This window comes from Syngnathoides biaculeatus, chromosome 13 (genome assembly GCF_019802595.1).
Source record: "Syngnathoides biaculeatus isolate LvHL_M chromosome 13, ASM1980259v1, whole genome shotgun sequence".
Classification (NCBI taxonomy): Eukaryota; Metazoa; Chordata; class Actinopteri; order Syngnathiformes; family Syngnathidae; genus Syngnathoides; species Syngnathoides biaculeatus.
In genome coordinates this window covers 18,223,500-18,511,857 of record NC_084652.1, presented here as the reverse complement: position 1 = coordinate 18,511,857, position 288,358 = coordinate 18,223,500, and the positions used below count along the sequence as shown (strand labels likewise).

The 288,358-nt window shown below is 42.2% G+C and overlaps 7 protein-coding genes across 13 annotated transcripts in view; 3 read left to right on the top strand and 4 right to left on the bottom strand.

The window, feature by feature from the left end:
* The window catches only part of adcy8 (adenylate cyclase 8 (brain)), an 81,212-nt gene extending 27,805 nt beyond the window's left edge, over positions 1-53,407 (bottom strand). The window contains exons 1-7 of the mRNA XM_061838191.1: positions 51,995-53,407; positions 17,742-17,891; positions 10,890-11,020; positions 10,626-10,737; positions 8,959-9,086; positions 8,456-8,614; positions 7,269-7,539 (exon numbers count right to left, since the gene is read on the bottom strand). Coding sequence (XP_061694175.1) covers positions 7,269-7,539; positions 8,456-8,614; positions 8,959-9,086; positions 10,626-10,737; positions 10,890-11,020; positions 17,742-17,891; positions 51,995-52,918 — 1,875 coding nt within the window. The 5' untranslated portion in view covers positions 52,919-53,407. The remainder of the gene's footprint in view (positions 1-7,268; positions 7,540-8,455; positions 8,615-8,958; positions 9,087-10,625; positions 10,738-10,889; positions 11,021-17,741; positions 17,892-51,994) is intronic.
* A 30,115-nt stretch (positions 53,408-83,522) lies between these two features.
* On the top strand, positions 83,523-152,812 carry efr3a (EFR3 homolog A (S. cerevisiae)). The gene is made up of 23 exons (XM_061839068.1): positions 83,523-83,942; positions 104,111-104,187; positions 104,310-104,437; positions 106,326-106,476; positions 111,926-112,047; positions 113,650-113,799; positions 119,687-119,833; positions 123,413-123,491; positions 124,361-124,496; positions 127,827-127,997; positions 128,088-128,202; positions 129,230-129,281; positions 131,946-132,118; positions 135,238-135,313; positions 135,450-135,611; positions 141,850-141,981; positions 142,356-142,423; positions 142,513-142,640; positions 148,260-148,345; positions 149,384-149,432; positions 149,547-149,650; positions 150,306-150,355; positions 150,433-152,812. The coding sequence occupies exons 1-23, from the start codon at positions 83,933-83,935 to the stop codon at positions 150,536-150,538; spliced, it is 2,472 nt and encodes an 823-aa protein (XP_061695052.1). The 5' UTR covers positions 83,523-83,932; the 3' UTR covers positions 150,539-152,812.
* A 10,128-nt stretch (positions 152,813-162,940) lies between these two features.
* Positions 162,941-220,000, bottom strand: kcnq3 (potassium voltage-gated channel, KQT-like subfamily, member 3). The gene is made up of 16 exons (XM_061839112.1): positions 219,070-220,000; positions 218,097-218,528; positions 178,775-178,865; positions 178,556-178,682; positions 175,364-175,536; positions 174,291-174,464; positions 174,110-174,220; positions 173,943-174,038; positions 173,741-173,839; positions 173,553-173,575; positions 171,944-172,158; positions 168,661-168,766; positions 168,423-168,554; positions 166,620-166,715; positions 166,379-166,466; positions 162,941-166,045 (listed from the first exon to the last, which is right to left on the bottom strand). The coding sequence occupies exons 2-16, from the start codon at positions 218,399-218,401 to the stop codon at positions 165,389-165,391; spliced, it is 2,493 nt and encodes an 830-aa protein (XP_061695096.1). The 5' UTR covers positions 218,402-218,528; positions 219,070-220,000; the 3' UTR covers positions 162,941-165,388.
* On the top strand, positions 183,216-203,071 carry LOC133510775 (general transcription factor II-I repeat domain-containing protein 2-like). The gene is made up of 4 exons (XM_061839106.1): positions 183,216-185,642; positions 186,981-187,158; positions 199,023-199,156; positions 201,046-203,071. The coding sequence occupies exon 1, from the start codon at positions 183,585-183,587 to the stop codon at positions 185,025-185,027; it is 1,443 nt and encodes a 480-aa protein (XP_061695090.1). The 5' UTR covers positions 183,216-183,584; the 3' UTR covers positions 185,028-185,642; positions 186,981-187,158; positions 199,023-199,156; positions 201,046-203,071.
* A 2,537-nt stretch (positions 220,001-222,537) lies between the features above and the next one.
* dnaaf11 (dynein axonemal assembly factor 11) lies at positions 222,538-255,620 on the bottom strand. 6 transcript variants are annotated; one of them, XR_009797713.1, is made up of 14 exons: positions 255,377-255,533; positions 251,788-251,955; positions 251,624-251,701; positions 250,579-250,751; positions 249,348-249,547; positions 247,600-247,752; positions 244,560-244,637; positions 244,410-244,475; positions 244,175-244,244; positions 242,505-242,600; positions 242,320-242,402; positions 231,615-232,479; positions 223,975-224,069; positions 222,538-223,748 (listed from the first exon to the last, which is right to left on the bottom strand). XR_009797713.1 is itself a non-coding variant. In XM_061839110.1 (13 exons), the coding sequence occupies exons 2-13, from the start codon at positions 254,591-254,593 to the stop codon at positions 232,287-232,289; spliced, it is 1,368 nt and encodes a 455-aa protein (XP_061695094.1). In that variant the 5' UTR covers positions 254,594-254,672; positions 255,427-255,528; the 3' UTR covers positions 231,050-232,286. The 6 variants fall into 6 exon arrangements, 4 of the variants coding, with proteins under 4 accessions (XP_061695095.1, XP_061695093.1, XP_061695091.1 ...); XR_009797714.1 differs by lacking the exons at positions 222,538-223,748; positions 223,975-224,069 and adding an exon at positions 228,890-229,605; XM_061839110.1 differs by lacking the exons at positions 222,538-223,748; positions 223,975-224,069 and adding an exon at positions 254,584-254,672 and having other exon boundaries at positions 231,050-232,479; positions 255,427-255,528.
* A 2,639-nt stretch (positions 255,621-258,259) lies between these two features.
* Positions 258,260-267,802, bottom strand: LOC133511166 (zinc finger protein 394-like). 2 transcript variants are annotated; one of them, XM_061839845.1, is made up of 5 exons: positions 267,512-267,802; positions 264,668-264,716; positions 264,400-264,597; positions 258,764-258,928; positions 258,260-258,516 (listed from the first exon to the last, which is right to left on the bottom strand). In XM_061839845.1, the coding sequence occupies exons 1-5, from the start codon at positions 267,800-267,802 to the stop codon at positions 258,461-258,463; spliced, it is 759 nt and encodes a 252-aa protein (XP_061695829.1). In that variant the 3' UTR covers positions 258,260-258,460. The 2 variants fall into 2 exon arrangements, with proteins under 2 accessions (XP_061695829.1, XP_061695828.1); XM_061839844.1 differs by lacking the exon at positions 258,260-258,516 and having other exon boundaries at positions 258,788-260,979.
* Positions 267,803-272,298: 4,496 nt separating this feature from the next.
* vipr2 (vasoactive intestinal peptide receptor 2) lies at positions 272,299-288,085 on the top strand. The gene is made up of 13 exons (XM_061840133.1): positions 272,299-272,349; positions 275,269-275,374; positions 277,123-277,236; positions 277,311-277,402; positions 279,777-279,874; positions 281,576-281,708; positions 281,989-282,139; positions 285,077-285,137; positions 285,473-285,542; positions 285,774-285,865; positions 286,452-286,581; positions 287,058-287,099; positions 287,781-288,085. The coding sequence occupies exons 1-13, from the start codon at positions 272,299-272,301 to the stop codon at positions 287,952-287,954; spliced, it is 1,314 nt and encodes a 437-aa protein (XP_061696117.1). The 3' UTR covers positions 287,955-288,085.
* Positions 288,086-288,358: the final 273 nt, after the last annotated feature.

The following is a 288,358-nucleotide window of genomic DNA, read 5'->3' as shown; positions in this document are numbered from 1 at the left end:
GAGCATGACTGACCACACCCGTACATTTTGCAAATCTGAGTGACTGCACATCCTTGCGTGAAATAGTTTAGACCTCTCTGTAGAACTCTCTTGTCTGACGCATTTGGCAAAAAACATATGGCAATATTATCTGGAATACGCGATAGAGAATCAACTTCAAACCTGTTCTGTTCAGTCACCATTTTGAAAGCTTGTGGGACATGGCAACGGTAGCTAGGGGGGCAGAGCTAAAGCTCACCAGTCGGAAAGGTCCATTAGGACCGAACCATCTGATATTCCTTTGCATTGACAAAGAGCTGGATTGGTGTTCAATTTTTGATAGATTGTAGGTGTTGTCTTCGCCTGTTTGCACCACCCTTTCTTCAGGTGTGCAATTCTTTTTCCTGTGCCATTTCACATGATTGCACACAAATTTTGATCTTATTTGTTTTACTTTGTTTGTATGTATAGCTTACTTGAATTGTTCAAACATCTGATGCAAATTTCATCTCTATACCACCTTTGGAAATATATTTATTGAGAAAAATTGTAATATGTTAAATATTCATTTTATCTGCTGCTTACATGACACAGATTAGTTACATATGAGTATTAGCCAGCTTGCAAGAAGTTAGTCCTGGCCCGTTACAGCTCTTACTGTGTAACTAACACTATAGTAAATGGGCTCTCAAGTTTCTTTCGGCATGTCCCGTTAGGGGTCGTGACAGTGTGACAACTCAGATGACTGCTCATATTTGTTTGGAACAGTTTTTACGGCGGATGCCCTTCCTGACGCAACCCCTCTCGGGGAATGGAGGCCCCAGTGGGATATGAACTCACAACCACTAGTAATTATTTCGTCTTTATTCAAAACTACAGGGTGTCCCAAAAATTGGTTAAATTTTTTTTCATGATTTAGAGCTGTGTTTTGTTCAAGCTATAGATGTCATCTATGCATTGCAACTAGAAAGGTTGGCAGTGAATGGGTTAATAGTTAGAAGTTCTTTTATTAACCAAATTAGCATGCAAATTAGCTGGTAGTTAGCGTCAATTGTTGGGGTGTGGAAAGCCCTGCGACAACACACTGGGATATATTTCAGCCACGAGAGGCTTTAGGGGGATCTATTTTTGCGGCTCAAACATGTAAGGATGTGCTCAGATGGAAGATAAAGCGACATAAATTTTTCAACATTGTGTTGTTTCACGCATTCAGAGGGAGTGGTCGCAAAACTGTTAGGAAGAGGAGTCGATTTTATTAGTAAATTGTCATAAGTATGTTAGCGAGTGCCGTGAGGTGTTGCTGTTGTGAAAAAGAGGCATGATGTTGTCTGTCAGTTGAGACGTTCAAGGTGAAAGTCTTAAAAGTCTCAGCTCATTTCCTCTTTCCGTCCTTCACATTAGCATTTTCGCACGCCATCATTAACCTAACCTTCACTGAGACCTTCAACTGATCATGCGTGACCAACGATGTGTGTGTGTGATTTTCTCCTTGTATCACACAAAGGTGACATCTTTGTAGCTCGGCTAGACCACATGCCTTAACTGTTGTTCTTAGAATGGAAAAAGAACAACACATCTTTTTAATCTTGTCAGTAAATAGTATATAAAATCAGGCTTCAAAATCACAAAAAAAAAAAAAAAAAAATCACGCCCGTGCTTCAGCTCTCAGGCGCTGTGCATGTCTGCTGAATGTATTGAAACCAAAGTCCACTGAAAAATTAACACTCCACTGTCTTGGAACTTTCTTATGTCAACATGTTTGAGTCGTGAAATGATCTCCTCCTAAAGCCTCCAATGGCTTGACTATACCTCAAAGGATTTTTCCGTGGCGTGACAAAGAGACGCTCAAAAGCAGCCACGCCAGCATAAAGCCTCAGTCCACATGCTGGCCATCCAAAATCAGAAAAATTGAAACGTTTAAAACTGTGGAATGCTAAAGCTCAACAATTGACTACCATGGAGATCTTCCATTTTTAGCAATTATGTTCAAACATGTAGAATGTATTTAGAAACTTATCTTTGAATTCATTGTACATGGTCTATGACTTATTTTGAAACTCATCCAGGTTAGTGTTGTAGCTCCTTACTTTCTTAATCTCCTTCCGTCAATATGAGTAGTTCACCATTGTTTTTGCTTCCTTGTGTAACAACTTGTGTACTTGTGGCCTCCACGTGTCAAAACGGGTGAATGAAAACGTATGATAGTGCCAAGCTAAATCAATTCCATTCACGGCACAAACAATGCCGTGAGCGTGAAACATAGACACTCTACGAACATCCTCACCAAGCGTCGACACAATCGCCATGCAGCCTATTTACCCTGCCACCTTCTTGACATGTGAGCAGCCTTTCCCGCTGTTTCTAACTACACCACAATGAATTGATTTTTACAAAAGAGCGCATTCATGCCGTAACTCATCAAGAGACTGTATTGTGCAAGGTGGCATTATAGGGCCTAACTAACCAATCAGAAGCCTGAAGAATGTCATTACTGGAGAAAAAAAACATGGTAAAAAAATCATTCATCCATCCATTTTCTGAGCTGCTTATCCTCACGAAGGTCACGGGAGTGCTCGACCCAATCCCAGCAGTCAATGGGCAGGAGCCAGGGTACACGCTGAACTTGTTCCCAGCCAATTACAGGGCACATACAGTAAAAACAAAAAATATTTCCCACCCAATTTAGTTTGTTTTTGTGATGTGGGGGGAAACTGGAGTGACCAGAGAAATCCCACAAAGACACGGGGGGAACATGCAAACTTCACAGAGGCGTGGCTGGGATTTGAACCCAGATCCTCAAAACAGTGAGGCTGACGCTCTAACTTGTCACCGTGCCGGCGGGCTTCGTCATTTACAGTATGTATTATGAAATTCACCAGGCTTTTTTTCCGGGAATTCCCCTCACATTTTTGAAGAAGGTTTGGTCTCACAGAATGGGTCCGTCGCCTCCCCCAGTGACCTTACGGCCGATGCGTTGCAGGTTTGGTGACATGAACTTGCAGAAGTGCAGTTTTTTTTAGTTTGTGTGTCCCCGGTGTTCAGAGCATTTTTCTCTTGCAGCGTTTTTGTGTTGCATTTGTTTTATATTTTTATGTTTGCATCACTCCAGCTTTTGCAACATTTAGCATTTGTATTGCGTTTGCTCATGTCGGCCACTGAGAATTGTATGTATAGTACCAAACCAAAGGTTGATTTTTTGTTTTGCTTTACACCAGTAAAAGGAGCACAGATTAAAGTCATGAATGAAAGGGGGCCTTCTTTTTGAAGGAAGTGGGTCTTCACACTGCTTTTGAGGCCAAATTGCGGCGACAAGAGTGAGCAGTCGCTAGCAGGCATGCAGTCGAGCGTGAAAAGGTAAGGACAGAGAGAGACACAGAAGGCCAGACGACCAGTCCAACTGTGCCTTTAATTAACTGACGGCTTTTGCTCTGCAGAGTACCCTACAAAAAAAGTGTTGGATGTGCAAGGTCAATTCCTTTGTTTATGTTGTATACTGAAGACATTTGAGATGCAGGTCAAAATACAAAAATAAGACAAAAGTTCAGAATTCCGGCTTTTACAGTATTTCATGGTATTTACATCTAACTGTGTTAAACAAATCAAGAGAGCACCTTTTGTTTGAAGCCACTCACTTTTCAAGTGAGTTTTGGTATTGTAGTGAGTATCCAAAGGTATTGGAACAGACATGAATTAACTCAAGGTGAATAACATATTTGGTGGCATAACACTTGCTTGATGTAACTGCATCAAGCCTGCGATGGGTTGACTTCACCAGACTGTTGCAGCCTGTTTCAGTTCTTGTTTGTTTCTGGGGAGTTCTCACTTTTCAGGAGGTAAAAGGCATCCTCTATGGTGTTAATGTCCGGTGATTAACTTGGTCATTGCAAGACCTGCCCCTTTTTTCCTCCTGATGAAGTCCTTTGTTGTCTTGGCAGTGTGTTTTGGGCAATTTTCTTGTTGGATGATGAAGTTTCTTCCCATTAGTTTGGGTTGCATTTTGTATTTATTTATTTTTTTGTAAATTGCCAGACAAAATGTTTTTGTAGACTTTACAATTCATTCTGCTGCTACCTTTAAGAGTTACACCGTCAATAAAGACTAGTGAGCATGTTTCAGAAGCAGACATGAAACCCCAAGCCGCGACATTACCTCCACCATGCTTCACACATGAGTTTGCGTGTTTTGGATCATAAGCCAATCCTTTATTTCGCCATACTTTGGGCTTTCCATCACTTTGATAGAGGTTAATATTGGCCTTCGTAGGGAAATGAAGGCAGGGAAGCATGGGGGAAGGTGAGAGAGTAAATTGCGTGTGAAGAGTATGATGAGGAGGTATATTTGGCAGAGTAGGGAGACGAGTACATTCCAGTAGTGGAGAAGTGGACTTGATAGACTGTGGAGAATAAGAAGATGATTTAAACTAAGGGTGTCAAATTTATGGTCTGTAGTCCAGAACCTTCTTATCAGGTTGTCCAAACGGGCCCGTGCTGCTACAAAACACATTAACTGCAATTTTTCAACAAAGGTAACTGCTGTTGTTAGTTTTGTTCAGTGACGGTCGCACTGATGATCACTTAAATGACCATTTGACACTTAAATGCAATTCTGAAAAGGGCCGTTACTCAGGATTTGATGACTGAAATTGGTGTACTTGTGAAGGCTAAAACATCCCAAGTGTAAGGGAAGAGCGGAAATATTTTCAGAAACAGTATTGCAAAATATCAGTCAGCAGCCTCAGTTGTAAAGCGGTTTGGTTTGGTGGAATCCTTTCGCTTTTTCATGCACTGTCACAACCTGTATGTATTTCATCCATCTATTGTCCGTACCGCTTATCTTCACTAAGGTCGAGGGCGTGCTGGCGCCTATCTCAGCTGACTCTGGGCGAGAGGCGGCGTACACGCTGAACTGGTTGTCAGTCAATTGTGGTATGTACTTCATCTCGATACATTTACAAGGAAGGCGGAAAACTGCAGTGTCTTTATGAATACTGTAGTTCTGAATAGTTTACGTTATAGTCTGTGATGAGTCATTTGAGGTCTTCCAGATTTGTATGGAAATGTATGGAAATTAACTACATTTTTTTTAATAAATAGTACAGATAGTGATCCACTTTGACTTGCTAGTTGCATGTGTGTAAATGAAATGTATATTTTCCAAATGTATCTGTAAATATTTGCGCTAAGGCATTGGGAACAAATTGGAGTTGTCGCTATTCATAAGTTACTAAGGAAAAAATATGGAATTGAGATCACTTAAGATCAATTTTGCCCCGTGGATTGAAATGTGTTTGAGACCCCTGAATTTTAGACTGAGGAAAGAAGGGGAGTGGTGAGAAGGTGTGGAGCGGCGCCAAAGCAACAAAACATGAAAGACGCCTCAGAACTCCTGTGAGGATCCTTTCATATGCACGCGCACCCATTGTGAGGTCACTTTTCAAGAAATACAAATGCACGACATCAAATGATGTCCACGCGCCTGTGAAGGAGCCGCACCAGTTCATTGGCTGGCGGGTTGGGCACAGGTCACAACAGTTCTCAACACTACTGCTTCCAAATAACTATATTCGACATTCATTTTAACCTCTACCAACTGAAATTCTCTTTGCCATCATCAAAAAGTGTTATTTGCAATAATGACACAAGAAAAAACAACAACACTCTTTTCACTAAACTTTCATCACTAAGCCACCAATTACACGAATCAAATGACTCATTACACTGTATTGTAAAGTATTACCTGTAGTAGTGTATATCACACTTTATGTATAATTGTAGTCTGTGTTGTAGTACCACCAATATTAAAACACAATAGCAATGAAGGCCTAATTCCATCCATCCATTTTCTGAGCCGCTTATCCTCACAAGTGTCACAGGAGTGCCGGAGCCTATCCCAGCTATCATCGGTCAGGAGGCGGAGTTTACCCTGAGCTGGTTGCCGACCAATCGCAGGGCATGAAAGCTTAATGTCAAATTATAAATCTTTGCTATATTAACATTTTTAAGATTTAAAGCAATTTTTATTTTATGGCTCCATAACTCATAAATTTACCCTGGAAGTGTAAATTTGCTTTGCTTTTATCAGAATGAAAAAAATTCTTTCCTAAAAAGTACTGTATCTTTCATTTTCTAAACCACATTTTTTTTTCAAAATACATACATAATAAACTTAAAAGTGAAATACAACTGAACTCTACTTTCTTCTTTCACGTAGAAGTAGAGGGAGCCAATGTGCATATATGTGGTAGGCTTAACCACGCTTTGAGAATCACTGCAATATCTCCAGTATGTTTCTTCAATGAGTTGTAGTACCTATGTTTGTGAGTGTAATTATTGTCCGTCTCCATGTGCCCTGCGATTGGTTGGCAACCAGTTCAGGGTGTACCCTGTTTCCTGCCCGTTGAAAGCTGGGATAGGCTCCAGCACTCCCTGCGACCCTCGTGAGGATAAGCGGCAAAGAAAATGGATGGATGAATGTATAGTATGTATAGAAGTGTATATATAGTAGATTAATAGTACATTTGTAGTAAATATAATCTATGTATAGTCATATGCCTTGTGTATATAATATGTATGTAAGCATGTATAAGTATGCATGTCTGTAGTAGGTATCTATGTATGTACAATAAAGTGTACTGATTGAACTGTGCTGTATTGTTTATGGTACACTTGTCTATTTTTTGTACCTTTGTAGTATGTATAATATTATGTGATGATATACGTATAGCACACTTGCACTTTGTACTGTATGTTTTTAGTATGTATAGCAGAACATGTAGTAGCATCTATGCTATGTTTGTAGTATCTATATATTTATATATATATTGTATGTATTTAGTATGTATGTATGTATGTAGTTTGTGTTTTGCTGGAAGTATGTTTAATGGAACATCTGCTTGTAGTATCTATGGTAATATGTATAGTAGATTTGTATAGTAGTTAGCGTGCAGCTAAAACAATGTCAGGGTTTACAAAGGGAACAAGCAGACACACACACACACACACACACAACACACACACACACACACACACACACACACACACACACACACAATTGTTCACCAGGCATTGCCGTGACGACCCAAAAAGCTTAAAACTTATTGTCATGGTAGTGAACCACAAATGGGGACGCACAAGCACAATCATCCCGGCACACGGAACACGCAATGTGCCACTATGGCAACAGCATCTTCCAGCACAGGTGAAGATAAGAGAAAACATGCCAACATTCCTCAGTAACCAGCCCAAGCGACCCCCGGAGGTGGCAGGCAGCAGGTGGGCACGGGCACTCACGTTCTGCTTGCCCACGATGTTGTCGAAGGGCAGCTCAGGGCTCCAGGAAGCCTCGTTGAAGGTGGCGCCGCTGGTGCAGCGGTCGGCCGAGCTAGCCGCTTCCTTCATGATGTCCTCGGGGAGGGCGAGCAGGCTATCGTCGGGCTGCTTGATGAGGTACGTCTCGATGTTGTGGCGGCGCAGGAAGTCGTTGCGGTCCTTGCCGTGGCCTGCCTCCACCTCGTAGTCGCCGTTCAGGCAGTCCAGGGCCGCTTTGGAGATGTGGATTCGCCTGGGGGGCGAGGAGGCAGCAGGGAGGATGCGCGTGTGGGGAAGACACATAGGATGATTAAAAAAACAGCCTTCGAAAACAAACAATTCCGTATTATATTTTCAAAACTACATAACTACACCATTGCATACAAGCCAGAGGTCCTTTCAGAATATTAATAAACTGAGGATGAACATGACAACTGGATGTAAATGTAAACGCCATTGGACTTCTACAGTACTTTGTTACCTTCTCCTCATTTACAGATGGATGGACAAGGAATATAGTACAATTAAACCTCAAAATACATCCACAGAACTTCACTGACATTTTGGCACTGATTAGTTCTTTTTGGGAAAGTAATTACCTTTCTCATACATATCTGTCAGAATCATTATTATTATTCTCATTATTATTATCATCATTAACCTGGGTTCTTAAACTCACTGTAATTCTTTTATTACCCATCCATGACCCACCCGTTACTGGTTCGCGACCCACTTCTGGGTCCAGACCCACCAGTTGAGGATCACTGAGGAAGATATCTAGTAATGATGCAAAGGGTGGACGCATTCTGTACATATGACCTATTGGTACAGTAAATAGATAAGACTCCCACGGTCTTTTGAGCGGAGTCCATACACTGATGTTAAAACTAGCGGGGGAAACATGTCAGCATGTATGATGATTGCACATAACACTTTCATAAGGAAGAATGCTTTTTTTTTAAATGTTTAACATCATCAAAATCAGATTAGAAATGAGCAAATTGCGATTTTTCTTTGTTCAATGTTGCCCCCACCAACATGGTCACCACATAAGCACATTAGCTGCGCTGCTACACAGCGCCGGCGTATCTAATAATATGTAGTGTGTGTAGTGTGAAGTTGCAGTGAGCCGGTGTGGGGCGCTGGTCCTTCAGGCGTGCCGGCCTCACCCCGGTATGCCTCCAGACTCAAGCTTGTTGGCGATGTCGACGTCCCAGGACCAGACGTCGAACTGCCATTTCCTTAGGCCCAGCACGCCGCACAGGACTGAGCCAGAGTGGATCCCGATGCGCATGTCAATGTCATGTTTCGTGCGCGATCGCACGTACCTGACAACAACAAACACACACAAAAAAAAAATCCAAGTGGATGCAAACAAACACTAAATTTTAATTTCAAACAAGGAAGAGAACTTCAGAGCCAATCGCAGGACACATACAGAAACAATTTACTGCTTATCGAGTCATTGTCACTCAGTCTGATTATATTTTGTCATTGTCTAGTTTGTCTAAATGTGCACAGACATTGACTGCCATCCAGTCCACCGTTTCAAAAAACAAAAAGAACATTTCCGTATGCAAATGAGGGTCTGTCATCTCAGAACGCTTCCAGAATGAACAATAAAGCTTTCCCAAGAAAAACCGTTTCAGCGGGCGTCTGCATCAATGCGTACCTGATGGTCTTGATCATGCTGAGGCCCATCTCCACGCAGCAGTGGGCGTGGTCCTGCCGCGGCTCGGGAAGACCCGACACGCAGTAGTAACAGTCGCCCAGGATCTTGATGCGGAGGCAGTGATGCTCCTGCAAGCACAGCAGCGGGACAGATGATTTTAGCGTTCCTAGTGTGCACCGTGGCAAGAAGGAAGTCATGCACACACAAACACAAACGTTTGACTCCAGGGAGGTCATTTGGGCCCGGTCGGATCTTATCTTTATCTGACTTCCCTGACATCGAATATTGGATATCACACTTGAGGGATGAGGGCAAGTATGATGGTCACACCGAATACCAAAAAACTAATACTGTAGACATAAAAGAGCAGTTTTTTTTTTAAAACCTAAACTCTTTTTCTTCTTGAGAGTTTGGGAGAAAAAAATCCAAATATGCTGGGAATATTTTGTATTATTATTATTTTTATATTATTAATATTATTATTGTTTTCTAATCAAAAAAGCAAATACAAAATCTGGATTAAAACAGGTGTAGCCTGTTTTCCGATTTAAAAACATGAACATTTTTAAATCTTGTAAAAATAATACTTTTTCACAAATAAAGCAAAAGTTTTTTTAAGAATAATTATATTTTGGAAGAATTAATTCATATGTTGGAGAAATAACTCTTTTTTTCAAAACTAAAGCCATGTTTTTCATGATGAAAACAAGTTGAAAATTTTGAAATATTAAGAAGAAAATAAATTCTTTTCAGGATAAAGTTGCAAAATATTTAGTTATATTTTTTGATTACCAAGTTGTAGTTTTCAGAGATATTTTTTTAAAATCCCAAATTGCTTCAAAAATCTTGTGAAAATAAAGCTGTATTTTTGAAAAGAAAAAGTAGAATTTGGAGTGGCAAGGATCAGTTTTATATATTTTCTGAGCCGCGTATCCTCACAAGGGTCGCAGCAGTGCTGGAGCCAATCCTAGCCATCTTGGGCAGGAGGCGGGGCACATTCTGAACTGGTTGCCAGCCAATCGCAGGGCACATAGAAACCAACAACCATTTCCACTCACATTCACACCTATGGGCAATTTAGAGTCTCCAATGAACCTACCAAGCATGTTTTGGGGCTGTGGGAGGAAACCAGAGTACCACGCAGGCATATGGAGAGCATGCAAACCCTACACACGCGAGGCCAGATTTGAATCCGGATCTTCAGAGTTGTGAAGCAGTCGTGGTAAACCAGTCTAACAGGTGTCTATCATTGGCTATGTATTAACCGCTCAGTCACACTGCCCCCGCAGCCTCGCCCTGACCTTTTCCCTGGGGCTTAGGTGCTTTTCAGAAAAATTTTGTCAGATCCATCACTGGGATAAAAAGACAATCCTGCATTTGCTAACAACTGGGGATAAGAGTCATAAAAAAAAGAAAGCAGAGTGAAGAGCAGGTGAGAGGATTCCGAATCAAGATGGAATACAATTTTTTCTGCTCGACCATACATTTATCGCCTTTTTGATTTTTAGATGATTATACATTCCCTTCCCCCCCAAAAAATCTCAATTAAAATCTTTTACAACTACAAGCTCCTGCTTTAGTTCTCACATTGTTCTTGTTTCAAAAGACGAGGGGTGCACAAATCAAATAAACACACGGACAGACGGAGACCCAAACACTGTGCTCACATGTGCGAGGCGGTCAAAGCGTGCGAAAAGCTCATTCAACATCCGTACGAGTTCCTGAGCCGACAGCGTCGTGGAAAGATTTGTGAAGCCTTTGACGTCTGCGAAAAGAATGCTGGATAAAACACGGAAATGTCACTTGAGTGTTCACCTGGGACACAATCTTTACTTTCACATCCACCCCAAGCACAACAAGTGGCACACGTCCCACAACACAGCCCAAAGGCCGTTTTCTCGTGGCGCTTTTTAGCGCCCAAGGAATCTAACCTGACATTCTCGTAGCGGTGGATGTATATCCGATGGAATTGATGCTGGAGGTGCTCGTCCTCCACGTTGGTCATGTCGTTTATCATTTCCAGAACGACGAAGCGAGGCAGGACGGACAGAACCAGACGCTCCTGGGAATGTGAAGGCAACAACGCAAGTATTCACTTTCATTGATTGCAGTTTTCAGTCGCAGGATAACTTTTCAACCAAAGATCCAAAACAGCTACTGCGTGTTGAGAAGTTTTGACGCAAACTAACAACAGTGATTTTTTTTTCTCAAAGACGAACAGTTACAAACGTCCACCAGAATTCAGGTTATGACCACACTGGATTTGGATCTGAAGTGTTCAATTCAGTTCACAGTATGACCATATCTGTTGTTTTGTTTTCATTTGCGTAAAGCCCTTTATGTCTATCTGTGGTTGATTTTAAAATGTATTAAAAGTAAAGTTGAGTTGAGTACATGAGCTCTGGATCTGAACTTTTACCTCTCATCAGTGATGACAATGAATCCAGTAATAATTCAGTATTTGTCAACCCTGGATTTGGATCCAAACTGCATTTTAGGTATTGGTGAAGGGGTAAGTTTGAAATAACTGTAAATTTGACTTTTTCCTACTCCATTCAGACAAGCAGTGCACTGTGTATCAACATGTGATATTAATATTGTAGATTTATTTTCTGTTTTTGTACTGCATTAAAAAAAAACAGAAGTTGAAGCTTTTAAGACCAGTTTACAACCAAACTTAATGTAACGCTGAACATTTATCTTTATTTCACAACATACTGTACATCTCACCACAGTGGGCCCATTATCAAAATCGTCCTGATGTTAACGCGACAGCGTTTCCTGATGGGCAATATGTTGCTGTGATGTGAGCATTGAATCGAAAATTAGCACGTCTGAATGATTAAAGCTGGAGCGCCAGCAAGCCTTGTTGTGCTTCATTCACTCCACTGATTTGCTCAGTGTTGCATTCACTTGCACAAGGTGCGTTGAATATCCTACTACCGTATCACCGCACAGAACAAAAACTCTGGTCATTTCAATACCTATCCAATGTGAAAAACAATACTGACTTTAAAAAAAATGATTTTGTAGTTGTAAGGAAGCTACAGATTCGAGATTGACACTTTATTTATACGGATCTCAGGAAAAAAATGAGAAATTACAATGAATAGACAGGATTCAGTTTGGATTTGAACGTGAGAAGATCTGAACAGTCACATAGCGGTTTTCGGAGCTGATTCTAGAGGGTGGGAGCAGAGATGGCGAAGGCTCTCTCCCCCCAGGTTCAATGCTCTGTCCGGTGAAGTGGAGAAAGGAGGTTATTGTGGTACAGTGGAGGATACGCAAGGGGGTGTGGTGGTGGTGGAGGAGGTCGGAAGACTAGGAGAGAGCTTGTTTAAGGAGGGCTCTATGAGCGTGAGGGTTAGGATTAGCCCCGGCCCTAACCCTTTGTGCTGGATGTATTGTGGGATGGCGAGTGGAGTTTCTGAAGGAAAGAGGGGATGTTGTCTCGTGAGGGGTGTGAGTGAGCAAGTGGGTATCTGAATTCCAGTTATTCTGAAATGTATTGAGAAGGTTGGTGGATGAGCCGAAGAGGAAGCTGTTGCAGTATTCAAGTCTTGACGTGATGACAGTATGGTTGAGAGTTTCAATTGCAGTGAAGGAAAGTGGTGGGCGAAGACGGGTCATATTCTTGATGAGGAACAAAACTGTTTTCGGGATATTGTTGATAGGTTCTCAAAGGTGATGGTGTCCTCGGTTGCGGATGTGAGCGTAGGGAACCATTGTTGTCAACAAAGAGGCAGAAGTTATTGGTGTGTTTGATGAGGGAATTAGGACCAACGATCAACCTATCGGATTTAAGGGAGTTTAGTTGACCAGTATTGGCCACTCCTGCGCCTGAGCAGCATCTGCAACACTTGCAGAATCGCAATCGTCCCAGATTAATGCACTACTCGTCACTATAAACTGCGTACATTTCAAAATGGTCATTGCGCCGGACTATTGCCCGATAGTTTCAAACTGCTCTAATTGCAAGAGAACGCTGCATCTTTTTCCACTGCTATTAAAGCCTTAACACATTACCAGTAAACGTTTATTTCTCAGTGACTGATGTATTTACATCTCAAAGGTATTCTCTGTCAATTCACGGTCTGTTGTACTATAGCAGCTCCAACTACAAAGACAAATTCCTTGTGTGTTATTGATATACTTAGCAAATAAGGATGATTCTGACTCTGATTCCAGGACCAGCGAGGCACAGGAGGAGGAGATTGCAGAGCTCATGGATTAAGCCTGGTCATGGAAATGGAGGCATTAAATGATGTTGACGATGAATGCATGTAAAGGATGAACAGAAGAGGACTGAGCAGCAAGCCCTGGGGGACGCCTTTGGACAGAGGGCCAGGAGATGAAGTGCAGTGTTTCTATTGATTCATTGTTGATGGTCAGAGAGATATGATTTGAGCCAGGAACCAATATTGCAAATAAACGTGAAAGTTAAGCCAAGTCAAGCTAACACAGAACAAAGTGTGATTAAAAAACATAACTGGAATTGAAAGGTGAGCCGTAATGAACCATGATGAAAGAATTATTATAAAACATTCCTGAGTGGTAAATCAGATAACCATAAATTCATATTAAGTGGCATTAGTCCATAAAAACCACAAACAGCTGGTCTAGATACCTTGTGTATCCTGTAGCCGGAATGGATATGGGCTCCTGGCACACTTGGTTTGCTCCTATAGTAATACGCAAATTAATTTGTTGTGACCACATTGTCATTCTCTCCCAATTGAATTGAAATGATAACTTACCTGGAAAATGCTGGTGGCGAATGGCGTGCTGCTACTTTGACTATATGGCTTTCAAGTATTTGTGCAGCTGCTACGCACAGACCGGTAAATTCAAAACCACACAAGACAGGATTGGCCGAGTCGAGTGGATCCAAAAAGACCTTGATGAGACGTTTAATGAAGCTGTGAAATACGTACACACTTCACAGGCAATGCTTGTCAGATGTATAGAAACTGCCAGCCGATGCGGTGCGACGCATGTTTGCTGACTGGGATCAGCCTAGTTTACAATTATAATGGATTTGAAGGCCCAATTTAGAACCAATGTATCTTTGCTTTAACTTTTTGGTACAATTTGATTTAAATGGATGTGAGTCTGGTCAGAGCTTTGGCCTCACAGTTCTGAAGACCGGGGTTCAAATCCCGGTCCGGCCTGTGTGAAGTTTCCATATTTTCCCTGTGACTGCTTGGTTTTCTCCAGGCACTCCGTTTTCCTCCCACATCCCAAAAACATGCATTAATTGGAAACTCTAAATTGCCCTCAAGTGTGATTGTGAGTGCGACAGCTGTCCGTCTCTATGTGCCCTGTGATTGGTTGGGAACCAGTTCAGGGTGTACTTCGCCTCCTGGCCACGACCCTCGTGAGGATAAGTGGTTCAGAAAATGGATGGGTAGATCTGAGTCCCAACTTAAAAGTCCAATTTGTGGACACACTGAAACAGGATTGTGACTTTTAACTTCCATTTCACAACCACTTTTCAGGCATCTCATGATCAGACTGCATCTGGATCTGAAAGTCCAGTTTATGATTTGCACTGATCTGGATCTGACTCGAGCTGAAATAACTATGAAGTCCAGTTTGCAATCTTAACATGAGGGTCCAGTTTATGACTGCCCTGTACTGTATTTGTATCTGAACGTTTAAATCCAATTTACAACTAAACTGAATCTAGATCAAATGTTTTAAATACATTTTATGATATTAATGGACCAGGGTCTTGATAAAAACTTTGGTTTGAGATCTGAATGTTTCAATCCAGTTTACAACTATGTTGGATCTGGATCAGAGCTATTTCTGACCACTATGAAATGGATCTGAAAAGATCTGGAGCAGTCTACAATCACACCAAATCTGAATTGGAACTGTAGATCACACCGATTATGGATGTGGAACCACATTGATTCAGAAAGTGGAATTTGTAAATCAAAACTACGATTTCCATGGATTTGGATCCGATTTTGCGAAAACAACAAGGAAAGAATCTGTAGATTCAGAGAATGACTCTGATCTTCTCCACTCTTCACTGTGAATGTCTCTTTTTGAAGCCACACCTGTTCTTTCCATTTCAGCCATGGCTGAGCTTCTCACGCCTTGAGGCTTCCAGGAAAGAAGATGGTGGAAAAGCTTTCTGCACTTCACCCTCCCTCCACTTCACTGCGTAAACAAACGCCACTCACTCCCTCACTCACCCACTCACTCACTCACTCAGCGTGCTCGTGTGTGTGTTTGTGTGCGTGTGTGAAAGCAGATCGATGTGGCGTCCATGTTTGTCTCCCGTCAGCAGGCTCATTAGTAGCAGTTGCTAACATTGTGGGCTGTCAACACAAATCCATCAATCGCTACACACATCAAACTGGTCGGCATGCAATACCACATCACCATTGGACTGACAGTGCACTGCACCCTTTTATGGGTTATATAGGTGTATACGTGTATTGTATACGTTTTTGTGTGTGTGTGTTTGTGTCAAAAGACAAATAAGCCAAATAAACAACTTAGTTGTTCATTTTCAGCTTCAATATGCAGGTTCTTTTACTGGATCCCCTAGTTCTTCTCTTCACTATTTGAGTATTTTTACTATTCGCGATCGGGCTCGATCACTTTCCCTTGCAAATAACGGGGGTCCATTGTGTATATTGTATGTATGAAAACTAGAAGTGCAACTAACGATTAGTTTGAAATTCGATTAGGCTGTTGAATTTTCTTCCTGATTAATTGATCCATCTCACACAAAAAAGCATTTAAAAAATTTTCATCTGTTTAGTTAAAATAGGACATTATTTGAACTTGACAGCATGAATTTATTATAATTCAAGTACTACTTTGATCTGTCATCAGTCAGAATATCGGCAAAAAAGGTGATCACTGATTCCCAAAGTAAAAACGGACTTTTGTAAAAGTCTTACTTTGATTCAGCACAAAGATCTTCAGTCTGTTTTCATGCAGGACTATTTTAATAATTTGATAATATTTATTATTGACAGATAAAAAATAAAATTCCGAGGATATAGAAAATGTTAAGTCCAAGAAGGTGTCTTAATGATTAATAAATAAATAAAATAACTGAATACCAATGGGCTGTTGATTCATTTCTAATCAATTAGGCCCACTTGGCCCTACTTTCTGTTTTTTTGCGCTTGAATTATTATTTATTAACTTCCTAAATAAGCTTTGAAACAGTTTTCTTTCCATCTTTTTCCCACAGCACTGCCTCACATCAACTTCCAGATAAGTAGAAATTTTTAATTACTTTTTTCGAGGCACAAGTCCTTCCCTATTGTGAAAATTCACAAACTATGAAAAGACGATCCCTTAAAATTTTAAACATTCAACAATTTCACATAAAACAAGCCATCAATGTGCATTAACTGAAATGTTAACACTATTTCACTCTCTCCTCACATGAACTCTTTCCCACATAAACCATATCGCCAAAAGTATTCGTGCACCCATCCAAATAATTGGAGTCAGGTGGTCCAATCGTTTCCATGAACACAGTTGAAATAAATCGAGCACCTAGGGATGTCGACTGTTTTTACAAACATTTATGAAATGCTGAGTTGCTCTCAAGAGCTCAGTGAATTCCAACATAGAACTACAATGATACGATGCCACGCATGAAATAAGTCAAGTGATGAAATTTCCTGCCTCCTGAATATTTAAGAGACGACTGTCAGCTGTATAACAAAATGGAAGCATTTGGGGAAAGGAGCAACTCGGCCATGAAGTGGTAGGCCGTGGAAACTGACAGAGCAGGGTCAGCGGATGCTGAGGTGCATATTGCGAAGAGGTCGGCAACTTTCTGCCGAGTCAATCGCTACAGACCTCCAATCTTCATGTGGCCTTCGGATTAGCTCAAAAACAGTACGCAGGGAGCGCCGTAAAAGAGGTTTCCATGATCGAGCAGCTGCAAGTGCAATGCAAAGTGTTGGATGCAGTGGCGCAAAACACAACATCTCCGGACTCTGGAGCAGTGGAGATGTGTCCTCGGGAATGACAAATCTACCAATCTGATGGACGAGTCTAGAATTGATGTATGACAGGAAAAAGACAATTGTCGACCTGCAATGTGTCAACTGTGAAGTTTGGTGGAGGGGAGATTATGGTGTGGCATTGTTTTTACGAAAACTGGACTTGCGTTGAAAGGAGTTTTCACTGCTTCAAAATAGCAAGAGATTTTGTATAATCCCGTGCTCCCAACTGTGTGAGAACACTTGAATTAGGGTGTAGACTGAGAGCCAGGCCTTCAAGTCCAATCAGATGCGCTTCTGGAAGAATGGTCACAAAGTCCCATGAACACAGCCCTAAACCTTGTGGACAGGCTTCTCAGAAGAATTGAAGCTGTTGTAGCTGCAAATAGTCCACAAAAATAATTCATACTCATTAAGTCTTTTTCTTCGCGGGAATTGAAGCGGCTTTTTGTAAAAATAGTCGTTAGGTAAAAAAAGGGGTTAAATATAGTGACCAAAGGTCTAAATTTTCAACATGGATTCTGGTAAACCCTAGCCCTCTTTGTTCACAGCTATGTTGTTAGTGGAAGCAGTGTCCAGTCAATGGCTGAAAGGTTTTTCAATTAAATGGTTTAATCATCCACCCCTCCATTTAAAGCAGTATAACTAAAAATTTGGATTTCCATGATTTCCTCCATGAAATATTTTTGCAGCTTTAGTTTTGCTGTCTATTTCACAATTTTTTCCACATGAGAAAGGGGGAAGGGGTATTTCAACTCCATGTTCTGAAGGTGATATTTGGAGGGAAGATCTGACCTGTCTCTGGTTCTCTGTCTCCAGACGCAGCCTGGCCTCGAGGCAGCGCTGTGTTTCTAAGAAGGCCTGACGCTGGGCACGGTCCGACAGGTAGCTGATGAAGATCCCGGCCGTGTTCATGCACATGAACAGAACTGTCTGGGCTGCCACCTGAAATGCATCAGCAACAAAGTAGCTTAGCTTAGTATGGTTAGCATCACAGGACCAGGAGGTTTTGAATGTTTTTTCCCCCTTAATAAATAATATCACCATTTAAGACTTGAATTTGACATTTATTTGGTTTATATTTATAACTGTTTGTTGGTCTTAAACATTTATGTAGGGGAACACTGCAATAAAAATGAGAATTGGGGACTGGGCTTTTACTGGGACTGTATGAACATTTATGTGTTGTGGTACGTCGTAAAAAATCTGTGTTGAGATCGTGAGAAAAAATTGAGTGAATGGTGAACATCATGTAAAAAAAAGCCAATGACATTAAATTCAAGCCATGTGCTGAGTCACGGTTACTCACAGCACGTTTTTGGTTGTATATCTGTAAATTTTTAAAAAACTTTCTACCCAAAGCCCTTTGTCAGTCAGGTTTTTGTTGCCTTATAGTTTGATGTGTCTCGACAGCCAAACATTAGCGTCTAAGTGTGTAATTTGTTTACCATCTTTTCACAGCAGCTTGTGCTGAGCCGCTCTCTGGTCAGAAAGCATTTTTGGGTGAAATTGACCCATGCACTACTGCTGATTTACGAAAGAACTTTTTGTTTGGAGTTTCTTTTATGATCAGTACATCTGTTACAAAAAACCAAAACAAAACAAAAAAAAAACATTCGCTCAGTCTCGAAACATTAGTCGAAATACTAAACAGTCAAAAATTTACAATGGGGTCCAATGCTGAAAATGACTGCCAGTCAAGGACGTAATGTGACTTTACTTTTTTTTTTAACGATTTCTTTTACAGTGTTCTTGATTTGGCTTTGTGCTTTGTTGTTGACATAAAAAACCAGGAGAAGTGGCATCTTCTACTGTAAAAACACCAAATACCAAACACCAAACACCGGTGCAAATTTCTTTCTAATCCAAAAGAGAACATTTGACTTGAGACTAGATCAGAGTTTCTTTGTGCGGACTAAACACCAAAAATGTTTACATTAACCTCTCTTTAACAGTGATGGTTTGAAGTCTTTAGTTGTTTGTTCAACATGTTGGCCAGAGGACATGACACACGACCTCCTACATCCCACCACTGGTGCAGGGCAGAGATGATGTAACACAATGCAAACAGCCACACTGACTCCTGAGGGTAATTAGCACGGTGGACAAGTACGGGCGGGTCTTTTTCTAATTTTTATGCTAAAGGTCATCCAGGACGCTCATGCTGGCCCACAAGAGCCAACTAACTGTTACATTAGCAATGCAAAACACAAACACACACCACCTTTCCCCATACTGACTCAATAAATAATAACCTTAAATGTTGTGTGATGCCAACACCTAAAATCCTCCGGCATCATTAATGCCAATTGGTAATTGGGGGGCTCCAGCAAATGGATTTCCAGTGTAAAGTTAGCACCCACGTAGTAATTAGACCAGTTTTGAACTTGTAATTTTGTCTCCAGCATGTCATGGGGCTTCGCTCTGGTGAGATGTCCCCGGAACACCTCACCAGGGTGACATCCGGGTGGCATTCTATCTAGACGCCAGAACTACAGTATCTCATCTGGCCCTTCTCGATGCAGAAGAACAGTGGCTGTTTGCCCCCTTCCAGGACAACCAGGCTTCTCACCCGAACTTCAGGTGAGCGACTGGACACCGTAGGACAGAAACTCATTTCGGCCGCTTATATCTCCAATCTTGTTCTTTTGGTCACGACCCGCAGCTCATGACCATAGGTGAGAATAGGAACGCAGATTGATGGGTAAATCAAGACCTTTGGCTTTTGGCTCAGCTCTTTCATCTTTTCCCCACAACAGACTGATACAGAGTCCGCATGACTTCAGACGCTGAAGTCGATCCCGTGCTCCATTTTTCTTTCACCCGTGAATAAGAACCCGAAATATTGTACTTGAACTCCTCCACTTGGGGAAGGATCTCCTCCTCAACCCGGAGAGGGCACTTCACCCTTTTCCTTCTGAGAACCAATCTTCCCTCTAATTTTTTTATGTCTGAGCAAACACACTAAACCCCTGAGCGGCCCCTTTGACCACTGTGAGCAACATCAGACGTGTGTCATCCATTGAAGTTACATAACTTATTAAAATAATCCAATTACAGCATTACATTCCCATCAGAACACTTTTAATAAGAGCAATTTCAAGTGTTTTTGCAAACTTATAATGAAAATGTTGAACTTTTTTCCAAAAAATTTGAAAGCCTGCTTTATTCATTTCATTTATTATTTATTTTTAATTCAGAATCAGTTTTTCTTGGTTTAAAACTGAATTATTATTTGTACATCTTTTGCAATGCATGCTGACAGCTGAATAATGCTCCAGTACAATTTTATGGTGAATGTTATTTTGCTCCATGTATTTAAAAACTGATTTTTTTTTTTCTATTTGCACATACTCTGACAATCATTGGATCTTGAAAAAATAACAGGATTTCTTTTTTTTTTTTTTTACTTTCAACATTATCATCGAGATCGCTTTGCTCACTAAAGACCGGTGGTGGGCGATGCATGCAGACTCAGTCATTGTAAACATTGGTTGGCGGGCTGCGTACGTATGTGAATTGTGCCATCGGATGTAGCAGCCAGCCACTGCTCACTCATTAAATCAGATTGCAATTAGCACAAACTGAATGTTGTATGTAATACTTACAATACGAGTTGGATTTTTATTTTTTTTGGCGCACAACACAATGTCTGTGTTCTACATCAGCAGTGCGCAAGTTCAACCCATTGCTGAGGACTTTGCCGTCATTTTGGAGGTAGTGATTTTTATCACAGCGACTTCACACTTAACTACACCAGCGAGAGTTGAAAATTCTGCCTTGATGAAGCCAACAGAACTGCATCATGTAATACTCATGTCACCACACCAGACCCCCTCAATGTTTGTGGCTACACTTAGAAGTTCTCTCCATCAAGGTAATGGACAGAAGTGGTGACAAAGAGGAGCCTTTGTTGACCCAACTCTGACTGGAAACGAAGCTGACAAACTACTAGCGATGCAGACCAAACTGACACTGGCCGCACTGGGATTAGACAGCCCTTAATAGGGTTCCAGTACCTCCTTCTCTTGTTGCAATCCCCATATGTCTCCCAAATGGACATGGTCGAATGACTTCTTTAAGTCAACAAAACTCATGTAGACTGGTTATCTGAACTCCCATGCACCCTCAAGGTTCCTGGTGAGCTAATAGAAATGGTCCATTGTTCCATAGACAGGATGAAATCCACACCGCTCCTTCTGAATCTGGGATTTGACTTCCTGACAGACCTACCTCTCCAGTCCCCCTGAATAGACCTGACCACGGAGGCTGAAGAATGTGATCCCCTATAGTTGGAACACAACTTCTGGTCACCTTTCATAAAAAGGGAGACCACCACCGCGGTCTGTCAATCGAGAGGCACTGTCGGCGATGTTGGCAAGGCGTGTCAACCACCACAGCCCTAAAACATCCTGAGTGCTCAGACATTTGGGGCAGATTTCATCCACACCTTGGGGCCCTGCCACCAAGGATCTTTTTAACCACCTTGGTGAGCTCAGCCCCAGTGAGAGGTGAACCTACCTCGGTGTACCCCAAAATTTCAAAAAGTTACTCTTCCGACACTTGAGTCTATGCCTCAGCAACCACCAAAGTTGTTTATCCTGAGGAAATTGAGGAAGCTCCATGCTACTAGTAATATGATAACCCTCTTTTACACAAGTTTTACTGGAACACTTTTTTTTTCTTTTGTATTATGGCACAATTCCAAAACCTGAACAGGTCCAGTAAGAAGAGCCTCAGTTTTCTTAGTTGCCTGAACGAAATGGATTTCTTGAGACCGATTCTGATTCTGATATTTGGCCCCAAAAAATTCCGATAACCGGATGATTCACTTGATAAATATATGCCGACTAAATTAATCTATTGTTTGGTCACCTTAATTACAACAATAACTCTATGAATTAAAAGCAGAACAAGTGACTGTTTTACAATACCTTGTGTTTTTGCGCTAAAATTAAAAATGATGTCTTGCTGTGATTGTGTCTATGATCCTGATGCCCTCATACTGGTCTATTTTGTGTCTTGTGTTTCTCTCATCTAACAGCTATGCTTCATGAATCCATTTTAATTGAAAAAGATTTTTGTTTTGGTTGTTTATTATGATTGTATGTTTCATGTATAGTGCTTTGTTACAGCTGCGGCTGTTCTGAAAGGACTATACAAACTCCAATTTCAATTAAACTGAGTCATTGCGTTACATGCAAATATCAACCCAGTATATTGATTTGCAAATAGTTTTCGACCAACTGAATGTTCACTTGAATACATTACAAATACAAAATATTTAATGTTCAACTTTATTTAATTCCAAATCGTTACTCGCTTTGAATTTGATGCCTATTACAACAAAAAAAAGTGGAGGGACAGGGGCATGTTTACCACTGAGTTCCATCACCTTTCCTTTTAACAACACTCAATAAGCGTTTGGGAACAGAGGACACTAATTGCTGAGGCTTTGTAGATAGAATTCTTTTCCATCGTTGCTTGATGTACAACTTCACTTGCTCAACAGTCTGGAGTCTCCGTTGTGAAGACAGATTATACTGGTACAAAGCAAGTCTAGTACATGCGGTCCTTTTCTCCCAACCCAGGCTGTTGTAATGTGCAGAATGTGGTTTGGTATTGTCTTACTAAAATAAGCAGGGACATTCCTGAAAAAGACTTCCAGCATTAATGGTGTTTTCACAGATGTGCAAGTTACCCATGTCATTGGCACTAACCATAGCTTCATAGATGATGGTTTTCGAACTTTCCGCTGATAAAAATCAAGTTGGTCCTTTTCCTCTTTGGCCCGGGGAACACAACAACGATTTGAAATGTGGTCAGACAACAGTACACTTTTTCATTTTTCATCAGTTCGTATCAGGTTAGCAAAGGCCCAGAGAAGCCAGCCAGCAGCATTTCTGGGTGTTGTCACTACTGGCTTTTGCTTTGCATGGTAGACTTTTAATTTGTAGATGTAACGTTGAACTGTGTTAAGTGAAAGTGTTTTTTTGAAGCGTTCCTGAGCCCACATGGCAATACCCTTAACACATTGATGCCAATTTTTAATGCAGTGCCGGCTGAGGGATTGAACATCACGGGGGTTCAATTTTGGTTTTAGGCCTTGCAGTTTACATACATAATTTTTCCTGATTGCCAAAGTCTTTTGATGATGTTACGCCGGAAGATGACGAAATCCCCAAATGCCTGGCAATTGTACTTTGAGAAATTTTGCTCTTAAGCAGTGGGAATACTTTCTCACGCAGCTGTTTACTATGTGGTGAATCTTGCCCTATCCTTGGTTGTGAACAACTGAGCCTTTCAAAGCTCCTCTTCTACCCAATCATGATGGCTATGTGTTTCCAATAACCCTGTTCACCTATAGGATCTTCCAAACACGTGTTTTTTTTTTTTTTAATTAACATTACTTAACTTTTGTTACCACTGTATGTTTTGGGGAATGTGCTGCAGGCATAAAAAAAAGATTATCTGTAAAAAACAATAAACCTCACCAGTTTGATCATTAAATAGCTTGTCTTTATAGTGTAGCATTCAACCGAATATTGTATAGGTTGAAAGTATTTTCAAAATCATTGTACTCTGCTTTGAGTGTGTTTTACACGTCTCAACTTCGTGCATTGGAATTAGGGGTTTTTATATAGTACAACAGCCGGAGCTGTAACAAAGCGCTGTAAACAAAATAATACAATCATGCGAAAGTGCTCATCACAGTTTGATTCCCTCTTGTTGCACAATTGGAACTTCATTGGAACTGAGATTACTGGGAAAATCTACTTTTTAATGATCCGCGTGTAACCAATCAATACGTCTGCAGTAAAAGAACATTCACGATTGGAACACAAACACGGTGGAAAATTTACACCGGTGACGTTGGAGCAGGTGGTGACTGGTCGGCGACCGGTCGACAGTGGGCGGCAGAATGGCATGCATGAAAAAGCAAACAGAGTATTTATTTCACATTCGCATGCCGCGTGGGAGGATGAGAAGCTCACCCTGGTCTTCTCAAGACGCACACAGAAACACACACTCGCACGCATCCCCCCTGAGGACATTACGGTGTGCTACTCTGTGTTATTGGCAATCTCTCCCAAGACACCATCAGCACTGATTCAATTTCTTAGCTGCGCCCCTGAAGGTCTGGGCCCCCAAAGGCCAGGCCCGCCCACGAGACGCAAATGAGAAAGCAGACAAGCTGCAGCGTTTTGTTTTTGGAACATGGCACGTGCTCGTTAGAGGCAAATGCTACCCAGGAGGATATTTTTAACAAGGACTCATTAGTAGCAGGAACATGTTACATGGAAAAGAAGTTAATAGACATGCCAATCACGTTTCTCTCTCTCTCTCTCTCTCAAACACACACACACACACACACACACACACACACACACACACTTGTATTTCATGCAAGTAATTTTTCATTGAGAGTGAACCGAGACATATTGTTTTTTTAACAGCTTTTTTTACAATATACAGTGGAGCCTGGAGATCCCAGTGACCCAATGAGTTTTTCAAGATACCAGTAGTCGTTGGGCCAATTTTTTTGCTTTAACTTGCGAGCACAAACTTTAGTTACATGTGTGATATGGTGGCAGTAAACTCATTTCAACTCACTCCACAGCAAGCAGTGGCAGATGGAATTTGTAAACAATTCCTCCAAAAAAGGTCCAGTTAACTGTTATTCATCCATCCATTTTCTTTCCCGCTTATCCTCACAAGGGTCGCGGGAGTGCTGGAGTTTATCCCAGCTGTCAACAGGCAGGAGGCAGGGTACACCCTGAACTGGTTGCCAGCCAATTGCTGGCCACATGGAGACAGACAACAGTTGCACTCACAATCACACCTAGGGGCAATTTAGAGTGTCCAATTAATGTTGCATGTTTTCGGGATGTGGGAGGAAACTGGACTGCCCGGAGGAAACCCAGGCAGGCACGGGGAGAACATGCAAACTCCACACGGTGGGCTGAGATTGAACCTGGGTCCTCAGTACTGTGAGGCCAACGCTTTCCAGCTGCTCCACCGTGCCGCCCAAAAAGAGCCACACAGTGGCCATTTAATTGATGCAGTGAGGCAAAAGAAGTTCGTTTTGTTTGAATTCTGTTTAATTATGTCACAGCTGTAGGTTTTTATGAAGTACAATATTTTAGAGTGCATTTTTTTCTCATTAAAATACACGTTACAACAATTGTTGATTTTTTGGGGAAGGCTGGAACCGATGATTGGCATTTCCAATGTTTTCAAATCGTGTTTTGAGTAATGGGCATTGTCATGGAATGAATTAAATTTGTATCACACTGTATCATGAGCCAAAAATGTCATAAAAAGTCTATTAGGAAAGTAGCAATTTTTTTATTTTTATTTTATGCAACCTTGCCTGTCCGGTGTATTTGTTCCTAAATCACGGGTGAGCAAACGCAGGAAGTTAGCGGTAAGGGGATTTTTGCAAGATGAGTTTAACACAAAGTTAACATTTTGGGGGAAAATTATTACATTAATATAGGCAATTATGAACACGAATGGACACTACTCGCGTGAGGGCCCGTTCCCTTCCCCCCTGACTGTATATTCTTTATTATGTTTTCATCAAACATCAGGATGATCTGGACTGACCCAGACCTCATCACCATGGTAACAACACTCACACACACAGAGAACCACACCAACATGACCCCTCAAACATTAGTGTCACTGACATGCATCCAAGCAACAATCCTCATGTCATCCAGAATATTCTTCAAAGTGGTACAGTTTGAAACATCAAGCCTGCAGATAATGATTCACGCTCACGTGAACGCATGCTAAAGATGCTAAGTGTTTGTTTTTGAGCCGCGGGGGGAGTGGGGGAGGTAATTCACTCAGCGCCGAGTGGAGGGGATAAACCACGACACGAACATCTGAAGAGGAAGAATGCAAGTCCACAAGAAAGTGAGACATGAGATGCATTTTTGGGGAATAGGATCGGTGAGTTTAATATGCTGGACCTAGATAATTTATAAAAACCCCTTTTGTCGTGATTAATAAATTGGGAAAGAGTGAAGGATTATAAACACAGCAATTGCATTCTAAATAGTTCATTTCTTCCACCTTAATCCTTATAAATGTATTTTTTATATAGTCAACCCCTTCAATGACTCCAGGGCTGAAAAGATTAATCAAATATTCACGCTAAAGGAATTTTTATACAGTGGTTTGTACAGTTGACTTAAGGGATAAAATCCTTTCCCAAATACTCCCTAATTACTATAATGGGAATTTTATGCAGTGGACAATATAGTAGAAAAACCACAAAATCACAAGATTTTTATATTGTAAACTATATAGTTAACTCTTGTTTGAAATCATGCATTAAATAATCTAATAATTATAATGTTTTTACATACACCCATCCATTTTGCAAGGTAGTCACGAAGGTCATGGCAGTGCTGGAGCCCAAGACAGTTACCTTTGGGAGAAAGGCGGACTACAGCCTGTAGTGGTCACGAGTCCGTATCAATGGACGTACAGACACTGCCACTGAGTGGGACTCGACCCAACGCTGCCTGCACCAAAGTGAGACGACTGGACCACTAGACCATCAGTGATTGATTGTTCATATTCAGTGAACTATATAGTTGACTCAAGTTCTGAAACAATCAAATACTACAGGGATTTTTATACAGTTGACCCTTTTGCTGAAACGATTAACCAAACACTCCTTAATCACTTTATAAGGATTTATATATTATGTGCTGTATAATTGAGTCCTGGCCTGAAAGAATTAATCAAATACTCACTAATCACTACAGAGGTATTTTTATACGGTCAAATATATAAATTATTATTGGGCTAAAACGATTAATCAAATACTCCCTGATCACTCATTATGGAGTTTTACAAAGTGGACTCGAAAGTTGAAATAAATAGAATCTATCTGCTCTGGTATTTTGCTCTAGTTACAATTAGATTTCATATATGTAATAATTCATGAATTTATTTTGTGCAGTAAAAGTCAAACAATATCCCACCTACAGAAAATAATAATTTTGTATTTTGGGCACACTAGGGACACAACATACAGGAAAGCCTACAGTATACTTACAACAAATTCCGTCTGCACTAGGCTCTAAGATAAAGAATAAGGAAGGATTCCCAACAGCCAAGAAGGCACGACGCAATTTGATGCCAAAATTTTGCATCATCATCATCATCATCATCATTTTCTTCTTCTTCTTCTTCTTCTTCTTCTTCTTCTTCTCTTTCAGACAAGTTTTCACATGCAAGGATTTGCGCAGCTTAGCGTGGCAAACATGGTCTGCTTGGACCGGCTCGTGTCTGTTGTTGACCTTTGACCAGCTGAGGCACTAAGCCACGACGCACTCCAGCACACATCTAAAGATGGCTGCCAGCGAGGATGTGATCGGTCACTTTTTCGAGGATGAACACGATTTGAACACAAGAATCATCTGCAGGTTTCATGCAAGTCAATTTTCCAAAGTCAAAAGCATTTTTAGGATTTTTTGGGGATCGACTTAATTCGTGAAATATAACCACAAGGAGTGGTTGATAGAGACTCCATATTTTGCATTATTATACATCTATTCGTTTTCATTATACTCATTAGGACTGTGAAAGGCAGTGTAGTCCCATTCACATTTGTGGGCAATTTAGTCCACCCAAAAAAACGTCATGTTATGACAACAAATTCGTATCTATTCAATTCATATTAAAAAAAAAGTTGTTATAAAGTTATAAAAAAAGATGGATTTTGCAGTTTATTTTGGGGGGGGGGGGCTGGAACAAATTAAGTGCATTTCCATTCATTTTAATAGGGAATGATGATTTGAGATACAAATGTTTCATTCTGGAAATTTTATTATTATTTATTATTATATTATTATGTTATTTAGAAAAAAAATGTCTCATTCTGGGAACATTAGTATAATCCATCCATCCATTTTCCGGGGTGCTTATCCTCATGAGGGTCCCGGGAGTGCTGGAGGCTATCCCAGCTGTCAATGGGCATGAGGCAGGGTACATCCAGAACTGGTTGCCAGCCAATCGCAGGGCACATGGAGACAGATAATAGTCCCATTCACAATCACACCTTGGGGCAATTTAGAGTGTCCAATTAATGTTGCATGTTTTTGAGATGTGGGTCTTCGATTAATAATCCATGATTTGGGATGTAGTAGCTGGAGAAACCCCACACAGGCATGGGGAGAACATGCAAACGCCACACAGGTGGGGCGGGGGTTGAACCCGGGACCTCAGAACTGTGAGGCCAACACTTTGCAGCTGCTCCACCGTGCTGCCTATTAGTATAATATGATATATAACTATAATATACAGTGGTTAATAGTCACCAAAATTGAGTCTTTTTATGGGCATATTATACGGAATTTGTGGCCACAAATTAGTATTTTGCGGACAAATTATTCCCATTTTTTAATGATAAGAAAATTATTTATTTTAAATATTTTTGTTGACCCCCAATCTACGGCTCGTGAAAGTGTCTTTTATCTATGGATTCCTGAAGTAATGATCCATCAAGACTTCAAGTTTGGCCAAATTTGCCACTATCGTGCCACTTTATCAGTATTCTGCGTTATCACTTGACAGGAGACATTTTCATCTGTGCGTGCGTGTGCAAACGTGCGAGGAGCAGCTGGCAGAGTGAGGCCTCCCGTTGGCAGCGCTAGTTTGTCCAGTATCAACGCTGGCGAGGGTGCTGGAAGGCACGCCGGCGATCAGACCGGGTTTGGCACGCCAGGCGGGATTGGAAAAACCGACCACGGCAAGATTTTCTTTCCTTCTGACAGGATAAGATGTTACGGCTCAAATCCCGGCAGAACACGTGAAAACATCAGCGATACAGCGCAGTGCTTGGTAATGTTGGAGGATTATTTATAAAATCATTTGAATGTAATAATCTGGACTCTGGTAGAGTTAGTGTTCCCCCATGTTTGGGTCAAAACACGAGCATTTCAAATGCCATTAATCCGTTACGACCTACCCCGAGAGACCATTAGAATTGTCCCACTCCACCACTCCTGCAACTCTTGTGAGTATAAGCGGCTCAGATAATGGATGGATGATTCTTTATTAAACTGATTAAAGTGTTTTGTAAAGAATTAAACCATTTCTGTCCCACTTTTTGCTTCACTTCAATGGACAATACTGCTCCTTCTGGTGTGTCCACCTCAGCCACATGGGGGCAGTATATTACAGACATAAATTAAGTCCTCAGTAAGCCACATTAATATTTGTCATTCTATTAAGCGGATAAATGATACATGTCTGTGAGTGTTCATGTAATAGCCGGTCTACATGTGTTGCTTCATGTATAATGTTCAAATATCTGTTGCTTTAATGGTTAAAGCACCGGTAATTAGATACTCTACATTAGTAGCTAACGGTTGGTTAACAGTTAGCCAACCTATTGTCTTCCCCTAATGTGTTAGCATTATGCTAGGATATTTTATTGTTTTAAAGCATGAGTAACAAACAGGTTAACGCCTCCTTTTTCTTTCACTTCCCCAATATAACGTTCACCTTTCAAGTTGATGCTTGCAAGTCAAAGCAGAATAAAACAAAAAAAAAAATCAGCTAGAGAGCTCGTATCTTGAAAAATTCGTAACCAAAGGAAACTCGTATTTCAAGGCAGCAATGTAGTTTAAGTTAAGGACTTCCATTCAAATCACCTGTCAAGGCCGATTGCCCTTTCTGATTGGCTAAAATGTCCGACAGTTTGAGAACATAGCACCACCTCCTGCTTTGGCATGCCCTTGACAACCCGTCAACATGCCCAAAAAAATAGAAACGTGCCGCTTTGAGCAGCAGCCGGCAACGCCCACGGAGGCAAGCTGTGATGGAGACAGACCCAAGGATGAGGAGGCGTCACGTCAAGCTGACTGGTCGCCCAATATGCTGCCTGACAGATGGACGCTTTGTGATTGAAACACAATTTGTCGGTGTCTTTGTGTGTACAAGACACAACGTTCCCAACATCTTTGTCACTTTGTGGCATCACTTCATTTACCCAAACTTTTGTCCAACTCCCACATTTTTGTTTCATTCCCTGAATGCCCAATACATTTACCAATATTTTCTTTTCATTTTCTGATTATATGACAATGTATTTGTTCACACTTTTTTTCACTTCCATTTTGTGTCCCTATTGCAGGGGTGCTGAATGCGTCGATCGCGATCGACTGGTCGTTCGCAGGACAGCGTGGCAAAAAAAAGAAGACGTCAAAGAATGTTCCCTCTAAACTGCGTGCGTGCACAATTGTGCACCGCTGATGCAGTCTCTTCGCAGATATTCTGCGTTGCACAAAAAAAAAAAAAAAAGAATCCAATGCAAATTGAAAGTATAACAGTTATTCAGTTTGTGGCATTTTGTGATCTGAGTGAGGGATGACTGGTTGTTACATCCAATGGCACAATTCACATAAGTACTGTAAAAAATGAAAAGAAGAAGTCGCTGATTTCTTTTGGTAGCACACGGAACTTTCTCTAACAGCGACAGCTGCTCCGCCACGCTCTCTTTTTCCTAGTTTACCTTACACACACACACCCCCCATCCTCTTAAAGACATACACTCATAATTACAAATGTTACAGTAATTACGCACCCCATCAATGTGTTTTATAATGACAGCGCCCAACACCGCTGCTTTAGTTAGCAACACAGTCGGGGCAATGTAGGGCAATGACGAGCTCGACATGCTGCTTATGTTTACTTTCAATATTAATGGAGAAAGTTAAAAAAGAAATGCTGTTGTTTTAAAATCCAATGACTGTCAGAGGATGTGAATAATCGAAGAAAAAGTGGTTAAACTGGATGAGATTTTCTCTTTTCTGAGTGGGAAAGGTCTGGTCTGAAGCCAAAGTAGAAAGTGCAGGATGAGATGGTGTGTCATTTTAAAATTCTGCCTTGGCACAGCCTGATCCAGGATGAAAGCACAGACAATACAGTGCAGAAAAGCTAATTCTGTATTTTAAATATAGGAGGTAACATAACATTATCCTTAAAACGGTTTGGGAGCATCTTTGTCTCCCTCTGCATTTTTGGATTTTTCACTTCCAATACCCATCCTAATACTGTTGTCCATATCTTTTTTCACTTCCTTTATTTACCAATACTTTTTCCACAGTGTTTCCTCTTCCACCTTTTTCATGTTTTATTTTTGCTTCCTATTTTTGTTTCAATACACGTCAAATTTGGTGGGTTTTTTTTTCTGAATGATAGTTTTGGTACATATTTGGCTTCTGTCTGTGTGACTATGCCTGCTTCTAATCTTTTATTTTGATTTTTTTTTTTTTTTTTTTTTTTGCTTGACCTATTCCACAAGGACACACGTAAACAAGTTAGCCTGGGGCTAAGTGTGAGGTTATTTTGGATCCCTGAGGAGAGGTACAGCAGCCAGCGGGAGGAGAGAAACCATCCGAAATGTAGTCACCGACTACTAAGGTCCTGGGAGACGGCGTGGCGCCAGTCAGGAGTGGGAATAAAAAAACCAAGAATAGAAAACAAGCAGAGATGCCAAGTGCACCACAGCGCTAATGGACTCGATTCTGTTTCTTTTAGCACCTCCTCGGGCGCCCGTACAGAAAACATTCTTCCAAGAACCAAAATCCAAACTCTGATTTTAAGTCATTTTCATTGCAGAATTCTGCATGTTTTTAATTTTACACTATTTTGACTCATCTTTTGTGTGACACTATAAGCACTGAACCAACACTGTTTAAAAAGAACCTGTAGAATTTACCCAATAAATTTTGTGTGACAACTTGGAACCACTTTAATTCGGTAAATTTAAATCACATGATTTTGGTAAAAAAAAAAAAAAAAGAGTACCTTAGTTCAATAGCCATAAAATACTGATAAAACTTGAATAAAGTTTACCACTGTGATTCCATTCCAACCACAGCAGCCAAGTGGGGGTCATGTGGGGGAGTGCATGATATTTACAGTATACCAGAAGAAAGCGAAGACTCTTCTTTCACTAGAAAAATAAGTTATCTCACATCGTCTCGACTACCTAATGTCACGTCCCATCGGAACGAGAGTCGGACCCAAATGCAGGACTCGGAAGATGCAAGGTAGTTCAAGGAGACACGTTTATTATATGCAGAGGTAGGGGATCGAGCAAGCAGTCCGGTGCAGCAGCGGTAGTTGGGACGTCGGGCGAAGAGAGCAGGTGAGCGGGCAGGCAGGAGTCGGTACACAGGAGAACAATCAAAGCAGGCAGAAGTAACGAAGGAGTCAGGCTTACAAGGTTGGTCGGAGAACGGACGAAGGTCGGTACACACAGGTTCGATCAGGGATACCGGAGCACACGAATGGGACATGAAGATCATACGAACTGGCGCCGGCCAGTTCGCATCGCGGTCATATAAATCCACAGCATAATCAGGCTGCATGAGGCGGAGGTGTGCACCTTCCAATCAGCGCACCTGCGCGGCCACCCGCACAGCTCGTGCTGAAGCGGCAGGATCATGACACCTAAGATGATCAGTTGATACTCTCATAAGGATGACATCAGGGAGTCATGTCCAGATAACATGACAGCCTGTTCAGCCCAGACCGATCAGAAATCACACGGCAGTGTTTTGAGCTTTTTACTGCGCAGCTTCTGAAAAGGCATTAAAAATGCCTTCCGTTGATGCATAGATTGAGGTCATAGGTTCATTTGAAGAGTTCAGACGCAAAAGCAGATATACAGTATCCATTTTTGTTGTTTCTGTAGATTCATATGAATCAAAGATCTACAGAAACAACAAAAATGGATAAATCTGCTTTGGCGTCTGAATTCTTCATATGTCCATTAATGACCAGAAGTGTTTTTTTAAAGTTTGCCTAGCAACAAGGATGTCACGTTGACATCACAAGGGACTGTATTACGGTATCTTGTTGGTTCATTCAAATAATGATGTACATTTGAATTAGAAATCTGCAACTTCAAGCTTTCTGTTAGTTCCAGACATGATGTGGGTTTTTTTTGTGTTTTGCGCCGAGCAGCAGACGATTCTTGTCATTGATTTCTCGTCATTGCTACTTTTCTCATAGAGATTTTGCTGTACCCTCTCAATAAAAGCATTTGTTCTTATAAGGCGTTAGGGTAAGACATTCTCACTAGTTCCAACTTGAAGGGATCCGTCCATCCGTTTTCTTAGCTGCTTATTCTCACAAGGGTCATGGAAGTGCTAGCACTTATTCCTCCTGTCAATGGGCATGAGGCGGAGTACACCCTGAACAGGTTGCCAGCCAATCGCAGGGCACATAGAGACAAACACCCGTACTCACCATCACACCTAGGGGCAATTTAGAGTGTCCAATTAATGATGCATGTTTTTGGGATGTGGTAATCCCACACAGCCACCGGGAAAATATGGAAATTCCACAAAGGCGGGGCCGGGAATTGAACCTCGGTCCCCAGAACTGTGAGGCTAACGCTCTGCAGCTGCTCCACCGTGCCACCACTGGGAGGTCCTCTATATTCATGTTTGGGGTATTTGAATCATATCTGAAAATCGATCTTTCTCACCATAGTGAATGTTTTTATAAGCGCCTTAGGCCCATCAGATTGAGAGTGGAAATGCCTGTGGATGATAAGATGAAAAGAACGATTGACAAGTTTTTCATGAAGAATTTTAACTTAAGGCCTGATTTATCCAAAAATCCTAACCAATGCTCTGACATGGAGCACTTAAAGCAATAACACTGCTTAGTAGGTTACCAGTCTTGTGGAATATTGCTTAAAATCAAGACATTTATATACACTTACTTATGAATACTTTAAAAAGAATAAAGTCCTAATTTTGTCGAGAAAATTTTTTTACGTAAGTACATTTTATTAATAAACTGTAGTGCTTTTCTTCACATGGTTAAAATCCAGAATCACAAGCATTATACAGTAAAAGTGACACGCTGATCCAGGATCAGCTCAGGAAGTGTCAAAATTCAAGCAAGAGAGAGCCACTGATCCATAATTCTTCCACAATAGTGAAGTGAATGATATTGAAGAACCGCGTTTAGTTTGAAAAAGCAGAAGGGCTTCCCTTTCAACTGAAAAACCTCTTATACATGCAAGTAATGTCCTTGTGAAAAGCACGAGTAAAAACACTCTTACACTCTGAAACACAAACACACACACAAGTGAAAATGCTCACACATCATACTGGAATACATTTTGCAGTCTTATCTATGAGAGTTTTGAAACCTGATTTATGTCCCTGATGGCCCCTCCTGTTTCCGTGTGGTCCAACAGAGCACAGATGCTTGCCTTCCACGGGTGGCGACCTGCTGTTTTTCCACATTTCAAAGAGATAAGTGTAATCCTGCCGTAATCTCATTAAACACTGACCCGGACGGGCGCTATGAATAGATTACCACTGGGAGATAATCCCGCCCTAAAATCATGGTCAATGTGGAAGATAAAAACAAATCAGACGCACCCGGGAAGCTTCAAACGTTCGCATATGTTGGCGTGTGCAACGCCACCTTGAGGGGGTGCCAACACGACATGTGCCTAATCTAGAAATGGTCTTCTTTGTCATGTTCGTTTTAGCGCTGGCTGACATTTTCCTTCTGTTTCCACTTTATAGAGCTTGAAGAAATCTTTGCTACCCACACGCAGTGACAAAATTTCACGTCAATTTAGCAAGTGAGGATTAGCGGTACATAAAGGCATGGATGGATGACATACGAGATCGAGTCGACATACTGTCTTTTCAGGCATTGTTTGTATGAGGTTCTGTGGGCCTACTTCTGATAAACACGTCTACCAATTTTCATGTTGCTAAGTTAAAAACTGTCTTCAAGGGGTGTATTTTCAGAATCCCCCGAGGAAATGGTCACAGCCAACTGGTTAACTTCCCGTGTGTTTTCAGGCATAACTTCTCGAGACTTTTTTGTGGGTCTACACTTTACAGATATGCCTACCAAATTGCGTGTAGCTCAGTCAAACTGGGTTCAGGGGCTGTATTTTAAAATTTTGCTTTGTACAAGTTTGTCTTTGAAGTTCCTGTGGAAAATTCCCATCTAAATATCATATTTCCTGAGTTTTTTCAGGCATTGCTTCTTGAGACATTTTGCGGGTCTACCCCTGATAGCCATGCCACCAAATGTCATTTTACAAGGGCAAATTGTCTTGGGGGCTCTAATCTCGAAGAAAGTCTTGAGCTGCTGCTTGAGCTGTTTTGTGTTTCATGGCAAGTCATCAATGTTCACCACCATGCTCTGCCCACATGGACTGACAAATTGTCTGTCTTGTATACATTTGAAATTAAGTAGCAATGGGACAAAATCTCTAAAATATCTGTCTTTGAAAGAACCTGAACACCAAATTTCAAGTTGATAAATCTAACTGGCTGTAGGGGGGTTGAATTAAAAAAAAAACCTAAGAGTCAAGAGTTTTGTGCTTTATAGCTAGTCAACAAGCTTTGCTGCCCCCACTTAATGACAAAAACCTGAAGTCTTTTTCAATTTAGTGTCTTCCATCTGTCTAGTATATGTGATTCGTAATTGATAAAATCTGATAAAATCTTGAGGGTTTGTCTTCTAAGAACGCCTGGAAATATCCAAAATGTCCCGAACAAAGAAGACTTCCTTTGTGTTTTCACACATTGTTTCTGAAGACTTTTGGTGCGCCTAGTCACGATACAAAAGTCTACCAAGATTCATCTTGCCATCTCCAACTGACACCTGGGCCTGAGTTTTCAAAATTTTGCTTAGACCTATTTATCTTTGTAGAACCTCAAGAAATGATCAAAATTAGCCCAATATGGCCACCTACAAACCAAAACAGCAGATTTCTGATTTTCTAGTAGGGTGTCTTGAGACTTCTGAAGATTGTCAGTTCAAGAATTCTTCTTCTGTTGTTTACTGCACTGTGGCAAAATGCAGGCAGAGAATAGCACTGACATATTTCCAGGTCATAGAGGTCAAAAGACATACCTCCCGTGCCTACGTGGCGCCAATGTTGAATGTGGGGCATTGACGTGACAGCCATGTGATGATGGTTCTATCTATTGCCTGTTGTGAATACAGCGTGTCAGAGAGAGAGAGAGAGAGAGTGGTATAGCTCAGAGGAATACAAAACAAGTCTTTGGCATCTGGAACATGCTATTTTTATGGTACAGAGACATTTTTGTTGTCAAGCTGTTCATCTTTGACAACGGTTTTGGAATTAGAAAGCACTCTAATTCCTCGCAGCTCATGAAAGTGACTCACCTATGATGAATATTGTATGCCAACATTGTCACTATGGTCAAGCACACCATGTTTGGTAAATTTGAATAAAATATCAAACTTTTACTTTGAAGCTTTTTTTTCCACATTTATGTACAATACCTTTTGACTATACTGGGTATTTTAAGATACAAAAAAAATTACTGTCAAGTAATATGTGGGAATATGGCCTCAAAAAATTGTGGTTTTATGTAACACACAATCGACTACCGTACATCGGCTGACCCCCATTCGATTAGGTTGATCTATCGAGGCTCCACAGTATATCTTCTTCTTCTTCTTCTTTTCCTTTCGGCTTGTCCCGTTAGGGGTCGCCACAGCGTGTCATCTTTTGCCATCTTAGCCTATCTCCTGCATCTTCCTCTCTAACCCCAACTGCCCTCATGTCTTCCCTCACTACATCCATAAACCTTCTCTTTGGTCTTCCTCTCGCTCTTTTGCCTGGCAGCTCCATCCTCAGCATCCTTCTACCAATATACTCACTCTCTCGCCTCTGGACATGTCCAAACCATCGAAGTCTGCTCTCTCGAATCTTGTCTCCAAAACATCCAACTTTGGCTGTCCCTCTAATGACCTCATTTCTAATCCTATCCAACCTGGTCACTCCGAGCGAGAACCTCAACATCTTCATTTCTGCCACCTCCATTTCTGCTTCCTGTTGTTTCTTCAGTGCCACCGTCTCTAATCCGTACATCATGGCCGGCCTCACCACTGTTTTGTAAACTTGGCCTTTCATCCTAGCAGAGACTCTTCTGTCACATACGACACCAGACACCTTCCGCTAGCTGTTCAAACCTGCTTGGACCCGTTTCTTCACTTCCTTACCACACTCACTATTGCTCTGGATTGTTGACCCTAAATATTTGAAGTCCTCAACCCTCGCTATCTCTTCTCCCTGTAGCCTCACTCTTCCCCCTCCACCTCTCTCATTCACGCACATATATTCTGTTTTACTTCGGCTAATCTTCATTCCTCTCCTTTCCAGTGCATGTCTCCATCTTTCTAATTGTTCCTCTGCATGCTCTCTGCTTTCACTGCATATGACAATATAATTTGTGAACATCATGGTCCAAGGGGATTCCAGTCTAACCTCATCTGTCAGCCTATCCATTACCACTGCAAACAGGAAGGGGCTCAGAGCTGATCCCTGATGCAGTCCCACCTCCACCTTAAATTCCTCTGTCACACCTAAGGCACACCTCACCATTGTTCTGCTGCCATCAAACATGTCCTGTACTATTTTAACATACTTGTCTGCTACACCAGACTTACGCATGCAGTACCACAGTTCTTCTCTTTGTACTCTTTCATAGGCTTTCTCTAGATCCACAAAGACACAATGTAGCTCCTTCTGACCTTCTCTGTACTTTTCCACGAGCATCCTCAAGGCAAATAATGGATCTGTGGTACTCTTTCTCATTTTCTTCATTCATCAACTTCTCAAAGTATTCTTTCCATCTATTTAGCACACTACTGGCACCAGTCAACACATTTCCATCTCTATCCTTAATCACCCTTACCTGCTGCACATCCTTCCCATCTCTATCCCTCTGTCTGGCCAACCTGTAGAGATCCTTTTCTCCTTCTTTCGTGTCCAACCTGGTGTACATGTCTTCATATGCCTCTTGTTTAGCCTTTGCCACCTCTACCTTTGCCCTACGTCGCATCTCGATGTACTCCTTTCACCTCTCCTCAGTCCTCTCAGTATCCCACTTCTTCTTCGCTAATCTCTTTCCTTGTATGACTCCCTGTATTTTGGGGTTCCACCACCAAGTCTCATTCTCCCCTTTCCTAGCAGATGACACACCAAGTACTCTCCTGCCTGTCTCTCTGATCACCTTGGCTGTCGTCGTCCAGTCTTCCGGGAGCTTCGGTTGTCCATCGAGAGCCTGTCTCACCTCTTTCCGGAAGGCCGCACAACATTCTTCCTTTCTCAGCTTCCACCACATGGTTCTCTGCTCTACCTTTGTCTTCTTAATCTTTCTACCCACTACCAGAGTCATCCTACACACCACCATCCTATGCTGTCGAGCTACACTCTCCCCTACCACTAATTTACAGTCAGTAATCTCCTTCAGATTACATCGTCTGCACAAAATATAATCCACCTGTGTGGTTCTACCTGCGCTCTTGTAGGTCACTATATGTTCCTCCCTCTTCTGTAAATAAGTGTTCACTACAGCCATCTCCCTTTTTGCAAAGTCCACCACCATCTGTCCCTCAAAGTTCCTTTCCTGGATGCCGTACTTACCCATCACTTCTTCATCGCCCCTGTTTCCTTTACCAACATGTCCATTACAATCTGCACCAATCACAACTCTCTCGCTGTCTGGGATGCTCAGAACTACTTCATCTAGTTCCTTCCAGAGTTTCTCTTTCAACTCTAGGTCACATCCTACCTGTGGGGCATAGCCGCTAACCACATTATACATAACACCCTCAATTTCAAATTTTAGTCTCATCACTCGATCTGATACTCTTTTCACCTACAAGACATTCTTAGCCAGCTCTTCCTTTAAAATAACCCCTACTCCATTTCTCTTCCCATCTACTCCGTGGTAGAATAATTTAAACCCTGCTCCTAAACTTCAAGCCTTACTACCTTTCCACCTGCTCTCTTGGATGCACAGTATATCAACCTTTCTCCTAATCATCATGTCAACCAACTCCTGAGCTTTTCCTGTCATAGTCCCAACATTCAAAGTCCCTACACTCAGTTGTAGGATCTGTGCATTCCTTTTTTTCTTCTGACGCTGGATCCGGTTTCCTCCTTTTCTTTGTCTTTGACCCACAGTAGCTAAATTTCCACCGACGCCCTGCAGGTTAGCAGTGCCGGGGGCGGGCGTTGTTCACCCGGGCCACGACCGATCCGGTATGGGATTCTTTAGATGAACGCTCATATTTGTTTGGCACAGTTTTTACGCCGGATGCCCTTCCTGACGCAACCCTCTGCATTTATCCGGGCTTGGGACCGGCCTACAGATTGCAATGGTTTGTGCCCCGATAGGGCTGCATTGCTCCACAGTATATCTAAAGCTATATAAAACACAAAGTTATATGAAAGCTAAAATGACAGGGCTACAACTATAAAAATTTCATAAAGATAAAATTCCATTGCTTCTCTATACTGTTTATCCTCACTTGGGGCGGGGATGTGCTGGAGGCTTATCCCAGTTGACTTCAGGGCGAGGGGTGTGTAACATATTGGAATTGGTTGCCAGACAATCAACCATTCATACCTACCAACAATTTAGTCTTCACTTAACCTACCATGAATGTTTTTGGAGTGTGCTATGAAACTGGATTACCAAAACAAAGCGCATTCCAACACAGTGAGAATCTGCAACCTCCACACTGAATCCAATTTAATCGATTGACCACTGCGCTGCAAGATAAAATACAATAAATAATAATATCATGTTGTTGTTTTTTTTTCTTGAAAACATGAATGTTCTCTGCAGCCCTGAGATGTTCGGGCAGTGTTCCATATCTGTGGGCCATGAAACTGGAATGATGCCTCACAATGTATGTGCCTCCCGAGTTTGGGCCTAACTAAAGGCCAGAACTGGAGCACCTCAGGGTCCGCGAGGCTTCATAGCGTAAAAGCAAATCTGAGAATTATGAAGGGCCAAACCATTAAAGCTGTATAAAATATCACCTCTGATATTGTCTATCTTTCCTCTGAACTGGAATGCAATATCCCCAGAGAGAGAGTTAGTTGTGATTAAAGGGAACCTGTTTAAATCAAGATTATATAAATGATACAGAACATCTTTTACCATCTTTGATCGTACTGTTATAAGATTTAAATTGATCGCATAACATTTGAGAATAGCTCTTCGTGCTCCAATTTCTCTCTGCCACCCTGCAGCTTCTTTTTATTTATTTATTTATTTATTTATTTACTTACTTATTTATTTATTATTTTTTTTTGATCACATCAGTTCTCCATGGGGATTTTGTCAACATCGATCGACATCACTGCTAAATTTCAAAATATTCAGTCAAACTGGATTTAGGGGCTGGATTTTCAAAATCTCTCTTGGACAAGTTGTGCTTGCAAAAAAAGTTCAAAATGACCCTGAAATGATTGTTTCAAACCCAAATGTCAAACTTCTTGTTTTTTTTATTTTTTCCAAGCACGGCTTATTGAGAATATATTCTGGCTCTACCCAAATGTCTATCTGCTCAGTTGTAAAGGCTTTGAGGGCTGAAATTTTAAAATCTCTCTTGGACATAATTCTCTTTGAAGGAGCGCTTGAAAATGAGCCTAAAATGGCTGAGTTAAATGAAAATTGCAGACTTCCTTCAGGAATGTCTTCAACAGAGTGTTTTTTTTGTTCTCTCATGATAGAGTTGGCTGCCAAATTTCAAGCAGCTAAGTGAAACTGGCTGTGGGCTCCTTTTTTTTTTTTTTTTTCTTTTGAGCAACAAACCTGAGTTGATTAGTGAGGCGACATGTTGACATTTAAAGGAGACACTTGGGGCACATGACTCGGCGCCTTAATGAAGACGGATGACTGTGAAAGCCCGAAGCTCCGTGTCACGGCTCTTCTTCACCTGCCCCGCCTCATCGCGCTCGACCTTGGAACCTCGCTGCCAAAATTGTCCGCAGAGACGCAGCTGAAGTTGGCCAGACAATCGATAGGTCTCCACCCGCAACAGGGCGGACCATCCCCGAGCCACAGAGCTGCCTAATTAATATGGCGGCAGGGAGTGGGGAATAATGCTTGTCTTTTGCTTTTACGGTAAAGCAAGAGGCCCAAAAATAAGCCTCGGTGCATTAAGGTTGGACCAGAAAGCTATTTTATTGATTATTTAGAGTTTGTTACTCCCTTGTGAGATTTTTATTTCTCATCATAACAGAGAAGCCCCCCCCCCCCATTTACTGTAATTGCATCAACTTCCACATAAAGTATTTTTCTGGGAAGATAATGTGATAATAACTGCTTGCTTTGTGGAGAAAAAAAGTCCCTTTTTTTTTTCAAAATGTGCATGTAAACATGATCCTTGAGAAATGAAGCCCTCACATGCTCTTTTCTCGTGTAGGGTTGTAATACTTTAGTAATAGTGGTAATCTGGGAAAAAATTTGCATGGGTTGAAACCGCATACCTCAAGTCAGATGTTTCCAAAATAAAGCTAAATAAACAGATGAGCACCATGACTTTGGCCATATTGACTCCGCGATTGCCTTCCACAATTAATTTGAGTTTATTTGCCATGATGATTTTTTACTAATTAATACTTTTTTGTGACTACCACGGCTGCAAGTGCACTGCTTACTCAAACAACAAGTCTGCAAAAAAGAGAGTGAAAAAGAGTTGAGTTTTTCAAAAAGTGAAGGAAAAGTGGATTTAAATATTTGTGGGGGAAAAAATGAGTTTTTATTTTCCAGCCATATTTAGCCACCCCTTTTGTGATTGTTGTCTTTTTTTCAGCATACGGTAATTCCATTGTGTCAGACACAAAAGGGAGACAACTTTAATGAATTTTTGGAATCCATTGATCAGCATTAGCGCGGCGTCATCAACATAATAACGCAAGATTGACGGACTGACGGATTATTTCCCCGCATTGTTCCGATTGTGGTGGCTCGCTAAAAGCTTTTTTATTTACAGACATTTTTTGGACGTGCCTGCGAGGTCACGGCACGGATGCTAAAAGCTTCATAAAACATTTAGCGTGGCTGAGTGCACGTCAACGAGCAGACACGTCGTCGCGCTTCCGAGGAGGACAAGGATGAGGATGAAGAAAAGAGCCCGCGGGTGATTCCTCGCTACAGATCCATCGTGTGGAGCGAATGGAGACGTCTGAATGACATGTAGAGGTCAAATATCAGCACGGCGCCACGCTACACTCCACTGAAACACGAGCGCTTTTGTGCATTCAGTTATAAATAGCCAACCACGCTAAAAGAGAGTGGCACAATACAGAAAATAATAAATAAAATGGGGTGGAACGGTGATTAAGCTGGTAAAGCGTTCGCCTCACAGTTCTGACGAACCGGGTTCGATCCCAGCCCCACCTGTGTGGAGTTTGCATGTTCTCCCCATGCCTGTGTGGGTTTTTTTCCCTCGACATCCCAAAAACACGCAACATTAATTGGAAACTCTAAATTGCCCCGAGGTGTGATTGTGAGTGGAGCTGTTTGTCTCCATGTGCCCTGCGATTGGCTGGCGACCAGTTCAGGGTGTACCCCGCCTCCTACCCGTTGACAGCTGCGATAGGCTCCAGCACTCCACGCGACCCTCGTGAGGATAAGCAGCTAACAAAATGGATGGATAGATGGATAAATAAAATGTTAATTTCTTTTTTTTTTTTTTTACAAAACGTATTCCCATATTGAACAAACTTTCCCTTTTGATTATAGAAAAGCAAAGAACAATGTAATTGCTAAATTATCAAATGACGATAACTTTTGGCATGAGCTCACCCTATCGTGGTTGCCTGTTCACCATCCATACCACTACACGCACTCTCCGCTCTTTTATTAACCTCTTAATTTCCAAACTCCATACTATTTTTGGTCAATCATGTTTTTAATTTTCTTCCCTAAACCACTGGAACACTGCCACAAATACTGCAGCTCATCCCGTTTATCCCAATATCATCATATCATCAGAAATTCTTGAGGGTTATTCTACATGATCGCTGCACCTGTTTAGTTTATTATGAAACTTTGACCATGTGATCTCTATCAGGTAAGTATATGACATTGTACAGTTTGTTGTTTATAAATGTATGTTCATTTGTATTTGTTTTTATTTTGTTTTGTTTTAATCTGTTGTCTGCTGGCAGGTCAGCGTTGCAAATGACCACAATTTCTCCATAGCTTTACCTGAATAAATTCAGGTTACATAAGTAAGTCACATTTTGCTTGTTCCCCCCACCCCCGACCCCCTTCTGTGGTTTTATTTCTCTTACCCAACAACTTTATAAAAGTATTGTTTACTCGCATTAACCTGCATCAAATTTCACAGAAATATAATAATGGTGTTCTTTAAATATGGAGTGTTGTCCAATAAAAATTGCAGATCAGTTTGTGCCCTGTTTGTATCATGGATTTATTAAACAATTGGAAATTTTTTGGGTGGGTTTTTAGTATGCAGTGAATAATCCACTGTATTTCACTTTCTCTGGACCAATAAGAATTGAAGTGGATAAAAATATGCAAAACCTGCATTCAGTTTTTTGATCTTTCGACATACATTGAAGTGCACATTTAATTTATTTTTCTCCTCATCAGGATACATACCGGATGTACTGTATCATTGGTCCAAAATTGAAGACATTAAAGAGAAAACGCAAACAAACATTTGCATTGTTTCATTCCCTCCCCCAATGAGAATTGAGAAGAGAATTGATCAGAAATCAGATCAGTAGTGGAATCCGAACCAGCAAATTGTTAGCATTTGTCATTCCTATTTGTTGACATCATGTGGTATCCTGGTGCTAAGGTACTAGGTTGAAGTGAGTTCTGGAATTTCATTTAAACAAAAATAGTGCTTTGTCACCACCATGTGTTATACATTCACAATTATATACCTTTCTAAGGGTTGCATTAATTCTGTTTTTTTCCCTTCCAGGGCACTTTCCTCCCAATCATGGACGAACGCTGTACTTTCTGTAATGCCCTCAAATGTGGAAAAGGGGAGCCACAGTCACATTCCACTTTTTGCGATTCATGAACTGAAATTTTCAGCCCAGACTTCCCCATATTTCCAGTCCTTTGAGACCATTTTTACTGATCCTTTAAAATATTCAAATATTTACATCCATCAATTTTCTGGGCCACTTATCCTCACAAAGTTCGCGGGAGTGCTGCACCGAATCCCATCTGACATTGGGCAGGAGAGGAGGGGGGGGGGTAGACCCTGAACTGGTTGTCAGCCAACTGCAGGGCACATGGGAGACAGACAAACAGTCATATTCACAAATCACACCTAGGGGCAATTTAGAGTGTCCAATTAATGTTGCATGTTTTTGGGATGTGGGAGGAAACCGGAGTGCCCGGAGAGAAAACCCACACAGGAACGGGAAGAACATGCAAACTCCACACAGGCGGGGCCGGGATTTGAACCCCCGGTCCTCAAAACTGTGAGGCAAACGTTTTATAGCTGCACCAACCATGGCGCTAAATATTTACAATTGATAGCAAAAAAAAAAAAAATTCAAAAAAATCATTTTTTGACAGATACAAAACTAAGATATACGCCATGGCACATGTTGAACGTCATTGTCCCTTCAATCCATGAATTCCATCATCTGTTCTCAATATTGACACACACTTTCTATTACCAAGGGCAACACATACTCTCTCCATGCCATACATAGAGAATATATAGTCTGTTCAAGAGTCAGGTGTCTAAACTTGTCCCATTTCCAACGTGGTGGCATTTCTCTCTTGTCATCAACGTGGCAAGCCGAGTTTCACCATCTGATCTTTATCTTCCACTCCAAAAATGTGCTGAACTCACTCAAATAAAAAGTGATGTACTGCCACCATCTACGAAGATCTATTAGTCATTATAATTATTTAAAAACATAAATTTCCCAGACAAGCTGGATGAGATCCTATCCCACACCTGCCCATTGAAAAACGTTCTTGAATATATTAATCGGTGCCAGTAAAGGTATGATTGTAATTCTTATGATTTTCAATCTATAACTGCCACACTGCATGAATTTGTGAAAAGCAAACCGGGAATAGTGAACACCCGCCTACTCTCCATTCACTTTTCACAAATTGACAAAAAAAAATGTTCATTGTGCATGTTTTATGAAGCATCAATGCAGCCGGGAAAGAAAGCGGGTCACGAGGGGCTCGGGGCTCATTGTGCGCCCCACAAAATCATCTTGCCAGCAAAGCGATGGCAGCTTTCTTTGATTCAAAAAAAAAAAAAAAGCTTTTTTACGACGTGGCGCTCTCCAGCTCGCATGTTGTAACCCCGACTTACCCCCCTCTTTTCACCCATTTTCCCGCTTTATCTTTGCGCCACAGCCGCCGCTTCAGGTAAGCCGAGTTTGACCTTGAAAAAGGAAGCTACGGCGGCTAATCGACAAGCGCACGGCGCTGGGATTTGTGTGGAAATGTGCGTGTGAGTGTGAGAGAGCGATATAGACTGCTATTGACTTCATAATGGTGTCCGCTTCACAGAAAAGCCCTCAGCGCAAGTGTGCACATGAACACAAACTGGTAGAAATTGACACTCATGTTGACACACAGCCATCCCCTGATACGTCCTGGATTTTTAAGCAATATTTTTTCGTTATAGTTTTTCACTGTACAAAAGAAATTGAATTCAGACTTGCGCTCCTTCATTGTAATACTGGTGTCACATTCTGCAGGCCAGGCAGCACTGAATTCGACTGGAAGGCATGTTGCGTAATTAAGAGAAAGAAGACAAGTGAAAAACCCTCTGTGTCCAAATATAGTCAATTTCATATGTATTTTTTTACAACTGGATACTATCGGTCTGTCCCCACATCTATTTTTTCACATTATGAACCTATTTGTTGAACTTTCAATTTTCTTGGGAGTGATGTAAGTGCTCTGCAGGATCTGAGAATTATGTGGCCACATGGTTGTCTCTGCATTGTTCTATACATTATCAAGCAAAAATAGTGTGATAGGTTAGATACATTTGAGTAAACCTTCCATCTATTCATCCATCCATTTTCTTTTGCTTATCCGAGGTCGGGCCTCAGGGGCAGTAACTTTAATAGGCAAGCCCAGACTTCCCTCTGAACAGTCACTTCCTCCAGCTCTTCCAAGGTGATCCTGAGGCGTTCCCAAGCAAGGCGAGAGACAGTTTCTCCAGCGCCATCTCCAGGGTCTCCTCCCGGTGGGACATCTTTGGAACACGTAACCAGGGAGGCTTTCAGGAGGCATCCTAAACAGATGCTCGACCCATCTCATCTGGCTCCTCTCAATCCGGAGGAGCAGTGGCTGTACTCTGAGCCCTTCCAGGATTACCGAGCTTCTTAGACTATCACTAAGGTAGAGCCTAGACACCCTCCAGCAGAAACTCATTTAAGTCATTGTATCCGATGTGATGGTCTGAGCGCTCCCCTGTGCTGAAAAGTCTCCTTGTGATTAATGCGTATGCGTTACTAACAGGGGAAGTCTGGGTACGGAGCAGACGCTTACTGGGAAATCTCCCAGCCTCACAGTTACCCTTCGTCTACATAAAAGGAGCTAACATAAATTATAACGTAACCCTAACCTTAACCTTAAAATAAAAGTTGATAATAAGTTATGCACATATATGTATGTTCGCAGTGTTCATCTTTCTGAGACGTCCAGAGCGAACATGAAAACTAGGCGACAAGTTATCGAATGGCACAAGCATGGATGGGAATGTTTCAGACTAGCCGGAAGTTTACAAAATATGCATATATTAATGCGCCTACCCGTTAATCACAAGAAGACATTTCAGTACCGGGAGCGCTCAGACCGTCACACCGGTATCTTCTTCTGTGGGACATGGCCCACAGCTCATCACCATAGGTGAGGGTATGAACATAGATTGACCAGTAGATTGAGAGCTCCGCCTTGGGCTGAGCTCCTTCTTCACCACAACGGATACAAAGTCCACATTAGTGCAGACGGTGGACCGGATCGCTTGTCGATCTCTGCTTCCATTCTTCCCTCACTCATGTACAAGACCCCAAGATACTCCTCCACTTAGGTAAGGATCTCATCAACAACCTGGAGAGCGCACTTCACCCTATTCCGACGAAGGACCGTGGTCTCACATTTAGAGGTGCTGATTCTCATACCAGCCACTTCACACAGCTGCCAACCCCTCCAGTGAGAGTTGGAGATCGTGGCATAGTAAAGCTAACAGAACCACATCATCTGCAAAAAGCAGAGATGCAATAGTAGGCCACCAAACTGGACCCCCTTTTATGCCTCTGACACTGGTTGTATTTATAGGGACCAAACGGACCGTATCATGGGTTTTGGTACCCTATACTCCCGAAGCACCCCCACAGGACTCCCCGAGGGGCATGGTCGAACGCCTTCTCCAAGTCCACAAAACACATGTAGCCTGTTTGGGCAAACTCCCATGCACCCTCAAGGATCTTGCCATGGGTGTAGAGCTGGTCCACTGTTGCACGGCGAGGATGAAACGCACATTGCTCCTCCTGAATCTGAGATTCGACTTCCTGACGGAGCTCCTCTCCAGCAACCCTAAATAGACCTTACCAGGGAGGCTGAGGAGTGTGATCCCCCTCAAGTTGGAACGCGCCCTCTGGTCCCCCTTCTTAAAAAGGGGGACTACCACCCCAGTCTTCAAAACCAGAGGCTCTGTCCCCGATCTCTATGCTATGTTCCAGAGGTGTCTCAGCCAGAACAGCGGCACAATATCCAGAGCCTTTAGGAACTCTGGGCGAATCTCATCCATCCCAGGGGTCTTGCCACTGAGGAGCTTTTTAACCACCTCGGTGACTTCAACACCAGTGGTAGAAGAGCGCGGCTCAGAAACCCCAGACTTTGCTTCCTAACGGGAAAGCATGTTGGTGAAATTGAGGAGGTTTTCAAAGAATTCTCACCTCTGACAAACAACATCTCAAGCTGAAGTCAACTGTGCCCCCCACTATCCATAGTCTTGATGGTCCACTGCTTCCTCCTCCTGAGATGCCAGATGGTGGATCAGAATTTCCTCGACACCGTCCGGAAGTCGTTCTCTGTGACCTCACCAAACTCCTCCCATTCTTGCTTAAGCGATCACAAAAATTGCATTCCTCTTAGCCACCCGCACACATCAAATGCCTCTGGAGTCCCACAGCTCAGAAAGGCTCAATAGGAATCTTAACACAATCCCTCACCGCTGGTCTCCACCAACAGGTTTGGGGATTGACACAACGACAGGCACCGACTACCTCACGGCCACAGATTTAGTCAGCTGCCTCAACAATAGAGCCGTGGTGTATGGTACATTTGGACTCAATGTACCCAGCCTCACTCGAGATGTGGGTGGCGTTCTGCCGGAGGTGGGAGCTGAAACGCCTTCTGACAGAGGATTCTGACAGACATTCCCAGCAAACCTTCACAATATGTTTGCGGTAGCCAGGTCGGCATCTTCCCCCACCCTCGTAGCCAACTCACCTCCAGGTGGTGATCTGTGGACACCTACACCGCTCTCTTCACCAGAGCAACCAAGTCGCAAGTCCGATGACACAATCACAAAATCCATCATTGAACCGCGTTCAGTGTGTCTTGGTGCCGAGTATAAGTATGGACACTCTTATCCATGAACATCATGTTCGATTTCTGATCGGGATGTGGGGGGTCCTCCCAATCATGCCCTTCCAGGTCTCAATATCATTGTCTATGTAAGCATTAAAGTCCCCTTGCAGAATGGTGGAGTCCCCAGCCGGAATGCTCTACAGTGCCCACTCCAAGGACTCTAAAAAGGGTGGGTACTCTGACAACCCCTCCACCACAGTAAGGTGAGGGCTCAAGAAGGGGTTGAATAAACCTCTTTTTTTTTATGTGGCGCTGTAAAGCTTCGTCTCAGAAGGAACTGGTCACCCATGAAGGTAAATAGATATTTCCACCTATCAAACTGCTTGGTCAGCTCATTGACTTAATTATTTCATCACTCTTGGAAGATGATGTAACCACAGTCATTTGCTTTTGTGAGCTATTAAAGGCTTTCTTTTTTTGTTCACAGGGATCAACGTGAGCGGAGACTTTGATGTGGACCGCTGGCGATGTTTGTACCATTTTAATCAATGGTAACCACATTTTTTTGTAGCTTGTCAAAATAGCGATCGAACATGATTTTGTGGTGGTGTTGATGTTGGTAGACTTTATATAATGGTAATAAAGAATAAAATAACTGGTAACTCAAGCACAATGTCGGTTTTTTTTTAATTCCTTGAAATGTAGTTATTTTGAAGATGTGAGGATTCTATCTGAGGAGGATGACATGCCTTTGAGTATTGTTGTGTGCTTTGTTTCTGTTGCTTCTCTATTTTTGTTGAACACTAACATCATTAATTTTTTACCCTGTATTTGCGACATGTAATGACAAAGTCCAAAAATTGTAATCTATTATTATCTTAAAAAATAAGACGTGAGTAAGCGTCAACTATATAAGCAGACTCTAATCTTGAATGTTTTGCTGCTTAGGATGATGAAGGGGGATACGGTTGGGGGGTCAGTACCAGCATCTTGTTGTTTTCCAGAGAAGATCAGAGCGTGGCGGCGTTGAAAGAAAAGAGGCGTTCGATACCGCGGGCCAAAGACAAAGGCTGTGGGGGTGGTGCAATGCCACCCACCCGAGAGGCTTTAAGGAGATGGCGTCAAATCGATGCAGGCTATTCCAAGCCTGACGGGATGAGAGGAACGAAACCCGCTTGGGAATCTTAAAGTAAATCTGGATGCCAAGCGCACACACTTGCTGACTTATTGCTCGCGTGCCTGGTGGAAATGGTCAAGGGTCGTCTCAAGGACATTCTGACAAAAGCATTCAACAACTCAAACTTAATGTGAAGTCAAATTCGGTAGCAATCGGACCAAACCTGTTAAGATAAATTTGTCTCTGAAGGGGCCCGAGACAAATAATTTTGAAATAGCTGATTTGAACCAAAACTTTTCGGGGATGGCTTCTTGAGACTTATTGGTGGGTCATCTCATCTAATGATTCACTGGTCTGCCAAATTTCATCTTGCTCAGTCAAAATGGCTTCATAGGCTGAATTTTCAAAATTTCTCAGAAGGAGTTCCGGAAAATGACCCTAAAAGGGCTGATTCAAATGAGAATGACAGACTTTCTGTGTCCTTTTAGGCAAACATCATGGGAATTTTTTTGGGTGGGTCTTCTCACAATAGACAATGTCTTCATTTAATGTCGTTAAGTCCAACTGGCTTCAAGGGTTGAATTTTCAAAATCTTTCTTGGACCAGTTTGTCCTTGAAGTATCACTGGAAAAAAAAACCCTAAAAGAAATGCTTCATATCAAAATTAGAGATTTACAGTGGTTTTTTTTTGGATTATCTTCTTGAGAATATTTTCTGGATCTCTTCGTGACAAAGATGATGGCAACATTTCATGTTGCTAAGTCTATATTAAAAAACAGAAAAACACCACATCACACAGCGTTCATTAACTATTGCTACAAAGGACTCGAGTATTTCCTTTGCTCTTTAAGCGACATTAGTGCAAGACTTCTCAGTGTGACTGTATGGATTCATTTGACCTCTGACCTCCCTGAGGACCTTATCAGGTCATCCCATTATGTTAGTTTTCACCTCTAACCTCAACTACATGTTTTCATATTGAAACAAAAAAGAAGTCGACTTCATTTTGCGCTGCATGCCACACTTGAAATAATCACAATCATTCGACCATGGCGCATACTGTATGGAAAACAATGTACTGGTCCCCAAAGTCAGACCACAAATAGACAGACATAGAACTAGTCGAGACCAGATTCAAACCCCGAACCTGAGACGTGTGAGGCAGACATACCACCCACCCCGTTGACCATCCTAACCCTAATAAAGATGCTAACTATGATTGACTGAACGACGTCTTCATTTTCTGACGTGTATTTCTTGAGAGTAAAGATGGCCTGCAGTCAAACGACGGCTAATCCTCCTCATTCCCGGCAAACATTCGTTAATTCTCCCGAGCTGTAACTGACTCATCTTCCATCCTCACTGCCACCAAGATATAAAACGAGAAGGAAATCTTGGGATTAAGCAAAGGAGAGTGACCAGTAGGAGGGGCTACTTGGACTTTGAAGCTTTGAGGTTTTGGATAAAAAGCTCAAGAATGTTCGACAGCGTTCACACATAAAACATTCACGTCATTAATTGATGGCATGAAGGAATTGAAAGCATGACAGAAAGGAAGGGGTCGGTCAGTGAAGAAATTAAATGCGTAAAGAAGGAATGACAAAATTAGCAAATTCAGGATTAAAGATGTGACATGATGAGGCAAAAAAAACGTACAAAATGAAGGAGCGAAGGATCAAGTGAATGGGTGATGAAGGAAACATGGAGAGATGAAATGATGGAATGAGAGATGAAGGACAGATGGCAGTGAAGGAGCAAATGATGGAGTGAAGACATTTGAAAGAAATAAAGCGCAAAGGAACTTGCACAGTGAAGGAATGAAGAAATTGACTGATGAAGGAATTAAGTAAACTGTGAAGGAGGGAGCAAATGATGGAGTGAAGGAACAAGAGGAACTGTGAATTGATGGAGAAAATACAAATGTGGAAACAGAAGTGAAATGGCATGTGGAGGAAATGAAATGAGGGCGTGAAAGGGTGAACGAAAGACAAATGGTCACTAGGTAAAGTATGAACGATGGGTGAAGAATCTCCGTATTAAAATGACAATGGAAAGACGGAAGTGAAGAAAGGAAAGTATAAAGGAATGAGTGGAAGAATACATGAAAAGATGAATGTAGGAAACAATGAAAAGTGAAGAAATAAACCAATGAAATCATGACATGAAGAAAGCGAAAATAAGAAATTGAAATAAGTGGTGAAATGAAGCAATGAAAGGATGAGGAAAAGAATGAAGGAGTAAATACATGAAGTAATGAAAGGAGAACGATATTAAGGAAAAATGACACGGATGCATGAATTGGATTAAATAAAAGATGAAGGAAAGGAAGCAATGATGACATGGTGAAAGGAAAGAATGAAGGAATAAAGAACGGAAATGCTGAATGGACAATGGAAGCGTGAAAGTCAAAATGAATTTGAAAAAAAAAATAAAGGCAGAAAAAGACGTGATGGAATGAATGAAGCTAGGAAGAATGCAAGGAAAGGGTCCGGTGTGCCCACCTGGTTGACGGACAGCGGCGCGTGGTGGGCCAGCAGCAGCCGGACGAGCAGGTGCAGGCCGGAAGTGAAGAGCCCGGCCAGGATGGCCCAGGCCAGCGGCAGGGGCAGCATGCCGTAGGTGGCGAACAGCGCGAACAGCACGTAGCCCACGCCGTCCCCCAGCAGGCCGTACCCCAGCCCCGCCGCCAGGATCTGCGTGGCCATGGCCGCCCAGGTGACGGCGCCGCTGTACCGCAGGTATCCGTGCGACGTGGCGTCCTTGCGCACGGCCACCAGCGCGCAGATGACCACCTCCACGCCGGCGAAGAAGCCCAGCAGCGCGCCCTTGACCGGGTCCATGGGCGCCGAGGCCATGCCAAGGTGCAGCACGAGCAGCGTCAGCTTGGTCACCACGTCCAGGATGTTCATCACCACCACTGACTTCCGCCGCTGGCCCAGGAAGTCGCGCTGGTACAGGCGCTCCAGGTCGCGGGACTTGAAGGCGTTGCGCAGCGTGGGGAAGATGACTCCGCGGTACGTGTAACCCCAGTTCAGGAAGAAGTCCGAGTTGGTGGGCGCGCAGTCGAGCTGCAGGAAGCCCAGGTCGCCGCTGGTGGCCCGCTCGGGGAATACCTTGGTGCCGCCGTTGTTGTGCTGCCGCTCGCCATCGCCACCGGCGCCGCCGCCGCCGCCGCCCACCGACGTCCGGCCGGCGGACTGCTTGCGCACGTCCGGCCGCTCGGGCTCGCCCCATCCCCCGCTGCCTTGCTCGTGGATGAAGCGCTGCTCGGTGATGTGGCGGACGGCGTTCTGCCACAGCAGCCGCTTGCCTCCGTTTCCTCCGGTTCTCCCGCCGCCACCGCCGCTGCTGCTGCTTGGCGTCCGGTTGATGGTGTACAGCTCGTCGCAGCAGGCGCTCGAACAGCGAACTTCGGACAGCTCCATGCCGCGCGCGGGTGGGCCAGTTACCTCTGGTGTGCGCGTGGAACCGGGGGCGCGGGGCTGAGATCTTGCTGCTGCTGGTGGTGGCAGGCGCGGCGTGGAGCGGCTGCGGCGGCACGGCGGGGGGAGCTCAGCATCATCATCCTCACCACCATTCTCATCATCTTCGTCGTCGTCACGCGAAGAGACGGTTTATAAATCCGCGCAAGAACGAGAAACGTGGATTAGGCGCGCGGATTAGCTCCGACCGCCGGAGCATCCGCGAGGTGCCCTAAAAACGCGCAGCTGGAGAGCCTTGGTGAAAACATCCAGAATATTCTTCTTCCCGTGTCAGCACGTGAGGGATTTGTTGGCGTCTGGACGAGCTCCACTCTTGCGCCGACTGATGCTAGACGGCGAGTGCGCTTGCAAAGCCTTCCTCCTCCTCCTCCTTTTCCTCGGTCCACGCGGCGGACGCAACACCTGGTTGAGGGCGGGGGGAGGATACAACACAGTCCCCCTCTAAAAGAAAAAATAAAACAAATCCTTCCTCCTTTTCTTCTGGTGGGTTTAGCGTGTGACGTCATAGATGTATACATGCCCTGGTTCGGATATGATTGAAATTTAAACAAACAAAAAAAAAAGTCGGTATGACCTTGAGGACCAGTTCGCCAATTGGTAAACATTTTTTTTTCCCTCAAAATCCGGTTGTAGTGATTTAGGAATGATTCCAAATACAGCGACCGCGTTGGGAATCATTCGCTTCTTCTTTTTTCAGTTTTCCCGTCATAGTTTACCCATCACGAATAAGTACAGTGCAGATTTTTTTCCCGTTATTATTGCTGCACAAAATTTGCCATATCGCAGGATTTTGAGTGGGTCCTGTAACATAAAATTAAGGCTTCATGGGCTAAAATATTTTAACTAGAAAAAAAAGGATTAAAACATCTTACAAGGATTAAAATATGCAGTACTACTGTCCATTACTGTTTAGGAGTATAAAAGGTGTTTAAGAGTATCAAAAGTGTTTATACAAGTATGGTATCGGTATATGAGTCCAGGGAACAACAAAGTTTGAGGAGTATCACGTATGGAGAGAAGCTCCACCAAAGAGCATGGAGAGGAAGATAGATTATGATGAAGGATTTATTAAGAAACGGTAATAGAAGTGGTCCTCGCTGGGTTGGCTGGCGTGGCGGCATGAATGACATGGATCAGGAACATGGGTTGAAGGTTGTTAGAGGAAAATTCCGGTGGTTTGGAGTAACAATGTATCCAATAGGTCATGTAATATTTATTCTATCTTGATAATGTGATGTTAAATCGTCTCTCATTTTGAGAAGATTTTTATCGACAATTACGAATTTTTAAGTGCGCTGCCATTTTCGCGAGTCACATGACCTACATGCGCAGATGTGATGTGCACCGTGTTGCAACAAAGGCTCGATTACATGGGACACCATTTCTGCCTAGTGCTGATTTCTCAGATTTATCCTCATCTGATGAAGAAATAGCAGTATCGGTTGATCAAGAAGACGGAGGAATACTTCCATACAGATTTGAACACACTCGCTAATGTTCTCTCTCGCAGTCTGTTATCCAGACGAATGGAATGGGCGATGAATTCCGTGAGAGAGAAGGTCTTGCCCAGGACCGCGAGCTTATCTTTGAGTTGTTCAGAGAGGGCCGTTTGAAAAGTCCCCCTAAGCGCAGCGTCATCCCACTCGCATTCACCCAAGAATAAATGGAACTCAATAATGTATTCTGCTATGGATTTAGCACCCTGAGTGAGAGTAAGGAGGCGTCGGCTGGCTTCTTTACCCTGCATGGGGTGATTGAATACTTCATGGAGTTAGACAGAAAAGGAATCGACTGAATTGAATATTGGGGAAGAGTTGTTCCAAAAGGAAGTGGAGGTTAGTGACATTTGCTACTTCGAATTGTTTGATGGGATAACTGTACGGTTGAAGGTTGAAAACTAGGGTGAAGTTGAGAAGGAATTGACTAAAAGCACCTAAATCTACAGAATACGGTTCGAAATGAGGAGGAGATGGATGTACGTGATGTTGTTTGTGAGGGAAACGTGATGGCTCGGAGATTCAGAATGGGTACTTACTGTGAATGGAAGGGATTGCATCTTTTGAGAAAGGAGGGAGCCCTTTTACAAAATGGAGTGTAGCATTTTGGTGATTTCTTACAATGTTTTCTCCTGACGTCATATGTGGTTGGTTTGGAGTGTAAATGCGTTCGTTCCTATGTGTCTTCTGGGTTGCTTGGTCCATAGAGGCCAACTTATTCAGTCACGTATGAAGAGGAGCTGGACCCGAGAGCATCCAGAGGCAGATAGATTGTGATGAGCAGTTTTTTTTAGGAAAGGCAATGGAGGTGATCGTAGGTTGGTTCACAGGCAGTTTGAAGGAGAGCTCGCTGGCCTGGCGGGAGGAATGACGTAGATCAGGAACAGAGGGGAAAACACCGAGAACAGCGAGACACAGGAGTCAAAAAGGGAACGAGGAATAGTATCTTACGTAAGGCAAGTGGGCTGCGGTACCACTTGGCCAGTCTGCAATACTTTGATGAGGATTTCCAGGAACAGGAAGGCTTATATGTAGGCGGTGACAGCGGCTGATTGGTGACAGGTGTGCAGACTGAGGAAGGTGCTGAAAGCAACGACAGCAGAGAGAAAGGGAAAGAGGGCAAGTAATAGTTCTGCAGGGTAGTCCATGACAGGGAGGTTTGTACAGATGAAAAACCCTAGTGAGGTAAGCGGTGCAGAAAATTTATGTATGGATTTTTTTTTCTTACATGTGAAAAATTACTTCCAGTTGCTTGTCGTGTTTGTATGCCATTGTATGCAACCGTACGCAGCACAATGTACTGGAATCCTTGGTCGTTTGGTTTTCTCGGAATTCGCAGATGACCCTCTCGCTCCGAGCTTAGCGTCGCTTTAGACACGCAGCTCGAGAGTGCCGTCGTATCTACCGGTTCATATCTTTGGTGTATGAGAGAGAGGCTGCAGTCCGGAAGCCCCTGTTGTGATCACATGACCATAACAAGCCATTCAAGCCGTTTGTTGACTGGATGAGATTTGTGGCATTTGCAGGGGAAGATCCTGCTTGTTTCCAAGTTGGGAAAACAAACTCTGAAACCAGTTTGTAATACCAAATACCAGAACTTTCCTTTTCTTTTGGAACACGGCTCAAAAATGTTGTGCCTCATACAGTTTGTGGATCATTTGCTCTGTGGCTATAAAGTCTCAAGCATGGTTGTCAAATAGAGGGGTAAAATTTGAAAACTGTCCAGGGGCCCTGTGGACCTTTGACCCCTCCGAAATTAAATTGAAGATCCCCGATGTAAGGATTGAGAGGTGGGGGTTCTCCATCGTCATCATCTGCCCACTGAGAAGCAAATTCCCGCCCCACTTTTTTCCCCTCTTTATTGCGGTGAAGGAGGCCATGCCAAATCGGGCCAAGGCCTGTCAGCGCCGCCTGCGATGAGATGAGCAGCGATGATTCTCTCATAAACCTTGAGGAGCCACGAGAGAAGTACCCCCCCACACACACACCCCACTCAACCCCCCTCCCCCATCCTTCCCCCTCACTTTGACTCACGCATGCCCAGCGGCGTCGAGGAGGAAAGTTGCCTCATTGCTATTCCGTCTATTTTTACCCTCCCGCCTTTCCTCTGTGCCTCTTTGTGGCGCCGAGACCCCCCACCCCCAGCAAGGGAGCCTTAAACAAATCCTCCTTCTCCCCTAAAAAGCTCGGGCGCACCACTTTGATTGCGCATGTCTCGCTCTTTGTGTTCTAAGTAGGCCATCAGCCGCCCTTGCCTGCCTGCCGACGTGTGCCAGGTGAGCAACACGTCTAACGCTGCAATTTACTCGCCCGTCGCAAACTTCAGCGCTACAAATGAGAGGCTTAGCCTTCCAAATTCCCCATTGGCCACTTTCTTCCTTCATTTCGATCTGCCTTCCCTTTCTTCTGTACTTCCGCCATTGCTTCTTTCCTTCTTTCTCTCCTTTTCTTCCATCTGTCCCTCCTCTCCTGCCTCTTTCCTTCCATCCTTCCTTCCTACTTTCCATCCCTTCCTCTCTTCTCTCCACCCTTTCCTTTTTTTTTCCTTCATTTCATCAGTCCTTCCCCCTTACTTTCCTTCCTTCCTTACTGGATTCCTTCGTTTCACTTTTCCTTCCTTGGTTGCTTCCCTGCTTCCTTTTCTCCATCTTTTCCTCCTGCTCTGCATTTTCTCTCCTAGTCTTAATCCTTTTTTACTTGCTTCCTCGTTCCTTCACTTCTTTTTCATTTTCTTCCTTCCTTCCTCCCTTGCTTGCTTTCTTGTTCCCCCCGCTGCAGCTGTAGAGGGTTGGTCTCACAGTTCTGAGGACGAGGGTTCAAATCCCAACCCCTAACCCCCATGTGGAGTTTACATGTTCTCCTTGTGCCTGCGTGGGTATTCTTGGTTTCCTCCCACATCCCAAAAACATGCATTAATTGGAGACACCTAAATTGGCCCTGGGTGGGATTGTGTGCCCTGTGATTGGATGGCAACCAGTTCAGGGTGTGCCCAATGACAGCTGGGATTGGCTCCAGCACTCCCGCGACCCTCGTGAGGATAAGTGGCTCAGAAGATGGATGAATGGATAAATAACTATCATAGAAAAGGTTATCTAGGTTGGTTCTGTGATAGCATAGCACAATATGAGCATTTACGCATGTAATGGAGTGGATCCATTTCCTGTCCATCAGCTGCAGCTTCCTGCCGTGAAGGTCGTTTGTTCCGCCAAAATGTGTCAAAGCGTGGAAGCTGAACGGAGTGCACGCGTGACACCTTGATGATTTACCACCACTTTGTTTGTTCCAGATGTCCTGATGTGCACCTACCGCACAATCAATAACATCCCCCACGCACCAAACACAAACGCTCGGTGCATGTCGTAAAGCAGCAGTTGTTGAGAGCACCTCATTGTGCTTCATGTTTTTCGTATTCAGAAAATCATAAGCAAAACAACGTTGTTCTCTGGTTTGTTTAGACTTGCAAAAAATGTGTACATTTATTTACACACATCATGTGACAAATCACAGAGAAACACGGACAACTGACCTGGTATAGTATCTATTGTGTTAACATAGAGTCACACTTTTTTTTAACTGCAGATTGCGTGTGTGTGTGTGGTGTGTGTGTGTGTGTGTGTGTGTGGTGTGTGTGTGTGTGAGCCTATGTGTTTGAATCTTTACTAAAGTGTGAACATTCTTTATGTCTTAACAACTATGCATACATGTGCATTGTAATTATTATCTTTAGTATTATTAGCAGTAGCAGGGGTCAAAGTCACTAGCAGAGGGGCTATTAAGGGACCGAGTGACCCCATGGTGGTGGTCTTGGAGAATGAGGAAACCAGGCGGAAGATAGGGGTAATCAGGAGAGAGGAGGAGTGTGTAAGGCTGCTGTACTGGGTAAGCAATTGTAGTATGCGTACCGCAAAAATGATGAGACCTAAAATCGCAGACACCATTCGTAGTATTCGAGGATTTGTTATAAAGCACGAGGAACAAAAAACAAAATCAGTCTTCAGTTGCGTGCACCGGCGGCCTCTCCAACAAAGTTCCTGGGCTGAATTTTGAACCTGATATGTATCTGGCTGTACGGAGATTATTTTTACAAAGTTAAACATAAATATTTGAGTAAAAGTGAAATGCATGCTTCATTAAAAGTACACTGACAAGTACAATATATTCAAAATGTTAATAAATGTAGAGGATTCCCACCCACCTCTCGTTATGTCTCACATTCCGATGTCAAGTTATTTACCTTCCTTCCGACATACACATCAAGTTTTACACTTCCAGATGTTCACTTTTTCATTTTTTTTTAACTTGTTCCTCTGCCGCTAGCTGTTACCATGGCGACCTTCTGCACACCTTATCTACCTGCAGGAGCTAATCAGCAGGTTTGCTTTTGAGTCCGCGGATCAAGATCGTCGTCTTCTTGGCGTCACAGCCGCCGCCGCCTGCCGTGCACTGAGCGAGCATGGTCAATGTTCAGTGCGTGTTGCTTCCAGTACATCAATGCTGTCTGCGGGTCATGTGACCTCAAAATATCTTTACAGCTGTCCTCCCACACTAACATCGCTTGTCACACACATGCACTTTTAACACACACATGCTCTCACACTGTTGCAGTCACACATACAATCTCACACATTAAAACACACTTAAACTGTCTCACATGCAATCTCACAACCACTCACACATGCAACATCTCACAGGCACGCACATGCTCATGTGCACTGCATAACGCACACACACATGCACTATAAGAAATGCTCACACTAACACACACATTCTCTCTTACAGATGCATACATACACTTGAGCATGTGCACGCGCACAATCTCTCTCACTCAGATTCACTCACAAATACTCACACACACACACACACACACACGTTCTCTTCCTCAATACACGGACTGCCACAGAAACACACTGATATCCAGACCGCCATACACATCCACAGGTGCACGCCCAATAAAACGCACAATCGCTTACATAAACAATAGCACACAGGTGACACAAAAACACTCGCACCCACAGTCTCAAACATTCTCTCTCTCCCACACACACACACACACACAAATGCACTGAAACACAAACACTGTTATCCATCTGATTTATGACCGCACATGTCGGGATGACCCACAATGCATTGGGCACTTAGCAGGCTAGTACAACTGTGGTATTTACGTGTAAATTTAAAAAGTAACAACAACAAGAAAAAATACTTTCTGTAAAAGGAAATCAAAATAGTGTGGCGATAGTGAAATTGTGCATTACTTTACATGTTTAAGGTATTGCGCCATCACTGTGCATTGTTTATTCACCTCCCAATCCTTTTTATTCCATTATTCATATGTTAGTGGGCTTTGTGGTCTGCAAAAAGGTTGACTAGTAAACCTTAAAAACTGCAGTTGTGCTTTACTGAGAAATACTCTTGACCCACATGTAACTGTAGTATGGTTACTCTGTTAGGGTAATAACTGCATTGCTTCACTTTCACCTCAAGTAGCAGAAGCATTGCGTGGCATTCACTGTTGGCATTTCTTATTTTTGGTCCAATCCGATTGGTCGATGTGTTCATAGCCAAAGCCAAGTAAAAACAGAACAGCCAACGTCAACTAAATGCATCAGTGGACCTAACGCTTGGTGTAGCCAGTGGGCATACCAGCACAACCTGGTGGAACCACTTGGCATTTCAGATAAGGTCCAAGGACTCTCATCGTGATTTTTGGTATGATTCGGGCAATTCTGTACCAATCTTTGGCAGGCCAGATTGAAATGGTCAAAAGGCTGAATGTTGCCTGCGGTCCGTAGTTTTTGCGCCCCTGCTTCAAATAGATGATATTGAATCCTTGGTTATATGGATGCCCTGGAAGCAGACCTGTAAAGGTGTTTGATGCTGTACATACAATATATTGTACTTCACATTTATTAAAAGTTAAATAGGTAGCGCAATTGTTAAGAAAGAAGCAAATTGCTACAGAGAAAGGATGTGTGCGATAAGATCAGAGTGAAGATATACTGAGGTACCGTTTTGCTCTCATTCACTTGACTTTAACCAGTCCGGTATGTACGGCTCGCATACATTTTGGCGACATAGACTACAAATTTTGCTATTTCAACGACGAGTATGTTATAGATAACAAGTATAGCTAATTATTGTTGTAAAACACGAGTCCACACAGACACAACAGACGGAAGGAATCCACACCTCTGGGTGCAGTAGCCATGCCTGGCAAGTCGGGGGCATCAATCCACCTGTTATCTGATTCGCTTATCCTCACGAGGGTCACAGGAGTGCTGGAGCTTATCCCAGCTATCTTCAGGCAGGAGGTGGGGTACACTCTGAACTGGTTGCCAGCCGATAAGAAGGCACATAGAGAGACAAACGCAAATGTATGTTTTTGGGATGTGGGAGGAACCTGATGGAGTGCCCAGAGAAAACACGCAGACACGGGACTAACATGCAAACTCCAATCAAGCGGGGCTGGGATTTGAACCCGGTCCTCAGACCTGTGAGGCAGACGCTGTGGTCTTTCACCGTGCGTGTGTCTAGAACACTGTGGTCAAGCTTGCAAGAGCAGAACCACAACAAATATACATCGTATAGAATTCCCATCCATAATAGCATTTTTTTTAATGTAAGTTATTTCGATAGCCAATAATTCAAAAGTGATGAACACAAAACTCTCTTCCAGGGACAATGATCCTAACATGATTTTCATCCTCTAACCTGTAGTCTTGATTTTTGTATTTTTTTATTCTTTATCGCAAGCTGCTGGAGGCTGGAATTTTTCTCACCATTAATCAATCCATTTAAGCAATTCTTCAAGATTTAGAAAAATGGTTTTAGCTCTCTTGGGCAAATAAGGCCCATCCATCCTTCCATGATTCATCATAAACATTTTCATCATGCAGCTATTTTTCTATTCTGTTGCAGAATTAATTAGCCTGTTTGTTCATGCATATTTGAAATGTTTGTTTTGATTCCCCTTGCTGCAAACATTAATGATGATGCCTAATGGCGATGTGCATGGTCTGCTGTCATCTTGACAAACTAAGTCGCTGAGAGTTTACCCTCCCTGTCACCTGTCATGGCGAACAACAACAAGGCCACCCCAAAACTCCCACAAGGTACGTGTACCATCCCCGCCATCATCCATCAACCCCATAGACACCCACACATTATTTCCTGTTGCCAAGATGTTGAGGAGGCCTATTTAGGTGAGAGACAGGTAGAAAAAGATAAATCGTAATATACTGCGAGCGCATCCTGCATGACGTCACCTGTGTTTGCTGCAAGATAATTTTTAAATGTAAACAAACAAGTGCAGTTTATAGTTTCTTGTAAAAGAGTTGGGAAATCGAACAATTATAGGCCTGTCATTTTGAATATTTCATCATGTTCCTCATCCGTCTGTCAGGGAGTCTGTTGTTAGTTAGAAATGATCCGCATATTGTCTAAATATGGGTCAAAAGGATAGGGTAATATCGACCCAGTCACTTCAGTCGATTCTTAGATGTTCTCTTCTTCGAAATGAGCTTCAGTTTCAGAAGGAGCGTCAGAAAAATCTGAAAATCTCTCTTGTCCGTCTTTTCTATGGCGAATGTCCCAGTGTGACAACTGCAAATGATGTTGCAGGCAATATGGCCGCCACTAGGATGTCGAATGAGACTTCAGCAACTTTGCACATTAATGACACGCTCTCTGCTAGTTTTTTTTCATATAGACGTTGAAGTGAATAATATATGTAGTTTTCATAATATCTATTTTAAAATGTATATTTGGCTATCAGTGGCACTTTAAGTATTAATTACACCTGTGAGTATTGCTTTATACTCAGTTTGTATATGTTGTTGATCCATTAAGCAGCAGACTTTGTTGGCTTGCGTGAGCATTTTGGTGTTTAAACATACAAAGTTCAATTCTCTTTTGTTTTATGTGTGTCTTTTACAGTGCTTAGCTGGCAGATATCCTTGGCAGAGACAAGAGCGAGGCAGCGCTGTGAATGCGAGGCAGCACACCGCCTGTCGCCAAAGCGGCAGGCGTAATTAACGTCTTTGGCTGGTGGAGCTGCAAAAGTGTCACAGCAGCTGAGAGGAACACCAAGTCAAAGCCCACTGTAATAAGAGACAAGAGGTCACTCTAGGACGGTGCCACCCTGCCAAGCTGAGATGTTGATACGGTTCATTGTTCACTGAGGTGAACCTCAGTCGAAAACGCCAAATATCACCCCGCACAACTATGAAATTATTTCTACACCATACTGGTCCATCTCTTCATCCGTGCTCTCGAGTGAGGGTCCTCATAAGGTGGAGTCTGTCATGATCCTGCCGGTCCAGCCCTGGCTGTGCGGGTGCCCGCATGGTCGCGCTGATTGGGAGGCACACACCTGCGCCTCATGCTGGCTGATTGGCCCCGGTGTATATAGGACCATGGGGACGATTGGTCCGGCGCCAGATCGTTGAGCTTCATGTCCTGTTCGAGTACTCCTGTATCCCAGATCGACAACCCGTGTGTACCGACCTTCGCCTGCTCTCCGACCAACCCCGTAAGCCTGACTCCTTTGACACTTCTGCCTTCCTTGATCGATCTCCCGTGTACCGACTCCTGCCTGCCCGCTGACCTGCTCTCTACGCCCAAACGTTCTGACTACCGCTGCTGCAACTGACTGCCTGCCTGATCCCCGACCGTGGAACAATAAACATTTTCCACGAATTACCTCTGCGTCTCCCGTGTACTCCTGCATTTGGGCCCTACCTCCGTTCCGAAGGATCGTGACAGAGTCTATTCCAGCTGACTTTGGGTGAGAGGTGCACCCTGGGCTGGTTGCCAGTCAATGTCAAGGCTCATATAGACAAACAATGGACTGGTTGTCAGCTTATGTCAGAGCACTTTTTTTTTGGGGGGGGGGGTTGATGTTGATGAGATTTGGCGTGTCACTTCCAAGCTACATCCAAGTGAAATCAACGTTTGCGAAAGCCCTTTTAAACATCAGTGAGTAAATTAAAATGTGAAAACTCATCTTCATCACTTAATTTCCTACATTGAGATAAGACAGGTTAAATCTCATCTGGAAATGATGGACCTTCGCATATTTTCACTTTAAAACAACGTGGACATTTTAATTAATGTAATCACAGTATGTATTCTTAGCTATATAAAACAATCTGGGTTTTCAGAAACTAGTCAGATACAGAGAGGATATGCAAAATGTCTTTCCAAAGACTGATTGCTAGAGGAGGCAAAACAGTGGTGCTTTGAAATATGAGTGTCTTGAGTTATGTGTTTTTTCAGATAGAAGCCCTCACTTGATCAATTTTTTTGAGATACAAGCAAAAGTTGAGATCCAAGTGCACTTCAGACCCTGGCCACCATCGCTTCACACTGATTTCCTTGTAGTGGCAGGACGATAACTGTTAGTGGCACTAATGCACCATTCAACAGGTTTTCCAACCGCCAATAGACCCCACAGACGAAGATTATTAGAGGGACAATACATGAGGTACATTTGTGTTTCATCCCCCCTTCAAAATCTGTGAATTCTGGATGGAATATGGAGGGTTCCTCTTTTAGTGATATAAATACTGAATGTGTGTGTGTTTCTTTCAGCTTGTCCCTTTCGGGGTCGCCGCAGCGTGTCATCTCAGATGAATGCATGTATACATTTGGCACAATTTTTACACCGGATGCCCTTCCTGACGCAACCCTTCTCAGGGAGTGGAGGCCCCAGTGAGATACGAACCCACAACCCCTGGTTTACCAAACCAGTGCTCTAACCACTGAGCTACGGGGATATAAATACTGAACGTACTATAAGAAAAAGTATTAGTTAAAAAAAAAAAGAAGAAAAGTGCATCCACGTTACTCGGGAGAAGCTTCATCATGCAACAAAACAATGGCCCAAAACACACTGCAAATACAACAAAGGACATTATCAGAGAAAACAAGTGAACACTGTTAGACTGCTCAAGCGAATCACCAGACCTTAACCCAAAACAGCATGCATTTTACCTCCTGAAGAGGAGATTGAAGGGAGAAACCACTAGAAACAAACAAGAACTGAAAGAGGCTGCAGTAAAGGCATGGGAAAGCATATCAAATGGAGAATGCAGGACTCTTGTGAACTCACAGGGTCCCAGACTTGATGCAATTATTAAAAGTTAGGATTATTTCACCGAATATAAAATGTTATTCAGTTTGAGTTCTTTTATTCATCTCTGTTCCAATACTTGTTCTCACTTGAAAAGTGGGTGGCGTCAAGCAAAAGGTGCTCCATCTTGAGTTGTTTAACATATCTTGAGACAAATATAATAAAATGAATATGAAATTCTGAACTTTTGTCTCGTATTCATCTTTTGATTTGAAATGTGAAATGTCTTCAGTAACAAAAACAAAGGAATTGACAGTACCGTTCCATTACTGTTGGAGGGGACTGTATATGTGTGTACAGTATACAGTATTATAAACATTTTCAGATGTGTATCTGCTATGAACAAACATTTGATATTTGCAGCCAATATACATAACAGCCAACTTATGTGTTTTTCCCGTATTTTATAATTTTTTTGATCATTTCAAATTGTGTACACGGTATAGCAACTTTTGTACAGAAAAAAAGTAAATTTTTTGTAAGACCAATCTCGTTTTACCCATTTCGGCTCTAATCCGGATCTTCTCGGTCACTGGTAGCAGACAACAACGTCATCATCGATTGCTAATATTGTCGCAGTACACTAGCAAAAGTTATCCTCGATCATACATTTATTTTTCGCGGTTATTACGGCCGTGCCATTAAAGCATGACATGCGCACGCGCGTGACGTTATTTCTGTTTCCGTATATTTTTTAAGTCAGGCATTTGTGTTGTAATCGAAGAATCAACCAGTTATAATCGTGAAAGTAAGCATGGAAGGACCGCCAACTAATCGAAGAATCAACCAGTAATAATTGTGAAAGTAAGCATGGAAGGACCACCATGTAGGAAGAGAAGATCTCAAGGATCCGGTTGACACCAAAAAGAATGGGAGTCTCTCCAAGGTGAATATGCTGGATGGATTAAATCATCAACAAAATGTCCTGAGTTCTCGTTCTGCGTCCTGTGTAAAAAGGATGTGAAAGTTGCTGCCAGTGGATTTCACGATCTGAAGAGCCATTTTAAAAGTGCCGGACACGTGGAAAATGTAGCAAAAAGCAAATCACACGTCTTATTGACCAGGCACTTTGTCTCTACTGCTGATCCAGTGGCATCCCACAAAGTTACAAATGCAGAAATTGCTATTTTCGTGCGGAGCACAATATCCCATTTATGGCTGCTGACCACTTCTCTGACTTAGAGAAATCTATGTTCCCGGATTCACAGACAGCAAAGGTAAATATTTTCATATGTATCCTAATTTCTTACTGACATTCATGACATAAATTTAATGATGGTCTGATTGCCATTGCCATCAAAATTATTTGAATTATTTTATTATTCAGTTCATTTTTCCTCTACTATTTTATTAAAATTATTTTGTTTTCATTTCATGTAAATATTTGCTACTAGTAATAAATAAAAATATTTTTCATTTCAAATCCTGGACATTATATATAATCGTGAAAGTAAGCATGGAAGGACCGCCGTTTAATTGCAAAAAAAAAAGGGAAAAAATAGAATTGTTAACTGTGGTGATACATATAGACATTAAACTTTATAGATAGGATAATATGACTATGCCGGTATTTATAATGTGGATAAACTTCTTATTATTATCATGACAATATGGTCTGTATTTTTTTCAGGAGGACGAAAGCAATGATGATCATAAAGCAGAGTCTAGTACACGACTACACACACACTAAGTCATTGAACACTGCAGAACTCAGCCCTTTACCCTCATGATTGACGAAAGCAATGACCGTAACACCAAAAAGAGACTGGTTATATTGGCTCACTTTTTTTATGGGGATAACACGAAAACCCGACTCCTTGATTTACCGCAATCTGTGCCAGTGTTGATGAACTGTTCCAAGAAAAAGACATTCTGTGGAATGTCGTGGGATTTCCTAGCAGCCATTGTAACATTATGGTTGGAAAGAAAAACTCTGTTCTCTCAAGAATCATGGAAAATATTGAGGCTGTGTTTATCATTGGATGCATTTGCCACCTTGGCAATCTCTGTGTAAAAAGGGGACTGAAGACACTGCCAGTGAATGTGAATGACTTGATGGTTGATATCTTTTATTTTTTTTAAGAACACCTCAAAACAAATGGAGGATTTTAAGGAGTTTCAGGACTTTACAAACGCTGAGCATGAACAAATCCTCAAGCACTGCACAACACAATGGCTGTCTCTGCAAACAGTGGTAGAAAAAACTCACAACACAAGTTGAGGCTCTCAAAAGCTACTTTGCCAGTCAAGCAGATGTTGAAAGACAAATCAATCAATAATAGGCTACTGGACCCTCTCACTCTCCTCACACTCCACTTCCTCAGCTTCATCTTACCTCACATCAATTTATTCAACGTACTCTTACAAAAAGAAGAATGCATGATTGGTGATGTAATGCCAGAAATGGAACGGCTGCTGAAGAAATTGTTCGTAAAATTTGAAAAATCTGCTCACACCTTGACAGAAGTGGACTTTACCAACAGATGCCTACAGCATGAAGATGGCAGACTTGCCGTTGGCTTGAATACTAGGGCTCTCTTCAAATGATGATGATGATGAACGCAACCTAAGCATCACACCAGCAAAGGAAGCGATCTTCTTTTCTTCTGTGTTCTTTCTGTGAGGCTGTTGTGACCAAAATGATCAGCAGATTCCCATTTCAAAATGCTGTTCTCTGTGATTTAGTGGTGTGCGACTCAAGAAAGGATGTACAGTGAAGAAAACAAGTATTTGAACACCCTGCTATATTGCAAGTTCTCCCACTTAGAAATCACAAAGGGGTCTGAAATTTTCAGCGTAGGTGCATGTCCACTGGGAGAGAGATAATTTATAAAGAAAATTCCAGAAATCGCAAAGTATGAATTTTTAAAGATTTATTTGTGTGATACAGCTGCAAATTAGTATTTGAACACCTGTCTATCAACTAGATTTCTGATCCTCAAAGACCTGTTAGTCCGCCTTTAAAATTCCACCTCCACTCCATGTATTATCCAGAATCAGATGCACCGGTGTGAGGTCGTTAGCTGCATCTAGACACCTGTCCACCCCATACAATCAGTTAGACACAAACTTATAACATGACCAAGACCAAAGAGTTGTCCAAAGACACCAGAGACAAAATTCTACAACTCCACACGGCTGGAAAAGGCTGCAGAGAAATTGCCAAGCAGCTTGGTGAAAAAAGGTCCACTGTTGGAGCAATCATGAGAAAAGGGAAGAAGCTAAACATGACGGTCAATCTCAATCGGAGTGGAGCGCCATGCAAGATATCACCTCGTGGGATCTCAATGATCCTTAGAAAGGTGAGGAATCACCCCAGGACTACACGACAGGACTTGGTCAATGACCTGAAAAGAGCTGGGACCACCGTTTCCAAGGTGACTGTTGGTAATACAATAAGACGTCATGGTTTGACGCATGGCACGGAAGGTTCCCTTGCTTAAACCAGCACATGTCAAGCCCTGTCTTAAGTTTGCCAATGACCATTTGGATGATACAGAGGAGTCATGGGAGAAAGTTTTGTGGTCAGATGAGACCAAAATTGATTTTTTTGGTCATAATTCCACTAACCGTGTTTGGAGGACAATGAATGATGAGTTCCATCCCAAGAGCACCATCCTTACAGTGAAGCATGGGGGTGGTAGCATCATGCTTTGGGGTGTTTTTCTGCAATGGGACAGGACGACTGCACTGTATTAAGGAGAGGATGACCGCGGCCATGTATTGTGAGATTTTGGGGAACAACCTCTTTCCCTCAGTCAGAGCATTGAAGATGGGTCATGGCTGGCTCTTTCAACATGACAATGACCCGCAGCACACAGCCAGAAAAACTAAGGAGTGGCTCTGTAAGAAGCATATCAAGATTCTGGCGTGGCCTAGCCAGTCTCCAGACCTAAACCCAATCGAAAATCTTTGGAGGGAGCTGAAACTCCGTGTTTCTCAGCAACAGCCCAGAAATCTGTCTGATCTAGAGAAGATCTGTGTGGAGGAGTGGGTCAAAATCCATCATGTAGTGTGCGCAAACCTGATGAACAACTATAGGAAACGTTTGACCTCAGTAATTGCAAACAAAGGCTACTATACCAAATATTAACATTGCTTTTCTCAGGTGTTCAAATACTTACTTGCAGCTGTATCACACAAATAAATCGTTAAAAAAAAATCATACATTGTGATTTCTGGATTTTCACAGTGGACATGCACCTACGATGAAAATTTCAGAGCTTTTCCATGATTTCTAAGTGGGAAAACTTGCAATATAGCAGGGTGTTCAAATACTTATTTTCTTCACTGTAGATTACAGCCACATTGTGAAGTGGGCTGACGGGTTTGCACCACACCTGGATCAGGAGGGATTAAAGGACGAATGGGAAGATTACCAGCTGCTACCTGATGCTCTCATCCCTCAGAAAAGCCAAGATGGAAGACCAATTAACCCAGAGTCTATTTGGCCACACATATTTAAATTGCAAAGTGCATTTGGGCAAGATCGCTTTCCATTGATGTAAGAGATTTACAAAGTTCTGCTCTGTCTTCCTCAATCTAATGCCAACAGTGAGAGAGTTTTCAGCCATATGAGGAAAATACATATGGAATATAGAAAGACAATGGGAACTGATACTGTGACATCTTTGTTGCAAATTAAACTAAATTGTGACAGTTTCTGTTACAAGGTAAAACCATCTTTAGAACAGATGTAGTCTGCGAAATCCTCCATTGCTACTTATAATAAGCAGCACTAAATTTACTGCAAGTGGGGAAAGAACTGAGAGAGAAACTGAAAGAATTGTGTTATTTGGTAAATAAAATAACGTATTTACATAAATTTGTGTTTTTATTATACATATTCTGTCTTGCTGTGAGTAAATATGTGCCGCGTTGTTTGTACGGTTTATTATCGCTTAATAAGGGAAATTACAATCATTAATAAGGGGAGCAATTGGCCGAGGTTGACAGGTATGAGTATTAGTCCATAACTGAAGCTCATATTCACGGCTGACTGTATGATACATGCAGTATTTAATGATGATTGACAGACAAATCAATGCATCTTTTACATCACTTTCACACTTGACTTCGCTCTGACTTCAATCCAACACAAACACAATCTTCCATGTGCGTCCATTCATGTCCAGTTTTCTGAGTGTTTCTGTCTGGATGAACGATGTCGCCAACGATCCGATGCGGTGGCTCATATTTCGATGTTGCGTTTGATATTCCGATGCGATGTCGTGTGCGTTTCCCCCAAAGCTTTGAAAAGAGACACAAAGTGGCACTGTGGTGATGACTCACTCGGTGGCTTTTCTGCTGACTAAGATTCGGCAGCACACAAACGCACTCGAGATGAAGACCACTAGAAGAGGGACCACTCGTCTGTCTCCTCTTGCTCAATCACGCAAGTGGGACAAACCTACTCCACTATGTAACACACACCGTCAGGTTGTTGTGTAACACACAAGTACGGGTTGTAACAGACTTTAACACGCGAGGTAATTTGGTGACTGAGGGCTCTATTTGTAGTGACGCCTCTTGAGTTTTGTCCAAGTGCAAGACTCGCTGCACGTTGGCAGACCCATCTGCGCCAATCTGAGCTGTGTCAGCACAGCTAAATTGTACCCATGGCACTGCGCTCGGTGCAGTGACATTTTGGTGTCAGTAACTTCGACTAAACTCCTGCCTGCTCATAACATCTATAAGTTGAACGTGATTTTGGTGAATCTGATTAGTGCAGATGCAGAACGTGCGTGGAAGATGATTTTTCAACACCAGGAAACACCAACCCCACATAAATTTTTTGACGAGCTTATCCTCAGAAGAGCCTATCCCACTAGTTATCGGGCAGTAGGCTGGGTACACCAAACTGTAGTGCCTGGAGAAAACCCACACAGGCACAGGGAGAACATGCAAACTCCACTGTCATAGCCAGAACTCCTGTGTGGACCCAAATGCACAAGTCAGTATGCAGGAAGGCAGTTAAAAGATGGTCTTTATTCGTTCCAATGTCGTAAGTCGGGAGGTCAGTCAGGAATATCAAGGACGTTAAGCTTACTGAGTTGGTCAGAGGTCGGTACGCCAGGATTCGGAATCATAAGCAAGGAAGTGCTGGAACGAGGCATGGATAGCAACGATCTGGCAAAGCCAGACCGTCCGCTGGGTCCTATAAGTCCTGAGTGTGCGCCTCCTAATCAACGCAGGTGTGTAGGGGACCTTTACCGCCAGGGCTGGGACCGGCAGGACCATGACATCCATATGGGGAGTGGAAGCCATGATTTCAACCCCTGTCCTCAGAACTGTGAGGCTCACGCTCTACAGCTGCGTCACCATGCCGCACAGGATTAATCATGAATAATTTAATTAGAATGTGACAGTGAATTCAATTTTTATTATTAAAATAATCCTCTAAGTACACATTGTAAAGATTTGAAAAATTAAATGTGGCCATTTTCCCATTGCTGGCATAGGAGATGATGTTCACTGGTTATTTTATAACTTATTAATCAAAAGAATAGTCATTTTTTTAAAAATCACTTGAGGCCATCGAAACAATTGAGGTGAGAGCTCAGCTAAACGTGGACACATTTGGAAGCTTTTAGCACAATTAGACATGGTAAGGTGATGGTGATGAGGAAGAGGATGGATGAGGAGACTACCCCACACAAATGCCCACAGCAATTAAAACAGAGTGCAAGTTAAACTGTGCAGTTCTGTGAGATTTTGAAAATAAATACATGTCAGGGCAACAGATTGGTCAACAGCCAATCTCTTGGTACATACACACAAATAATAGAATTGTTTCAGGTCAATATCAGGGCACATATACTGTAATAAACAATGTCAGCGCTCATACTGTACATGTATTGAAAGGATGGATTGGTCACCAGTCAATCACATTCATCTATTCATTTTCTTTGCCGCTCATTCTCCCAAGGGTCGCGGGGAGTGTTGCAGCCTATCCCAGCTGTCAACGGCCAGGAAGCAGGATACACCCTGAACTGGTTGCCGGCCAATCACAGGGCACAAAGAGACAAACAGTTACACTCACAATCATACCAATGTGCAATTTAGAGTGTCCAATTAATGTTGCATGTTTTTCGGATGTGGGAGGAAACTGGAGTGCCCGGAGAAAACTCACGCAGGCATGGGGAGATCATGCAAACTCCACACAGGCGGGTCTGGGATTGAACCCACGACCTCAGAACTGTGAGGCCAACACTTTTCCAGCTGACCACCGTTCCGCCCATCACATTCAGTATAAAAAAATGACAATTTTCCCATCTTCAGTGAAGAAACCATGTTAACATGTTTCATGTTGATTATGATGCAAATGCAGTCACACCAATCAGGAAGGCCAGACTTGAACACGAAACTCTGAACTGGGAGGCATACATTGAATGTTGCTATGTTTAAACTGAAATGTGAAGTACTCCATCTGATCCGGCAGATTTACAGTTCAAAATAATCAACTACAGCCGTAAGGTTAGTTTGTCCCATAAAAAGGGTGAAAAATTGGAGCGGAATCTTTTGGTATAATGGAAATTTGTGCAACCTTGGGGAGACTTACAAGTGACTGACATCATGGTAACCACAGGGACGTCAATTGGGCCAGATGTTCACACACACTTCAAGATTACAAGAACAAGGAGAAAAATAAGCAGGAGGATCATGAAGAGGAAAATATAGAAGAACGGGATGGGAGCAGGATGAAGATGAAGAGAAGAAGAGGGAGGAGGAGGACAAGGAAAATGCTGAGATCGAGCGTGTGATGCATTGGGTTCAGGTGTGTCCATATAATCAGAGTAAATTAGCCTGAACACTATTGATCAATTGATTAGGTGAACAGATGCTGGCCTCTTTGTTGTCCTGGACAGCACAGCACCAGGAAAACGTCAATCGGCATTTTCCTGTGCTAACATGATGTACTAGATGAAGTAGATTTACTTTACTTATAATGGGAACTGTGTTGTTTTGTTGATCACTTTTTTTTTTTTTTTTTTTTTTTTTGCCAGTACCCCAAAGATAGATAGATAGACAGACAGACAGATAGGCGACCTTGTCGATCCGATCCCCGGCTACAGAAAGTGGCTTTAGGGACGTGGAATGTCACCTCTCATGCAGGGAAAGAGCCCGTGCTGGTCTGTGAGGTCAAGAAGTTCTGACTAGATATAGTTGAACTTGTCTCCACACGCGGCTTGGGCTCTGGTACTAGTTCTCTTATGAGGGGTTGGACACCTTCCTTCCTCTCTCGAGTTGCCCACGGTAAGAAGCGCCAAACAGGTGTGGGTACATTTATTGCACCCCGGCTCGGCGCCTGTATGTTGGGGTTCACCCCAATAGTCGAGAGGAAAGCCTCCCTCCACCTTCCGTTGAGGGGATGGGTCCTGACTCTTGTTTGTGCCTGTGCCCCAAACAGTTCAGAGTACCCACCCTAACAACAATCATTTGTATCAATGTAATAATGCCAATATTGGTCCTGTGTTTGCATCTTATTGAATTGGCTTGAAGTGTAACTATAATTTCTGATTTTGCTCCGACACAGACGGTCTTCACTGAAGGTTTCTCCAACTGTTTGATGTTGAAAATTTTACAACGGCACAAGTTAGAGTTCACTTTGAATGTACACTGCTAATTATCCCAATCTAATCCAATCATTGTTATTATCTTGCCTGAACATTGAGTTGCACTATTTTATGATTTTGAGCAGCTTCCCCCCCCCCCCCCCCCCAATAGAGTCTGTTTTCATTATCATGAGCTTTTCCTGTACAGATCTCTCGGCCTCATTCTCACTACTTCATAAAAACAAAACTCTTGCTCTCCTATATCACAGCATTACACTGGATCAATCACCAATCCTCAATCCTCAAAATAATACGTACATCACCACACAGAACAACAGATCTTTGTGGAATCAATCAAACAACGCACCACCAGACACGTGGCTAAGATTCCAGCATTCGTCTCTCACACAGCACACACAGACATAAATATACACGTAACAACACATCAGTAATCAGCAGACCGCACAGACACCCACACAAAGTCCTTGACATAAGTCTTGTCAAATGCCTTTAAAGCTTTCGATGTCGTCCAAATTGCTGTAAATCACTTGTTACATTTTTAATTTATAAAAACCATGGCTTTAACCGGACCTTTGATTTATCTATTGCCCAATAATAATAAACCTTTAAAATGATAATCATCAATATGTATTTTTATTTTTTTTCCCAGATCAAATATTCACAAGTAAATGATTTCTTGAAACCTTGAAAAATTACAAATGGTCTTACATTTCTAGTAATTCCTCTTTAGGCCCCACGCCAAATTACACCATCCTCAATCTACTGTAGATTTGTTCAAGCTGTCAGGGGCGTGATCATTCCACTGCCTCATGCACGCCTAGTTTGGGGGCACCCTCCTCTCCTATGGTTGTCTGTGTTAATTATGCATGCATATAAACCTCGTGTCTCATTTTGTTCTTGGCCACTTAGCTGCGCTTCGTTGCCACGTTCCAGCATTTCCTGCGCCTCCGAGTCATGTCTCGTATTTCTTGTTCCACGATTTTTTTGATTTATAGCAATCTGAGCTATCCTTGTTTTTTGGACCTTGCCTTTTTTCCTCATGTCTTGGAAAATGGCCTTTTTGGACTGCCTTCCCGTGTAACGCCATCTTGCTTTGGAGTTGTGCATTTGGGTTCTAGCCTGTCTTCTTCTTGTAACATAATGAACTGGCCCAGAACCTGGAACCAGCAGACTCGGACCCGGTGCGTGAAGTGCTTCAAGCGCAGAGGTATGAACAACTTGTTGCCCTCTCTCTGGTACTTCACCTGCAGCCGCCTCGCTCCTGCTCATGCAGCTGCGCTCAACTAGCGGTTGCAACTTCTTGCTCCTGTTTCTGTTGCCTGGCTCCTGCTTTGCCATTGAGTTTGTCACCAAAGATGTCCGGCTGAATGGCGCCGTAAAGACCCTGGTGCTGGTTTCCTGGCTGACCTCCTGAACTGCCTCGCCAAGCACCTCACTTTGGCTAGGCGGACTGACCCTGCAATGAATTAAACAGACCTACTTAGGAACTAACTTTATAATCCTAAATAACCACCAGATTGCATATTATCAAAAAGAACAGATTTCCTACTATAACAGGTAAGATACACTTAATTTCGAGCGGAATAATAAATCAGGACAATTTCTCACAAATCAACTTAGATGTAACAAAGAAGAAAAACACTAATTACATCTGTCCAAGATATAATGCTATACTTTGTAACTACAGCATCTTATGGTCATCCCATAATAAACCAAATAAAAATGACATTCAAATAGTTTTCAATAACCTAGATATCCCATAGTTAACTTGAGAAAGTAAAAGAATTTTTAGATTAAACTTTCTAGACATATAAGGCCTTAAATGATAACCAACAGATAGAGCATCAGGCAATGATGGGTTTTCATCTGACTACTTCTATAAATATTTTTTGTGTATACTAGAACCTCTACCTTTCAGAATGGTGGTACAAATAAAAAATAAAGGCCTATTTCGAAGCCATATGAATACAGCCACAATAAAATGTATCCTGAAACCAGGGAAAGACCCCACTCATCCAGCAAATTACAACAAATCACTAATTAATATAAACATCAAAATCAAATCTGTGTCTTTAGCCAACAGACCAGACAAAAATTCTCCCATTGTTAATACATTTTGACTGAACAGGATTCATCAAAGGGCTGAAGTTCACTAACAATGTCAGGCAACTGCTGAACCTAATAAGTAAGTCTCATCGTAATGATCTATTTTCTTGTCACTCGATACCGAAAAAGGTTTTGACAAAGTTGACTGATCTTCTCTTTTTGATGTACTTCAGAAATTTGGCTCCACTGACTCACATATTCACCGGACTGCTGTGTTATACAACTCACTCAAAGCAACTGTCACCACAAATGGGGTCACATCATAAAGTTTCACTTTACAAAGAGCAACTCGACAAGGATGTCCTCTCTTGCTTCTGCCATTCGTACTATTTATTGAATCACTGCCAATAGCAATAAGGCAGAACACTAATATTAAAGGTATCTGTACTTCTATGTCAGAACACAAAATCAGTCTTATGGAGATATCATTTATTTACAAGAACCCAAGGCATTCATTTTAGCAGTTTTAACCTCATTTAGATGTTTTTGCAATTGTCAGAATATGCTATCAATTGGTCAAAATCAATACTGCTTCCTATAACGACTAATTCACAGACTTCTGCCGACCAAAATCCAAACTTTGTTATTCTGACTCAGAATATAAAATATCTAAGTAGTAATATCTCGGAAAAACTTACAGTTATATAGTTGAAATCCCATACCTCTACTGGAAAAAAATTGTGATGATTTAGAACATTGGAACAGCCTTACACCCCCCCCCCCTTCTTTTGGGACCTTCATCTGTCCTTGTTCACGTCGGGACCTTAACATGGGCTCGCTTTGGAGGGCTGTGACCGTTTATAGGTGGCTCCTGGCTCCTGTGTTGGGACCTGCTGGTGGGTGGGGGTCCCAAGCTCTCCAGGGGTAGTGGCGGCGGGGAGGCTCACTGGGTGGGGGGGTGGAAACATGGTTAGATGATCTCTTTGGGACTGGATAGGGAAGCTCGGTCAGGCTCAGGATCTCCCTCAGTCCTGGGGGAGTCGGTGGGGTCCCTCTGGTTGGGTCCCCTGCTGGAAGGGCTTGCTGACCATCCCCACCGCTACCCGACTCCCTGCCCAACCCCCACCCTCCGTCGATCTGTTGGTTAAGGAACGCCGCACGTCAGTTGAGTAACATACAAGTGATCTGGGATTCATTCACTAAAAAGTACAATTGACACACTATAGGGTTTAATAACAACACGGGTTATAGTCATGAAGCAACAATATCACATCTTTCCCATAAAACCTTTTTTCTGTTTGGCTACATTTCCAATAAGCATCAGAATAATAATTAAAGAAAAAATAAGCAGAGGGAGTATTATATTGCACAGCCAAACTTTTCCAGCACAATTGCATACAAATCCGCCATTCTGCAAGGCCATGTAGCAGAACAGGACAGGTTTAAAAACGAGAAAATGAAAACTTGTGTTTGGCGCTAACCAATCACACCAAAGCTTAGAGGCCTGTGAAGCCACTAGTTCTCCGATATGCTGTCTTCTCCCCCACTGACACTACTTCCTGTTTGAATTTCAGTTGAATTTGATCTGGGAGGGGTAGTGAAGCGCTAATGAACTAAACTGCAAATAGAACCGTGAACACCAGCACTTTGTTAGCATGTGAGCACATCTCTAACCAGGAATCCTGACACTCATTTGATCGTGTTGTTGAAGTGTAAATAAATATTATTGACACGTGACAGGAATCTGAAAAGGGGTGAGCACCGAATGCAAGCAGGATGTTTTAGGCCCAGTATTTTTTTTTTTAATAGCTATTTTGGGTCTGATACAGATAAACAATCTTTTAATATTTAGAACTTTTCATTCAAGAGGCTCGGCTCTTGGTACCCTGAAGTACAATACTTGAAGTCAAAAGGTTCATCACAAAAAAGATTTTCTTTTGATTCGACTTTGATGGACAGGTGGGATTAGTGGCGGCATAGACGCGAGTACATTGTCCCATTCGGTGGAGAACGGCGGGAGACTCTTTATGGAATTTCCTGTTATTTTCTGTGTGGCTGCCATCTTTCATCGCCGCTGGACTTCCCGTCAACGGCGACGGTGGTGACTTGATGAAAAGAAAGAAAAGTCCCCCCAACCCCCAAACACTGCACCATTCAGGAGCTGTTACCGTGGCAACTGTGGCAACCCAAATGTCTGCTTTGTGACACAAATAGCACCAAGATTTGAGTCTGGAAAACATCGTGTCAAGCAATGTTGTTGAATAGGGCCATTTTTGATAGTCTTTCTCCTTATTTGGGGAGCGAGTGAGCTGGCGCCTATCCCTGCTGAATTTGTGTAAGAGGGGGCTAAACTATGGATTGGTCACCAGGCAATGTCAAGGCACATGTAGTCTAAAAATTGACTGGTCTGAAGTCTTTGTTAGGGAACATTGATTTGTAATGGACTGGTCGCCAGTTGAGGTGCCACGGCAGCACAGCTGGAAAGTGTTGGCCTCACACTTCTGAGGACCTGGATTCAATCCCAGCCCTCCCTGTGTGGAATTTGTATGTCCACCCATGCCTGCGTGAATTTTCTCTGGGCACTCCGGTTTCCTCCCACATCCCAAAAACATGCAACATTAATTGGACACTCTAAATTGCCCCTAGGTGTGATTGTGATTGCGTCTGTTTGTCTCTATGTGCCCTGTGATTGGCCGGCAACCAGTTCAGGGTGTAACCTGCCTCCTTCCCGAAGATAGCTGGGATAGGCTCCAGCACTCCCGTGACCCTTGTGAGGATAAGGGAAAATGAGAAAATGGATTGATGGACGGTCGCCAGTTGATGACAGGGCATAAATACCCAAACATTGGACCAGTTGCCAGTTTACATCAGCACTAATCTCCGCATAATACAGAGGAACATAGCCAGGAATTTTTCAACGGTGGGCGGGGGTGCTGATCGAACTACGACCACAAAATATTTGCACAATTATTCTCGACACATGTATGAACTGGCCTCACTGGCTTACCCCTGGCTCAAATATTCAAACCTGGTACATTTTTGGAAGGTGTGAGAAAGGTGTGGGCAGCACAATTCTGAGGACCCGGATCCAAATCTGACCTCACCTGTGTAGGCTTTTTCTAAGTACTCTGATTTCCTCTCCAAAACATGCCTTGTAGGTTAATTTAACACTCTGAATTTCCCTTTAGTGTGAATATGATTGCCAATGTTTGTTTTGTTTATATGTGACCTGCGATTGGCTGGAAATCAGTTAGGGTTGTACCCTGCCTCTTACCTAAAGATCACTGGAAAAATCTCCAGCATCCCTGCAACCCTAGTGAGGATAACCAGTATGGAAAATGAATGAATGAATGAATGAATGAATGAATGAATGAATGAATGAATGAATGATGAATGAATGAATGAATGAATGAATGAATGAATGAATGAATGAATGGTGGATTTGAGAGCACAGGAAGACTGTAGCCCACGTTCTGACCATAAACCCCAGAACTGCGAGGCAGCTGTGAGTCTTGTTTCTTGACAACATAAATTGCAAGACTGTAAAGTAAGAAGTCATATTTTGCAAAGAGCAGTGTTGTGTGAGAGCAGTGTCCTACTTTCTCGCTAATCCATTCCTCATGCCGCCATCCACACCGCATTCACAATGTGGCTCAATGGTGCCCCCTTCGGCGGTCTATATGCAGAGTACGTGGTATTACACCAACGCAGCCAGACGTCATCATGCAGGGAGTCAGCGCCGACCTCCGCCTGTGACGATATCGGTCTTGACGTCACTCTTGGGAGTGCAGGATGACTCACGCCTTTCAGGTTTTCCTGCTAGAGAATGTTGACATGACGGAGACTGGAATAAGTTCCTTCACTCAAAGCCAAGGTTCCATTTTTGTTGCTTATTAGTTGGATACGTTACAGACCAATCCTGATGATAGACTATGTGTTTTTAATTGTTTGACCTCTCCCACACACTGTCAGCAAACTTACACTGATTAAAATACATTTAAATATTGTATATTTAACATCAGAATGTTCAGCCAAACTTTACCATTTAGTCTAAACAGAGTCAGCAAGCCCAACCTAACTTTGTTTCAACAAGCAGCTGAAACAATGTCGTGTGCATTAATAAGAATCAGACATTTGCTGTGCAGTGACAGAATTGAATTTTTTAAAGTTAAAAACTATTTTTAAAAACAATAACACAAGGAAAGAGTCTACTGTTGAGTGGAATTTCTAGGAATTGTTTCCTTTACACGGCACGGCTGGCAAAGCATTGGTCTCACAGTTTTGAGGTCCCGGGTTCGATCCCGGCCCCGCCTGTGTGGAGTTCGCATGTTCTCCCCGTGCCTGCATGGGTTTTCTCCGGGCACTCCAGTTTCCTCCCACTTCCCAAAAACATTCAACATTAATTGGAGACGCTAAATTGGCCCTAAGTGTGATTGCGAGTGTGGCTGTTTGTCTCTATGTCCCCTGCGATTGGCTGGCAACCAGTTCAGGGTGTACCCTTCCTCCTGCCCGTTGACAGCTGGGATAGGCACCAGCACTCCCCACAATCCTCATGAGGATAAGCAGCAGAGGAAAAAATGTTTCTTTTACACAACATTCTTTAGCTAAATGTCATGTCACTATCCAAGCCGCTTATCCTCACAAGGGTTGCGGAAAAGCTGGAGCCTATCCCAGCTAGCTTTGGGCGAAAGGCGGACTACACCCTGAACTGGACGCCAGTCAGTTACAGGGCAGATATCAACACGATCACTGAGCAGGAATCGATCCCACTCTGCCCACACCAAAGGCGGGCGTGTGTGCCACTACACGATCAGTGATTCTTTTCTCTTGCTCAATACTGATACATAATGCAGAATACCATAGATGGGCTAATGGAATTAAAATCAATGTTACTGTAATCATAACTCAAATAAGCATTATTTATGGACTAATTACCATTGAAACAAAGTGATGTATGGAAATAAAAGACAAAACATACATTCATTATCTGAGCAGCTTATCCTCACAAGGATTGCATGAGTACTCTAACCTATCCCAGCTATCTTCGGGCAAGGGGGCGGGGTACACGCTAAGCCGGTTGCCAGCCGATCACAGGGGAGATATAAACAAACAACCAGTCGCACAAACAAACACACTTAAGGGCAATATAGAGTCTCCAATTAATGCTTGTTTTGGGGACGTGGGAGTAAACTGGAGTACCCAGAGAAAACCCACACAGGCAAAGTGAGAGCATACAAATTCCACACAAGCAAGGCTGAATTTGAACCAGGGCCCTCAAAAATGTGAGCCATCCGCTTGTGCCAGTCACCCACGTGCCACCAAACACACAAAAAAAACATTAAATAAAAACAATAACAAAGTTGTAAAAAAAGAAAAAAATGATATTCTCATGCTGAGTTGAATGCCAAGAGATAAATATGATCATATACAGACAAATAATGGACTGGTTGTCAGTCAATATCAAGGTACCTGTAGAAAAACAATAGTCTGGTCAGCAGTCTTTGTGTGAAGGGCACATAGACAAAGGACTGATCGTTAGTCTATATCAGGGAACATAAACAAAGGTCTGGTTGCTAGTTTACATCAGAGTACATAGATAAACAATGGACTGCTTGCCTGTGAATGTCAGAGCACTTATCGTGGAAAGAATACCTCAAGGGTGACACAGAGCAGCAACATACACACATAAACTGAGCATCCAACGATACTCAGTCATAAACTGTATTCTCTCGATTCAATGGGAACGACGACTACTACTGACGTTTAAGTGGAGCACTTCTCTGCCTCATCTCATCTTTTCCAGTTAAGCAAAGCAAATCTATTTATATAGATCATTTCACAAGGTAACTCAATTTGCTTTACAGGGTTAAGAGGGTTTAAAAATCCATCAATTTTCTTCAGCGCTTATCCTCACAAGGGTCGCGAGGAGTGCTAGAGCCCATCCCAGCTGTCAACGGGCAGGAGGCGGGGTACACCCTGAACTGGTTGCCAGCCAATTGCAGGGCACACAGAGACAAACAATTGCACTCACACCTTGGGTCAATTTAGAGTCTCCAATTAGTGCATGTTTTTTGGGATGTGGGAGAAAATTGGAGTGCCCGGGGAAAACCCACACAGGCACAGGGAGAACATGCGAACTCCACACAGGGGGGTTTGGGATTGAACCAGGGACCCCAGAACTGTGAGGCCAACACTTTCCAGCTGAGCCCACCATGCCACCTGGTACTACAATGAATGCACATAATTTCTTATACAGCCATGGCAATGTTTTTAGGTTTCTTCAATTGGTAGGAAACAAAACCCTGCCTCCTTCCCGCAGATTGCTGGGATGGGCTCCAGCACCTCGCCGATCCTTGTGAGGATAGGCGCTCAGATAATGGATGGATGGCTGTTATTTTCTAGTTGCCTTAACGTTTTGTTGAAGAAATGCCTTCACACTTTATTAATGTATGCACAGAGAACTCAGCCAAAATTATCCATTCATCGATTACATGAGCCGCTTATCCTCACAAGGGTCGCGGAAGTGTTGGAGCCTATCCCAGCAACATTCGGTCCAAGATTTGTTCTACTGAAATACAATTATACATTTAATTCTCTTTTGATTCAATGTCCACCAAAATTATCCATTCATCCATTACCTGAGCTGCTTATCCTCACGAGGGTCGTGGAAGTGTTGAGCCTATCCCAGCTACCTTCGGGTCTAAGGTGGGATACACAATGAACTGGTTCCCAGCTAAAAACAATGCACATATAGACAGCCAACCATTCACGCTCACATTCACATTAATGGGAAATTTACAGTTTCAGGGCACAAAAAAAATGCATGGGGAGAACGAGCAAACACCACACAGGTATGGTGGGGATTTGAACCTCGGCCCTCAGAAGTGTGAGCCAGACACTCTAATCAGTCGTTTGCCGTGCCGCCTCAGCAAAATTAAGTTAAACAAATTATTAATTAAAATACACGACAGGCTAGTAAACGTGCAGGGTGCCGTCAAAGGCCTCCATCCAGACATTGGACTCCACTTTTCTGGGAGGTTCTAAAGTGGTGAAAGATTTATTCTGCTGAAATTCAATTATACGTTTAATTCCCTTTTGATTCAGTGTTTATTTCCCTTCTTCGGCTGAAGAAACCTCAAAAGTCTTATTGCTAGTTTTAAATTCTAAACTGGACTGAACCCCACCTGTCGGGATGACATCATCACTGTGGTGCCAGGATTATCTTATTTTGAAAATCTAAACGTGTATTTACAGTGGTCGTTCATGCTAGCAGATGTCATTCATTTGACTTTAACAGACAAGTCCAATCCTTTAATTGGCCTGAAGTCCAAAAGGTCTTTAAGAGCTTAAAAAGCACAACTGACTTTCACATAGCCCGGTGTTATTTTGAGCGGCGTACTAGCTAACTAGCCTCGATATTGGTGTTGTGGAAAAAGTTTTTAGAATTCCTGAAACAAATACTTGAAGACAAAGTTGCTTGCCCTCTTTATCATTTTTGCAAAGAGGTCATAAAATGCAAAATGGAGACATCCGCCCAACTTCATGCATCAACCTTTCCTGATTGTTCTTGAGAAAACAGATTAGTGTTGCTTTTGGTTAATTCTGATCAGGCCAACTGTTGCTATTTACCATTAAAGTTGTATCCAATACCAAAATGGAATTTTCTATTAAACTGGCGATAAGATTATTCATGAAATATTTTGCACTGTTTCCTACCTCCCTTAGCAAAACAAACTTGATAAAATTTAGTAGCACTAGAGAAAGAAGTCAAATGTAAACAATGTTTTTTAAACAACCTTTGATGCTAGTTCAACTGTTTGGTAGACCATCTTTTCGAAGGAAATACTTAATATATAAGACACGATTTGTGTGCTGTTGCACCTGACACAGAACAGTGGTAGTAGTTTAATTGTAATTAGTAATTTTCTGTAATATTTCCATCAATTAAAAAAACAGCAATGAAGTAATAAAAAAAAAAAACCGTGAAACTACTGTCCTCAAACCTTTGAGTTGTGTCCAGTAACTCTTCTTCATGATTTTCCCATCATCTATAACAGTGATTTTTGTGAGAAATGTAAAATGTATTTTTTTTTACATTTTGATTGTTAACCTGTTACAATTAACTAAAAAAAATCAAATACTCAATGAAAAATATGATAAAACCAAACAGTCGTCTCAAGAAAAAGCAAAGCGTCGGGGTTGGGGGGGGGGGGTGTTGTGTGATGACGTAACGCAACCGTTCATCTCACGTGCACGCGCCGGGGTTTGCACACCTGCGCGAGTAAGCGTTCCTTCACGGTGCCTTCACTGACCCTTGGTTATTAGAGTGTCCCTCAGTGGACGTGCACACCAAAAGCGCGTGGGAGTTTCTTTTCGTTCTTCTTCGTTTTTTAAGATTCCGCTTAGCGTCTATACACTTCCGCGTTGTGTGTCCGCTGAGGAGGAAGTCTGAAGTGGGGCCGATGGGCGGCATCCGTCTGTCTTGTGACCGTTTCGAGGCGCTAGTGCCCGGGTGAAAGTCTCCACACAAGCTAGTGCTCCGACTTTAGCTCTCGAGGAAGGCTGTGACTCGTTCGCGTCTGTTCGTGACTCTCTGACTGTGACTGTCGGGTGCCGTCACGGGGAAGTCGTCGCCATTCCGATGCCAGGTGGTGGGATGGAACATTGGAGGCTAACTAACTAGCCACTGCGGCACTCGGACGTCAGGATGCCAGCAGGTAAGAAGCGACATGGTAGAGAGAAGACTGACATCGATTTTTGAAATGTTACGCAAGTCGAAGCGACGAGATAAAACATGTTAGTCGTGCGTTTTGTGACGCCGCCGTTGGTCAGGGTGTGTTTAGACAACAGTGTGTAACTACTGAATTGTAAAGCCCCGTTTAACCTTGCCCATACGTTCCAGACCCACCTTCAATAGGTGAAGCTATGCGATATGGAGAGAACATTGGAATATTACCCCGAAAGCCACTCATGCTTTTATCACTTTCGCTCACGAAAACATGTTTTAAAACACGGCGAGCAGAAGTTCATTGCGTTTGTTACGAGCGCAAGAATAAATTAAAGTACTTGACAACTGATAGTCAACAGCTATTGCTAATCAATTAATCGTTTAGAAACCTTAAAAATGTCCAATAATTGGTGTTTTAGCCTCTCAACATTACATGTTCAGACTTGTGCATTTTTTTTTAAATCAAAGTCAGACATTGGCAAACATCTGCCTTTACTCAGGAAAGCATTGATCAACAATATTGCCTTTTTTTCCCTGACATGGCACAGACCAACCCAGTATCCATCCATCCATTTTCTTAGCCACTTATCCTCACAAGGGTCGTGGGGAGTGCTGGAGCCTATCCCAGCTCTGTCAACAGGCAGTAAGCGGGGTACACCCTGAACTGGTTGCCAGCCAATCCCAGGGCACATTGAGACAAACAGTTGCACTCACAATTACACTGAGGGGCAATTTAGAGTGCCCAATTAATGTTGCATGTTTTTGGGATGTGGGAGAAAACTGGAGTCCCCGGAGAAAGCCCACACAGGCATAGGAAGAACATGCAAACTCCACACAAGGGGGTTCGGGATTGAACCCGGGACCCCAGAACTGTGAGGCCAACACTTTCCAGCTGAGCCCACCATGCCACCTGGTACTACAATGAATTTACATAATTTCTTATACAGTCATGGCAATGTTTTTAGGTTTCTCCAATTGGTAGGAAACAAAACCCTGCCTCCTAGGGTTAGGGTTAGGGTCCTAGTTATACTATAGTTATAACCCTTCCACATGTGTTAAATTGAGTTAAACTTATTCAGAAAATCGTGTTTAACTTTAATAAAAGAAAAGCAAATGGCTATACTGTATTGTAAACTGATCCCTTAATACATTTTAATAAAACATTTGAAATATTTGCATTTTAACATCAATAAATCAACAAAATGATCCACTTTGATTCATATGTAAAAAAACAATCATCGGTGAAAGAAAATTGTAATGTTTTGAAAAAGTGACTTTTTCCCACATTATACAGTGTGCCCTTGCGCATTCGCTGCATTCATTGCACTGTTCGCAGCCCCGCATATTTGCGACTTTGTCTCCCAAGTTTTTTTTTTTTAATTTACCATGCTATCACGATCGTAAAGGTCTTCAATTTGCTTCTAAATAGATGAGGTGCCACATTAGACAAAGCGCCTAACAATGTGGTGCACCTTATGTGCACACTGAGTTCCAATACCACCCATCCATTTGCTGAGCCGCTTATCCTCACAAGGGTCGGAGGGAGTGCTGGAGCCAATTCCAGCTGTCATCAGGCTGCGATTCTATTTGCTGCGGTGTGATAATTTTACTTTCAATGTGACACTGTTGTGTACAACATCGTCAGTAATGACCTGCCTACACTTGCAGTGCGTAGGGTAATGTAAGCTTCTTCCACTTGCGGATGTGAAATTCAATTGTTGCTTTCTTCCTCGTGAGCACAATCATATGGTAGTTTACATACACGCTAAAACACGTGCTGACATGCATGCTAACTGTGTAACCAGTGTGTACTAGTTAATTGTGGATTTTCATTTTTTGTGGTGGTGTAAGCAATGTAGCCCCCGGGAATAATGGGAGAACACTGTACCATCAAACCGTCTCATACCTACTTGTGGTTCATGCCAGGTAGGCTGCTTGGTTTTACTAAACATTTTTCGGACAAGGAGGCTGCAAGGAAAGCCACGAAGGGGGGAATTTCTCATTTGTTTAAAAAAACAAAACAAAACATCCATTTATTTATATTTGTGGGTGGGGTGTTATATTTCATGGGACCCCTAAAATAAAAAAAAAAAATGCAGTTAATTACATGAAAATAGCAATTAATTGCCCAGGCTTACATTGTATATTTTGACACCAAAATATTCAACTGTACCATTTAGTTTTCTCCGCTAGTTTAATGCTACATACATGAAAATCAGTCATTTTTTGAGCAAAATTCATCATTTTGAACTCAAGACTGACCATTTACGTGAATTGTATTGATCCAATGAGTTTTTCCTGGTGGGTAGGGCTCTCGTTATAGGCTGTTTCATAGTCCCTGAACACTGTCATCTTGAAGTTTTCCACAAACAGATGTAATTTCTGAATATGACTCCACGGCAGACTAATATGTGAGTGCATCGGTATGAGTGTGCCCATGCTTTGTATATCTCACAAAAGTTGACCAGAAAAACGCTTCTGCTAAGAAGTAACGGTACTTTTACTCTGTTACAATTTTCTTTTGGTCGCTACTATTATATATTAATTTTTGTTTAACTATTTTGTACCTGAAACTACAACTTCGACTTTCACATTGGGCGCAGTTTGGTCCAATCCACGTGAAAGGTCCACTGACAGCCATGCATACATTTTAAAAGATATTGTTTTGAAAACTACATATAATATTATTCACTTCATTGTCTATACCAAAAAAAAAAAAAAAAAAAGCGGCAAGCTTGTCATTACTGCGCAAAGTTGCGGAAGTCTCTCTTGACATCCCAGTGGCAGCTATATTTCCTGCAACATCATTTGCAGATGTCACACTGGGACAGTCGCCATTGAGAACATGTTGTGCCACCTGCTATGGGAGATGAACAAGAAAGCTTTTTGGATTTTTCTGACGCCCCTTCTGAGACTGAAGCTCATTTTGAAGAAGAGAACATCTCAGAATCGAAGTGACCGGGTCAATATTACCCTATTGTTTCGATCCATATTTAGACGATATGCGGATCAATTCTAACAAAACTCCCCGACAGACGGACGCGGAACCCGATGAAATATTCAAAATGACAGGCCTATAATTGTTCGATTTCCTAACTCTTTTACAAGTCTTGTGTATTTAGCGTGCTCACGAGGACCCATGCCGGAAGAAGTAACTACTTCAGGGGTACCCATACACCAGTGGCCGGTGGGGGGAAGAGCTCCTTTCTCCTCCCTGCACACAGCCAAATCACCTCCCTGCCTGATCCACCTCTGCGTTGAGGCTAATGCTGGGCCGCTGGTGGGCGACAACAATGCCGAGCCGCCGGCGCAACGCCAGACCGCCGGTGGGCGACAACAACGCCGGGGCACCGGTGAGCTAAAACAACGCCGGGGCGCCGGTGGGCGACAACAGCGCCAGGCCGCCGGCGGGCGGCAACAACGCCGGGCTGCGTGCATCGACACATTTAGCATCCCTGACTTACGTACTTTATGAAGTTATTATGACGCAGATCTTTTGTTACGTTCTGAGAGAAGGATTACGGTGTGGGACGTGGACAGATCTTTTTATTATTCCTGCTTTCGGAGAAGGTGTTTGAGTTTGATGACTATATGTCAAGTTAGCTCGTGTTATACGCTACTAAACTGTCTTTGTACTTTTATTTTATTGTTTTGTGTTGCATTGTATTGTCTGTGTGATTTAAACTTTCTTAAACACAATACAAGTGCTTTGTTATATGTTGCCGGTTTGACCAAGGGGATTTTTTCTAAATTCACACGTATTATATACTATAAACTGTGAGACAAATTCGTCTCCCACAACTATTATTTTTTTAATAGCTCTATACACACCTACCTGTCATTTAAAACCCACAAAGCTCTGGTCCTTTGCACTTGTGCAATCCATTTTTCATGACCAGCTGTGTGTTTTAGAAAAGTGTGAAGAGTGAATCCATCCTCCCGAGTGTTTGCGCAAAATCCAACGATAAAACGAGCCGGCATTTTGGCTAACACGCAGAAAAACCAGCTACTTTCCTGCCGGTAAAACAGGTATAAACACACGAACCCGCCAATGTGGGTGTCACTTCCTGGTTCTTCTCCAACAACAATGCCTCGAGAGGATTTTTATGACGAGATACAAAAATCCGTATACGACAACATCTTAACGTGTGGTGGAGAAAAACGGATTGGTCCATTCCAGCTCACTTTTTTTAATATTAAAAGCATACTAAAAATTATGTTTTACTTGTCAGTGGACCTTAAGGTGTAGTTCACAAATCAAAGAAAGTCACATGACTTCACACGTCTTCTATTGGGCTTCCCGGACATGGGTATTAACACCAGCTGGGATAGGCACTAGTACGCCCACAACCCTAGTGAAGATAAGGAGTATGGAAAATGGATGGATGGATGTGCATTTCTACGAAAGCCTGTATGGGGCCTTATCTCTTGGCGATATAAGATGATCTGCCGATTGCTGTAACGAATAATACCAAATAAAGGATCGGTTGGAGCATGGCGTTCTCTGAACTGAATGAAATACTTTTGGAGCAGTTCCAGTGAAAAATGTATTAACCTTCTGACCAAACATTCAGGAGTGGTTAGTGCAATTTTAGATAAGTTTCTGTGCAAGAGACATTTCTTTGCATCTACACCGTCTCATGGCAGCCCCTTTTCTTCTCCCACTCGCTGCATGCACTTGCAATTCCCTTCTCTCCGCCCACAAGCAACCCCAATGCAGAACACAGTGAAGGCCTTGCACTTCTTCAACTTAAATCCAAATAATATTCAAAAATGAAACATTTGAGGTAGTTACAAACAATATTCATCAATAAAACATTTTCTCAAAGTTTTACTGCCACCAAAATTAATAAGAATTTGTATTTACACACAAAAGAAATTTCTAATTTTTCCAAACCATAACTAATATAACCAAGTTCCCTCATCCTGAAGAAGTCTCGGTCTTCGGGATTGACACGAAAGCGGTGGATCGTTTTTTCCATATCGCACGTCATGGCGATCTGGTGCTGGGGAAATCTGCAAAGAATTCCCCAGGAGAGTTTTAGTTTTGTCAGGACCAGTGAGGAGGTGGTCATTTAAAGATGTGTGCTCATTTTTAGCAGTGCAAACACAACTTTTATTTTTCCTGGCTTTCTTGGATAGTCTTCTTCTTCTTCTTTTCCTTTCGGCTTGTCCCGTTAGGGGTCGCCACAGCGTGTCATCTTTTGCCATCTTAGCCTATCTCCTGCATCTTCCTCTCTAACCCCAACTGCCCTCATGTCTTCCCTCACTACATCCATAAACCTTCTTCTTGGATAGTACACTCCCATTTTGAGGTGTATATCATGTGTTGCCATCCTAGGATGGGCTATCTCCTCCTACTGCATCACCATCTTTAAGGATAACGTGTGATGTAAATCCTCCACCCCAAAGTGAGTTTAGATAAATCTTGTTAAACAATCAATAAAATTATGACTGTTTGTTAGTGGTGAGGGTAGAGTGTGCCGCACAACAGTTCAGAGACACCTTAACAATGCAGACAAATGAGGTAGTTACAAACCAGATTAAATTCCTCCCCTAATTTATCTCAAATCTACACACTTTTACAGCCATTTGATGTCATTCCGCGCATTTCTGAGTTGCTCTGGAACACATCACCTATGGCAATCATACCAGTCTATGATGGTATGATATGGTACTATACACAATGATGGTGGTCACAGCGGCAAATGTGAACTAATCTTCAACAAACTAAATTAGAAAATTAAGTCAAAATGTTACATGTTGATAATGTAGGCAATTTATGACAAACCAACCAAAACCAAACATAAACGTAAAGGGATAATATGAAGGGAGTCGAGCATTTCAGTGAAATCTCCACTGAGTGGAAGGCATCTTACGCCATGATATACTGACTGGTACAGCCCTTTCAGATAAAAAATTAAGAACATTTTGCCATAAAGTCAAATCAGAGGACAAAGGATAGCGTGATACAGTATTACCTGCTGAATCTAATGTCAATTTTAATGTACTGTAGAGGGACCAAAAAGGAAGCTATTTTATTCATCCGTCCATCCATTTTCTGAGCTGCTTATCCTCACAAGGGGCGCGGGAGTGCTGGAGCCTATCCCAGCCGTCAATGGGCTGGAGGCAGCGTTCACCATTTGTCTGTATGTGCCAGCCAATCGCAGGGCACATTGAGACAAACAACTGTCGCACTCACGATCACACTTAAGGGCAATTTAGAGTCCGCAGTGAATGCATGTTTTTGAGTTGTGGGAGCGAACTGGAGGGAGTGCCTGGAGAAAGGTGGCGCCGGGATTCAAACCCTGGTGCTCAGAACTGTGAGGCTAACGCTTTAACAAGTTTTTCCACCTTTATTCAGTATATATTTCCTAATTAATCTACTGAGCATTTTTTTTCTGCCAGCTATATGAATCAGCAACTAATCTTTTGTGTCCTACTAATAGTAGGTGACCTTGTCTGGCTCTTCTTCCTGTGTAAATTACAATGCATGTCTTACTGTTGAGACTAGTGCTGCCTGATATGTTGTGGCACAAGGCAGTTCTACACTAAAGATGCATCTCTCAATTCAAACCTGCTCGTGTTTTGCGGAATACCCCGTCGAAAGCACATATTCAAATTGCTGTAATATATCGTGGAAACTCAATTCAGTTGAGTTGATCAACATGCCGGGTCAGTGAGTGGACTTTGGATTGTGGCGCCACTGCCGGTCAAACAGTCAAGGATTGACATGTGACAGCAGTTGATTGACACCCAGCTAAACTCTGACAGCTGTTAAGCGTGTTTAGCGGTGAACTCCCGAGGAACACACCTGTGTGTCCTGCGAGCAGGGAAGCTGTCGGAAATGATTTAGTACCTGCGTTCACCCGCCTGAGAAGACGGATTAGTGTCTAAGAAAGCTGTGTGACGACTAAGTTTAGTCAAGTGTGTGGGCAGAAACTCTGCAAGGGCTGCAGTATTCTCCAACTTGATCAAATCTTCAAACAAAATAGATGTTTTACATCCTTTAATAGGAGTGGGTAAAATTATGAATGAATCCATTGCAATTTTCCCACCCCGAGTTCAGTATAGATACAATGATTCTTCTGAATCTATTCAGCTCCTGTACAGTGAGTCGTGCTTAAGGCTGAGTTTTTTTAGACTTTACCTTTTTAGTGTTTATAAAGAATTGTCAAGTTTTGTATTCCATATGAACAAATAAGTGTTTCTGCATTTTCTTCTGTCTATTCCTAAAAAAAATGAAGTAGCAGACTATTTTCAACAGCTACTCTATCTTTTTGTACTTGTTACTGAATCGACACTGCAAGCTAAAGAATTGATATACAACTGAATCACAACCTAAACAATTGAAATTGAATTGAAAAAAACTCAAGTCCATTTGAATCACATCCTAAAGAATCAAAATCAATACCAAATCATGAGGTTCTTAAAACACAGCCCTAGTCTTTAGTTTAAACAGAATATAATACGGAAAATGTGTTTTATTTTTGTGTAGGAGCTACTAATAGAGATAGTGGAATGGTTTTCAACCTTCTCCAGATAAGTGGCAACATGTACGTGCATCAAGCTGTTTATTGCGACTCTCAATTGATGTTCACTGTAAAAAACAAAACAAAAAGTTAGCCCAGAGCTCGTTTCTTCTCCTGCACACGGCCAAACCATCTCCCCGCCGATCCACCTCCGCGACGCTGGCCCCGGGGGCGGTGATCAGACGCCGGCCCCGGCAGCGGCGACCACACGCCGGCCCCTGACTTACGTACTTTATTAAGTTATTATGACACGGATCTTTTGTTACGTTCTGAGAGAAGGATTACATCATCTATTATTTTTTTTAATAGCTCTATACACACCTATCATTTAGAACCTACAAAGCTCTTGTCCTTTGCACCTGTGAAATCAATTTTTCACAACGAACCGGATCTTTTGGAAAGTGGGAAGAGTTAATCCATCCTCCCAAGTGTTCAGCAATACAACGAGTCGGCATTTTGGATAACACAATGAAAAAAACAAATTTCCGCCGGTACAATATGTACAAACCAATATAAACACTAAGACCCTGCGACTGCAAAAAACGTAATTTCCTGGTTGTTCTGCAACACAAATGAATCGAAAGGATTTTCATTGCGGAGATACAAAAATCCATATACAACAACAACGTTAACGGGTGAAAAAACGGATGGATCCATTTGGCTGACTTTTTTTTTTTATTAAAAACATACTAAAATTATGCTTTTTTTATTTGCACTTGATCTTTAAAGTTAACATTGGGATCTAGCAGATCTTTTTGCATGTTCTTTGTTGATTTTCACTATTCTTCGTGGACAGTAGACTGGGAACTGAATTTTTTTTACTTTTAACAATTCTGGGAGTACGGGAACATTTGTCCCTGTTCCATTCGGTTTTCGATTTGCACAACTGAATATGTTAGTGAGTTAGTGTTGTGTGGTGGTTTCTGTGTAATGTATTAGTTCATAGTTTTTTCATTTCATTCATTGTGGATGTGTACAAGTACACCCATTAGTTGTATACATTTTTGTGGTGGTATGCATCCATCCATCCATTTTCTTAGCCGCTTATCCCCACAATGGTTGTGGGGATTGCCGGAGCCTATCCCAGCTGTCATCGGGCAGGAGGCGGGGTACACCCTAAACTGGTTTCCAGGCAATAGCAGGACACATACAGTAGAGACAAAGAGCCGTACTAACAATCATACCTAGGGACAATTTAGAGTGTCCAATTAATCTTGCATGTTTTTGGGATGTAGGAAGAAACCGGAGTACCCAGAGAAAACCCACACAGGCAGGGGGAGAACATGCAAACTCCACACAGGGGGGTCGGGATTGAACCCGGGACCTCAGAACTGTGAGGCCAACACTTTCCAGTTGAATCACCGTGCTGCCCGGTGGTATGCATATATTGCTTTTTGTGTGCGCGTACATCTATTAGTAGATATGTATAGGTGCATCCATCAGGTGTGTGCGTGCTTGTGGTTTACGCATGTGCAGTGGGTGCTCACGTTGGTGCTGCAGGCCAACAGATGTTTGATTAGCAAGCAGCCTGAAGCATTGAAGGACATTGAGCTTGTCTTTCATGCCTCATTTAGTCCCGCCAACTACTGTCCCCCCGTCACCGATGAGCGCACACACACACACACACAAACACATACCCGCACGCACGCATTCACACACCCACAAACACATATACACACACACAGTGCCTTGTGAAAGTATTCGGGCCCCTTGAACTTTTCAACCTTTCGCCACATTTCAGGCTTCAAACATAAAGATATAAAATAAAAAAAAAATGTTGTCAAGAATAAACAACAAGTGGGACACAATCGTGAAGTGGAACATAATTTATTGGATATTTGAATCTTTTTTAACAAATAAAAACCTGAAAAGTGGGGCGTGCAATATTGTTCGGCACCCTTGCATTAATACTTTGTAGCGGCACCTTTTGCTGCAATTACAGCTCCAAGTCGCTTGGGGTATGTCTCTATCACATCGAGAGACTGAAATTCTTGCCCAGCTCAGTGAGGTTGAATGAACAGCGTTTGTGAATAGCAGTCTTCAGTTCTGCCCACAGATTCTCAATTAGATTCAGGCCTGGACTTTGGCTCCTGGATACGTTTATTTGTAAAACCATTCCAGTGTAGGTTTGGCTTTATGTTTTAGATCATTGTCCTGTTGGAAGATACAGTAAATCTCCGTCCCAGTCGCAGGTCTTTTGCAGACTCCAACAGTTTTCTTCCAGAATGGTCCATTGGCTCCATTCATCTTCCTATCAATTTGAACCATCTTCCCTGCCCCTGCTGAAGAACAGCAGGCCCAAACCATGAGGTTGCCACCACCATTTTTGACAGTGGGGTTCGTGTGTTCAGGGTGATGAGCTGTGTTGCCTTTACTCCAAACATATCGTTTTGCATTGTGGCCAAAAAGTTCGATTTTGCATCATCTGACCAGAGCACCTTCTTTCACATGATTGGTGTGTCTCCCAGGTGGCTTGTGGCAAACGTTAAACGAGACGTTTTTATGGATATCTTTGAGAAATGGCTTTCTTCTTGCCACTCTTCCATAAAGGCCAGATTTGTGCAGTGTATGACTGATTCTTGTCCTATGGGCAGAGTCTCCCACCTCAGCTTTAGATCTCTGCAGTTCATCCAGAGTGATCATGGGCCTCTTGGCTGCATCTCTAATCAGCCTTCTCCTTGTTAGAGTTGGAAGTTTAGAGGGACGGCCGGGTCTTGTTTGATTTGCAGTGGTCTGATACTTCTTCCATTTCAATATGATTGGTTGCACAGTGCTCATTGAGATGTTGAAAGCTTGGGAAATCTTTTTGTATCCAAATCCACCTTTCAACGTCTCCACAACAGTATCTTGAACCTGCCCGGTGTGTTCCTTGTTCTTCATGATGCTCTCTGCACTTTAAACAGAACCCTGAGACTATCGCAGAACAGTTGCATTCATACGGAAACTTGATTACACACAGGTGGATTCTATTTATCATCAACAGTCTACATTGGCTCATTCAGAGATCCTCACTGAACTTCTGGAGTGAGTTTGCTGCACTGAAAGTTAAAGGGGCCGAATAATATTGCACTCCCCACTTTTCAGGTTTTTATTTATTAAAAAAAGTATAAAATATCCAATAAATTTTGTTCCACTTCATGATTGTGTCCTACTTGTTGTTCATTCTTGACAAAAAAATGTATTTTACATCTTTATGTTTGAAGCCTGAAATGTGGCGAAAGGTTGAAAACTTCAAGGGGGCTGAATACTTTCATAAGGCGCTGTGCGGCACGGTGGAGCAGCTGGAAAGCGTTGGCCTCACAGTTCTGAGGACCTGGGTTCAATCCCAGCACTCCCTGTGTAGAGTTAGCAGGTTCTCCCCATGCTTGCGTGGGTTTTCTCCGAGCACTCCGGCAACATTAATTGGACACTCTGAATTGCCCCTAGGTGTGATTGTGAGTGCAGCTGTTTGTCTCTGTGTGCCCTGCGATTGGCTGGCAACCAGTTCAGGGTGTACCTTGCTTCCTGTCCGTTGACAGCTGTGATAGGCTCCAGCACTCCCTGTGACCCTTGTGAGGATAATCGTCAAAGAAAAATAGGTGTGTGTGTGTGTGTGTGTGTGGTGTGTGTGTGTATATATATATATATTATATATATATATATATATATATATATATATATACACATATATATATATATAATATATATATATATATACTGTATATCCACCAGCAGAAGCTTGGAGAGGAGGACTGCGGGGATGATGGTGTTGAATGCAGAGCAGAAGTCCACAAACAGGATCCTCTGCGGGGATGATGGTGTTGAACGCAGAGCAGAAGTCCACAAACAGGATCCTCGCATAGGTCCCCCCACTGTCAAAGTAGTGTAGAAAAAAAAAAAAGAAAATTGCTTACAGTTAAAAAAAATGACAACTCCATGTGTGTTGGGCACAGAGACATCAGAACCCATGTTTTTGTTGATATAGCAGCATATTCAAACACCCCACCCCCCCACCCCAACATCTCCATGACGCTGTCCGCTTATTGTAGTTGGAAGCCCGGCATCAGGGATGTGTTCACTTTGTCACGTCTTCCGGAGTGAGAGGGTGGTGGAACGTCTGAAGTCTTTACTGGTCTTTGTGAGAAGATGAAGCTCGTCTATTGTTAGGTAGCGAGCATATTTCCATTCACACTTTTTTTTCGATATGCTTCCTTCCCTTCACTCATTCATTTTCATCCATGCTTCCTTTCCTTTCCTTCTTTCCCTGTATCTATCCTTGCCTTCCCATTTCAAGCTTTTTCCCATTCCTTGTGGTCATTCATTATATCTATTTTTTTTTAAATGCACTTGCTTTTGTTCTCCTTCCATTGTTTCCTCATTTCTACCTTTACATACTTTGCTTTCATTATTAGATCCTTTCATTAATATGGAATCAGATTTCTGCCAAAAAGTATCACACAAAATGTTTTAAATAGCAAATAAAAAACATGATTCTCAAACAAAACGTCTAGAATTGAAAACAGAGATATCAGATGGTTCAAGCAAAAAATGTATTAGTTGAAATGAAAATATATTTTGCTTTCGAGGATGATAATCGGCGGCACGGTGGCACAGCTGAAAAGCGTTGGCCTCATAGTTCTGAGGACCTGGGTTCAATCCTGGCCTTCTCTGTGTGGAGTTTGCATGTTCTCCTCGTGCCTGCGTGGGTTTTCTCCGGGCACTCCGGTTTCCTCCCACATCCCAAAAACACGCATCATTAATTGGAGACTAAATTGCCCCTATGTGTAATTGTGAGTGCGGCTGTTTATCTCTATGTGCCCTGCGATTGGCTGGCAACCAGTTCAGGGTATACCTGGCCTCCTGCTCGTTGACAGCTGGGATTGGCTCCAGCACTCCCCGCGACCCTCGATAAGTGGTAAAGAAAATGGATGGATGGATGGATGGATGGATGGATGGATGATAGTCGAATGTGCTTCCCTAATTTTTTTCTCCCGTTTCAGTCTGCGGATCTGCGCTCCCTGACTTTGTGCTCGCTTCTCATCTTTGTGTGTGCATTGCCTGACTTTGCCGAACAAGCCTCTCTGGTGGACAGGGTTGATGAGGAATGTTTCCTCATTGGCTAATTCTTTTTATGTTACACCTAATGCCCTGAATGTGATATATATTTTTTTTTTTGGGGGGGGGGGGCGAGGGGTGAGAGAGATTGGTCGTAAGTGACATCTCATGAGCTCCCCATCTAGTGTCTCTGGGCATATCCTCATTGTTCCTCATCCTCTACTTCATGCCTTCAGGAAATGTCGACCTGTGAGATTCACCGCTAGTTGCATTCCACTTCCTGCTTTTTCAATCTTTAAATTAGACTCAGCTGCCTTTATGTCTTTATCTCTTAATTCCATGGGAGCATTCATTCTCCAGGTGCACAACAGATACATCATCTGACACCTCATCTCAAAACGAAACGTCCTGTTTAACAATGTAGTGTGTGTGCGTGCCTCATTGACTTTGTATGAAGTGTGGCGTCTGCGTTGTTTCTCTTCCTCGTCAAAGGCTCTAGGTTTCTTAGAGAATCTTTAATCTCATGCATGATGACTCATCTCTGTCTGTCTAATCCAGTGGTGGATGTTCGGGGGGTGCAGAGCAATTGTATGTGTATGTCTGTGTGTGTGTGCGTGTGTGGGGGGGGGGGGTTGTGTGTCGCTGCACGAATTAATAATATGATTAAATAAGATCAGCAGCATGAACCAGGCCCACATTAGTCACTGAAAAGACAAGGATTAAAGGTGCCATTTTTGCCCAACAAATCTTTATATCTTTATGTATTTTTTTCATTCCTCTTTAGGTATTGGTCCATGTTTAAATTAAAACCCATTTTTTGCAGAGACAATTTGGTATACATGCATTCATAGCAATGTTACATATTAAAAAAACAAACCTGTCACATCGATCATAATTACACAGTTAAGGTGCTTGAAAGCAATTCCTTATTGCAACTTGTAGTTTATGGCAGTTCAGTATTTTTTTCAAAAGATCCAGAGGTTTGCATTAATCATAATATGTGAATCCAACTGCAATGGACTCCGAAAACCAAACATTTATGCACTGTCTTTTACTGGGGTGATCGTGCAAAACCAAAGAGGGGCCGAGCAGAGAAACGTTGGGAACCGCTGGTTTAATCTGTTTGCACATGTGTGTCGTTGAAAGATGATTGTTTTATGTCAGAAGTAGAGCTGTATTGATTTTGAAATGATATTCCATCACAGGGGACACCTCAGGTGGCAGACATCAAAGTTAATCCATGAAGGTCATCCGACAATACTTCCACAATCCATATGCAGGTCTCAAGGCCAGTTTGGTTGCACGTCTGAGCGTCTCAGTAAACAGAGATTCGAGTTTGTAGCTATGACCCGCTCCTTGGGTATCTCCTCCTTTGAGCTGTCTGTAGCCACGCTATGCTAATGGCCATGCATTGCCTTTGATTGGAACATCACCCCTACCAACATGACCCCTAAGTCGGCATGTCAGTTATCTAGACATTGTCTTTGTATCTGTGACAACAGCAGGACAACCCAGACATCCTGGTGTCTGTTTATTACATCATTAAAAAATACCGGCCAATTCTGTAACTAACAGACTTTCTCCGCTTATTTGTCAAAACCTACTTTTTTTACTTCACCATGATCCAGGTAGGCTGCCACGTAATCTCATAAAAATAGAATCTCACCCTACTGTATCGAGAAGTACAGCTGGCATTGGCGCTAGCCACCCAAAGCGTGTTTGAGAATGGATAGAGGGATTTAAATGGATGAGAATGCTTTATAGTTTCAATGTTATTGTAACACTGATTTCATTACCGTTTTAATTAAAATGTCATTAGAATTATTCCTTATTTGTCGTGTTAAGAATTGTCAGAGAAGATTTATCTGCCAGCTTGGTCCAGTTTTCAAAATAGGCACATGTGGCTCGTGAGCCATGGGTTCCCAACCCCTACTTTATAGGCTTCTCCATGTTGATGTATGTGTTGACATACTGGTTCATTTCTGGTTTTAGGATGTTTGCTTCCTGTGTTGCTGCTGGATCATTTTTTTCCCTCTATGCACTTCATTTAGCTGCTAATTAGCTGTTTAGTTGATTACTTTCTGTGATACCTTATGCAAAGCAAATTAGCTCAGACCCTAGCGTTCCCCCGGTAGTTTCAGAGCAGTCAGGAAAGCAGGGAGAATGGGCGGCTATTGGTAGACATGTACAGCGGGTCCCTCCTCCAGCAGATAAAATGACATAATCAAGAAGCGTTATCATGATTGGTCGGTACAGTCTAAATGTACGCTTTCTGCCAAATTTGTACTACGTACTGTGTAAACCGCGCCCACTTAGTGTCGACTTACTTGTGTGTAAGCAACCAGAGCCCAGGTGTCATGGCTCACCTTACGGCCCTTGGGATCGTCCTTTCAAAGGGAGCCTGAAAGATGACCCTGTTTGATGCTCAGTTGATGTCATGATAGCAGCGTATAGCCAGTCCTCACTCAGTTGCTTAACAAATGTCGTTTCTGACCGGTCGACACCACGATGCCCTTCTACATACGATTGCATGACGGTGTACTGAGAGCATATAGAACAGTTCCTCACGTCGAGGCAGAAGGGACCTTGAGGTACAGACCCTCGCGCAGCCAAGCGCTACTGAGATCTGGTAGGTCAAATTACATGCTGTTTGTCAGTGAAGCCGTAGAAGAAAAAAATTCACATTTAACGGCACTTTAATCAAATTCATAGATTTAGTTGTAAATACATTATGCAATGATGCCTTCAGAGATGAGTTGCTCAACTTTTTGAGATAAGGAGCAGTCATTAATGTGATTTTTTTTTTTTTTTTTCCCCTCCCCTTCTTTAATAGTCTCTGAGTGCCCCCCGGTGGCCAAGACAGGAGAAGAACTAGCACTAATAATTGTATTCAACCATTCATAATTCTTTATATTCATTCATCCATTTTCTATCGTGTGTGTCCTTGTCAAGGTCATGTTGAGGTAGCTGGAAAGTATCTCTTTTGTTTTGGGGTGAGAGGTGGGGTACACTCCAGACTGGTGGCTGTTCAATGTCAGGGTAATATAGACGAACAGTGTCTGGTTTCCAGTCAGTGACAGAATACATAAGGAAGAGTAGACAAACAGCAAACAACAAATCTCTTTCTGTGGCATGATATTAGCTGGCGACCAGTTTTGTTTTCTCCTGACATTTGCTGGTGACTAGTACAATGTTTTTCAGTATGCACCCTGACATTAACCGGGGCCCAGTTTATTGCCTGGTTACTGTAATTTGTCATGTATAATGTGGACCCCCAAAGTTGGCCCTAAAAATCAAGAAAAATCCCCTGCATACATTTCCACCAAGACTTTCTATTCCTTCAGATGCTGCATTAGTAATTGTCCTCTTTCCCTTTAGATTTATTTTGAAAATATTAATAAACAAACTACAAAATCAATTTCACACACTGAGCTAAATAGATTGACCTCCATTTTGATAAAATGTTATGCTTACGTTGATTAAAAACAAGTGACAAATATTAAATATCTCCACTGCAGACCAGGTCAGATACAAGCTGCCATGTTTTGACAACCTACCCTCTGGATCCTGTTGTTGTGTTAATGTTTTTTTTAATCATTGTGCAACATGAGGCTGTACGGTGACAGAGCTGTAGAGTGTTGGCCAGTTCTGAGGACCGGGGTTCAAATCCCAGTACGCCTGTGTGGAGTTTGCATGTTCTCCCTGTGCCCGCATGGGTTTTCTCTGGGCACTTCAGTTTCCTCCCACATCCCAAAGACATGCATTAATTATAGACTCTAAATTTCCCCTAGGTGTGATTGTGAGTGCGACTGTTTTTCGTCTCTATGTGGCCTGCAATTGGCTGGAAACCAGTTCAGCGTGTACCCTGCCTCCTGCCCGATGACAGCTGGGATTAGCTCCAGAACTCCCACAACCCTCGTGAGGATAAGTGGCTTAGTAAATGGATGGATGGATGTGCAACATGAATGAAAATTGTATGGAGATTGTTGACCTGTCAATTTGTCACTGAGTAGGGCAAGCTCGTGTCCTGTATTTGATATGCTAAGAGGAAAAATTTATCCTTAAAACCAGTTAAAAACCATACAATTGAGGTGCATCAATGCTTCAACACTGAACACAACCAAATGTTGTTGTTTTCCTTTCGGCTTGTCCCTTTCAGGGTCGCCACAGCGTATCATCTCAGATAAATGCATATATATGTTTGGCACAATTTTTACGCCGGATGCCCTTCCTGACGCAACCCTTCTCAGAGAGTGGAGGCCCCAGTGGGATACGAACCCACAACCCCTGGTTTACCAAACCAGTGCTCTAACCACTGAGCTACGGGGCCTCTACTGAACACAACTAAATGTTGGTTAAAAATTTCAGCTAAACAAAATGCTAAATCATGAAGTCACATATCATTAAAACTTTCATTTACAACACAGGTGTCTAACTGGCGCCGGATCCGGCCCACCACAGGTTTTTTGTGGCCCGCTCAGGCAAATCATGCGTTGACTTCTATGATTCTTGTTAAAGACCATAAAAATTTCAAACTGTCATATAAAAGACAAAACCACCTGTGAAAAGTGAAAAACCACAAAGTAGGTGGGGATGTGTTTTTGTGGTTACTCGAATGTTTAGAATATGTAAACAGTGTTTGTAGTTTGCATACTTGAGACAAAAAGAGCTATTTAGTCAAATCTTTAATTATAAAACCTTATAAATATATATAGCATTATAAATTATAAAACTCTGTATTACATTACTGTATAGTTACCATTCATCACTCGGAGACTTAATGCTTAATGTTAATGTTATATTGCCTCCTATATTTAAAATACAATATTAGCTTTTTGTGCACTGTACTGTCTGTGCTTTCATCCTGGATCAGGCTGTTCCAAGGTGAAATTTTAAAATTACACACCATCTCATCCTGCACTTTCTACTTTGGTTTCAGACCAGACCTTTCCAGCTCGGAAAAGAGAAAATCTCATCCAGTTTAACCACTTTTTCTTCGATTATTCACATCCTCTGACAGTCATTGCAGCTTAAAACAACAGCATTTCTTATTTAACTTTCTCCAATAATATTGAAAGTAAACATGGTGTAAGCTAAACCAGGAAAAAAAAGGGTGGCGAAGCAGCAGTTGTTGTTAGAGAAAGTTCCGTGTGCTGCCCAAAGAAACCAGTGGCTTCCTCTTTTTATTTTTTTTACAGTACGTATGTTTATTGTGCCACTGGATGTAACAACCAGTCATCCCTCACACATTGAATCACATTGCAAAATGCCTCAAACTGAACAGCTGTATGTTATACTTTCAATTTGCATTGGATGTTTTTTTTTGTTGTTGCGAGCAACGGAGAATATCTGCGAAGAGATTGTATCAGCGGTGCACATTTATGCACGTGCGCAGTTTAGAGGGAACATTGGCTGACGTTTTTTTTTTTTTTTTATTGGCACGCTGTCTCGCAATCGACCGGTCGATCACAATTGACGCATTGAGCACAACTGGTGTAACTGAATTTCCTTTGACATGGCTCATTATGTTGATGACTTTCGACGTAAATGCCCTCGCAGTACGTGAAGCAGCTTGGAACATGTGCTTTTGGCATACTTCCGAACATGCTCAGTACGGTTAACTTGCATTTCCTGTTACCGAGTGAATACTGATTGTTTAAGAGCAGACTTGTTTAGTTAACAACATTTATGAAATATACGCATAAATGAATGTCAAGATTAACAAAATAAGTGACGTCTTTCTATTTTTTTCTACTCATAACAAATTTTACGTGATTTTTTGTGCTCGACTGTGCAGATTTCTGAGCGCGATGGCGCGCAAGCATGATCGCGGTCGTCAAACCACAGTGACTGCGACCAGTACATTGTTTGTTTATGTACTGTACAGTATGCCCTGATATTGACCAATCAATTATTTTTCAATGTCCTGACATTGAGTGGTAACCAATTCATTGTCTATATGTGCCCTGACACTGGTTTGTGACCAATCCTTTTTGTCTACATATACCCTGACATTGGATGGCAACTAGTTCATTCTTCGTCTACAAAATATACAGTGAAGAAAATAAGTATTTGAACACCCTGCTATATTGCAAGTTCTCCAACTTAGAAATCATGAAGGGGTCTGAAATTTTCATCGTAGGTGCATGTCCACTGTGAGAGAGATAATCTAAAAAGAAAAATCCAGAAATCACAATGTATGATTTTTTTTTAGCGATTTATTTGTGAGATATAACTGCAAATAAGTATTTGAACACCTATCACCTAGAAATGTGATCCTCAAAGACATGTTAGTCCGCCTTTAAAAGTCCACCTCCACTCCATGTATTATCCTGAATCAGATGCACCTGTGTGAGGTTGTTAGCTGCATAAAGACACATGTCCACCCCATTCAATCAGTAAGTTGTAACATGGCCAAGACCAAAGAGCAAAGATACCAGAGACAAAATTGTACAACTCCACACGGCCTGAAAGGACTTGGCGTCAATGACCTGAAAAGAGCTTGTACCTTTGTTTCCACGGTGACTGTTGGTAATACACTAAGACGTCATGGTTTAAAAGCACAGCACATGTCAAGGCCCGTCTTACGTTTGGCCAATGACCATTTGGATGATACAGAAGAGTCAAGGGAGAAGGTTTTGTGGTCAGATGAGACCAACATGGAACTTTTTGGCCATAATTCCACTAACTGTGCTCGGAGGAAGACGAATGATGAGTTCCGTCCCAAGAACACCATTCCTACTGTGAAGCATGGGGGTGGTAGCATCATGCTTTGGGGGTGTTTTTCTGCACATGAGACAGGACAACTGCACTGTATTAAGGAGAGGATGAACGCGGCCATGTATTGTGAGATTTTGGGGAACAACCTCTTTCCCTCAGTCAGAGCATTGAAGATGGGTCGTGGCTTGGTCTTTCAACATGACAATGACCTGAAGCACACAACCTGGAAAACCATGGAGTGGCTCCATAAGAAGCATATCAAGGTTCTGGCGTGGCCTAGCCAGTCTCCAGACCTAAACCCAATAGAAAATCTTTGGAGGGAGCTGAAATTCCATGTTTTTCAGCGACAGCCCTGATACCTGTGATCTCAGATCTGTGTGGATGAGTGAGCCAAAATTCCTCCTACAGTGTCTGCAAACCTGGTGAACAACTACAGGAAACGTTTGGCCTCTGTAATTGCAAACAAAGGCTACTGTACCAAATATTAACATTGGTTTTATCAGGTATTCAAATACTTATTTGCAGCTGTATCATCCAAATAAATCGTTAAAAAAAAATCATGCATTGTGATTTCTGGATTTTTCTTTTTAGATTATCTCTGTCACAGTGGACATGCACCTACGATGAAAATTTCAGACCCCTCCATGATTTCTAAGTGGGAAAACTTGCAATATACTCGGGTGTTCAAATACTTATTTTTTTCCACGGTATACTCTGCAAATTTCTGGCAACCAATCCAGGGTCTACCCTGCCTCTCCCCCTTCCTCAACTTGGATAGACTTCAGCTCACATGGAATTTCCGAATGTGGTGTCGTCAGCTAACAGTCAGTCTTAAGTGCTGACATGCTCACGGGTTGTTGTTGTGTTGCAGGAGTTTGTGGCTGCTGCGGGCCTCTGAGGCCTCGCTACAAACGTCTGGTAGACAACATCTTCCCTGAGGACCCCAAGGTAAGATTTACTTTGAAAATGTAACATATATGTAGCTGGAAAAAGCCAACACTGTAGCTAGATCTTTAGCAATGATAATGTTCTTGTCAACATTCCCATATGTATTTTTGTGTCGGGCTCAGGATGGTCTGAGCAAGTCGGACATGGAGAAGCTGACCTTCTATGCTGTGTCTGCTCCAGAGAAGCTAGATCGCATCGGGGCATACCTGGCAGAGCGTCTCAGCCGCGACGTGGTGCGCCATCGCTACGGGTGAGTAGCATCAATACTATGCCTTACTATAAAGAGTTGCGGCAAGTCACAAGGCACTTCAGCAAAAGGGAGCTACTAAATTTGAGCTGTGTGCCTGTTTTGGGTTAGCTGATTAGCTCAGTCGCCTCTACAGCAAGGGTTGGGAACCTTTTAGGCTGAGAGAGCCATCAATGCCAAATAATTTAAAATGTAATTTCAAAACAGCCATGTAATATTTTGAAAGCTAAATACAAGTGTATTTGTGCATTTATGTTGACCCAACACTTTTAGAGTCCAATAAGTCTTTTAAATAACATTATGATGTTGATAACCAAATGATGACAAAGTACTTCTTACCATTAATGCGACTTCTGGTGCAGCCTGGGTTTTGCTGATGGTTTTGTAGTCCGTTTCATATGTCGTTAGATTAAGCTTCATGCAGGTGTTGAGACTTCCACCCGTTAATCGTGAACGGAATTCAATTTGATTTTCTATCATGATGGTACGATGGTGTGCAGGTCTTGCAGACAAACGCATGTCTTTTGTTCGTTTGATTCTTGTCTTTATGCGAAAAGTTATCAAAGTTCATTAGCAACATCAAGCAGAAATACTTTTGCATACTCGCCCATCTGTGAATGTCTGTCCAGTCTTGCTTAAAACTGTAGAACTCCTCATCTTTTTTTCTCTGAGGGATTGTTTCCACAATTAGTTTTTGCGACGCGATGTGAGTTTGACCCTTCTGCGCCTCCGCACATCGACTTCCAGAGTAAACTACGGCAACCCCACAAGGACAAACTGTCTCTGCTCTTTTGCGTTGCCTACACGACAAAAATGACATTGTACAGTATGTAGTGGTGAGGGCTCTGCGAGCCATATGCAACCATCAAAAGAGCCAGATATGTCTAGCGAGCCATAGGTTCCAGACCCCTGGTCTACAGTTATACATCTTCACATAATAGGGGCTTTCCCACCTCAGACCCCTTTGCAGGAACTTCCCTAGTTACCCTGGTAGTGGGACCCCTGTGTCCCAAATGGGAAAAAAAAATACTAGGGTAGGGTACTAAGGTTCCCCCTGGATTATTTGCTTTGTCCTTGGTGGATATGGTTTTTCTGGATCTACCAGAAACTCTTTGATGTTTGTCATCTATTGATTGGGTTACAGACTTCTGTGTTTACTTTTTTCATTCACATTGTGTGGGGTTATGCGGGACTGGAAATAAGGTTTGAAAGGTTTGAAATACATTGAAAAGCAAAACTGCAAATGACCATCAATTGTGGTGATGGTGGAAAACAGAAGCAAAAGCATTACAAGCTGTATAATATCAAGTAGTAACAAGTTAAATATTAGAAGTAAATACATTACAAAGTGTACAATGTAATGTATTAACAAGTTAAATGTTACATCATAGCACATGGTGAATAAAAGGTCCATTAAAGGTATGTGAGCAGATATTCTCCAAAACTTGTGAACATGCATGCAGAAAAATGTAATCACCTAAATGCCCAAACATTTAAAAAAATTGTCTTTTGGAATAAATAAATATCTAAATAAATGTATCAACCTGTAGATAAATATAGATGTTATTTATTGTTCTGAAACGTGTAGTGGAACTGTGTAAACATTCAGGCTCATGTCCTTATTGCATTTTCCACTGATAAATCACATCTGTAGTCATCTACAAACCTCTGTTGCACAATATATTCAGGGATCACATCTCACTAAATGAGAATAAATGTTTTATTTATTCTAATGTACCTGTATATAATAAAATTCCCTACCTCAAAGACTGTCTGCAGCCAGGCTGGCATTGCAAATGTGAATCAGTTCTCAAATGCCTTTCCTGGATTAAGGTTTAGGTTTTAAATGTTAAATGCAATTTATATTAAGCTATAAAGCATGTGTACTCAGAAATGTGGTGATTGCCATGGAGGCTCTGGATCAGCTGCTGATGGCGTGCCACTCGCAGAGCATCAAGCCCTTTGTGGAGAGCTTCCTGCACATGGTGGCCAAGCTACTGGAGTCCAGAGAACCAGACCTACAAGTTCTGGGGACCAACTCGGTGAGAACACTACGTAAATGCTGTACAGTGTAACCTTAATTTATAAGTGCCAGAAGTTACAACATTTTCAAATTACAAGCTTCTTTACATTTAAATTTTTGTATATAGATTTTACAACATTCCTTTACATTTTACAAGCCGCTTAACCACACAAGGGTTGTCACAGTGCTTCTTTTCCAGAGTAATATAATTGAGTTACAAGCTTGGTCACAAAACTCATTAAACTCTTAAATCAAGATATTGCTTTGTCGCTATGCTATATGTTGTTCTTTTCCTGCCTGTTCCTGTATTTAATAAGAGTGCTCTTTACCCACGTAGCTTGTCAAGACTCAAATATGAAACTGCTTTTGAGGTTATTTATTTATTTATTTATTGTGTTGATTTATTCCAAGATAAAGGAGGCAACAAGTCAAACCGCAGGCACACGTTAGCGCTTAAGCAGCTAATCAAACGTAGCGCTGCAGCCGAAAATTGCTTTATCACATCTGGGCAAACACGCGGCTAGTTGTTATTATGAGCCTGGAAGACCTGTCAGCAAATCTCAGACTCGTGTCACCTTCACAAGTATTGCAAGGTGAATAAAAAATATACAAAAATACACATCCATTTTCAATACAGCTTATCAATATTAGGTTAAGTATGACCTGGCCTTTCAATACAGCTTATCAATATTAGGGTAAGTATGACCTGGCCACATAAAGAAAAAGCAAGACTGGTCACCAGTCAAAATCAAGAGTACACCGAGGCCAGTGATTTCCAGCCTTTATAGAGCCAAGGCATATATGTTACAATTGAAAAATCCCACGGAACACCAACAAAAGTAAATGTCACCAAAAATGGATTGATTAATTACTGTACACTTCCTGCCATCTAACAGAAGAGGAATTTTTTGTTCTGTCTGTCATTGTGCCTCACTGGCATAAATAAATGAATAAAGATACATTGTTTCTTGGAATAAATGGTTGGGTTTTTTTTAGCAATTACATAAAATTGGATAACTTCCCACGCCACACCTGAAGAGCGCTTGCGGCACACTAATGTACCCGGCCGGGCACACTGTTTGAGAATCACTGATGTCGGCAAACAACACCCAGGTTGGTAGCCATTGTAAGGGCACATCTAAAAAGTAATGAACTGGTTGCCAATCAATGACAGGGTGGTGAAAAAACCCACCCAAGCGTAGGGAGAATGTGCAACTCCACACAGATGTTCCCACACAAATTCAAGCCTCGATCTTCTGACTGAGGGAGAACTGCCACCTGCTAGAACACTGTGCTGCTCAGTGTCTCTCTCTTTTTTTTTTTTGACAAAAATTACTTGCTCACAGCAGGTGGTTCGTCATAGCAGGAGATTGCGTTGAATTATTTATAAATGCTATTTTTATTTATTAGTGGTCTTTTGGTTGGCACGGTGCAGCAGCTGTAGAGCGTTGGCCTCACAGTTCTGACGACCGTGGTTCAAATCCCAGCCCCACCTGTGTGGAGTTTGTATGTTCTCCCCGTATCTGCGTGGGTTTTCTCCGGGATCTCCAGTGTCTTCCCACATCCCAAAAAACATGCATTAATTGGAGACTCTAAATTGCTCCAAGGTGTGATTCTGAGAGCGACTGTCTGTCTCCATGTGCCCTGCGATTACCTGGCAACCAGTTCAGGGTGTAAAATGCTTCCTGCCCGATGACAGCTGGTATAGACTCCAACACTCCCACAACCCTTGTGAGGATAAGCCGTTCAGAAAATGGTGGATGGATAGTGGTCTTTTCATTTGTGTTTTAAAAAAAATAAATTGCCTGTGGTATTTCAAGATGGATAGAAGAGCGGGCTGGGTGGTGCTTCGGGGTTCACACTTGGGTTAATAACATTTCCCTCACAAAGCAGCCATGTCTGCTAAGTAGTGCGTGTGTGCGTGTGCTTGTTGATGCGTCACAGTGCAGAAAAAAAAGACAAAGATGGCGGCTTAAAAGCTGCTCATTAAGGCCTCTTCATACTCCTGTGCTTGCGCCGCCAACAATGCCCGCATTGCATCACATGACTGATGCACAGCCAGTTAGTTGATGTGCACAAAAATTGTTCCTGTGCGTTCAATGCCCGGAGATCATCTCTCATGATCAATAAGTTTGTCACATGCTGTGATGACATACTCACATACTCGTTCTTATCCATTCCAAATACCACCTCCGCTGCCACTTTCTTAATAGATTTTGCAGAAGAATTAAATTATCATCTGGTCATCTAGGTCCATTTTTCCAAGCAGACACTGTATCACGGTCGCTGTTGATGTTGCTTTGTTCCTCTTATGAAAAATGGCTACCGGAAATTGCCCTAAAATGCAGAGGAAACACAATTCTGTGGTGTACCAGCTAACACCAGCTGTAGTGACATCCCCAACTTGGAGAAGAACTGCAGTACATTTTCAAAACTGCACATGTGCTTACACTCAAGTATAAAGAAAGCCTGTGGGCACAAAGCCAAAGATAAAATTTTTCCCTGCGACTCTTTTTTGCTCCCTCATAATACTGCAAATGTCAATTATCACTAAATTATCACCAACATTTTTTGTTATGTATGGAGACTCCCCCCCCCAAAAAAAAAAAAAAACATCAAGTCAGGGGTATCCTACAATGGTATAATGAAAAATGGAAAGATTTTTTTCCACCTTGTATGAATGTACACCGGTAAATAGGGGCTGTGGAAAAAAACGTCTACTATCATTTCCATGCAAAATGTAATGTCTGCTATAAATTTATATAAAATGTGGTTAATTTTCATTGCTCACCAAGGGTGCATGCTAGGGATCGCAACCAGTTACAAATAACCAGTTATAACCGTTTTTTTTTTGTTTTTTTTTTTCTTTAACCGAAACCGTAATCGGACTTTCGAAATCGGTTAAAATTTCCAATCATTTCTTCCGGTTCTGGTACTCTACATTGCACTATTTTTTCAACATCATTTCCACTTTTTTCAAGTTTCGCTGTTAGAGTAAAGTTGGACTCAAAAGAACATTCAGTTAAATCAAAGAAACATCAAACATGGCATCGAGGAAATGCTCGGTATACTTTCATGCCCTTTCTGAAAGTCCGAAAGAAGAATGTTAACATTAAAACATTTTTACAAAAAAAAACGAAAATTTAACTTACACGAGTGCATTGTTGAAAGGCACATTCAACTAGCTTGTTTGTCAATATTGTATACAAACTACCCCATTACCGCGGAGTAAATTAACGATCGATGGTGTAGCGCCGGAGAAAAGGAGTCTGAAGCGGAGTGTCGGACACAGGAACTAAACTTGTTTTATCGGCAGACATCAACTCTGTGAACTCGTCACTCCGGAAGAGCAACAACAAAAACATTCCGTGCGGAACCCCGAACCCCAACTCGAGGTCCCGCAGGTGAAATGACCCCTCCGTACAGGGCACTTAACCACGCCTCCTGAAGTTACGTCACCCCACGTGTGCTAACCTCAGACAAACAATTAGCAAAAATGGCGGCGCAGGAAGAAAAGACTAGAGCGAAATTGTCCGATTTACCAGCTGATTTCTCACTCGCATTCTTAATGAATAGTGAAATATCGTTGAAAAGCAGACAGCAGGGCTTCAAGTATTTCAGCGAGGGGTATTTCAATGGTATTTAACATGCATATCGACGGAGAAACCATTGATATTAGCGCAAGATCTTTCCGGAGTCAGAGGAAGACCGAGACGAATTCGTCATTGACAGTTTCCTATTTTCGTGTTACCTATCACACTTGTGTGCAGAATCTGTATATGTATCTGTATAGCCGTTTGTGAACCGCCGTATGAAGGAAAAGAAGGCGAGGCTTGATTTACGAGTTGTTTCTCTCGTTTTCTTTGTGTAACGTCACGCGCTCCCCTCAATAATTGTTCTTGAATTAGTGCCGAACCTACGTAAGTCCCGACCGAGTATGAGAATCACTACTTTAGTGTCCTCAAACATCCTTCTTTCAGTCTTGGTGTCTCGGTGCACATCGAAGGCTTTTAGGACTCGCTAGTCCGGTTTAGCTTAGCTCGGTAGCCGCCGAACAGAGACACGTTTTTGCAGTCAGATCATCGCAAAATATCGCTCAACACAGATCAAGTGTGTCAATCATTCACACGTAGCTATGTTATGCAAACGAAGAACTGCTAATTCATTTATATGAGACATGTATTGAAAATCAAATATAGGGCATACCTTTGTGCAAACATAGTCTGGTTTAGCTTAGCTCCCGAGCCGCCGAACAGAGACCCGTTTGTGCAGTCAGATCATCGCAAAATATCGCTCAACACAGATCAAGTGTGTCAATCATTCACACGTAGCTATGTTATGCAAGCGAAAAACTGCTAATTCATTTATATGAGACATGTATTGAAAATCAAATATAGGGCTTACCTTCGTGCAAACATATCTGTTCCGGTTGATTTTAGATGGATTCAGTTGATCATACGATCTTCCACAAAGTTTGATCCATCGAAGACATTTTTCCTACTGGGTCTTCGGTTTTGGAAAGGGTTCGAATTGAACTCCACCAACTAGCCTTTCAGGATACTTGTCGTCACTATTACAAAGTCCGTGACTGCACCTCTTAACTATATCTATTGTTAAAGAACCCAAATACGCGATAAAACGCTAACAAAAGCTATGCTGGACCATGCAACGTTGTCTGAGGGAAGGGGCGTAGTTTATGCAGATCTCTGGCCTCTGATTGGTCAGTGACGCGGATGACGCAATTTCTACAGAGGGGTCAATTATGTAAACACCACAATGGTACCGGTTTTAAAACCGGTTAATTGTGTTTTTGCTGCAGCTGTTCGGTTAAAACCGGTTATGAAAGTAAGCGTTTTTTTGGGATCCCTAGTGCATACAGAAGTTAAATCAGGTGCCCTAATGCAGAGTGTGGATGTTCTGCACATTCCAACAACATTTTGAGTTTCCGATCCACCGCATTACTGAATGCACCCCAAGAATCTTGAAGACAGATCTTGATCTACTTTGGTCTTTAGCAAATATTTCTTGTACTGCCACTTCATATAAGACATATCCTAAGTAAAAAAAAAAACAAAACAATGAGTCAAAAAATGTCAAGTTCTTCTGCTAATTTTAAGAACAAATTGATCACTATTGCTGAGCCAGAAGGGAAACATTTCAACAAAAGAAACTGTGGAATGTGGAGAAAATTCAAGTTCCTACCAATAGTTTTCCACCATGTTTGATCACTGTGACAAACCTAGAATCAAGCAATACTATAATGAACTCTACATTTGGATGATAAAGCTTAGCATGGAGAGTCCCTGTCACAGAAATGCTTAACAACTGCAAGACCACTCACAGCTAATTTTAACAGTGACAATGGTGATGCTGTTGGTGTTTTATCTCAAAGTTTGTATCTAATGGAGTTTTGTGTCTGTGTGTGTGCGTGCGTGTGTGCATGTGCATGTGTGTATGTCTGCACCCAGTTTGTGAAGTTTGCCAACATTGAGGAAGATACTCCATCTTACCATCGCCGCTACGACTTCTTTGTGTCTCAGTTCAGCGCCATGTGCCACTCCACCCACGAAGACCCGGACACCAGGACTAGGTTGGCAGCATGTTTCATAGGCGACCGCTTGAGTTGGGACAGCTCGTGATGCTTGTTGTTGTGCTTTTCACCGTTATTGATGACGCTGTCTCCTCAGTTGGGGGTGTACCAGAATTTTGCTTTCGGAATGATTCTTCAAAATGTTATCCAGATTTACGAGTGAAAGCTTTGTAAGTCAAATCAGTTTGTATGTTAAAAAAACAAAAAATGAATGGAGGGAGGGAGCATACTGCAAGCATGTAAATACTGTTTAAAGTGCATGTTTTGTGTTATTATTATTTCTTGTCATTCTGTTTCATTATTTACTAGTTATGCTATTCTATTGCTGAGGTGTGATCATTTTCAGTTTCAATATGAGACCATGAGTGTGTACAACATCATCAGTAATGACCTGCCTACACAAGCAGTGTGTGGGGCAATATAAGCTTCTTCTGCTTACAGATGTAAAATACAATTATTCCTCACTGCCTCGTGAGCACCTTCATACGATAGCTTACATACATGAAGAAAAAAAATTTCTGGCATGCATGCTAACGGTTTAACTAATGTGTTTAAACGTATTTTGTTGGACAAGTACCACAACAATGTTTGCAAATGTTGGAATTCAGTGTGCACATAAGGTCTACCACATTGTAAGGCTTGTCTATTTCGAAAGGAATTCAAGACCTGACAATCGTGAAAATATGGTAAATGGAAAAAAAAAATTGAAAAGCAAGATCCGCAAATATGCGGGGTCATGAACGTTGAACAACGAATGGGCAAGGGCACACTGTATATAATGTACATACAGGTTTTGGAGAAACATATGCTGCCATCCAAGCAACGCCTTTTACATGGATACCTCTGCTTCTTTTAACAAGACAATCTCAAACCTCATTCTCCACGTGTTACAACAGCGTCCCTTTGTAGTAAAAGAGTCCGGGTACTAGACATGCATGCATGCCTGCCTGCAGTCCAGACCTGTCTCCCATAGAAAATGTGTGGCGCATCATGTGGTGTAAAATTTGACATTAGATACTCCGGACTGTTGAACAGCTGTAGCTATACATCAAACAAGAATGGGAAAGAATTCCACCTACAGAGCTTCAACAATTAATGTCCCCAGCCCCAAACGTTTATTCAATGTTGTTAAAAGGGTGATATGGGAATCATGACTCTGTCCCAGCTTTTTGGAATGTGTTGCCATCATAAAATTAAAAGTTAATGATTATTTGCTAAAAACAAAGTTTGTCAGTTTGAACATTAAATTTCTTTGTAGTGTATTCAATTAAATGTAGGTTGAACCTAATTTAGAAATCATTGTATTCTGTTTTTTTGCTGTTGAACACCACGTCCCAACTTTACTGGAATTTGATTTGTAAAAATGTATAGACAGATGGACTTATTTATCATTTGTTTAACCAGGTAAGGCAATTGAAAATTTTCACATCAAGGCCAACCGATTCAAATTAGAGGTATTGAAAGATCTATTGATATAGATATTGATATAAATGATGTATGAATGAAGATGGATAAATTTAGCTTTAAGTTGACAAAATGTGTAATTGGTGCATCCAACTCCTTGTCACAAATTGTCATGTATTTTGGTGTGCTTGTCACCAGGATCCGTGTCGCTGGTATTAAAGGGCTCCAGGGTGTGGTTCGGAAAACAGTCAATGATGAGCTGCAGGCCATAATCTGGGAGCCACAACATATGGACAAACTCATCCCTTCCATGCTCTTCAACATGCAGGATGGTGAAGACCTGGACAGGTAGTACAACATAACATCTTATACACTGCTGCCTTTAGATATGAGTGACGTAATAACTGTACTTATTCATACTTTCTTTATCCACGTGTACAATGGCTATTATAATATAGTTAAACCCTTTTGAAGATAAGGATCTTGGAAAATTGATGGATGGACAAATATGAGTTACTGTATATGCAGGCTATGTCCTGCTCCAATATGATTGGTCGCTGCATCCATGCAGGCAGAACTGCATGTAGCAGCCAATCATATTACACCTTGGCTTAAAAATGCGTATTTGATATGATGATTTCCACTTAACTTCCATGCAGTATCTGCACCATTTTAACATGAATGACTCTTGTGTCGAAGGGCATGCAGGCTACTCAGTTGTAACGAGATGACCATCCCAAACATGTAGTATAACATTGGAATTAAAAACAAGTTTTTTGTGTTAGGATTAGGGCACACATTTGGGTTTAAGGTGATTTTTGAAGGGTTAAGGATAATGTTAGTGTGGGTTAGTGGGAAAAATATTGTCACCATACTTACGGGTACGTTTGGGAATTCAATCTAACGTGCTCACTACGCTCTGCGAAGTGCAGTGTTCATAAGACCCTGCTCTATTTTCTATGAATTTACAAACAAGGGTGTTGGGCATTGGCAGGGATACGTCAGTGTCTCTGTCATATTGAATATGTCATTTGTTCCTGACTCTACTGCTACTGTGTGTCAGGAGACACCGTGGCTGGAGCACGCTATGGCGTTCCTGAGTGTGCCGCTCTGAATACCAGAGTGGCATACTCCAACAACGCTGGGTTTTCTAATGTTCTGGAATATGCACTAGGAGTGAATTTTCCTACATACCCTCACACCTTTTCCCATCTGGAAGCACTAGGGGAGGGGTGACCAACCAGTCAGAGAGCTTTTTTTTTTTCTGTGTTAAGGCAAAGAGCTACATCATACACATCAAGGATACAGATGAACATAATTTCCTCCTCACACATACCTTTGCTCAGCCAGATTCATTGTAAATGTCACACACCAACATGATTACAATAAAAATAAACTCCTTTAGAGTACCAAGACCACAAGCCAGTATTTAAAAAAAAAAATGAGAAAATTGTGTGCTGTCTCACACAGACAAACTATCACTTCAAGCAAGTCTTGACTTGTATGGCACAATTCTCATCTAATGCAACACTAGAATATGCACATGATTGGAGGTCTGAGTACAACTGAATCAGTAGCCATGCTAATGATTTACCGGTCCGGTCCACTTGGTAATTTATTTTCCTTCATGTGGCCCCTGAGCTAGAATGAGTTTGACACCCCTGATTTAATCCATTGAAATGAAAATTATACTCATGTTTGACTTAAGCAGTAGTTATGTTGTTATGTTCTCTTGTAATTTTTAAATATTTTATTCATTCATTAAAGGAAGACTCTCCCCAAAATTCATATGTACAAAAAAACCCTCCAATGTGAAATAACATTATTATTACATATATTTTGGACATTAATTGAAAAAATAAAATAAAATAAAGAATATTTTTTAAATCCAAGCAAAATCTGGACGTGTGCCAGCTTTCACAGCCAAACGCCGAAGAAACATCCTTGACTCCGCCCCTGACGTCGCCAGTGCTTAGCATTACAGATCATTCGTTCTAGCTAAGCCAAGATGCCGACGTGTTGTGAAACAAAACTGAGAAAATGGACCCACATTTCTCCTCCTTTAACCTACCATGGAGTTAACCTGACAGGATAAAGCTGTGGCTGTCACAGTTGAGGCTCGTTCACCAGCAGGGGGAAATTTGCGCACATCTAATCATTACTGGTTATTAGCTGCTGAGTTATAGCCTCTCGTGCTAATACTGTATAAGCAACAACATATTTTACGAGGCGACACGGTGGCATAGCTGCCGTGTGTGGAGTTTGCATGTTCTCCCCGTGTCTGCGTGTGTGTAAACGTGCCTCCTGCCCATTGACAGCTGGGATCGGCTCCAGCATTCCTGCGACTATCGTGCAGCTAAGAAAATGGAAGGATGGATATATACATGTAAGCACTCAACACTTCCCGGTTAGTATTTATGGTAATGCGCGCATGCAAACTCCCCTGGCCCCCCCTCTCCCCACCTGCTGCCGGTGGATTGCGAGAAGCTTTGCTGCTTGAAAAGTGCAACATGCTATATATTCTCTTCAACTAAACCAACTCCTCAGAAAAGCATCAAATCTACGCCATCCATATAATGGTACCGTTATTGTTCATCATCAACACCACGCTCCTCCCAACACATCGACTTCCGTGTGTGTGTATTCTGGCTCAAATGCTTGAACATTGTTGTTTTTGTTTTGTTTGCTTAATAGCGGGAGTAGTGATAGCACGGATCATCGACTCGTTGTTATACTCGCTTTGTTGGCTCTGAGCACACTATACTTCCCGGTTACTATTTACGGCGATCCGCGTGTGAACCCCCCCGGTAGTCGTTTGCGAGAGGCTGACTGCTTGAAAAGTACAATTTGGGGGGGGAGTATGGCCATGCTTGTTGTATAATCTCTATATCGAAACCAACTCCTCAGAAAAGCATCAAATTTCCGCGGTCCATATAATACGACTGTTATTTTTCGTCGTTAGTGCCACGCCCCCTCTATAGCACGTCAAGTGTTGGATGTGTGTATTCTGGCTCAAGCGCCCAGGCTTCAACATTGTACGTCATGCTACTTTTCTTTTGTTTGTTTGTAATTATTTTTTCACAAAAATCGTCAACAAAATGCCAGATAGTAAACGTTCTCCATTCGGTGAAACGTATCAACAAGCAATGGGGGGGTCAGAACAGGAAGCGCTGCACGTGTGGAAAACGGTGATTGGCTGTCAATTTTCCAGCCCTGCTCATTGGAATGTCTGAGCGAGAGGGGAATTTCGATAACACATTTACAATTTAGAGATCTTTCTTGGTAAAATCTGTGGATAATTCTGGCATTAAAAGAAACACTAAACCCTCATCTACTAACTTTTAATGTGTGCTCCCATTCCCATTCGTTTCAACGAAGTCTTCCTTTAATCTTCCATACAGGCTTACCCTCATTAGGGTTGTGAGTGTGCTGGAGCGTATCCCAGTTGATTCTGGACAAGAGGCAGAGGAAACTCTGAACAGGTTGCCAGCCAATCACAGTGCACATATAAGCAAACGACCATTCAGACTCACATTCACACCTACGGGCTATTTAGTCTTCAATAAAGGTTTCCACGCATGTCTTTTGATCTCGGAGGAAATTGGCGTACCCATAGAAAACCCACGCAAGCACAGAGAGAACTTGTAATTTCCACATAGGCGAGGTCGGGTTTAAATGAGGTTTCTCAGAACTTTTAGGCAGACATGCTAACCAGTCACCCACTGTATGTTATTTAATTCTCTTGGCGGCATGGTTGCGCAGCTGCAGAGCATTGGCCTCACAGTTCTGAGGACCGGGGTTCAAATCCCAAAAACATGCAACATTAATTGAAGAATCTAAATTGCCCCTAGGTGTGATTGTGAGTGCGGCTGTTGTCTGTCTCCATGTGCCCTGCGATTAGTTGGCAACCAGTTCTGGGTGTACCCCACCTCCTGCCCATTGACAGCTGGGATAGGCTCCAGCACTCCTTGCCATTGTGATACCCTTGTGAGGATAAGCGTCTCAGAAAATGGATGAATAGATAGATGATTACTGCTGATATTGGATCAGCTTGGTATCTGCTAAAAGTCATGGCTGCAATATCTGTATTGGATCTGATGTGAAAAAGTTTGATCACTGAACATGCTTAGAAATGTAACATTAGCTGGGTGAGTGAAGATGCTAATAAACATGACACTTAAAATGCTACCAAAGGTGCTAATTTCCCTATCCTATTGTTTGCCAACTGTGAAAAAATTACAAAAAAACAAGTACAATTAAACGTACTCGTGGCCATGATACCTATTTCATAGCAACAAACGACGAGGTTCACTTTTTTTTGGTGTGGGTCTTGGTCTTTTTACAATCAAGTTGGAGAAAAAGTTTCCCATGATGCTTTAATATCACTGGCCGATTTGTATAAAGCATTGTTTAAAGAGTTTCTTCGTCTTGCTCGACGTATTTTTCCTGTCACCAACAATGTTTTTTTTAGTCTGTGCTGGACATTTTCCTTCCTTTCTTTCTTCCTCCTCTGTCTTATTATTTCTCAGCAGCAGCAACTCTGTTCTGACTTGATCATTTCCACGTCACTGGTGTCCAATTAACCAACACCACAACAGGGAATTTGACTCCCATCTCTAATGACATTCTAGCCTATCAGATGCTTGTACTGTCGTTGCTGACCTCACACTATGGCGCTCCTTTGCTGGGAAGCTTGTGAAATATTTTTCAAGACTGATGCTGAGCTCAAACAATCAAGCACTTTAGTTAAGTGCTTGTGTGCAAACTTTAGTGCTTAAAGGCCATGCTTTATTTTGAACAATGGCCAGCTCTTTTATAGTCAAGGCAAAACTTTTTTTTTTTTTAAACCTAACAGGTATGTGAAAGAGCCAGACGGTATTGACAAAATTTCACATCTTCACATGGATGCAAGTTATATCTAAGGATACGATGTTATAGAACTATGGGTTCAGTGTAGCAGTGCAACAATCAAGTCATTGAAAAATAATTGACAGGTGAATTGATTTATTAAAAGAAACTTTGCAGCTGTAGTCCATTTAAAAAGTAAACATTTTCTCAATAAGATAATACAAAAGGATGCGAAGGTAGGTTTAACTGATTAAAGCTCACTATCAGTCATCAATAGTCGTTATCAATAAAATAATAATTCACCATCTTACTGCAGCTCTGCTTTAACAATAAATTAACAATATATTATGCTGTAGCTGGTGGAACCTTTCTGACCCTCAGTGAAAAAGTAATTGCCCTCTGGACCTGATAATGGGTTGTGCCATCCTTGGCAGCAGTAACTGAAATAAAGTGTTTGCGATAATTGGTGAGGAGTCTTTCACATCTTTTGTCACAGTCTTCTCTGAAGAATTGTTTCAACTCCGCCATGTTTTTTTAGCATGAACTGACCATTTAAGGTCACACCACAGCATCTCATTTGGATTTAAATCCAGGCTTTGACTTGGCCACTCCAAAACCTTAATTTTGTGGGGTTTTTTTGTTTTTGTTTTTGAGCCATTCAGAGGTTGGCTTGCTGGTGTGTTTCAGATCATTATTCTGCTACATGATCCAAGAGTGTTTGTGGGAATGAAGTGATGGCTTGACGTCAATGAATGAATATACTTGCTAGGTGCTGCTGTATGCCACAACTAATACCAAGACTCTCACACACAGACTTCAACCTGTTTCCAGCTCCTGACATCACTCACTAGACCGCGGCCTTTAAAGGGACATGTTCAACACATGAATGCTACAATATGTATAGTAGTTACTTTGTCGAACCAATGTATTTACATGTTGTTTTAATATCCTTTGTTTTTATACAATACAGTGTTTTTTATTTATTTATTTATTACCTACAAAAGAATCTTTGGGAAATGGAGGCTGAAATATATTCATGGCATTTCAATTCATTTCAATGAGGCAAATGTATGTCATATGGTCAAATAAATGGTTATAAGCTCAATTACGGACCAAATTTAAATTTTAACTCGGGGTACCACTGAGTTTTGAAAACTAAAGTTCTTATTTCTACAATTACTGTTAAAATCTGTGAACCTGCCATATTCCTGATATCACTTACTATGCCCCGCATCAGCACTACAGTGGCTGATGATTGACCTTATGATGGCTTGTCGCAATGTACAGTAATTGCACTTTATAATTTTTGTGTGTGTGTGTGTGTGTGTGTGTGTGTGCGTGCGTGCGTGCGTGCGTGCGTGCGCATGCGGGAACGCCCACATGTCAGGGCCGGAGTGGGACATCCTAGCACGCCATGCGTGTCTGATCAGGATGTTGACGAGAACCCCTCCACACTGGCAGAGAGCTGCTTCAGAGAACTACTGGGACGTGCCGCCTACGGAAATATGAACAATGCTGTGGAACCAGTGCTGGTGTGAGTAACAACTACACATACATACACACTGCACACATCTTAACTAGACATAGAATGGCTAAACTTTAGATCTGGGTGCCCAGGGGTGGTGAGTGTATCATCGCCGCGATAGCGGGGCAATACAAAGGACAGGTTTGAGTCCAACTCCACTCCCGTGGGGAACTCCAAAATGGAAGAGAGTCCAACCCCTCTCAAAATGAGTGGTACCAGAGCCCAAGTGTTGTGTGGAGGAGAGTCACACTATATGGAGTCGGAGCTTTTTAACCTCCTACACTAGCTCTGAATCCTTCCCTGCCAGAGACGTGACGTTCCACGTCCCTTGTGTAGCCGGGGATCGATTTCACCAATGATTTGCCTTCGGCCACCGCACAGCTTGCACTGCACCCGACCCTTATGGTCCCTCGCACAGGTAGTGAACCCATGGGGAGGTGGACCCGCATTATCCTTTCTGGTTATGCCTGGCCACGTTCCATGGGTGCGGGCCTGGCTACCAGGCGCCCGCCTTTAATCCCTACCTCCAGGCCTGGCTCCAAAGGGGGCCCCGGTGACCCGTGTCCGGGCAAGGGAAACCTCGATCCATTTAAGTTTTTCATCAAAGGACTCTTATCGCCGTATCGCCGCCGTGCTTTCTCTGGGCCCTCGCCTAGGGCCTGTTTGTCATGGGTGAACCTAACAGGAATGTGACGCTCTTGACAACTTAGGTTCTACGATCAATGGGACACACAACCCCCTCCACCATGATGAGGTGTGACGACTTCCATTTTAGTAATTAATATTTGTAACATTTTAATAATACACTGTTAATGATTTGAACAAGAGAAATGTAATTTTTAGAATCAGCAATACAAAATTGTCCTTAATCTGTTCCAAAAATATACTTTTTTTTTTTAAAGCCAGTGTTGTCAGTCCAAGTGAATGTAATGCCTTGGTAGGAGTGCTCATGTGATTCACGTAGATTGCAAGGTTGAGCCCCTTCATTTCCATGCATTGGCAAGGGGTGTATTTTGCCCTCCAGTGGTCACCCTAATGAAGCGTCCATGAGCGTTACCCCGCTGTGATATCCACATTGCGTTGAGTGGCTCTAAAATTTTTAATGACTGCATAGCTTCTCTCTTTTCTCTCTTCTGGTGTCACTGGCCAGGCTACATCTCCTCCGGCAAGGGGAGGGATTGTTACTATTAATAGAAGCGCTGGGGTTCATCATGGGGAAAGGAAGAGGAGGTTTTGTAGGGGTTCACATTGACGTCACGTTGGACTGCAGCTTGACTGAGGGTCCTCATCCTCTTAAAATGGATGCTGTGCTTTGCATGTGCTACAAGTAAAAGTTGACAATCACATAGTCAAGATTGCCATGTGTCCTATTTTTTAAATGATTTTACCTAACGTTGACTGTACATTTTACATGTATGGCTTCCTGATAATTTGTTTGTTATTCCACCTGACAGACATGTCTACCAAATTTAATGCTCCTCATTCAAACTCGTTTCAGGCGTGAATTTTGAAAACACTGACATACTATAACAGTTCGGCATTTTATAGTCGTCATCAAACTTTGCTGCCCACAACAAATAATGAAAACTCAATTTAGCATCTACCATCTGTCTTGTATACGTGGTTCAAATTTGGTCACAATTGGACAAAATCTTGGAGCATCGTCTTATAATACAAATGAGCCTAAAATGGACATTTCTAAGCAAAATGGCTGATTTCCTGTGTTTTCAGGCATGGCTTCTCTTTTGTGAGTCTAGTCACAATAGGCATTTCCAAAATAACTCCAGGACCAATTCTTCTTTGAAAAGTGAGCCTGAAATGGCAGCTTCAAAGCAAAATGCCAGACTTTTCATGTTGACATGTCATACTGTCATTGGAGCCAGAATTTTTCAAATCTCTTTTCGTTCATCTTTAAAGAACCTCTACAAATGGTAAAAATTAACCTAAAATTATGTTTCCAAAACATAATTTGTTTTTTTTTTTAATAAAAAACATTGGATTTATTGTATTTTTTCCAGCTTGGCGTCTTGAAATATTTGGTGGGTTCAGTCATGATGGACAAGGATACTAAATTTCATGCTAATAAGTCAGACTACCTTCCTGTACTGAACTTTCCAAAATCTCCCTTAGGCATTTTAGCCTTTGAAAGACTCTTGGACATTAGCCTAAAATGGTCACTTCAAACCATCCCTTGAGACTTTGAGTTGCCTCAAGACAAACACATTTACGAAATGACAAATGCAAAAACTCAAACTCGTTTCAGGGATGTATTAAAAAAAGAAAAAGTCTAGACTGAGGTCAGGATGGAGTTCAGCCAGGCGCCTTTAAAATTCAAGGGTTTGAAGGATGACGTGTGTGTTGACTGAGTGAGGTCAGAGAGTAGAAAAAGAAAACTGTCAACTTTGGAATTGTCCGAAATGAATGTGTCGCTCACACGAACCCAGGGATGCCATTTTGCCTCCGTTTCACACACATTTTTTTTTCAGTTTCAATTTAAAATCAAATGATTTTCACCACACATTCTTAAACCAGCTTCAGATTCACCGCTGCTCGACTGAAGTGGAAAAAAAGAGCTATTAAGACACTACAATACCTTTGCATGTGGGCAAGAAGACCCATATACACATTGTGTGTGTGTGTGTGTGTGTGTGGTTGGAGGCATTATCTTTGTCTCATAATGCAATCTGTTAATTTTTAAATAAAATATTTAAAAATTTAGCAAAGGCTAATATTTGGTTTTTAATTGGTCGAGCCCTACAATAGTTTTATTTTTGTTTGAAACAGTTTTTTTTTCAAATGTGGTTGTTTTTTGGTGTTGGCTAGATTGGATTAATTAAATTTCAATTTATTTCAATGAGGAAAAATGTATTTGATAAACTACAGAAATATTTGTAAGGGTGTGCTGTATATTGAACCCCTTTATATGCACACTTTGGTATTGTAGAATTTCCTCTTTTGTGGATTTGTTTTTTTTTTTTTTAAATGTATTTTCCATCATTTGCTGAAAAATTCACTCATCTTTGTTTTGGGCCATCTTGCAGTGACCTGTGTCCAGGAACTATGTTTTAGTGAGATGAGGAGCTTCATTTCAACAAAAGTACAATTTGTGACATCTATGGGCAGCTATAAACTGTATGAGGGGTGTCAATTATTTGAGGATTTTCTGTATTCCAAATCCCCTACCAATCAACAAAGGTCACCGTGAAAGATTAAGCTTTTTTAGCATTTATTAGCTCCCTGTGACAATTGGGTGCATGTCCAGCCTTCCTGGTGATTGATGTGTTCCCACCCCCTATACCACTGCCACGTTATACCAGCAGACTTTGGGGAGTTGAAGGCATCATGCCAGCTGCCGTCTTAGCTGAGGGCATGCTTGTCTTCCTCATTGGGAGGCGAGCAGCAGCTGTGGCTCGCAGACCCGCCGGCCTCCAGGGGGGGCCTGGTTGGCATCCGTGTGGGGTTCAGGTCAGTCAGCAAATCTGTCGGCTGCCATCTGTTGAACGTGACCTTGCGTCAAATTTTGCCGCTGCCAAAGGGTGACCTGATGACATCAGATGACTGATGATGACATGATGTTTGCGTCCACAGGCACCTGGACAACCATCACCTGTGGGACCCCAACGAGTTTGCTGTTTCCTGCTTTAGGATCATCATGTACTCCATTCAGGTTGGCGTCCTCATTCGTCTGTGACGTGCAAGAAAAAAAATCTAATTTTTGAAGCCTACCTACCAGTCTGTCTGCTTTTCCCACATGTATACTCATACATGTACACATGTATACATGTATGTAGAGCCTAGCTACCTATTTATTTCAATTACATACTCACTTATCGATCTGTGGTGGCCCTGGCTTGACTGTCAACCTGTGCGAGAACCCCATTTGGTTCCCCTTGCTTCAATTACCTACACATACCAATGAAATCAGATGGGCGAGAGTGGACCCAATATAAGATCCGGCTATCGATTTCCCATACAACTGATCCTCACTAGGGTTGCAGGCATGCTGGATCCTATCCCAGCTAAGAGCACAGAATTTGGATTAAGACAAAAAAATACAAAAACAAATTTTGCATTGCACACAAAAACAAGATAAACTTATTCCAATAATTACCTCCCAGCATGATAACTTGTGATGAAAATTGCATTGTTAATTACTTGATGCTTAACCATGTTCCAGACACATTAGAGACAATCGTTCAAATGTATATTAGCTGTTAGTGCCTTTGGTAATTGACTTTCGCTTCCAGATTTATTTAGGTCCACATTAGCTTTATACAGCAGCCAGAAAAGTATGTCAAGATCACAGAAACCTTGTCATGTTGTCGTACAGACAAACGAACAGGGTTCTCCCGAAACAAAACATTAACTTAGGGTACGACAACATGATGCACAACAAATAAAATGAACAAACACAACTACTATGACTCTAAGGTAACAAGCAAAAACAGGTAATGATGACAAATATGATGAGTTAAAATTATGTTTGCAATCATGCTTATGTGAAATGAGAACGTTCTTCTCTTTTTGGTATTACAGGCGCAGCACTCTCACCATGTCATCCAGCAGGTCCTGGGCCACCTGGATACCCACAGCAAAAACACCCCCAGGGTACGCGCAGGCATTGTACAAGTGCTGCTGGAGACAGTGGCTATTGCAGCCAAAGGCTCTGTGGGTGAGTCGTGTCACACCGCGTCTTTTTTTTTCATCACAAAAGAAAGTTGCTTCATTATCACTGTATCCGTCAAAGGGGTAAAACCCTTCATGTACGCTAAAATATGGGCTTTGTCCTTAATAATAGTCACCATGGTCGACCGACTGAAACCAAAATTTCTAACAAAGTTCATCTGTGTCGCTCTTTTCTCTGGATCTTTTTATGATGGTAATCATTGTTTCCATGGTAATTGCTTTTCTTTTGGCTGGACCAGCATCGCTAAAAGACTCATCTTACTTCTTTGCGGCCATAATGTGTAAAAAGGAGGGTGATAAAGACAAAGATACTCCCGGCGCACAAACACAGACAGGCACTATGCATAAGCTTTGCAGAAACATTATCGTGCTGGGGACAAAATCGCAGACGAGGCACCTGAAGTTGAAATTTCATAAGTCGAGTACATGAGTACAGTACAGTACTTGAGGACTTCCTGTATATTAAATGGACAAGCCATTTAAATAGACATATTGCTCCATCTTGTGATCAGTCAGTGATCAGTTATCTTTTTTTTTTAACTCGCTTATCAGTGATCAGACCCAAAAATCCCCATCCTGTAAAGCCAAATTTTTATACAGTGGACCAAGATAGTTAGCTACAAAATCTACTAAAACACCCTAAATCGTGATTAGAGTTTTCCAAATGGCTCGACTGTACTCAAAATAATCATCATTCCCTAGTCCGTAGTCGCTATAAAGGGATTTTTATATCGTGTACTAAATATGGATGGATACAAGTGACTCAACTTGGAAGTTTTTCGAGAGAGCGTTGTTCCAACGATTTTCTGTGTTAACTCACAAGCAAAACTTTGGGATACAGGCAATGTATAGTGGTGGTATACTCAAATTATTTCATAACAAGCAGTAGTTTGGCAGCTAGAACTAGACAAGAAATGTTAAAAAAACAACAAAAACAAAGAAGGCTTTAAACTCTGTGTTACCACTTCCTGTCAAAGATGACTATCAAGATTAACACGCAATGGAGAATTATCTAAATTTCTTGTTTAAAATAAGCACCCCCAAAAATCAGGAAAACTCTTCCACCTTTGTATAATACGCAGTATTGATTTGTTGCTGTCCGTATGCTCTAAACATGTAGTATTGTATACTATACTCTATACTTTGCCTCCCGCCCGAAAATAGCTGTGATTGGTTCCGGCACTCCCGTGACTCCTATGATGATAAGGAGATGGATGGCTGTTTTAATCCCCAGACCTTGTTCAATTTTAGTGTACCAGCCTTTCATCTTGTCTGGAAATTTCAAGTTTTTTTTTTAACTCAAATTGTATGACTCAATCCAGTAAACAAATTATTTAAAAAATTAAATAAAAGGAATGTTTCAATTGGCCAAAAATTATTTTCGGGTTGCCATTTGGTGTTCACTACTTTGCCAGATGCATTCTGGGATATAATAATTAAGGCACTACATTGGGGATAATGTTCAGTATCATCCGTACACATTCTAACAGCACAACAATAAGCCACCATATACGTCGGGTTATTGCTTGCCAACACAGCCATGATCTCACGTGTGTTTCACCGCTTCTGTATTGGGAAATACATTACTGCTGGCCTGGAACCATCCAAGAGTGCAAAACTGGTGACATACTGGAGAGTGAACCCGCCACGCCTCCCAATCTGTGGCTCGGTATGGTATCAAACATTATGTGGATTTAGATTAACATGGTGACCAGGAAATGGGCAAATTATGGCCCCGGGAACATTTCTGGGCCAACGAGCATTTACTTTATTGATAAAAGTAAAGTAAGTAAGTTTCTTTCGGCTTGTCCCTTTCGGGGTCGCCACAGCGTGTCATCTCAGATGAACGCACATATGTTTGGCACAATTTTTACGCCGGATGCCCTTCCTGACGCAACCCTTCTCAGGGAGTGGAGGCCCCAGTGGGATACGAACCCACAACCCCTGGTTTATCAAACCAGTGCTCTAACCACTGAGCTACAGGGCCTCTCCATTTACTTTATTGATATTCCGGTAATATTTATTAGATTAATATAGATGCTTTTTTTCCAGACTTATTAATGAAAATATATTTTCCACTTTTCATTCTCCTAAAAGAGTCATTTCATCAGTGTTGTCCATGAAAAGATATAATTATCTGCAGAAATGTGTGGGGTGTACTCAACATTTGGGAGATAGTGTAAGTTTAGAATGATTTTTAAAGTTAAATAATTGGCAAATTCATTAAAGTTACCAATAGTAAAATGAAAAAGATGCACCAAAGAATATTTACCGTATTTTCTGGCCTACAGAGCACACCAGATTATAAACCTCATCCAGTACATTTGTAAAAGAAATACCATTTGAAATAATACACACATTGAAACAGGAGATATTTACAAAGACAGACGGTACACAGAAAGAGTTTTCAGAGTTATAACACCTAAGCTTAGCTTAACATAGCAACAACACAGTAGCACGAACAGGGCTGGTTTAAAAAAAAAGAAAAGAAACATACCGATTAAAAAAAAAAACGGTTGCGGGAGCTACAAAGTCGCAACACGGAAGCACAGCATTAACAGAGCCAGTTTAAAAAAAACATACCTAAATCAGTGAGACGTGGCACTAACACAGCAGAAACATGGTAGCGCGGCGATAACGCTAGCATGGGGCTAACGGTAGCGCGGTGCTAACAGTACTGGTTAAAAAAACATACCAGTAAAAATCACTGAGAAACGGCAGTAACACAGCATTAACACACTAGCCCAGCACTAACAGGGCCAGTTAAAAAAAACATACTGGTAAAAATCACTGAGAAATGGCAGTAATACCGCAGCAACACGCTAGCACAGCGCTAACGGTAGCGCAGCGCAAACAGGGCCGGTTAAAAAAAAACACCGGTAAAAGTCACTTCCTTTGCACATATATTCCACTGGTTCACTCTTACCTCTTATTTCTGGCGGCCATTAGAAAAACTGCACAAATTAGCCGCATCACCATATAAGCCGCAGGGTCGAAACCGTGTGAGGGGAAAAAAAAGTTGCGGCTTCTAGGCTGGAAATTACGGTAGTCAAATCATTTTTTTTTACTTTTTTCCCAAATGAACTGACCCATATATCCATTTTTAGAAATCAAAAGTGGCCTTTGAGCACATAAATTTGCCCAACCTTGAATTGTCACCTGTGTTAGCCTGTAATAGCATAATTCCATGGCGTGCTGTTGTCGTCTGTTTGTTAATCCCTTTCGGAATGTGACGGACAGACATGACCGATTTCCCACCCCTGCTGCCCCTGAAAGTCCGCCTAGTTTCTCACTTGCCATGTTGGGCGGCATTTAGGTCCCACGGTGCTGGAGGTGTTCAACACGCTGCTCAAACACTTGAGGATGAGTGTGGACCTCGAGCTAGGCGAGAGTTCCCGCAGAAACTCAGCTTGCAGCTCCACATCAGCAGGCCGTGGCAAGGAGAGCGACGAGCGCATTGTGCAGAATGCAATCATTCAGACAATTGGTATGCGGCCAGGTGCATTTTTACGTTTTCATTTCTTGATATTTAAAACTAAACTTACTTTTTTCCTCTTTTTCTGTGGTATTGTGGCAGGATTCTTTGGTGGTAATCTCCCCGACTACCAGAGAGCTGAGGTGATGATGTTCATCATGGGAAAGGTGCCAGTCTATGGGACACCTTGTCACACACTGGACACTGTTAAGATTGGGTGAGCTGCAAGGAAGTCAACACTTGATGAGTATCTACACCTACGGACCTACCTACAGTACATATGTCATATACCTACCAAACTGTTTAATATACCTATTTAACTAATTACCTACCCACCTATTTTACCTACATATCAAATAGAGGCTGATATTTTTGGGAATCCCACCAGGTCCATTAGGTCATGCTGGATTCCTGTGGCATGGGAACAATCTTCACGAGCAATCGTGGTTGGTCACGAGTAGGAATGCTGGTCAGCAAGAGTGGGAGGGAGTGGGAAATGTGGTAACAAAGTCCCCCGAGAATTGATGGGGGTGCAAACCATGAGATTGGTGTTGATGAGAGTGGAAACCATGACAGCAGTAGAAAAACGTGATGCAGTTATACTTAATTTTAATCTAATCAATATTTAATCTTTTTTTTCTCTGCATCGACCTAAACATTGCTCACTCAGGAGTGACCTCAGTCTGTGGGAGTGCGGTTGACCGGGATCAGACAGAACCCCCCCATTTGGGATTGTAAATGCTGTGGGAACGATCTATGTGGTAATGGGAGGGAGCTGTTTTTTTTTGTTGTTGTTGTGGTTTTTATATGTTCTGTAAGTATTCACAGGCTTTGTCCTGCATCTCTAGTAGCAATTACAGACTCATTTTTTTCACTATGATGCCTACAAGCTTGGCATATAAAGCCAACATCTGGTGAAGTAAACACACACACACACACATGGGCCCACTCTTACACACAAGCTCCTTTTTGTCTTGACCCTGATGTCCCGAGTTGTCCTCACGGATGTCCCAGTCAATGTCTGTACCAAAATGAAGGAACATAATACAGCAAACTTGCTAACAGCTAATTCCCCCTCCATAACAAGATTAGACCCATCCATCCACCCACTTCATTGCAACAATAACAACCCACCGCCCGGGCACCCCTCATTACAAACATTGATGTCCTTCTGCTAATGCAACAGCAGCTGATGTTTTGTCTTTCCTCTCACCTTCCGGGACCTTTGGGGATGGCGTCCTCAGGCATCAGGGGACCAAGAGGATCCAGACCATGCTGCTCAGTTCCCTCATCATGGTCAGTCATTATACTGTAGGCACAGTGTATGGATGCACATATCATCCCAACATCAGGTTGTTCTTCCAGGGTACCCCTGAAGGAAGGTACTACTCCGAAAAAAATGGTCTAGTCCCAAATGAATATTGTAGTTTCAAGACAATTTTGGTCCTGAGAGATTGGTGTAGTTCCAAGAAATGTTTTTGCCAACCAAATATGAGCATTCATATAAAGAATCGCAAACCGCATCGGTTGTTGCCCGGGTTAACAACATCTGCTCCGGCACTGTTAACCTGCCGACCGAAAATGGATGGAATTGGCGTTGTGAATTTTTTCCAGAAAAGGTAGGAATATAGGGTGACCTACAATTGCAGAGGTAGAAGCATCCAAGTGGATTACATTATGTTCAAACGATGTAATCTAAAGGAGGTTACTCCTATTAGGTAATGGTAAGGGAGAGTGGAGCTAGACAGCATAGCATAGGGGTGGGTTGGAAAACTAAGAGGACAGAGAAGCATGTGGTGGAAGCTGAGAAAGGAAGAGTGTTGTGTGGCCTTTCAGAACAAGGCGAGACAGACTCTCAGTGGATAGGAGGAGATCCCGCAAGACTGGACTATTACAGCAAAGGTGATCAGAGAGACAAGCAGGAGAGTACTTGGTGTATCTTCTGGTATGAAAGGGGAGGAGGAAACTTGATGATGGAACCCCAAAGAACAGGAAGTCCTATAAGGGAAGAGGTTCGTGAAAATTAAATTGGACACTGAGAGGACCGATGAGAGAGGAATACATTAAGATGTAACATAGGGCAAATTGATTACAGTGCTAATAGACAGGTTGATAGATGAAGTTAGACTGGAATCCCCTTGGACCATGATATTTGCAGATGATATTGTGATCTGCAGCAAAAACAGGGAGCAGAGAGGCGTGGAGGGGGAAGTGTGAGGCTACAAAGAGAAGACATGCAAGGGTGGACGACTTCAAATACTTGGGGTCAACAATCCAAAGCAATGGTGAGTGTGGTAAATAAGTGTAAAAACAGGTCCAAGCAGGTTGGAACAGCTGGCGAAAGGTGTCTGGTGTGTTATGTGACAGAAGAGTCTCTGCTAGGATGAAGGGCGAAGTCTATAAAACAGTGGTGAGGCCGGCCATGATGTACGGCTTAGAGATGGTGGCACTGAAGAAACAACAGGAAGCAGAACTGGAGGTGGCAGAAATGATGATGTTGAGGTTCTCGCTCGGAGTGACCAGGTCGTATAGGATTAGAAATGAGCTAATTAGAGGCAAAGCCAAAGTTGGATTTTTGTTGGAGACAAGGTTCAAGAGAGCAGACTTTGATGGTTTGGATATGTCCAGAGGCGAGAGAGTGAGTGTATGGTGGAAGGGTGCTGAGGATGGAGCTGCCAGGCAAAAGAGCGAGAGGAAGACCAAAGAAAAGATTGATGGATGTTGTGAGGGAAGACATGAGGACAGTGGGTGTTGGAGAGGAAGATGCAGGAGATAGGCTTAGATGGAAAAAGATGATACGCTGTGGTGACCCCTAATGCGACAAGCTGAAAGGAAAAGAAAAAGTAAAAGCAGGGAGCAGGTGGAGGAAAAAAATTGAAAGGTGGAGGCATACACTGGAAAGAAGAGGAATAAAGATTTGCCAAGATAAAACAGAATATATGTCCATGAAAGAGAGGTGTGGAGGGGGAAGAGTGAAGCTACAGGGACAAGAGCTAGAGAGGGTGGACGACTTCAAATACTTGGGGCCAGCAATCCAGAGCAATGGTGAGTGTGGTGAGGAAGTGAAGAAACTGGTCGAAGCAGGTTGGAACAGCTGGCGGAAGGTGTCTGATGTGTTATGTGATAGAAGAGTCTCTGCTAGAATGAAGGGCAAAGTTTATAAAACAGTGGTCAGCCCAGCCATGTTGTACATATTAGAGGGAGTGGTACTAAAGAGACAGCAGGAACCAGAGCTCCAGGTGGCAGAAATTAAGATGTTGAAGTTCTCTGAAGGAGTGAGCAGCTTCAATTGGGATTAGAAATGAGGTCATTAGAGGAACAGCCAAAGTTAGATGTTTTGGAGACAGAGAGCAGACTTTGATGGTTTGGACATGTTCAGAAGCCAGTGAGTATATTGGAAGAAGGGTGTTGAGGATGGAGCCGCCAGGCAAAAGAGCGAGAGGAAGACCAAAGAGAAGGTTAATGGATATTGTAATGGACATGAGGGCAGTTGGTGTTGGAGAGGAAGATGCAGGAGATGCACTTACATAGGAAAAGATTACACGCTGTGGTGACCCCTAACAGGACAAGCCGAAAGGAAAAGGAGGAGTGAAAGTTTTAGTCTGGAGAGAAAGTTCCAGTCCTAAGAAAAGATACTCGTACTGCAAGATGGTTATCATACCAAGTGAAGGTTCTAGTCCCAAATTAATGTTTTGATCCTGAGAGAAGGTTGTCGTCTCAAAAAAAAAATGGTCTAGATTGTGGTTAAGGGGAAGAAAATGTTTTTAGGCCATAAAGTTTTGGTACTGAAGTTCTAGTTCAGAGGGAATATGCTAGTCTTGAAAGAGGGTACGTGTACCAGTAGGTACAACTGCATCTGTAGCCATTCCAAAAAATGTGATTCTTTTGAAAGGAAAGCGCCGGAAGATGAAAATGATGATCCATGTACATATGCATGACATGACTTCCTCGTCTTTGCAGGTTACATCAGGTTTCAAGTCCAAGTCAATGTCAGCTGCTCTACCGTCTCCCTTCCTGGACCCACTCTTCTCCATCTCGCTCATGGAGGACAGCGAGCTGCGTCAACTTGTCCTCGAGATCCTGCATAACATCATTGACAGACATGACAACCGCGCCAAACTCAGAGGCATCAGGTGCCGCTGACACTCGGATCCAGTCAATTCTAAACTGTTGCTAAACTGCTAAATAATGCTACATCCTAATTGCTAGATGCTTAATGCTAAATAATACAACACGCTCAGTGCTAAATGCTTGATGCTAAGTAGTAGGACATTCTGATGACTGAATGCTAAATACTGCTACTTTCTAAAGGCTAGATGGTAAGCAATTTGGGCTTAAACGTTTCATTTAAAACCGTAATAATTTTTTTCCGTTGTATGTGCTCCCACTAATCCAAACACAATATTCCGGTTAATATTTCATTTGCGGAGTAACAATTAACCTAATAAATCATCAATCCCCAATATTCTCAGGGGGCCGCCATTTAAGGCAATATCACCCTCTGCTGGGGACCAAAATTAACATCATACCAATCCCTGCTTTTGGTTTGTATGTCAAATGACCAAACTCGCAAAATAGGTCGGCAACCTCTGTCTCAACCACAGGTTGCAGAATGATAGTTGGGGGTTGAACTTTGCTCAATTATTGTTCAAACTATCATGTCAGCCTGCAGCATACATGGGGAGTCTGCTAAAAACAGCTTCAGACTCCGTGTGCAATAGGGTTGGGCATCGAGAATTGATAACTGACATTGGGACCAGCTCTAACGTTCCGATTCCCCCGGAATCGTTCAAATTAAAAAAATCTCAGTTCCCAGTTTCGATACCGGTGCCGAAAACCAACGGAGAAAATCACAGATGAAGACATGCTCGTGCCTGTTGCATGCTGTGGCAGTGAACAAATGTTTCTTAACTTTCACAATGTGTACCAACTGACACGCTCCGAGCCTCAGCATACACCACCCAGAGGTTCAATTAAGTCAACGCTCAGTTAATTGGGTGTGTGAAACAATAAAATATGTCTATGCCAACATTGAGACAGTTACAAGATTGGCTGCAGTTTTGTACTGATAGCATTTAAGTATTTATATTTGTCTTCAACGTAAATTCTAATGAGGGGGGGAAACAAAAGCAAAACTTCACCTTATTAACATTACATCCTAATTAGTTAGGACAAAATTCACAAACGTTGTCTCACAGCATCACAAACACTTTCGTACCAGAAGATACACCAAGTACTCTCCTGCTTGTCTCTCTGATTGCCTTTGCTGTAATAGTCCAGTCTTGCGGCATCTCCTCCTATCCACTGAGAGTCTGTCTCGCCTTGTTCTGAAAGGCCATGTTTGCTGATGTGACATACGCAACCATCCAAGAAGGATGCACATGGAGTATGTAAACCTATTGTCAGCAGACTGCCTGTTTATGATGCAGGTGGCTGACAGGTTGGTTTGAACCACATTTTAACAAGTTGAGGTTCAAACCAATCACGTCACCAGCGCACAGCATGAACAGCAAGTCTGTAAGCTTGTTTTCCAGGTGTGTTCACGTGAGGTACGCAACATTAGCACAGGTACTTGTGATGTTATCAGTTGCCAGTAGTGCTGGTGTAACAGGAACACTGCAAGTTACTGATGGGCCTAATCAAATTCTTCTTCTTTTCCTTTCGGCTTGTCCCGTTAGGGGTCGCCACAGCGTGTCATCTTTTGCCATCTTAGCCTATCTCCTGCATCTTCCTCTCTAACCCCAACTGCCCTCATGTCTTCCCTCACCACATCCATAAACCTTCTCTTTGGTCTTCCTCTCGCTGTTTTGCCTGGGAGCTCCATCCTCAGCATCCTTCTACCAATATACTCACTCTCTCGCCTCTGAACATGTCCAAACGATCGAAGTCTGCTCTCTCGAGTCTTGTCTCCAAAACATCCACCTTTGGCTGTCCCTCTAATGAGCTTATTTCTAATCCTATCCAACCTGGCCACTCCGAGCGAGAACCTCAACATCTTAATTTCTGCCACCTCCAGTTCAGATTCCTGTTGTTTCTTCGGTGCCACTGTCTCTAATCCGTACATCATGGCCGGCCTCACCACTGTTTTGTAAACTTTGCCCTTCATCCTAGCAGACACTCTTCTGTCACATAACACACCAGACACCTTTCGCCAGCTGTTCCAACCTGCTTGGACCCGTTTCTTCACTTCCTTACCACACTCACCATTGCTCTGGATTGTTGACCCCAAGTATTTGAAGTCATCCACCCTCGCTATCTCTTCTCCCTGTAGCCTCACTCTTCCCCCTCCACTTTTCTCATTCACGCACATATATTCTGTTTTACTTCGGCTAATCTTCATTCCTCTCCTTTCCAGTGCATGTCTCCATCTTTCCAATTGTTCCTCTGCATGCTCCCTGCTTTCACTGCATATGACAATGTCATCTGCGAACATCATGGTCCAAGGGGATTCCAGTCTAACCTCATCTGTCAGCCTATCCATTACCACTGCAAATAGTAAGGGGCTCAGAGCTGATCCCTGATGCAGTCCCACCTCCACCTTAAATTCCTCTGTCACACCTAAGGCACACCTCACCATTGTTCTGCTGCCATCATACATGTCCTGTACTATTTTAACATACTTCTCTGCCACACCAGACTTACGCATGCAGTACCACAGTTCCTCTCTTGGTACTCTGTCATAGGCTTTCTCTAGGTCCACAAAGACGCAATGTAGCTCCTTCTGACCTTCTCTGTACTTTTCCACGAGCATCCTCAAGGCAAATAATGCATCTGTGGTACTCTTTCTAGGCATGAAACCATACTGTTGCTCGCAGATACTTACGTCTGTCCTGAGTCTAGCCTCCACTACTCTTTCCCATAACTTCATTGTGTGGCTCATCAACTTTATTCCTCTATAGTTCCCACAGCTCTGAACATCCCCTTTGTTCTTAAAAATGGGAACTAGAACACTTTTTGGGGCCTAATCAAATAACGTTTAAAATCTTTATCATGAAAAGTGGCCAAAAAGACACATCCATACAAGGTCTGCCTTGCGTAAATCCACTGTTATGTATCTATACAGATGCAATTGATTGTTTATCTTTTAAAACGATTTGAAATCTGTGTCGTCTGGAAAGCCAATTTGTTGAGTTGGTTCGTAGGAATATAAATCGATACATCAATGTTGTTGAGTCTTTACACCCCTGTAAACTGCTACATGCTGATTCCGATTGTTGAGTGCTAATGATGATGATGAATGTGTGTGCCGAAGAATCATCCCCAATGTGGCGGCTCTAAAGATCAAAAGAGAGAAGATTTCCAAACAGGATGTGGCCTTCATGAAAAAGGTTAGTCTGTTCTCACAGTTCCCATAGAAACCAAAAATCAGTGAAGTTGTTTATTAATCATTACCAATAATGTGATTAGAAGGGAAAGGTATTTAGATTTGGTTGCTATGGAAACAAGTGTTGTGTTTTTTGGCAGCATGGCCAGCAACTGTACCGCCACATCTACCTGGGCTGCAAGGAAGACGACAATGTGCACAAGAACTTTGAGCTGCTGTTCACCACGCTCGCCATCCTCACCATTGAGCTGGCCAACGAGGATGTCGTAGTTGAGCTTGTGCGCCTCGCCGTCGCGCTGCAGGTCCGTGGCTCTGTTATTATCGATCGCAGTCGAGCATTGTGATGTCATTGCAAATGCGAACTTCCAGGGTTTCAAACTAAGGTTTGGCGTTCCTGATTAAGGTTTCAAGCCAGAGTTAGGGTTGTGAACAAAGGTTCGAATTGCAAGTTTTGGTTTCAAATTAGACGTAGGATTTGAAAGTTGTGTTTCAAATTAAATTCGTGTTTTTAAACTAGGTTAACTGCGCTTGGGTGACAACCAGTTCGGGATGTACACTGCCTCCTACCCAATGACAGCTGGGTTTGGCTCCAGCACTCCTGCGACAGTCGTGAGGATAAGCGGCTCAGAAAATAGATGGCTGGATGGTTTTAAATTAGGGTTTGAAAACTTTAGGTTTTAAATGTTAGGTTTGCAAGTTAGGGTTTTCAATTGTAATTGGTCAAAAAATGTGTGAAGTAAGAGGCTAGACTCCTGACAACCTGATTATTTTGAAGACCACAAAGAAGAGGGGGGGCATCCGCATCCCTACTACCCCCATCTAACACCTAGCGACCAGAACAGGGTACAGAAGAAAGGCCTGTCCAAGGTAGGAGCAACTGACAGCCTACCTTAGGCAGCACACAGTTCAAGCAGGACGAGCGACGACCACAGCAGAGCATCCCAGGGAGAGGAAGGAAGTAGACAGTGCAACACAGGCCTCCACCTGGAGACCAGGACAAGGCCCCCGGACTGTGGCCAGTGAGCACCTCACCCAGAGACCGAGAGCAGTCATGGCACCCCCCTGCCCAGTATTCATTGTCAATAGACACTTAAAGCTCTTTTTCTCATTTTCAAAGTGGTAATTAGTTGAATTAGTACTCAATAATATTCTCTACCTTTGAAAGGAGTTTTCTTTTTGTTTTATGGGAGTAGTTCTACTATTTTCTAAACAAAAACTGTTAGTGATTTCAAAGCAAGGTTGAGGTTTCTTTCAATTCACGGTTAGGATTAAAAAAAATGTTGTTTCATTAGAAATTAGCATTTCAAACTAAAGTTAAGGTTTCAACAGGATGGACCATGATACAATTGATGTCAAAGTCTACAACAACTGTCACATAGTTTGGTGCCGTTGCTGTTAATTAAGATGGCATGCTGTGCCTTGAAAAAGTATTTGGCCCTTCCTGATTTGCTTTCACATCTCACACACAAGCTTCAAATAATCAAAACAATTTTAATATCAGTCAGAGACAACACGAGGAAATACAAAATGCAGTTTTCCAATCACAATTCAATTTATTCAGGCACAAAAAAAATGCAAACCTTTCTGACCCGATGTGGAAAAAGTAATTGCCCGCTGAACCTAAGAATGGGTTGTGTCACCCTTGGCAGCAGTAACTGAAATCAAGCGTTTGGAATTGCTGGGGTGTTTCGGATTGTTGTCCTACAGCATGATCCAAGAGTACTTCTGTTTGAGCGCAGGGACTGATGGCCGGATGTTCTCCTTCGGGATTTTCTGGTACAGACCAGAATTCATTGTTCCATATATCACAACAAGTTGTGCTGGTCCTGAGGCAGCAAAGCAGTCCCAGACCAGCACACTTCCACCACACTGCTTCACCATTGGCATTTTGTTCTTTTTATCAATTCTTATGCCAGATGGGCTTCACACCTTCCAAAAAGTTACATTTTTGACTCATCAGTCCTCAGAATGTTTCTCCAAAAGTTTTGAGGATCATCAAGATGTTTTTTTTGGCAAATGTGGGACGAGCCTTTGTTTTCTTTGCTGACAACAGAGTTTTTTGCCTGCCAATTCTCCCATGGAGGTCATTTTTGGCAATTATCTTTCCTGCGGTAGAGGCATGAATACTGCCCTTAAGTGATGAAAGTGAGACATGCAGGTCTTTAAAAGTTTGAGGTTCTTTTGTAACCCCCTTGATAAGTCGTCGTCACACTCTTTGAGTATTTTAATTGGTCGTCCACTCCTTGGAAAGTTTGCCACTGTGTGACAGTGTTTTGCTGGAGCCCCAAAGCTTTGGCAATGGATTTGTAAACTCTTCCAGGTTGATGGATTTCAATCACTTTTTTTCTCATTTCTTGTTGAATTTGTTTGGATTGTGCCATGATTCATTGGTTTTCAGATTTTGTAGCCTACTTCACATTCTCTGACAGATTCTATTTAAGTGATATCTTGATTCAACAAGTTTAGTGGTTAACAGCTTTGGACGTGGCTTGTGAAATTGAACTCACCTTTCCCAAATTTGTGGTTAGTTGCAGTGACTTTGAATTAATGGGTTGGGGGGTTTACATTTTCACAGAGGGTCAGAAAGTTTTTTCGTGCCTGAATATATTGAATTGTCATTTGAAACTTAAATTCTCTCTGAGTGATATTATTTCATTTGAAACCTTTCTGTGTGATAGACATGTAAATAAAAAATAAATTCAGGTGGGGGGCAAATACCTTTTCACAGCACTGTATGGGTCCATTCAAAAAGATAAAGCATCAGAGGCAGATTCCTTCTGGAAAGTGGTTCTTTCTCAGGACCTGCAGCAGAATCTGCCATAGCAACGACTCCAGGAATGTGTTCCACCCAAGATCTTGACCCATTTGGTTGGTGGAGAATCTATACAGCAACAGCCGACCTTCTTCTTCTTCTTTTCCTTTCGGCTTGTCCCGTTAGGGGTCGCCACAGCGCGTCATCTTTTGCCATCTTAGCCTATCTCCTGCATCTTCCTCTCTAACCCCAACTGCCCTCATGTCTTCCCTCACCACATCCATAAACCTTCTCTTTGGTCTTCCTCTCGCTCTTTTGCCTGGGAGCTCCATCCTCAGCATCCTTCTACCAATATACTCACTCTCTCGCCTCTGAACATGTCCAAACCATCGAAGTCTGCTCTCTCGAATCTTGTCTCCAAAACATCCAGCTTTGGCTGTCCCTCTAATGAGCTCATTTCTAATCCTATCCAACCTGCTCACTCCGAGCGAGAACCTCAACATCTTCATTTCTGCCACCTCCAGTTCTGATTCCTGTTGTTTCTTTGGTGCCACCGTCTCTAATCCGTACATCATGGCTGGCCTCACAACTGCTTTATAAACTTTGCCCTTCAGACTCTTCTGTCACATAACACACCAGACACCTTTCGCCAGCTGTTCCAACCTGCTTGGACCCGTTTCTTCACTTCCTTACCACAGTCACCATTGCTCTGGATTGGTGACCCTAAATATTTGAAGTCGTCCACCCTCGCTATCTCTTCTCCCTGTAGCCTCACTCTTCCCCCTCTACTTTTCTCATTCACGCACATATATTCTGTTTTACTTCTGCTAATCTTCATTCCTCTCCTTTCCAGTGCATGTCTCCATCTTTCCAATTGTTCCTCTGCATGCTCCCTGCTTTCACTGCATATGACAATATCATCTGCGAACATCATGGTCCACGGGGATTCCAGTCTAACCTCATCTGTCAGCCTATCCATTACCACTGCAAACAGGAAGGGGCTCAGCGCTGATCCCTGATGCAGTCCCACCTCCACCTTAAATTCCTCTGTCACACCTAAGGCACACCTCACCATTGTTCTGCTGCCATCATACATGTCCTGTACTATTTTAACATACTTCTCTGCCACACCAGACTTACGCATGCAGTACCACAGTTCCTCTCTTGGTACTCTGTCATAGGCTTTCTCTAGATCCACAAAGACACAATGTAGCTCCTTCTGACCTTCTCTGTACTTTTCCACGAGCATCCTCAAGGCAAATAATGCATCTGTGGTACTCTTTCTAGGCATGAAACCATACTGTTGCTCGCAGATACTTACTTCTGTCCTGAGTCTAGCCTCCACTACTCTTTCCCATAACTTCATTGTGTGGCTCATCAACTTTATTCCTCTATAGTTCCCACAGCTCTGAACATCCCCTTTGTTCTTAAAAATGGGAACTAGAACACTTTTCCTCCATTCTTCAGGCATCTTTTCGCCCGCTAGTATTCTGTTGAATAAGTTGGTCAAAAACTCCACAGCCATCTCTCCAAATTGCTTCCATACCTCTACCGGTATGTCATCAGGACCAACTGCCTTCCCATTTTTCATCCTTTGTAATGCCTTTCTGACTTCCCCCTTAGTAATCATTTCCACTTCCTGGTCCTTCACTCTTGCCTCTTCAACTCTTCCTTCTCTCTCATTTTCTTCATTCATCAACTTCTCAAAGTATTCTTTCCATCTATTTAGTACACTACCGGCACCAGTCAACAAATTTCCATCTCTATCCTTAATCACCCTGACCTGCTGCACATCTTCCCATCTCTATCCCTCTGTCTGGCCAACCTGTAGAGATCCTTTTCTCCTTCTTTCGTGTCCAACCTGGTGTACATGTCTTCATATGCCTCTTGTTTAGCCTTTGCCACCTCTACCTTTGTCCTACGTCGCATCTCGATGTACTCCTTTCGCCTCTCCTCAGTTCTCTCAGTATCCCACTTCTTCTTCGCTAATCTCTTTCCTTGTATGACTCCCTGTATTTTGGGGTTCCACCACCAAGTCTCCTTCTCCCCTTTCCTACCAGATGACACACCAAGTACTCTCCTGCCTGTCTCTCTGATCACCTTGGCTGTCGTCGTCCAGTCTTCCGGGAGCTTCGGTTGTCCATCGAGAGCCTGTCTCACCTCTTTCCGGAAGGCCGCACAACATTCTTCCTTTCTCAGCTTCCACCACATGGTTCTCTGCTCTAACTTTGTCTTCTTAATCTTCCTACTCACCACCAGAATTATCCTACATACTACCATCCTATGCTGTCGAGCTACACTCTCCCCTACCACTACTTTACAGTCAGTAACCTCCTTCAGATTACATCGTCTGCACAAAATATAATCTACCTGCGTGGTTCTTCCTCCGCTCTTGTAGCTCACTATATGCTCCTCCCTCTTCTGGAAATAAGTGTTCACTACAGCCATCTCCATCCTTTTTGCAAAGTCCACCACCATCTGCCCTTCAAAGTTCCTTTCCTGGATGCCGTACTTACCCATCACTTCTTCATCGCCCCTGTTTCCTTTACCAATATGTCCATTACAATCTGCACCAATCACAACTCTCTCGCTGTCTGGGATGCTCAGAACTACTTCATCTAGTTCCTTCCAGAATTTCTCTTTCAACTCCAGGTCACATCCTACCTGTGGTGCATAGCCGCTAACCACATTATACAAAACACCCTCAATTTCAAATTTTAGTCTCATCACTCGATCTGATACTCTTTTCACCTCCAAGACATTCTTAGCCAGCTCTTCCTTTAAAATAACCCCTACTCCATTTCTCTTCCCATCTACTCCGTGGTAGAATAATTTAAACCCTGCTCCCAAATTTCTAGCCTTACTACCTTTCCACCTGCTCTCTTGGATGCACAGAATATCAACCTTTCTCCTAATCATCATGTCAACCAACTCCTGTGCTTTTCCTGTCATAGTCCCAACATTCAAAGTCCCTACACTCAGTTGTAGGCTCTGTGCATTCCTCTTTTTCTTCTGACGCTGGATCCGGTTTCCTCCTCTTCTTTGTCTTCGACCCACAGTAGCTGAATTTCCACCGACGCCCTGCAGGTTAGCAGTGCCGGGGGCGGGCGTTGTTAACCCGGGCCACGACCGATCCGGTATGGGATTCTTTAGATGAACGCTCATATTTGTTTGGCACAGTTTTTATGCCGGATGCCCTTCCTGACGCAACCCTCTGCATTTATCCGGGCTTGGGACCGGCCTACAGATTGCACTGGTTTGTGCCCCCCATAGGGCTGCATTCAGCAACAGCCGACCAATAATTTTAATTTAGCATTGCAAGTTAATGTTAGTGTTGGAAGTAAAGGTGAGGTTTCAAACTGTGGTTTCAGTTTAAGGGTAGGTTTTCAAATCTTGTGTACAAAATTGTGTGTGTGTGTGTGTGTGTGTGTGTGTGTGTGTGGTGTGTGTGTGTGTGTGTGTGTGTGTGGTGTGTGTGTGGTGTGTGTGTGTGTGTGTGTGGTGTGTGGTGTGTGTGTGTGTGTGTGTGTGTGTGTGTGTGTGTGTGTTGTGTGTGTGTGTGTGTGTGTGTGTGTGTGTGTGTGTGTGTGTGTGTGTGTGTGTGTGTGTGTTGTGTGTGTGTGTGTGTGTGTGTGTGTGTGGTGTGTGTGTGTGTGTGTGTGTGTGTGTGTGTGTGTGTGTGTGTTGGTGTGTGTGGTGTGTGTGTGTGTGTCTGTCTGTCTGTCTGTCTGTCTGTCTGTCTGTCTGTCTGTCTGTCTGTCTGTCTGTATGTATGTATGTATGTATAGGACATGGCTCTGTCCACGGAGGAGAATTTGTCCATGTGGCTGCGCTGTGGCGTGTTGGCCTTGGTAGCGGCGTACCTTAACTTCCTTGGCCAGATGATTGCTAACACCACCTTCTGCCAGCACGTCAGCAAGGTCACCCCACCAATGCTCGCAACTGCCTCTACACCACCTGTATCTACACTGCCACCACCTTCATCTACATCACCAACCCTATTACACCTACATATGCCTACAACCTACACCACCTGTTCATATGTTGACACCGGAGTACTGACCCAGAGCGATTTTTCATTTTACTGATGAGTGCACTTTATATATATATATATATATATATATATATAAAGAGTGTATCTGGTCATTTGGGAGGAAGGAATGTATAAATAAATAAATGTATAAAATAAGGGAATTTTAGGAATTATCCAGGTACACTACTAAAAAATAAAGTGTCGTTATTAGAGAGTAGCGAATGAGTAAATGATTCCTAACTTTGTCTTGACAACTGTCAGGTGATCGAGCTCAGGAACATGGATGCTCCCTACCTACTCCCAGAGCATGTCTTCAGGGACAAGTGCTCGTATGTCAACCTTCTTACATCAACTTTCTTCCTTCTTCATCATCACATCCTTCATCTCCTTTATCATGACGTCCTGCTCCATGTCGCAGGCTTCCCGACTGTTTGGACAAGGATGACGCGGCGTTGTTCTTCCAGAGCGCAGACATGGCCGACAGTCTGGCGGGGTCGGGATACAACGCGGACAGACTCAACGTTCCATACGTCCCGCAGGTCACAGGTAGCACACAGATCAGTTTAACTTCGACTTACTCTTTAAGGACCTTTTGACTTTTGACATCATTTACTTCCTTTATGGTTCTCGTTCTTTTACTTTTTCCCATCGCTGTCTTCATTTTCACTTTTGATTCACTTTTCTTCCTTTTCCTTTTTTACTGTCACTCACTTTGCTTTTCTCTGTTTCATTTCTTTGATGTCTTCCATATTTCCTCCTTTTTCCTCCCTTTTATTGACTCCCTTTTTTCCTATCACACTTTTCTTTTTCTTCCCTTCACTTGCTACTTTTTTTACATCTTTTTGTAACTTTTTTCTTTTGTTTCGCTTCACATTTTGCTCTATTTTCACTAGCTTCGTTTTTGCTTTCTTTTCATCACACTTCACTTCCTCCTGTGTCCTATAACTCACTTGTCACATCTTTATTTCTTCTTCTGATCAATTGCTTACATTTTCCTTCTTCCCCATCACTGACTTCGCTTCCTTTCTTGTAAGTCCCTTGCTTCCTTGTTTCTTTCCTCCTCCTTCAGCCTTGTTTGCGCTTCCTTTGTCTGTCTTCATGTGCTTCAATTTTACTTCTTTTTAACCTACTTTCCTAATTCACTTTCCTTCCTCATTCGCTTATCCATATTTTTTTCTTTCTCCTCATCACCCTTTTTCCTTCTGATCCCTTGGTTCCCTTTTCCTTGTCCTTTGTGTTGCATTCATCCAAGTGAGTCCTTCTCTTGCCTTCTCTTTCCAACACTCGCTTCCCTTTTACTTCTTTTCCCACCACTCACTTCTCTTCTATCTCCCTCCTGTCACCAGAACTGCTAAATGTTACGGAATGTCCATATTTCATTATGTAAGTCACTGAGCGCTGACTCGTTATGGCCTTAACGCTGATCGTTCCGGATGTTGGAGGAGGGGGAAAAAATCCAGTGTCTGATATTACCGGCCAGTACGTTGCCGTGTCCGGCCACCATGACGACAAGAGATAGGGAGTAAAAAACCTGCATGGGGGTATGCTATTTTACTCCCAGCATGGTTTGCGGGAATATTAAAGATGTAAATAGCGTTTAAAGTGCATGTTTTGTCTCACTTACAGTATTTCTTCAGTCATTGTGTTATTATTTCCTAGTTATGCTTTTCTGTTTGGTGTGGGGTGATAATTTTAATTTTGACATGGCACACTGTGACTGTGAACATGTTGACTAATGATTTGCCTACACTGTCAGTGTGTGGGGGAATGCATGCTTCTTCTGTTTACATTATGCAAAATTACAATTACTCCTCACTTCCTCATATGCACCATCATACGGTACCTTACATGTTCACTGAAAGACACGCAAGCATGCATGCTTACAATTTGATGTGCATGTGTTAGTCAGTGTCAAACTCATTTTTGTCACAGGCCACATTGTAGTTACGGTTTCCCTCAAAGGGCCTTTATGACTGTGAAAACATGAAAATCTTTCCTCTTATCATGTTTAAACATGAAACTTGTGAACTGGTTTTGGAATCTGAAATCAAGGAAATGTTTTTTTCTACTATTGTTGATGTTTAGGCACACAAAAATGCTTGCAATATCTCAACACTTTCATGTGTGGTATAACTTTTTGATAATTTGGTCTAGAATAATAACAAAAATCTTGGAAGTTGATGTACATGATTTGTGTTTATGGGCCATATAAAACCATTCGGTGCGCCGTATCTGGCCACCCGGACCTTGAGTTTGACAACTGTGTGTTAGGTTGTACTTCATTGGCGTAGTCACACAACAACATTTCCAGATTTTGGAACTTTGTATGCGCACATTATAAGGTGCCCTGTCTTTTTAGGAGAAAATTCAAGACTTTTAAGTGCATCTTATAGTCGTGAAAATATACAGTAGTATATTATGGGTAGGACTGAGAGCAAAATCCGCAGGGCCGGGAACAATGAACCGCAATTGGGCAACGGGATGCTGTACCGCAATAATTGTCCCATGGCAATGTTCTTGACTAAATTGTGAGAAACTGGAAATTCAGAAAAAATTATCTTGAAGTGAATTTCTATAGGTTGGGAGCTGTCACTCACCAACTTGCTCTTTCCTTCTCCTTGCCTTCTTCTGATCCCTTGCGTCCTTTATCCTTTTTTGCCAAGTCAATTCTTTTCCTTCTCCCCATCACTTGCTTGTTTTTTCTCTTTTCCTAAATACGCATCTACTTGTATCCTTCCCTTTTCGTTTCCTTCATTGCACGTGTTCCTTTTACTTCTTCTTTTCTTTTTATCCATTCATCACTTTCTTCTTTTCCTTCTTCCCAGAGCACGCTTCCTTTTTTTGCTTGCTCCCTTTCTTTCCCATTCCATCACTCACTTCCCTTTTCCTTCTCTATTCCTACTCTGCCTTCTTCCATGTTATTTCCTTCATTGCACGATTCCCCTTTTCTCCTGCTTATGCTCACCACTTTTGTCTTTCTCTCCATCCCATCACTTTATTCCTCTGCTCGGACTGCCTTTTCTTCTTTTCCTTCGGCTTCATCACTTGCCTACCTTTTCCTTTGCTCTTTCATCGCTCACTTTGTTTTCTTTACCTTTCCATCTCTTCCTTTTTCCTATACTTTTCCTTCTTTTTAACCGTCACGTCTGTACACTTCCTTTTCCTTGTTTTCTCCTTCTTTTTCCCATCACTTTCATTTTCCCTCTTCCTCTCAATTTGTTTCTGTTCTTGTTTCCTTACCATCACAGTGAAATGTTAAAACAGGGGTGTCAAGCTCATTTTTGTCACTGGCCACATTGTAGTTCCGGTTTCTCTCAGAGGACTGTTATGACTGCGAAAACATATAATTCTTTAACCACTTCATTATATTTACCCATGACATTTGTGAACCGGTTTTGGAATCAAGAGCAATGGCTTTTTCAACGATTGTTAATGTTTGGTAACACAAAACTCCTCGAATCTGGCCCTCGGGCCATGAGTTTGACACCTATGTTAAAATTTCCTTCCTGACATCATTCTCCCATTCTTCAGTTGCTATCTTCTAATCAATTTTATCCAATCAAAGGTCAAACAACCTGGCTTGTTTATTCTCTTAATGACCCCACATCCACAGGCTCATTGTTAGTTCAAAATTGTGAACGAGCTCTAAGTCCTTTTGGTGAACATCTGGATGACAAAGTGTCATGTGACTTTGGTTTTTCCTCTTCTTGTCAGTGCTTTACACGGTCGGAAAAATTGTGAACAGGTGCAAACAGACGTCCAGAGGTAACCATAGCAACTTTAGTCACCATAGCAACAGACCACCTATATGACCTTTAGATCAAGGGTTCTCAAACTTTTGGGGTCCAGGGAGCTATTTTAACAAGAACCTCGTCTTTATTTAAACATAGATTATTTTTACTCCAAATTACAATGAATAGATATTATGGAAAACAGTCCTCCTTTTTAAACAAGGGGAATTTCAAAAACTCGGTTATTCAGCTAATATTACGCCTTTTATTCTGGAAAAATTCCTTTCTCCATTGAAAAAAATGGGTCTACTTTCTCAAAAAGTATACACAGTATAAATTTGGGGATGTAAGATTTATGTGATGATGTGGAAATAGGACGGAGTTGGGACAGACAAACTATCAATTTGTGAATAAATGTGAAATTTCCCATATCTGGACGTGCAGGGCTTTCTCCCAACAGCAATGATGTCTAGATAAGGACTTTAAAAACAATATCACACAAGTTATTGCTTTATTTGTGGATACCCATAAACTATGACCTGCAGACGCACAGGGTTGTGGGGATCCAAGTTTGAGAACCACTACTTTGACATGTTGTTTAGTCACTTCAGGATTGGCATGCTAGTGCCTCCACAGTTTGTGCCTACAGCTCCTACGGACTCACGATGAGTATTCGACTTCCTGTTTCTTTCACAGTGTGGTCTGAGGAGCTCCTTTACCTTGTATTTGTGTTAGTGTCGTGGCTAAAATGTTAGTAGAGAGCGCTGTAGTAAGGAGAACACTCCAGTGACTAGTGTCTTAGCAATTAGCATTAATATGGAGTTTTTGAGGGCTTCTTCTCTGAACATTGCCGTTTCTCTTGTCATGTTGTTTGCCAACCTAGGGCTTGACTACAAGTCCTGAAACTAAAACCTACATCTAATTTTTATTCCTCCAATGTTCCGCCTATCCTCACTAGGGTCGCAGGCATGTTCAACATTATCCCAGCTATCATCCGGCGAGAGTCAGAGAACACCCTGAATTGGTCACAAGCCAATCACAGGGGGCATATAAACAACTATTCGTACTCACATTCACACCTATGGGCAATTTAGAGTCTTCAATTAACCAACCGTGAATGTTTTTGGGATGTATCTGGCAAAACCTACACAGCCACGAAGAGAACATGCAAACTCCACTGAGGCAGGGCCGGGATTTGAAACCCAGCCCTCAAAAATCTGAGGCGATTATGCTAACCAGTCGGCCGCCGAAGCCTGATTTCAATTTTACTTCCCCCCCGTTTCATATAGCATCAGTTGAATTTCCTATTAAGGGATTGAGTGTCGCGAACCCTTTTAATTTGTGTAGCGACTGATTCCTGCTGTGAATAGCAAAAATCTGCAAGTAATTGATGGTTATTTTAAAAGGTTTAAAATTGCATACACAAGGTGCCATAAGCAAGCCCCGTAGCTCAGTGGTTAGAGCACTGGTTTGGTAAACCAGAGGTTGTGGGTTTGTATCCCACTGGGGCCTCCACTCCCTGAGAAGGGTTGCGTCAGGAAGGGCATCCGGCGTAAAAATTGTGCCAAACATATATATGCGTTCGTCTGAGATGACACGCTGTGGTGACCCCGAAAGGGACAAGCTGAAAAAAACACACACAAGGTGCCATGAGATGGCAGTAAATTACTACTTATCTCCCAAGTGAAAGTCTTTAACTCACTTCAGCCTAGTTTTTCCAGAAACAAAACAATGGTAAAGTACTGTTTGTATAAGTGAAGGTCTTCAATTCCCTTTCACACCAAGATGACACAACGGTAATAGATGGACTGCTGAAATTCTGAGAATTGACGCTCACTGTTTTTGCGCCATCCTTCATCTATTATCTTAGCCACTTATCCTGACAAGGGTCGCATGAGTGCTGGAGCTTGTCCCAGCTACCTTCGGGCTAGAGGTGCAGTACACCCTGAACTGGTTGCCAAGCAATCGCAAGGCACATAGAAACAACTTGTCATTCTCATAATCACACTTGAGGGCAATTTAGAGTCTCAAATTAATGCATGTTTTTGAGATCAAAATTATTTTCAAGGAAAAAAATGTGAATAAATACGGGATCAAAAAAAAAATACAGCAAATTATGGAGTTTTGCAAATAGTTGGATAAGTATCCCCTGCCCCCAAAATCTGCATCTAGGTGAGTTTGTGAATGCCAATAGACAACCATGCGGTGGTCCACTGTGTTGCTTTTATCCGAGCACAAAAAGAGAAATTAAATTATATTTTTTCATGAATGGAGGAGAGGCTGAAAAACAAAAAAATCCAGGGTAAACTCTTGTATCCCGGCCTTCCACTGGGGTCCACTCACAACAGATATGAATGAAATCTTAGCACAGCTGACATTTTGGCTGTGAGCGCTGGCGGTCCCAACGACTCACTAACCGTGTGGCGTCCCACAGATGAAGAGCGCCTGTCCAGGAGGAAGAGTTTTGTGGACACCATCTCGCTGCAGGTGGACATATTGCCCAACAGCCTGCCAGACAAGGTCAGTACGACGTTTGCATTCTAACAGCAAGCCTCGAGTTTGCTCTGTGAGCATTTTTTACCGCCAGGGCGTGATTGTGAAGAAGTGTAGAGAATATATTAGCTCGTAGTGGGAGGAAAAAGACAGGGGTTAAGACAATCCGGCTATCTGATTGGCTGTTATTGTACAAGTGATTGACATGTCCCAAAGGTCCATTGCGCCTCACTGTCTCGCGAGCGCCACCCTGCCTGCGCCTAATAATACGGTGTGCCTTGTACGTGTGTTAAATACTGGAATTTACCCGCATCTGTGGATGCGCCTTTTAATACGGTGCGCTGTATAGCCGTGAAAATATGGTAGTTAACACAGTTATTTATTTATTTTATTGATACCTTTTATTAGGACAGTGGTCCCATAACTTTCAAACCAAATATAACCCACTGAGAAATGCCATGAAGTCTGCTTGCTGGCTTAATACACTATCAGGAAACGTCAAAGACGAGTTAATGAATAGGATCAATCTGGTGGTGTTATAATACTGAAAGCAATGGATATTTGAACACAAATATATAGGAATAAGTATAGTATAATATTACTGCCGCTTACTAACCAACAGAAGACTATGTACAGTAGATCTGTATGTAAGTATGATACTGCCCAAAAATCGCTAAGGCATGCACACTAGAAGAAGCAGCACAATGCCCGTTGAATTGAAAGAAATAGTGACAAAATGGTTTAATTCTTTACATTCTCAGTGCTGTAAACAGTATATGTTTACAGGTATTTCAAACAAGCCAATTATTATTGTTGTTGTTTTGTATTTTTTGCTGTTCTTAATGATTGTTAAATTATATTATCCTAGGTGTGATTATTTTTATTTATGGGCAGCACTTTGTTTCAGACATGGCTTTTTTTTTTAAAGTGCTCTATAAAAAAAGTTGAGTTGATAGTTCATTCCAATGTCGATTGTTAACATCATTGTACAATGGAACTGTGTTTCTGTGTGTGTTTGTGTGTGTGTGTGTGTGTGTGTGTGTGTGTGTGTGTGTGTTTGTGTAGTCACTGTTGGCTGAGGAGATCACCTTTGAGACCCTGAAGAAAGCCATTGGTAACGCGCTCACAGATTAAAAACACCTTTTTGAACCACAAATGCACATTCTTTTAACTTGTGTGTGTCGTCGCATTTGTGTGCACGTGTGTGTATTGTGTACCTGTCGGTCAGACACAAGTGTCCTAGAGGATCAAGAGCGTGAGCGCCGTCGCCAGGTGATGGAGAAATTCCAGAAAGCTCCGTTTGAGGAGATCGCGGCACACTGCGAGTCCAAGGTACTCCAATGAAGAAGTGCAACAATGAACAGATTTAAACAATCCATCCATTTTCTACACTGCTTATCTCCACTCACGGGTATTCTGAAGCCTGTGGCAGCTAGCTATTTTTCAAGCTGCTTATCCTCATAAGTGCCGCGAGAGTTCTCCCTGCTAACTTTGGGCTAAAGGCAGACTACACTCTGAACTGGTCGCCAGTCAGTCACAAGGCACATATCGACACCATCACTGAGCGTGAATTGTACCCACGCCACCCGCATCAAAGTCCGACGTGACTCATAAGAAAACATCTGGTTTTATTTTGGCAAACAAAGATAACCATTTCTGTCTTTTCTACCCAGATTAGAGACCAATACAGTTACTGATTCCTTCTCAGTTTATTTGTGCATTTTTTGCACTTTCAATTTGAAACATTTGTTTTTTGTTGTTGTTGTTGTTTTTTTAGAAAAGTGGTTGAAATTACTTTAATTTGATTCATGTATTGAACAAGTAATTGAAAAAATAAACAAAATTTTGTTTTCAGCCCTACTGGTAAGAGAAAATGTGGCAACGGATTTATTTGGGACCTCTCTGCTCACCTGTGGTGTGTGTTTGTTTGTTTGTTTGTTTGTTTGTTTGTTTGTTTGTTTGTGTGTGTGTGTCTGTGTGCACGCAGGCCAACATGCTTCATGAACGTTTGGCGCATATCTTTGAACTCACCATCAGGTGAGTACTGACTAAAAGCATCACCTGAGGCTAGCGTCTCGTCAAGCTAATAATCACATGACATCTCGGCTCCCCAGACCCCCCCCAAGTCCATCCGGCGTGGTGTCTGTGTCGTCAGGCCACGCCCAACACCAGTCTGTACCGATCTACGAGATGAAGTTTCCTGACCTTTGCGTCTACTGAACATGGGCTAAAAGAATCAGAACATATTGGCAATTATATCGTCGCCATGACATCATCACGTCATCGCCTTGGGCTGTACTTTGACTTCGCCGCAAACGTGGTAGAGCATAGATTTAAAAGCATAGACCTAAAAACCTGATTACATTGCCGTGTCAGCCAATCACCAGCTTGATGCTCACATGCGCTCTCACGTGCACGCTCTGGTACACGGTGTTCAGTGGCAGCTAGGAAAACAACACTTTAGTCTGTTTAAAATCGCGTGACACAAACCAAACCAAAGGAAATGACACGGTTGAAAGGTGAGTTGAGGCTCTTCGTCAGGTTCAGCCCGTTGGTGCCATGTTTAGTTTTTGATGGTCTTGAAGGTACATCAACTTGTAGGCCAGCTCAGTCAAGAACTTTAAAGAAGAACCTTAAATCACTTTAGACAAGTTTAAAGGTGAACCCAACATAAAATATTTTTATTTTAAATGTGCATATCTTCATCAGCTGCTGTTTACTTAAATCTATAAAGTATTTTTTCTTAAGAAGAAAAAACGTTTAAAACATCGCATCTGCCTTTATGTATTCTCTTTTGGGGGCTGCCATTTTTAGGTGTTTTAACACTTGTGGGGGTGCAAATCCTCAAGAATGTGACATCTATTTGCCAGTTCCAGCTTAATTTCCAGCTTTATTTACTCAGAAAGCCGTGCAGCATACTAAATATTCAATAACGACTGGCTTCATATCGTCTCTGTCGAGCAAAATCATTGTATTATAATTTGCCGCACTACTTTGTGGCTGAAGAGTTCCTATTGGACCAAAGGATTGTTGTGATCCATTTCTAACAAAACTGGCTTGCTTAAATATATCTAACTTAACGATTTTCAGTTTTTGTCTGAAAAATATCCAGACTTTCAAGACTTGTGGTCTTCAGCTGATACTTATTACACCCAACATGGTGAAAATCCACCCCCAATATTAATCAATTTTCCAGCTTTTACTTGTAAATGTTAGGGTTGGGGAGGGGGGGTCACTAGTTCCCCTTTAATGAACAGGAAGACATTTGATGAACTTTGAAGAACTGTAAATAACTTCACAGAATTGTGAAATAACTTTGAATCGGTTTGAATTTTAAAGATTTAGTGATGTTTCATAATACTTGAAGAACTTTGAATTTCAACTAAGTACATCCAAACAATATAATGCCCTAAACTTTGAATACGTTTACATTTGAGTGAACTTAAAATAACTTGAAATGAAGTTGAGAACCGGAACGAACTTTAAACAACTTTGAGGAGATTCAGTGGCTTTTGTTGAAAGAGAGTCAAGAATCCGAAAGGAATCAGGACTTTAGACTCCCTTAAAGAATTTGGAATTTCCAGCTTTAAGGAAATGAAGAAGTTGAACTTGGAGGTTGTCTCAACAACAGGAATAATCTATCAAGAATTTTCATGGGCTGACTAAATTTAAGAACTTTATTCAAACAAAGTTATGTGAACTTTCACGAACTGAAGTGAATCTTAAATCACCTGAGAGAAGAAGTCAGAACAACTTTTAAGAAGGGCTCATGCATTTTGATGAGCTTGAAAGAAGTTTAATTTCAAAGTACCTAAAATAACTTAAAAAAATAGCTGCTAAGAAAGTTGTTCAACATTAGTTTCATGAACTTTTCACTGAAGCTGCGAGGCGAGAAGGTGAATGGAAGGAGGATCTCATTGGCGTGACGATACGGACGTTGGATGTGAGTCGTTTCCATTTTCTTTTGGATCTTGGAATAAAAGATGGTCTCTAAATGAATGTTCAGTCGCTTTAACGTGACAGCCGCACTCCACATGCATGATGCACGGCAGCAGTAAATGGACCAGCATAGTTGATTTTCTAAGTTTGTCTTTGTGGATTAGCCATTTTAGCACCGGATCATCTATTTTTCTATCATTGCCTGCTACTTCCATCTTGATTTTTCTGCAGATGGCAGGAAGTCTGCTCTCCCGTGTTGACTTACATCACTTGGTATTTCCTGATAAATGTGCAGTATTTAGTCCAGTAACAGCAAATCTATGTGGACAGATCTAGATACTTTGTCAATTTAGGGTTACGACAGCCTTGTGAGTTGATTGAGGTTTGGAGTTCAGGAAGCAGTCAAATCAGGGACGTGCAGTAAGGGGGGGGGCATCGTACAAATGATTCAAATAAAATTCTTTTCAATCTCAGTTCTCGCCTCTGTTCATTATTGATTTTTTTTAACCTAGCAATGTCCATTCTTTCATTGTCGTTTTAAGTAAATTCCCCGCTACCACGAACCCTCTCATACCGTGACAACTCTTGCAAAAGCAACAAAATGCACACTTGAGCGCGGGGGAACGTGACACAACTTCTGAAAGGTCATGAGATGTCAGCAAAATATAAGTTTTAATACACTCTATTACCTGATGTCAGGTAAGTAGCGTGCACCTTGTTTTACTACAGCAGACTGAGCTTCTCATCCTCGATTTTTTTTTGGACCAAAAAAAAAAAAATCTCGCCGGCATCCACAGCAATCATGACCAGTCACTATTGCAGTCCCCGTTTTCAGAGCGATTATGATGTGCTGTCAATTTTTCATAGTCAGGCTGATGTATTTAATGGTTTTATGGGATTTGTTGCCCATTCTTCCAAGGACACATTTGTGGAGTCACTGATGCCAAGAAACCACTGTGGAGCCACTCATAGATTTTATTGACGGAACTTTAGAACACTTTGTCATGAAACTAGCGGATGGAATAGTGTTTTTTTTTTTTTGCCAAGTATGTAAAAAAAATGCACAAAGAATTTGTCTCCGTTCGTTGGAGTTGCTCTTGTACAAAACATGATACTTTTGAGACATAAAAACACTTACTCTACAATAAAAATTACATGGTAATACCAGTATTTTTTTTTTCTTAACAATTGTCCAAAATGATGCTGAGTGCTCTAGAAATTAGAGCATTCCGAAATGACTTACAATAGTCCAGTGCAGTGACCATGTTGCAAGGATTCTTAAGACAATGCAGCTTCGCTATTACACGGATTTTTGTGTGTAATTTTTTTCTGTGTAGCAGGCTTCTTTTTTTTTTAACAGCATATGGATGTGCATTGTGTTCTGTATCCTGATTCACTAAAAGAAACCCTGCATCATATTCTGAGTCCTGATTAGGTAAGGGACTGTGTTTTGAGTGTTTTTAACCAGCCTAATTAACGCATCCTCGTCCTTGTGCCATGGCAGCGGTCCCGGTACTCAGGGCAGGTGGTCACAGTGGCACACGAGATTACAAGCGTGAGTGCACGAGTAGTGTATAACTGGCCTGACTGAGATATGACAGCAGTTTCGAGACAAAATTGACAACATTTAATGACAACACAGTTATAAAACCCTAACCACCAGAAACCATAACTGCAACTTGGCCCGCAACAAAAAGGACTTTGACACGCCTGTTCTAGGGAATAAGGTTGGATTTCAACTCCAAGGCATTGTTGTTCCACAGGTGTCAGGTCTTTAAGTCTCTTGGAATCAAGGTATCATTGGTTGTAGCATATAATATGCTGCACATTCTCGGGTGTTGGTAGCATTATAATAAATGTCGTTTAGCTTTGTGTATCAATAACAAAGCCACACAACTATACTTTAGGTGTCTGATTAGGAATAGCTTTTATTTGTTTCACCAGAACGTATTATTAGTGTTTTATGTCATGTATATATTACATAAAAAGAAAATTGATTTTCTTAATTTCTTGATATACTTTGTTTTGAATTCATGACAGATATGCTTCGATTTATTCACACTTATGTCGAAGCAATGAAAATTTATTTATACAGTGCATTTTTTTACACAATATAAGCAAATGTGATTTACATGAGTAAACCCATTTGCAAACTAAGCAAAGAGCACCTTACAAACTTTCTAAACTTTTTGGCTTTTATGTCTTTTTGCACCACCCTTTCTTCATCTGTTCAATACTTTTCCTCGTGCCATTTCGCATTGTTACACACAAATTAATTTTTTGAACTTATTTGTTTTTCTTTGTATTTATGAGTTGTTTGCATTGTTTTCAACTTCTGGTGAAATTTCCATCCCAGTAGCACCTTTGGAAATATATTCTGTGAGAATAAGGGTGACATGTTAAATACTTATCTCACCTGCTGTATAATGGACGACACGCAGTAGCTGTGGGTTGAGTTACTGGCAGAGAACGAGATTCTTCTGACTGGTCTGCAGAATTTTTATGTGCGTTTGCGGTATTGCAAGCCTCTGTCCTCAAACAACCTGAACTCGAACATGATTACTGCTATGATGAATAATATTTATTTACATTCAAGGAGACATGACACACGTTTAAATGGACTTCAGCTCAGTGAAAAATATGACAGCGTGTACTGTATTTGTGTGCTGTGTTATGACTTGAGAAGTACAACAAGAAAAGCGGTTTATTTTTACTTGATACTGCAGTGTTGCCAGCTGTTGCCGTGGAAACACGTCTCCTCCTCCATCGCGCCTTTTGTCATCAACAATACTACTCGTTAACACATTTAACGAGACAACCTCCTCCGACCCCGCATACAACTTCCTTGTCACATATTGATGGTTTCTGTGTGAAAGTCAACAGTAACATGGATTTCTTTTAAAAAACCAAAGGAAGATTGAAAAAAAATATATCAAATCAAAAAGACAAGTTACAATAGAATGAGGATAGAAGTTAAGGTGGAAAAACTTCAGAAAAGAAGAGATAAGGCTCATTGGCGAGAGTATGAGCAGAAATGTCAAATCGGAGAAGACTGAAGAGAAGTGTTTGACGAAAAGTGCAAAGTAAAAAACAGTCTACAGCATTTGGAGAAGAATCCGGAGAAAAGAATAGTCACAGAGGTCCAAAAATACAAATGGGTAAAAAAGAAAGAAAAAGAAAGAAAGGAGAACAGAAGTGAGAAGCGTCATAGAAGATCCATGAGAGTCGAAGAGTATAAGAGAGTGAGTTTTAAGTGATTCAGCGAAAAAGAGACAGAGTGGAAAAAATGAGCAAAAAGGAGTCAAACAAGACTTGGAAAGAGTCAAAAGAAGCCTCGTACACAGAGTCAGAGAAGAAGCGACAACGGGAGAGTCAGAGAACAAAACCTTAAAGATCGGTCAGAAAACAAGAAGAGAAGAAGGACAAGTGCTTGGGATCCTGATTTGTTGCACGTGGGGATAGAGAAAAAACCTGCAGAGTTCCAGAAGGTACGAAGGAAGGATCTGAACACAAATGGTTGGTATGGTAACCAAACTGAAACCAGTGACACCCTCCGGCCTTGTCTACGGACGACCTTCAACGTCGACAAACACGCTCAAAATAGAACCAGGCTGATGTTTGAATTCATATGCAGGAAAACAATCAACATTGGAAAGGTTGCCGGTCAATGACAGGGTACACATCCACTACGAACAATATTTTATTTCACTTTATTTATAGTAGAAAGTGAATGGACATGAATTCACTTCAAATATTCATTGGCATTAAGTGCGCCACCGAATGAAATTTCATTACATTCTGCAGTCATTCACTTGACAAATTGTGCATACGTGTGGCCAACAATGAGCAAGTGACAGACTGCAGAGGAGGCCACGGGCCTGTTGCTAAGCAGAAGTAATTTACAGCCGTGTGTCGCTCGTGACGTCAGCGCCCCCTCGTGGTGACATTGAAAGTGAGGAGAAATACGATGAAAGAATGAGAATGAAACGCTGCATTTTTCGCATCGTTTGGTTTTTGCACATTTTGTGATTAAAACTGGATTTGTTAGCATTAGTGGTGTTTGCGGCTAAATAGTGATCAGAGCTGCTGTTTCCATGGTTACTAGCTCAGCCTCACAAATGCACTCACCTTGCCTGCTTGTTTCTCAGGTGTTGTGATTCCATGCAGAATGTTTTTTCAGATGAATGACAGGATCGGATACAAGATGGCCGATCCTTGCTCCTGTTGTTGTTTGTGCTGTTGTTCTTGTTCCTGGTCAGGTTTTTTTTTTCTTGATCCCATTCTTGTTCCTATCCCTGATTCAAATCCCGTCTTTCCTGCTGTCCTTCTTCCGGTTCTTTTTCCTCTAACTGTTCCTGCTATTGGTCTTGTACCTGTTTCCATTGATATTATACCACTTTTTGTTCTTTCTCCCGTTCCTGTCCTTGTTCTTTCCCCTGATCGAATTCTTGTGGTGTTGTTCTTGTTCATGTTCTTGTCCCTGTTCTTTGCCTTGTACCTGATCTTGTTCATTTTCCCGTTTTGTTTCTTTGTTTTTGTTCCTGTTCCCAATCTTCTTCTTGTTTTTGGTCTTCTGGTTCCTATCCTTGTTCCTGTTCTTGACAATGATTTTGTTTTTTGTGGTTCTTCTATCTTTGTTCTTGGTCCCATTTTTGTTGTTGTTTCTGTTGTTGTAGTTGTTCCTGCTCTTTCTTCTGTCCCTGAATATGTTCTTGTTCCTGCTGTTGTCCCTGTGCTTGTATTGGTCCTTATTTCAATTCATCTCTGTGCAAAAAAGCTGAACGGATTGTAGGCACTACCCTACCCACTCTCGAGGACTTTCACCCTCCCAGTCCGAAGACAAGTGCAGGCAAAATCCTCTCAGACCCTCCACATCTTGGTCACCAGCTCTTTCAGCCTCTTCCCTCAGGTGGGAGTTACCGAACAATGCAAATTTAAACTAACACACATTCCTACAGCATCTTCCCTCTTGCAATTAACTTCCTAAACAGCTTACATTTTAACTGCAACATGCTGCCACTTTTCTCCTTGGAGTTTGTTGTCACATTCTGCAGGCCCAAGTAGTATTATATATTATAGATTATTTGTGCACACACTGTAGGAGAGGAGTCACTGATGATGTAGTGGTACACACGCCTGCCTTTGGTGCGGACAGCGTGAGATCGATTCTCACTCAGTGATGGTGTCGATATCTCCCCTGCGACTGACTGGTCACCAGTTCAGGGTGTAGGCCACCTTTCGCCCGAAGCTACCTGGGATAGGTTCCAGCTTTACTGCAACCCTCGGGAGGATAAGCGGCTTGGATAATGACATGACATGACACTGTAGGAGTCTCACTATACCTCCCTATCTGCACATCTGTTGCCAAGTAATACTGGCCACTCATGTGCCTGAGTAGCATCTGCAACATTTGCACAATTGACATGGCCACAGACTATCACACTCCTTCAAGTCTTGACACCCTTTGCACAGTGGTCATTGGAATGGACTATCACCCTAATGGGCGTTCTAAGTGCTCTAAATGCTAGAAGACTGCATTCTTTCCACAACAGTGAGTTAATTAAAAAAAAATAATAATAATTCTCTGGCCATTGGTTACCGGGTGATGGCCCGAGGAAAGACTAACAGTGGCCCCTATAAGAGAACAAAACCAGGAAATCAATTGGGGCCCCCTGTTGGAGACCACATCTTTGGGAAGGTGGTGCAACCTGAATATGTTATTTAACATGAGCTCTGCCGTTTGTTTTGCAGAGGTGCTTTAGGTAGTGGAATGAAATGAACCATTTTGGAGAAGCACTCCACCACTGAGAGGACAGCGGTGTGACCTTGGACCATGAAGTCCAGAGATATGTGTGACCACGGACGTCGAGGAATGGGGAGATGGCGTAACTGTCCTGAGGGGCTTTGCTGGGAGGGTCTGTTTGCTGCGCAAACTGGACACACGTTGACGTACTCCCTGACATCTTTTTTTTAATATTCAGACACCAGAAACGTTGCTCTGTTACAGACTAAGTTTTGGCCATGCCCAGGTGCCTCGCAGTGCGATTGGTGTGCGCCCAGTCAATTACTCTTCCCCTTAGTGGTGATACGACATCCAGCCTGTTATCGGGGTAGCCTTCAAGACTGATAGAGTACTTTAGCACGTCTTTGACTTGGGTTTCAATTTCCCAGGTGGAGAATGAGACGAAACAAGCATCGGGGAGGATAGGACCGTGGTCGGACTCTGTTTTTTCCCCATCATGCACACACGACAGCGCATCGGGTTTCCCATTCTTTGTCCCCGGCCGATAGGTCATCACAAAGCACCTTACAGCTGGAAAATACTTCCCTCAGGTCGTGGTAACAGGAGGGGACTGAAGACAGGTCCAGCTCATCTCTCGAGGTTTGACGCCTTCTGGGACGAGAGGGACGTGCGTACACTCTTGGCTCCCCAGGACTTGATTTGTCCGGTTGACCAGTCAATATGGGGGTTATGTATTCTCAGTCAGGGAGCCCCCAAGATTATGTTATGACCCACGGTGTAAAAAATGTGGAAGCTGATACGTTCTGCATGTGAATCCTCAAATGTCAGGTGAGTGTCTGAGTGCGGAGGGTTATTTTGCAGAGGAAACTCCCATTTGCCGAGTAAGCATTGTGGGGGTGCTGTACTGCGAAGGTCCATGCTTTTGACCAGCTGAGAATTTAAAAGATTGACGTCTGAACCAGAGTCTATGTATGTTGTTGTCAAGAGGAAGTGCTTTGTAGGACTGTCCTGAATGAGATGAGGTTGAGACGCTCCCTAGTCAGGGTTCGGGGTGATGTACCAGCTGGTTTGACCGGACAGTGGGTCACTGTGTGTCCCGACTGCCCGCAGTAGAAGAAGAGCCCCTCCCTCTGTCGGCGTAGGTGTTCCTCTGGTGACATGCTCGGGCGGCCCAGCTGCCTGGGTTTCTCTGCTTCATCAGACGTAACTTGAGGAGTGTCACTGTTCCTGATACGCGTAGGTGTGCTCCCGTTCCATGAGTCTCTTGTCTATTTTCAAAGTGAAACCGATGAGTACGTCCAGGTCTGTCTGCAAGTCCAGCAGGATGAGGGGATCCTTTACCGCCAAGACAGCCCTTGAAAGAATGCATCTAGGACCGCCCTGTTGTTCCACATACTTTCAACTGCGAGAATGCGGAAGTCGATTGCGTAGTCGGAGACCTTGCGCTTACCTTGCCGCAGCGTCATCAATGAGTTTGCCGCTTCGCATTCAGGAGATGCGAACTGGAACACTTGCGCCATGGATTTCACAAAGGATGCTCACGTCCGACACGTGTCTGCATGCTTCTGCACGTCGCATCAGGTGGGAAACGACGAATGCGATCTTGACTCTGTCCGAGGGAAAGGCGACTGGCTGTAGCTCAAAGTGGAGCTCGCACTGTGTGACAAAAGGCTTAACGTTACCAGAGTCCCCTGAAAAACACTCTGGATGGGAGAGCAGAGACCAGAACCCCGAATGTGGGGCGGGGAACAGTGAGGTGGCTGGTTTGGGCATACGCAAGGCTCCCGCGGCAGCTGCCGGATCCGGACTGGCGTCGGCTCCACTGGGAAAGGATGCGGGCATGTAATCAAGCTGGGCCATTACCTCTCGCAGCTGGCGAGCAATTGTCTGGAGAGTTCCTTCATGTTCGGCGAGATGCCAACCTTGAGACTGGATGCCGTTGCACACCGGATCAGAGTCGGCTGGGTCCATGTGTTGGCCAGATCGTTCTGTCATGATCCAGAACACGAGGCTGAACCCAAAATGCAGAACTCACGAGACCAGGTACAGTTCGGGAGGAGTCTTTATTCAGTCCACAGTTGGTACACGGGCAGGCAGTTCAACGAGGCTGCAGTAACAAAATCAGCGGGTGTAAGGGGAAGGTCGAGAACGAGGCAGGGTTCGGTACACTGAGTAGCAAGGACTCAGACGAAGGGTTGCGGGAATGTGACATGAAGTCCAACGATCTGGCAAAGACCAGACCACACACATGGCAATATATACGTGAGCCCTAACCACTAAAACAATCTGCTCATTGGAGCAGGTGCGTGCCGCATCGGTGACAGACACACCCATGACAACCACAAGCTAATTGGACTGTTTTGGAGGGAGGGGAAAGGCCCACCCCTCCCCCACATTGTTTTACGTGTGTTTTTCCACACACATTTCTGTGTGTGTGTCCCACTAAGAAAAAAAGATGTACAGTACTTGTTGTCACTTAAGTGTTTTATTGTTAATAATTGGTGCACTTTGAAAAGAGAAGAGTTGTTTAAAAAAAACAAGTAATCATAATAAGAATAATGACAATAATTTGCATATTTGCATGTGATGAACAAAAATGTTTAGTGAGGACACGTGAAGGTCACTTCGTCATTACATATCACAAAAAACAAAAACGAGCCGCGGCCAAGTCGCTCACAGACGTTCTTACAATAGCCAAACTATGCACTAGCTCGTAGCATGACTAGCGCACTTTAGCGCTTATGCTAACAAGGAAACACTACGTCCTCATTGTTTTGTTTGGCACGGTTTCCTCATCATCATCGCAACGGACAAGTAATATCGTGTTCATTCTCATGCACGATAGAAGCGAAATGAACAGGTCGTTAGCTTAGCTGAGCATCGTTTACTTGCCATAAGAGTAGATATGAAGATACATATAGCAGGTTATATGTTACTTAACATTTTTGTGTGTACATTTTGTTAGCATTTTTGTTGCTCGTGTCACGACAATCTTGCGACACGACTTGGCAGCCGAGAACAAAACAAACACAAAAGAAAAAGGAAACAATGAACATGAAAAGACCAAGGCACAAATCATTGGTAGCAATCAAAGGGTCCAAAAAGTTTCAGCTCACGTTTGGATCAGAACTGACACAACATCATCATGACAGATCAGCATACACGCATGCACACAATCTTTTATGGCTTTTTTTTTTGCATGTGAAAAGGAAAATTTGGACGTTTGTTGTCCAGCAAAACTTTTGTGTGCCCATCCAAACAACAACAGAAAGTGTTAATCAGCAGAGAGCGAATCAGAGAGAGGAGCAGGAATTTGAAGCCTTCAAGGAATGACGCTATCTTAGCAAACGCGAAACATTAAATCATCGAAGCACCACATGAATATTCCAATGATGATCACTATTTTCATACATGATATTGCCACAATATTCGCTCACCTGCCTTAACTTGAATTTGAATTTCAGTAAAATCCCATTCTTAACCTATCGGGTTTAAGGTAACATCGGCCCACCCCCTGCAATTATAACAGCTGGCACTTTTCTGGAAGTGCTTTAAACAATCTTTAGGAGTATGTTTACGAGACTTTCTGACCATTTATCTAGAAACGCATTTGTGAGGTTATACATTGATGTTGAGGATCCCAACCCAAACCCTGCCTCTCAGTTTCCCCGCTAATTCATCCAAACGTGTTCCATAGGGCTGAAGTCAGGATTTGCAGGCCAGTCAATTTCATCCACATCATAAGTGTTTTTATTGATGCATGTTGAGACAAGAAGGGCCCATCTCTCAATTGTTCCAATGTTGAAAATGCCCCAAAAGTTACCCCCGGAGCGCCAATGAAAGGAAGTAAGAATGCACTTCATATCAAGAGATTTTGGACAGCCAACAAGCTTAGGTATCACCTTTGCCTGTTCCAAAATGTCTGTGCAAGGAATGGACGATTGGTATGGATGAACATCACTGGTCTGCAAATCCCGCCCTCAACCTGCTGGATCACCTTTGGGATGAATCAGAGAGGAGACTAAGAGCCAGGCCTTCTCGTCCAACATCAATGTGTGTCCTTAAAAAATATGTTCCTGGAAGAATGGACAAAATTCCCATACACTCACTCCTACACCTTGCAGAAAACCCTCCCACAAGAGTTGCAGCTGATACAGACAAACACCGTATTAAACTGTATGTATGTTGAATGGGTGGCAAGTGAGAAAATACTTTTGGATATGTAGTATATTTGTGATGTGCTCATTGAAGAACATTATATGATGACAAAATTAAGTGTTCACTGTTAAAGATAAGTGAATATGACAGAACTATGTCTTGTATCCTTTAGAAGGAGTGTTGTGTCAACAAATGCATTCACGATTCCTGTGCACTCAAAATTTCAAGGCTGGTTTAAAAAAAAGTGTGGAAAAATGTAAAGAATAAAAATAAAGGCATGTACTTCAGAAGCATAAGACAATTATTTGAACGTCATGAAGCAAAAATGATGTTTTAGCAGCTTCCCCTCGACATATTATTTCATTGCATGTTCATCCTCTTATTGAGTTGGTCATGATGAAGTATTTGACGGTGCAGGTGTCCCACAGGGCTCACATTTAGAGCCAATGCACATCTGCACGAACTAACAGTACTGGATAATATGGAATATGATGTCCTTGTCCATCGGCATGTCTTTAAACATGTCATCAAACTTGACCTTAACATGTCAAACGTCATGTCTTCAAGCACGCCGTCAAACGTTATCCAACATTATGATATGTCATAAAAAATGTCATGAAATGTCCTCAAACGTGTCATTAAACGTCATGAAACATTAATCATTAGTCCTAGTTGTTAAACGTGTCATGTCACCAACAACATCATTAAACACGCCATCCATTCATGCATCTATGCTTCCATCTTTCATACTGCTCATCCTCACCTGGGTCTGGGGAATGCTGGAGCCTATCCCAGCTTTCTTCAGGCGAGAGGCGCGGTACACCGGCAACTGTTCACCAGGCCATTTGATTAAAAGTGTCCTGAAGCATGTCATCCAACATGTCATGTCTACAACTACGTCATGAAACATGCCCTCAAACACCCAAAAATGTCATTAAATGTCAATATACTTGATGTCATGAAACCAAAGTCCTAGTTGCGCAATTACGAGTGTATGTGGAAAAGAAAGTGCAGAAAGGAGAAAGGAAATGTTCAGATCTTATTCCTACATTGAACTATAAAGAGTAAGTGTGATTGCATAACAATACACAGCCACGTCATGCTGTTGGCTGTTGTTGAACAGTATATATTTATCCATACATGATTCATAACTATAGAAACACTCGCTGGATACTTCATTAGGTACAACATCTGATGTGATCCAATTTCAGAGAGGCATTCGTTGAATTGTTACCGTTACAGCTGTCCCTAATATTATGACGTACCTAGTGTGGTCCTAAAGAAGTAGCCAGTGAGTGTGTGTGTGTGTGCTTAATAATAAGCTGAAGCCGATGTGTGAAGATGTCATGTGACTCACGTGAAGGCAGCCGTCAACCATGACAATTATCAATATTGATATTAGTATTACTGTATTAAGTGTGTGTAGCGTCTAAAGTAGTTGTTGTTTGGTTCGTCTACCGTCATTGTAAATTAATAATCATAAATACGTGTTCTAAATAATCATCATAGTGTAAAGCTGCATTATGAAACCTTCATTTGCTGAAACATGAATTAATGTTATATTAATGAAACATTAAAATGCGCGGTAAGTTTCTTCCTTTGTTTTGCTGAATTTATGATGACTGGATGATGAAAGCTAGTGAGTGAGGACCCGCCTCCTGTCAACGTGTTTGCGCCCAAAGTTTGTGGCGAGTTGCCCTGACAACTGCAGCATCAAATGGTGAAACCAATGAGCACGTCTGGAGCATGTCACATGACAACAAGACAGACTAGAAAGGCTTGAACGTTTTTTTTTTTTTTTTAGAAAATATTTTTATGCGTTAGAAAATCTGCAGAAAATATTGTATTTATTTCACTGATTTTTTTTCCCAAAGTTTTGTTTGTCATTTTTATGAAGGCGATGACTTGTTGTCACAGTGACGTCCATCAGGAGCAACCCCCCCAAAAATACTAAATAAATAAATGTGAGAGTGCATTTTGGCACGTTGGACATCACCTTGATTGATTGACACTTGGAGGCTGTTAATCACGCAGCAAAGTCATGTGACAATAAAGCCACACCCATTTGTCTGCGTGATGGACAGACAACAGACCGCACGCAAGCACACACATGAAACTTTTGGTTGAATGTGGCCACTAGATGGCAATCTAACATGCACTCATGCAAACTAAAAGTGTACAAAGTATTGTGTGCATCCGGAAAGTATTCCCTGCGCTTCACTTTTTTCACATTTCAATTTACAACTTTATTCCAACCTAAAAATAAATTGATTTTTACTCAAAATTCTTTTTTTTTTCTGTTGACATTTTTGCAAATTCATTAACAGTAAAGGTCCACTTGGTTAATGCTAATACGGTTTAGCAACAAAATTTTGGTGTTTTAAGTCTTTAAGCGATAGACTGAACACAAATGGTTCAGCAACAAATGTAGGCAGACATTAACAGTAGTCATGGCCATGTCTTCTTTATCCTGTGTGTGGAATGACTCATATTAGTGCTGTATTGACAACTCACAGATGAGTTTAGATATGAATCCCACTTGAATTCTAGGGAGGACGGGGACCGCTGTGCTGTGTGTAGAATTTTGAGGTGGGAAAAAATGAATATTATGCATTTTTGAAATACAACTTTGACCAAAAAAATTGTGAAAAAAGTGAAACGCTGAATTTGTTTTCCGATACATGTCAGGTGCATATTGTACATGTGTGTAAGATGTATGACGCATGTATGAAAGTGTTGTGACGTGAATTAAATGTTCCTCTAGATGGCGTAGCAGGTGTGAGCGTCATCCAGCACTTCCTGCACTGCTGCAGGCCGGCATCTACGCTAGTGAGCATGCGTCACATGCGGCGGCGTAAAGTTTCCTTCTCCACAGTCCCCTTCATGGTGTCAAATCGCTGATTACTAGGGTTGCAAAATCCTAGGAGTTTTTTAAACTGGAAACTTTCATGGGAATTGACCAGAATAAACCAGGAATTTACCAAATTGCACGTTAGATCTTAGTAAGAAACTTGAATTGATATTTTAGCTATTCCTGTAAATTCCCTGCCATGTAAATGTACCTGAAACTTTCCAGAAATGTACTGAAAATTTTGCAACCCTGCCACTAAAATCGCTGACATTCCGGCAGCATGGTGGCGGACATCCTCGTACGAGTTGAAGTGTGGAGGCGTGGCTTCGATTAAAGGTTCAGAGTTGACAAGTGATGCAGAGAGGGGTCCCCCCCTCACTCAGGGGGGCGTACTCCAAACGGCATCACCCAACCCCTCCCCTGTGGACGAGAGGGGCAGAGGCCCACCACTCGGTGTGAAGGGGTCAGTGTCAGTGTCCGTCTCTCCCTCCGCCAGATAGACGGGTCTGGGTTGGGTCAGTCCGCCCTCCTCTGCGGCTGCTGTCCGGGCTCTGGCCACCGAGCCGCCCTCCTCCGCCGCCCCCTCCTCACAGTCGCGCTCGCCAGAGAAGCTGAAGCCGCTGGGCGAGCGCTCCAGCTCCTCGTGATTGACCGACAGCAGCGACAACGGTGAGTCGCCTCCACACCTTCCCGTGCACCCTCCCGTGGTCCTGCCGCGCCCCCCAGACAAGTCCTGCAGGGAGCTGATGGGCAGCACGGTGGGGCGCGCCGTGTACGTAGGCACGGATGGGCGCGGTTGGCCATGAGAGGGGGCGCCCCCTCCGCCCGCAGGTCCCACCTCAACGGCAGCCGGCCGGTACGTCTGCTGGAAACTTTCACCATAGTTCAGGAAGGCCCGGCGGATATCGCCGCCTAACGGAGGGTGGCAGGGCTCCAGGGTCATATGGGCACCACCCGCTGAGTCCACCTGTAGGTGCTCGCTGTGCTGAATGTGCATGTCCACCAGGAAGTCCAACTTCTTCTCCATGTCCTCCACCTGAGCGAAACAGAAAGCAAGAGTTCTCCTATTTTGGGTTTCCAGGAACCCTTTGCAGACAAAACATTTTTATAAGGACCTTCTGATAGTCCTCACCCAAATGGACCTTTTCATAAAGTTTGGAAACAATAGGCACTTGGGTACCTCAGTGTGGGAGAAAGTGATTGATTGCCGCTAATCTGAACTAAAAATGAGAAAAACCTATCGTATTTTTGTGGTTTTACCGTTGGATGTATCCTAAAAGCTTTTTTTTATTTGTATCAAAAAATGTAGACTAATGCAGGGGAACTCACAAACAACCACAGGACTTGAGTGAAACAACCACATCCTCACCTGTCTTTCCACACGCACAAATCTTCCCATCATGCTCTGATCGTCAGCTTCTGCCATGGACTGAGGTTTGGGCAAGAAGGACTCATGCCTGACAGACACACACACACACACACACACGCACACACACACACACACACACACACACACACCACACACACACACACACACACACACGCAGAGTTTTTGATGACCTGAGACCTTGTTCTTGTGTTCAGATGTCAGAGTAAAGGCTGGGGCCCACCTGGGCGACTGGTTGTTGGGGTAATTAAAGGGCGGCTTTACAGTTTTCTTCTGTTTGGGGGTGAGGGTGGCTCCTGGTGCCAGAATCATGTCGATCCTGAAAGGAAGGAGAGGAAGTTGATGATTATTATGGTGATGATGAGGTTTTTGATGAAGAAGCTTCTTGACCGTAGGTATGAATCTCAAGGCTCGCGGGCCTACAGAATCCCTCTGAACATGCCATAATTTTTTGGAGGTTGAACACCCCCCCCCCCAGTATGTATTGAGTGTTTAAGTTGATACTTTTGATTGCCAATGTCAAGAAATGATGAATTAATAAATGGTGTTTGGTGAACTACTCTCACTCCGGTCAGTTACACAATCCAGACATTTGTATTTGGACTTGTTTGAAGGTAAGCCTTCATGTTTAGCAATACAGTGTTAGAAAACAGGTTACATACTGTACATGCAGTACATATCACCATTTTCAATGCTTACGTTTTAGTTGGGTCCTCTTTGGCAACAGATTTGTAAAATACATACCGTAGCTTACATTGCCTATTGGTCAATTGTATCAAAATGATTGTTGTTGTGGTGCTATATTAAACGCAAACACACACATCAGGAATGTGGGATTCTGATTAGGGGCCAGAATGGTCTGCTGATGGTGTTGGTTATGTCTTACAGTAACAAAAATGTCCTTACTGTACCAGTTTAATAGCAAAGAAAAAAAAGAGAAAAAAGTGATTGGAATCCATCAGTCCGGAAAAGGTTACAAAGCCAATTCCGTGGTGTTGGGGCTCCAGCAAACTACTGTCAGAACTGGATGACTAACTAAAATGATTCCACAAGTGCAAGAGAGACTGATCCAGGAGGTTCTAGCCTCAGTTAATGATGAAGAAAGACACTGGCCAAAAATAGCATCCATTGGAGAAAACCCCTGCTGTCAGCAAAAAAAAAGGCTTGTCTCACATTTGCCAAAACACATCTTGATGATCCTCAAGACTTTTGGAGAAACATTTTGTATACTGACGAATCAAAAATGTAACTTTTTGGAAGGTGTGCAGCCCCGTACATCTGGCGGAAAAATGGCACAACCTTTGATAAAAAGAACATTATGCCAACAGTAAAGCATGGTGGTGGCAGCGTGATGGTCTGGGCCCGCTGCTGCCTCAGGACGAGGACAACTTGCTGTGATTGATGGAACAATGAATTCTGCTGTGTACCAGAAAATCTTGAAGGAGAACGTCCAGCCATCAGTTCCTGTCCTAAAACTAAAGCCCTCTTGGATTAGGCTGGAGGACAACAATCTGAAAGACACCAGTAAATCCACCTCTGAATGACTCCCCCCCAAAAAAAGAAGGTTTTATAGGGGCCAAGTCAAAGTTAAATCCAACTGCGAAGCTGCGTTATGACTTCAAACGAGTAAATCATGCTAGAAAACCCTCCAATATGGCGCAGTTGGAACAATTCTGCAAAGAAAAGTGGGACAAAATTCCTCAGGAGCGATGTGAAGGACTCATCCCCAGTTATTGCAAATGCTTGATATCAGTTATTGCTGCCAGGTGTGACACAACCCGTTACTTTTTTTACAGAGGGTCAGAAAGATTTTGATTTTTTTTTTGTCATTTGAAAACCACATTTTGTATTTCCTTGGGTTGTCTCCGAGTGATATTAAAATCGGTTTGATGATTTGAAACCTTTGTGTGTGATAGATATGAAACAGAAAAAAACAGAAATCAGGAAGGGGGCAAATACTTTTTCACAACACTGTAGATTTAAATGGGTCACATTTCTAAGTTTCCTTAGAGCTGCTGCTACTCACCTGGTCTGAAGGTACTTGATCCTGCAGAGCATGTCCAGATGTCCAGCGGAGTACTGCTCGATCACATCCTTCACATCATAAGGCCTCAGCGTTTCCTTGAAGCGCTTCTTGTTCAGCAGGAACGTCATGATTCTGACACACACACACACACACACACACACACACACACCACACACACACACATACAAAGATCTTGAACATCTAATCTTTGTTACAGGGGAACATCAGATGTGCAGACCTGACAGCTCGGATCGCAAGCTTGAGCGTGGGGATCATCTCCTCCAGCAGGATATCAGGCGGGAAGCCGCGTTCCTCCGGGACCACTTCTGGAAGAGCTGCTGCATCTAGAGGACATTTTTATTCATATGTCAACACAATACTGCTGACTAGTACTCACTATTGCTTATCAGGGGCGTTAAGAGTTTTTGGGGTTTTTTTGCATGCCACATTGCAGTTACAGTTTTGCTCAGAGGGTCTTCATGACAGTAAAACTAAAAACTTTTAACTACCCCATCATATCATCTCACGAAGCAAGCATCTTTGAAGTTTACACATCGACGAGGGCAAAGCAAGAGAACCTTTCCCCCTTGCTCTTTTTTTTTTTACTCTCGCTGAGCCACTCGCAATAGATTATTTCTGTTCTATTTTTGTTCTTTTTTTCCCCCCATTCATTTTTGTCAGAAAGACAATTTCAAATTATATTATCGTGCCCTTCTATTCCTATCCATTCAATGTTTACATTCATAGACTCTAAAACATTATTATTGCTGCAGCGGTTCGGTTCAATAATTTAACAGTCCTTACTGTATTATCATTTTGTTTTAGTTATAGCGTTAGAAATTGGATAGTGCCCACTAACGGTGATTTCTTTCCTTGAGTCCAAAAACTCAAGTGAATGCAGGAGCACTCTCAAAAACCTCAGAATGCTTAGTTTCTGTTCTTATATTTAGGAATATTGTGAGATGATTTATTTTTCTGATCAGCTTCTGAAATATATTTATATAAATAACATAACACAATCAAACTATCCATCCATTATCTGAGCCGCTTATCCTCACAAGCATTGAGGGAGAACCAGAGCCCATCCCAGCTGTCATTGGAGGCACGGTACACCCAGAAACACCCAGAACTGGTTGCCAGCCAATTGCAGGGCACATGGAGACAGACAACAGTTGCATTCACAATCACACCTTGGGGCAATTTAGAGTCTCCAATTTATGTTGCATGTTTTTGGGATGTGGGAGGAAACCCACACAGGCACGGGGAGAACATGCAAACTCCCCACAGGGAGGGCTTGGATTGAACCCAGGACCTCAGAACTGTGAGACCAGCTCTCTAACCAGATCTACCACCGTGCCGCCCATATAACACAATAATAAAATGTTTTCATTTCAAATATAGATATTTTTTTTCTCCATGTGGTGTTCTTTCATCCACGATTTTTAACTTGAGATAAACACTGAATTCTAACAAATGCAAAATCATTTTTGGGATCGGGCCGCTACAGAGTGGGATGCGGCTTCGTGACGTGGAGGTCCACTAGCAGGCAATTCTGTTCTGTTTGTGGGGCTTAGAACCTAATCCTGATATTTGAGAGTGATAGTGACATTACCCGTATAATGACCTTATGTAGTGGTTCCGCCTTGCCATTGCATTTTCGTACCACAGATGAGGTACATTGTACCTCATCTATCTCCAACTTGATATCCAAACACTGAGCCCGTCATGGTTTGTTGCTCAATGTAGATGTGAGGTTCTCTGCATGTATCGCCGTTTTACTGGAGTTAGTACGATTGTAGCGATCAATAAGTACCTTGTATTCCCTCCGGCACAATTTCTCTCTCTCTCTCTCTCTCTCCTCTCTCTCTCTCTCTCTCTCTCTCTCTCTCTCAACGCAAATGGCTGTTCTTGTTGCTGTCCAAATTCAGCCCTCCATTTATAATAATGTACACTATAGAGCTCGTGCACCTACATCACAAAATCACGTGACTTTTGTTCACATCCCCATATTGCCGGTCTGACAAGGCATTGTTCAATGCTAAGTTGGTTGGAGACGAAAATATGTCTTATAGCACGACGCCCAGAGTTTTGTCTGATACCGTTAAACACTTAGAAGGTGATGTACGTGGAAAAACAAGCGACACTTGGCATCGAGGCATATTTAATGCCGAAGTTGATGTTTTCGCCGATAAGAGATTGGACTGTTAATTTGCTTCTACTTGTCTTGGACAACTGAATCTACACGAATAAGTCGTTGAGATTTACACGGAAGAGTTTGAAAGCGTATAAAAGTCTGGACGCATACAAATACTTCATTGGAATAAATCCGACAGTGGCGGGTTCACACCTTGTGAACGCGGAAGCGTATTCGGCTTGTTGCGGGTTTCGTGTAGGTGGGCGTGTGTGTTGTGTGGGTGAGACATTTTTGGTCAGAAGCGAGTGTGAGAGGAAAAAGAAAGTTGAATCACGGCGACCAGGAACTGTTGTGCGCAAAAAGAAAATAAAGCGACTATAACACCAAGTCGATGCGCCGTGATTTTACTACTCCCATCATTGAGCTTTGGAGTTGCGATGCGAGAAAGGAGTTAACCCCGAGGAGGGCAACCTCGGCCCCAGAGAAGACGTCTCCCCTGCGTCTCCCGACCACGGTCAGGCCACTGGAGCAGGAACGGTTAACACTGGCGACAACGAAGGGACTTTCTCACGTTGTCTAAGGAGTGGTGAACGTCGTCTCTTTTCACCAGAATCGGTGAAGTACTTATTTTGTTCACCGGAGTTAAGCTAACAAGTGATGGCTTCTGCAACAGGCTACACGTTAACCTTTGTCGGATTCCATCGACCATTCAATACAAATACCAATATTTCAATAAATGACCCCTGGTTTTACACAAAACCCATTCATTAACTATGTTTGGGGGGAAAAAAAGAGGACGGGGAGTTGGGTCCTCCACTCGGAAGCGTATTGAGGCCACACGCACACACACACCTCTAAACCTCTCTGCTACAGACATCTTTTTTTTTAAACCTACGCATTGTTATCAAATGAGTCAACTTGGCATTATAAATACTTTGTAATTTGAGATTAAGAATAATTCCTACCTGAAATGAAGTGATTGCTACAAGGCGTGTGTGTATTTGGTTGGGCACCAGCCATCAAGTTTAATTGCCGAAATCCATCGATATTTTCTGGTCTTTCCAGCTGGTATTCCATAGAATGATCTTTTTGGATATCTGTCTCGTCTGTTGTGACAACCAACAGCACAACAGGTCTCGGGTATTGTAAATATCCTCTTCCGGTTTAATGTGTCCCACAGTGTCGAGCAGCTGTGTTTGACCGGCAATATGGCGCCATGAAAACGGAGCTCTCTAACGTTACTAGTTACTTCATTCTCATACAGTACCCTATATGGCGGACTCTTTTCATATGTACTTTCTGATAATGAAATGCCTTAATTAACAGCAGCATTAAAGATCATATGGACATAAAACGCTGACTATTCTCGCTGCTTTAGTTGACACACCTTCTGAGCTCTGCCTCAGCGTGGCCGCCCTCATGCGGAAGGCTGTGCGGAAGCGTTCGCGGTTGCTGAATCCAGCTGGTTTGGGCTCCTTGGAGGGACTCTCTTCAAGCCCCTCGGCGTTGCCCACCATCTTCCGGCTCGCCGCCACCGCCACCGCCGCCATCGTCGGACGCGCGTTAGGAAGGCGGACGCGCTCCAGCAGTGTCATCTTCTGGCTAGTGGACAACATTGTCATGGTTACAAAGAGGACCACTGGGGACTAATATGGGATGGAAATTCTTTAGTTGACTTCCAGCACATCAAAGACAAAGGGTATGACTTTCTTTAATTCCAACCTCTTCGCTCCTCTGTTTAGGTGTTAGCTCTCCCAACACATAGTGACTGGAAAATACATACACTGCTGTCTATCGTACATTGGATGAAGTAAAAAAATATTTAAATTGAAAACGCTAGACTATAATTGTGGCATTATTAAGAACAACTCTGTATACAAATTGTGATAGTTGTACATTGTTAGCTAATTCAATATAGCCTGCCACTGCTACTTTGAACAAATTGTTATCAATAACAGGTGGTTTGGATAGAGGGAAAATGTAAACAGCCGCTGGTGCCCTTTCAATTGTTTTATTGAACAAACAGTAAACAAAATACAGCAAACACAACATTTTTAGAGGGGCTTTAGTTGGTCTCAACTGATACAGACTGATGAATTGTTTCACCAGTTAACATCCAGCTAACTCGATATTCTCATTCACTGAATCCCAGGTCACTCAACGGGTATGGCCTTCTTTCTAGAGGCACACACATATTCAGTGTCACAAGTACTACAGTGTACTAGAGGTCCAGAACGCAGCTCTCACTACAAATTAGGGATTACTGTATACTGTACACCTTGTACTGCCTTTAGGTGGCCAAGGTATGCGGACCAAAAGGGGCAGTACAAAGTCAATTGACTTGAAGCAAAAAGTGTGACAAAAACTGAAACTAATATTCAGCAACTCCTCTGAATTGATTCCAGTAGGTGGCGTTTTGCATGTGATTTATGTTTTATGCATCAAGGACAACCAAAATACAACAAAATGGCATCCAAAGCAAGTGCCACCGCCTTCAACTTTTATATCTGAGATTTGGATACGATTTGGACTCCAGAATCCAAAACAGGAAAAACAAAAGCAAAGTCTTTTGTAAGGTGTGGCAAGTCGATTTTCCAAGAAGAAAGAAAGAAGGAAATATTTAAATTGACATGTTTTTTAGTTTTTCATTGCTTATAAAGAACCATTAAGTCCAGATGTACGAATAAGTTATTATCCATACATCCATCCATTTTCTTCACTGCTTATCCTCACGAGGGTCACAGGGAGTGCTGGAGCCAATCCCAGCTGTCATCAAGCAGGAGGCAGAGTACACCCTGGACTGGTTGCCAGCCAATCACAGGGCACATGGACACTGACAACAGTCGGACACAATCATACCGCCCTGCTATTATTAACGGGAAATAGATCCTCTCACGTCATTGTCTATATGGCCCTAATACTGGCTGGCGACCAGTCCATTTTTTTTTTTTGTTTAAAAGAACCTTCCTCCTGCCAAGTGTCATAAGTCGTCATACCTTGCCATGACATCGAGGTGGTCCTTCCTGCATGGACACAAGAGAGACAAAGCTAAACCTTAAGTCATAAAAAAATAAAATAAAAAGTGACAGAGACGAGTGACAACTTACAGCACACACGCAAAAAACAAACAAAAAAAAAAAACAATAAAGATATGTGAATGATTTGTGAAGGTGTGACATGTGACTCGCCTGAAACACGGGAGCGAGATGATGGTTTCGTAGAACCTCCACGTGGCGATGAGGTCTTCCCTGATTGGATTAGTGGAATAATAGCGCCACGCCGACTGCAACACACGCACACACACACACACACACACACACACTAAGGACATGCGCAGTGTGAAACTGTCCAGTCAGCTGCATGCAGGTAGCAGTGCCTCCTCTCACCTGGATGAGTCCGGCAGCCGGATGGCGTCTCTTCTCAAAGTGTTTTTGTCTGTGCTGTTCCTGGACTTTCAGAGCCAGACCGGAACCCAGGATGCCCTGCGTCATCAACGTGACATCGTCAATGTGAGGTCATCAATGTGACATGATTGATGTCCACGGTTACGTACTGCAGGCAGCGCGAAAAAGGAGACGCCGATCAGAGCAAAGGTTCCAGCTAAAAGTCTCCCCGCCCACGTCTTTGGTGTCTTGTCACCGTAGCCGATGGTGGTTAAAGTGATCTGCGGCAGCGTGACATAATCTGAGACTTCCGTCCTGTCCTCCACAATGGCGGGTGGTGACATTACGTACCAGCCCCCACCACAGCGCGTCCGCATAGGTGTCAAAGTCCTGAACTTTGGGCTGAGTGGTGGGATCATCCTGATTGGAGACGTCCACCGACACGTCGTCTTTCTCCACCAGGTAGACCAGGAAGGACGCTAGGATCAGTGACAGGAAGCCAATGTACCATGCCGTGATCAGCTCCTATTGTGACAAGACACAAAAGCCACTATCATTCTGGATTACCTTGCACCTGTGAAGGCATTTCACTATATCACATAAAAGCATTTTAGTGTTTTTGAGACAAATTTTCAGTAGTATATATAAGCGCTAAAAATTTCTGTGGAGGCTATGAAAGCATTTGAGTATTTTGGTGAGAGTTTTTCAGTACAGTCTGAGGGAAAAACAATTCAGTAGTGTATATGGACGGCATGGTGGCTCAGCTGGTAAAGCGTTGTCCTTACAGTTCTGAGGACCCGGGTTTGCATGTTCTCCCCATTGTATGCGTGGTTTTTCTCGGGGACTCCGGTTTCCTCCCCCCAAAAAAAACATCCAACATTACTTGGACACTCGAAATTGCCCCTGGGTGTGATTGTGACTGTGGCTGTTTGTCTCGATGTGCTCTCCAATTGGTTGGCAACCAGTTCAGGGTATACCCCGCCTCCTGCCTGTTGACAACTGGGATAGGCTCCAGCACTCCCCGTGAGGATGAGCAGCTTGGAAAATAAATAAATGAATGAATGAATGAAAGAAAAATGACTTTCCCTGCATGTCAAGTAAGTTTGTTAGTTAATAAGTAATTGCTAATTCCGTGTTAATCATTTTGTACATTTGTAAATACTAGCCAATCATGTTTTTTAATGTTTATGTGGCAGATAGATAGTGTATATGTGTTTCAGTGGTATTTGATGATGATATGAGTGAAAAAAAAATCTGTAGTGTGTGTATGAAAGCGTTTCAGTAATGCATGAGAGGTAAGCCTGAATTATGTCCCTCGGAACCCCTCACATGACACCTCAAGCGACCGCCTGTGTTTCCTGCTGCCATTTGACTCCACTCCCAAAGGGGGCGACATGAAAGCCCACATCGGCTTCCTGTCCTACCTTACTGTGTGCGTAGATGGCAGAGCCAAGCAGCTTCCAGGTTCCTCCTCTGCGGTCCATACGCAACATGCGCAGGATCTGCAGAAAGCGCAGGCTACGCAGGGACGTGGCGAGCACGTTGCCTTGATTACGCACCGCCACCACTGGCACCGACGCCATCAGAACGAAGATGTCTGAGAGGGGAGAACATCCCATAATATCACAGACATGATTAGATTGAGAACCATTGTGAGAAACATTTGGAAAAATATCCAAAACGTTTGGCCTGAGTCATACACTTTAGAGGCAATGGTACAAAATACTCGTGAAAAGTATGCAAATTTTTGACTTTGAAGAAAGTAATGACAAAAGTATCTCAAGGTCTCAAAAATATATAAAAAATATTTTAAATCTACCCAATAATAACTTAAAACATGTCAGATATATAAGAAATATCTAAAAAGTATCCAAAATATTTTAAAACAGGTATGTAGGAATTTTTTTATATATTTTCATGTCATGAACTATAAAGCAGACTATAGGTCTAAAATGTTGAATCAAATAGCCTAATCGTTTATAAAGGCCTTTTTAGTGGACATTTGAAGGATTTATTGAATAAAATTCCCCATGTAGTGAGTGTAATGTTTTGGCTACGGTTATCATTTGAACTTTGATTTTGAAGGTCTTTTGAGAACCAAACACTGTAACCAGAGGGGATTGATGTACTTGTGCTGGAGTGAGGAATAAACAAGGAAGCCACATGTGAAACTCAAGAGCAAGGATCGTCCTGTTATTCTTAGATTGAGCTATAGTAGTTCTCGTATATAGCAAGATTATAACGTGGTGTCAACGTGAAAGCCATCAGAGACATGCTAGCACCAAATAGTGAGGCAGAGCTCGAAACTGTGCTTGGCATGGTTACTTACCTGGCAAAGTTTGCACCCAATCTAGCTGATGTGTGCGCACCACTCAGAAAACTGCTTAGGCAGGAAACCGAGTTCAAGTGGAACGCGACACATGAAAATGCATTCCCGAAGACAAAGATCATCACAGCAGAGCCAGGGCCAGTTAGCCTACTTTGATCCTGGAAAAGAGGTAAGACTACAAGTGGATGCATCAAAACATGGCCTTGGTGCAACCGTCATGCAGGAAGGCAGGCCAGTTGCGTATGCATCCAGGCTGCTCAACAGCACTGAACAAAATTAGGCACAGATTGAAAAGGAACTCTATGTAGTCTTGTACGGATGTAAGAGGTTCCACGAATATCTCTACAGGCGAAATGTCACTGTGGAATCCGATCACAAGCCACTGGAGACCACACTCTGAAAACCCCTTGCTCTTTTTCCACCGTTCTTACAGCGCATGATACTTGCGTTGCAAAAGTACAGAATAACTCTCATCCACAGACCAGGCAGAGCAAGCCCGGTGGCCAACACACTGTCGAGAAAATCCCTGGATGAAGAGGACGAGTGTCGAACGGAGGCTATGGAAACACAAATCAAAACTGTCATCAGCACAGCCCCTTTAATTGCTGATAGGTTAGGTGACATCAGGACACAGACAGCTCAGGATGAGCAGCTCTCCACTCTGAAACCAGTAATTTGGTCAGGGTGGCCAGAGACCCGAAGAGAATGTCACCCACTCATCAGTGCGTACTGGAACCATTGTGATGAGATCACAGAAGCTAATGGGATCCTGCTAAAGGGTGAGAAAATAATTCCACACAAGCTCAGACCACACATGCTAAAATGCATTCACACAGGACATCTTGGTGTCGAGAAAAGCAAAGAAAGCAGGGCAAGAGACGTGATGTTTTGGCCAGGCATGGGACAACAGCTTAAAGAAACAGTGATAAAGTGTGAAATATGTCAATCACACTGCAGTTCCAGTATAAGGGAACCTCTGCTCCCACATGCCATCCCAGAGACCCCATGGGATACTGTAGCAACTGATTTCATTCACATGGAACTCTGAAAACTACATAATCATCTGTGATACCTCAGCAGGTACTTTGAAACAGCATCTGCGCATCACCACCGATGCCGTTATCCAGAAGATGAAAGCAGTGTTTGCGAAGCATGGACTCGCCTGCCAGGTTCTCAGCGGCAATGGACTATGTTCCAACTCCAGAGAATTCAAGCAGTTTGCAGAGTTGAGGGGTTTCCACCACATTACCTCGAGCCCTCATTACCCGCGGAGTAACGGGTTGGCAGAAAAAAGTGTCCAAACTGCAAAGCGAATCCTCACCAAGACCAATATCTTTGTTTTCTGGAGTACAGAAACACACCTGTCGACGGCTTCCAATCACTTGCCCAGATCTTGATGAGCCGTAGACTGCTTCAATCCTGCCTCCGACAACGCGGCAACTCTGACCTCAGGTGGCTCCTGAAGCAACTGTTCTTGCAAGGAGGGAGAACTGTCAGCAGCGCCAGTAGCGACACTACGACAGATCCACTGGGCTGATGTCGACACTACCAGCAGATAGATGGTACCTGGAAACCAGCAACAGTCACTCGACCAGCTGAGACACTACAAATCTACTACATCCAGACCAGTGATTGCCAGTCCTTCAGACGCAACTTGCAACATCTGCTGGACAATAGCGCAACTACTACAGAGAAACCAGAAACCAATGAGGGCCACTCCAGTTCCACGCAAGAGGACCCAGATGCACAACATCATCACACCAGTTACCAATGGACCAAATTTTGAGGTATCATTAAGCCGAGGCCTATAATTGATTATACAGGGTGTAGGCGGATCGCTGCCCTTGACAAAAAAAAAAAAAAAAAAAAAAAAAGATTTGCAACAATGTTGTTGCAATCATGCTCTGAAATTAATTGTACTGAAAAAAAAATATAGTATGACTTTCAAATGCCATTGAATAGTTTTTCTAGACCCTCTGTTTTTCTGTAAAGCATTTCATTGTTTCCACAGGCACATCTTATTTTTTGTTCAAGGGAGAGGTAATGTTTTGGATACGGTTATCGTTTGAACTTTGATCTTGAAGGTCCTTTGAGAAATGAACACTGTAACCAGAGTGGATTGATGCACTTGTCCTGGAGTGAGCAATAAACAAGGAAGCCACATGTGAAACTCAAGAGCAAATATCGTCCCGTTATTCTTAGATTGAGCTATAGTACTTCTCATATATAGCAAGATCATAACAGTGAGTAGTTAGGGAATAGGAAATGAGTGTGGCGGTATCCTTACCCAGCATGCAAAGCGGCTTCCGGGCGAACTTGAGTCTTCCTCGCCATCCTTTGTAACGACAGCAGCATCCCGCAGCCCAAATCCGCAACCCAAACTCGGCCCCGAAGATGAAAATGGCAAATGTTTCCTGGGACAAGGTACACAAAGAATATCTCATGCACCTGAGCGTGTGTGTGTGTGTGTGTGTGTGTATGTGTGTGTGTGCATCCAAACGCTCACCAGAACCACCAGCCAATGAGCTGACGTCTTCTCGTGCTCTCTGAAGGTGGTCAACACAGCCAAAATCAAACACCCCAAGACGATCAGAAAACTGCAAACACACAAACACACACACACACACACACACACTACAGTACAAAGTCCAGTTGAACAGGGATGTTTATGATAAAGTTTCGAGCACTAGAGGGCGGCAGACTACATATATCAGAATCAGCTTTATTGGCCAACTGTGTAAAAACACACAAGGAATTTTTCTTCAGCAATCCGACATTCAAAACAAAGAACAACAAAGCAACAAGAACAAAGAACAAGACATTTCTGTTGAATTATTCCTCATAAGAGTCGTGCAAGATGTAATATCTTCTTCATTTAGAATAGATAAGAGATAAGTGTGTTAACATCCTACATTGTGTTAAGCTTGTTCACAGTGCCTTCACCTGTTTGCGGTTCTCGTTATAGACCAGTGCAATGTCAATTGTGCAAAGAGAGCAGTTTAAAGTGACGAATTGTGCGGTCTACAAAATGTAAAAAATACTATATATATATATATATATATATATATATATATATATATATATATATGTATATATAATAGGACTAATACTGATTGGACCAGCAGGATGTGAGTGAGTGTCCTAACATGGCACAAGGTGCAAAAATAGTTAATAGTAATAATAAAAAAATAATAATAGCAATTTAATGACTTAATTGGCAGAGGGAAAAAACTGTTTGAAGGCCTGCTACTTATACCTATGTCCCCTTTTTTATGCAATCATAAGATGGCGGCATGTCATTACTGACGATGTGTTACACACTCACGGTGTCACATCAAAACTAAAATCATCCCACCACAGCAAATAGAGTAGCATAACTAGCACATAACAAAACAGCATGCTTTTTTTTTGGGCACTACCTCCTTAGTGGCACAAAGTATGCTGGGAAGATGTGAATAGCATTTCAAGTGCGTGTTTTGTGTCAATTATTTCTCGAATCATTCTTTTATCTGTTTTATAATTTGCTAGCTACTCTATTCTATTCTAACCCTAACCCTAACTTCTTCTGCAATTGTGTACTTAGTTGGACAAGTCACACAACAATTGCAAATCTTGGAACTCAAAATGTCTATATAGAAGAAAATTTAAGACCTTTACAATTGTGGAAATATGATAAATTAAAAAAAAAAAAAAATCAGCAAACATGTAGGGTTGCAAACAGTGAACCGCAAACGGGGAAGGGCACATTATTTAACAAATATTTCCAAAGCGGCGATTGACATGGCATTTTTACCAGATTCTCTGAACAAGCCACGCTAACATGTACAAAGTAGGACGCATAAAATCAGAAATAAAGTTGTGTGTAATTATATGAAAGGACACATGGAAAAAGTATTCAACACATGAAGAAAGGGAGGTCCAAACAGGATTGGAATGCCAAGACAACACCTACAATCTATCAATAATCCAGCATCAATCTAGCCTTTTGTCAACTGGTTCAATCTTAATTAACGGCCTACAAATGTATCGAAGATTGTGAACGTTCCAGTGAGCACAGTTGGGGCCATAATACATAAGTGGAAAGCCAATCATACCACCATAAATTTGCCTTGATCAGGTGATCCTCGCATGATTTCTGAAAGAGGAGCGCAAAGACTAATTAGAAGAGTCATGCAAGAGTCAAAGACCACCTGTTGGAGAGCTTCAAAATGACCTGGATTTAGCATGTACTCTTGTCACATGGAAAAAAGTGAGAGATTCCCTCCGAGTGAGTCATGCCCTCTGCCACCATGGCCTGTATGCATGCTCACCACACAAGACCCCAATGTTGGGAGGGGGGGGGGAACAACAACACATGTCAAAGCTCGTTTAAACTTTGCTGAACAGTTGGAAAAGCCAGCTAAATACTGGGAGAAAATAGTCTGGTCTGATTAGAGCAAAATTAAACTGAATGCCATAATGCAAACCACGTTTGGAGACGAAATGGCACTGCCCATCACCCTAAAAACACCACGCCAGCAGTGAAATTGGGAGGGGGGACAGTGAGGGTGTGGCGTTGCTTTTCAGCAAATGGTCCTGTTAAACTTCACATTATTGAAAGAAGAACGAATGGGCAAATGTACGAGACATTTCTGGCAAATCTACTGCCATCTACGAGGATGATGAAAATGAAACGTGGGTGGACAGTTCAGCAGGATGATTATCCAATAGCCCCCAAACCCCCAGGAAAAAAAATAAAGCTGCTACAATGGCACAGCCCATCACCTGTCTTGAATCCCATTGAAAATCTATGAAAAGAACTGAAACTTAAGGTCAAGAAGAGAAGCTCACGGAACATTCAAGATTTGAAGACTGTTTGTGTTGAGGAATGGGCCAAAATCAGACCAGAGCAATCCATATGACAAGTTTCTCTATACAGGGGATGTCTTGAACCCGTCATTGCAAACTAAGCCATTTGCACAAATTATTAAAAAAAAGAAAAGAAACACCAGTTGACATGTTCAATATTTTTTTTCTCTGCGTTCACATTGAGACAGATAACTTAATTTTTGATCTTATTTTTTATACTTACTTTGTATGTATTGATGACTGTACTAGGGTTGTTCCAAACAGACACATTAGAAAATATGTTGGTGATGTATGAAATACATGTACTTATTTCAGCCACTGTAAGTCAACATGGAATGAATACATTCTGTTTGTTTTAGAACATTCCAGATTTTCTTGTGTTCAGTTAATTTCTCATGCAGGACCATGACAAAACAGACACACATGAACAAAAAAACTGGGTCATATACAAGAAGCGAATATAATAGACGTCCTGTTCAATTCCTCCCTCACAACTTACTGAGTTGTTGTGTTTTTTCTTTGTTTTTATTTTTTAGCTCTAAAATACATATCTTTTCGCCAGGATGTTGACCAAACAAGGGGTATTGGTAGCCTTCGTGCCTACCAAGCTTTTTGACGTCAAGGTCACGTGAAGGACAATCAATGCTAACTGGATGCACTTCCTGTTTGTTCAATGAAGCGCTCACGATGTAGTGTCGATGCTCGTTCGCATTCATATGACATCCGATCACCTTGTCGTTGTTAGTGCGTCAATACAACTCACACATACACATTCATATAGTGTGTCTTTGATGTCCTCAGCTGGGTTACCTTATATGTATAGACTTACGGTTCTCTGTGAGTCACCAACTTGACAAACATTTGCTTGGGTTTTCCATTAGACTTACACTTTTGTCTGTCAATTTTCAGGAGTCAGCAGAAGCAGAATTCAAATTCTACGTGAGGCTGCCAATGATCTCATTTACCTAATGTTCATGACTCCCTGTCCTCTGAATATTCAAGTCTCGGACTGACCAGCGCCCACATGTGAGGCACTTTGCTTTTGTTTAGAGCCAGACTTTAGTTTTAAAGTGTAGTTTTAAAAGAAAAAATATGGTTGAATGAACTTTGTAAAGAAGATTCTTTTTATTAATTCTTATTTTTATACAAGCAATTTAATTTTAATCATCCACTCATCCCTACCTGAATCACTTATCTTCACAAACGTCATGGGGTTGCATGGGTGTACCCTGAACTGGTTGCCAGCGAATCGCAGGGCACGTGGAGACAAACTGCCGCACTCTCAACCACTCCTAGGGGCAAAGTCGAGGCTCCAATTGTTGCACGTTTTTTGGGATGTGGGAGGAAACCGGCGTGCCCGGAGAAAACCCACGTAGGCACGGAGAGAACATCCAAACTCCACACAAGCGGGACCGGGATTTGAACCCCAGTCCTCAGAACTGTGAAACGGATGGTGTAACAAGTCGTCTAATTATAACCAATTATACTCAAAATCAATCATTTTATGAGTTTTATATTTACAATAAATCAAACCCAATTGTTAAATTACATCAATTAATACAAACTAATGTCCAATGACAATAAAGATTTTAATACGTTCATGTTTATTTCAACATTCACTTTGTACTTTGTTGAAATTGACGACTTTATCTCAGACCAAATGAATATGATTTGAGAGGCTCCTCTAGGATCAATCCTAAAAAAAACTTACAAACTTTAACAGTGTCAAAGTAAAGCCTTCTAACTTGTCTGTGGAATGTTTTCTCACAGCCACGAAACTGGCGATTAACGCAGTTAATTGCTGTCGCTGCACAGGTTGGCATGGTTGTTTTAGGGCAGGCATGTCCAAAGTCCGGCCCCCGGGCCAATTGCGGCCCGTGGACAAATTTTTACCGGCCCGCGGCCTCTATCATGAAATCAATAATATGCGGCCCGCCAGCACTGTTGACCACAGTATAAAATACATGTGTACAAAAAGCTATTTTTCATATTTTTCATTTCACCAGAAGATGGCAGTAGCCCTGTGGCCGCACTCTGGCCGCCGTGACCCTTGACCTTGCGTGATCGTTTCAGCCCAGCCCATTTCTAACATGGCGTCTGTAAACAAAAAAAGGAAAGTTGACCGCGAGGGCCGCCGCTTCCAGGACAAGTGGAAGTTTGAGTATTTTTTCACTGAAATACGAAACGACTGTGTCTGCCTAATTTGCCAAGAGACTGTGGCTGTTTTCAAGGAATTCAACATCAAGAGGCACTAGCAGACGAAACATGCTAGCTACGACAAGCTAACTGGGAACAAACGCGGTGAAAAAGTGAAGCAACTGGAAGCTGTTTTAACGGCACAGCAAAGCTTTTTCACAAGAGTCCGTGAGTCAAATGAAAATGCCACAAAGGCAAGCTACGAAGTGGCAACGCTGATTGCAAAGCACTGCAAACCTTTCACTGAGGGTGAATTTATTAAAGACTGTGTAATGAAAATGGTTGAGAAAATTTGTCCCGCGAAGAAGCAAGAGTTTGCCAATATTTGCCTGGCTCGTAATACTGTGGTACGGAGAATTGAAGACGTTTCATTAGATATTAAGAGACAGTTAGAGGCAAAAGGAACTGAGTTTGACTTTTTCTCGTTAGCGTGCGATGAAAGCACGGATGCGTCCGACACCGCTCAGTTACTGATCTTTTTAAGAGGAGTGGACAATGACATGAACGTGAGTGAAGAGCTTCTGGACCTCCAGAGTCTGAAGGGCCAAACAAGAGGAACGGATTTATTTGTTTCTGTTTGTTCCACCGTAGATGACATGAAACTACAGTGGAATAAAGTCACCGGGATTATTACGGACGGCGCACCTGCCATGGCTGGCGAGCGGAGTGGATTATCAAGCCTTGTCTGTAACAAAGTCAGCGAAGAAGGAGGCAGCGCTATTAAACTCCACTGTATTATTCATCAAGAAGTTCTCTGTGCCAAATATATGAAATATGATAATGTTATGAAACCGGTGATAAAGACTATTAATTATATTCGCTCCAAAGCGCTGTGCCACCGCCAGTTTCAACAGTTTCCTCTCGACATCCAGGCTGAATACGGAGATGTTTTGTATCACACCGACGTAAGGTGGCTCAGTCGGGGGTCTGCGCTGCAGCGCTTCTTCTCTCTCAGGGAGGAAATTGGACAATTCTTGACTAAAAAGGGACAACCCATGCCACAATTAAATGATCCTGTTTGGCTGGCTGATTTGGGATTTTTAGTTGACATAACGCGACATCTGAATGCGCTGAACACAAGCCTTCAAGGGCAAAATGCAGTGGTAAGCCAACTGTATTCACACATCAAAGCCTTTCGGACCAAGCTGCTACTTTTCCAAAGACACCTGTCACAGGCGCAGCCCAATACCGCACATTTCCCGTCGCTGCAGGAAATTGTGACCAGTTTCCCACAGATCAATATTAGTGCGCAAATGACAAAGTATGCAGCAGACATCTCATCTCTGGTTGAGGAGTTTCAGCAGCGCTTTCGGGACTTTGCAGCTATTGAAAAGGAGATCACGCTTTTTTCCTCTCCTTTCTCCGTGGACCCTGATGACGCTCCAGACCACCTGCAACTGGAACTCATTGAGCTGCAGTGTGACGCCGAGCATCGCAGTCGGCACCAACAGCTCCCTCTTGTCAACTTCTACCGCCAGCTGGATGAAGGCAGGTTCCAAGCAATTCGGACATTTGCTAAGAAAATGCTGAGCTTGTTTGGCTCCACATACATGTGCGAGAAGACATTCTCCGTTATGAACATTAACAAGAGCCGCATGAGGACGAGACTGAGTGACTCTCACCTGCGTGACATCTTGCGCATCAAAACCACTGCTCTTGAGCCAGACATGGACTACATACTGCAGTCAAGATCCCAGTATCACCCTTCACATTAGTGCAGGCAAGACCTTTGTTAAGTCCTCTGAGTTGAATAAATTCTTAAATCTCAGTTAATTAATTTTTTTGTGATGGTCAAAATCACAGTTTGAATATGCAGTGATCATTGTTTTGTTTTCAGCACTTTTCCTACAGTGACCATATAATAGTGAATAATATGTAATGTTTCACATGAACTTAGATATCCTTTATAGTTTTCTTAATTTTTTGTGGTTTGTGATTTCGGTAAAAACCTAAATGTAAAAAAAAATGTAAAAGTAAAAGTATGCCATTTGTAATTAAATTAAAAAAAAATCCCAAAAAGTTAATTTGTATTTAATGTTAATGGTTCAAAGAATGTCAGGCTAAATAGTCGGCCCCCACACATTTTCACCTTACCAAATCTGGCCCTCTTTGCAAAAAGTTTGGACACCCCTAAAATTTAGGGGTATCAAGATGGTGGATGGCGACGTCAGTTTTGGTGGCCAATGACCCATCCAGTCTTTTTTTTTTTCAGATCACTGCGCAGAGCATGGCGTACGTCACATGATGCAATGTGGGCGTTGTCGGACGTTGGACCACGGGACTATAGAGGTCCCTTAATGGAGAAGCGACTACGGGGATGAGCGAGGCTGGTGGGGGTAGAACCGTATAATGTAAAAGGGGCTGGCAATTCACTCCCAGTTGTCATGTGACTCATAAGCGTGACAGGGTCTCGTGCGAATGAGGGGCAAGTGTGTTAAAAAAGTTGTTATCGCACTCACACTCACATACTGGTCACTAGAAGTTCAACGTGAAGGTAATTTCACTTCTGCTGCTTCAGCTTGGAGCCTCTGATGTTTTCTGAAGGTCACATGGCTAATAAAGAAAATCAAGAAAGTTCTTTGCACTCCCGCCATTAATCTGCTCCGAGCCACGTACCCTGCGGGAGTCTTTGCCCCCCTGCCCTAGGTGCCCCCCTTGAGGATTTCTAATGAGATTAGATCCAATAAATAAATTGCAAACACAGCAGATCATAAGCATCCTTTGTGTGGGAAAGCGCCCGAGAAGCAGAACCATCACAAAGTTCTTCTCAAACCTCCTTTTGGAAATTTGATCAAAGCACATGAAAATATCTAAAAGAAATACCCTTTAAGTGTTTCAAAAATATACATTCATCTATGCGCTCTCAATACCACTTATCCTGTTTGAGATCGTGGGGCACAGGATCTTATCTCAGCTGACTTCAGGCGAATTACGGACTACACCCTGAACTGGTCGCCAGTCAGTTGCAGAGCGTACAAAGATGGACAGTCATTCGCACTCACATTCACACCTACGGGTAATTTAGAGTATCCAATTAATGCATGTTTTTGCGATGTGGGAGGAAACAGGAGTGCCCGTAGAAAACCGACACTGGTAGGGGGCCGGATTTGAACCCTGGTCCCCAGAACTGTGTGCAGATGCGCTAAGCAGTCGTCCACTGTCCTAAAAACATGTTAGAATAAATATCTAAAACTTATCTTAAAAACTCACAAGAACCCTTAAAGTGTCAAAAATGGCTTGATAATGATTCTAAATTAAACTCCTCAACTCACTTCAACTTAGCTCCCGGACACCAAGATGCCACTAGATGGAGTTAAAATGTTACATTTGACAAATGAAACTCCTCATCTCACTTAACACAGTGCCTTTATGTCAAGATGCCAAAAAATAGTGGCAACGCTCTATTTTTGTATAATTGAAAGTCCTCAATTCACTTCAATTTACTTCTTTGATTAAAAAGAGTCTTTAAGATGAGGCCAAAGTTCTATTTTTGTGTCAATGAAATTCCTCAACTCACCTCAACATAGTTAAAAAGGCTGCCAAATACTGTGAGGTTTTCATTGACAGTGCAAACATGATGACACCAGAAAACATTTTCATTCATATTTGGAGCCAGTCAGTGGGGAGTTCAGCTCGGAACTGCGTGTTGATCCGTTCTGTCCCTGCAGAGCCTCAGCGCCACCGAATTTCTGACAGAAGGGAGCGATGGTGACAGAAAAGTGTGTCCAAGTTGATGCGTGACCCGGCAGGATGTCTCTCTGGGAGTGCGACAGACGGTGACGGTGACGCTACACTTCTGGTCCTGTCACACAAGCTGACCGTCGCCGAATTATCGGAACTCGCAAAGTAAGAAATTTCCAGTGGCAAATTTGGGGGAAATGACACAAATTTATGAGAGTAAAGTGGAATAAAGTAGGAAGATATAAAGTGAAATGTTGGCTCTTATCAGGGAATTTAGATACGCCAGGAGGAAAACAGCATATTTTTGCAATAATTTTTTTACCTATCTTTTTGGGACCCATTTTCCATCCCACTTAGCCTCACTAGAAATACAATATATATTTGTAGTTATTTTTAGATACATTTTTTTTATTTAGATTTTTTTTGCACCTTTTGAAAATTTTTCAAGATATTTTTAGCCAATTTTGATCTTTAGACATATTCTAACATTTTTTAAGATGCCTTTCAGTTATTATTTTTAGTTTTTTTATGTTTTAAAATATTTTTTAAATGATGCTAGATGCTATTTTAGAAAAAAAATCTAAAAAACATTTTGAGCTTTTTTTTATACACTTTCAAAGATGTTAATCAATATTGCAAAGCATCTTTATTTAAAATTAATTTTATAATTATAATTATTTATAATATTGCATACCCAAGTAAACTCAATGTGCTTTCCATGATGAAAAACTAGAAAGCAGTGCGGATATATTTCTTAAAATGATATTAGCCTTTCTTTTGGATTTTAGATCATGTTTAAGAAGTTTTTTTTTTGCACCACTGCTTGAGTGAAGGGAAAAGAAAATGACCATTGATCCATTTTCCCTATCTTGACAACTGTTTCGGAGCATTTGGACTTTTTTTTTTTTTTTTGAAGACCCACACAACCCACCCTCATTCACCTTAAAATAAACACGTTTGTTTTTAGTTTTCTTTCTGTTCTTTAGCAACCAGCAGGAGAACATGGGTTGGCTTCACTCCCAAAAACGGTTTCTGATCCAAAAGCGAAGAAAACAATATTTTTAAAAAATAGAAACATCAAGCAGAAAAGTGACAGTAATTTGAACGTTTTTGTTTTTGTGACACCTCAAAGTATAATACAACCAAAACAAAATTGCCAAAGGGCTTTTGATAGCATGATTATTAATTAAGAGGTATAAAACTTACATGGCTTTAGCTACTTACTCCATTGACTGTCTTTTCTGGACTTCGGAACACACACTTTTTTCTACCTACGTCACACATTTCTGTGTATACCATACATAAACATGCTTTGTTTTGTTTGTGCTTAAATTTGCCAAACGTCCAACATGTTGTCATTTTTCTACCTCATAACTGATGCGCTAAAACTCACCTAAATATTGAGCTTGTACTGAAAAACTGCGCTGATCTCAAATCCAAAGAGATACAAAGCTGCTATGAACCGCCGTCTGTTCGTCATTACAATTACTAAATGTAGACGCTCGAATGCCACAGACAAGCTGGGCGAGACCCCCTCCCACACCTACACGGTGAAAAAGGTACTTAATGAGTACAGTATATTTGTCGGGGGCAGTAAATGGTTGGATTCCAATTGAAGAATATAAAGAACAGCAGTGCATGAGTTAAGAATGAATGTGATGCCTTTTCGTTGAATTACTCCTAATGCCCAGTTATTTCCCAAAAGTCCCATGTCAATTTTTTTACATGAAATATTTCCAAAAATGATTAATTGGACACACTAAATTGCCCCTAGGTGTGATGGTGAGTGCGGCTGTTTATCTCAATGTGCCCTGCGATTGGCTGGCAACCAGTTCAGGGTGTACCCCGCCTCCTGCCCCTTGACAGCTGGGATAGGCTACAGCACTGCTCGCAAGCCTTATGAGGATAAGCAGTGAAGATAATGGATGAATGGATGGATATTTCCAAAATTCTTCAGCTTTAGTGGAAATTCACTGAGAAAGTAAACGAGAAAGTAACCATCAATTTCCCAACCCTACTCAGGCCTTGCAGGAAGTTTTCCAAGCGGCCCATTTGAGTATGCAGCTCTGCGGATGTGCTTGCTTATCCAGAGCATCTGCACGCCTCCTCTTCCTCTTGTTCTGCTGACAGGTGGAAAGTTGCTGGAAGGAAGATTAGCATTGCAGCGGAATTCTGATGGGAGCACTTTCCGCTTTTCCGGTCCGACTGATGTCAAACAAACGAGACTGATTAGCGGCGCTAATTAGATCCATTAGTGCACGTTAGAGAGCTCACAGTTAATCGGGCCTCGCATCGAGTAATGAGTTTCCTCGCGAGGTTGCCGGATCGTCCCGAGGGAGGAGCCCTACGACGGCGGGATCGATCGGGAAACCTGTTGACTTCATCGTCACACCGACTTTCACGTCATGTTAATGTCGGGGTTAGTTGAATAATCTATGGTATTATCGTAATATTGGAGTTGTTTGCTCAGGTTGAAAGAAAGCATGTCCCCGCTGATGTGCACTTGCTGACATTAACAATATGGTTCCTTATGGCTTTGACACTTTTCCCACCCCTGATCTTTTTTCACAACTAGGCCTTTTGACTCCCACTAAGAAGCAGACCCAATGAGTGTAATGGTTTTAACATTATTTGGTAGATAACAACAAAAGAACATCTCCAAAGGCATGGTGCCCATTCCTATGTCATTAATCCACGTCAAAAACCTCTGATGAGGTACAGTATGTGCTTTTAAAAATTCAAATATTTGACTCTTGTCGCCCTGTCTCACATGTACAACTCTACATGAAACCACCACACCAGAGGAAGAACAACCTATTAGCATAAGAAGACGTGACCAATGAGGTGTCAGAGCTTTGATGAAACTATTGTGGAATGTTGACCTCTGGAAAATATATACATTTTTAAAAATCCCGAATAGCAAATGCATGCAGAGCGAAGGGACCTCAGTTGAGAGAACTCAGTCACAAAGCGGAATTAGCAAAATCTCCTAGATTGTACATTTCAAAAGATAAAACTGCAAAACAATCACATTAAGGGCTCTATTTTTGTAGCGTGCACAATGTGCACTGCAACAAAAATGGTGGCATATCTTCATTTGGCACTATTGTTAATTTGGCAGACCGGTTTGTGTGCCTGATGACATCCAGCCGGCGCATGTGACAGTTTGGTGACTGAAAGTCATCGTCAGTTTACACCTGCTCCGCTCATGGGTAACTTTTGGCGTAGGTGGTCTTATGGAGGTGGATCTGATCCAGATGCAGCTAGAGAGATTTTATTTCAAAAGGTGCCCTCACTTACACAGTATTCCAAAGGAAAGTCTGTTGGGCCGTCCTGCAGGATTTCTGATTGCTTATGATTGTGTAAGAGCTCCAATACCAGGAAACATAATACCAGGCAATGACCACGACCCCTATGGAGTGAAAACAAGACTTGGTTTGGAGTGTAGTGGATCCATTAAGCCTTAAATACAGTGGATGTGTAATCATCGTATTACTGTGAAACACGTCCTCTCCTGTCATAAAAGTGCTGAAAAGACATTTTATGGACACAAACCTCAAAGAAGGAGACATCCCAAGAAGACGTTCAGTTTTTGCAAGTTCAATGCAGACTCCGCCAACATCTGCTGCTATTGCAGGAGTTCGACCCGTCAAGGTGCAAGCATAACAAAGTGGCGACAGTCAAACAGCACCGACATTCCCCTCCTCAGATGCAGTATTAAGTTTGCACCATCTTGCCGTGCCTACATGGGTTTTCTCCAGAGACTCCAGTTTCTTCCCACATCCCAAAAAACATACATGAAGATTCTGAATTGGCTTTGGGTGTGAATGGTTGTTTGTTTGTATCTGCCCTGTGATTGGCTGTCGATCAGTTCAGGGTGTACCCTCCCTTTGCTCTACTTCGGCGGTGTCTGTTGGCGGTTGGCAAACCAGTTTAACTGTACACTACTGCCACCAACTGGCAATGACCTTCTATTGCAAAGAAACCAATATGAATTGACAGTTGCTGATTGTTGTGAAGTTTGTTGGTGCCATCTAGCTGTGAGGACCTGAAGCTCAATCATATCTCAAATTTTGCTGGAATCTCAAGTCTGAAAGATGGTCTTCTAACAGCTGATATCTCAAAACCCCCTTGAATCTGAAAGATTCTCTATACATTCATTTCGATTGAAGCTTATGCAACTTTTTGGGTATCTGGGGAAAAAAAGCGAATCGTAGATGGGGGGGAGGGATTCCCAAAACCAAAACTTCCTTTGAGTGATTCATTCTCACTCATCTTTTCCATATAAGAAGTGGGATGAAAAGCCAATACCATATTTTTCTCAACAAAATCTGAGACTTGGAAGTTATCATGGGGAAGTGTTGCTATTCAAGAGGCAATGACAAAAAGCTCCGATTCCGGCCGCTGACTCAGAAGTTTTCCAGGTGAGGCTGTGGGAGAACTGATCCCCTGGTGTAACCTCATCTTCGGGAACGCCGGACTTTAATTATATTTGGTTGCCTGTTCGCTTAATTAGCAGTTTGTCAGTGGGAGGAAGGAGCCAGAGGAGGAACACCTCTCGGTGCATTCAGCAACTCAGAATGTCACGTCAAAGCAATCCAAGAAAAAGAAACAGAAAAGAAGAAAAATTGGTGTGCATTGCTGAGCATCCGGTGTAATGTTAATGAAGGTCATCCATCGTTCATCTTTCAATTTTATCTCTTTCAAATTTTCTTCCACACACTGTCAAAGTAATGGACGACCGCTGGATGAAACTCAACTGGCCCGCTTCCATTGCCATCTCGTAAAGCAGCAATGTCCAGATGGGATAAGCAAATAATAAGCAATCACTTACGAGCGCTTACGAGCACTAACAGATGCCACGGCAGGTTCACAACATTGAACATCATACGTAGAGACATAGCAATTATGGCACCTCGTGCTATGACTAAATGTAGACATACTGTAAATCAGTCGCTCACATTTGACGAGCGCGTTCGTACCCGCGCGCCATCGCACTCACAAATCTGCACAGTCGAGCACGAAAAATCACGCGTGGAAAATTTGTTATGAGTAGAAAAAATAGATATTGAAAGACGTCGCTTATGTTGTGTAGTCTTGACATTAATTTGCGTGTTTATTTCATAAACGTTGTTAACAAAACAAGCCTGCTCCTAAACAATCAGTATTCACCCGGAAACAGAAAATGCAAGTTAACCGTATTGAGCATGTTCGGAAGTGATGCCAAAAGCACATGTTCTGAGCTGCTTCACGTACTGCAGGGGCATTAACATTGAAAGTCATCAACATAAAATTCAGTTACACCAGTGGTGCTCAATGCGTCGATCGTGAGGCAGTTTTGGTTGATCGCGTGACGGCAAGTACATTTTTCAAATGTGAGTAACTGCTGTAAATTATGTACATAAATATAACTTTGAGCCACATGCTGCTTCAGTAAGACATGATGGCGTGGCAAAAGGAGCTGACTTTCCTTTCTGTGCATTGACCGCCGGTCTCAACTTCCTGAGTGAACCTTCAGAGTTGTGGCGGTGAAGACGAGTGCAGTAGTGAGTCAGCAGGGTACCTGGTGCGAGTGTGTCAAGAGGGAGTAACGAGTTAGTCATGGGAGCAAGCGGGTACCAAGTCAGAGCCAGTCGGGAGCTAGTAAGGAGTGACTTGGAGTGAGTTGGGAGGGAGTGTGAAGTCAGTAGGAGTTAGTGAGCGCGTCGTCGAGAACGAGTTAGCAACCACTCAGGAGCAAATCAGGAGTGTGGGGAGAGCCAGAAGCGAGTGAGAAGTGAGTCAGTGAGCCAATCCTTTTACTTGATCCCATGACTTGTTCTTACTGACTAACTCCAACTGACTCATTTCAGACTCACCACCAACACTCTCCTTACTTGCTACTGACTCTGTTGTGGACTCCGTAGCGAGGGCAACGCTGGTCTAGGTCAACGTGTAGTCCCCGATGAGCCCGCTCACCGTCACTTCCTATTCTGTCCTCATCCTCGGGCGCTCTCGCTGTTACTCATCCCCACTTGGTCTCACCTGGCGGTGACGCTCATTACGGAAGGAACACTTTGTGCGGGAAAGAGCGGCGCTGACGCACATGCACAAGGAAGAAGCGACTCTTGTGGGAAATGATGAAACTTATTAAAAAGGTGCAGACGCACAACAGTCACTATTGGTTCAGCGGTATATTCGTCTGACGTCCGTACAGGTGGCGTGGGTTCGGTTTCCATTCAGGATTGCTGTGAATGTGACAAACAATGGTTGTCTGTCTCTGTGTGCCTTGTAATTGACTAGCGTCCAGTCAAGGGTGAAGTCAGCCTTTCGCCCAAAGTCGGTGGGAATAAGCGTGATAGAAAACGGATGGACGGATGGCTGAAGACTCACTGCATCATTTCCTGGAATCTGCATCTCACCTTCCCGCCATAACCCCTACAACCCCTCCCCTTCCACCACTAAGTACATTGGCTGACACGCATCCCATCTCCATGGCAACAGCTGCTCTCTCCACTCTCCTGGAAGATCCCCCAGTCGCCATGGTGACACCCGCTCGCTTCCCCTCTTCCCTCCTGTCAGGAATCACCAGTCGAGCCTCGTTTCCATGCCGACGCTCCACGGCGGGCCACCATTGGATGCCTGCGGTGGCGCAGCGTAAACAAACAAACATGTCTGCTAGCACAGCACCGCTGTTTGAGGATTTGTTGCTTATCATTCATGTTCATGCAATAATCTTTTGTACTATCTAGTAAAAGGATTCAGTACACTACGACTGTGTCTTATGCCACTCCTAGAAATATTTAGGTCTATTTTTTCCCTTCACCCTCACTTGGGTCTCAGGCGTGTTGGAGCCTATCCCAGCTGACTCTGGGCAAGAACTGGTTGCCACCCAGACAAGGGGAGATCATGCAAACCCCACATAGGCGAGGCCGGATTTGAACCTGCGTCCTGACAACAGTCAGCCAGATGTGCTCACCAGTTGTCCACAGTTCTGCCCCTAATTCCCTCCATGTATGGATATCAATTGCATATGAAATTCAACGTAATACGTGTGAATGTGTGCTGCATATTTTCTAATGCAATGTGAAAGTCACTGTAGGAAAATTAAGAGGGGGTCACAAAATAGAACCCCTACTGAACAAGTAAGTAAACTACAACTACTATTACACCACATAAACATTGAAAACATGATTGGCTAGCATTTACAAATGTACAAAATGATAAACACGGATTTAGCAATTACTTATTAACTTACAAACTTACTTGACATGGAGGGAAAGTCCTTTTTCTTTCATTCATTTATTCATTTTCCAATTCCTGGGAATTGTGGAGCCTTTCCCAGCCATCAACGGGCAGGAGGCGGGGTACACCCTGAACTGGTTGCCAGCCAATCACAGGTCCTTTTTCTTTTGACTTGGAATTTCAAATGGCAAACCAGCAGCATTGCAGCCACATACTGGAAATGTGAAGAATTTTTTTTTTTTTTTAACTGACAAAATTTGGGGAAATTAACAACTTAGTCTCTATGTTCATATGTTTAACTATGTAAATTTGATTTTGCAAGTCACAAGCTTTATGCTGATTTTAAGGAATCTGAAAACAAATAATTCTAAAAATCTTCAAATTTAAATATAATTAAAGAGTTAAAACCAAACACCACCAAGACTCATTTAGTAAGGCATTACTTCCTTGACCTAAGGCATTACTTCCTTGACCTAATACATCCATCACTCCATTTTCTTCTCCACTTATCCTCACGAGGGTCGCACGGAGTGCTGGAGCCTATCCTAGCTGTCATCAGGCAGGAGGCAAGGTACACCCTGAACTGGTTGCCAGCCAATCACAGGGCATATGGAGACAAACAGCCACACTCACAATCAGACCTAGGGGCAATTTAGAGTGTCCAATTAATGTTTCATGTTTTTGGAATGTGGGAGGAAACCGGAGTGCCCGGAGGAAAGTCTCGCAGGCACGGCGGAGAACATGCAAACTCCACACAGGCAGGTCTGGGATTGAACTTGGGACCTCTGAACTGTGACGCCAACGCTTTACCACCTGATCCACCGTCCCGCCCTGACCTAATACAGTACTGGAAAAAGAATAATTACGGCTAAATTCTCAATTTCCCCAACTGTTGCAAATCCAGCGCTTTGCTCTGAGAGGAGACGGGTCGACCCGGTTTGGGTGATTTCATCGAGCGGCATATCCCGGCGCATTCGGGACGTCTGTGCTGATGTTCACAGCTGACTGCGATCCAGACCATTTGAAGCTGTTCCTCTCATTAGCTTGAAAAGCAACATAATAACCTTACATTGAGTTGGAAAAGAAGACGCAGTGATCCGTGAACGTGAGGAGGTACACGATCAATAAATAAATACAGAATGAGCCGTTGAACAACACTAGTGACTTCAATATGTCACACTATTACTCTCCCTTCCAACGATCGTTCGATTCCACCACCTGACCCCTACAGCTGTGTGTTGGCCATTATGTGGGATGATTTTTTTTTTAATGTAATAATGATAATAATAGTAATAACACAGTCAATTAATTGAACTCTACAGTGATGAGGGAAGGTTCCATGTCCGCTGATGAAATACGTGACATCCACCACACTTGTCTGAGGAGCTCGTCTGTCTGCCTGGCTGCCCGCCTATAACTCAAACACAGTCACCAAAATTGTAATAGTCCCAGCAAGCGTGAGCTTAAACGGACTTTCTGGAACCAAAGGTTTACTCCGCCAAGCGCATCGTCAAGGGCACACCCTCCCTCTACCAACACACTCAGCTTTGTGGAAATCTGTCTGCCATCATGTCAATGCACGTTGTGCAGTCAACAACACCAAACAAACAAAATGAAAGCCCTTTTTTGCCCTTATATTATGGCTTGATGGAAAGAAGTTTGACCCTTCATTCAATATTTTTCCGATAAGGATGCTAACTAGTGTTTGACACAAGCCTACGAGTTGGCCCTAGTAGTGTAGCACAGTACACTAGTGAGTTTTAAGTGTGTATTGATAAAGTCATTCAACTAGTCTGCTACATTGTCTTTCTCTTTGTACTCCATCATGTGAAGAATTTGAGGTCATCCTGGGATACCTCAAGTCGGTCCTACACAAGTTGTCAAAGCTTCTACAGTGGATAAAATACACAATATAAGCTTTAAAATCCCTAAGCTTTAATATAATGTATATTGTATTAGATGTAAATAGGACTGCGCTCCACCAACACCTTGAGTCTAGATTTACATCTCAACATTTTATTTCCCAGGAGGAAAAACACAATGATCATCCATCTCAAAGAAGAGGATGAAATGATGAAGATGAAGAGGAGGGAAAAAGAGGAGGAAGATGAGGAAAGTGAGGTTGAAGAATGGCTGGATTCGACTTTACAAATGTTTAATTCTCTAGCCGTAACAACAACACAACTACAACTCCCATGATTCATTTCACTGATCAAACGTTCCATCACAGCAGGAGAGAGAAAAGATCAAACTGGATCCAGTCAGAGCCAAACATACACAGACAACATCGTCATAAAGCTTTGCTCTGTAACGCACATGCGCACACACACACTTAGACTTCCCAATGAAGTGTCAAGGCTGCAGCAGAGGTACAAAAGCATGTCTGTATGTGTGTGTGTGTGATCTCACAGGTAGGCCAGCATTACAGTCTCTGTGGATGCTTTTATGCCGTCGCACCAGCAACACAAAAAAGTTCACAAACAAAATTTGAGTGATGCTGCATCATTTGCCCTTTCAGTGTCAATTGAGGGAAGGAAGACACGCAAACTTTCCACAGGAAGGCCAGAAACAAGATTCCAAAACAAACCTCAGAACTGCCAGGCAGTTGTGCTAAACACTAGCATACCATGCTGCTACTTCTCGTGTCCTCTTACGTGATTGCAGCGACTTGTAGTTGAAGTTGAGTTGAAGGACAGCGCAACTCGGGACAGCCAATCGGCTGCCGCCTGAGCTTAATTAACCAGCTGGCCCTCAGTCTAATTAGTCAGCTTGCCAAACGCGACCGCAAATGGGCTGACCCCCGCTGAGGTCACCTGAGGAGCCTTCAGCATAGCCTTGGTGAATGTAGCGAACCCCAACAACAAATGCTATGACCGTGACTCGGTGGTGCATTCGAGTGCCCTGAAGAAAACCCAATGCCAAATCAGAATATTCTCAATCCAATCAAAACTAATCCAAAATAACATATTACTTACTTTCTTCCGATAAGAGCATCAATGCTGCCACCCTACATTTACGTTCAAAAAACGTTTCATGAAGCTTACCCATTGTTTACAGCCAACGCCACTTTGACTTACTGGACTTAATTTTTGCACACGTAAACGTCGTAGCTTGACTGAGAGCTCCAAGCCGTGGCGATGATGAGGTTGATGACAAATATGAAGGTTTGATCATAACGATGATGTTGACGATAAAGATTCCGGTGAGGATGTAGTTGATGATAAAGATGATGATGATGATGACGATAACCAGAAAGATGCTTGGTGATGTGATGATGATGCTCATAATGGTGAAGATGGGGATACTGTTGCTTTCATTTTTTTGGTTAGTGGGCATTTTCAGATGTGGTTGCCAAGCAACTGAGACTCTTTACTGTACACAAATCTGTCATCCTGGCCACTGTACACACACACACACACACACACACACACACACACACACACACACTTAACATGCTAAATTGAGGTTAGCTTGAAATTGGAGTATTTTATTAGTATGTCACATGGGCTGGTGTCACATGACCACAACAAGTTGTGGCATAGTTGTGTGTGTGTGTGCATGTGCACATTTGTTTGTGTTTGTCTATGTACTCCAAGTCTACGTGGGAGTGTGTGTGTGTGTGTGTGCGTGTGTGCGTGCGAAAATCAACAGAGGAGGTCCAAACGGGGAGCAGATGCTCCCCACTCGCCACCACCCCAAGTTGCCCATCCCCGGTGGTTTCCATGACAATGAGTCTTGTTGTTGTCACGGCAACTGTGCGCTCCAGATGCCAGCGGGAAGCTCATCAGGTGCAAAGTGGCTGTCAAAGCGCAACCGACCAACACAACGAGCGACCGGCACGAATGCGCTTCTCATGGCTGAAAAAGATACAATGCAACAACGCAATAACATTGCCGGCAAAATGCTAACTGCACAACACACTGCAGCTCAACACATGCCAATTTCCAGTGAACACCATAAACACACACACATGCACGCACACGCAAACATGTTTGTGCATTGCGTGTATTGTGTGAGTGTGTGTGCGTTGGTAATATGTTTGTTGGGTGGTGTATGCCCAATGTTGTGTGTGGTCAGTGTGTGTGTGTGTATGTGCGTGTGATTGTGCAGTGTATGCTTTGTGTGTGTCATACTTATTTGTGTGTTGTGTAAACGTGAGTGTAAATGTGTGTTTTATGTAGGTATGTATTTGAGTAGGGAGTTTTGTGTTTTGTATGTATGCATGTCTGTTGTTTGTAATTGTGTGTGTGTGTCGTGAATGTCTTTTCCGTTGTATGAATGTGTTGTGTACATGTGCAAGAATTGTGAATCTGTGATTTTGTGTGTGTGTTGTGCATGTATGCAATGTGTTCATGTATGAGAGTATGTTGTGTATGTTTTGTGCACATGTGTTGTATGTGTTTTGTATTATGTATCTGTTATGTATATAGTTGTGTGCTTTGTATGTTTATTGTGTTTAGTCCAGTATGTTGCGTATGTGTGTGTGCACATGTAGAAGCGCGATCAGTGCGATCAATTTTTGAGGCTGCGTCAGTGCGGCTCGACATCACCCGAGGTTATGCGCATACTTCTGCGGCGCCCATGGCGCAACAGAACTTTCCTGCCGCGACTCAAAGATCATACAACTTCCCGCAGAGGGCTCGTCAAACTTTGCGGTGGTAGAGGGGATCGTGACGGAACCGTCGTCTGATTCTTCAATGAATTTTACTCATCATTTGTGTTGAGTGTTACATCATGTTTGTCTGTTGTCGTCACCTTGACAACCAAACAGTTCTTGTTTGGTTAACTTTATGTTTACTTCATAGGAATATGGCAAATACCTGATGGTGATTTCCGGGGTCACGAACAGATGGACAAATGTGTATCGTCGCACCGACTGATGATACACTGGAAGGCCTGAAAGCAGGTTCGAGCCTCAAACGTCAGAAGTGAGAAGCAGGTGTGTCAACCGCTCTTCCACTGTATTGGTCTTAAACTTCTCCTGTATTTCATGCGTCTTTGTCAAACTGATAAAAATCTTTAATAGAGTGCAGCGAGAGTGAAGTTGAAAGTAGTAATGAGGTGACTAATTAAGAGCTAATCGCTTTGCTTCAAGGGGACGATGCTCGGCTCAACTCTTTAAATTGTCGACATACGTCACCAGCACCCCCATGCACAAAAAAGAACTTCTTTGTTTGCGTTCTGTGAACATTTACTCTTTTTTCCTATATACAGGTCATTTTGATATCATTTCATCAATAACATTGAAGACAAACTACACTGAATTTCCAAAATGAAATCAAAAAATGTTACTGATATGAGGACAGTGTAACCTCAATTTAATGAAGTAAAATGGGAGGCGTGTTCATTAAAGCCATTTGTTCGTTAATTTGATGCTGTTTTCTTTTCGTGTTCCGGTACAGTACAAAATTGCTGTAAATTAATTGAAAAAAAATGCTTGAAAAGTTTTAAAGTTGACCCAAACTTGCCTTGAAAGATTGCTGTGACCGTGGTGCTGTGGCGCTTGGGAAGGGTGTTAATGGGTCGCAGTTGGTGGGAATAAGTCGCGGTGGTGTCTCAAGGGTTGCTTTCATGAGTGCGTCTTTTCCCACCTGTTACAATTTCATGGCATATACCGCACCAAAATCAATACAGAGCGATCGAAAGACACGTACACCATGAACCGCCGATTCTGGAACTACCGGACTTCAGAGGGTCGTTTGAGTTGCAAGTTTCAGGATTTGGAATGGTGTTGCAATGCTTTTCTGAAGAGTTTGGTTCCCTTTATCCTGAACCGCTTATCCACCCCAACCAAATGCATCTTCGATCCTTAAATCTTCCTTTTTTTTGGTTCTTTTACAAACGATTCTTCAAGCTGTCTTTACCGTTAATGCCACTGAAGAAAGTCTCATTGTGTTGTTGCAATACACCAGAGGGATCTGTAAACTGAAGTGCCGGGGCAAGGAAGCCATTTTGCATTTACACAATGGCAGACAGCAAAATAAACGGTGTTATTTCTCAAATATGAATATTTGAGTATGTATGAATTTGTGAATGTGTCGGAACTAATGCCTGTCTACCATTATTGTGACTTAGTGGGAAGAGAGTAGTATAATGGGGTTTAGTGTTTCTTCTTCTTCTTCTTTTGGCTTGTCCCGTTAGGAGTCGCCACAGCGTGTCATCTTTTTCCATCTAAGCCTATCTCGTGCATCCTCCTCTCTAACACCCACTGTCCTCATGTCCTCCCTCACAACATCCATCAACCTTTTCTTTGATCTTCCTCTTGCTCTTTTGCCTGGCAGATCCATCCTCAGCAGCCTTCTACCAACATACTCACTCTCTCGCCTCTGAACATGTCCAAACCATCGAAGTTTGCTCTCTCAAACCTCGTCTCCAAAACATCCAACTTTGGCTGTCCCTCTAATGACCTCATTTCTAATCCCATTCAGAGAACCTCAACATCTTCATTTCTGCCACCTGGAGCTCTGCTTCCTGCTGTCTCTTTAGTACCACTCTCTAATATGTACAACATGGCTGTCCCTCGAATGAGCTCATTTCTAATCCTATCCAACCTGCTCACTTCTAGCGAGAACCTCAACATCTTCATTTCTGCTACCTCCAGTTCTGCTTCCTGTGGTTTCTTCAGGGCCACCGTCTCTAATCCGTACATCATGGCCGGCCTCACCACTCTTTTATAAACTTTGCCCTTCATCCTAGCGGAGACTCTTCTGTCACAATAATGGGGTTTAATGAGTACTTGGGATTATTTATGCATTTGTATCATGGAGTTTGAAGTGCGACATGTAAATCGTGCAAGTCACGCAATCTCGATTTATATCCGTGAACCAGATGAGGTGGCTGGGCCATCTGATGCAGACTCTTCCATGGTGAGGTGTTCAAGGCACGTCCCACCGGAAGGAGACCCCAGGCACGACCCACTCGGCTGGCCTGGGAGCACCTCTGGATCCCCCCAGAAGAGCAGGATGAAGCAGCTGAGGAAACGCATGTCAGTGGGTCGCGACCCGACCTCGGCTAAGCAGTAGAAGATGGGTGGATGGATGAGTGGATTTATTTATTTATGTATTTATTTTACTCTATGGTTATGCAATAAGTGTTTTTTGGTGGTTTGTCAATAAGAATCACCGCCAAATATGTCACTAAGCTCTCTCTCTCTTGTAGCTTGTGCATTCCCGGTTCTGAGCAGCAACACTGGGCTGTGTTTTTTGGTGCTCTGGTCTTGATTGCAGACTTACCTACAGTAATTGAATCCACCTCTTAGCAGTCTGATCACAATTATAAAAGCATCAACCCTGCAAGCGTGCTTTCGAAGAGTCCTGCTCGGGGAGGCAATACTCCTAAATTCCATGTCACACTTGAGCGAACGTCACACTTTTACACATTTAAAGGAAAGAAAATATATGACTATAAAGCTGACTTGGAATCGAATATTCGCAACCAGCTCCAAGAGTGAGCATGTTGACAATTTGTAAAATATATACTCTCTACCGAGGCGGATAACATTTGCCGGATCTTGTTTCACAGTCCTGACGGCCCTCTGAGAGAACCCAGCAGCCGCTGTGTGCCACTGCAGTGTGGCCCATGACAAAAATGACTCGGACACAGCAGATTTTGTCTTAAGTAAACCTAACATGCGTTTTTTTGTTGGGGAATATGGGAGGAATCCTGGAGACCAGGAGAAAACAAAGAAGGAGAGAACACGCCAACTGTAAATCAACAAATGATTGTTCCATAACATACCGAAACATTCACTTCAGGGTCATGAACACACAACACAGTGTGGTGTTGTGTTATTTTGGATGCTCTTGTGGTTGGACGGTGGCGGCACAGAGGAGCCCCACTCTGTTGTCCAGATGTGATTATCCTTCAAAGGCGGGATGGCTCAAATAGCGCCATCTATCATCCGGCCTCGCTCACGGGACTGAACAAGAAAGCCATTCCTCCCCTACAACTAACATCTGCATGCTGTTCATATCTTTCCAAAACATATTGGAAATATTTATTTACAGTAATTTTGTGTGCTGCGCCTTCACGCTGCTTCCAGGGCTGAAATACCCCCCCCCCAAAAAAAAAAATTAAAACGGGCCCTGGAAATGAATATAATGAGCCTAAAATTTGAACTTTGAAGCAAAATAGCAGATTTCCTGTGTCGATCCGGCTTCTTGAGACTTTTTTTGTGCCTCCTTACGATGGATAGCTCCCAAATTTCCTGTTTTGGAGTCAACCTGGCTTGCAAGACAATCAAGTGGGTGCCACCAAGCCAATTTTTGACCCAAATGTAAATTTCCACCACGTTGAACACAACAGCTAACTTTTGAGTTCTTGGGATGGAAAATCCCTGTAATTGCAATTTAAAAAAAAAAAACAATGGAGAACAAGTGGGCCATAAAAAAAACAGAACAAGGAGTCCAATCAGGGTGTCACAATTTTTTTCGATTATTATTTTTTAACAGGAAGTTGAAGTGAAATTTACAACATTAGAGTCACTGAGGCACAGAAAAAAAGTGCTTGTCCCATCAAAAAACGGGAACATTGGTGCCTTTGCAAATAAAACCAACTTGTGCTGTCAGCATTCCCCGATATCCCATCCGCCGACCCCCCCCCCCCCCCCCGTTCTCTGTCGCCCTTCAAACGCCCCAACCCCATGCCCCCTGGGCTCGCAGAGTGATGTCGGTTTGGCTTTAAAAATAAAAAATAAAAAAAGTGTGTTAAAATATCATCCACGCTGACTTGACTTTTCAGTTGCGCCCCCTGTTGGGCCGCCTACGTGACAGGAAGCCCTCAGTGGGTGACGACCATATTTGGGAACTTTAAAAAAAGGGTTCAGAATGGCCCCTTCAGAGGACATGTTATGGAAAATGTTTTTTTTTTTAATTTATGTACAACATAAGAAGTTAATTTAACCATCTCAAGAGAGACTTAATTGCATTATTGATGGTGAATGCAGAATTTCAGCAACAAAACACCAAATTATATCCCTTTTCCATACAAAATGATTTTAAATGCAGAATATCCAACAGTTGTGTCTGGAATTCCTGCCCACTGTTACGTCACAATGTGGCTAATTAACGTAGTTACCAAGGCAAAAGGTAAGCATAACTGCAGTCTCACCACAGATTTGCATTAGCTTACGTTCCGATAATAAGAATTACGGAGAAAAGAGTTGGAGAAATTGATTGAATTTAAAACTATTTGATGTACAATGAGTTGGCATGAAATTATTTTATGTAAGAATTGTTTAAGTAAAATGAGGTGACAACGTTTTTGATTTATAACATTTGAAAAAAATATTTGATGTGAGAAGATTTGTGGTAAAGCCTTGATGTCAAAACATTTGACGTCAAACGAGTTGAATTGAAACCATTTATGTCAAATTAGTTGATGTTCAAGACTTTGTGCAAGAAGAGTTGAAATCAAATTACTTGGAGTGAAAAGATACGTTGTAAAAAAATCTGTAAAATTTGTAAATGATGTATGTAAGAAGAGTTGCTAAATTATTTGGTGTATAAAGAATTGGCGTGAGAAGAATGTGACATCTAATGAGTTTACACAAAAGGGAAGAAAATTGAGTAAAAAGAGTTGATGTGAAATGATTTCATGCAAAATGAATAATTTGCCAGAAAACTATTTCAGTCACAATGATTTTATAAAGAAATATTTCACATAACATTTGAAATCAAATCAAATCAATTCGATTTGGCATACAATTTATTTCCATCCATATATCCATGCCTTTTTCTGAGGAGTGCTGGAGGCAATCCCAGCTGTCATGAGGCAGGAGGCACAGTGCACCTTGAACTTTATGCAAAATAATTTGACAAAATGGGCGCTCGTTTGATGTCCGATTGTGTCAGCGTTTTACAAACAATATTTTATTGACAATCTGTGACGTTTTTGGCATAGTTGGCACTGTATGCCGCCTTTAAACAACAACAATGCGTCCGCCTTCTATGACAGCCAATCAGAGGTTCGCTGGCATCCAGGAAGCAGGAAGCATTCCAATGAGCCAGGAAGTGAAGGCGAGGCTCCATTAGGAAGGATTTTGTGTGTGTGTGTGTGGGGGGGGGGGGTGTCATGAGGGGATGAATAAATGATGAGTGTCGTTCAGGCGGGAATGCACAGTCAGCGGCTGGCGACTTCACCGGGGGGGCTGGGAAATTCGATGCTGGTCACGCTCGCTAAGGACCTTTAAGACCCAAACGCAGCGGCCGTGTCCTCCACCACGTTACACACACATTTTATCAAATATGATTACTGTGTTATCAGCATTTTAACACAGCAGATAGTGAGACTTGGTCGGGGAACAAAACAGTGGAGCGTCTCAGCTCTGTAGTGAACAAATGATGAATGCACTTCCACTGCTAATGATCAAATTAAAATCATTGTTGAGAAGAAAAATAACTTTGTTTTTAACTGGAGTTCTGCGATTGGCTGAAGACCAGTCCAGCGCGTACCCCGCCTCCTGCCCACAGTTAGCTAGGATTGGGACCAGCGTATCCGTGACCCTAGTAGGGATAAGCAGGGTAGAAAATGGATGGATGGATGAAGAGGAGTTTCATATTTTAGTTGAATCCTTTCCTTTCCAAAGATTTACCATTGAATACTTGGCAAATTCCAAAATAAATAAATGTTGAAAGGTGTCCTAAACAGCAATAATAAAGAATAAGTAAAAAATAAATGTACATACTGTAGCTTAATGTGAAATAAGTTGACGGCTCACTGGAAGTAAAGAAATGAAGATATTTGACTGAAAAAAGTCGCTGTAAAACTATTCAACATAAAATCAGAGCCGTCAAAAAAAATCCATATAAAAAGTGGACAGAAAAACAATTTACATAAAAAAGAACCAATGTACAAAGTTGAAGTCGTGCGCGTTAACATAAAATGATCTGAAAAATGAAAATATATCATGTCAAATGACTGTGACGTGAAAAGTTTCTTTATAAATATAAGACATTTTCCCTAAGAAAAAGCTGACAGAAGGGTTGCGTCAGGAAGGGCATCCGGCGTAAAAATTGTGCCAAACATATATATGCGTTCATCTGAGATGATACGCTGTGGCGACCCCGAAAGGGACAAGCCGAAAGGAAAACAACAACAACAACAAAGAGTTGATATAAAATAAGTGTGTTAAATTATTTGAAGTAGACATGGAGAGTTCATGGGAAAAGTTAGGATAAAATTAACATTTCACAAAAACATTTGATGTCAAAATGGGTTGACGTCAAAACATTTGACGTAAAAAGACTTGCTGTAAAACTACCAGTATACATACATTAAATGAGTTCACCATGAACTTTTTTTTGACATAAAATGGGTTTGTTTTGGACGTCAAATCTTCTGATGTAATCAACTTTGTTGACATAATGAGAATTGACATCAAACAATCTGACAAATATTTCACGTTAAATAAGTTTGACGTGAAAAGATTTGGCGATAAAGAGTTGCAAGTGGGCGGCACGGTGGTTCAGATGGTAAAGTGTTGGTCTCACAATTCTGAGGACCCGGGTGCGATCCCGCCTTTGTGGGGTTTGTATGTTCTCCCCGTGCCTGCGTGGGTTTTCTCCGGGCACTCCGGTTTCCTCCCACATCCCAAAAACAGGCACCATTAATTGGACACTCTAAATTGCCCTTTGGTGTGATTGTCAGTGTGGCTGTTTGTCTCCATGTGCCATGCGATTGGCTGGCAACCAGTTCAAGGTGTACCCCGCCTCCTGCCTGATGACAGCTGGGATAGGCTCCAGCACTCCCCGTAACCCTCGTGAGGATAACCGGCAAAGAAAATGGATGGATGGATGGAGGGATGGAGTTGCAAGTGAGAGCATGTGCGGACCACCGTGGCTGAGGTTTGCAGGGGTCTTTTCCAAAGAGCAGATCTCTTTTCCATCGGCCAGTAAAATCATCCTCCTCGGGGTCCTTCCACCACCACCCCTCCCCCTTTTGCCCACCACCCCTACCCAACTCTCACCCATTGATCATCTTCTGTGTCTGTACGCCCACATGAGTATTCAATTGCCAGGCATTGAGGGTACTGATTAGGTACTCTATACATGTACAGTACGTGCACACGATCCTCTTATCAAAGCCTAAAAACATTTTTACAAGACTAATACTACTACACCGATACTATTCCTGATGTTATTACTGTAAAAAATGATTAGCTGTAAACTGATATGACACAATATTTTGTTGGCATTTAAAAAAATGTTTCATAAAAAAATTTGATGTGAAATGTGTTGAAATAAAATTATTTCATGTTATTTGACAATATGATTTATCGCAATTTCTTGTGTATATAGTAATATTTTCACATATACACATATTTTCCCCCCAAATTGTTAAAAGTCAATAGTGCGCATTATACAGTAAATAGGTACAGTATAGGGGAAAATGGGAAAAGGGGAAAAACTTTCATATTTTATAAATTTATTCCGTCATCTAGAGGTTTATGAAAAGGTTTCATTCCAAAATGTCACCACACCCTAACCAGAGATTATGAGGAAGGGTTAAACACGACTGATAACTGAACAACAACCTGAATTAATTTGTTAATGGTTACATTTTCTTTGATGATAATGTGTTTCTGAAATGCATGACACTTTAATCTGAATCCCATTAAATAAGATTAAATGTGTTTTGCCTGGCTCTTTGTGTTTTCTTGAAAGAATAGTGCCCATCTTGTCAATTCTGGCTGTGTTTTCTCATTTTCGAAATAAAAGCAGTGCTGTGATTTTCAAAATAGGAGCAAGTAAAGAAAAATTCAAAGTACTATGTGTTCAAATAAAGTGCTTAACTTCAGAATACCGGGTAATTCTTGGGGGGGGGGGGGGACTATATACAAATAGTACAGCAGTGTAGGTTTTGATCATATGGGTAGAAGCAAAATAATTCATAGTAAAAATGCATTGTACATAGTAGAAGGGTTTTCCAGAATTTGAGGTCAACTTTGGGGGTGCGTGTTATACATGGGTTTGCATCGTACACAAGAAATTATAGTTGCATGAAATGATTAAAAAAACGTTGCTGTTTGATGTAAAAAGAAGACTTGATGGAAAGAGGTAACATCAATTAATTTACCGTAACATGATTAAGAATTAATTAGTTGATGTGGGATACTGTAAAAATATTGTAAATAAGAATCGCTTACATAATGTTAGTTGATGTGAATAATTAAATATCAAATTATTCACAGGCCTCAATGTAAGGCCCGCTGCTGGTAACCTGTTTGTGGGTTCCGTGTAAATTTGTGATCGTAACGGAGTAGGTTATGGAACAATGTTCTCCAAAATACAATATTATAATTTCTTGACTGTTAAACAATTTTAAATATCTTTCACATGTTATTTTACCTATTATCTATGTTTGATGCCTAATATATGAAATAAAGTTTTACTTTCATTTATTTGTCTCATAAATTAATATGAATTTTTGCTTTTTTGTTAATCATGTTATTATATCTTGACTTGCAAATATTATACATGTAAACTGAAATCTTCCAATGACTTGTTCACAGATTAACAGAAATATTGAAGATTTTTTTCTCAATTTCTTTGATGGTTTGAGTTCTTATAAATATCAAGTTTAGGTGATTCTATGTTGATGAGAATAATAGTGAAACTTTTTGACATTTTTTTTACATTAACATTGCAAAATGGGACTGTTTCTTACAAAATTGAAATGATAGTCTGAACAAATGATGGTCTGTATTTGAGTATCAGTATGATCAGTGATACTGTGAAAAATTACCTTTTTTTAAGTTGCAGATCTTCTAAATAAATCATAGTATGATCCTGGGCATTTGCATATGAATAATTATACATACATTGTTTTTCCAAATGTGAAATTTTGATCAATTTCAGCTATTATCTGTGAACTAGGTGCTATAACAGAGACTGAGCGTACTTTCAAATTCTATTGACAAAATACACACACAACAAATGGCACTAATGAATTCAGATTTATTGCTTCAAATATTTTTTGCCGGTTGACTAGTAATGATGACTTAAGTGGCTAATTCAGACTTTTCACTGCGGGCATATCAAGTCAATCTCCGTTGTGATCATCAGATTCTTTTTCAGATTCAGATTCAGTTGCAGTTTCCATGTTCTGTTCAGTGACACTGTCACTTACAGTTTCATCATTCAGAAGGAAATCTTCATTTGTTCTGATTGGATTTAGTTACTTTAAAACGAAAAACGAAACATGTCAATGTCATGCTTGGAATCAGATTCACATACCTGACCAGACAATCCTCTCATTTTGACTTCTTTTTGTCTTTCCTTAACATGATTGGAACATATTTTACACAGAAGTAGTTTTAATCGACCCCCTTCATTATCTGTCTTACACAAAATCTTTGTAAAAGTCCCATAATTGAAACTTTTAACAGTAACAGTTTCCCCGCGTACAACATTTTGAAACCTCGCCTTCTTACTGGGAGCTGCCATGTTTGTTTGATAATCGAGAAGACTCGCAATATGGGCCGCGTGATCTCGCGTGTCATGAAACAATACGACATTAACCTGTTAATAACTATTTGTGAGTCGTCTGGCGAAAGCCAGCAGTAAATTTCTATGTATATCTATAAATTATTCATATTCGTTTTCGTATGTCTACTGTCTACAAAAATTTTCATCACGAACGGTCATTCGTTCGCCTTTTTTTTGCCATTGCGTAACCGATGCGTAACCTACACGATCGTTTGCGGTTTTCGTTGAGGCCTGTATTCACTGTAAAATATATAAATAATTGTAAATATACAAATGATACAGACATATCACGTGACCCTTATGAGGATCAGGAGCTCAGACAATGGATGGATGGATGGCTATAAACATAAAATGATTTTCCAAAAATGACCCAAGATAATTTATACATCAAATGATTTGATGGGCAGCACGATGAACGACTGGTTAGCACATCTGCCTCACAGTTCTAAGGACTGGGGTTCAAATCCCGGCCCCACCTGTGTGGAGTTTGCGTGTCCTCCCTGTGCCTGCATGGGTTTTCTCCAGGCACTCCAGTATCCTCCCAAATCCGAAAAGCATGCATGGTAGGTTGATTTAAGACTTTAAATTGCCTGTAGGTGTGAATGTGAATGCCAATGAATGTTTTCTCTATGCGCCCGAAATTGGCTGGCGACCAGTTCAGGGTGTCTATCTGTGATGGGTTCCAGCACATCCCCGACCCTAGTGAGGAAAAGTGGAAAATGGATGGATTACACATAAAATGACATTAAATCCATCCATCTATTCATTTTCTACCACTTTTCTGGGTTGGGTCGCAGGCGAAGTAGCTTCAGCTGGGACACCCAGACTTCCCTTTCCCCAGCCACTTCTTCCAGCTCTTCCGGAGGGATCCCGAGGCGTTCCCAAGCCAGCCGAGAGACATAGTTTTCCCAGCATGTCCTGGGTCATCCCTGGGGTCTTTTTCCGGTGGGACATGCCCGGAACACCTCACCAGGGAGGCATCCAGCCACCTCATCTGGCTCCTCTCAATGCGGAGGAGCAGCGGCTCGACACTGAGCCCCTCCCGGATGACCGAGCTTCTCACCCTATCTCCAAGGGAGAGCCCGGGCACCCAGTGGAGGAAACTCATTTCGGCCGCTTGTATCCAGGATCTTGTTCTTTCAGTCACGACCCACAGTTCGTGCCCATTAAATGACTGATAAAAAATATATATAATATATGTAAGAAGAGTTCATGTAAAATTATTTGCGGTAAAAAGATTTAGACTAAAAAGAGTTTGATGTAAAATCAGTTGATGTGAAATGTATGTAAATGCAATGCAACTAGATCCTGCTATGAGTAATAGCTTCCAACTTGTAATAAAAGTGCATCCCGTGCTTAGTAATAATAATAAAGTATGCCTTCTGCTGAGTCACACCAATAGTCATAAACTATGTCAACTCTATGCGTGTTAATGTTAATGCAGAGCTGGGATTGGTGTGCATTTACACCGCTCAGATGTTTGCCGAGGAATGTTGAATGCTGTGATGGTGGGAGGTCTCGGCGCAGGCCCTTCATCACATGTGGCCTTAATGATGCCGCGCCATCCCACTGTTGATGGAGACTCGTGATTCAGCTCTCGCAACATCATCTCCCAAATTCCATCATTTCAGCTGCCGTCACGACCGGATCGGACACAAACGAGCGCACGTGTCACCGTTAGCCTCCCGCTTAAGTGCTAAACTGCCGCACTGCTTCGACACAAAAATAAACATGTTCGTTAAAATTAATTTCATTTTGGAATAAGCATAAAAGGTGGAAAGAGCAAAATGCTGTGTAGACATTTGCAGTTCTGAGGACCCGTGTTCAATTACGGCCTCGCCTGTGTGGAGTTTACATGACCTGGCTGTACCAATGTGGCTTTCCGCTCACATTCCAAAAACATCTGCGGTAGGTTAAATTGTAGAATCTACAAAATTGACAGTAGGTGGGAACATGAGTGTAAATATAAGTAAGTGCCCTACAATTATCTGGTGAGCAGTTCAGGGTGTACCCCGCCTCTCACCTGAAGTCAACTGGGATAGGATACAGGACGCCCGTGACCCTTGTGATGATAAGCAGCTCAGAAAACGAATGGATGGATGTTTATTAGTTTGTTTACTACTGCAGCTAATGCTCCATGTCTATTAGCATATTCATGTTCATGTCTAACAGTAAACATTTATTCAAACGTGATGAATTTAGAGTAAGTGACATTTCTTACTTGATTTAAAGACTCACAGGAATTGGTTGAAGCAAAGCAAGTTACATAATTTAGTTGATATCAAGAGTCAAATGGCAGTCAATTTAAAGCAGTTGACTTTAATCAAGTAACGTAACTTACTCAATTTAAAAAGTCACATTATGGTACTTTGTTGATTCCTAGCAAGTCATGACAGTCGGTATAGTCAACTGAGAGAGTCACATGACTTGGTTGATTTTGTTAGATTTATTATTTTATCATGCATTTGTTTGTATCATCCTTGCACGAATCATTCTCCTTCCGAGCAGCTTTGTGACCTGAAGTATAACCCAGCGACATCCTGAGTTATGCACCCCCTTGCTGAGCAGATATTCCTCAACACCATTGTTATAAATGTCTCTTTAGTATTCACCTCTGTATTGGGATTCACGATTGTTATGTTTATCTGAGTATTTGTCTTTGTGTTGGTAATGTCATCTGTTCCTCCATTTTTTTTTTTTTTTACCCTTTGTTTTGAGAAACTAATAAAAAGAGGGACACTGGTAGGACTGACTCAGAGCGGGTGTTGGCGTTGCAGGTGGTCAGTCAAACCCGTTTCTCCTCTCGAGCCAAATCGAAGACCTCTTTTGTCCCTTCATTTGTAAAATTCATCCAGCAGTTGGGTTTAAACCTAACAGATTTAAAGTCGTCATTTTAATGCAGGTGACATGACTTAGTTGATTTCAAGAGTCACGTGACTTTGTCATTGATGCAAGTCACAGGACTTGATTTAAATATAGTGTTGCATAGTTTGTGGCTTAGTAGATTTAAAAAGTCACACGGCATCATCATGAAAGAAGTCACGCGACTTAGTTAATTTAAAGAAAGGTGACATTCATTTTAAAGTGTCACATGACAATGTCGTCAAAGTGAGCCCATCCATCCATTTTCTGAGCCGCTAATCCTCACAAGTGCTGCAGCCTATTCCAGCTCTCATCGGACAGGAGGCAGGGTACTGGTTGCAATCAATCGCAGGGCATACAGAAACAAACAAAACATTCACAGCTACAGGCCTATTTAGAGACTTCAATGAACTCATTAATGTTTTTGGGATGTGGGAGGAAACCGGAGTACCCGGGAAAAAACCCACGCAGGTACGGCGAGAACATGCAAACTCTACACGGGCAGATCTGGGATTTGAAACCCGGTCCTAAAAACTGTGAGACAGACGCTCTAACTGGTCGTACACTGTTCCGCGGTTAAAGTGCATCAAATGAACGTATCACATAATGCATGTTATGCCGCTTGTTTGTGATTCTTGTTTTGAAGGCTATGTCATTTTTGTGCCGTGATTTCCGAGTCGTCACTACAATATAATGACATTACCAACTGGCCCAGCGTGGGAAATGAATTGAGCGTTCACTAAATATAAAAAACAAGATACTGTCAAATACAGTTGTTAGACCAAAGTGAATGGCTTCATGAGCATTGTGTCATCTCCTCTAATGGTGGCTTGGGGGGGGGGGAGTCCTGCCTGATAGCTTTAAAGTAGACAATTTAAAGAAAGTGACATGACATAGAGTCACGTGACTTATTCAGGGCGGCACGTGGAGCTTAGACTGTTGGCCTCACAGTTCTGATGACCCGGGTTCAAATCCCGGCCCCCCTCTGTGGGATTGGCATGTTCTCCCTGTGCCTGCGTCGGTTTCCTCCCACATCCCGAGAACACGCAACATTAATTGGACAAGGTGGCACAGTGGCTCAGCTGGTAAAGCGTTGGCGTCACAGTTTTGAGGTCTCGGGTTCAATCCCGGCCCTGCGTGTGTGGAGTTTGCATGTTCTCCCCGTGTCTCCATTGGTTTTCTCCGGGCACTCTGGTTTGCTCCCAGATCCCAAAAACATGCAACATTAATTGGACACTCTAAATTGCCCATAGGTGTGACTGTGAGTGCGACTGAGACTGTTTGCATCTATGTGCCCTGCGATTGGCTGGCAACCAGTTCGGGGTGTACCCTGTCTCCTCCCTGTTGACAGCTGGGATAGGTTCCAGCACTCCCCGCGACCCTCATGAGGATAAGCGGCTAGGAAAATGGATGCATGGATAATTGGACACTGTAAATTGCCCCTCGGTGCGATTGTGAGTGTGACTGTTGTCTGTCTGTATGTGCCCTGCGATTGGCTGGCAACCAGTTCAGGGTATACCCCGCCTCCTGCCCGATGACAGCTGGGATTGGGATGGAAGGTATAAATAATGTTTATTTACAACAAATAACATATCTTTGTTCAGCTATCTATGGCAGCTGGATATAAAGGCTGACAGAACAAATAAATGATCTTGTATTTTATGGCAGAAATTCTATATTTGACCTGTGTATCCACTTTTTGTGACATTTTTGTTGGTTGTGTGCTGTGAGATTTTTCAAATGCAAGATATGCGCCTTGGCTTTGGAACCACTGACTTAGTCGATTTAAAGTTTTCACTTTAATGTAAGCGATATAACTTAGTTGACTTTGAGTCACACGGCCTAGTCAATGTCAAGCAAGTGACATGACTTGTTGATCTAAAGAGTCACATGACAGTCTAATTAAAGACTCATTACTTTGTCGATTAAAAGAGTCAGACGAATTAATTTAAAGTAGTGAGTTTAAAGTGACTGACATTAGTCGATTTAAAAGGTGACACGGCTTAATGGATTTAAGGCGTGTAGTGTTGCTAACATCAAAGAGCCACCGTATTAGCAAAGCAGTCTGGTCTCTCAACAATCTGCTCCACATTAACATACTGTACATTAGCAAGTTCACCCTCATGGCTGACTGTTCATTAACATTCTTATTTTTGTGACTGTGTGTGACTGATTGTGCCTGGGCCCATTCACACAGCTAATGCTACATTTTTAGAAGCAACTTTTCTGGTGTTGTGTAGTCCTAAAGGTCAGCTGTTGTTGTCGCTTTTGTGCTTTAGCTACACTGGAGGTTCTCCTTCCTGCCACGTTAGCACACGGCTACCTCCTCCTTCTGGACCCAGTTCCTGTGAGCACATTAGTGCTTTTCGACAGCCACGAGCTTTCTGTCCACTTCTTCACAAATGAGTCCCGACGGGAACATAAAAAAAAAATCAAATTCGTAAAATTGAGCTAATCGCTTTCATCGATCCGGAGGTGTCAAACGTGACAGATAGCGGGCAGCCAGTGGGGGTTTTGAGGGGGTGAGGGGTGATGTGGCAGTTGTTGCACTATTTCATCTATATGTACAATATTTTTAATAAGTTGCCATTAACGACTTGCACGTGCTTCGTCACGTGAAACGAGCGTGACCGCAAAGTGACCACTAACGATGCTCTTAAATAACCGCAGCACTTGCTGACACCCTCGCATTGATCAGGGCGTCTTTTGGTACACGTGACCATGTTGTGTTTAAACAAGTGGTCATGTGGTCAGGGAAAGTGCCTCCCCCCCATCTCAAAGGGCATCCATTTTGGCCACAAAGCTCTTTTGAGTGCACAAAACGTGTTTGATGCAGGACAAAATCTTGTGGAGCACAAAACAAAAAAAAAAGATGAAGGCCCTGATAAGGACTGGCATCAGCTGATTTCCGTCCAATTAAAAGATTGACCTGGAACACCTCACCCTCTCCACAAACTCCGCAATCCCCGGCTGGCCAATTCTGACCATTCCACATCACCGCTTCATCGAGTAAGTAAGTCATGTGACTCTTTAAACCTATACTAAGTTTCATGACTCCATTTAAATCAACTAATTCTCTTGCTTTGAATTGCTTAAGTCACATGACTAGTCGATTTAAAGCAAGTCAACTAATTTATGACTCAAAATCCTGTGACCCGCTTCAAATAAACTTAGTCACACGGCTAAGCAACTAAACAATTGTAACTAACTTGTGACTGTGTAAAGTGACCAAGTTGCGACTGAAGTCACATGACTCGGCTAAGTCACATAATGACTTTTAAATGAACTGAGTCACATGACTCACTTTAAATCAGTCATTTGATTTATTTTTTCATCGACTAGTCATGACTGGCGGCACGGTGGTTCAGCTGTAAAGTGTTGCCTCAGAGTTCAGAGGTCCAGGGTTCGATCCTGGCCCCACCTGTGTGGAGTTTGTGTGTTCTCCCCGTGCCTGCGTGGGTTTTGTCCGGGCACTCTGGTTTCCTCCCACATCCCAAAAACTTGCAACATTAATTGGACACTCTAAATTGCCCCTAGGTGTGATTGTGACTGTGACTGTTTGTCTCTATGTGCCCTGCGATTGGCTGGCAACCAATTCAGGGTGGACCCCTCCTCCTGCCCATTGACAGCTGGGGATGACTCCAGCACTCCCCGCGACCCTCGTGAGGATAAGCGGCTAAGAAAATGGATGGAGGGATGGATGGATAGTCGTGACTGCAGCTCATATGAGAAGATTTGAGTAATGTTCACGAGAGGGCTTGAGTTGTGTTTTTGAGAGCGATTTTCAGTTTGTTGTGTGAAAGTATTTGAGTAGTAAGTGTGAGCGCCAATCATGAATAATGTCTCAAATGGGCCCTCATAGCTCAGCAACAGGAACCAATCACAAGCGAGGCTTCAAACAAAATGGACAAGTGGCATCGTGGGAATTACGAGAGCGCGTCTGTCCTGTCAGTGTTGACAAGTTGAAAGAAAGGTCGTCCTCAATCTGCCAGATACGCCACGCAAACAATTCTCACCGTGTACCAAATTTTCCGAATGCGGTGCAGCACACATAAGGAAGCAGCTAGTAACGTTGATGTTTTGTGTTCGTCAACTGTCACAGCGCCGCTCCGATGATGATGTCGCACGTTGGCTGATAAACAACGGCAACAGCTACACATATGTGGCGGCCATATTGAAATGATCAGATGCCAAACGCGGGCCGGTTGTTGATGGTTGATTCACCGGGTGTTATCGCGGCAACATTCCTCACTCGCCTTTGACTGGCAGGCCATGTGGCGTTTGCTCGTTAGACGGCAACATGTTGGGAAAAATGATGTTCTGGTGGGTTACAGAATCCCCTTATACAAATAGCTATCCTCCCCTCCTTGGATGTTACTACTAAATTTGGTTTAGCTGCATACCGTAATGGTACCTTTCAAATCAGTCATTCATAAAAACAAGAAGAATAAAATAATAATCACATTGGTGATCATATCTCAAACCAGGAATTCGCAATTTAAAGAATACTTTCCATCACTTTGACCTCGTCCCATTCAAGCACCGCCTTGTACAGTTAGTTGCATTTATACGTATATCCCTCACTTGACACGTCTGCATGCGCGGCCGACATTGACACTCAGCCAGTAAGTGCAGTCTAACCGCTTGCATTTCCTGGATTTTTCAAGGCTTCAGTATTCTTTTTCTCCTCCCTGAGAAAATCTGATTTACATATTTTTCTATGGTTCTGCAAATGTGATGTTCTCACCACCACTCGGGTGGCTGCCTTGTGACGCATGCAGCATACATTTTATTTGGCTTCCAATGCTGCTTTTATGAATTTTATGAACAACAAATGCCTCTCACATGCACTATATTTATTCTTTACTGCATCTTATAATGAAAAAATATTGGCGGCACGGTGGGTACCTGGTTAACACATCTGCGTCACACTTTTGAGAACCCGAGTTCAAATCCCGGCCCTGCCTTTGTGGAGTTTGCATTTTCTCCCCGTGCCTGCGCGGCTTTTCTGCAGACACTCCGGTTTCCTCCCACGTCCCAAAAACATGCAACATTAATTGGACACTCTAAATTGCCCCGAGGTGTGATTGTGAGGATGGCTGTTTGTCTCGATGTGCCCTGCGATTGGCTGGCAATCAGTTCAGGGTGTACCCTGCCCGTTGATCGATGGGATAGGCTCCAGCACTCCCGCGACCTTTGTGAGGATAAGCAGCTGACGTCATGGATGGATGAGTCCCATGACTATTATATGTTGTTGTTTTCTGTCTTTAGCAAGCTTTCTGTTGTGCACAAAATGAGAACATTTCTATGCAGTGATTTGTAAAGGCCAATTATCTTGTCATCAAAAATAAATAAAATACATTCATTCAGTTTTTCCCCAAAATAAAACGTGAATAAGCAGAGAATTGGGAAAAAATATCATAGGCAGGGGTTTTTACAAATAGATCATTATGATTGCCATGTGTTTGATTTGGTTGTTTGGTTTTTTTTGGCCCCTAAAAATGCAAGTGAGGTGGGGCTTGGGTTAACAAACGGTGTCTCAAGAGGAGATTGGGGGCTGATGGGGGACTACAAATAAGCAGGTTTTTTTCTGCAGATAACAAAAATCTCCGTTAGGAACACAAATAACGTCGTCGTCACTGCTCACGATGCCGATGTCGGACGGGACACGGCATCGACAATCTTTTTGACAATCAGCAAACACGATGCTGAAAGTGCTGAGCAATATCTCTCGGTGACAGACAAATAGGGAATTCTACAAAAGGTAACCACAACTGGAACAGCCAGCGGATGAGCAATGATTGTTTCAGCAAGACACATCTCATTCCAACACATGCCTGAGATTACTCACATCTTGCAAAGAGCCATCACCGTCAGCTTTCCTGCTTAAAAACTACTTTAACTTGAAAAAAAAGTTTAGATCGAGGGAATTTTGACCAGGGGTTTTATACTGTTTTGTAGTGAAATACAGTACAATTAAATCTGTTTTTCCAGAGCTGACAGTATTCTTGTCTATGTCTATTATTTCATTCGGTTATATACTAAAACCAGTTTCAATTTTTTAAAAAGGGAAAAATACCGTAATGTGATTAAAAGGTGATTAATTGAGATTAGTTATACACAAAGGTTCTAATTAATTTGATAAGTTAGCGAGGCTAGGCTCCACCAGTCCCGTGAGCCGCGTGAGGATAAGGAGCTTGGAAAATGGAATGGATTTTTTATTTATTGAGCCCAACGACATGAGATTGGGGGGGGGATCTACTGTATATTTTATATAGTAGTACTGAGTTTAGAACACAACACGGTTAGATACAGAAGCTCCCAGTGGAACCACACAAACATACAAAGCAGCCCAGTCAAGAGAGTGAAGAAACATGCAGCAAGTGACGTTGGAGGATGACAGCGAGTGGTGCGTTTAGAGCAAACCCAAAGCACAAGTCAACTAAGGGGGTTCTTGGGGGACCCCAAAAAACACGAGAATGTTTCATAACGTGAAAGAAACACGGTGGGTGAGGGGGCTACATTACTCACACAAAGGCATGGTAGAGCAGCGCCCATCCTCGGGGTCTCTCCAGTGCGTCGTAGATGAGGTTTTGAATCCTCCTCTTGCGGACGTTATTCCTTTTGGCGGGTCGGCTGTAGTTCAGGGGGGTCTTGGCCAGAAGCCCAATGGCCGATGTGCCCTGGGACCCACGCCTGTAGTCCTCCCGGCCAGCCGCCAACGCCACCAGCAGGGCGCCATCCTTGTCCCCCCCCACGTCGCCGCCCTGCCGGTCTGGGGGGTCCTTCTTGCGGTCCTCCGAGCCACTAGCTCCACTCCTGGACCGCAGTCCCATGGTCAGTGCTGGTTGCCCGGGTCGGGCCGCATGCCATGGTCCGGTCCGGTCCGGGTCCGGGTCCCCGCTGCGCCCTCAGCTTCGGGTCATTCAAGGATGCTGCGAGAGGAGGTGCCAGGGGGCGAGGCTGCCATGAAGAGATGGACGACACAAAACAAACAAAAGTGGCATCAAGTCACGGAGGAGGAGCGTGCATGCGTACGTGCATCTGTCATTCAACAGTGATCAATAACTGCTCTTTTTTCTTTTCTTTTCTTTTTTTTGCTTAGTTTTTGGGTTGTACTGTTATACATTAGACTACTGAGGGAAAAAAAGTCATTTCAATTTACTTAAATCGAACATGCATCGGATGCACATTTTAAAAATGTGCTCAAGATTATTGACTATTTTCAAGGAGAAGAGGAGGAAATAACGTCAGTTTATCACATTTCAATCATGTTTAATCGGTTTACCTGATCAAATTAAGCACTTAGGGGGCTTACAATGGAGCTTCATTAAAAGAAAATGTTTTGTCGTTAATGTTTTGAATTAGCTTTGAGAAGAAATCGAACACTACAAAAGCCATGGCAGACAAAGACCTGGCAGCGCGCGTGCACGCACGAATCCTCGCTCTCAAGCGAAGATCAAATCATAAGAAGATAAGGAAGAAAAATACAAAGGAGGCTCACCGGCGTGCATGGCTCGGGTCTCCCTGGCTTCCTGTCTCCATGCAGGCAGCACCGCAGCGAAGACGGCACAGGAGCAACAAAAAGAACAAGAAGGAGGAGGAGGAGAGGAGGAGAGGAGGAAGAGGAGGAAGAGGAGCAGGGTGGAGACGAGCGCCGGAGAGTGGAGATGCTTCGTGCAGGAGGAGGTGAGCAGAGCAGGAGAGGAAGGAAGGAAGGAATGAAGGAGCTGCTCGATACTGGAAGTAAAGCACAGGAGAGACACAAGCCGCGTGGACGCGACGGGGGCGCGTGCATGCGGGGGAGGAGGAAGAGGAGCAGGTACACCTTGTTCACGCGGGGAACGGCCACGCGCATGGGTGAAATAACAGTGTGAAAAAAAAAAGAAACACGACATCATCCAGGAACATCCATACGCTCCCTAATCAATAAAGTTTTCACGGATTGATTAATGGTTTGGTTGATTGGCAGCCAATTGGAGGCTGTAAATCCCAGGCGGGATTTATCGTTCGTAAACGCACACATGAACACACTTACACACACACTTACATCGCATACTGTACACACTCAGCGGAAACTCAGGTTAAGAATTTGAATTGCTCTGTAAACCGAGTTTGAAAAACTGAAAAGTTCCTAAACCGACGTAATCCTTCCCATTGAAATTAATACAAATACCATTAATCCGTTCAAGCCGCAGAACAGTATTAGATTTTCTCGAGATTGATTGCTGTGTGCTCAAATATAAATATTGTCCCAAAAAAAATAGATAAAAACACAATTTGTGATGATGGAATAAAACAAACAAACAAATTACTGTGTAGCGTCTTAGCCTTTCCTCTCAGTACTGTAATGTTTACGTTCACTGTGGTTACTGCTGACTGGAAATGGCTAACACCGCCAACAGTGATGTTGCTTTGTCGGATGTGGTGGCCATAATAGGCAAAAAAAAAAAAAAAAAAAAAGGTAACAAACAAAACAAAGCACATACCTGAAGCACAGGGCCAATAATGTTTTTGTGGCATGAGAAAAAGCACAAAGTTCTGATCCTTCCCGAAGAGTGTTATGACTGTAAACACAAAAATTGTATGTAACGCAAGCAATTTTGATTGTTTGTTGTTTTGTAAATTGTCCATAAACGGAATTGGGTCGTTCCTAAAATTAGGTTACACTGTACACAACATACGCCCATAAACTTCCACATCACCTGCATGGAGACACATAACACACACAAAGCCAGACACACTCACACATGTGTAACATAACGTACACAAAACATAAACACATTCACATATACATGAACAGATTGTGTGCATACCCGCACACATCCACATACATCCCTAAACATTCACACATACAAACAAACACATTTACACATAAAAATGTGGGACAATGGGCAATGTGATTCATTGGTCCCATGATCTCCTGAATGAGTAGAACAGTTTGAAGATGGAATGCTTTGAATCAGTTAAGGAATATGCAAAGAGGTAAAATATCTCTTAATTTGTCAATTCTACTGTGAAAAGTTGGGAAATTTGCAGGAAGGGGGAAGTTACTGGAATCTGGAAAATAGTTCCCATCAAGAATAAGAATGAACAAGCAGAGGAGAAGAAAGATGGGATTTTTAAAAAAAAAATTATTTATTAGTCAGTGCCTCATTCACGAGAATTTCTTTTCCCCTGTGGGTGGACAATGTGGTATCATGGGGCAAGTGAGAATTTGGGGAATGCAGAAAATAAATGTCCACATGCAGCATACTGGATGAGGTGAATGTGCGACAAATAAATTGATTAAAAAATCTTTAGCAAATGAAGGTCGTAAGAATGAAGGAAGGAATGAAGATTTGCCGAAGTAAAACAGAGTATATGTGCATGAATGAGAGGGGTGGTGGGGGAAGAGAGAAGCTCCAGGGAGAAGAGAAAGCAAAGGTGGACGACTTCAAATACTTGGGGTCGACAATACAGAGCAATGGAGGGTGTGGTAAGGAAGTGAAGAGACCGGTCCGAGCTGGGTGGGACAATTTGGTGGAAGGTGTCTGGTATTCTTTGCGACAGAAGAGTTTCTGCTCGGATGAAGGACAAAGTCTATAAAACAGTGGTGAGGCCGGCCATGTTGTACGGCTTAGAGATGGTGGCACTGAAGAAACAACAGGAATCAGAACTGGAGGTAGCAGAGATGAAGATGTTGAGGTTCTCACTCGGAGTGAACAGGTTGGATAGGATTAGAAATGAGCTCATTAGCAGGACAGCCAAAGTTGGATGTTTTGGAGACAAGGTTAGAGAGCGCAGACTAAGATGGTTTGGACATGTTCAGAGGCAAGAGAGTGTGTATGTTGGTAGATGGCTGCTGAGGATGGAGCTGCCAGGCAAAAGAGCGAGAGGAAAACCAAAGAAAAGGTTGATGGAAGTTGTGAGGGAGGACATGAAGACTGTGGGTGTTAGTGAGGAAGATGCACGAGATAGGCTTAGATGGAAAAAGATGGCACGTTGTGGCGACCCCTACTCGGGACAACCCGAAAGGAAAGGAAGAAGAAGAAAGTCGTAATGTTACATGCAAATAAGCAACGTGGGAGTGTCTCATCAATAAAGGACATCAATAAATCATCTTCCTCTTGAGATTGATTGACAGATAAAGTGAGTGAGGTAACAAAACCGACCAAAGAGATAAAAAGAAAGCAACAGGTCGAAAAGGACTACTTGAGGCCGATGTTCAGTCCATGCTGACTCTCGGTCCTAACAGTTCAGCTGATAGCCGTGATATCATCACCGCGACATCCCTTCTCCCTTTAACAAGATTAAAGGCGACACAATGAGCTCCTAAAATAGATTGATTAGACATCTGGTTAGTCCATTTAATTGTCGCTGCATGTGACTAATTACCACAGAGGAAGTGTGTCATTAAATAAGGGATCGTGTCATTGACACTGGAGATGAGCAAATAACCAGAATTCAGTACCTAAATTTGAAATGGGAATAACACTGTAACTGGAGCTGTAAGGTGCGCATTAGCTGTCAGCAATCGTCTAATGGTCTAACCCATTAGTGGAGACCAGAAGTAAGGCATGTTGTCAAACTCAAGGAGAACTTTTGCTCTGTGGGACTCTGTTGCATCTGATGGGTACTAACTGACCAAATGGAATGCAGCTTTGGTGATTGCTGAGGCAAAAACCTGTGGGAGGGCTTCCGTTCCTCCACAGACAACAACTTCGGGATGGCCTCAAGGAAATTCTGGTTCACCAGCCGATGTCTCGGTAGGGGGGAAGCACTGAACCGTCAAGTGAATGAGGTGCTGCTGACTTCAACCTGGGATATTGTTAATAGGTGGGGAGAGTACTTTAAAGATGTCAGTTCCACTTAAAACCCTTGTCATGAGGAAGCAGAGTCAGGGGAGTCTGATGTGGGGTCTCCTATCTCTGAGGACGAAGTCAACAGGGTATTCAAAAGCTTCCCAGTAGCACGTCTGAAAGGCTCTGGATGTTGTGGGCCTGTTGACAAGTCTATGCAATATCACATTGACATTGGAGACAGTATGGACCTTTCCGACCTGTTAATCACTCATACAATAATAGCCAATCAGATAGCCACATTGTCTTAACCCCTGGCTTGACCCGACCCTCTTGTCGTCATGTCCCATAAGCAATGCTGGTTCATCGGTTGCGTGCGCTTGAAAAGTTAATGTTAACGAAGAAAATGGTCCTCAGATGCGCTTGGAGAACATGCAATTCTGATGAACGATATCCTGCTTATAAGCGGCCCGGTTGATTCATTTTCTACTGCGTAAAACAATGTTGAGGAAGTGTCTACGATGGATTAAGGCTCGCGGAAGAGCACACATATAACTAAGTGTGGACAATATCAACAAACACAAGGCTGTATGTTCGAAGGTAAGGGCAATGTATCTTCTCTTAGTTTGATTTAATTATTATTAGTGCTTTCTACATTGCAGGAGAACAACTTTGAACACTTTGTTAGCGTATCACTGACCTGCTGAATGAAGTGTGTCATGTTTTATGTCGAAAAGTCGGGTTAGTGATACGTAAATGCACCACTTCGTGCAAGAGAAATGTCTATTTGCCTATTTGGATCACATCAGACTTTTAAGACAGTGCAGCGGGTTCCATTACCAACCAATTCAAATGAATACACCCACTCACTTATAAAGACTCCAATGATATTGCTCGTGATATTGCTCGTCAAGTAAAAAGTGCTCACCCTGCTTAACATGCACAGTGCGGTTCCACTATTTTATCCTGTTGGATTTCAATATGAAGTTTGTGAGGTGTCAAACTTTTTTGCATCGATCGCCAACGTTTCGCTGTAACTCTGACATTGCGTCCTGCTCCGTCCAAAATCTTAATTCCACGTACATATCCTTACATAAAATAGTTGAGACCTCTCTGTAGAACTCTCTTGGACAAGTCTGACGCTTATGGCAAAAAACAATATTATTTGGAATACGCAATAGAGAATCTAGTTCAAACCTGTTATGTTCAGTCGCCATTTTGTAAGATTGTGGGGGATGGCATCTGTAGTTAAGGGGTGGGGAGCTGAAGATCACCAGTCGGAAAGGTCCATTGGACTGGATTGGCAGACACAGGTGATGGTCCCCTTTCTTTAGAAGAGAGTATGTGTCGAATCTCAGATTCAGGGTGAGGAATGCGGTTTTCTCCTACCAGGACTCTGGCCCTGCGAGGAAAAATTTGAAATGTGATGAAATGTAAGGTAGTATCAGTTCCATTGCTAATACTTCACCTTCAATGGGCCAACACTTATCATGAAGGCCCTGACCAAATTAGACTGACATGGCAACACATAGAGGTTGAAATCTGATTGGAAAAAGAAATCTAACACGTCATGGAAGCAGTACAGTCATGAAAAATTCTACCAAATGAAGAGAAATGTATAGACTCACCACAGACACCATAAGCAGAAACCAGGAATTAAAAACCAAATGACTAAAGAGACAAATGGCTTGAGGGATCTGATTGGTTGACACGAAGAGCAGGGCTGATTAGAACGTGGACAAAAACATCACAAGCACACCGAGAAGATATGAACACAAGACTCCATCACATTAAGAAAATGAAATTAATTGTATTGCAAACCAAATACTAAACATTGGGATGAAGAGGAAGAACAGTATGAAGACAGAGGGGTAAAGAGAAGGAAGGAAAGGATCGAGAAGGAAAGGAGGATGAAGATGAAGAGTAGGAGGTGAGTTTGTGTTTCAAGCTGAGCATGAGAAAAATAAATCGCTGAGCTCAGCGTCTTTTCCAATGGACATCTTCTTCTTTTTCTTCCTGTTACACAACAACACCCTCTCCGTGGGCTGATTCGGCTTGTCCTTCCCACCAGGGAACTTCTGGGTCTGCTAACCCTCAACTTTCATCATACTCCTCTTTCTTTTTTTATTTAACTGATTTAGAACTTCAGAAGTCAAAGAAATCTTGTGATGTCCCCAATATCAGGCGTCAAACAAAAGATTGAGCACAAGAAGATTACGACTTCACTGAAAAAAAAAAAAACAAGCTTCTGTCCTTGGCTGCGGTTTTGAGCAAGCAGGAGGAATGAAGGCGTGCAGAGGTGGTGGGCTGAGGGGGGGGGGGGGGGGGGTTTGCGGGATGATACTCTCATGCCTTGAATTATTCATCTAAAAACAAGAGAGCAGGGTTGGGGGGGGGGGAGAAGGAGTGTCCACAGGAACGAAACAATCATTCCAGCCAGTGGAGGGCTGTACATTTGGCCTTCAGAGAGGACTTAATTTGCCTCTTCGTGTCACAACTACACAAAGCACCGAAACCATTGAAAAAGATTATATAACAGCAAGCAATGGATGTAAGTACATAATTCAAAATCAATAATTATCTAATGACATGACAAAAACATCAAACATTCAAACAAATTATACCACAAAGATGCTGCTTATTAAATGTATTCATGCAAAGGTGCCCAAAGTTCGGACCAGGGGCCATACGTGGTCCACCTGCTGTTCGTTTTGTTGGTGGTTTGCCACATATTGTCATCATGAACAAGTTAAAATGTTGATTTAATTTATTTGAAGGATTTGTGAATTTTGATTTAAAATTAAAAAATGCCTATGCCCAAAACTGAAATACCAAAATTGATTATTATGGCAATTACAGTCTTAGGAAAATTAGATACATTGCTAGGACTGTAAAACCCTCACTAAAACTAACACATTGCAATTGCATTTTTATGCATCAAAGATCTATCCAGCCCTATGGGGGCACAAACCAGTGCAATCTGTAGGCCGGTCCCAAGCCCGGATAAATGCAGAGGGTTGCGTCAGGAAGGGCATCCGGCGTAAAAACTGTGCCAAACAAATATGAGCGTTCATCTAAAGAATCCCATACCGGATCGGTCGTGGCCCGGGTTAACAACGCCCGCCCCCGGCACTGCTAACCTGCAGGGTCGTCGGTGGAAATTCAGCTACTGTGGGTCAAAGACAAAGAAGAGGAGGAAACCGGATCCAGCGTCAGAAGAAAAAGAGGAATGCACAGAGCCTACAACTGAGTGTAGGGACTTTGAATGTTGGGACTATGACAGGAAAAGCACAGGAGTTGGTTGACATGATGATTAGGAGAAAGGTTGATATTCTGTGCATCCAAGAGAGCAGGTGGAAAGGTAGTAAGGCTAGAAGTTTGGGAGCAGGGTTTAAATTATTCTACCACGGAGTAGATGGGAAGAGAAATGGAGTAGGGGTTATTTTAAAGGAAGAGCTGGCTAAGAATGTCTTGGAGGTGAAAAGAGTATCAGATCGAGTGATGAGACTAAAATTTGAAATTGAGGGTGTTATGTATAATGTGGTTAGCGGCTATGCACCACAGGTAGGATGTGACCTAGAGTTGAAAGAGAAATTCTGGAAGGAACTAGATGAAGTAGTTCTGAGCATCCCAGACAGCGAGAGAGTTGTGATTGTGGTGCAGATTGTAATGGACATATTGGTAAAGGAAACAGGGGCGATGAAGAAGTGATGGGTAAGTACGGCATCCATGAAAGGAACTTTGAAGGGCAGATGGTGGTGGACTTTTCAAAAAGGATGGAGATGGCTGTAGTGAACACTTATTTCCAGAAGAGGGAGGAGCATATAGTGACCTACAAGAGCGGAGGTAGAACCACGCAGGTAGATTATATTTTGTGCAGACGATGTAATCTGAAGGAGGTTACTGACTGTAAAGTAGTGGTAGGGGAGAGTGTAGCTCGACAGCATAGGATGGTAGTATGTAGGATGATTCTGGTGGTGGGTAGGAAGATTAAGAAGACAAAGGTAGAGCAGAGAACCATGTGGTGGAAGCTGAAAAAGGAAGAATGTTGTGCAGCCTTCCGGAAAGAGGTGAGACAGGCTCTCGATGGACAACCGAAGCTCCCGGAAGACTGGACGACGACAGCCAAGGTGATCAGAGAGACAGGCAGGAGAGTACTTGGTGTGTCATCTGGTAGGAAAGGGGAGAAGGAGACTTGGTGGTGGAACCCCAAAATACAGGGAGTCATACAAGGAAAGAGATTAGCGAAGAAGAAGTGGGATACTGAGAGGACTGAGGAGAGGCGAAAGGAGTACATCGAGATGCGACGTAGGGCAAAGGTAGAGGTGGCAAAGGCTAAACAAGAGGCATATGAAGACATGTACACCAGGTTGGACACGAAAGAAGGAGAAAAGGATCTCTACAGGTTGGCCAGACAGAGGGATAGAGATGGGAAGGATGTGCAGCAGGTAAGGGTGATTAAGGATAGAGATGGAAATGTGTTGACTGGTGCCGGTAGTGTACTAAATAGATGGAAAGAATACTTTGAGAAGTTGATGAATGAAGAAAATGAGAGAGAAGGAAGAGTTGAAGAGGCAAGAGTGAAGGACCAGGAAGTGGAAATGATTACTAAGGGGGAAGTCAGAAAGGCACTACAAAGGATGAAAAATGGGAAGGCAGTTGGTCCTGATGACATACCGGTAGAGAGTATGGAAGCAATTTGGAGAGATGGCTGTGGAGTTTTTGACCAACTTATTCAACAGAATACTAGCGGGCGAAAAGATGCCTGAAGAATGGAGGAAAAGTGTTCTAGTTCCCATTTTTAAGAACAAAGGGGATGTTCAGAGCTGTGGGAACTATAGAGGAATAAAGTTGATGAGCCACACAATGAAGTTATGGGAAAGAGTAGTGGAGGCTAGACTCAGGACAGAAGTAAGTATCTGCGAGCAACAGTATGGTTTCATGCCTAGAAAGAGTACCACAGATGCATTATTTGCCTTGAGGATGCTCGTGGAAAAGTACAGAGAAGGTCAGAAGGAGCTACATTGTGTCTTTGTGGATCTAGAGAAAGCCTATGACAGAGTACCAAGAGAGGAACTGTGGTACTGCATGCGTAAGTCTGGTGTGGCAGAGAAGTATGTTAAAATAGTACAGGACATGTATGATGGTAGCAGAACAATGGTGAGGTGTGCCTTAGGTGTGACAGAGGAATTTAAGGTGGAGGTGGGACTGCATCAGGGATCAGCTCTGAGCCCCTTCCTGTTTGCAGTGGTAATGGATAGGCTGACAGATGAGGTTAGACTGGAATCCCCTTGGACCATGATGTTCGCAGATGATATTGTCATATGCAGTGAAAGCAGGGAGCATGCAGAGGAACAATTGGAAAGATGGAGACATGCACTGGAAAGGAGAGGAATGAAGATTAGCCAAAGTAAAACAGAATATATGTGCGTGAATGAGAAAAGTGGAGGGGGAAGAGTGAGGCTACGGGGAGAAGAGATAGCGAGGGTGGACGACTTCAAATACTTGGGGTCAACAATACAGAGCAATGGAGAGTGTGGTCAGGAAGTGAAGAAACGGGTCCAAGCAGGTTGGAACAGCTGGCGAAAGGTGTCTGGTGTGTTATGTGCCAGAAGAGTGTCTGCTAGGATGAAGGGCAAAGTTTACAAAACAGTGGTGAGGCCGGCCATGATGTACGGATTAGAGACGGTGGCACTGAAGAAAGAAGAAACAGAAGCTGAACTGGAGTGGCAGGCAGAAGAAGATGAGATGTTGAGGTTCTCGCTCGGAGTGACCAGGTTGGATAGGATTAGAAATGAGCTCATTCGAGGGACGGCCAAAGCTGGATGTTTTGGAGACAAGATTCGAGAGAGCAGACTTCGATGGTTTGGACATGTTCAGAGGCGAGAGAGTGAGTATATTGGTAGAAGGATGCTGAGGATGGAGCTGCCAGGCAAAAGAGCGAGAGGAAGACCAAAGAGAAGGTTTATGGATGTGGTGAGGGAAGACATGAGGGCAGTTGGGGTTAGAGAGGAAGATGCAGGAGATAGGCTAAGATGGCAAAAGATGACACGCTGTGGCGACCCCTAACGGGACAAGCCGAAAGGAAAAGAAGAAGAAAGAGTATATCTATTACAAAATAATTAATCGTAAAATATTAGTAAATATTATTAAGACTGACATTCCAACAATTTAGCAATAGGCCTGGGCAATATGGGAGGGAAAAAGTCCTATTACAATATTTTTTTCATATCAGTTGAATTGAATTAATTTAGAGTGTAGTACATAACGGTATGAAAGAAATCAAGATTTAACAGTTTGAACATTAAATACCTAGTCTTTGGTGTGTATTTAATTGAAATGGGTTGAAAAAGATTAGCTTTTTTTTTTGTTTTGTTTTACACAACACTACCACTTAACTAGAAGTGAGGTTTGTATTTCTGTCAAATGCTAAACCTGACATGGAACATTATACAACTATTCTATTCTACAGAGAGTTCAAGTTTTCCACTTCCAGTTAATGCCCAGGAAGTTGGCAACAGAGGTCAATAAATTTAATCCCCTTAAACTATTGTACTGTGGTGACCGCTATCTTATGTTATGCAATACAATTTGCTTGGCAGATATAAACACATGTCAGACTTTACAAAAGCAAAATACCTCCACACTGTTGAACTTTTGGGCCTTTTTTTTTTTTTTTTTAAATCAAAGATGACACACTTTTGAGCCTTGGGCTGTGTATCCCATTTCTGGAGAAAAAAAGAATACTTATTTTGTTCTTTTCCAGCACTTTCCCATGGCTGAACCACAATGCTACAAACATAAGCGTCTTACTGCAAAACTACATTGTGCGTCTGCATCAGAATTCAGTATAGGCTCTAAATGTAGGTCAGCACTTCTGATAGTGTTGAGGCCGGCAAAGAACGCCAAGTCGGCCCTGAGTACACAAACACACATTCTGACATCCCACCCACGTCACATCCATCTTGGCGTGGGCACGGGGCCACGCCCACACCACTGTGGTGCCTTATGAAGCCTCCCGATGCGACTCTCCGTCATTTGGGCAAATGAGGGATGCCGACACTTCTCATGGCATCCGATGCACTTATGTCCATCTAGCTGTCAGTTCTGTCCATCCATCACGATGATGGTGGCGTGGAGGCCGCACTTCAGAGGTGAGAGGGCGCGTAAACAAGGTCTGAGACACAGCTTTCCATCACATGTGGAACATCTCCGATCGACTTGGAGGCCACGTGACGGCAGGTCAGCAAGCGGACACACTGTGGAGAAAGAACAGAGGGACACAGTAAAGTGAAGAAGAAATTGGGAAGAAAAAAGAAAAAGAGGATAAAGAGGGAAAGGACAGGAAAAGAGAGCAAAAGATGCAGAAGTGAGGAGCAAGCATAGAGGAGGAAGGAAAGGAAAAAGGGAGGGAAAGGAAGAAGTGATCAAGTGGAAGCAGAGAGTAAGGGTGAGGAAGAACAAAGGATGAAGTGAAGATGTGAGGAAAGACAAGGAAAGGAGGGGGAAAGAGGAAAATGAGAAGAGAGAGTACAATACAGGAAGTGTGGCAGAAGTTAGGAAGAAAGGATCAAGTAAGGAAGCAAAGAAAGGATGAAAGGAAGGAGTGTGCAGAGAGGAAAGAGTGAGAAAGAATATGGCATGAGGAAGAAGTGAGAAAATTGGGAAAGGGGATCAAGATAGGGTGGCACAGCTGTATAGCGTTGGCCTCACAGTTCTGTGCTTGTGTTTTTCAGTCTGTTCATTTTCCCGCTTTTGTGAATGGTGCAGGAAGTTACACAGAAACTGATTTACCAATCAACAGTGAGATCGGAAGTATGTTACGCACCTAGAGCATAAACAAAGACAACAGAATTATATGGTATAAAGGAGGGGTTCTAAACTCAATTTACCTTTGTGCCACTGAGGCTGGACGCTGCTTGGGGCTAATTTGCACGTGGGGCTAATTTGAATTAGAAATTTAAAAGAAAATCCAATCTTCTCAGATGTATATTTTTAAAAACAAAATAAGATATGGGCGTCACGGTGAATCAGCTGTAAAGGGTTGGCCTCACAGTTCTGAGGTCAAGGGTTCAATCCCGGCCACGCCCCTGTGGAGTTTGCATGTTCTTCCCGCGTCTTTGTGGGTTTTCTCTGGGCACTCCGGTTTTCTCCCACATCCCAAAAACATGCAACATTAATTGGACACTCTACACTGCCCCAAGGTGTTACTGTGAGTGCGACTGGTTGTCTCGATGTGCCCTGCCATTGGCTGGCAATCAGTTCCACCTCCTGCCTGTTGACAGCTGGGATGGGCTCCAGCACTCCCCGTGACCCTTGTGAGGATAAGCGGCTAAGAAAATGGATGGACGGAAAATAAGATAAGGACGGTGGTGTCAACAAGTTGGGTGGAAAATGACTAATGAAACCCTTCATGGCAACGCTACTGTCATTTTCACTCATACAAAAATGTTTCTCTGGTTACATCAAGCCTGGGAGCCAAATACCCCACTGTGATTGGTTGGGTTGTCAGTTCCGCACACAACGCTGTAAAAGTGTCATTCATATAAAATTCAAGGGCCGCAGTAACAAACTTTCATATCAAGGTGGGGGGCACAAAATATCATTGCAAATATAGTTGAAAATGGCCCACAGCCCACCCATTTGAGACCTCTGGTATAACGGAAGCTGTGAGCAGAAAAGAGGAAGGCAAGGTGAGAAAGATACTTAAAAAAGGCAGATTGAGGTGTGGAAGAAATCCAGAAGAAAGGACCCCACATGGAGGATAAAGAGGGAGAGAAGAGAAAATGTGAGGAAGAAGTGTGAACAGATGAGGAAAAAAAGAGGGGAAGACCAGGAGGGAAAAGCACAGCAAGTCCCAAGTGGTCCTTCGTGACCAGAGTGTGCCTAGTGAGTCAGCAATTGAGGTGGATTTTGTGTCGTTATGGCAACAGACACAAACTGAAAGAGACGACAAGCCGTGAAGGACGAGGCAGCTCATAAATTTGTTGTTTTTCCATCTCAGTTTTCATCCATTTTATCCCATAGTTCTTCTTGACAAAAATCAAGGTGACATCCTCAATGAATACAAGATGAAGGGCCAGTCAAGATTGGATTGGCAAGTCAGAAGAAGAAGTTAAAGTGTCACGGTCAGGGTTAGTGAAGGGCGTGGGAGGAACGGCAAGGCGTGGACGACTCAAGTGCAGGGAAGCAGGGACGCTAGGCAGGAGTAAAGGAAATTTCATTCTTGAAATCAACTTGAAATAACAACCAAAAAGACTCAACGTACCAAAGTATGACTTAAATAAACCTAAAGTCGAAACTTGACATGACTTTGAAAAACGCAATGAGCAACGAAGCACCAATGGCATGGACAACAGACTGATCAGTACTGCAAGAAAACGATGTTAAATACACAGAGATTGACGAGACAACGAGAAACACTTGGACACGGCACAAGTGGCTAGAGGGAGCTGATTGGTCAATACAAGGGAGGAGGGGAAACAAGAACAAGTGGACACAACTAACAAAATGAGCACATGAGACATGGAACACTGGAAACTAACAAAACCAACCCAACCCAACTCAACCCAACCAAAACTGAGAACGTGAAAAAAAGACTGAGATGTGTTTAGTGCCCTTAGGAAACACCACTATCTCAAGCAGAAAGTCAAGCAGACCAGTCATTGATTAGATTTTTTTTTTCTGTGCGACTCCATGTTATCACCTCTATATTATTGCAGCCTAATAGTCATTAAGATATCCTTTGTGTCTAAATCATTCATCTTCTTATTGAGAAAGTCATTCATGCTTGTGTAGTCATTGGTGTCATGTCCTCTCAGCTCCTTATTGTCTTCTTCCCATCCTGATCTCAACTTCTTTATCATCATTCCTCAACATCCACACTGAAGTCACGATTGTAAGTGGGTGAGCCCCTTCTCCATTCTGTGACGGGATGCGATTAAATGAGAGGCGGGACGTCAGGGTCATCTTCAAATCCTTCCAAGGGTACACGCTCGAGAAGCGTCGCGGTGGTCGGATTGCAGCGAGACGCTTCTAGCGGCCCTTCGGTGGTGCGGTGGCGAGTCACGATATTGGCAATGTCCACAGTTCCGCTGGTGTCCACTTCCAATCTCTCTGGAATGGAACGTTCCCTGGAAAGTAAATATATCCATGGGAAAATATAAATTGTGTGGGAATGACATATTGTTTACTAACATAGAGTCGAACAATAATACAATTTTCCTCGTAATTATATCGACGATTTTAATAATTATTGTATAAGAAAAGAAAACAGAGATCCTTAAAGGTGAAGTGTCATGAAATGGAGGATTTTTAGTATGTTATTAATGAAAAAACAGCAGCTGGTATGCACCCATCCGTTTTTTCACCACAAAACATGATTTTGACGTGTATGGCTTTTTGCAACTCCAGCCATAAAAATCCGCTCCAGGGATTTGTTTTCGACAAGAAGCAGGAAGTGAGGTTCGAGGCAGTAGAGCACTCAAGCAGACTCGTTTCTAGCTCGTTGTTACTTCGTGTTAGCCAAAATGGCGGCTCATTGCATTGCTGGATATTGCTCAAACACTCGGGAGGATGGATTCGCTGTTCATACTTTTCCAAAAGATCCGGTTCATTGTGAAAAATGGATTACACAGGTGCAAAGGACGAGAGCTTCCTGGGTTCCAAATGACAGGTAGGTATGTATATAGCTACGAAAAAAATAAACAATAGTTGGGGAGTGCGTAATCCTTAAATCAGGGGTGCTAAATGTGTCGATGTGCGCATCGGTAGGCTTCCATGCAGCAGCCGCTGAAGGACGGCCATCGCTGGCCTTGTGAATCGCCACCAGCCTTGTCGACAAGGCCGAGTCGGCCACCGGACTTGTCGGCCGAGGTGGCTTGTCGCGGCGCCGGGCCGCAATGGCTCATCTCCACCGCGGAAGTGGATTGGACAGGGAGGCGGTCTGGCCACGGTGCAGTCGTTGCTCGCGGGCGAAATTGTTTTTAACACCACCATTTGGAGGTGGATCGGGCGGGGAGGTGGTTTGGCGGTGATCCACATATCATCTAAACATGGCTTGAAACAATAGGGTAATATTGCCCCGGTAACTTCACTTGGTTGTGAGATGTTCTCTTCTTAAAAAAGAGCTTCCGTGTCAGAAGGGGCGTGTTCGTCTCCCACAGTAGGGGCCAAAGCGTGTTTTCAATGGCGAATTTCTGGGGTGACGTCACGGGCAAGAGATGCAGCCATTATACCGACCACTTGGATGTCGAATGACACTCCCGCAACCTTGTGCATGCATGACGTGCTCTCCGCTCATATATATTTTTTCGTATAGACATTGAAGTGAATGTTATATGTATTTTTCATTTCAATATCTATTTTAGGATGTTTATAGGGAGGACACTTGACCTTTAAATGTCACTTTTGTTAGATTGCCGCCATTGGCTGAAATCATTTAAGTTCATTTTTTCCTCATTATTCTACATTCATTTTTTTCCTCATTAATGTACACACAGCACCCAATATTAACAGAAAAAAAAATAATTGTTGACATTTTTGCAGAAATATCACACAGCCACAAGTATTCATTATTCAGACCCAGTGTTGTATGTGTGTATATTTAACTTGTTTATTTTGATTATCCTGAGAGGGTGGTACACTTTCATTGGAGTTCAGCTGTACTTGATTACATATATACTAATTGGACTTGATTCTAAAATCCACAAACCTGTCTAGAGATGACCTTACAATTCACAGTGCATGTCTGAGCAAATGAGACTCACGAGGTCGAAGGAACTGCCGGAAGAGCCCAGAGACAGAATTGTGGCAATGCACAGATCTGGCCAAGGTATGAAAAAAAATTCTGCCGCACTAAGAACACAGTGCATCCATGATCCTTAAAATGGAGGAAGTTGGTGAGGACCAGAACCCTTCCTAGAAACAGCTGTCAGTCCAGACTGAGCAATCGGGGGAGAAGAGCCTTTGTGAGAGAGGTAAAGAAGAACCCAAAGATCACTGTGGCTGAGCACCAGAGATACAATTGGAAGATGGGAGAAAGTTCTAGAGTCAAATAACACTGCAACACTCCACCAGCCGTGGCTCTATGGCAAAGTGGCCTGACAGAAGCTTCTCCTCAGTCCAAGACACATGAAAGGCTGCATGGAGTTTGCTAAAAAAACAAAACAAAAAAAAAACACCTGAACGACTCCAAGATGGTGAGTAATACGATTCTCCGGTGTGTCCAGAAATGACCACGCTGTTCCAATTCACAATTAAATTTGTGTGGATTTTTATGATTTTGATCCATCTGATAACAGACATTTGGCAATATTGCCAGGGTAATTGCTATGTCACATGACCTTAGAGAAAGTTTCCGGCTTCATTGGCCTGGAGCCGGGCCTCACTGATGGGTCTCTAATTGAGTTTGACACAACCAGCGTGACAGCCTCAGCGACTTCTGCTGAGAGTCAAGGGACCATGTCCATGTCACAGGTCCCATCTTAAGCCCATCTGCCAGTGTGCAGATAAGAAGCAGACTAAAGCAATCACTGCTGGATGTCATCTGCACTGCCGGATGGACGCCCGCAGATAATCAAAGACCCGCTGGCACTACAATGCCACTCCAACTGATCCGCTAAGAAGTAAATATGAATCAGTGACTCATTCTTTATCCCCTCATCACTATTTGGACTTTTCTTAATGTTTGTAAACAATAGTCTGGGGATAGTTATGGTTGGCAGAAAATTAAGCCAGAGATGCGGATTTGAACTGCATCAAAGGGGGAAAAAAATTATTTTTTTTACACTGTAGGTTGTATTCCAAGATTTTTCTTTGCATTTCCTTCAAAAGAGAACAAATCTAAATGAATCCATCTGAACCTGTGGGTGAGGCTGACAAAAAATGTTGAATCAAATCTAACTTAAACAAATAGTTGTAAGGATAAGGTGGCAAGACAGTAGCCATTTCTTTTCAACCAGCCACCCCAGGAACTTTTACCTCTTTGGAGCAAAACCTTCCTCTGGCCCATGTGTTTTGTCTTTCCATCCATCCATTTTTCATTCCGCTTATCCTCACAAGGATCATGACCGTGCTGCAGGCTATTCCAGGTAAATCTGGGCAAGAGGTTGAGTACAGCCGGAACCGGTCACCAGACAATTGCAGCGCACAAATTAACAAGCATTCGCACTCACATTCACACCTTAGAACAATTTAGAGTTTTTAGTTAACCAACCATGCATATTTTTGGGCTGTGGGAGGAAACTGTAGTACCTGGAGAAATCCCACACAGGCTTGGGGAGAACATGCGAACACCACACAGTGCAGGCCGATTTGGAACCCGGGACCTCAGAACTGTGAGGTAGATGTGCTACTCACTTAATCACTGTACCAAGTTTGTGTCTCCATCGCACTTACCATAATTTCTCAAAAATAATGTGGAAATCTTCCCCAAAATATTTTCAAAAGGTTAATAGAGCCCATTATATTTAGGTATGAATGAAAAATGAAAAATACAATCAAGTTATATCGTCGTATACAGGTACATAGAGTGGTTAAAAAAAGGTATGTATATACTGTACATTTCGATATGATATTCAATGTTTTATGTTACACATTTATATATATTACGGTAATGTGCGCCCTCAATCTGAGCTCTCTTTCCTCCTTGGCGGAGCTTCACATTTTATGATCGTTAGCGTAGCATATTTGTTGCTACTGCACCAAAGATCAGGAACGACTGTCCGTGAGTTTCTTTTAACTTAAACGAAGACAAAAAATATCTACTACAACAGCTAGTTGTGCAGCTGGTTTTAAAAGAAATGTGTCATCACTGACGCAAGAAACCTGGAAGCAGCGTGGCAGTCAAAACAACGAGAGCTCTATGGCTTCAGGTCGTTATCAAACCAATATGAGCTCAAACAACGTAGTAAGGAATGCTCGCGTTTTTAAAATGTGCCCATTATGCTCGTTTCTACGTAATTTGAGCTCACATTGTTTTGATAGCGACTAGACGCCGTAGGAAAGCTGCGAGAGATTGTAGTTGAATGGAGGGCGAGAGGCTGCACTGCTCAACCAAAACTCTTGGGATTCAAAACATATTTCCTCACAAATGCCACGGATGGCACAGAGGATGACATGCTGTGGGAGCAATACAAGATGCACCGGAGGTGGACCAAGTCATCAATGACAGTTTGACAGTGATGCACCAAAGGTAGCCATGATAGATATTTTTCAGATTGGAGATGAGTCAGATGCTTCTTTTGTAGTCTTGACTGTGGTGTGTAGAGGATAAACTGCACTATCCACAAACATTTGATGCACAAATATTCTAACAATTACAGGGACCAGGACAAGCGTGTCTTGTGGCCTGTCCCTAGTTTTATCTTACCGCGACATAAGCACATGCACAATGATTATTAATGATTGTTGCACAGACAGTTTTTTGAAAAACAATACAAGTACAAACCTAACAAAATATAAATACAGAGAAATTATGGTCTTAGTTCAGGGTATCTTAAGCAAAAGAGGCTGATGTTGCACATCACTGACACCCACTGGATCTAAGAAATACGGGCATAATCAACCTTTCAAGTTAATGTTTTATCTTATAGAGTTATTTAAGTTTTAAATATTTTTAGATCTTTAAAACCAAATGCTTTATTTATCCGGATGAGGCATTTGAGAACTGATTCCTCATTTCCAAGTCTTTGAGGCATCAAGTTTTGTTATATACAGGTACATATTATGGAATGGAAATATATTTATTCTAATTTATTGAGACGACATACCGAGATAATTTGTGCAACAGAAGCCTGCAGATGACTATAGAGTGATCTTCAGGCGTCTACATCTATCTGTCAGTCAGTCAGTCTATCTAAAGACTGAGGTTCAAATCTGACCTCGCCCTTATGGAGGTTGCAGGTTCTCTCCATGGCAGCATGGGATTTCTCCAGGTACTCCAGTTTCCTCCCAAATCCAAAAAACATACATGACAGGTTAAATGAAGACTCTAAAGTTCCCATAGATCTATACGTGACTCAGTAAACAATACAGTGAAGAAAAGAAGTATTTGAACACCCTGCTATATTGCAAGTTTTCCCACTTAGAAATCATGGAGGGGTCTGAAATTTTCATCGTAGGTCTATGTCCACTGGGAGAGAGATAATCGAAAAAGAAAAATCCAGAAATCACAATGTATGATTTTTTTTAACGATTTTTTTGTGTGATACAGCTGTAAATAAGTATTTGAACACCTGAGAAAACCAATGTTAATATTTCGTACAGTAGGCTTTGTTTGCAATTAGAGAGGTCAAACATTTCCTGTAGTTGTTCACCAGGTTTGTACACACTGCAGGAGGGATTTTGGCCCACTCCTCCACACAGATCTTCTCTAGACCAGACAGGTTTCTGGGCTGTCGCTGAGAAACACGGCATTTCAGCTCCTTCCAAAGATTTTCTATTGGGTTTAGGTCTGGAGACTGGTTAAGCCATGCCAGAACCTTGATATGCTTCTTACGGAGCCACTCCTTGGTTTTCCGTGCTGTGTGCTTCGGGTCATTGTCATGTTGAAAGACCAGCCACGACCCATCTTCAATGCTCTGACTAAGGGAAAGAGGTTGTTCCCCAAAATCTCACAATACATGGCTGCGGTCATCCTCTCCTTAATACAGTGCAGTCGTTCTGTCCCATGTGCAGAAAAACACCCCCAAAGCATGATGCTACCACCCCCCATGCTTCACAGTAGGGATGGTGTTCTTGGGATAGAACTCATCATGGTTAGTGGAATTATGACCAAATAGTTCAAATTTAATCTGACCACAAAACCTTCTCCCATGACTCTTCTGTTTATCCAAATGGTCAGTGGCAAACTTAAGACGGGCCTTAGATGGGCCTTGACATGGGCTGGTTTAAGCAGCGGAACCTTCCGTGCCATGCATGATTTCAAACCATGACGTCTTAGTGTATTACCAACAGTCACCTTGGAAACGGTGGTCCCAGCTCTTTTCAGGTCATTGACCAGTCCTGTCGTGTACTCCTGGGCTGAATCCTCACCTTTCCAAGGATCAATGAGACCCCGAGAGGTGATATCTTGCATGGGGCTCCACTCCGATTGAGATTGACCGTCATGTTTAGCTTCTTCCATTTTATAATGATTGCTCCAACAGTGGCCCTTTTTTCACCAAGCTGCTTGGCAATTTCTCTGTAACCCTTTCCAGTCATGTGGAGTTGTACAATTTTGTCTCTGGTGTCTTCGGACAGCTCTTTGGTCTTGGCCATGTTACAAGTTTGAGTCTTACTGATTGTATGGGGTGGACAGGTGTCTTTATGCAGCTAATGACCTTACACAAGTGCTTCTGATTCAGGATAATACATGGAGTGGAGGTGGACTTTTAAAGGCGGACGAACAGGTCTTTTGAGGGTCAGAATTCTAACTGATAGACAGGTGTTCAAATACTTATTTGCAGCTGTATCACACAAATAAATCATTAAAAAAAATCATACATTCTGATTTCTGGATTTTTCTTTTTAGATTATCTCTCTCACAGTGGACATGGACCTACGATGAAAAATTCAGACCCCTCAATGATTTCTAAGTGGGAGAACTTGCAATATAGCAGAGTGTTCAAATACTTATTTTCTTCACTGTAAGGGCAATTTAGAGTCTCTAATTTATGCATGTTTTTGGGATGGGGGAAGAAACTGAGTTCCTGGAGAAAACCTTTGCAGACGGGGAGAAAATGCAGACTCCACACAGGGTGTTCAAATACTTGTTTTCTTCACTGTATTACTGGTAGTTGTTCTTCGCAGAGGATAAAGAATGTCTGCCTTTTCGTATTGTTATGTCTTGGTACATTTGCTGATGCACTATTTGTGTTCAAATGTCTGTTGATAAAAGCGTAACACCACTAACCCAAGTACGCCATTTTGCATAGCGTTTAAGCACTACGGTAGTGGAAACCAAAGTTTTGTAATTATTTTAAATGAGCGACATGTGATGGATTGGAGTCAATGCACGCATTTCTACTGCATTTGGGGTACAGTGGCGTGCTAACTTCCGGTTGGCAATCAAATGCATGTAGTGACAATGTGGGAAATGTGTTGAAACTCAAAACCAAGTTGACACTGAACATAACAGAAGACTGCAGTGTTGGCTGGAGGACATAAAACTACGTATTTGATTTTAAAAGGAGAAATTTCAGCTTTGAAAAGTACCAGCACTGAACTATTGAATGTACTTAGTACACAACCCAACGCTAGCACACATTTAAAGAATGATGTTATTTCCACACCAGATGGAGTCCCAGTGTCATGTAACGGAATATGGAAAATGGAAACTCGTATGCTACATAATCCTTCTACCAGAAACACTAATTTGTCGTTGTGCATATGGTCCACTCTGTTTGTTTTGTTTAGTTTGGCATCAAACTAGGAGTGAAATGAAGTGTATTAATCCTACATTTGACCACTAGATGATAAAGAATGAGAACCTTAGTTTGTGCGTGCTACCAAAGTGTTTCATGTTACCCTGAACTGTGAACTCTTGCAGTAGCTGCCAGTCGTGATGTAATCATGATGTCATATGAGAGCATTCAAGCCCTGTCGCACCCGGAGGTCAGCCTAATGGCGTCAACCAGAAATAAATCAGCTGTCATCTTTTTAGATCAAATGTTTCATAAAAGCTACTGGTCAACAGAGGGCAGCAGGGGGAGCAACAGGGGGGACGCTTAGCTGAAGGACAACAAGCCATCCCGCTCGTAAAATGCTGATGATGGCACGGCGATGATGACAACGCAGGAAACCAGCGTGTTTCATATACAGTGAACCCTCATTATTATAATTAGGGACCGAGTCCTGGTGCAAATAGCAAAAAACTAAAAACAAAAAACTCATTCATCCTCCAAGGTGCTTATTCTCACAAGGGTCGCAGGAATATATAAATATATGAATAGTACATATTTTGTGACCAGGAAAATATACCCAAACAAGGTTATCCATGCATTTTACATTATGAGAGACTTTATAGTCAAAAGTGTGGCGAGAAGGTTGGTTAAGTGATCTCGCTCTGGTAATTCGGGTCAGACATTGGTGAGCAAGTTCAAGTAACTGAATGAGGATTTGGAAAGAATTGTGCGACAGCAAGGAGAACTGGTGAATGGACACATGGACAGAAATAAAAAAGCATGAAACTGGGTAATATATCAAGAAACTCGATTTTTTTAAATGATCAATATGGACAAAAGGGGAGCAACGATTTTATTTTCTATACTTTTCACTCCTCCGTGAGACTTCAGACAACATGGAGGAGAAGATGCTAGTGACTGGAGAGCCATAAATAGACCCACAAAAAGGGTACCAGGGTGGCATCGACTGCCGGTGTGTGTTGTTGCATACTTGCCCATTAAAGCTGATTCTGTTTACCATTTGGAAACAACCGTATTCTGCAAAACATCTATAAAAGATTTTGTGACGAAGACAAGAATATCATGTAAAATCACCTGAAGATGAAGCACATTTCCGGGTGCCACACATGTATTACGTGAAAGAAAGCCATGACTCGGTGGCAGTCCTCTAATGTAAACAAAACAATGCTTGCTGTCTGGCTAACTGATATTTACAGTTTGGTTTGCCGGTGTGGCATTCTCAAAAATCGGTCTTGCATTTCTTTTTTTAGTCACTTAATTTACAGATCATGATATCAGAATAATTCCAAATGACATGTTTCTTTTTAACGACTTTTTAATTTCCAGCTGACTAGCCATCTTTAAGTGCTTTACTGCCACCTAAGGGTTAAAACGTGAAGACATACAACAGAGCAAAACCCCATGAAATTCATTCATTCATTTTCCGTGCCGCTTATCCTCACAAGGGTCGCGGTAGTGCTGGTGCCTATCCCAGTTGTCATCAGGGAGGAGGCAGGGTACACCCCGAACTGGTCGCCAGACACATGGAGACTGACAACAGTCGCACTCACAATCGCACCTTAGGCCAATTTAGAAGTCCCAAATTAATGCATCATTTTGGGGATATGGGAGGAAACCCGAGTGCCCGGAGAAAAGCCACACAGGCACGTTGAGAACACTCCACACGGTCTGGATTTGAACCCTGTACCTCAGAACTGTGAGGTCAATGATCAAACTAGTTGCTCCACTGTCCTCCCAGAAATACATTAAAATAACAAATATTGAAACCTCAATTTATTATTTATACATTTATAAACATAGATACAATAACTATCGATTCATATCTAATATCAACACAAGGGGAAAAACAAATCATATCAAATTTACACCATATTGCCCAGCACTAGCCAAGACCAGTCCTGTCCAGACCAAACCTGTCAAAACAATCAAAACAGGAACGTGCTTCCCGTCACAAACACCACACTGCAGCGTGTGAGTTTTGCTGTATTGACCATGTTTGGCTATATGTATTCATGTGAGCAGTCATTCCCACATCTAAAAAAACATTACGACCAACCTATGATCACAATTCACACCTCACCACGTACTGTGTCAACCAGACTACAAGGTCATCTGCAAAACAGTACAGCACGAGAAGTCACATAAATGGTGAGAATTATTTGTTTTATTATCAGTTAGCTTCAGTATAAAAAAAAACTACGTTCAGAGACTCATGATATTCTAAAACTAAATATTGTAAAACTCTTATTTAAAAATGCATGCTTTTTGTCGTATTTGGTGTTGAATATTATTTGGCTCTTACAGAAATACCTTTAAAAATATGTGTATTTCAAGGCTTGCTTAGCCAAAGAGGTCCCCAACTCCTGGTTTTAACCTTTGTTTCCCAACTTTTATTGAGCCAGAATCTCACAGAACACAACCACTTACCTACTTATTTACATGGGTAGTTGATGTGTTTGTTTGATTATACCTTATACCTCGTCAATGTGGGCCTGTAAATGTTTTTGGGGAGATTTTCCCATCTCCTGAATGAATTTTGGGGTTACTGAGGAGCCTGTGAGGGTTTACCTCTTGTCAGACAAGCTGGAGTGGAGGCGGCGGTCATCTTTGGATGGACGTGCAGCTTTTTTCGCCTTGATTTCACCTTGAGCCTTTGAAACAACATGTTACATTGATGTCAGCTCCGTTTGGGCTAATAATTAAGAATCATCATCCCTCGTGAAAAGCCAAAGTGTACATTGGCGTGCACGTACCCTGGGCATGTGGAGCAACAAGTGTCCCGTGGTCTGTGACCTCTGAGCAGTTGAGCTATCAGGCTTGACCTCAGCTGGCAGAACCAGCTGAAATATCTGCACATTCATTATTTGATTGTTAAAAAGAAGCATGTTACTCGTGACTGGACATTTTTTATAAGGCCTGTTCCACAAGTTCTCAACGGGACCACCACCCTTCAGCCAACAGGACGTAAGTGAGGTTCAAGGGAACTACATAAAATTTGTGACCCGCAGAAATCACCCCACCAGGCTGACCCTCCCTGTAAAATAAGACTCCCTCCAGCGTGGACTTCAATTTGCTCGTTGGCATTAAAATATGGCGACCAATGAGAGAAGAGCAATTTATGAGCGCTTTAGTCAGGCCGGAAGGTCGCTGGGAGGGGCCGAGGTGGACTGAACCGCCAACGTGTCTTCCGAGGAAGTGTGTGGGGCTGACCTCCTGTGGGACCCCTCTGTCAATGTGGTCTGTCCGATCTGCTGACTTGGCAAAAGTGTACTCTGACACAGCTTTTGCAGTGGGCTATCACCGAATTTGGAGAATCACGCTTTTCCCTGTCAATTTCTGATGTGATGCAACAACAACAGGGAATATAATCACCATGACGACAGCAATGCTATTGTGGTAACAAACACCATGACAACAGTGATGTTACTGGAATATGATCTCCATGACGACAGCGTTGATACTGTATTGACTAGCTCCATCGAAGCAGTGCTCCTACTATAGTAGTGGTAACTGTCAAAATGGCAACGGTGACACCTGAAATGTCTGAATTTCCTTGAAGACAGTGATTCTACTGGAGTAATTCACCTCCATGACGACAATGATGATATTTTGGTAATCATTGCCATGACAACAATGAGTCTGCTGTGTTTAACACTCTCCATGGCGCAACTGAGGTAACTTTATCTCCAAATATCCTAATGTTATGAAGATTAGTCATGCATCAAAAAGAAAATGATTGCCCCAATCGAAAATGAGGCTGCCTGGGCCAAAAAACTAAACACTAAAAGATGTTTCTGCAGCAATTATTAGCAATAGGCATTCATGGCTAGACTTCAGCGATCCCAACCTACAGAAATTATTTTCTAGAATTTCCAAACTTTTGAAATTATGTCAAGAACGCAGTCAATCCATTCATGAACTGAGCCGCTTAACCTCACAAGGGTCGCAGGAGTGCTGGAGCCTATCCCGCTGTCTTCTGGCAGGAGGCGGAGAACATTCTCAACTGATTGCCAGCCAATCGCAGGATGTACACCAGGAAGTATTAATTCATTTCCTGTTTCAGGTTGCATTGGTTGTGTGTTGCTGTGCATCGTTTTCTCTCCAGGCACTTCCTAATCTGCTTTTTGTGCTGTTCAAAGTTGGTTACACCCTGCTATAATTAAATTACTGTTCGCCCTCCCTTCGTCATAACAATACTTGTCATGAAAGCGATGAGGAGTGGCTTGTGCTGTATTGTCACTGGATATGAAGCGAACGTATCCCTTCGCGACTCTTTAGCTAGCCAACTGTAACTTAGGTGGGGCAGTCGTATTTCCCCATAGTACCCGTACAGCTGAAAGCACACATCAAAGGCACTTTAATGCCATTTTCAGCTGAAAATTTTCAGCGCATTGAAGATACAGATGGCTTGGTCCACACATACCTTTCCTTTGACGGAGACTTTGACATATGTTGGCTGCACATCCACGTCGATCAAAGAGGTGTCCATGTGTCTGTGAGGTGCGGGGGATGCGTCGGGCAAATGGGGGGAGGGGGGTAGTCACAAGGTGATATCTTCACTTTTACTACTAACATTCTTCAACTGAGGAACCTACAGTAACTCCTCTTTAGTTGTTTAGCGCTAGTTGATAACTCTGTGTGCATGTGTGTGTGTTTACCTGTACACTGGCAAATCTAAGACAATCCTGTTGTTGTTGTCATCTTCCGTCAGAGAGAAGTCCAGTCTGCCAAGGCAGTAGCGTTCATTAATCAACATCAAACGTTACGTGATACGGCGCCCGTGTGTGTGTACATGCACGTGGTCATACTTGGGCTCATTGACATTCAGGACTCGTCCATCAGCAGTTATCAGAGTTCTCGGGGGCTTCACTTTCCTCTCGTTACCTCTGCAGGGACACACAACACCATCAGCTGAGCTCTTTATGAGTATGTGTTTGTGTGTGTGGAACTGGGAGTGCGTGTGTGCCACACGAGCATCATCTATGAAATATTCTCATGAAGGTCCTGCCTGGGTGAGGGGTTGGTCCTTCACCCCTCAGACCACTTAAGATTAGTACCAGTACAGTCATCTGTCAATCACATACACACATACACACCTAGATGCATGCAAAAATATATAGTCACGCACACACATTTAGCCATGAAAAAGATAATAGTACATCAGATTTTTCTTCATCTCTGCTCACTGTACTCATAGCAGGCATGGTGGAAAACTCTTCAAGGAGCATACTCTTGAGTTTAAGGTGAAGGGCTGTCCAGCGGTCAAGGCCACACCAGCGTCTCATCACAATTATTTGTCACCATGACCGGTCACGGTGAGAGGTCACTGCGGACTGGTCGTCCCGAGTTAAAGTAGTGTTGAGTCGAGGTACTTCCTGGCCTAATGCTCCCATTGAGGCCTCGACAGACTGCACGGGATCTCATCAGATCTCAACAGACAACAGTGGATCAAAGTTAACCACCCGATCATGTTTAACTAAAATGGATCAGAGTTTCATAAATGGTTAATGGACTACCCTTAAAAAGTGCTTTATCAATACGACCATTGTGCCGAAAGCGCTTTACAAAGCCTCACATTCACCTTCTCACACAACCTTTCGTACACCAATGGGTTGCTTCCATTAAAGGCACTGCTAGGCCCAGCGGGAGCAAATTAGGGTTCTGTGTCTTGCCCAAGGACACCTTGATATGTGAACAGTGGGAGCCGGGATTCGAACCAGTGAACAGGGAAGTAATTTTTCAGAGTCCCATTTTTATGAAACATTGTAAAAACAGAAAAAAGTGCCACCAAGTTATCTCTGCTTTGTGAGCCTATGTTCTGTTACATAAATGGCATCAAATGAAGTGAAATTCAAGATAATTTCTTCAGGCAGGTTTTGTTTTGTTTTATTTAAAAAAAATACACTTATAATTGATTCAGTTAGCGCAATAATGTTGGGTAATATATGTGAATTTGCACATTCCCATTTCATAATTTTAATGAGAGAGGGAACTGGTGCTTTTGATGATGTCACGGCTGCACCACATGGACAGTTTCTCATCAGCAGGTTCTCCCCAGAGCACTGGGGGCTGCTCAAGGGGAGGAGGTACTTACATTGAGAAATGTCATAACGAAACCCAAGAGAAACGTGCACCTCATCATTACTTGTTTTCCTTTCATTAATTAACTTTGGAGGGTAGATCTTCTGATGTAAGGCCGGATGACCTTGGGCAAGAAGTGGTGTTTATCCTGGATTAGTCAGCAGTCAGTATCACGGTACATATTGACAAACAAGCGGGATCAAAGGTCTCGGGCATTCACTGTTGGTTCTCAGCCTTGCCGCTTGTATGCAGTGATTTCTCCACATTCTTTGAACTTTTTGATGAAATTATGGACCATAGATGATAAAACCCTAAATTCCTTGTAATTGTACATTGAGGAATATTGCCCTGAAAGTGTTTCACTATTTTCTCACGCACTTGTTCACCAAGAGGAGAACCTCTTGATGAACAGCTTTGCTTGTAAATGACTTCTAGCAATTCAGGGAATCTACTTTTATACCCAAGTGTTCCCAATAAGCCTGCTCACCTATGAGATGTTCAAAATAGGTATTTGATGAACATTCCTCAACTTTCTGTCTTTTCTGCCACCTGTTGCAGCTTTTTTGGAACATGTTACTGCCATAAAATTTAAGGTTAATGACCATTTGCTAAAAACAAAGTTTATCAGCAATTAAATATATTGTCTTTGTAGTGTTCAATTAAATATAGGTTGAACATGGTTTGCAAATTATTGTATTCTGTTTTTGGCGACATGGTGGATCAGCTGGTAAAGCATTGGCCTCACAGTTCTGAGGTCCCGGGTTCAATACCGGACCCGCCTGTGTGGAGTGTGCATGTTCTCTCCCTGCCTGCGTGGGTTTTCTCCGGGCACTCTGGTTTCCTCCCACATTCCAAAAACATGCAACATCAATTAGGCACTCTATATTGCCCCAAGGTGTTTGTGTTTCAGTTTTATTCGTCTACAAGAGTGGCAGAGTCCAATGAAGTGGTGAGGGATGCCCTGGCCTGAAAATCTCTCTTTCCTTTCAATACACACAAACCACAAACCAAGGCCTTTGTTTACAACATAAATAATGACATAGTATTTCATGGAATATTCTTTTTCAAACAGAATGATTATCTAGTATTGACACCAAAAATTACACAGGTGAAAAGGTTCCCCAGCAGTTGAGTTCCTTATCATCAGGATAGTCTTTCAGAAGCCCCCCGGGACTTTTGAGGGGCGGCTGTGCTGATCTATCCTGATTGGTTGAACACAGTCCATTTCTGTGACCCTTGAGGTGCAATGGAATTACAAACCAACCTCGTTTCTCAAATGAATTGTAGTTGTTTTCCTTAATTTACCTTTGAAATCTGTTCTTCTTCGAGACTTTCTAAATGGCTGTATTCACTATGGCCAATTAATTGTGCAATGGATCTGATTGGTTTTTAATCTTCACTCCTCTTACTATCCATCCATCTTACTTTGCCACTTATCTCTTCCCTCATCCGAAACACATGCAACATTAACTGGACACTCAAAATTGCCCCTATGTGTAATTGTGAATGCAGGTGTTTGTCTCCATGTCCCCTGCGATTGGCTGGCAACCAGTTCAGGGTGTACCCCGCCCCCTGCCCGTTGACAGCTGGGATAGCCTCCAGCACGACCCTTGTGAGGATAAGCGGCAAAGAAGATGGATGGATGATGGATGTATTCTGTTTTTATTTAGGTTTATTACAATGTCCTAACTTATTGGGTTTTTAACTTAACTCAAAAACTCAACTTAACTCAAAAATATTATTCAACAGTTTGAGGAGATGACTCACTTCTCCTTGGCCCTTCTTTTGGCCTCCAGGTGGCGGTGAGCCTCTAGGCGTGATTCTGGGGTAAAGGGACAAGGCGTGTGCCAAAATTCTTTTTCCCGTCGCTCTTCATCCGACTCTGTCGCATCCTCCTGCTTGTCCTCTAAGTCAGACGCACTGAATAGACAGAAACACAGTGATGATGTGCAATCAAAAATAAAAACCAAACCTTAAAATGCCTGTAAAGGGATTAAAAAAAATCTCTTTTTTTTTTTTAACAAAACAAGAGATGGCCGGGATGGTAGAGGACTTGTTAACACGTCTGCTTCACAGTTCTGAAAACTTTGGATCAAATCCGCCCTTGCTTGTATGGAGTTTACATGTTGTTGCCCTGCCTCCCCCAAATGTGTGGAAGATAGTTTAATAGAAGACTGACTTGTACGCAGGTGCAAATGAGTGTTTGTCTTCATATGCCCTGCGATTGACTGGCGACCAGTTCAGGGTGCCCCCCCCACCTCTTACCCAAAGATAGATGGGATAGGATCCAGCATGTCCGGGACCCTACCGAGCATAAGTGAAACAAACATAAAATGAAAGAATGAAAACAATCTTTTAAGATTTGAAAAATCCTGATGTGTAAAGGATTAGAACTTTCATCTTGTCTTCCACTTTGTCCTTATGTGTGTAGGGCATAGGTAGACTTTGTGAGATTGATGATTTATGAAAAACATGGTTCCATTGTAATGTTTTCATGGTCCATTGTAATGTTTTCATGGACTCCAGGAGGCACCCTTTGGCAGAGCTTTCTCTTACGCTTTCCAATTTTCCTGTGTCAAACGTGGAGACCTTCAAGTGCCAAAGAATTACAGTCTCACATAGACCTGCAGGGGAGATCAACATCAACTAAGTCCTAAAAAAGCCCCAGCAGAGGACTTTCTATAGCCTTTGAGGAAGCATTGCCTGTCTCAGGAGCTGTTGAGGCAGTTCTACACAGCAGTCATCAAATCTGTCCTGCGTTCATCCAACACAGTCTGGGACAAAAAAGAACAAACTCCGACTGCAACTTTTGCTTAATTATGTTCGGGTCTTTTGTCTTGCACAACTTTGGCCTTTTTATACAATGCATTAAAAAAAACACCTGTCCAAGGTTTGTTTGTGCCTCTTTTTGACTGTTTTTGAAAGTTGTAAGGTAGTTGTCATTACATAGCACCAAAGCACGACCAGTTGCAACTTTTTCCGGATGGTTCTTCACCACAAAGTCCGAAACTTTCTCCCATGATACCAAAACGTCCTTTATCTCTGTGGTAGAGATAACCTCCTCCCCTGTCTCCTCATTGGAACTCTAACTCCGCACCTCTTCTGCTGATGAATCTGTCGCTCCTTTAATTCTTCCATCGTGAGCTACTCTTCAACTCCGTAGCTTCAAAATAATTTTCACGCCTTTGACTGGCGTTATTGACTTGATTACTCCTGCTTGGGAATCACACATATTGTAAATATGCAATAGCACTGACATCATTGAGTCATGACTCAACTATAAAGTCCACTGAAAACAAGTCCCTATTTCCCATTTTGGGCACCACTCATTCCCTACTCACAAAAATCACGAAAGAGAGTATTTCAGTGGCTATTTTAAGGAACTACCTAGGTCCACAATGTAACTATCCTATATAATCTTATATGAAGATTAGGTAATAGGAAATGAGTGTATGAGTCCCACCTTTACATTCACTATTTAACAAAATCCATCACTGGTATAACGTGACTCCTACCCACTTCCTCCTTCCCCATCCTGACTTCTTGCCCGATCTGCAGCCTGCTTCTTGTTGGCCTCCTCCTTTTCCTCTTCCTTCTCCTGGGTGTTCTTCCTCAGGTATTGTTCCTCCTGCTCCATAACAGACCTCTTCAGCTCCTCCAGGCCCTGATTGGCGGTGATGCGCTCAGACCGTGTTATCTCGGTGCCGTCGAGACACTGAACACAGAGAAGCAGGAAGGAGATTTGAAATTCTCCTTTCGAATCCTAACCTTTGTTTGAAACGCTAACCTTGTCCATCCATCCATTCTCAATACGGCACATTGTGTTCAGGGTCGTGGTGTGCTGGAGCCTAACCCCATGGATTTTGGGCAAAAAGCAGGCTACACCCTGAACTGGTCAGTTGCAGGGCACATGTAGACATGGACAACCAGTTGCACTCACACCCTGACCTTGTTTAAAACCCAGATTTGAAATCCTAACCCTGTTTAAAACCTTAGTTGGAAACCCTAGCCCTTGTTTGAAACCCTAACTCATGTTTGAAACCTTCATTTGAAAAGCCCCTTTAAAACCTTAACCTAGGATTTAAACCCTAGTTTTAAAATCTAGCAATGGCAAAAAACCCTATTTTGAAACACTGGCTGTAACTCAGGCCCTTAATATGAAACCCTAACTTTTGTTTGAAAGAGTAATATCCATTTGTAACCACAATTGGTCACTGTAAAAACGAGGGTAACTTTTAAACTTTGTTTGAGAAACTTATCCAGGTTGAAGACCCCAATTTACCCAATTTGCCCCTGGTTTGAAACCTTGAACATAATTTGAAATACTAACTAATTTGGCCCCTAAATTTGAAATCCGAATCATCTTTTGCAACCTTAACTAAATTGAAACACTAATTCAGGCTTGAAACCCATACCTTAAAAAACAACAGTGTTTTAAAATCTTATTTTGAAACCTTAACCCTTGTTCCAAACCCAAATGTCTTGAAACCCTAACTCTTACCCAAATGTCGAACCCCAATTTGAAATATTAACCCTGGTTTCAAACCTATACTTTAAAACCCTAAACTTTCTTTCAAACACTAACCTAACAATGTCTTGAAACTGTAATTAGAAACTCTAACTGTGTCTCAAAACCTTCATTGAAAACCCAAAACATACCTTCAAACCATAATCCAGGACTGAAACCACATCTTAGAACTCTACTCCAAGGTATATTCCCTAGACTTTGTGTGTGTTGTGCGATACCTTGAGTTGCGGCAGCGTCGCTACGACGTATTTCCGGTATCCTTCAAACAGCGTACAGGGGTTCCCCACCAGGAAGAGTTGACGCAAGTGGATGTTTTGTGTCAGGGTCTCAACGCTGCTCAATCGCCCCACAAAATTGACAGTCAGGTCCAACTTTTGGAGATTCTCGCAGCCTACAAAAACATAGACCATTAGGGTTTCCAGTTACTTTACAAGAAGAGCAACTAGATGTGTTTATTTTGCAAGTTATAGGTATACTGTCCATACTCTGTTCGAGTGTTAGGTGCTTAAACTTGTCCATCTTCCAAAGTGTTGGGGTTTGTTGACGTAAATACAAAGGGATAGAACACTGCCATCTAATGCCATCTGTTCATCATTACACTTGAATTTGTCTTCCACGCCAGCCCTTACCTGATGAATATATTCATCTTTGGCTGTCAACAGTTAGATTTCAGTGATCCATCCATCCATTTTCTTTGCCACTTATCTTCACGAGGGTCACGGGGAGTGCTGGAGCATATCCCAGCTGTCAACGGGCAGGAGGCAGGGTACACCCTGAATTGGTTGCCAGCCAATCGCAACGTACATAAAGACAAACAGCCGCACTCACAATCACACTTAGGGGCAATTTAGAGGGTCCAATTAATGTTTCATGTTTTGTGGATGTGGGAGGAAACCGGAGTGCCCGGAGAAAACCCATGCAGGCACGGGGAGAACATACAAACTCCACACAGGCAGGGCCGGGATCGAACCCAGGTCCTCTTCATAACTATGAGGCCAACGCTTTACCAGCTGCTCCACCGTTCTGCCTAGATTTCAGTTAATTAAAGTTAATTTATCTTCCCCCAAATATCTAATTGACATTTGTGTTGTAAGGCGGGTCATGGGATTTTACTTTTTCTCGTGTAAAGTACAGTATATAACTTTGCTCAACAAAGGCTGCTTTAGTCATCTTGTTTGTCGTTGATTTTATTAGCATGTTGACTTGGGAAGCCTCTCGCAGGTGACGCACGCTTGAACACATACACAAAAAACTCAAACTGACCTTCCAGGTTTTCAATGACTAGTATGTTGTTCAAGGCCAGGTTCAAGTACTCCAGCTTCTTGAGGCGTCCTACGTTCTCTACCAGGGGAGAAAATACAGCAAACACTTGTTTTTGGCCTTCTACCGTGCCGACCACACATGCATGCACACAAACCAAATCTCACCAATCCGTGGTATGAGGTTGTTCTGTAAGTAGAGGATTTTCAGATCCCTGCACCAACGCTCAATGTGCTCAATTCTCTCAATGTCCTGTTGGTGGAGGGAGACCTCCTCCAGGGAGAATATCTCACACTCATTGTGCTCGGCACGACGCCGGATCAGATCTTCTGTGACTACACCCAGACAAACACGTGGACACACACACACACACACACACAAATAACAATGACTAGTTAGTGGTAAACTACAAAGTAATTTCGATCAGTAAGCCAGCTAGTTGGTTGACGAAAAAGTCACTGAGATAGTAAGTTGGTTAGTCAATCGGTTAAGTCAATACGCTGGTTCATACAGTGCCCTCCAGAAGTATTGGCACCCCTGGTTAAGATGTGTTTTTTAGGTTCTAATATTTTTTTTCTCTAAATAATACGGGACCTTAATGGAAAAAAAATCCAACCTTCAATACAAGTACATTTATTCAGTGGGGAAAAAATCCCACATAAAGAAATAATTATTTGACATCAAATAATGTGTGTCACAATTATTAGCACCCCTGGTGTTAATACTTTGTACAACCCCCTTTTCCCAACAAAACAGCACCTAATCTTCTCCTATAATGTTTCACAAGATGGGAAAAGACAGAAAGAGGGATCTTCAGCCATTCCTCTTTGCAGAATATCTCTAAATCATCCAGAGACCTGGGTCCTCTCCTTTTCAGCTCACTCCACAGGTTTTCAATGGGGTTGAGGTCTAGGGACTGAGATGGCCATGGGAGGAGCTTGATTTTGTGTCTGGTGAACCATTTCTGTGTAGATTCGGCCATATGTTTAGGGTCATTGTCTTGCTGAAAGACCTAGTGACAACCCATCTTCGGCCAGAGGGCAACAGATTTTGATTTAAAATGTCCTGGTATTTCAAAGCATTCATGATGCCATGCACCCTATCAAGGTTCCCAGGGCCTTTGGAAGCGAAACAGCCCCACAGCATTACTGACCCAGCCCCATACTTCACAGTGGGTATGAGGTGCTTTTCAGCATGCGCATCTTTCGTGGAACGCCAGACCCACTTAGAGTGTTTGTTGCCAAAAAGCTCAATCTTGGTCTCATCTGACCAAAGCACACGGACCCAGTTGAAGCCCCAATACCGCTTGGGGAACTCCAGACGTTTGCGTTTATGATTGTGAGTGAGGAAATGTTTTCTCCGTGCATGCCTCCCAAACAGCTTGTTGGCGTGTAGACAGCGCCTGATGGTTGATTTGGAGACTTTGTGACCCCAGGATGCTACCATTTGTTGTAATTCTGTAACAGTGAGCTTTGGAGATCTTTTGATTTCTCTTACCATCCTCCTCCCTGTGCATCGTGGCAAAATAAACTTGGGTGCTCGTCCAGGCTTGTTTACCACTGTTTCAGTTGTTTTGAACTTCTTAATTATTCCACTCACAGTGGATATGGGCAGCTGGAGTTGAGTGGCAATCTTCTGGAGCCTCTGCCTGACCTGTGAAGGTCGACGCACATCTGCCTCACTTGTATGCTGTGTTCCTTTGTCTTTCCCATGTTGAAGAGTGGATAAGAGAAATGGCCTCTGTGTCACGTCATATTTATATTATATTATTATTATATTTATACCCCAGGAAAACAGGAAGTGATGAATTACTAATGAAATGTTTGTACATAATCTGGTAAATTTTGTACACTACTGTAGAAAGGACAGAAATGCTTCAATTATATTTATTTCCTGGGAATTGTCAAGGGTGCCAATAATTGTGGAACAGGTGATTTAATGAAAAATGTTTTTTTTTATTTTCTTACAATTCATTTGAGTTGAGTTTAGATACATTTTCCTAAAATTTTCAGTGTGACAGTATTCTTCTGCAATAAACTGAAATTATTTTAAGGCTTTTAACACATCTTAACCGGGGGGTGCCAATAATTACGGAGGGCACTGTAAGTCAGTCAAGTAGTAAAGTGTTGGTTAGGCAGTTTCCAATTTAAATTAGATCTACTGTTAGTTACTGTAGTTGAATAAGATATAGTGACTCAAACAAAACTAGTTCATCAACCAACATGCATGCCAGTCATGTCAATAAAATAGTCAGTCAGTCAAGTAGTAAAGTGTTGGTTAGGCAGTTTCCAATTTAAATCAGATCTACTGTTAGTTACTGTAGTTGAATAAGATATAGTGACTCAAACAAAACTAGTTCATCAACCAACATGCATGCCAGTCATGTCAATAAAATAGTAAGCATGTAGTAAAATGGTCCTTAATATAGTAGGTAAAGCATTTAGCTAGCTAGTTGCACAGGCAGTCACTTGCATCGTAGTTAGTTGGCTAGTCAGTGAGTTTTTGAGACAAATAGTCATCAGTTATCAGGCCAGCTCAGTCAAAAAGGGCTTTAGGTAGGCAGTGCTTGGCTGGTCGACCAATCACCTTTCCTGTAGTTCAAGCTTGTCGGGGGTCTAATTCGGCCCATTGGGACAGGACACATTATTTTCCATTTTTAAATAAGTATTCATTCATTTCAGACTCCTTATCATTCGTTGGGTCACGCGCGTGCTGGAGCCCATCCCAGCCGAAAACATGAAAAACTCCTGTCAACATTGTGACTTGGTTAGGTCAGATGTTTGTTTGGGTAGTTAGCGTTGTAGCTAGTTAGTTGGCCAATCACTCGCACTATAGTTTGGCAGTGAATTAGTGAACCAAACAGAGAGTGAGCTGGTTAGCATGTAGACTGTTGAGGCATTTAAGTCACATGGTTCTTTACGACATGATTTTGGTGAGTTGATCAAGAGAAAAAGCCAACTTACTGTAAACCATCTTTCGTCCACGTTAGAAAACGCGTTGCCTTAGAAACCAATGCCGGCTCTGCATTCAGGTACACTGGGAAATACGACAACTGCAAACGCATAGCTTGTGAACTTTCCCAGCAGTATTTCAATACCCTAGTTCTAATGGCTGGGGTGGCTGGGCTCATGATTCCTGGCGTTTTTGTGACATGACATCATGTTCAGTGAAAGGTTATTTGTTATCAAACATATGACTAGGGTCCCCTCCGCCCCCCTCTGCGTCAATGGTGCTTGTAAAGGCCTCCTGGGGGGTTCGCTGCGATGTTAGGGCAGGGGCAACGGCAAATATTTTAAAATGTAATTCCAAAAGAGCCATCCAATATTTTTAAAAAAATAAATACAGCTGTATTCATGCATTTTATGTAAGCCTAGTGGTTAGAGCACTTATTCTGGTAACGCAGGGGTTGTGGATTCGTATCCCACTGGCGGCCTCCACTCCCTGAGAAGGTTAGCGTTACAATGTAAAAATTGTGCCAAACAGACATGTACGTTCATCTGAGATCACACGCTGTGGCGACGCCGAAAAAAGGAGCATACTTTTGCAATGATGACAAAAGTATTTTGTACCATTAATGCGACTTCCCCTCGTCTGTTTTATACATTATTAAATTAAACTTCATGCAGCTTTTGAGACTTCCATCCGTTATTCGTGATTGTAGGTTGGTCTTGATGTTTTTTTTTTTTAAACATGAGGAAGACTTTTCATATGCATACTGTAGGTAGAACCAAACATTGTCAGTACACCAATACTCACACAGTGCAGTTATCCACGCGTTGTGAATTACTATAGTTTCAAAAACATACCCGGACATCTTCTTCTTCTCAAGACTCTTCTCAAAATACAAGTGCACATGTGCTGATATTCCAAACTATCTGAATCTCAAATATTTAAGTTTTACAATTCTAGGGAGTTTCCGAGGTAGAAAAATGCCAAGAAACTTTTTTTTTAGCTCCCTCATAATCATCATTCAAGCAATTACGCTCCCTTTCTGTTCCGGTTGTGTCCAAACCAAACAAGCCTGCTCTCTCTAACTTTGTCTCCAAAACGCTTAATGTAAGACCTTGACCATGTTTGACTAAATTTGTTGAACTGGTGATTTTTTTAAAGTGCACTATGTGATAAGAAAATCAAGTTTGTGAGTACCCAAGTCATATTTTACCATCAGTTACATTTGATTATGAGGTTCTTCACTTGGACTCAATAGCTGTACTATATTTACTTGCCATCCTTTTGTAAAATGTTTTTTTTTTTTTTTAATGAACTACATCAGAGTAGATCACTGTTTTTTTCAATTGGAATAAATATCGATGGTATGTGTTTATACCATGTTTCTGGTCTGCATGTAAACCTGACTACTCATTAAGATTAAAAATATGACTTCTGAAGATACGTAACAAAAGATCAACCTCGATCTTGATCGTAAAATGTACACATGTGTTTGCGTGCATATGTATCAGTTTACAGCACTTTTAGGGGTTAAGACTTGGTTTTATTAGTCTCAGTGCTGTTTTTTCCCATCCATTTAAACACATCCTTAATTCATAGCGTTAAAAGCTTCAAAAACTGATGGCAAGATTGCCAACTACCAACATACACAGTGGAAACTGTCTTCACTGTTTCAATATTCCAAACATTATTACTGATGAGCAAATGAAAAATGATTTACCTAAAAATGATTCTAATTTGAAATTATGATTTTGTTACTAGCAATAGAATTTGATGACAATTAAACAGTCAAAGCAAAGCAAATTTATTTGAATAGTGCATTTCAATGCACTTTAAATTATTAAAAGCATTTAAATACATAAAAACATTTGAAAAAAAGTACAATTAAAACAGCTTTTAGTGTATCACTGAAAAGCGGAAGTACTCTTAAAAACATGAGAGAAAAGAAGAGTGTATTTACCTGGATTTAAAAACCTTCACACTTGGGGCTGACATCACCTCTGTTGGCAACTTATTCCATTTATCATTATTTATTTATTTTTGCAGCATCGTAGCTAAATGCTGCGTCACTATGTTTGCTTTGGACTGTGCACGCCATTATTAGACCTGAGTCAGTCGATCTCAGACCTCTACTAGGTTTGTATTCTATTTGCATTTCTTTCATGTATTGAGGACCTATTTAGTGATTTATAGACCAGTAGCAGAATTTTAAAATCTTTTCTAAAACTCACTGGGAGCCAGTGTAAAGACTTTAGAATTGGAGTTATTTTTTTTCACCGAGCTGCAGCATTTTGAACGAGCTGCAGCTATTTGATGCTCTTTTTGGGGAGCCCAGTCAGAAGACAATTACAATAGCCAAGGCTATTTGAGATAAATGTAAATATTGACCCTAAAGCCAAACAAAATGCATTTGGGAAGCTGTTTAAATTCATGAACATTTTCTCCCCATAACAAATAGCGGAAAAGGAAAAAACAATATTTAAATATTTTGCAACAAACATACAAGTGTTTTTTTTAAGTTAACAAAAATAAGAGGAATTTACTCACCCATCAATGATGCATGTTTTAGGTGTCAAGAACACGTTTTACCATGTTTAACTGTCATAATACAAATGTAGAAAGAAGTTAAACCACTAATATAAAATAATTGAGAATGTTGTGATATGCCTTGGATCAGGATTTGTCCAGAGTCAACTCACAGAACACACACTTTGTACTCACTCTTAACTTTGATTAGACTTATCAGACTATTGCAGTGACAAGATGTCTCTGTACACATGTGAAGTCACTCTTCAGAAACACACCTTGCTTTGCGGCATCATTCTTAATCTTTATAGAGGTCAATGGAATAATACTGCTCTGAGCAAGCATGAGCAGGCCTTACAAGCACCATTGACGGAAAGGTATGCTCATAAATGACCTTTTTTGTTGACTATATGACACCCCATGATTTCCTTTGCGGGGACATGGTGGAACAGCTTTCAAATGTTGGCCTCACAGTTTTGAAGACCGGGGTTCAAATCCCAGCCTTCGTCACTGTGTGGAGTTTGCATGTTCTCCCCGTAATTGTGTGGGTTTTCTCCGGGCACTCTGGTTTCCTCCCACATCCCAAAAAGATGCATTCATTGGAGATTCTAAATTGACATGACACAATTTTGACATGTGAGGATAATGGCTTTCCCAATGATTAGTTGGAATCCTTAATTAAGGTTTAGAAATGGTTTTGATAACCCTTTCCAGACAGATAGAAGTTAATTTCTTTATTTCCTGACTGTTCTGTAATTTCTTTGAATCGTGTCAATTTTTTGCCGCTTCAGAATTGTTGGCTGACTTGATTTTGTTGGGACAGATTGAGTGATTTATTTATTGGACAGGTGTGGAGGTAATCAGTCTTGGGTCTGATGAGTGCCAATTAACAAAAAATTGTGATTAGCCACAATTAATCTATCATTTAACAAGTAGCGCAATTCCTTTTACACATAAGGCATTTCCTTATTTCTCTGATGATTACACACACACACACACACCACACACACACACACACACACACACACACATATATATATATATATATATATATATATATTATATATATATAAATATAGATAATTGATGTAAAACATTACAAATGAATATAATACACAAATGAAGACTAAAGGGGACAATAATTTTTCAGAGCACTGTACAAAACCCATTTAGAAAGCACTTTAATTTTAGGGTTGTGAGTCCACTTCCTGTCTCTTAACGACAAAATATCTCCTGCAAATGTTCTCCTTTGTATACTAATAATAAAGGTTATGTGTAGATAAACATTTTGAATTCTCTTAAGAATCCATTAGGGTAGGTAGCTCTCCTTGCCCACATGAGGGCATAAAGGAATGCTTTATTGCATCACAATGTTTCACACTTGAGCAGCAACATATCTGATGCTTCCTTGAGATTTTGGCCTGCAACACAAAGCACAAATACAAACCCAATTCCAATGAAGTTGGGACACTGCGTTAAACAAAAACAGAGTACAATGATTTGCAACCCATGTTCAACCTATATTTAATTACACTACAAAGACATTTAATGTTTAAACTGATAAACTGTTTTTAGCAAATTACCATTAACCTGTAATTTTATGGCTGCAACACATTCCAAAAGAGCTGGGACAGGTGGTACAAAAGTTGAAGAATGCTCATCACATACCTGTTTGGAACATCCTACACATGAACGGGCTAATTGGGAACAGTTGGGTGCAGTCATTAGGAGCTTCTGTGTAATGTCCAGCTATCTTCGGGTAGAAGGCGGGGTACACCCTGAACTGGTTGACAGCCAATTGCAGGGCACACAGGAACAAATGACCACCATCGCCTACAGTGAAGAAAATAATTATTTGAACACCCTGCTATATTGCAAGTTCTCCCACTTAGAAATCATGGAGGGGTCTAAAATTTTCATCGTAGGTACATGTCCACTTTGAGAGAGATCATCAAAAAAGATAAATCCAGAAATCACAATGTATGATTTTTTTAAAATGATTTATGTGTGTGATACAGTTAAAATGAGTATTTGAACACATGAGAAAACCAAAGTTAATATTTGGTAATGTAGCCTTTGTTTACAATTACAGAAGTCAAACGTGACTGTAGTTGTTCACCGGGTTTGCAAACACACTGCAGGAGGGATTTTGGCCCACTCCTCCATACACATCTTCTCTAGATCAGACAGGCTTCTGCGCTGTTGCTGAGAAAAACAGAGTTTCAGCTCCCTCCAAAGATTTTCGATTGGGTTTAGGTCTGGGGACTGGCTAAACTACACCAGAACCTTGATGTTTCTCACGGAGCCACTTCTTGTTTTTCCTGGCTGTGTGCTTTGGGTCATTGTCATATTGAAAGACCCGCCCACGACCCATCTTCAATGCTCTGACTGATGGAAAGAGGTTGTTCCCCAAAATCTCACAATACATGGCCGCGGTCATCCTCTCCTTAATACAGTGCAGTTGTCCTGTCCCATGTGCAGGAAAAACACCCCAAAACCATGATGCTACAACCCCCATGCTTCACAGCAGGGTAGGTGTTCTTGGAAAGGAACTCATCATTCGTCTTCCTCCAAACACGGTTTGTGAAATTATGACCAAAAAATTCCATTTTGGTCTCATCTGACCATAAAACTTGCTCCAACAGTGGACCTTTTTCACCAAGCTGCTTGGCAATTTGTCCATAACACTTTCCAGCTGTGTGAAGTTGTACAATTTTGTCTCTGGTCTCTTTGGACAGCTCTTTGGTCTTAGCCATGTTACAAGTTTGAGTCTTACTGATTATATGGGGTGGACAGGTGTCTTTATGCAGCTAACGACCTCACACAGATGCATCTGATTCAGGATAATACATGGAGTGGAGGTGGACTTTTAAAGGCGGACTAACAGGTCTATAAGGGTCAGAATTCTAGCTGATAGACAGGTGTTCAAATACTTATTTGCAGCTGTATCACACAAATAAATCATTAAAAAAATCATATATTCTGATTTCTTGATTTTTTTGTTTTAGATTATCTCTCTCACAGTGGTCATGCACCTACGATGAAAATTTCAGACCCCTTTATGATTTCTAAGTGGGAGAACTTGCAATATAGCAGGGTGTTCAAATACTTATTTTCTTCACTGTAAGGGCAATTTAGAGTCTCTAATTTATGCATGTTTTTGGGATGGGGGAAGAAACTGAGTTCCTGGAGAAAACCTTTGGAGACGGGGAGAAAATGCAGACTCCACACAGGCTGGGCTGGAATTTGAAGCCCGATACTCGAACTGTGAGGCCAACGTTCTAACCAGTTGCACCACCATGCTGTCTTATAATAACAGTAATGCTAAAATAATCTTTTACGTTATCACGTGCTGTTGTGACACTTTTTGAGATGCATGTTGAGAGGGTGATGGGCGAGGAAAGTGCGTGGGCACAGCGTGCAGGCGTAGGGCCGCGCCCCGGTGTGGATGTTCTGGTGTGACTTGAGGTGCGCAGACTGCGTGAAACGCTTTCCACACTGCTGGCAGCCGAAAGGCCTCTCGCCTGTGTGGATGCGCATGTGCACTTCACGGCTTTGCGCCGTCGCAAACGTCTTGTTGCACACGCGGCAACCATGGCGACGCCCTCTATCCGCCACTGCCGCCTCGCCGCCTTGGTACTTGAAGGCGGCAATGTCACAGTCAGCTGGCGCTGAACCCGACACGCTGACCATCTTGAGCCCAAAGGCGCCGCTGGGCTCATCATGCTCAAAGTGAGAGAAGGCGACTTGATCAGACACTGGCTCATTCCAAGAGTTGTCGACGTTTTCGGACAGGTGAGGCTCCATCAGAGACATGCTGGGGAAATAAGGCAGCTGGTCGGCAGGTAGCTGAGGATCACCCTCCAAAAGATGGACGTCAGTTTCTATGAGAGACAACATCAGATCCCCACATTTTTAGGTACTTCACATTGATTACTTTTACAATTGGGTGAATCAGGTGGTTATAAAAAATACTACAAGCACCTGATCAAATGGCAGATTTTTGTGGTATAAAAAAGCGAGAGAGATAAATCACACGTGCCACTACTGAAAGTACCTCTGATTAACCCTTAATAAAGTTAGATATTAGAGTAGGTTTTTCCCATCATGGTTGGAAGAGAGCTTCCAGAGCATCAGACTGATCCCATTGGTCAAAGGTAGAATTTCCAAGATTTAAGATAAAACTTTGAACAAAGTGAAGATAGTCAGCATCTTCTTCTTCTTTTCCTTTGGGCTTGTCCCGTTAGGGGTCGCCACAGCGTGTCATCTTTTTCCATCTGAAGATAGTCAGATTAAGTTTAGAAAATGTAGCAAATATAGTCCTGTGACCAAAAAACTGGACATCCCTCTAAAATGGATGAAAAGACCAAAAAAAATAAAAAATGATCAGGGACATTGTTGTATAGGCCAGTGAATTCAAAAATAAACAAATACATATATAAAGAACTAAATCATATCAAACCGTGTGTCAGAAATCATGATATGTATTGAATCATGACCTTGGAGTATCATTATTGCCCTTGAGTTGAGGGTTACTTGGAAAATGTATCGTATTCTATCATTCATGTAGGCATTTTATCATAAAACTCATTCTGAATAGGCAGCTCTCCTTGCCCACATATGAGAGCATGACTGGATCCTTCATTGCTCAGTTTTTTTGGATTCACTAAATATATTTTCCACAACTACTTTCAACTCATTAACTGACAGCTGTTTTTAACAGAGAGTTCCACATTTTAGCAGCCATCATAGAGCAGATTGACTTTTAAATTTTTTTGCACCCGAGTCTGAATTTGATTTTAAGTATGTGCTTGGTGAGTCACCATGGCGACTTGCGCTCAGCAGATGTACGATTGTGCCGAGCACCCTTGTGTAGTTGTTAAAATATTTTTTTTTTGTCAGTTAATCACCAATCCCATATATATCTGTAATAATGTGAATGTTAATAGAGCGTATGTCTGGTTATCCCCCCTCCTTTGCAGATTTTTGTCCCTTAACTATTTTTTATTATTTTGCACAACGAGTGGACATGTTATCTGAGCACATTACCTCTAAATTTCAGTATTGTGCAAGCACGCTGATGCGCCAACGGCCATATGGGAGGTGGAAAATACCTCTATAAAGCTGCAGTGTCAAAATAAAACACAAAGGTGCATCACAGTCTCATTAATTATACTCATGATATAGGGATAGACAAATTAGAATATTCTTAAATGTGAATCTTAATAGGATGCAAAGATTTAAAACTTGTTTACGGCTTTTCGAAAACATAACTACTCATATACCTAATTTCTCTGTGAACACCCATGCATAATACGCACTATTGACTTTTTTAATATTTATTTTGGGAAAAAAAGTGTATAATACTCAAGAAATTACAGTACTTAAAATATTGTGCACTAATATTAAAATATCAGTGTAGTTAAAAAACAACACTATTGTTTATCGTGATAGTTTTTGAAGGTCAGAAAACTGATTTCACAGTTTTGAGGAATGCAGATACCTTCGTGCTCTTTGCAAAGCCTAACTCCCTCTCTGAAGCTGAAACTAAAAAAAAAAAGATAACTCCTTCACAGTTAGTATATTTCCAGAATCAGAAGATTCCCACCTGGTACCTAGCCATCTGATGCAGTTTGCTTGTGAATGTTTTTTAGTAAGAGAAACAGCTTGCTGCTTTTAGCAAAACTAGACATCAAATTACTTACGTTTTTATCTCTACAATTAAAGCTCTTTGACGAGACGCCACCACCTGACTCAGCTATCCTAAAACGGAGCCCGCTGCTTTGCCAACGTAGACAATCCAGCCATTCTGCGAGTTCCTACAGTGGGTTGTCCGTCAAGCAACGAGTTTCTCCAAGAAATACCACTCAAGTAATTGCGTAAAAAGCATAAAATGTGAGCATCAGTACCATGAAGCTGCCAGCGCACAAACGTGCTGCTCCATATGTCCAAATGTTTCACAGCAAACTCATTAAAATCGCTGTTTGTGACTGATTGATGTGTTTTGATTAACACAGAAATATTACCTCACAGGAGGCTACCCGGTGCTAGCATGCTAGCCCCTAAAAGTGCCCCCACTTTATATCCAGAAAAAGTTGTAATTCCTACGCCGTTTAGCTTACTTAGATGTAAATACCCTCAAATTAAAGATGAACGTCTGCAGTGAAAGCACATTTTACTCATTTAATAGTTATAGACCTGATCCTGAACATGTATCAGTCCTGCTGGTAACATTAAGAGGAATGACCTTTGTGCATCATTAATGTATGATTATCAACAGTAGACTTTTATTGAGCCGAGGCGCGGCTTTGATCAAATCATGCAACAAATACATTACAAAAAGTAGAACTGCACGAAGATGGCCAAAATAATCACAATTATTTTGATCAATATTGTAATTGATGATTATTCATTGAGGGAAAATTTAGGGAAAATTATTTTTTATCGCACTGCTTGCAAAAGAAAAACAATATGTGACAGTTTTAATGCCAAATTATTTTTTTAAGAAGAATAAATGAGAGAGAATCATTTTCTCCGGGCACTTGGGTTTTCTCCCATATCTCAAAAATATGCATTAATTGGAGATTCTAAATTGCCCAAAGGTGTGATTGTGGGTGCCACTGTTGTCTGTTTCTATGTGCCCTGCGATTGGATGGCAACCAGTCCAGGTTGTAGCCTGCTTACTGCCCGAAGATAACTGGAATAGGCTCCAACACTCCTACGACCCTTGTGAGGATAAGGCACCAAAAAAAAAGCTTGTGATGGATGGATGGATGGATGGATGGATGGATGATGGATGGATGGATGGATGGATGGATGGATGGATGGATGGAATGGACCCAGGCAGTCCTCTGTCTGTACATGCTTTCTTGACTTCAATGTTTGATGACACAATCGTTTCCGCTCATAAATATAACAGTTTCCAACCAGAGCTCTAATACAACATAGAGCTTGTTAATCAATGTGTAAAAAGAATCTGTGCAAACTAGACAGACCTCGATCTTGATAAATGAGTTGAGGTTGACATCGCTGTTTACATGTCATGAGGCTGCTCCGATTAAATGTAGCCTACATGTATAGACCTGATTGGAATAGATTACATCACATGCAAACCACTGACCAGAAGTCTTCAATTGTTCTGATTTCATTCTGAATGACAACAGTCTTCATGCTAACCTAGCTATTGTCTCTTTTTTTTTCCTGCATAGCTTTCAGTTTTGTCAAGAAACTGAAAACATAAACAAGCTAAACATGTTTTTAAAGGTGCTACATGAAAAAAAAGTTATGAATGTTATGTGACACACCTGACGCATCTGCGGCAAAGTCATCCGCAGGTAGTTGTGCGGAGTCCAACGGGTACGAGGTAGCAATGTTATGTACCCTTGTGGGGCTGGACTTGTCCTTCTGTAGCCCCTTTCGCTTCCTTCGCCGGCTGGGCAACGGTGCAGCGATGTCCTCAGTGCTGTCCTCCATAGCAACCACCGACACTGCATCTTCTAAATCTAAATCAAAATGTAAACATCAGTGGAAATCAGATTAAGCTCCCCCATATTACAAGATATTATCCCTCACCTTTCTCACAATCGGAGTCTTCATCCTTGATCAGAACTACGTCAGGGAGCTGAAAAACAAAATAAATACGGACGATATACAATTATTACACAAACATGTTTTCCAGTACAAAGTATACAGTAGGTAGGTACATACACTATTCACCCAAAAAAATAAAAAATTGACTTTTAGATGAAATTTCAGGATGGACCTGTATGAAATTGTATATCCTGTGTACCTTGCCATTCCTGTACTTTTGGAAGAGACTGAATATCCTGTATCCAGTACTGTATATTAATGTTCTTATTTTATATTTTGGCCAATATATCAGACTGTTTATATATATATATATATATATATATATATATATATATATATATATATATATTTTTTTTTTTTTTCCCCCCAATATCAGTATCTGCCCCAAAAATTGGTCAGGATCAAATAAAAACATTTAATACGGAGAGCGGAGAATTGTGATACACACTAATACACAGTGATGCATGGACTCTAACTAGCTTGTGTACTTAACTTATCGCCATTGGAACACAACTCCAACGTTAAACAGAGGACAATGAAATATTTAAAATGCATCCCGGGTTGGACTTCTCTAGAAAAAACATTTTGACAGACGTGTCATAATAATTCACACTGTCCAAACAGTGGCACTTGTCTTCATCCTTTATTTTCTCAGAAAAAGACAAAATATTGATTTTTACACTTTCCTAAAAAGTGTAAAGATGAATTATTATTATTTTAACATTTAACTGAACTGTTTTCATTTTTATACAAGCAGTCATCATATTACTCAGTTTCTGTAAAAATGTGTTCTAAAAGCTGCATGTTTAAAATACGTATTATGTTTTCTTTAATGTTCCTAACCAGGGCTGCAGCTATTGAATAGTTTAAGAATCAACTATTTTATCAACTATCCCATGGATTATTCACTGATTCCACTTATTAAACAACCACACGGAGACAAATTATGGGATGCAGATACTATTTTTGTCCACTTGGGGTCACCATCCTCACAATCTACACTGTAGGATCTGTGACTTTGAAGTTGTGCAATTTTAAAAAGGCGTGGGTTGGCCTGTTGAGTGACGTGGGAGTCAGCGAATGAAATCATAGGGTCGGCTGGCTATTAACTTGCTAACCTATGAAACATTTTGTGTGTTGAGTGAGTGAGCATCATTCATAGGCATGTGCTTGTTCCTTTTTTGTTTTGTTACTGTTTGCGCAACAAATATATTCACATTGCACAGGTAGTTCTGTCTTATCGTTGACCAGGGCTCAAAATATTCGGTATCTCATTGCAAAGTGCGACATAAAATGAAGTCTTTGGCGATGAAGTCCTCACTTACCATTGCTAAAAATTGCCATGCAGATTTTTAAAGATCACACTAAAACATTTTTTCTGAGTTGTTACCAACTTTCAAAACCAAGATTGAAGTGGTTATTTCTCATAACTCAATGAAAAAACAAGTGTGGATGGTTGTCAGAAATGAAAAATTGGGTGGCAAGCAGAGGTAAACAGCTAGGCGATTGATTTTGAGTCGTCAAAAGCAGAGCTAGTGGATTGATACAAGAGTTCCTGCTTTCCAACTAAGGGAAACTCCTTTTTATACATTACTTTACTTGATCAAAAGATGAAGGGTTCACATGCAACACCAGCTAAACCAATCAACTTCTTTTGTGGTAAATTGAGTTTTTTTCTGGAGAGATGTACAAAGGGGTTCATGTAGCCAATTTCAGTACTCATGGAAGTGGATGCGTCATGGAATAAAATACAAGATTTTAAGAAATCAAACTTTAATAGTGTCCACCATTTGCGGAAACACTAGAATGGTGGTTAGCTGACTCGCGAAAAATCCAGTTTTAAAACTCGCAATGCGTAGGCGATATGGTGTTTTGCGGTGGTTTGAATTGACAATGTTATGAAGGATAGACACTTGGGGCTTCTATCTCGATTTTTTTGAAAATGGCGTTTAGCTGTCTTTGCCCTGAACTCTTAAAGTGTTTTGAATTTTCGAGTAGAAACGCATGAGAGCCTAAAATTGTCCTGTAACCCAATTTTGAGTTCCAACAATGCAATTGAGTACCACTCTTTGGAATATCATTTTTGGGGAACAATTGTATTTATTTGATTAAAATAAAATCATTTTCATCAGCAGATAAACTATCCAGTTGATCAACTTGCATTAGTGATTCAAATTACTCAACTTCATTAACGATGAAAGGCCCGCGACAGGAAAGTGATGATTTAAACATCTCTCATCATTCTTTTGTTTCAATGGTGGCCTGGAGGTGCAAAACCAAAACAAAAACAAATTGTTTAAAACTTTTATTTTTCAGGAAACAACTTGGGAAAACCCCAAACCCTTTTCCATTTAATAAAAATAATAATAATAAAAGCAGGAACACTTCTGGCTGTTGGCTTTTGTTCATTTGTTTCCTGAAAGATAAGTGTTTCAGAATTTTTTAATTGTTAAGCACTCCCAAGCCACCGTAGTTTTCATACAGTAAATATTTTTGATACACAGTGATGAGAATAATAGGAGTATAGGCTTGGGAACCGCTTTTATTAGTGTATTATGGCGGCCCTTTTAGGGGCTACTGCGAGGTAAACAGGTCCAGGCTGTGATGTTACGGTTCAACTGGCTCTGATTCCAGTTGTGGCCCTTGGGTAACGTTCGACCAGTGATCGCGTTCTTTCTGACTAAAAATTCGTCACAGCTCGAGGTACATTTTTTTTTTTTTTTAATAGCTGTGTATGGGTTGAGGTTTTCACTAACCAAGTTAAACACAAGATCTCGTTTGCGATTCCCGCCCGCTCGACTAGAAGGTATTGTTATCATTTCTTACAGGAGCCCCTCCGCCGCTGTCGTCCCGCTGTTCTTCCGGCTCCTCTGAGGAGTCCTTCCGTGGACCGCCCGCAAGGCTTCCGCGGACCACGACAGATTCGATGAGGCTTAGTCGGCTCCGGAGCTCTCGGTTCTCCTGCTGGCTGCGGATGACTTCTTCTCGGAGTCCGGCCAAGCCTCGCTCGAGCAGCTCACAGATGTCCAGCACGGCTGCCTTGCTCAACGCCGCCATGATGACGCTGAGCTGCTCGTGGAGGACTTGAGACGTCAAAATGAGAGACATTTCGGACATTTTGGTTTGGACCCTATCCACACGATGCCGAGGTAATGAGCACAGCCGAAACCACAATTAGAATCTCTGTCTACGGTAAGATGCAGGGAAACCCCCCCGGCAACCAGCCAGCCAGCCTTTTGCTGTCACTTTCGTAAATAATACAAAAGTTCCACTTCCGGCCCAACCGCGTGCCTTTTGAAATAAAATCTATTATTAGAAAAAAAGCCGTCTGTTATGATGATGGTGATAATATTCTTAAAACAATTTAATCATTAATAATGATAAAAAAACAAGAATAAGTGATTACTAAAGACAATCAAAGATAGTTATTAGTATTGAATCAATGCTGTTGCATCCTTCTGTTGACTCAAAAATAAAAGAAAAGGTCTACTTCTTAGTTTATTTCCCACTGAATTACTGACCTTACACAATTAAAGCTTTCCTATGATTAAAAATGTCAATTATCGTCATCTAAATCATCCATCCATTTTCAGAGCCGCTTATCTTCACGAGGGTCACAGGAATGCTGGAGCCTATCCCAGCTGTCAAGGGGCCTGGAGGCAGGGTACACCCCAAACTGGTTGCCAGCCAATCACCGGGCCCATAGAGACAGACAACAGTTTCACTCACAGTCACACCTAAGGGCAATTTAGAGTCTCCAATCAATGTATGTTTTTTTGGGAATTGGGAAGAAAACGGAGTGCCTGGAGAAATCACAAACAGGCACGGAGAGAACATGCAAACTGCACACAGGCAGGGATGGGTTGTGAACCCCAGTCCCCAAAACTGTGAGGCCAACGCTCAAACCAGCTTTGCCACTATGCTGCTCCATCAAAATCATAATACAGAAATTGATGGGAAGGTAATTTACCTGCCTTCGTATTGACTCACCAAACAAAGCACCATTTATACTTTCGTCTCCATTTCCTAACCAAACAGATCATATCGCAAAATAATGGCCATTAGAAACTAAAAGCCTCCTATTTAAGATCTATGAGGCGTTATTTTGTACGGAAACATATTGCTGCCACAACAAAAACTGGAAGCGTACTGCTGCCACCCCAAAAAAATCCTGTTTTCCTGAACAAAGCTCTCAAAATAAAATTACTCAGGAAAAACAGGGTTTTTGTGTGTGTGTGGCAGCAATACGTTTCTGTAGCAATTAGCTTTCGTAAGTTTTGGCTGTTGTTATCGATAAATAAATTAAAAATACAGGACCTTTTTCAGTAAATTAAATATTTTTCATTGACTGTAAATACTTGTATTTGATTAGGATACTTGTATTTGATGTGGAATTTATGTTATCAGCAGTTTATAGATTCAAACAAGTATCAGTTCTCTGAAAGTGATGGTCAGATGATGGCCCCTTATTTTTTTCCACCAGAGCTGCACATTATTCTACACCCAAAAATATATATTTTTAATTACTGTACTAGTTTTTTCAAATGCTTGGAATAATGTCAACTGGGAAAACTTGGAACACATTGTTCTTCCATCCATTTTCTGAGTTGCTTATCCTCACAAGGGTCATGGGAGTGCTGGAGCCTATCCCAGCTCTCTTCAGGCAGGAGACTGGGTAGACCCTGAACTGGTTTTCAGCCAGTAGCTGGACACATAGAAACAACCATTCGCACTCACATTTGCGCAGACTCAATATGGGTAATTTAGTCTTCAATTAACCAACTGTGCATGTTTTTAGGATGTGGGAGGAAACTGGAGGACTCGGAGAAAACCCACGCAGGCGCTGGAAGAACATACAAACTGCACACAGGCTGGGCCGGGATTTGAACCCTGGTCCTCAGAAATGTGAGGCATACTCTCTAAACAGTTTTCCACCCTTCCACAAGGGATGTTATGTAAAACAAATAAAAACAGAATACACTGGTCTGCAAATACTTTTCAACCTATATTCGGGTGAATACATGACAAAGACATGATGTACATCCATCCATTCTCAATCCCACATATCCTATTCAGACTCACGGGATGCTGGAGTTAATCCCAGTCAACTTCAAGAAAATTGCGAACTCCACCGTACACTAGTCAGCAGTCAGTCACAGGGCACATATAGAGCTTGTGCGCGTGACATCACCATTTTCACGGCGCCGTATTGCCAGTCAAAAAGAGCTGCTCGACAGTATGGGGGACATTGAACCGGAGCAGAAAATTCACAATGCCCGAGACTTGTTGTGCTGTTTTTTGTTACAACAGACGAGACATGCAAAAAGATCATTCCAGAGAATACCATCTGAAAAGAACAGAAAAGACCGATGGATTTTGGCAATTAAACATTATGAATGGTGCGCAATCAAATCCACACGACTGTGTAGCGATCATTTCATTTCAGGTAGGAATTCTTCAGAGATGCACAAGCTCTATAGCATGGACAACCATTTTCACTCACATTCACAGACAGCGAGTAGGAACTGAACCCATGCCGCCTGCACTGAAATCAGGTGAATGTACCACTAGAGCATCAGTGACCAAGGCAAAATATTTAAAGATCAAATTGATAATTGCTTCTTTTGTTTTGCATTTTTTGTTGTTGTTTGTTTTTGCAATGCTGTTTCATTTGGAATTTAATGCCTGGAACATATTTAAAAAAAACTAGGACAGACGCGAAGTGAAAAATTGTATTCTCATCTGACAAGTCCACTTTTCATATTTTTATCTGGAAATCACGGAGGTCCTGTCTTCTGGGCCAAAGAGTAAAAGTTTCATTCGGATAGTTATCAATGCAAAGTTAAAAAGCCACAATCTGTGATGGTATGGGGGTGTGTTCGGAGCAATGGCATTGGTATCTTCCACATCTTTGAAGGCACTATGAATGCTGAAAGGTGCATAAAGGTTTTGGAGACATATATGCTGCCATCCAAGCAACATTTCTTTCAGGGACATTCTTATTTATTTCAGCAAGACAATGCGAAGCCACATTCTGCACATTACAGTAAGCAGGCCAATGAACATTTTCTATCGGTGCTCTGGTACTCTTGTAGTATTCTGCTTTAACCAACTGGGACAGGTACTAAAGCAGAACCACCAAAGATGTCTACCCTGTGGCACCTTAATAAACATACAGTATCTTTCCATTGTAATGAATATTGTGTAGCAACATATTATGTGATAAATGTTGCCCACTTGACGTCCAATGCTTCCAAGATTGTCATTTAACCCACCTTTGGATGGTTTACATTAGGGGATGTTGTCTTTTGTGATTAAGGGTTATACAAATAAACTTGACTTGAGTGGACAACAGAGTGGCTTGGTTGTAAAAAAATGTGAGCACTACACTAACCCACCAGCGATCTAGGCCTGTCTCCCATTGGAAATGTGTCGCACATTATGAAGAAAAAATTGACAACAGAGACCCTGGACTGTTGAACAGCTTATATTGTACATGAAGCAAGAATAGGAAAGATTTCCACCCACAAAGCTTCAACGATTAGTCTTCTGACTTCCCAAATGCTTCTTGATTGTTGTTAAAAGGAAAGGTGATGTAACACGGTGGTAAACATGTCCCTATCCTCACTTTTTTGGATCATGTTGCAGACATCAATTCAAAATGAAGAGAATTTTTGCATATTTTTGCTCTCTCGTGTACCGACCTCCACCTTCCTCCTGACCTGCCTTTTATGCCTGCCGGTTATATTACTGCTGCCTCCGTGGACTACCTGTTGGTCTTTTGACATCAGACTAAATAAAGACACTTCCCGATCTGCTCCTGAGTCTGCCGAGTCATGTATATGAGTTCAATTCCGTGTTGTGGTCTGGTCATGACACACACAAACAAAATAGTTACAAAAAGTGGACACATAGGTTAATTATACACTTTCTCCTATCTAATATTAAAGCATTTATTTGTTCTGTCTTTCTATCGTTTCACGGCACTGCCATTGATCGATGAACAAATGTATTTTTTTTGTTGTAAATAAATGATACATTGACCATTTAAGGGAAATTTGATATTTTCCCACAGCACACCACAAGAGCTCTCACAACACACTGGTTGGGAAAAACACAGCGTACCAACTTCATTGTTAGTGGGGTTTGGACAATTAGGATGCTATTATTAGTACTTTTTTTTTAAAAAGTGTTACAACTTTTGAGAGTCTGGATCAGAGTCTGCCTTTTCTACCCATTTTATTAGGGAAACATGAATTAAGACACGTGTTCATAGTTACATGCCTCATTACAGAATCAATTAAACTCATATCTCAAGCTACTGTAATAACGTGTATTTCCGTTAAATATATTTTCAGATAACTAAACAATGGTTACTTCCGATTACAGTTTTATTTTGAAAGGTCAAACAAGAAGTGTTTTAGCTCATTTTCGAAAATTGACACCTGCATCTTGCGTGCAGGTTCCGCTGCATGGAAAGACGTCTAAGTCCTTATCCCACTGGACCTCTTTGAGTTTTTGTAGGATACAAATTGAAAACACCTTTTTAGACTAAAAAATATTAATTACATTTAATGGTTACCCACATTGCCTGTCTGGACTAAAGAGCAAAGATGCAAAGTTTTATTTTGTTTCTGACGTTTTTCTCCGCGTCTTTGCTGATGGTGAGTTTACTGCTAGTTGGATTTTCTGTCGTCCTAGTCTTGAGAATACAGCATTATGACTCTTGAACGGAAGCCTGGAAAAAACGAAATATAATAATTATTGCATACAACCTGTGAACCAAAAAAATACATTAATCGGTCAGTTCATTGGGTACACCAACTACAATTCAGGGTTTTATTAAGACAGCTATGATCAATTTCTTTGGATTGACACTTTTCAGGATATGTATGATTGAGCTTTTACAAGTGCACCGTTTCTAATATTTACAGTAATTTGCCAAAATGGAATGATATAAAGTCTGCACCACTGCACGCGTCGTTTACTTTGGAGAATCTGTGATGAGCACAGAAGTCCAATAACAGAACACTTCTCAGGTTCTGAGCAGGGGAGGCAAAAACAGTTTTGCCATACTTTTTGCTTCAATTCAATTAACTTTGTGCTGGTCCAACTGGGTCGCTGATTGTCTAGATGTACACTCGACCCTTGTGAGGATAGTCATCTTGGAAAATGGATGGATGCTCCATCTAGTGTGTGTACCTTGGCCACCTGGATGCAATAAAACATTTATCCATCCATTTTCTGTACCACTTATCCTCACAAGAGATGCCAGCGTCGTGGGTGTGCTGGAGCATGTCACAGCTATTTTTGAGAAACAGGCCGGAACTGGTCGCCAGCGAATCGCAGGGCACATATAAACAAACAACCACTCATACTCACATTCACGCCGACAGGAAATTTAGAATCTTTAGTCAACTTAACATGCATCTTTTTGGAATGCGGGAGGAAACCGGAGTGCCTGGAGAAAACCCACAGATGCACGAGAAGAACATGTAAATGAATAAAATAAAACACACAACACCAATAAAACACGTATATACAGATGCTTATGCAGACAGTCACAACTCTTTAGTAAGGTGCCGTAATATTACTCGTTCTTTGCTGAAAGAATGAATTCTTTTCCTGTGAGTATTATAGTACAATATGTATTTATGCAGTATTAATATGTAATTAAAGTAGAAAATTGACCAGGTGACAGCTCATCCCTTCAAAAATTTGTTAGTTTGGTCACTGGACATCGATACACCATTGTGGTATCAAAAGTGAGTAGTTGACAAGCGATGGTAAGACTGAATAAAGCATGGTTGATTCTAAAAATAGGAAAAGTGAGATACAAAACACAAAAATGGTTCCAGCAGGCAGCATTTCATTTCATGTTGTTGACAGCCGCACAACAAGATGTGAAAGTACTTCCCTGATGACATCAATCACTCTGTTTGTGTGTGTGTGTGTGTGTGTGTTTGTGTGTGTGCGTGCAAGCGGCATCTCATCAAGATTCGCAGCATGAACCACACAAGCATTTTCGCCACAAAATGGGAAATTACACTTGGTCAAATCGATTCTCGTGTCACCCTGACGTTTCTGGCGGCACGACGAACAAGTGTTCAAGCACATCTGATTCACAGTTCCAAGGTTGGTTGTTCAAATTCGGGTTCGGGCTTTTCTGTGTGGAATTCGCATGTTTGCCAGAGTTCCCAGAGAAAAGCCAGGCAAATGTCGGTTGTCCGCCTTCAGGGTAGGGTTTCAAACATGGATGTCAAGCCAAGTGTATGGTCTCAGATAAGGGTTTCAGGACATGGGCTAGGGTTTTAAACAAGGATTGGGTTTCAAATTAGGGTTTCAAGCAAGGGTTAGGGATGATACAAGTCAATGAGTAATAATAATCAAATATTCCAGACATTCACTGACGTGTAACTTCAAGACTTATGAACTTTCCTTGTCTAACAATAACTAGTGTAGGCTGAGTGAGTCATGAGTGGATTTATGATTGTCACCATGGCAACAATTTTTCTTTCAACTCTCAAGGTTAGACATACATAACAACCAATTACTATGATGCCATGTGTGTGTGCGTGTGTTTGTGGTGTATTATATTATATTCTGTCACAAACCTCTGGTGCGGGGCTGGACCCAAATGCAGGACTCCGGGACAAGGACATGACATTTGTTCTCACAAAACTGTCCAGTCATTACACATAGTAGATATCAAGGAAAATGGAAAAAAAGCTTCCTATCTTATAAATGTATGCCGCCATCTCCCAAAAAATACAAGAAACAGATTTTTATTTGATCAAATCTTTTAAAATCCATCAAGTCATCCAATTTCTGCATTGCTTATGCTCACTCGGGTCACTGGCATGCTGGAGCCCAAGAAATGTGGAATTTATACAATTTGTAATAAAAACATTACAAATATAAAATTTCAAAATGTATAATTTCTTTATCTTTACAAAGGAAATAAAAAAACCTTGAAATCTGTACAATTTTTAGAATATTAAATACGACTTTTGAAAAGGGGAATTCCTTTTTTAAAATGTCATATTCATTTTTATAACCAAAAATGTTTCAAAAATATCTGGTTTGCGCCTTTTCAAGTTAAGGAATAAGGGGACAATATATATATATTTAGATGATATATTTTTACCAAGGATTTTACATGTGGGGGTTTCTTTTACAATTTTTTTTTAACTATTTGGTCCATTTTTCAAGCCACTCATCCTCATAAGGGTTGCGTGAGTGCCAGAGCCTATTGCAGCTGACATTGAGCGAAAGGCAAACTACACCCTGAACTGGTCGCTGGTCAGTCGAAAGGCACAAAAACTAATTTGAGTACATTGAATAAAAACAAAACATTTAAAAATGTATAAAGTAATATTTTCAATGTTTTAAAATACAAACATTTAATTAAATTCATTGTAGAAATGCACAAACACACAAATGCACGTGATGCACACAACGCATGAAACTGTGATGTTAAAGTTGATTTTCCTTCCATCTGTTCCACATTATCATTTTTTTCAGCACAATAATCCAATTCTGATGTTGATTATTTGTGGTGCCCCCACCCTACCCCACAACAGGCTTGTGGACACCACCCCACTTGCAACTTCCTTGTGGAGGTGGAGAAAGATCACACTGAGTGTGTAAAGAGACTCAAGGAGGAAGCGAGACAAGCGGCACACAAAGGTACGAACAACTATAACCGGGTTCACATTTTGGACATGAGCAGCTTGAAATTGATGACAGTGCATACACTGATTGACAAGATTCTCACAATATCCAAAAAGTATGCCTCTTTGTGCGACTGCTGATTATTTGGCATTATTCTGCTAGAGGGAGGGATATAATCTGAGCAATGTTCAGTTTGAAATGTAATCTGTTCCTAGTAATCTGTGTGTGCTCTCCCCAGACGTTAAATTGGCTTTTGCAAATTGAAGGCACCTATTTATTTATTTGTTTGTTTATTTATTTATTTACTTACTTACTTATGTATCAGTACTCCTATTAGATGATTTATGATATAAATCCAAGAATGTCTCTGCTGGGATTCATTTCAAGATGAATGATTGGGAATTTGGGATCATTAATGTCACTGAGTCATCCACTCAGTGACTCACTGATAAACACGATACCGTTGCATGAATACTAAGAGTATATTGCACATTACAATAGAATAGATTAGAGCAGAAAAGCCTTTTTGTCATTGGAGTACACAAAAAAATTGGAATGTTGCGCATTGATGTGACACAAAGAAAAGGGAAGGAAAGCACAAACAAGGACAATATGAAAATGAAATCATAAAATAGTGTGCATAATGCATGAAAAGCAATGAAGAAACAAAATAAAAACATGATGAATAAAAAGAAATACCACAGACCCCGCATATTTGTGTTCCAGCACCCACAGTTACACCTAATTGTGTATTCAGGAGAAAAAAAATACAAAACATTTTTTTTAACTAACGTGTTTCTTGTTGAAAACATTATTGGTAGTGGGCTGTACGGTGGATCAGCCGGTAAAGCGCTGGGCTCACAGTTCTGAGGAGGTGGGTTCAATCCCGGCACCGCCTGTATGCATTTTGCATGTTCTCCCCGTGCCTGCATGGGTTTTCTCTGGGCACTCCGGTTTCCTCCCACATCCCCAAAACATGCAATATTAATTGGACACTCTAAATTGCCCCGAGGTGTGATTGTGAGTGTGGCTGTTTGTCTCCATGTGCCCTGCAATTGGCTGGCAACCAGTTCAGGGTGTACTGTACCTCTTGCGCAAAGATAGGTGGGGTTGGCTCCAGCACTCCCTGCGACCCTTGTGAGGATGAGCAGCTAAGAAAATGGATGGATGGATGGATGGATGGATGGATGGATGGATGGATGGGCATTATTGGTCATGTTTCACCATTTATTCAACAAAAAAATGATTCATTTTGGGGTGGAAATAACGCCATGCTTTTAATTGAAAATTCCTTATTATGTACATGGACACAGGAGCAGCAATAATATTAGTCGTTCTTCTCAGAGGTTAAAAAATAATATAGAGGACCCATGCACATTCATGGTTTTGCATCTGCACAGCCCCGGACCAAGTGAGGATAAGTTGGACAGAAAATAGATGGATGGATTATTGGTATTTGCAAATTCAATAATTTACTGCTTTTGGGGCGGAAACTGTGCAGAAAGGTAAATTGATATTTGTGTTATGAGTGTTTTCACTTAAAAGTGTGTTCATGGAACAAATTCTTCTCGTTTCTCAAGACATCACCATACCAAAGTGATATTTAAAAAAGGAAAACATTTGGGATCAAGGGACAGAGCCAAGATAGCACAACTGTCTTGAAAATGTGTGATTTCGTCTTGTGTGATTGTGTTTCAAAGCATTTGAGTGTAGGTGATTCGAATTGGTTGTCAATCGTTGTCTGATTGGTTTTGTACGATCAGAAGGAGGCTGCAAAGGCACCTGGGATAACATCACGTGCTGGGAACACACCGAGATTGGCCAGACTGCCACCATACCTTGTCCGCGCTTCCTCACCACAGTTTTTGGCACCAACGGTAAAGTCCGACCAGGACCGGCACCTCCTCGTCATCCTGCTCCTTCTTCTTTTCATTATCAACACCTCGTGCAGGGAACATCAGCAGGAAGTGCACTACATCCGGATGGTCCGAGGTGTACCCTAACATAACCAGTGCGTGTGGTTCGAACACTAATCAGGACAAGGTGCGTTCAGGGACTTCATTGACTTTAGCTGGTAAATGACTTCATTGAATCAAAATGCTCAGTTGACACTGCACATTTGAGAGTAGCCTCAAATCAGATGACAATATTGAAACGATTTACTATCAGAGGGGATTTCCCTGATTGGGCCTGACATATTTTGTCGAGAATAACAAAACCTGGTGGCATGGTAGAGCAGCTGGAAAGTGTTGGCCTCACAGTTTAGAGGACCAGGGTTCAATCCCAGCCCTCCATGTGTGGAGTTTGCATGTTCTCCCCATGCCTGCGTGGGTTTTCTCCGGGTATTCCGGTTTCCTCCCACATCCCCAAAACATGCACAATAGGTTTATTGAAGACTCTAAATTGCCCGTAGCTGTGAACTTCAGTGTGAATGGTTGTTTATTTATATTGTATGTGTCCTGCAACTAGCTGGCAACCAACTCACGGTGTAGCGCGTCTTTTGCCCAAATTCAGCTGGGATAGGCACCACCTCACCCGTGACCCTAGTGAGGATAAGCAGGATGGAAAATGGATGGATGAATAATGCATTGGCAAACATTTGCTCAAGAAGCGGCATCATCGTATTGTTGTTTTTTTTGGACAAGACTTCCTTCTCTACTAATTGCAGCTCCCTGACACAGTTCTGGGTTCAATTCAGTTCAGTTGGGGTCACTGATGTGTTGTCATGAATTCACCCTTGTGTTTGTTCACTTAACTGAAGGAATTACTACATTGTGATACTCACACAAGGGAGAGGAGCACAAGTTTCGATCCACAAACCCAATTGCGATGCTAAGCTAATGTAGTATCCAAAAGACAGTCAGCACATCACTTGAAAATGTTTTCGGCTGACACAAACATTGTGACCATAGCTTGCAGCTACTTAGCTTGGTTAGCGTAGCATAGTTGTGAGCACCATTGTTGTCATTTTCGCAGTTATTTTAGCAATGTTGCTATGACCACTCTTGCCATAACCACTACTACTATCATACAATAATTGGTTTTGGCATCAGATTTAAAGGGGAAATCCACTGCTTTGCATTAACAATGTATCTAATTGGCCGTGTAATATGTACCCTATTTTGACAATGTGATGTTAAATCCTCTCTTATTTAATAGTGTTTTGAGAAGATTTTTATCGACAACTACGAATTTTCAGGGGCACTGCCATTTTCGCGAGTGACGTGTACCATGTCGCAACAAAGGCTCAATTACATGGGACACTATTATGCCCAGCACTGATTTCTCTGATTCATTCTCATCTGATGAAGAAATAGCAGTATCGGTTGATTGGGAAGACAGAGGAATACTTCCATACAGATTTGAACCTGTGGCTGTAATTAATGTTGAATCTTTGGATGGTTCTTCGGACGAAATGACGTGGAGTCAGACTACTCGGAGGCCTACATAAGTGCCTAAACAAAGGCCCCCAGACCTCCGGGCCGGCAGACATGAACGGTTCTTCGGGCGGAAATGACGCGGAGTCTGACGAGCAAGCTCCGGCGGCGGGCCGCAAGGCGAGCTTCCAGGTAGCGGAGGCCGTTATCGCCGAAGCTAGGCTGAAGGCCTCCGCCACCACTAAAAATCTGGTAAAGGCCTTCACCACCACTGAAGCTCTGTTAAAGGCCTCCGCCACCGCCGAAGGCGAGCCGCGAGCTCCGGTGGCGGGCCGCGAGCTGAGCTTCAACGTCCGGGGAGGCCGTTAGCCGAGCTTTGGCAGCGGTAGAGGCTTTTAGCCAGGCTTCGGCGTCCGGGGAGGCCGTTAGCCGAACTTTGGCGTCGACTGAGACCTTTAGCCAAGCTTCGCCGCTGGAGCTCGGTCATCAGATTCTGCGTCATTCCTGTCTGAAGAACCATCCGCGGCTGCCGGCCCGGAGCTCCGGGGGCCTTTGTTTACACACTTAGTTCCCGCGCGTAGGCCTCCGAGTAGTCAGACTCCGCATCATTCCACCCAAGAACAATCCAGATATTCAACATTTAGACTCACAGGTTCAAATCTGTATGGAAGCATTCCTCCGTCTTCCCGATCAACCGATACTAATATTTCTTTATCACATGAGGATAAATCAGAGAAATCAGCGCTGGGCATAAATGGTGTCCCATGTAATCCAGCGTTTGAAACAGCATGGTACACATCACATATGCCCACGTAGATCATGTGACTCGCGAAAACGGCAGCGCCGCTGAAAATTCGTAATTGTCGATAAAAACCTTCTCAAAACACTAATGAATGAGAGAGGATTGAACATCACATTGTCAAAATAGAGTACATATTACATGACCTATTGGATACACTGTTCATGCAAAGCTCTGGATTTCCCCTTTAATATTGTTCACACCTTTGTAACATTTTGTAAGAGAGTGTGTGTGATTTCAGCTGGTCTTCTACGTGCTGGTGCAGACATTGTACACGCTGGGTCACAGCCTGTCCCTTATCTTTCTCACCACCGGGAGTGCTGTCCTTTGCTTCTTCAGGTGAGACAAAAACTTTTCATTGTCCTCCTTCACAGCAGAGGGTGCAGATGAGCTTTGTAAGCTGTTTCAAACAAATGACAAAAGGATTGGGACGCTTACAGGAAGTGAGAAGAAAACGTGGACCACAGTTTTTGCAGCATCAACAGTAAGTGAAGAACAATATTAGGACACATAAGTGAAGAAAAATTGGACATGTGAAGAATTTACCTTCCCAAAAACTTTTGGGGCAAAACCGGGAGTGATTAGGTGAAAATTTGACTTGTTTTGCGACGTTGGCAGGAAAAAAAGTACAGAAAATCCAGATAAAAGTTATGGGACACCAACAGAAGGTCAGGAAAATGCAAAGCTTGACAAATATATCGGCGCACATACACTTAGTGAAGAAAATTTACATTTTAGCTCAAAGTATTGAGCCACATGGACCCTCCAAGCATCCAATTGCCCCAAATATCTTGATAAGAAAAACTATTTAAATTTAGTTGTCACATCTTACTCCTGATGATTCATTTGCATATTTTCCATATGTAGTATTTCTGGAAGGAAGCCAAATCCAGATTCTTGTGTTGAAGGAGATCACAGTGATGAGCTGAATGTGTGACATCACTCATCCATTATTTTCACGCAGGATTAGGAAAAGAGAGATGAACATTTGATTGTGTAGGAAATGAAAAGAGGCTGCCGTTTGCAAAACAGCCTCTGAAATCTCAAAGTTGTCCTTAGTTTGACACCCTGAGGTAAACCTGCCTCATATTACGAGAGATTAACAGAGGCCCTATGATAGGCTTCTCACTTCCTGTTTGTGTATAAATAGTGTATTTTCAGTGCGTGGGTGTGTGTTGCTTCAAGTGTTGAGCAGGTTTGCTGGGGAAGGGAAAATAAGTTATTGAGGGGATTTTTTTTAATGGAAATATTGAATGATTTGAGATACAACGCTGTATGGTGACAGTGAACTCATTTCACAGCAATGTTTTTTGTTCAAAAAAAGAGGCTACAAGATGTTTACTGCTCCTCCCAGATGAAGCATACAGTACTATCAATCCAAACATAAATCGAAGACAAATACATGTTTTGTATGTATAACCAAACAAAGTTGCCTTAAGAATGCCCTGCTAGATTCATGCAAACATAAAATATAAAAGGCAAGTTACACGCTAACGATTTGCACAGATAGTCACGGTTGTAGAACTCTTCAAGCGAGGGATATTTGAACACGAAACGTTGAGCAACACTTCAACAGACATCACAAGACGCACAGGCATATATTCTTTATCCTTGCAAAGAAAAACTAAAATTAGTTCATTTTACCGAAGCCATACGTTTGTATTGCACTCCCCTCGGGTGGCCAAAGTGCGCATAGCAGAAGATGCGCAAAGGACAATGTCCCTTGAATGCAGGACAAAAAAAGGAAAAAAATGTAATCAATTACATTCTATATACAGTCAATATGTCATTATTGTTTTTACAAATGACATAAAATTGGAATTAATAAAAGAGAGTGCTATATTTCTCACTGAAAAAACACATTACCAAAATGCTGAGTTTTTGGGAAGAGTCTCAAACACATTAATAACGTTTCTATTAATTTCAATGGGGAAAGATGACTTGAGATAAGAGTGTGTTTGGCATGGTTGTGAAACAATTGAAATTAGTATCCCATGGCAGCATGTACTGTAACGATGACAGCTGTAATTTGGCGCACAGGAAGCTGCACTGCACTAGGAATTCCATCCACCTCAACCTTTTCCTGTCTTTCATTCTGCGGGCGGGCGCTGTGCTGGTGAAGGACCACTTCCTGTTCGGCCAGGCGGCGCACTGCTCTGCGCAGCCCTCGCTGGTGAGGTGCTTCATTTGGTTCACTCATTAGAAAGAGTAACTCAGACACTGCTTTGCTTGCTCATTTGCGTCTTTCCTCTTTGTAGCAAAGACTAATCTCGAAAGTGTTCTTGGTGGATTGTGAAATCCTCCAACGGGGAAGGCTGAGCCGTCTTCTGATGAGTGTTGAAACGGATAAGCATCATAGCCTCATTAACGATGTGTGTGTGTGTGTGTGTGTGTGTGTGTGTGTGTGTGTGTGTGTGTGTGGGTGTGCGTGTGGGTGTGTGTGCGCATGTCAGGTGGTGTGTCGCGCCAGCTTGGTGTTGTTGCAGTATTTCATCATGGCCAACTTCTTCTGGCTGCTGGTAGAAGCCTTGTACCTCCACACCGTCCTAGTAGCCATGTTTTCGCAGAACACACACTTTATGCTCTACATGCTCATCGGATGGGGTAATCCACATTCCTGTATCTAACCACATAACTTCATTTAATCACATTACTTTACACAGTGTAGTCACATTAATTTATCTAATTGAATTACAAAATCTCATATTACTGTATCTAACCACATTACAATAGCTATCCACATTACAGTGGTGCCTTAAAATACAAGTGTTTCAAGATACAAGCCGCTGTTCGAACAATATTTGCAAGCAAAAACTCTAGATAAGAGTATTGTATAATGCCAGCAAACTTCACAACAAGCAACAATTAGGCCGATAGTGAAAAATTCTTTGAAAATAGGATTCAAGTTGATTATTGGCACTCCTACATTGCTTTAAATTTTGATAGCTTAATGCTAACGCACAATGGGAAACCCCACTGACAGGCTAACAAATAGAATTATGTTATAACCCTGCGAGCAAGGATTCCTTGAACACAAATGGTAAAGCGACACATGTACGCGGGTAATATAACATAATATATGTAATATTCCAAGGCCAATTTTCTTAAACCTCTGCAAAGAACAACTAAGATAATTTTTCCTTACTGAGAAGTTATGATCATCTTCTTTTATCTATATGTTAGGCTTTAAATCCCGGACCTGCCTGTGTGGAGTTTATATGTTCTCTTCGTGCCTGCATGGGTTTTCTCTGGGTACTCCAGTTTCCTCACCCATCCCAAAAACATGCGTGGCAGGTTGATTGAAGGCTCTAAATTCCCTGAAGGTGTTAATGTGAATGCAAATGGTTGTTTCCACGTGCTCTGCGATTGACTGGCGACCAATTCAGAGTGTGGGATGGGCTCCAGCATGCCTGTGAGCCTAGTGTGGAAAAGCAATACAGAACATGGGCGGATGGGTGTATTATACTCCCCTCGGGTGGTTAACGAGTATGGGGACAGTCCATCCATTTTCTTAGCCGCTTATCCTCACAAGGGTTGCGGGAGTGCTGGAGCCTATCCAAGCTGTCAACGGGCAGGAGGCGGGGTACACCCTGAAATGGTTGCCAGCCAATCACAGAGCACATCGAGACAAACAGCCACACTCACAATCACACCTAGGGACAATTTAGAGTCACCTACACTCAAATGCTTTGGAACACAATCGCACAAGACGAAATCACAAATTTTCAAGACAGTTGTGCTATCTTGGCTCTGTCCCTTGATCCCAATTTTTTTCCTTTTTTAATGATCACTTTGGTACGGTGATGTCTTGAGATACGAGTAGAATTTGTTCCATGAACACACTTTTAAAAGAAAACACTCATAACACAAATATCAACTTACCTTTCTGCGCAGGTTCCACCCCAAAAGCAGTAAATTATTGAATTTGCAAATACCAATCATCCATCCATCTATTTTCTGATGAGCTGAATGTGTGACATCACTCGTCCATCATTGTCCATTATTATTGTATTTTCTCACTTGGTTCGGGGCTGTGCAGATGCAAAACCATGAATGTGCATGGGTCCGCTATATTATTTTTTAACCTCTGAGAAGAACGACTAATAATATCGCTGCTCCTGTCTCCATGTATATAATAAGGAATTTCCAATTAAAAGCGTGGCGTTATTTCCACCCCAAAATAATTGTTTTGTTGAATAAATGGTGAAACACGACCAATAATGCCCATCCATCCATCCATCCATCCATCCATCCATCCATCCATTTTCTTAGCTGCTCATCCTCACAAGGGTCGCAGGGAGTGCTGGAGCCAACCCCACCTATCTTTGGGCAAGAGTTACGGTACACCCTGAACTGGTTACCCGCCAATCACAGGGCACATCGAGACAAACAGCCGTACTCACAATCACACCTAGAGGCAATTTAGAGTGTCCAGTTAATATTGCGTGTTTTTGGGGGAAACCGGACTGCCTGGAGAAAACCCGTTGCAGGCACGGGGAGAACATGCAAACTCCACACAGGGAGAGCTGGGATTGAACCCTGGTCCTCAGAACTGTGAGGCCAACGCTTTCCAGCTGCTCCACTGTGTCGCCTATGGGGAAAATCAATTTCATGTACAGTAAAGAAAGTAAGTATTTGAACACCCTGCTATATTGCAGATTCTCCCACTTAGAAATCATGGAGGGGTCTGAAATTGTCATCGTAGGTGCATGTCCACTGTGATGGAGATAATCTAAAAAGAAAAATACAGAAATCACATGTGCAGAAAAATACCCCCAAAGCATGATGCTACCACCCCCATGGTTCACAGTAGGGATGGTGTTCTTGGAATGAAACTCATCATTCATTGATATCTTGCATGGGGCTTCACTCCGATTTTATATTGACAGCAATGTTTAGCTTCTTCCATTTCCTAATGATTTCTCCAACAGTAGACCTTTTTTCACCAAGCTGCTTGGCAATTTCTCCGGAGCCCTTTCCAGCTGTGTGGAGTTGTACAATTTTGTCTCTGGTGTCTTTGGACACCTCTTTGGTCTTGGCCATGTTACAAGTTTGAGTCTTACTGATTGTATTTTGTGGACAAGTGTCTTTATGCAGCTAACGGCGTCACACAGGTGCATCTGATTCAGGATAATACTTAGAGTGGTGGTGGACTTTTAAAGACGGACTAACAGGTCTTTAAGGGTCAGTATTCTAGCTGATTGACAGATGTTCAAATACTTATTTGCAGCTGTATCACGCAAATGAATCGTTAAAAAATTATACATTGTAATTTCTGGATTTTTTTTTAGATTATCTCTCTCACAGTGGACATGCTCCTACGATGAAAATTTCAGACCCTTCCATGATTTCTAAGTGGGAGAACTTGCAATATAGCAGGGTGCTGAAATACTTATTTTCTTTTTTAATTGAGTAAGGAGCTTAGTCACTCACTCAGTGAATTAAACTCATAAGTGAAGGTGCTGCTCTACACTGTATTATTGCTTTATTTGCATTGAAATGATCCAAAGCAGTGAGATATTTGATCCATATTCGATGCAGGAATCCCAAGCGTCATCGTGCTCACATGGATGCTGATGAGGATTTATCTGGAGGACACAGGGTGAGTGACAGCCCACAGTAGCCAATTCCAGGAGAGGAGGTGGGGGGAATAATAACTGTCCCAGGGCCCTTGGCCTTCTTGGGGATCATGGCTGTCCTTCAGCTCTGGTAGCATCCCCCCCTTGCCCTTCTTGACTAATTATTTTTGAAGGGGACCCTTTTTCAAGGTGCTGTTTCAGGGGAGCATGATCTGTGACTACTTTTCTGCATGCTTTTTTTTCTGAATGTTGTGGTGTGATGCCTCACGTCGTTGCACACTTGATCTGAAACAGAGTGTCGGTGTAATTAAGCAATTGCTCCTTTTTTAATGAGCTAAATGTGTGCTATTATTGTCAGGTGCTGGGAGAGGAATGACAACCCAATCCCTAACTGGGTCATCAATGGACCTATTGGACTGTCGATTGTGGTAGGAGGAAAATTATAGCAAATTTGCATTATGTTTTTCTTAATTAATAAATTTGCGTGTAGAAACTAGAACTGTGATGAAAATATACTAAACGCCTGTTTAGTTAGTAGACCTCGTGTGCTGCATTCTGCGTCTGCTCTGTACAATTTCCTCTCTTCCAGAACCAGATTATTATTATTGTGGCTCATTTCTTCATATGTTCTTATGGTTCTTCTTCATGGATTTTTTAAGGTCAATTTCCTGCTCTTTATCCGCATCATTCGCATCTTGATGAAGAAGCTGCAGTGTCCCGATCTGGGTGGCGGCGATCACTTGCAATACAGGTCGGTACCTCGTCTCACGTAGCCAGACTTAATCTATTTTTGTGTTCTCTCCTCTGGGCAGATGGCACGCTCTGGATAGGTTTGGCATTTGAACATTAATGCAGCTAAAATTCTGACTTTTTTTATGCAGAGGTTATCGAATATCATTATGTATTTAAGAATTATAACGAAGTTTTTATGGTGGCACGGTGGCTCAGCTGGTAAAGCGTTGGCTTCACAGTTCTGAGGTCCGGTTTCAATCCCAGACCCGCATGTGTGGAGTTTGCACGTTCTCTCCATTCCTGCGTGGGTTTTCTCTGGGCACTCCGGTTTCCTCCCACATCCCAATAAACATGCAACATTAATTGGAAACTCTAAATTGCCCTAGGTGTGATTGTGAATCCGACTGTTTGTCTCTATTTGCCCTGCGATTGGCCGGCAACTAGTTCAGGGTGCACCCAACCTCCTGCCCGTTGACAGCTGGGATAGGCTCCAGCACTCCTCGTGACCCGAGTGAGGATAAGCGGCTAAGAAAATGGATGGATGGATGAATCCATATAAGAATTCTGTATTGTTTTTTTTGTTTGTTTTGTGTTTTACTTTTCAGGCGGTTGGCCAAGTCGACTCTCCTGCTCATTCCGTTGTTTGGGATCCACTATGTGGTTTTTGTGTCGCTGTCGGAATCCATAGCCGAAGACTACAAGATCTTTTTCGACTTGGCCCTCGGATCTTTCCAGGTGCTCAAACTGACTATTTTGTTTTTGTGAACTAGTTTCTGTTAATTTTTAATCTCATGTGTTACTGAACAGTGATCGGCTGTTTAGCACATCTGCCTCACAGTTTTGAGGACCTGGGTTCAAATCTGGCCTTGCCTATGTGAAGTTTGCATGTTCTCCCCGTGCCTGCCTGGGTTTTCTCCTGACACTCCAGTGTCCTCTCACATCCCAAAAACATGCATTAATTGGAGACTCTAAATTGCCCCTAGGTCTGATTGTGATTGCAAATGGTTGTTTGTATCTATGTGCCATGCGATTGACTGGCAACCAGTTCAGGGTGTACCCTGCCTCCTGCCCGATGACAGCTGGGATAGGCTCCACCACTCCCGTGACCCTTATGAGGATAGGCGGCTCGGAAAATGGATGGATGGATGGATGGATGATGATTTGTTATCATTTTAAACAGTAAATCACTTTTTGCATCTGATGCGTTTCAGGGTCTGGTGGTTGCCATCCTCTACTGTTTCCTCAACAGCGAGGTCTGTATTCCACTTTTCAAAGCAGAGTCCCTATATTGTTCGGAGTTTTAGAGCATTTTGACTGATATTTCAAGACCTACAAACTATGGTCTGTCACAAAAGAAGACTTTCTTTCACCAGAAACTTTTTTTATCTTTGTAATTTCTCAAGTAATCTGCATGCGTTGGTTACAGTAGAAACACAATTTTTCATCCCAAAAGTATAGAAAATGAGCTATTTTTTTCAAAGAAATGTGAACCAGAAGAGAGACTTTTGTGCCATTTTTTTGTTTTCTGACACCTCAAACTATAAAACCAAAACAGGACTAAGAAGTTTTGATGGCAAAATAATCAGTTACAGATACACGACTAAGAAACACATCTTGAGTGACACCGACACTCCACATGGCTCGAGTTGAATTTCATTTGCATTTTTACATGGCGTTCACCATTCACTCCACGCATCACTGCATCATCTTTTCTCACAACCACAACACAGATTTTCTACTACCTACTGCAACATAGTGTATATACAATATATGTATACGAACTGACAAATAGGAATGTCCACGTTAGTGAATGAGTTAAGAGCAACCTTAAATTTTCTAAATTCCTGGTTTATTGCAGTTTATGCCTATACATTCTGGTGGGAAAGTATCCAAGCTTGTATTTTCTGTAAAAGTTGATGTGCACGTGTTTGTAGGTGCAAGGCGAGCTGAAGAGGAAGTGGCGTAGCTTGTGCATGGACTGCAGCCTGAAGCGAGCTCAACGCTTAAGCATCACACTCGCCTCCAAGAAAGGTTCTGAACACACAGTTCACTTTCAACGCGCTTCCAGAACTCAGTCCATCCTCCAGTCTGAGACCACCATGCTGTGACAGACTTATTTTGAAGGTTAACGTAACATCAATTTGAAAACCTGTATTGCTATACGTTGTGGATTTGTATGCGATAATCTCGGGCTGCCTAACATTAAATGTTTCTGAATCGTTCTGAAATGTACTAACCCTCTCTTGCTGACCTGGTTTGGAGCCACTCTGAACCCCCACAGTTATGAGATACGTCCCAGATGCAGCTGCAATAAGTGAACATCTGTGAAAAGAGATCATATAAAAAGGGTTTTAAACTATTTGATCCCTTCCACATATATATATATATATATATATATATATATATATATATATAGAGTTCTATCTAGAGTAAGACATGGTACCATCCATCCATTTTCTTCACTGCTTAGCCTCACGAGGGTTGCAGGGAGTGCTGGAGCCTATCCAAGCTG

What these genes read in the sequence shown, in the direction of transcription:
- efr3a (XM_061839068.1), top strand. An exon ending in CCAACAGCCTGCCAGACAAG is followed by an intron (nt 148,346 to 149,383) that starts GTCAGTACGACG and finishes GTGTTTGTGTAG; the next exon opens with TCACTGTTGGCTGAGGAGAT. An exon ending in ATCTTTGAACTCACCATCAG is followed by an intron (nt 150,356 to 150,432) that starts GTGAGTACTGAC and finishes TCGGCTCCCCAG; the next exon opens with ACCCCCCCCAAGTCCATCCG.
- LOC133510775 (XM_061839106.1), top strand. Translation starts at nt 183,585, where the DNA reads ATGAAAATGGTTGAGAAAATTTGTCCCGCGAAGAAGCAAGAGTTTGCC.
- kcnq3 (XM_061839112.1), bottom strand. Translation starts at nt 218,401, where the DNA reads ATGGGACTGCGGTCCAGGAGTGGAGCTAGTGGCTCGGAGGACCGCAAG. An exon ending in GAAGCCGCTTTGCATGCTGG is followed by an intron (nt 175,537 to 178,555) that starts GTAAGGATACCG and finishes CTCCCCTCTCAG; the next exon opens with ACATCTTCGTTCTGATGGCG. An exon ending in CGCTCCCGTGTTTCAGGCGA is followed by an intron (nt 173,576 to 173,740) that starts GTCACATGTCAC and finishes CCATGCAGGAAG; the next exon opens with GACCACCTCGATGTCATGGC.
- dnaaf11 (XM_061839107.1), bottom strand. Translation starts at nt 255,434, where the DNA reads ATGTCCGGGTATGTTTTTGAAACTATAGTAATTCACAACGCGTGGATA. An exon ending in AAAAGAAGGGCCAAGGAGAA is followed by an intron (nt 244,638 to 247,599) that starts GTGAGTCATCTC and finishes GTGTCCCTGCAG; the next exon opens with AGGTAACGAGAGGAAAGTGA. An exon ending in TCCAGCTTGTCTGACAAGAG is followed by an intron (nt 232,480 to 242,319) that starts GTAAACCCTCAC and finishes TTTACTTTCCAG; the next exon opens with GGAACGTTCCATTCCAGAGA.
- LOC133511166 (XM_061839844.1), bottom strand. Translation starts at nt 267,802, where the DNA reads ATGTCCGAAATGTCTCTCATTTTGACGTCTCAAGTCCTCCACGAGCAG. An exon ending in AGACTCCGATTGTGAGAAAG is followed by an intron (nt 264,598 to 264,667) that starts GTGAGGGATAAT and finishes ATTTTGATTTAG; the next exon opens with ATTTAGAAGATGCAGTGTCG. An exon ending in CTTTGCCGCAGATGCGTCAG is followed by an intron (nt 260,980 to 264,399) that starts GTGTGTCACATA and finishes TGTCTCTCATAG; the next exon opens with AAACTGACGTCCATCTTTTG.
- vipr2 (XM_061840133.1), top strand. Translation starts at nt 272,299, where the DNA reads ATGCAAAGTTTTATTTTGTTTCTGACGTTTTTCTCCGCGTCTTTGCTG. An exon ending in GAGACAAGCGGCACACAAAG is followed by an intron (nt 275,375 to 277,122) that starts GTACGAACAACT and finishes TTGTACGATCAG; the next exon opens with AAGGAGGCTGCAAAGGCACC. An exon ending in CTACATGCTCATCGGATGGG is followed by an intron (nt 282,140 to 285,076) that starts GTAATCCACATT and finishes TATTCGATGCAG; the next exon opens with GAATCCCAAGCGTCATCGTG.